A 288,358-nucleotide genomic window follows, 5' to 3' on the forward strand; every position below is an offset into this window, starting at 1 on the left:
ATTTGGTAAGAAAAAGATAGTGGTGTAAAGTGGGGGTAAGGGAAGAGAGAGAGAGAGAATAAACTAGTTCTGCTGTTCATAGAAACCAAGTATGAGTTCCTGTTGTACTTTTGAATTTAATAACACTGTATTATGAGAACTCATTCGTATGTAGGGATGTTCATAAGTTTGGTGTTCATAATGCAGAACCAGCCTGCGGAGTTCTAGATCCCAATGGCTCTTTCGAAAAACAATCTATTTTTTCTATAATAAACACAAGAGATCCTGCAGATGTTGTAAATCCAGAGTAACACTCACAAAATGCTGGAGTGCCTCAGCCAGTCATACAGAGGAGTAAACGATTGGCGTACTGGGCCAAAACCCTGCATCAGAGCATCACACACTAGATCTCCATTAAATTATTTGCCAATTATTTTGAATTCAGGACCTCTACTACTGACAACCTTGCCAAAGAGAATATCAATTTCTCTCAATATCTTGAAAACTCTCGGCTATTCAGCTTTACTTACTCAGATCTCAGCTATACTTACTCCCATCCGCCAGCATTAAACAATGTCACCACGATATTTTAAATAAATATTATGTTGTGATTGAAAAGGTACTCACACTAGCTGGGATGTGTTGCTCTTCCAAAGTTTGAACTATGGGTCCATCCTGCAGACATGCTTCCTTGTTTCCTCTCTTCACAGCAGAATGCTCCAAACATTGCCAGCCTCTTATAACTAAAATCTCCCACCACCAGTAACACAATAAGCTACAACCAGAATTGCCTTAAGTTCTCTCACTGAGGCCTCACAAATCTATAATAATCAGTACCTCTATATTTTATTCCTCCGTTCACAAACTTAAGGAACGTGTACTTTTTGCCCACCATATTGACTTGTATTGCCACCCTTATAGAGTTGTATAAGATTATGGGAGGGACAGAAAAGGGAATGCACACAGTAGGTGTCCCAGGGTTAGGGAGAGAAGAAATCGATGTTTAAGGTGAGAGGGGAGAGATTTAACAAGAATATGTGGGTAAGTTGTGACTGCGAACAAAGTCACCAGAGAGACACTGATGCTAGTGACATAGAAGTCTTTATTGATTACAATAAGCAGACATTCTCACAGAGACACACTGGTAGAGGCTCACAAACCCAAAAGTACAACACATTTTATACCCTTAAGATTAAAGTTAACAGTAGGTGATTCAATACAATTTCAGTAGTTACAATGACATTGCTTACTTCAATACTTCGGATTAACAAATGGCTTATTTGAGGTACAGACATATGGTGGAAGCATGTTGTAATTGACAAGGCAACTCTGAAGGTTCAAATACCTTTGTTGGGAAAAATTATTAGCAAAGATATTCTAAAACCTTCTGATGACAGAGGGACAGACAAAACCCATAGTTGCCTGAATTGACACAGGCCAATTAACACAGCCCCATTGTCTTAACTTTTGTCTGATGCATATGCAAATATCTCATGGTCACCAGTTTGTAAAACATCTCTCTTACAGACAGTATTGTTTGTTTGCAAAGATGTGCTTTTAAATTCAATTACTGCTTGCAATTTACAATTTGCATCCAGAACTGAGGACTAGTTCTTGCTTGAATTATTATTTACCATATGCACGTAACTTCAGAATACTCCCTAACAAGGGGCAACTAGGAAGTGGTCAGTATATGGTCTTAGCTGCCTGAGGAGGTGATAAGCAGGTGCTCATGTTGACAACATTTAAAAGGTATTTGGACAGGCATGTGGATTGAAAGGTTTAGAGGGATATGGGTTACACATAGGCAAATAGGCCAAGCCTAGATGGAAATATTGGCCAGCATGGACTAGTTGGGCCGAAGAGCCTGTTGCTGTGCTGTACGACCCATTCCTGTTAAGGTATGAGTCATCTTGTTGACATGATATGAGAAGCAAATAGATTATCCATTACTCAGTTGGATGCCGTTTTACTGGATGTAATCTTTTTCTATATCTTACGTGTTTATAACTGATAAAAGGACTCAAAGAAAATGAAGGTGGGATAAAGTTTCTGCTAGGTGTTCAAGGCATTGAAGGAATCAACTTTAATTACTGTTGATATCAGGATAATGCTGGAAGGTTGACAACCCTGTATTATCTGCTGTGTTTAAAACGAAAATATAAAATCAATAACTTAAAGGTCGCTGAAGCTCGTCCATTTACATTTCTGTATGGATTTTCCCTCTATCTCTTAGCCTTTCAATGGAATTGCCAAAGAAACAGCTTAACACCTGAGCCTTCATTTACTAAAATATAAAGCTAAACAAAATCATTGAGTTTTATTTTGTATGTATGATTAGTAACATACAAGAATAAATCATGCATAATCATAACAGTATTTTAATGCTGAAATTATGGTGTGAAATGGGGAAACCCCATGGAAATCCTTCATCAAGATTACTTCAAATCTCAGTGTTTTGATTTTATGACAATGAAATTGTGTCTGAGTTTGATTCCAGTTGTCTTGCTTTTCTAGTTTTCAGAATTTGATATGCAAAGATAACCAATAAAACAACAGCGATTATTGAAACAACAAGCAAAGCATACAGAGCACTTGCTGCATCTACACTAGAGATTTCCAATCCCAGGAAATAAACTTGCCCTTCTTCGGTATTTGTTGTCAGGGTTGGTGTGGTTTTCACTGTTGGAGGTTCTATGGTGGTGGCTAACAAAAAAAAAACAAGCAATTTATACACATGTTTAGAGAAGAGCTATTCCCATGCTTTTTCCCCATTTATTAATACTAAAATGTGCTGAATTTTGCTTTGCATTTATTGAATTATGACTGGAAGCAACAAGTAATAAGTACGGAATCCAAAAAAAATGTAGTCGGAATTTTAAAGAGAGTTTAAAAAAATTATTTTGTTCAGACACCAAGGAAACAATATAAAGTGGTGCTCAGATATTTAAGTGAGTTCCACTTGTCACACATTCCTCTAGACAGCTAGTAAAGTCTACTTGGAAATATTACATCCAGTTTCAGAAGTGCACCGGTGTTTGTTGTGTAGTTCCAATTACAAAGACATTGGCCAGCAGCACAAACTGAAAAGCTGTGCTGCGGAGAAACTGCAAAGTGATGAGTTTTTGATGTATTATCACAAGTATATTTAAAGTGAAGGTTTATAGATTTGATTAGTAAAGGCATGATGGGCCAAATGCCCTAATTAGGTTCCTGTGTCGATGGTCTTATGGAAGGGCTATTTAGGTCCATGGATGGTAGTAAAGGAAGAGATGTCAGAACAAGTGTTGCATATCTAAAGGCTGCAGGGGACATTGCCAACAGATGGAAAAGTGTGGGTGGGGACGACAGATGAGCAAAGAGAGTCGTCTCTGCAGTAAGAAGAAGGTGGTGCAGAAGCAGTGGCTGGCAGAAATGATGAACCCTACCACTTGGGTTAGGATCCTCGGCTGTGATTTTATTGAATGGCAATGTATATGTGAAGATTGACATAGCTAATTACTGCTTCTGTTCTTTCGGGCACATCTGCCAGAATATGAAGGAGCAGGAAGGATTGCAGCAGAGCAAAGAGAGGACTCACTGCCACGTTCTCAATAAACAGTGGGTGATAAATACATCCCATCAGTGGCACCCTCCACCACAGCACAAATAAAAATGAAAGATTACCCTTTATTTAATCTCTACCAGTTTAGATTGTCAGATCTTGCAACCTTTTCAAGAACTGTTGTCTCAATACCAACTTCTTCAGTAAATCAATCCTTACTTTATGAAGTCCAAGTGTAAGGTTTGTCAGCCGTACAAAGCCAGTTAATAAAACAACCTTCGCAGTTAACCAACGTCGGCAGATATTAGAAAATGATCACAAACATTACAAATGTATTTCCTTCAAATGTTATTATGCAGAAAGATATTGACCTACCTTCTGACTGCAGGCACTTGTGTGGCCCTAAAGCAGGATCAGGAAAGCCATTGCAGCGAATAATTGTAGAATAAAACTTGGCTGAAGCTTTGGGAATACGAGGCAAAGAAGGGTCTGTGTGATTTACATAGAATAATCCAAATCTGTCAGCGTATCCTATAGCCCATTCAAAGTTGTCCATCAGCGACCATGCTGTGTAGCCACGGATATCAACTCCATCGAGTTTGATAGCTATGGGGTCACAATAAAAGATAGTTTGAATTTTATTACACCCCTGTAAGTATCATTCAACAAGATCTAACTGAAAAGTAATAACAAATAATAAGAATCTGTAATTGGGCACACATAGGACAGAGAGAGGATGTGAGTGCAAGAGACCAGCGTTGGCCTGGGTCTTTTGTAGAGTTAGTGTCATCAGCTCCTGCATGTAAATTCCAAATATTGAACCTCTTGGTCTGCTGCCTGTAATTCAGAGAGAAATCCAAGGAATGGATTTAGAGTGAACAATGGGTGTAAGAGGTAGCTTAAAATATATTTTAAATCATCCTATTATATACTAGTATTTTAATATGTTGCTAACAAGTCACAATATTCCAATGAATAAACATCTGTCATTTCCACTGTGGCCACTAGACTCAAGAACGTTTTCCACCCCGCTGTTATCAGACTCCTGAAAGGATCTTTCATGTGTTAAACGATGAACTCTTGATCTCCCAGTCTACCCTGTTGTGGACTTTGCACTTTAGTTGTCTATCTACACTGCACGATCTTTCTAAATGCAAGACAATATTCTGTGTTTGTTTTCTTTTTACTACTTTGGTGTAATGATGTATGGAATGATCCGTCTGGGTGTCACACACAGCTTCTCACTGTATCTCAGTACACCTGAAAATAAAGATCAAATAATAATAAACCAACTTGGAATTAATTCTACTAGCTGCAATCAAACAGTTCAGTGAAGATTGTTAACACAAATATGAGTGTATTAATTTCTTAAAATGGGATAAAATCAAAACAAACAATGATGGTTAGTTAACTCAGAAAATACTGTTAACTGCAATGCATGTGCTGAAAAAAAAATCTTTGAAACTTGCAGATATGAAAGCAAAGGCAATAATTCACACTGAGTGTGAAGCAGAAATAACAAATACATTCAATCTGCCAGGAATGTGCTAATGAAGTATGGTATTTAAAACGTAGGGCCAGAACATTGAGTCAGAGAGAGAGAAAAGAAAGGAAATGTTGAAACATGCAAGGAACCATTGTGCAGTTGTTTTGACAGTGTTTGCGTGCTTAGAGATACGGGCAAGAGGCTTGGACTATTTTGAAGAGTGAGGGCATGGTGGAGCATGTGAATATTAGATATTAGTGTTGGATTGAAATTGTTGATAAGCCATTGACTGGGAAAATAGCACAATAGTGCACAAGGGGATTGTTGTAGTAATTTAAAAGTAGGATTTTATGCCTTCACTTATCTTGACTTTGCATGTGGGTTGGCTAAACAGTTTTCCATCTTCACCCTTGGAGCTTCACTTCTGGTTTTCACCTTGTTTGCAACCTTCTCCCCGTCGCACATTTATTTTTACCTGGAGAGCTTCCTGATTCCCTGTGCCTCTTCCCCCCACCAAAGTTCAAAGCAAGTTTATTATCAATGGTGGGGAGGGTTTTATCTATGATGGACTGGGCTGTATCCACTACTTTTTGTATGATCTTCCATTCAAAGGCATTGGTGTTTCCATACCAGACTGTGATGCAGCCAGTCAATAGGCTTTCCACCACACATCTATAAAGTTTGTCGAAGTTTCTGTTGACATGCCGAATCTTCGCAAATCCCTAAGGAAGTAGAGGTGCTGCTGTACATTCTTTGTAATTGTACCTATGTGCTGGGCCCAGGACAGGTCCTCTGAAATAATAACAACAAGGAATTTAAAATTGCTGACCCTCTCCACCTCTGAGCCTCCGATGAGGACTGGCTCATGGACCTCCAGTTTACTCTTCCTGAAGTCAATAGTAAGCTTCTTGGCCTTGCTGACATTGAGTAAGAGGTTGTTGTTATAGCACCACAAAGCTAGATTTTCAGTCTCCCTCTTATGTGCTGAATCATCCCCTCTTTTAGACCATAAGACATAGGAACAGAGTCAGGCCATTCAGCCCATCGAGTCTGCTCCGGCTGATCCCATATCCCAGTCAACCCTATGCACCTTCCCTCTCCCCCTTGATGCCCCGACCAATCAGGACTTAATCAACCTCTGTTTTGTTTATATCCATGACTTGGCCTCCACCGCAGTCTGTGGCAGAGCATTCCACAGATTCACCACTCTTTGGCTAAAAAAGTTCTAAAAGGTCACCCCTCAAATTTGAGGCTGTGCCCTCTAGTTCTGGATACCCCCACCAACGAAAACATCCTCTCCACATTTACCCTATCTAGTCCTTTCAACATTCGGTAGGTTTCAATGAGATCCCCACTCATTCTTCTAAATTGCAGTGAGTACAGGCCCAAAGCTGCCAAACGCTCCTCATATGTTAACCCCTTCATTCCCATAATCCTCCTTGTGAACTTCCTCTGGACTCTCTCCAATATCCTTTCTGAGATAAGGGGCCCCAAACTGTTGACAATACTCCAAGTGCAGCCTGACTAGTGTCTTATAAAGCTTCAGCATTATCTCCTTGCTTTTATATTCTATTCCCCTCAAAATAAATGCCAGCATTGCACTTACCACAAACTCAACCTGTATAGTAACCTTCTGGGAGTCTTGCACGAGGACTCCTAAGTCCCTTTGCATATCTGATGTTTAATTTTTCTCCCCATTTAGATAATAGTCTGCACTATTGTTCCTTTTACCAAAATGCATTATCATACATTTCCCAACACTGTATTCCATTTGCCACATTTTTGCCCATTCTTCCAATTTATCTAAGTCCTGCTGCCATCTCATTGCTTCCTCAGAACTACCTACCCCTCCACCTATCCTCATATCATTCACAAACTGCCACAAAACCATCAATTCCACTAAATAAATCAATGTGAAAAGTAGCAATCCCAATACTGACCACTTAGGAACACCACTAGTCACTGATAGCCAACCAGAAAAGTTCCCCTTTATTCCCACTCACTGCCATCTGCCTGTCATCCAATCCACTATCCATGCCAGTATCTTTACTGTAACACCATAGGATTTCATCTTGTGTGTGGCACCTTATCAAATGCCTTCTGAAAATCCAAGTACATGGCATCCACTATCTCTCCTTTGTCCACCCTGCTTATTACGTCCTCAAAGACGTTACTCCCAGAAACTTCAGTCACCTCTGCTCTGCCGTCATCCCCACCAGTATCTCGCTCCAATCCACCTGGGCAAGCTCCTCTCTCATGCCTCTGGAATTCTCTTTATTCCATTGCAATACTGATATGTGACTTGTGCTTCTCCCTGTAAAATTACAGTATGTCTTCAATTATATTATGACACTGTCTCCTAAGGGTTCCTTTACATTAAGCTCCCTAATAAGATCTGGGTTATTACACAACACCCAATCTAAGATAGCTTTTCCCCGAGTAGGTTCGAGCACAAGCTGCTCTGAAAAGCCATCTCATAGTCATTCAACAAATTCCCCCTCTTGTGAAATGGAGTACCTGTTGTCGAAGTGGATGGCCACTATCTGACAGTTACCCATTTATCTGTCTCCTGTGGCCCCAGGGTGACTGCCTCCCTGTAGCTCCTGTCTATCACTGCTTCACTTTCCCTAACCAGCTGATGGTCATCGAGTTGCAGCTGCAGTTCCCAAACACGGTCTCTAAGGAGCTGCATCTCTGATTCAGCCTATGGCAGCGGTGTCGTCAGCAAACCTGTGCATGGAATTGGAGCTGTGCTTAGGCACACAGTCATAAATGTAAGGCGAGTTAACAGGGGGCTAAGCAGACAGCCTTGTGGTGCATCTGTGCTGATGGAGATTGTGGAAGAGTTGTTGTTGCCAATCCAAACTGACTGGGGTCTGCAAGCGAGGAAATTGAGGCCAAGATCTTGAAGCTTATTGATTAGATTTGAGGGGATGATGGTACCTGTACTAAATTCCAAGCTGTAGTCAATAAAGAGCATCTTGATGTTTGCATCTTTGCTGTCCAGATATTCCAAAGTTGAGGTGGTATCTACTGTGGACCTGTTGTGCCAATAGGCAAATTGGAGTGGATTTAAGTCCCTTCTCAGGCAGGGGTTGATATGTTTCATCACCAGCTTCTCAAAATACTTCATCACTGTGGATGTAAGTGCTACTGGATGATAGACATTGACGCAGTTACCTCATTCTTCTTAGGCTCCGGTACAAGTGAAGCCTGCTTGAAGCAGCTGGGTACCTCACACTGCCAAAGCGAGAGGTTAAAGATCTCAGTGAACATTCCACCCAGCTGACCAGCACAGGTCTTTTGCATTCAGCCAGTTACCCTGCTTGGGCAGGTTGCTTTTTGAGGATTTACCCTCTTGGAGGATGCTCGCATGGCCGACCTCAGAGGATCATTGGGCCACGTCCAGAAGCATGATTGAAAATCTGAAGTTGCTCACATCAGTAATCAGTAATGGGCAATGAACACCTTTTATTTAATTTGCGTAGCATGTATTCAGCTACCTGTTCACGAAACTGTATCTCTGTACTGTCGTCGTCCACCGTCTGCAGAAGTGATCACAATGTGGTGCAAGCATTCCATTTGTCTGTGTTCTCTACTGGAACAAATGGTTAATTATGCACTGCTGTCACAGAATCTGCTTTTGCACTTCTCTCTGTCTCCTCTTGTCCACAAAGGGGAACTAGTATGGAGTACACAGGTACACAAAGTGTGTGAACAGACCGTACAATAAACACCAACATCCAGCATCAGATAGTTCAGAAACTCTGTGTTTGGCATCTGGCCGGCTCTTAGTGGGGCTCCAGAATGCAAATGAGGCATACAGCCAGGGTCAGCATTCATCAGTCTCACTGTAAATGGATTATATCACTGCATGGCATGTGAAAATAGTGAACTATTATATTTAGTCAGAGAATGATCCATTGTCCAGAATATTTGCTAGTCAAATATGATGTAGTTTACATATGATATGAACATAGGTAGGTCAAGAAGAGTTGAGGAAGCAGGGAATCCCCAGAAGGGCTTAGAAAGAATTGGGCAAAGAAGTTGCAGATGTAGGAAATGTATGGTCATATACATTGGTCGAAGACTATTGGTGTAGACTATTTTCTAAATGTGGAACAAATTCAAAATTAAAGGTGCAGAGGGACTGGTGAGTCCTTGTGTAGGATTCCGTACAAGTTAACTTTCAGGTTGAGTCAGAGGTAAGGAAGGTAAGATGCGATGTTAGCATGCATTTCAAGAGGACTAGTATATAAAAGCAAGGAGGAGATGCCGAGGCTTGATAAGGATTTGGGCAGTCCACACGTGGAGTGTTGTGAGCAGTTTTGGGCCCCTTACCTCAGGAAGGATGTGCTGGCATTGGAGAGGGACAACAGAGGGTCATGAGAATGATTCTGGAAATGAAAGTTTTAATGTATGAAAAGCATTGGATGGCTCTGAACTGGAGTTTAGAGAATGAGACGGGGAGGGGGTGAAGTATCTCATTGAATATTGAAAGATAGAGTGGAGGTGGAGAGGAAGGCTTCCAAAAGTGGGAGATTCTGGGACAAGGTGGCACAGCCTCAGAATAAAAAGATGTCCCTTTAGAACAGAGATGAGGATGAATTTCCTAGCAAGAGGGCAGCAGATCTGGGGAATTCATTGCCACAAGTGGCTGTGAAGGCAAAATAATTGGATAACGGTGGCTGATCGGCTCTTGATTAGTAAGGGTGTCAAAGATCACAGGGAGAAGGCAGGAGAATGGGGTTGAAAGGGATAATAAATCAGCCACGATGGAATGGAGCAAATGTCTCAATTCTACTCCTATGTTTTTTGGTCTTCGGGTCTTAGATGTGTTCAAAATTATCAAAATTTTACTGTGTATAGATGTGAGTTAGATTTAAATCCAGATCTTCATTTTGTATTATCCTCTAGCAATAAAGGTTCTTAAATGAGGCATGGCTGACTTGAATTGATATGCAGGATATTTCCTTTAATATATGAAAACGTTTGTCCCATTTTGCCTGAGAATTCTTTTGGCTGGTTTAAAAGTGCAATGGCTGTTGATAAACAGGGAAGCCCAGTGGATCAGCAGGCGCTGATTTTGAAGTGTTTATTTTGCTAATCAGCAGTGATTTACAATAAAGAGTGGATTAGAGTTTGGGTTAGTGGACACTACGGGGTGTGGCAAAGGGAAAGGGCTTTGTTATCATCCAGACTTCACTTACAATTGAGCTGTTGTTGTCAACCAAGTCTATTTGTCACTATTATGAAACTGCAACAAGTCCGCAAAATTAGCAGAAAAATTAAAAATAGGAGCCATCTACCTTTTAAAACTTCATTAATGTAACCCCGATAATAATTGATCCTCCAGGTATCATTGAGACCTTGATATCCATGCTCTGAAATACCATTTTCTGTTAGGTAAATTGGAGGATTGTTGAACTCTTTTTTGATCCAGTTAAGAATTTTCCGATAGCCCCATGGGGTTACTTTCAGCCAAAAAGACCCAGAGCTAAGCCAAGTGCGGTCTACAGTTGTCCCAGTTCCCCTAAAAATAGAGAAGGAATTATTTCATAAAATAGAAATTTTTAGCAGAAATTGTTAGAAGAGAAATCTAACTTTGAATATATTTTCTAATTTATCTGTCACTACATATTACAGTCAAACCTAATTTAAAATTTACTGTCTTTACTCTTTTGGGATAAATGAACTGGGTCCTCTGAGGCTCCAGGCTCATTTATATGGAAATGTCCTGATGTAATTGTCATGAATTATGCTAACTCAAGGTATTGTACTAACAGCAAAGATCAATATAATGAAGACTGCCAAGAAAGGTCAAAGCCCTCTCAGTAAGAAAAGTACTGGAAGAACTCAGTCAGTCATGCAGCATCTGTGGAAAAAGGAAATAGTTTAGGTTGCAGTGTAATGCAGGGTCTCGGATATGAAATGTTCACTGATTTCCCTTTTGACAGCAAATAAAATCTGTCATTTTATTTATTTTACCAGATGGAAGCCCTGCATGAGAGCAGCTGATAACATTGCCCTCAACCGCAAAAAATCTCCAAAGTAGTTGCAGTAATTTCAATCTGCAACATTGACACAGATTCCAGAAAGTTCAAATTGACGTTTATAAATGCTGTCTTCTTTCCTGAAGGAAATTATTAAAATACGTTTTTCTACTTTGCAAAGGAAACATAGACTTTTACTTCCAATATTTCTCCAGGATATCAGCTGTAGTTTCAGCAAAACGTCTCTAGAAAACCTAATATAAATTACTCCAATATTTCATGCATCTATATAGATAATTTAAAAGGTCTTTATAAATACGAGATTCCCAACGGGTCATCAAGAAACTCAGGAGTGCTTATTGAAGTATTCAACAAGGGGAACGTTTTGTGGAGTTCAGGAAGAGATGTTAGAAAATCTAGATGACTGGAAGTCTATTGTTGATGGAATTAGGGAGCCAAGAGAACAGCTTGATTGAAACCTGGACAGGAAGTAAGGCTGGAAGACATTACAGAAATAAGATGGGGTAAAGGAGGATCAGAAGTTTAAATTTTGTGGTTTGCAAATGGAGCCAATGTAAATCAATGAGGATTAAAAGGCGATATGAAAGCCAGCAACCAGATTCAATTCCATCGCTGTCTGTAAGTAGCTTATACCCTGTGACCATGTGATCCGGGTGCTCCGGTTTCCTCCCACATTCCAAAGGCTAGTAGGTTATTTGTTTAGAGATACAGCACAGAACAGGCCCTTCTGGCTCTTCGAACAGCACTGTCCAGCAACCCACCCATTTAACCTTAGTCTAATCATGGGATGATTTACAACGATCAATGAACCTGCTAACCAGTATGACTTTGGACTGTGGGAGGACACCAGAGCACCCAGAGGAAACCTACGTGGTCATGGGGAGAACATACGAACTCCTCAGAGCAGATGCTGGAAATGAAGTTTGTTAGTCAACGGGTGTAACCTGGGTGGTGTGGTTCATTGAGCCGAGGGATCTGTTATCATACTGTATCTCCAAATAAAAGAAAATACAAAAAAGGCAAAAAAGTTTTAGTTGAATGAAGCCAATCAATAGGGAATGGGTGGAGTTTGTGCTGGTTATGACCATGGTGTCTTGGATTCAGGGATGGAGGAGTTTATTATTGATTCTCCACTGACAAGACAGAGAAAACAAGACCAAATAATTGACATGACTGATTGTGGGTGGAGGCAAGTATTAGTGATGCATGATGGATAATAAAAGCCATATTTTGCATTGACAGCATGTAGATAAAAGGAGGGGGAGGGCAAAGGTTGCTGAGGGAGACCAAGGGGTAGAGTTAGGGCAGGTAAAAGCAGCCAGTGATGTAGATTCACCAAATGGATATGTAGCAGGAAAAGCACGTGAGGACTGTTCATCAGGACTTGGACGTGGTATTGTAAAGTAACTACAGTCTAGCAAATATTTAACTCAAATAACATTATGTACTATTTTTATTATTTAAAATCTTACCTGTCAGCATCATACAGTGGGATAAGGTTTCCAAGATTGGCATTGAAAGCCAATACGGTGGTGTAGTGATTAAATCCCATATAATCGTAGGTTCCTTTAATTCTTCTTTTTTCAGATTCTGAAAACTCTGGGAGCCTGAGAATGTTATTTGATAGACAGTCAAGTACCTCAAACAACATTTTTCTTGCCAAGTTCTACCACTCATGCCTGCTATCCTCAGATTTCTTTGTGACAGATGTTTAAAATGATTTTGGTTTGTTTAAGTAAGCAAAAATGACTCACATCCTGTTAATGGTTCCAAGTGGATCAGGGTTATTAGCACAGACATACGTCATGAAATTTGTTGTTTTGAGGCAGCAATACAGTGTCAGACTTAAAATTTACTATAAGTTACATTTTAAAAAAGTGCAAATGAGGAAAAGTGAGGTTGTGTTCATGCGTTCATGGACCTGAAAAAGGCAGTAACTTCCAAGTAGACAAGGCAAGCTAAACCCGTTCTGTAGTCATGTGATACTATCCTGACATCAAAAGCAACTTTGGAACTCCACTCTTTTCCTGGTTCTTCAAATGCTCTTCCTTACTAAACCTTTTTTCAAGCAATTGTACAGAATAATGGATTTTGGACTTGTATTCTATTTTTTAAATCGTTGGCAATGTTGTTAATATATTGCTGTTGTAGTATCAATGATAAACTAGTGGAGATCTTTTCCAGAGGACACCCAGCAGGTGGCATTGCATGGTGATGAGAGAAAAGAGCCAATTCCTACAAAATGAGGCAAAAACCGAGGAATAAAGTTAGCCAAATGGACTGATGCAGGTGTTTATGCCTCAGGCATAACTGTTCAGATTAAGTTAATTTATCTGGATGTGTGTTGAGGACAGAAATCCAACAGGTCCAGGCCTAATTATTTTTTTAATTTCTCCATCTACCAAACTCATTCTCCAAGTGCTTGAACAGTGCATTGTCTGAAAATCATTCTTACTTGGTGTAGTAGCACCACCTTCTAATCTGTTTCCAAAATTCATTTCCTTTAGATGTCATTTTGGGATCTCTCTCTGTCTCTTTCTCTTGCTCTCTCTAGATATATATATATATATATATATATATATATATATTTATCTCTATCTATCTACCTATATATATATAGACACACACACATATGTGTGTGTGTGTACGTGCGTGTGTATCTTGTATAATGCAGTTAGAATTATTGGTCATGGATGTATTTCCAGGCAATAAGCACCTTTGTTTAAGTGACTTTATTTTTTTTCAGTCCTCACATTGAATCATTTTATTGATTCAATGTGTAATTACAGCCACGGCAATACATGCTCAAAGCAACTTTAATCCTTACTACAGGCTTTGGGTTGTTTTCCAAAGCCCACATTAATACAACACTGCAGATCACAGGAAAAATGAGTGCCAATACCTAGCAGTATATCACACTTTATATTATTTCAATCATTAAAATGGCTTACTTCTTACCGGGACTTGGGCAATCCTTGAGCCAAGCTCTTCTCCCTCACACGAGTTTTCATTATCTCATTGTAGTCACCATCTTTAAAGATTGGATATGCAAACCAACCACCATAAAACTAAAGGAGAAAAATATTAGATTACACTTTGACAGTGGCCAGATTATTTCTGGGGGCTAATTTAGCCTTTTGAAAATTAATTATGGAATCACAATTGCTCTGTTCCCATTCTTTCTAAAGCAGATTGCAAACATTTCCATGTGTTGAAGATCTGTTGTTATGATTATTCCTGTCACTGTAATTAATGCATGCCTTTTCTTCCACTTCTTGTCATTAGTGTCTGAAGTTGCTGGCATTTGGGGGGACATTTCAGAATACACAGAGTAGAACATATTCCAACAAGAAAGGAAAATTCAAAGGAGTTAACATCTGTGGTTAACATAAAAACAACAATACTTTAAGAAAAAGAATGTATAAATATGCACAGGCGCATAGCAGATCCCAAGATGGAAAATAAAACAAAACAGTAAGAGAGCACAAGCTTACAAAACTAAGAGATTAATATGGAAGAAACATTTAGAGTATCAGGTGCAGCTAGCCAAATCTGAATAAAAGGTAGTAAGAGTTTCTATAGCTATTTTTAAAAATAAAAGAGTTAACAAAATGAACATTGGCCCAATAGAACATGAGAAAGCAATAGGCCACTGGTTTCTTCAGTCCTGCTCTAACACACTGTCATTTTCCTGCTACCTCAGGCAGAGAATTCCACTCATTTGTCACCCTCGCATGTGATGAAATTTCTCCATATTTCAGTCCTAAACTTATTCTGAGAGTATGAGCTCTCAGAGGAAGCATCCTCCCTGAACTCAGCATGTAGAAATCTTGCTTCAATGAGATTCTTTTCATTTGTCTAAGTAAAATATGGATCTGGTCTCGTTCATCTTTCATTGTGTAGTAAAGCAGCCATTCTTTAAACTAGCCCAATGAACTTTGGTGCATTCCCTCTGACAAGTATACTCACTACTAAGTTGAGACCAGATGTTTATGCCCTACTGCCAGGTACGAGTTCACCTAGACCTTGTATCATTGAATCAGGGAATTAGTAATGAAATGAAGGAGACTACTGATAAATTAAACAAGTGCTTTCAGCTGCCTTCTCAAGAGAATGTAGAGAGGGAGGAGCTCTGTAGAGCTATGTTTACTAGTTAAGCAAATTGATGAAGCTACAACTGATGAATTCCTGGATTTTGATGAGGTTCATCCTAGAGTCTTAAAAAATGTGGCTAGTGAGAAAGCTAGTCCCAGTCCTGAAGCAACACGAGTGAATCTGCAGATGCTGGAAATAAATAAAAACACAGAATGCTAGCAGAACTCAGCAGGCCAGACAGCATCTATGGGAGGAGGTAGTGACGACGTTTCGGCCCGTCTGGGAATACCTCCTCCCATAGATGCTGTCTGGCCTGCTGAGTTCTGCCAGCATTTTGTGTTTTTATCCCAGTCCTGAAGATGGGTCTCAGCTCAAAACGTCAACTGTTTATTCATTTCCATAGATGCTGCCTGACCTGCTGAGCTCCTCCAGCATTTTGTGTGCATTACTCCAGATTTCCAGCAACTACAGAATCTCCTGTGTTAGTGAGAAAGCTGACGTGTTGGGTTTAACTTTTCAAACTTCCTTAGATTTGGGCAAAAGTACTATTAGACTGGAAAAATTTTTAAATGGCAAAATTAAACTCAGTAATCAAAAAGTGATGGAGATGGAAAGCAGGAAGGAAGCACTTTTCTAACTACATATCAAGAAGAAATTGTTAGAAGCTATTAAAAGATGTTATAGAGCCTCATTTAGGAAAATCAGTTGGGCATAGTTAATATGGTTTTGTGAAAGGAAAATCAAATGTAATTAATATTCTTTGAAGAAAGATGCATTGTAGACAAAGTGGATGCATTTGATAAGATACCACATTAAGGATTATTGCAGAAAATAAAATTTCACAGTGTAGGAGGCAGTATGGATAAAAGAAATAGAAGACATAATAGAAGACATTCTACAGATTGGTTGGTGAGGATTGGGATTGGGCGAAGGTGGCACCAGTGAACAATGCGACCAAGGGCAACATCCTCCAGACAGTTCACAAAACTACCTCCTTCACTTCTTTTTCTTTCAGATGTGTTTCTGCTGCTGTTGGAGACTGTGATCGACATGTGATCGGTATGTTTTCGGGTCGATTGAGCAATCTGGCACTTGGTTGTCGCTGAGAGGGTTCCATGAGGTTTCGAGTGAGGTGTGCAACCTGGAGAGGCCATGATTGATGCCATTTCTCACTGATCTTGGCGATTAAAGCATTGAGAACGATTGAAATCATTGAGGCAAGAGCGGAAGGTGTGCGAGTGTACAGTGCTGTCTACCAGCCTCTCGCTCATTGCTACAGGAGGAAGTGTCTGGGTGTGAGTGGTCTCTCTCTTCCTCTCATTCACTGCTCCCAGAGGAAGGTCCCTTCATTCGAATGCTCTCTCTCTCTCTCTCTCTCTCTGTCCCCCTCACTCGATACTGCTGGAGTCCTGGGTCTTGGGTAAGGTTTAATCAACATGGTTCGTGTATTGGACTCTACAGTTCACATTATGGTGTGTTTGTGGTCGCTCCTTTTTTGTTGCTATTTTGTGCGATTTTGCTCAGGCTCTGTGGCCTGAAGTTAATGAATGACACAGAGCCAGATTGAACTGAACTGAGTGGAAGTGAATAAGCCAGGACTGGTTCAATGATTTGTGGTCTGGTGTTTGTATTCTGTGCTTTTCGCTTTTTTTGTTGTTGTTAGCGGAATTTGTTCTTTTTTTGTGCATTCGCGGTTTGATGTTTTTCTTTGAATGGGTTCCATACTGTTACTTTGTTCTGAGGCTGTCTGTGGGAAAATGAATCTCAGGGCTATATACTGCATACAGACTTTGATGATAAATGTTACTTGAAATTTTGAACTTTTTAACAATTTATGTAAATGACAGATGAAAAGCACAGAAGTTATGGTTGTAAAATATGCTGAGAGCGACCACAAAGTTAACTGGGAAATTAGGTTGTGAAGAGGAGGTAAGGACATATTTCAAAAGGATGAACAGAGGTCAGGCAAATGAAGTTATAATGTTGGAAAACATGGAATTGATTTTGTCAAGAAACATTAAAGAGCATATCATCCAAAAGCTGAGAATTAGCACGTAATAAGGAAGCTAACAATGTCATTGTTTGCTGTGGGAAATTAAAGTATCCTTGTAACCTCTCAGGGCAGATTCCAGTCATTCATGAAGGCAGCTTACATCTGCCTTTAGAAATTCTGGTCCTGCCAGCATCACCCATATTGTATAATTGAAATGGGGGGCGGGGAAGTTGTGACACATCTCCTTCCTTCAATTTCCATTACTGTTGGAGATTTGTTAAATCAACATTTATATGTTTTTCATTTTCTTTTTATCTAATTTTTTCTTACGATCCCATACTTTGGTTTCCGTACCTAAGTTTACCTTAAATTTGCTCTGCGCCAACCCAACCTCCCTGGTTTAGACACTGCTGCTCTTTGATCCTTCTTATGACTGGTCAAGCAGATACACCATTGCTGACACGGGCTCCAAACCCCTTGGTCAAGGATCTGTTACTTTCTGCATAGCTGAATTTTGGATGCAGAGGCTCATAAATGCCTGAGGATGATAACAAGCATTTGACCCAAACATATGGTCCATCACTCAACAGTGATTAGGAACAGAAGGAGTTTATTTCCTCCTCTGTTAATTAAGTCCAACGTATTTATCTGCAGTAAGTAAGAGGCAAACAAATAGTATTCTTGCTTTCTCACCATCAGATGTCTATTTGCTGCATCCACATCTTCTTGTTTGTACGGATTTCTTGGTTCAACCCAGTCAGAGTTTATTGTTATGGAAATGAGACCATGCTGCTGCGATCTGTAAGTGTCATTGTACAAATGCCAAACTTCAGCATGAGCTTTGATTAGATTGTGAGCAACAACATACGGAGCCGTGCCCAGTCTTGTGCCAATACCTACAAGCATAAGAAAGAATGATTTATTAAACCAAAGTCACTTAATACTTTTAGGAATAATTAGGAAAGAGATTAATGTCTGTTAATAACTGCATGTTGTACTGACTAGAAATTTATTTCTATTGACTTAAGAGGATTGAATTACAGAAGCAGAATATATTTTATTCCCATTCCAAAATACTGTATGTTCATTATGTGATGATGAATTTGTGATTGAAACTGCGTGTGATGGGGTTTGAGAACATTAACAGAATTTTTATATCTAAAATGACTATTGTAATTAAGGCAGTTGGTGATGTTACAGAAAATTAAAAACACAGCATTTGCTTACTGAAGTTTTAAAAGCAATCAAATCGGTGAGAGCTCAAGTGTTGCTTTTACACCCCTCCTAATTTTATTTGTACTGAGGTCAATAAGAAATGAAATTTAGTATGTAGGTGTGAAAATACTATGGGTTTCATGCATGATGAGTGAAGTTCAAGCTGCCTTATTAGATTTAGAGATATAGTGTGGTTACAGGCCCTTACAGCCAAATGAGCCCATACCTTCCAATTACACCCATGTGACCAATTAACCTGCTAACCCATGTGTATTTGGAATGTGGGAGGAAACCCAAGTGGTCATGGAGAGAAACCCCTTAAAAAACAGGGACAGAATCAAACCTGAGTCACTGGTACTGTAATAGTTTTGCCCCTAACTTCTATAACTTTTTATTTAGAATCATGCTGCTGGTAAGGCTAGCATTTTTATTGCCAGTCCCAATTACCATTACCATTGACAATGTGGTAGGGAGCTACTTCCTTCAGGTCTTTCCATTTCTCTGTTGGAGCACTGGTATTTGAGCATGGCACAATTGAAGGCCATTCTAGAAGCTCTCACATTGAGCCTGGAGTTAGACTGGGTTAATAAAGCAGATGGCTGTTTCCAACCCTGATGTACCTTAGTATACATAAGTTCAAAGTAAATTTATTATCCAAGTACATTTGTGTCATCATATACAACCCTGAGATTCATTTTCTTGCAGGCATACTCAATAAATCCATAATAACCATAGTAGAATCAATGAAAGACCGCATTAACTTGGGTGTTCAACCAGTGTGCAAAATACAACAAACTGCAAATAACAAAAAGAAAGAAAAAAAAGAAATAATAAAATAATCATCATCATAAATAAATAAATAAGCAATAAATATCAAGAACATGAGATGAGAATTCCTTGAAAGTGAGACCACAGGATGTGGGAACATTTCAATGATGGGGTAAATGAAGTTGAGTGAAGTTATCTCCTTTGGCACAGGAGCCTGGTGGCTGACTGGCAATAACTGTTCCTGAACCTGGTGGTGAGAGTTCTGAGGCTCCTGTACCTTCTTCCTGATGGCAGCAGTGAGAAGAGAGCATGTCCAGTGTGGTGGAGATCGTTGACGACGGATGCTGCTTTCTAGTGACAATGTTACATGTAGCTGGGCTCAATGGTGGAGAGGGCTTTAGCCGTGATGGACTGGGCGTATCCATTACTTTTTGTATGATTTTCTGTTCAAGGGCATTGTTGTTTCCATACCATGCTGAGATGCAGCCATTCAATATACTCTCCATCACGCATCTATAGAAGTTTGTTGAAGTATTAGATGCCATGCCAAATCTTTGCAGTCTCCTAAAGAAGTAAAGGTGCTAACCCTCTCCACCTCTGATCCTCTGATGAGAACTTGTGGGTGGAAGTCTGGTTTCTTCCTCCTGAATTCAATAATCAGCTCCTTTGTTTTGCTGACAATGAATAAGAATGCCTGGCACCACTCAGCCAGAATTTCAGTCTCCTTCCTGTACGCTGATTCGACACCATCTTTGATTCAGCCTACGCCATTTTCAAACTTGAATCTGGTATTGAAGCTGTGCTCAGCCACACAGTCATGGGTGTAAAGTGAGTAGAGCAGGGGGTGAAGCACTCAGCCGCGTGGTTCTCCTGTGCTAATGGAGATCGTGGAGGAGATGGTGTCGCCAATCTGAACTGTTTGGGGAGTGAGGAAATTGAGGGTCCAATTGTATTGAGGCCAAGGTCTTGATGATTATTGATTAGCTTTGAGGGGATGATGGTATTGACTGCCGCACTGTAGTCGATAAGGAGCACCCTGATGTTCAGATGTTCCAGGGTTTAGTGAAGAGCCAATGAGACCTGCTTTGCTGGTAGCCAAATTGGAGTGGATCTAATTCACTTCTCATGCAGAAGTTGATATGTTTCATCACCAACCTCTCAAAACACTTTATCATAGTGGATGTAAGTACTACTGGATGACTGTCATTGGGGCAGGTTAACCAGTTCTTCTTAGTCACCTGTTTGAAGCAGGTGGGTACCTCAGACTGCTGAAGCGAGAGGTTAAAGATCTCAGTGAACACTCCAGAAAGCTGATCAGCACAGGTCTTTAGTACCTGGCCAGGTGCCCCGTCTAGGCTGGATGTTTCTCATGGGTTCTCCCTCCTGAAGGGTGCTTGCATATCGGCCTTGGAGACTGATATCACAGGATTGTTGGGGGGCTGTGGCAGTTCATGGTGGTTCCTCCACATTTTGACGGTCAAAGTGAGCATAGAAGGCATTGAACTCATCTGGAAGCGAAGCCCTAGTGTTGCCTACGTTGCTTGATTTTGTTTTATAAGAGGTGACGGTATTCAAGCACTGCCACAACTGTTCAGCATCCTTCATTGATTCCAGTTTAGTCCAGAATTGCCACTTCACTTGTGACATACATTCCGGAGATGGTACCTGGATCTCTTGTAACTTTCTTAGTCACCAGACTTAAATGCCTTGGATCTGGCCCTCAGCAGTTTGCAAATCTCACGGTTGTGGGAGACTGAATGATTTAATGGCAACCCATGATGTACTTATTCAGATCCCCAGCTGAGTCCTTCAACACGACCCAGCCCACCATCTTGAAGCAATCCCATAGCTGCTTTGTTGCCTCCCATGATCGCCTCTTTGTTGGCCTAATCTCTACAGTTGGGTTTCTTCCAAATCCAGTTGCTTCTGAAGTTATTAGTAATAAGATATGTTGAACTTAAAAAGGTCCATGGATTGTTAGTCCTGGTCTATGGATTGCTAAATACCTGCTAAATTCTCTAAAGTCTAACTTTATGTATAAAATTGCATTGGGAGATTTGATTTTCCAGTGGTGTCAGGTACGATGCAATCAAAATGAATGAACTATTAAGTATTCATTAGCTACACTGTCTGTTCTGGAGAAATTAAGTAAACTACTTAGTTGTTTGGAAATTTGAGTTGACATGAGAATTTGACTCTTTGAGATGTGTATTTTCCTTTTACTCAGCTCCATCTATCAGTGTTTTTGTTATTACTGCTTCAGGTGGGCACCTCGATAGAGCTAATTACACTAACGTCATCCACATGAATCACAACCACGATCTCCATAAACTCAGAGATAACAAATCTCCCAGCTCATTACTCTGTATCTGGAAATCCTGTGTAGAAATGTGTCCCAAGTCCTTTAAAAAAAACTCATCAGCACCTTGGTGGAAAGTTGTTTTGAAACAAACTGTAGAACTAATTGAATTTAACCTGCTATAGCTTCAATTAAAATATACACGTGCCAATGTTGCTTAATATGCAGATGAGAAATGGAGAAGTCTGCAGAGTTTCTGCAACAACCCTGATCAATCGAAGCATTAGATTCCACAACAATATTCTACTCTTCTATAAACGTGAGGGTGGCAGAACAGGGAAACACTTCAGTTTTTTCCAACAGCTTTAGAACGATTAGTGAATCGTACACTGAATAACTGAGCAATGAGTCAGGGAGTTAGGGAAGAGGCTGAGGAGCAGGATCTCCAAGGTAGCAATCTCTGGATTACTCCTAGTACCACATGCTAGTCAGGGCAGGAATAGGATGATGGTACAGATGGATGAGTGGCTGAGGAAGTGGTGCAGGAGGCAGGGTTTCAGATTCCTGGATCATTGGGAACTCTTCTGGGGAAAATATGACCTGTACAGAAAGGACAAGTTAGAGCTGAATATTGTAGTGGGGGGCAATATCCTTGCAGGCAGGTCTTTACTAGATACGTTGGGGAGGGTTTAAACCAGTGGTTCCCAAACTTTTCTATGCCCCACACCCCTAGGAAATGTTTGATCAATGTTCGCACCCCCTACAAAAGTAATATCACATTTGAAGATGAAGAAGTCTAATTTCTAATTTTTGAACCACAAATTGAACCACATACAATACTGCGGGTGAACAAATTGAACTTAAAAAAATAAGCTTTTAACTCAGTGCATAAAATGCAAATATAAATTGAGCAATTAGATTCTAATTTATTCAGAAAAAATTGTAAACAGTAAAATCAATCCCAATTGTGAACATAAAATTCAATGACTTCTTTGCTCCTGCTTCTGATTCATGATTTGGTCAAAATGTGGAACTTTCTTGCTGACTGTGATCCGCAGGTCTGCCTGTGGATTCAAGTGATTCCTAGATTTTGTCTTGATTGACAAAAGAGAACTGAACCCAGATTCACACAAGTATGTTGTTGCAAATGGAATGAGGACACGGAGTGCTTTTCCACCAAGTCTTGGGAACATATCCAGTGCTGCACACCAAAACTCCTCCAAAGTCTTGCTTTCAAATTGCATTTCAAGAGCTCGATTTGTCTGCAAATCAATAAGATCTTCCTTCAGCTCTTCATCATCTGACATTTTCTCCAAATTGTAGGAATATGGATTCATGATCCATTCTTCTGAAATCTTCAGGTCTCCAGCAGCAAAATATCCATCAAACGATTCTGACAGCATTTCCAAATGAGCCACAATTTCTTCACGCACAGTAGGAGTTATGGATCTAGCATCATCAACCATCTCTCCTAGTGAAGGAAAATTTGAGAGACTGCCTCTTTCCATCTTTCGACGCCAAAGACGTAACTTTTCTTTGAAGGCATTCAACTTTTCACAAACCTTCAATATGTTTATCCCTTTTCCTTGAAGAGAAACACTCAGGTCATTCATACAAGTGAAAATATCAGCTAAGCCAGTATTTGGGTGAATTCCTGTGATTCCATTGCCCCATCTAGATCACATTCACGCTCCTCCAGAAAAACTTTGATTTCTTCCCACATCTCAAAGAAGCGGGTTAAAGCTTGTCCTCGTGACAACCAAAGGACTTCTGTGTGGAAAAGCAAAGCTGAATGCTCACTTCCCAGATCCTCACAAAATGATTTGAAGATGTGATGGTTCAAAGCACGCCCCCGATCCAGTTGATGACCTTCACACAAGTATCAAGGATTTTCTTCAAATTTGGAGGCAATGTTTTTAATGCCAAAGCATGCCGATGAAGAAAAAAATGGGTAACTTGCAAGTCTGGAATCTCCTTTTTCATCAACGCAGAAAAGCCAGATTTATTTCCAAACATTGCAGGTGCCCCGTCAGTGCAAACAGAACCAATGACTTTGATATCTAAATCATGTTTGGCAAAGAAGTCTTTCACCAGTTGTATCACATCCTTTGCAGTTGTGTTTGTTTTTAGATCTTAACAAAACAGGAAATCTTCCTTCACAGCACCATCATTGACATACCTCACTAATGTGATGAGTTGGAGTGTGCTTGGGACAAACGTTACTACCACTTCTCAAGGCACGCTGGCAGCTGGCTGAGTGATGACTTGTGACTCGTCACTCAAGGACACAAGCCACTCTTTGTCGCACCCCTTGAAATTCCATCTTGCACCCCCTGGGGTGCAGGCACCCCAGGTTGGGAACCCCTGGTTTAAACAAATTTGGGAAGGGGGTGGGAATTGGAGTGATAGGGCTGAAGATGGGGCAATTGGTATACGAGGCGATGCAGTGTGTGGTGAGACTGTGAGGAAGGACAGGCAGATGATGGGGCAAAGCTGCAGTCAGTGGGATGAGTTGAAGTGTAAGATGAGGGCAAGATTGAAACAGGTGACGTAGACAGCTCTGCAGATGTTATATCGGAATGCACGCATTGTACGGAATAAGGTCAATGATCTTGTAGAGCAGTTAGAGATAGACAGGTGACGTGTGGGCATTACTGAGCTGAAAGAAGATCATAGTTAGGAGCTTTACATCCAAGGGTACACCTTGTATCAATAGGACAGGCAGGTAGGCAGAGAAGGTGGAGTGGGTCTGTTAGTAAAAATTGAAGTAAAATTCTTAGAAAGTGGTGACATAGGATCAAAAGATGTAAAATCCTTGTGGATAGAGTTAAGAAACTGTTAAGGTAAAAGCACCTTGAAGGGAGTTACATTCAGGCACCCAAACAGTAAGATATGAGATATATATTTCAATGGGAAAGACAAGACATGCAATAAGAGCACTGCCTTAATAGTCATGGTGAATTTCAATATGTAAGTAGATTGGGAAAATCAGATTGGTGCTGGATCCCAAGAGAGGGAATTTGTAGAATACCTATGAGATGACCTTTTAGAGAACTTGTGGTTAAGCCCACCAGGGAATCAGTTATTCTGAATTGGGTGTTGTGTAATGAACTAGATTTGTTTAGGGAGCTTAAAGTAAAGGAACCCTTAGGAAACAGTGATCATAATATGGTATAATTCACCTTACAGTCTGAGAAGGAGAAGATGAAATTGGATGTATCATTACTACAGAGGAGTAAAGGGAATTCCAGAGGCATGAGAAAGAGGATCTGGCCAAAGTTGATTGGAAGGGGACAATAGCAGGGATGATGGCAAAACAGCAATGAGTTTCTGGCGGTAATTTGGAAGGCAAGATAAGGATACATAGAGTTGGGGGTGATTCATTAGCATAGATAGAGGATTGGTTAGCCAGTAGAAAGCAGAGAGTGGGGATACATGGGTGTTTCTCTGGTCATCAATCAACGGTGAGCAGTGTGCCCCAGGAGTCAGTGCTGGGCCTGCAACTGTTCACAATATACATTAACAATCTGGAATAGGGGACTGAGTGTAGAGTATCTAAGTTTGCTGATGACACTAAATTGAGTGGAAAAGCAAATTGTGCAGAGGATACAGAGAGTCTGCAGAAGGATATAGATAGGTTAAGTGAATGGATAAGGGTCTAGCAGATGGAGTTGGTAACATTGGTAAATACAATGTCATCCACTTTGGAAGGAAAGATGGAAGATCAGATTATTATTTAAATGGTAAAAGATTGCAGCATGCTGCTGTGCAGAGGGACTTGGGAGTGTTTGTGCATGAACGGCAAAAGGTTGGCTTGCAGGTGGAGCAGGCCATCATTGCTAGATTTCTGAATCATTGGGAACTCTTCTGGGGAAGATATGACCTGTACAAAAAGGACAGGTTAGAGCTGAATTTGAGGGGGACCTTCACCGGATTGAATTTAAGAGCAGGGAGGTTATGCTGCAACTTTACAGGGTAGTGGTGAGGCCGCAATTGCAGTACTGCATGCAGTTCTGGTCTCCTTACTTGAAGGATATACTGGCTTTGGAGAGGCAGTGCAGCGGAGGTTCACCAGGTTGATTCCAGAGATGAGGGGTTTAGACTATGGGGAGAGATTGAGTTGCCTGGGTTTGTACTCACCGGAATTCAGAAGAATGAGAGGAGATCTTATAGAAATATATAAAATTATGAAAAGTGTGGATAAGTTAAAGGCAGGAAAGTTGTTTCCACTGGTAGGTGAGACTAGAATGAGGGGACATAGCCTCAAGATTCAGGGGAGTAAATTTAGGATGGAGATGAGGAGGAACTACTTTTCCCAGAGAGCGGTGAATCTGTGGAATTCTCTGCCCAATGAAGCAGTGGAGGCTACCTCAGTAAATATATTTAAGACAAGGTTGGACAGATTTTTTGCGTAGAAGCTGAATGAAGGGTTATGGGGAAAAGGCAGATAGGTGGAGAGGAGTCCATGGAAAGATCAGCCATGATCATATTGTATGGTGGAGCACCCTCAACGGGCCAGATGGCTCCTGTTTCTTATGTTCTTATGTAAGGTGCAAGATAGACACATCCCAAAGGTGAAAAAGTGTTCTAAAGGGAGGATGAGGCAACTGTGGACAACAAGGCAAGTCAAAGAGAGCATAAAAGCAAAAGAAAGGGCATGTATTGGAAAATTAGTGGGAGGTTAGTGATCGGGAAGCTGTCTGGTATAGGGGTTGTGGGGTTGGAGGTTTGGCTACTGCTCAGGACTGAAAGGAACTACAGTAAGTTGTAAAATTTGTCAGCTCCATCTTTGTAGTACCAAAGACATTTTCAAGGAACGGTGCCTCAGAAAAGTGGCATCCATTATTAAGGACCCCAATCACCTGGGACATGCCCTCTTCTCACTGTTACCATCAGGAAACCTGAAGGCACATACTCAGCGAATGAGGAAGAGCAACTATTTAATATACATATATATACTTACTGTAATTGATTCACTTATTGATTTATTCTTTCTATATTATCATCGTACTGCAGCAGCTAGGTTAACAACTTTCACAGCACATGTTGGTGATAATAAACCTGATTCTGATTCTTTTAAAAACCAACAGAAGGCAACTAAAAAAACGTAAGTAGAGAAAAGATTAAATCTAAAGGTAAGCTGGTCATTAATATCACAGAGGATACCAAAACTTTTCAGAAATAAAATGAGTAAAGGGAGATGAGAACAGATATTGGACTGCTGGAAAATGACACTGGAGAGGTAATAGTAGACGGCAGCTGTCAATCCCAGGGGATCATGGATTTGTGCCTCTGGTGGACTGTGTCCTCTCCAGGGCACAAGCCTGGGTGGGAAGATTTGAAGAACCGGCTGTTGCCCATGCAGCGGGTTCCCCCTCTCCACGTCACTGATGTAGTCCAAGGGAAGGGCAAGCGTCGATACAACTTGGCACCAGTGTTGTCGCAGAGGTTGCCAGAGTGAAGTTGTAAACAACATCAAACTGCCTTAGGGACCCCAGCCCTGGATTTCTTTCTCGGGGTTTACTCCTGAAGTCTTTCCCATGGGTGCGTATGGCCGCAAGGCAGCAGAGATTTAAAATCAGAGATTTCCTTCTCTTAGGTGGGCTGCCAGCTAAGGCTGATGAGCCCCACCTGCCCAAGGAGAGAGGTAGTAATGGGGTCAAAAAACTGATGGATAAACTGAATAAGTATTTTACATCTGTCGTCACTGTGGAAGACACTACTAGCATGCCAGAAATTTGAGACTGTCAAGGAGCAGAATGAGTGTAATTGCTGTTACCAAGGAGAAGGTCTGAAGGTAGATAAGTTACCTCAGTCAGATGGACTACACCCCAGGGTTCTGAAAGAGGTGGCTGAAGAGATTGTGGAGGCATTAGTAATGATTTTCTAGAGTAACTAGATTGTGGAATGGTTCCAGAGAACTGTAAGAATTCCAAATGTCACTCCACTCTTTAAGAAGGGAGGAAGGCAGAAGAAATTAAACTATAGGCCAGTTAGCCTGACTTCAGTGGTTGGGAAGATGTTGGAGTCGATTATTAAGGATGAGGTGTCAGGCGACTGAAGGCACATGTTAAAATAGGCCTTAGTCAACATGGTTTCCTCAGGGGAAAATCTTGCCTGACAGATCCATTGGAATTCTCTGACGAAATGACAGAAAGGATAGACAAAAGGAAGTCAATGGAGGTCTCTTATTTGAATTTTCAGAAGACCTTTGACAATATGCCATGCAAGAGGGCTTAACAGCAATTGGTAGAAGGTATAAAGGTGTTGACTATTTTCTAAATGGCAATAAAATTCAAAAATCACAGGTGCAAAGGAACTTGAGAATCCTCCTGCAGGATTCCCTAAAGGTTAGTTTGCAGGTTGAGTAAGGCATTGATCAGGCCACACTTGGAGTATTGTGAGCAGGTTTGGGCCCCTTTTCTAAAAAAACGTGCTAGGTTTGGAGAGAGTTGAGAAGACATTTACAAGAATAATTCTGGGAATAAAAGGATTAACTAATGAGGAGCATTTGATGGCTCTGGGCCTGTACTCACTGGAATTTGGAAGAATTAGGATGGTGGTGGGGGGAAGGAATCTCATTGAAACCTATTGAATATTGAAAGGCCTAGATAGATTGGATGTGGAGAGGACATTTCCTATAGTGGGGGAGCCTAGGACCAGAGGGCATATCCTCAGAATAGAGGGACGTTGATTTAGAACAGAGATGAGAAGTATTTTTTTAGCTAGAGGTTTGGGAATCTGTGGAATTTATTGCACAGATGGCTGTGGAGACCCAGACATTATATTTAAAGCGGAGGTTGAGAGTTAGTTATGGCATCAAGGTTCATGGGGAGAAGGCAGGAGAATGGGGTTGAGAGGGATAATAAATCAGCCATGATGGAATGGAAGAGCAGATTTGATGGGCTGGGTGGCCTAATTTTGTTTCTATATTTTATAGTCTAATGGTCTTATGGAATAATTATACTTCAAAATTAACAATCATAAAGGTAGTAGATAGTATCTATTAGAGATAAATACTTTAAATAACCCCACAATGGTGCTTGCAATCTTGCTACTTGAACTGTCTAACACAGTCTAAATGTTGTTGTGTTTGGATATATAAAACCCATATCCTACATGGTTTAGAAGTGAATTATTCAAGGGGATTACTAGGTTCCCACACAATATGCCCAATGACATTATTGGCTACTGGCATCAATTGGAGACAAAAGTATTCAAAAACAGAAATACAGTTTGAGAAAGTTATTACTTAAGTTTTTTTTGAGAAAGTGTGGTGTTTAGGCAGTAATGTGCATGTGTGTTTGTATACACATTACCTGGCGCTGCAGTACCATAGCCATATCCCATAAGTGCTGTATTGTATGGCTCGTTTAATGTTATCCAAAACTTCACTTTATCGCCTAATCTTTGAAAACAGAAATCAGCATATTCGACAAATCGATCAATTGTGCTGCTATTTTCCCAACCACCAACATCTTGCAGTGCTTGGGGCAAATCCCAGTGATAAAGTGTAACCTGTGGATAAAAAAGGCAAATATCAGATTGATTACCATTGTCTTTAACATTTTAACAGTCTTAAGCTAAATTTTATGTTGTCATTTTACTGCTAAAAATGTTCTCCATATTTTGTCATTATGAGTCAGGAGCAAACCATTATCACATACTGACAAACCCAGCAAATAAAATAACTTCTTTTGAGTAAGTTATTGAAATCAGATGATATTAATAGTCATTAGTATTGTTAGATTTTACTGAAACCAGGTTCTGTATATTAAAGGTCATCATTCATATCATAAAATAAATTTTTAAATTTGATTTTCTTTGTTTTATGCTTGTGTACCATGTTGTCAGTATGACTGAGTCACTCGACAGAGAATAATCACTTCGTATTTCACTTAAATGTCCATCTGTTGCAGAGACAAGAAAAATGCACAGTTGCATCATTTACCAAGCAGCAATCAGTGGTTACATTCAACAGGACAGCACAGGAACAGGCCATTCAGCCCACAATACTGTGCCGAGCTAGCTAAAAATCCAAATCCTGCCTACCTACACAATGTCCGTATCCCTCCATCTTCCTCACCTTCATGTGCTTATCTAAACCTCTTTTAAAAGCCTCAAGTGTATTTGCCTCTACCACCACACCGGGCATCCACCATTCTCTGAGTAAAAAACTTACCCCTCACATCCCCTTTGAACCTACCAGCTCTCACCTTCAATGCATGTCCTCTGATATTAGACACTTTAACCCCGGGAAACAGCTATACCCTGTCTACTCTCTACTCTACCAATAGATCACAAGATATACAAGAGCAGAATTAGGCCATTTGGCCCATCAAGTCTGCTTCACCATTTCATCATGGCCAATCCAATTTTCCTCTCAGCCCCAAACTCCTGTCTTCCCCCCACAAATCCCTTCATGCCCTGACCGATCAAGAATCTATCAACCTCTGTCTTAAATATACATAAAGATTTGGCCTCCACAGGTGCCTGTGGCAAAGAATTCCACAGATTTACCATTCTCTGGCTAAAGGAATTCCTCCTCATTTCCATCCTAAAAGGACGCCCCCCTATTCTGAGGATGTATCTCTGGTCTTAGAACCCCTACCCCTCTAAACATCCACTGTATTGAGGCTTTTCATTTTAATAGGTTTCAATGAGGTCACCCCTCATTCTTCTGAATTCCAGAGAATGCAGACCCAAAGCGTTCCCACGTCCCACCAGAGGAGCATTACGCTATCCTGCCTGTCATCTTTAGCTGAGCAGAGAAAGAAAAAGGTTGCGTTTTTCTTTCCTTTGCTTTCTCCGAGTGAAGCCTCTCTTCACTGAAGCCTCGAAGATCTAAAGCCACTCTGACTCTGTCCACTCAGATGATGGCCATTGTGCATGCCCCTGCCTTCCTTTAATTTGCTCAGGCTAATCAGTCCCATACGGTGAATGGCCACTGGCCAAAGCTCTATTTCGCTGCAGCGAACTGCTCCGGCTTTTTATCCTTGGGCAGTGGACCTGATTGAAGTCCCCTCCTCTCCAAACTTCCGGTATCCGGATTGGCCACTGGTCAAAGCTCTATACCTCTCCATCATCCTATAAACCTCTATCAGATCTCCCTTCTGCCTCTGCCATTCCAAAGAAAACAACCCACGTTTATGCAGCTTCTCACAATAGAGCATGCTCTCTCAACAAAGCAGCATGCTGGTAAACCTCTTCTGCATCATCTCCAAAGCCTCAATGAGAGGATCAGGACTGTATGTTGCATTCAGTTTTATTTCTGTGGAACCAAAATGTGTTTTTCTTAGAATTAAGTAAATGTTGCTCACTTTTCTTAATATGACCCAAATCATTGACTGTATATTCCTTTTGCTGCCTGATCTATTGAGTTCCTCCAGCATTTTGTATGTGGTTTGTTACGAACCCCGTAACTGGGTCACTTACCAGCAAAGATAGAGAGGTCCGTTGAAGTCTGATGGTACTATTTTTAACAGTATTTATTAGTAAAAGTACACAAAAATAATATCAATGCAAACATACAGATACTATACATCGTCAATACTAGATCTAAAAGTGCGGGTATAGTAATAATCAATAAGAAATAGCTCTATCGTTGCTTAGGGGATAATGTATTGTCCGATGGAAATATAAAAGTCACTCAGTTCATTCAGGCTGCAGCTTTTTGGTTGGAGAGAGAGAGATTTTTAGAAACTTGCCAGCTTTCCTTTATCCGATCTTGATCCGTATTCATCCTTTAGCGAGGCCGTTCCATGGAAGACCTGTCATCCAGGCAAGGATGGACACACACAAGCCCCCATCGGTCTCATACATTTCTCCTGGTGCGTCTGAAGGGGTTGTTCCCCAGACCCTCTTTTATCCTTACTCACGGGGTCTCAGATGTCAGTCAGGTTGGGATGATGCAATCCCTCAACCAGCCCACTCTGGTCATTCCCTGAGGGCGTCAATGAATAGTACAGTACTCAATACACAATTCAGTCTCCAAGAGACAATGGCCGTTATCAATGGTTCCGCCTTTCTAGGGCCAGGACACATTCCAACACCTGTGTATTCTGGACGTCTCTCTCTCATTTCCTGGGTCCCAGACCCGAATTAATAGCGATCTTGCGATTCTCGAAAAGGAAGGGGCTACTTTGTACCCTTCGGCCCCTCAGAGTTGTGGCACATTCGTAACAGGTTTTAAAGCAAAAATTGTCTTTTCTGTTCCCAACAGAAACCCTTCTCTAGATTCTTCATGTGTGAGTCTAGATGGTAACCATTGGCAGACAGTTCTTGCTGGAATCCATACAGATGTAGTACATACCAGCTCTGTGGTGAAAAAAGCACAGCAGTGCCTCTTTCACCTCAGATGGTTGAAGAAGTTTGGTATAGGCCCCCAAATCCTAAGAACTTTCTACAGGGGCACAATTGAGAGCATCCTGACTGTCTGCATCATTGCCTGGTATGGGGACTGTGCTTCCCTGAACCACAGGACTCTGCACAGAGTGGTGCAGACAGCTCAGTGCACCTGTAGATGTGAACTTCCCACTATTCAGGACATTTACAAAGACAGGTGTGTAAAAAGAGTCTGAAGGATCATTGGGGATCCGAGTCACCCCAACCACAAACTGTTCCAGTTGCTAAAATCTGGGAAATGGTACCACAGCAATATAGCCAGGACCAACAGGCTCCGGGACAGCTTCTTCCACCAGGCCATCAGACTGATCAATTCACACGGATACAATTGTATTTCTATGTTATATTGACTGTCCTGTTGTACATACTATTTATCAAGGGTCAACAACCTTTTTTTTGCACCGCGGACCGGTTTAATATTGACAGTATTCTTATGGACCGTCTGACGGGCGGGTTAATCTCAACCAGAATATAGGTGATAAGTCAACCATAAGTCACTTATAAATGGCTAATACACTCAATTTAGTTTCTAAAAGGGTTTATCTAACTAATTTAATATTAAACATACAGCACATATTTTCCTTGCATGAACATAGTGATAAGTCAATTATAACTCACTTATAAGTTAATAGCATAACATTTTAAGTAACGTTTGGATATTAAACACACAGTGCATATTTTTCTCGTATGAACATATAAAATCATTGCAACACACCAGTGAGAGGACAAGGTAAGAACCGGAGGACACCATGCCAGGGCCACAGCGGTCACAGTCCGGAGACAGCGACCAACCGAGCGAGGGGTGCGACAGGACGCGTGCCCGCCATCCTTGTAGGATCTATCGGCAGACAAAAGTTTGGCTCAAGGGATGACTTTCAGTAGATTGCAGCCAGTTAGCTGCTCTGCTACTTATGAAACCCTGAGCCCGAATTAGGTCGTCTGTGAATATTTTAGCACCGGGTTCCCCATGAACATTCGGTGTGCTAAACAGGTTTAGAGGCGGCGCTGATCTGTCCGCGCTCCAGGCCAGTAGTGACGGCACTTCTCACCAACCGGTTACCCCAGGCCAACCAGTGATCCCTGGCACGAGGGTGTCACTGCGTTTAGGCGACCGATGACCTCGCGTGGGTTCAAGTTCAACAGTGGGCATGACAGGCAATGAGGAAAGGTGCAGCTGACTCATATCGTTTCCTTGTGGCCTGATGGTTGGGGACCACTGCTATTTATTATAAATTGCACATTGCACATTTAGACAGAGACATAATGTAAATATTTTTACTCCTCATGTATGTGAAGGATGTAAGTAATAAAGTCAATTCATTCAATTCAATTACTTAAGCTGGGGTACTGAGGTCACCACTTCCTCAGCCAGGTTTTGCTCACTCAAACAAGAGCTTGAACCTGATGCTTTCTTGGTTTGAATAGCAGATCAGCTTAAAATGGTGAGCCCTGGCAAAACTTTCTTTCAGTCCCTTTTTTGGCTGAGCAAAGATCTCAGTATTTTTAGATTCCAGTAAGGGAGACAGCAAGATAAAAATATGAAACCGTATCAAAAACGTAGATGCTTTGTGTTTGATATCCACAAGTAATGTTTAGCTCCATTTTTACAAGCCAGCCACGAGGGTTTTGTTAATTAGTGGTGCTTACCTGAGGCTTAATGTTAGCTTTGAGGAGGGCATCAATAAACTTTATATAGTAGTTTAATCCAGCCTCATTAACAAAACGTGTGGTACCATCTGGGAGAATACGAGCCCATGATAGGGAGAAACGGTAATGGTCAACTTTCAGCTCTTTAAGAATGGCCAAGTCTTCTTCAATCTTGTGATAGCTGTCACATGCAATATCCCCTGTATCACTGTTGCCAATTTTATGGGGAGTATGAGAAAACGTGTCCCATATGCTTAATCCTTTGCCATCAGCTCTCCAACCTCCTTCAATCTGTAGATAACAGTAAAAATACATTTAACAGTTTTATCCACACTATATCTCCTCTTTTTATCCTTCACAAATAAAAATGAAAACTGTATTTACTCAATCTATAATTTTACAAGTCCCTTTTCGATTCTTTACAAATCACCATTGAAAAGTGCATTTTTAAAATAATATCAAATAAACTACACCAAAGGTGAGCTGACACGATTTCTCATACTTGTGCTGTAAGTCAGAGAATGATACAACACAGAAACCTTTCAGACAAGTGAATCTATACCATACACTGTGGACCTATGTAAGTCCAGGGAAAGAATCTATATGAGATGTGAAGGAAATTGTTTCACACTTCCAACTCAGATTCATCTAGGTTACTTCCCCTCCCAAACATCCATGGTACATTTATTGGCAGATGCAACCTGTTGGGTCATGGCAACAGTTTCACGTACAGTAAAACTGCTGTAGTTAGCAGATATGGGACAGCAAGCACTGACGTCCGGAACTTGCTGGCTGCACTGACATTGGACTCCATATAGCATTCATTCAGCAACAAATCATGAATTGTTGAATTTCATATTACTCAAGGAGCTGAATTTTCCCACTGAAGTTTTGGCAGATTAAATCTTAAACCAAAATATCAAACCCATTTATCTGAATGGAGAGAAAGGCTGCGAGGATATGTTAAAGATATAGGTGATCCCTGCGTTACGAGAAGTCGGGGGAGAGGTTGTGCTCCTAGAAAAGTGTCCATTTCATGATTTTCCATAACACTGTTCATCTGTCAAGAAATACAAGTTTAAAAAACATTTTTCACATAACTTTTCACATAAATTTTGTAAGAGTGAAATTTTATTCCAGGTTTCAGATTTTTAGTAGTGCATTATGAATTTCTTAATGGCAAATTACCATTACCTAAACTGCTGTAATGGGGAAGGCAAGTGATGAATATGATTAATGTCCCCAGATTAAGCTTTTCAGGTGTGTGTTCTAATTAATGAAAGTGGCCTTGCTAGTGTGAGCTTGGATTATAATGAGATGCAAAATAAAGAAGCTTTTCCCACTATTTCTCGTTAAATGTTCATTTATAAAATATCCTCCCAAGATTACTATCCTCCCAGCAACTAACTATAGGTGTACATGCATTGAAGTGTACAGACAGTAAAAGAAATTTTACTTGTTTTGAAGGATTGTTTCAAAATGAAATTTTTAAAAAAATCTAAATTGAATCTACACTTCTTGAGGGGTAATTGATAGAATGAAAAGGATTCAGAAACAAAGATACTAGGCGTAAAGGAACAATGGCCATAAGGTACCTGAACCACCCATATAAAGCAATAGCAAAATATCTGGCATGCAAATTATTATCGGACGCTTGATCAGTGGTTGTGAAAGTTACTCTTACACTTTATCACTAAAGTTTACACCCTTCCTCTCATGTCATTAAATGTGATACTTGTTGAAAGCATACCTTACACATATGGGTCAATGTAAAACCAGGGAAAAATCTAATTGAGGTGTGAAGGAAGTTATCTCAAGCTTCCAACTCAGATTCAACGAGGTTTCTTCAGTGCCAAATGAGTGACGTGATGCTGTAATTGTCTCCCCGTAAAAGAACAAAGGGGAGAAATTGGATTGCTCAAACTACAGAGGTGTTACCTTGCTCTCCACTGCTGGGAAGATCCTTGCCAGAATTCTCTTGGACGGAATCATCCTTACCATTGCCGAAGGCAAACTCACAGAGAGTCAGTGCAGATTCAGAGTGAACAGAGGCACATCTGGCAGAATGTTCATCTTGCGCCAGATACTGGAGCAGTGTCGTGAACAGAACAGTGTTCACTGACCTGACTGAGGCTTTAGACACAGCCAGCTGTGATGGTCTCTGGAAGATTCTGTCGAAGCTCCGCTCTTGCCCAGCATTCCTCACCATCGTGCAGCAGCTCCATAAAGGCCAAAGTGGTCAGTTTAAATACAGTGGTGACCTGTCTGTTCCATTCCCCATCAGTACTGGTGTGAAACAAGGCTGTGTTTTAGCACCAACACTCTTTGCCATCTTTTTCAGCATGATGCAACAGGAAGTGGGAGCATCTTCAACTGGTTCTGCACTGACGGAACCTCCGCCGCCTTCTCACCCAAACAAAAACTATGCAAGAGCCCATTCTCATGCTGCTACAGAGGACATGCTACAGGCTCCAGTTGCTCAATTCACCAAGGCTGCAAGGGCTTTTGGGTTAACGGTCAGTTTGAAGCCAACAATGATCTTCCATAAGTCCCCTCGTGACATTTACAACCCACCTCAGATCACCGTTGGCAACCACCCTCTCACCACGGTTGAGCAGTTCACCTACCTGGGCAGTGTCATCTCCAACAACACTATGGTAGTAAAGGACGTTGACAATCGACTTGCCAGAGCCAGCAGTGCCTTTGCCCGCCTCCAGAAATGAGTGTGGACAAACTACCTGCTGCATCTCTGCACAAAAATCCAGGTGTACAGGGCTGCCGTTGTCACAACACTGCCAGCCGGCTCCGAAGCCTGGGTCTTGTACCGCAAGCAAATCCGGTTGCTCAGGTACTTTCATCAGCACTGCCTCCACTCCATCACGGGTATCAGCTGGCAGGATCGTGTCTCCAACAGTGGGGTCCTGGAAAACGCTCAACTGCCAAGCATTGAAGCCACTTCACTGCTCAGGCAGCTCCACTGGCCAGGCCACGTGTCTCACTTGGACAACTCCAAGTTAATGAAAGCAGTACTCTATGGAGAACTCTCTCAGGGTACGAGAGATTGTGGTGCCCTGTGCAAGAGATACAAAGACCAACTTAAACAGCAGCTCACAGGCAAATACTGAGGTCAACGAGTGGCACAGCTGGCTTGTGACAGAGACTGCAGGAGAACCTGATCCATGGGGCAGCTAAGAAATCTGTGGAATTCAGAAGGGCACCTGCTGAAGAAAAGAGGAGGCACAGGAAGGACCCTACTACCCAAGCACCCACATCCCGGCAGTTCCTGTGTCCATATTGGCCTCAACAGTCACCAGCGATCTTGCCATCGCTCTTGAGGAATCTTCTTCCCCCTTGATCTTTGCAAGTGAAGAACCAGCCAGCAAAGTTTACATCAGATTAATGCATGGAAAGGATATCATAGGATCTAAAGGTAAAGAATGCTCTTAACATTTTCTGTACCTATAAAGGAAAGTATTCATTCATCTATAACTTGCCTATGAATTGACTTCTTTTAATTTCCTGATTACTCTCTGTCCTTTTCTTCAGCCATAATAATTGTTTATAATTCCCGTATAACTGTTTGTATCTTCCGATAAGACTTCGGTGTATTCAGTTGCAGCGGCCACTCCGGGTCCAATCAAAGGTGGATTTGTTTGTCTTGTAAGTCTTGTTTACAATTGTAAGTCACAGCCGGACACCAAGAACACCAGGTACTGCAGGTCCCATCAGCGAGTCGCTGGGTAAGACAGAGCTGGACTCATTGCGTACCGTTGCTGGGCTTACTGCGGACCATTGTGCAGTGTACAGTGCGAGTGAGTGGTTGTCTTGGATGTTCTTATTGTGATTACAAGACCCCGTTGGACTTGACTTAACTGATGCATAACAAGACATGTGGCATTTTAGTAGAAAGAAGGAGTCACAGGGTAACTTGTGCATTGTTTCTGTTGGTAGAATACTGTTTTTATTGTTTAGCTTCCTAATTGTGCCACGTTTCCAGAGAAATTGTGGCCATTTTGTGATGCATAAAAATCAAAGCTATAAACATTTAGAACTCCTCAGATTCAGAATCAGGTTTAACATCACTGGCACATGGTATGTGATATACAGGAGGCCACACCAAAGGTCTCTTCGTCATTGCTTCCATTTCACATGTGTCTGCTCTCATCTCATCCTCCCACCACCCCATCAGGGAAAAGGTTCCTCTTGTCCTCACCTACCATTCCACCAGCCTCTGCCTAGCACATAATTCTCGGAAACTTCCACCATCTCCAACGGGATCCCACCGCCAAGCACATCTTCCCCTCCCCCCCCCCCCCCCCCCACTTTATGCTCTCCACAGGGATCGCTCCCTTGTCCATTCGTCCCTCCCCACTGATCTCCCTCCTGGCACTTATCTCCTTGCAAATGGAACAAGTGCTACACTTGCCACTTCACCTCCTCCCTCACTACCATTCAAGGCCCCAAACAGAGGCAGCTCTTCACCTGTGAGCCTGTTGGGGTTATCTGCTGTATCCAGTGCTCCCAGTGTGGACCACTTTGCTGAGCACCTATGCTCCAGCTGCCAGAAAAAGCGGGACCTCCCAGTGGTTACCCATTTTACTTACATTCCCATTCTCATTCCGACATGTCAATCCACGGCCTCCTCTACTGATACGATGAGGCCATACTCAGGTTGGAGGAGCAACGCCTTATATTCTGTCTGGGTAGTCTCCAACCTGATGGCATGAACATCAATTTCTTGAACTTCCAGTAATGCCCCCGCCCCCCTTCACCATTCCCATTTCCCACTTTCAACTTATCTCCTCACCTGCCATCAGCTCCCTCTGGTGTTCCTTCCCTTCCCTTTCTTCCATGGTCTTCTACCCTCTCCTATCAGATTCCCCCTTCTCCAGCCCCCTTCTCTTTCACCAATCGACTTCCCAGCTCTTTACTTCACCCCTCCCCCTCCCTATCACCTACTACCTTGTAATTCTTCCTCCCCTCCCCCCACCTTCTTGCTCTAACTTCTTATCCTTTATCTCCAGTCCTGATGAAGGGTCTCGGCCTGAAACGTCAGCTGTTTACTCTTTTCTATAGATGCTGCCTGGCCTGCTAAATTCCTCTGGCATTTAGTGTGTGTTGTTGTGAAATTTGTTATTTTGTGGCAGCAGTACATTGCAATATGTAATAATATAATATAAATTAAATTAAGTAAGTAGTGCAAAGAGAGAGCAAAGAAAATGAAGAAAAGAAATATTGAGGTACATGGGTTCATTGTCCATTCAGAAGTCTGATGTTGGAGGTGAAGAAGCTGTTCCTGAAATGTTGAGCATATGTCTTCAGGCTCCTGTACTTCTTCCTTGATGGTAGCAATGAGAAGTGGGCATATCCTGGGTGATGGATGTCCTTAGTTTCACCAATGTTGATTGGGATGCACTAATGTTGATTGTCAGTGAGGAAGAGTTATTAATTCCAATCTTGTGAGGAAGTCAAGCATCCAGTTGCAGAGGGAGGTACAGAGGCCTGTGTTTTGGACCTAGTTGATTGGAATTGAGAATTTCATTATGTTGAACATTGAGCTGTTCAACAGCAGCCTGATGTAGGTATTGCTATTGTCCAGGAGATCCTGGACCAAGTGGAGAGCCAGTGAGATTGCATCAGCTCTAGACTTATTGTGGTAATAGGCAAATAGCAGCAGGTCCTGGTCTTTGCTTAGGCAAGAGTTGATTCTGGCCATGACCAATCCTTCAAAGCACTTCACAGTAGATGTGAGGGCAAATGGGTGATAGTCATTGAGGCATCTCACCCTGCTCTTCTTGGGTACTGATATGAATTTGAAGCAGGTGGGAATCTCCCTCTGCACTAGTCAGAGATTGCAGATGACCTTGATCAGTTGGTTGGCACAGCTTACCTTGCTCTTCCTGGGCACTGGAATGATTGTCGCCCTTTGAAGCAGTTGGAAACGTCTGACTGCAGAAGGAAGAGATTCAACATGTCCTTGAACATTTGGCTGGCACGTTTTCAATGCCCTACCAGGTGCACCATCAGGGCTTGACAACTTGCGAGGGTTTAGCCTTTACAAAGATGTTCTGACATTGGCCTCCAAGATAGTGATCACAGGTATACCAGATGCTGGAGGATTTGTACAAGTGTAGTTTTATTCTCCCATTCAAAATATGCACAAAAGACGGTCAACTCATCTGGGCGTGAAGCTCACAGTCTTTATGATGTTAGGTTTTGCCTGGACTTCTCGTATAGCTCTGGATTGGTGTTGAATGCCACAGATCTAGCCCTTAACAGACTACAAATTTCCTGGTTGATCCATAGTTTTAGGTTTGGGTACGTCCAGTATGTTCTCAAAGACACACCCTCATCCACAAAGGTCTTGGTGAAATTGGTGACAACTGTGGAGTCTTCATTCAGATTCGAAGTGAATCCCTGAATATTGAACAGTCCACTGTGTCAGAACAGTCCTATAAATGCTCATCTGCCTCCCTTTACTATACCTTCTTGGTCCTTACCACTGGTGTTGTGGTCTTTAGTCTCTGCCTGTATGCCGGGAGTAGAAGTACAGTGAGGAGATTGGACTTTGTAAGTGTGGGTGTGGGATGGCACGGTAAGCATTCTGATGGTGGTATAACAGTGGTCAAGTGTGTTGACTCCTCTGGTTCCACAGGTGATATGTTTGTAGTTGTTCAGAGACTTCTTCAAGCTGGCCGACTTGAAATCCCCTGCAGTGATAGGAAAGGCATCTGGATGTGCCATTAAGAGACGGTGCTCAGCTCCTCCAGTGCCTGCCTGACATTGGCCTGAGGTGGAATGTACACCGCTATCAGGATAACGGTGGAAAACTCCCTCCGCAGATAAAAAAGGACATTTGACCACTTGATGTTCCAGGTCAGGTGAGCAGGATTGCGAAAGAACTACAATGTCTGTGCACAATGATGAGTCAATGATAAAACGTTCTCCAACTCCTCTAGCATTAAAAGACTCAGTTGTCTTGTCTTTGCAAAGAATGGCAAAGCCACCTGGCTGCACTGCTGCATCTGAAATGCATTCATGAGCCATGTTTCTATGAAGCAAAGTACTCAACAGTCCCTGATATCCCTCTGATACTGCAATCTTGTTCTGAGATCTGTTATTTCCACAGGGGACCAATATATTTCATTAGGAGTTAGAGGGGACTTGAAAATTTCTAGAGATGTTCTGTGGGGATGTTCTAACTGGTTGCATTTCTGTCTGGTGTAAAGGCACCAGTGCACAGGATTGTAAAGAGTTGCAGATGGTTGTAAACTCAGCCAACATGAGTGCCAGCCTCCTCACCATCGAAATCATCTTCAAAGGTGGCATTCATTATTAAGGACTGCCACCACCCAGGATGTGCCTTCTTGTTACGTGGAGAAAACATTGATTATATGCCATAGAACTGTATACTCACCAAAAGCTATTCAATTAAAGACAAACCTGATAGGCAGCAGTAGCAGCACTCCATGCAAAGTTCTTTGGAAATTCACCATAGAGGAACTCATCATCTTTGTGTTGTGGGAAGCCATTGTCACGAATTATTTCTGCATAGTAGTGTGCTGACCGCTTAGGAGTTCTTTGCCTGTTAAGGTCTTTGAAGTTGACATGATGCAGTCCATATTGTATGCTATATCCACTGATCCATTCAAAGCTATCCATGAGAGACCTCACACCATAACCTTTAAGATTAACGTGGTCCAATTTGTAAGCTGCAAATATTTTTTAAAAAGCAAGTAATTAATTTCAGGTAATTCAAAATGTTCACTCTTACTGCATATTTAGCACAACATCAAGTAATTAAAATATTATTGTTACAGACATTTTAAAAAGAGTAAATTATAAATCTACTGATCTATATGTATGTTCTGTATCAAACTGTACATTCTACTGTTCATTAGAACATAAGAAATAGGAGCCATCTGGTCCATTGAGGTCACTCCGCCATTCAATAAGATCTTGGCTGATCTGACCATGGACTCACCTCCACCTACTTGCCTTTCCCCCATAACCCTTAATCCTCCAACTATGCAAAAATCCATTCAATCCTGTCTTAAATATATCTACTGAGGTATCCACCACTGCTTCATTGGGCAGAGAATTCCATAGATTTACCACTCATCTTCCATGAGGAGGAAGCAGTTCCTCCTCATCTCTGTCCTAAATTTACTCCCCCAAATCTTGAGGCTATGTCCCCTAGTTCTAGTCTCACCTACCAGTGAAAACCACTTTCTTGCCTCTTTCTTATCTATCCCTTTCATAATTTTATATGTCTCTATACGATCTCTCTCATTCTTCTGAATTCCAGCAAGTACAGTCCCAGACAACTCAATCTCTCCTCATAGTCTAACCCCTCATCTCTGGAATCAACCTGGTGAGCCTCCTCTGTACTGTCTCCAAAGCCAGTATATCCTTCCTCAAGTAAGGAGACCAGAACCCCACGCAGTACTCCAGATGTGGATTCACCAGTACCCTGTATAGTTGCAGCATGACCTCCCTGGTCTTAGATTCAATCCCTCCAGCAATGAAGGCCAACATTCCATTTGCCTTCTTGATAGCCTGCTGTACCTGCAAACCAACCTTTTGCGATTCATGCACAAGCACTCCCAAGTCCTTTTGCACAGCAGCATGCTGCAATCTCTTACTATGTAAATACTAATCTAATCTTCCATTTTCCCTTCCAAAATGAATGACCTCACATTTACCAACATCATACTCCATCTGCAAGACCATTACCCACTTAACCTATCCATATCTCTCTGCAGACTCTCTACATCCTCTGCACAATTTACTTTTCCACAAATTAGTGTCATGAGCAAACTTAGATACACTACACTTGGTCCCCTCTTCCAAATTGTTAATGTATATTGTGAACCCAGCACCGACCCCTGCGGCTCACCGCTCACCACTGATTGCCAACCAGAGAAACACCCTTGTAACCCAACCCTCTGCTTTCGATTAGTTAACCATGCTAATACATCACCCCCAGCTCTATGCATCCTTATCTTATGGATAAGTCTTTTATGTGGCACCTTATTGAAGCCTTCTGGAAATCCAAGTAAATAACGTCCATCTGTTCCCCTCTGTCCACTGTGCGCATTATATCCACAAAGAACTCCAGTAAGTTTGTCAAACAGGACCTGCCTTTGCTGAATCCGTGCTGCGTCTGCCTGATGGATCCATTTCTTTCCAGATGCCTCACTATTTCTTCTTTAGTGATAACTTCAAGCATTTTCCAACTGCAGATGTTAAACTAATTAGCCTATATTTACCTGCCTTTTGCCAACATCCTTTTTTGAACAGCGGCATGACATTCACATTCTTCCAATCTGCTGGGACCTACCCAGAGTCCGGAGAATTTTGGTAATTATCACCAAAGCCTCTACTATAACAGGGGACTTGTCTATCTTTAGGCCCACAAGTTTGCTCAGCACTACCTCTTTAGCGACAGCTATTGTATTGAGGTCCTCACCTCTCATCACATTTATATCATCTCTTTTTGGCATGCTAGACATGTCCTCCACTGTGAAGACTGACACAAAATAGTCATTCAAAGCCTCAGCCATTTCCTCATTACCCAGTGTCAATTCCCCCTTGTCAACTTCCAAGGGATGTACATTCACTTTGCCTGCCCTTTTCCACTTTACACAATTATAAAATCTTTTATTATCCATTTTTATATTTTGTGCTAGTTTATTTTCATTATCTATCTTCCCTTTCTTTATTGCTCACTTAGTGGTTCTTTGTTGCTTTTTAAAGTTTTCCCAGTCTTCCAGTTTCATGCTACTCTCAGCACGAGGTTTTAGTTTGATTTAGTTTTTTTTATTCCCTTGGTTATCCAAGGCTGGCTCTCCGCACCCTTACTGTTCGGATGTTTCTCTTTTTTTTTGCTTTCTGCAGTTTATGGTTCCATAATCTGTGTAATTCTCTCAGAATATATGAAGGGATTTTAATTAAATTTTAGAAGAACTTTGAGAGAATCAAATTATGTAGAACAGCAATTGCTTGCTATATGCTGTATATAGACACATGCACATGCACACGCACACACACACACACACATGCACACATATTGCATATAGTTAGACAGTTAAGAAATGGCACTAGAAGCAATCAGTATAAAAATTGGAACTTGCTCCACACATGCCAAATGTCATATAGCCAAAAGCATCCATTACTGCATTTAGCAGAGAAGCAGAAACTAAGTAACCTTTCAGTGCTTCATTGATGTATGTTTTGTAGTAGAATATTCTGTCCGTGTCATCCACGCCAGCAGAAGGTTTAGTGGCTACTCCATTTTCTGTTATGTAAATTGGTGGGTTATTATATTCTTCTTTAATCCAGTTCAGTAGTCTCCTTAGACCCCAAGCTACAGCCCTAGCATTCTTGGCAGCCGAAGTTGGCCAACTTGGGTCAAACTCTTCGGCTGTGTCCCTGTCATATTCATAAGAAAGAGTTTTAAATTTGTTGATCTCATGACTGATAATTTTTGTCGTGTGCATATTGAGACAAAAGACATCTGCGGAGCCACGGATATAAGACTTTTCCTTTTCCGTAAACTGAGGAAGCCTTGAGGATGATAAACGCTGTAGTTCACTCTTGTTTCCAACCTGCCATTTCATTGCTTCAGGATAATCACCATTTTTAAAAATGGGATGTGCAAACCATCCCAGTGTAAACTGCAGGTAGCGATCTGCTGCAGCCACTTCTCTGAGTTCACTCAGCACCTTCGGTTCCACCCAATCTGCATTAAGACTTATAGAAATTAAGCCATTCTGCCTGCTCCTGTACTTATCATCGTAGGTGTGAAACACTTTGGCATGAGATTTCAACACTATGTGCGCCACTCTGTATGGAGCATCACCAGGGTCTTTTAAGGATGGAGGAAAGGCTCCTGTGCCATATCCTTCCCAGCTAAATACAGAAGGTTCACTAAATGTTATCCAGAACTTAACTCTATCTCCGAAAGTACTGAAACAGTAATCAGCATATGCATTAAACAAGTCAATCAGTGTTTCATTCTCCCAGCCTCCAATATCTTGAAGTGCTTGAGGCAGATCCCAGTGGTAAAGGGTCACCACCGGTGTTATGTTGCTTGCAAGAAGACCGTCAATTAGTTTATTGTAATAGTTAACACCCAAAGGATTCAAGGGCTCAAGTTGCCCATTGGGGAAAATTCGAGACCATGAGATAGAAAAGTGGTAGTTTTTAGCTCTCAATGCTCGAAGCATGTAAAGATCTTCATCAATTTTGTTGTAACTGTCGCATGAAATATCACCATTCTGGATGTTAGAGCTGTGGGTGAAATTGTCCCAGATACTAGGTCCTTTCCCATCGGCATTCCACCCTCCTTCGATTTGGTAAGCTGAAGTGGCTACACTCCATCCAAACCCTTCTGGGAATGTGCCATATAAAAAGTTGTCCCTTTCCATTTCATCCTGATTTGAAAACTTCTCCCACACAATCTTAGCCTTTGAAGGCACTTCTGATGCTACTAAATTTGTCAGTCTTTTAATATTGTTGGCAGTAAAGCTCTGAGCTATTTTTTTTGAAGAACTGTTAACAAAGCCATTATTCTCAATGATCTTTGTGTAAGAATATGCAGATTCCTTCGGAGTTCTAGGTCTGTTAGAATCTTCAAAATCAACATAATGAAGTCCAAATCTAAGACTGTATCCTTGTGGACCTTCAAAGTTGTCCATTAGTGACCATATTGTAAATGCTCTTACATCGATCCCATCCACACTGGAAGCTGGTTGGGGTGGGTGAGGGAAGAAATAAAAGTGATGTTAATCATGCTTATCAGTGATTTCATGGAACAAAGCAATTTGAGGCCATCTGTCAAGTGTTTAAAAGACAATAACTTTTGCTTGTCTTTAAATTTTAAATAATTTTTAGCAAAACTAATCTATCACAATTGTAGATTCCTAAAGAAGAAACTGATCAAAAATAAACAATTTTATTCTTGTATGATTAATGCTGTAATCTCACCAAACTCAATCTCCATAGCTCTTGGTTCATAAGAAATTTGTGAGTGGACGATCTGAAAACTTATCACCTTTCCGACAGTTTTTTCCAAGAAACATATTTTTCTTCATTTTCTCTTGAAATGTATTATAACAGCAAATGTAATTTCTTTTTTGTTGAAAACATGCATTTTTCCGAAATGGAAAAAATTTGGAGCAGTAGAATTATATTAAGGGAATAGATTAAATTTCCGGTGGAGTAAACCACAAACCAGAATCATAGTTCTCAGAGGCATTAATAATCTGGTAAACTAGATCGTATGCTCTCTGGTTCTTCACTGTAATTGATTCTTGTGGTATAACTTTCATGGCGATCTCTGCCTTTATAGCTTTCATGGAATCGATTTCCATAAATGCTGCAGGCTGCAAGTAACATCTGGACCTTAATTTAATTTGTTAAATTAATATTGGCAAAGGTCTTCTTAAAAATGTTGTTATCTTTGATGATCACTTGGCCCTTGGCTTAGAACATTGATGTTGTACCTCTGGGCTTAATGCTGAGCCCAGTGGCTGAGTGAGGGGTCAGATCTGCTGCCAACTGATTTCCTGTCACTTTTCTTCTACAGTTCAATGCACAGACCAGAATTTTACTCCAGCAATCTGACAGTTCTTAATTACACACCAAATAATGATCAGTATCCCCCATGAGGACCACAGCCTTGTCATAGGGTTTGGAGGGTTGCGTGTCTCAATGACCCAGAGAGCAATACTGGCTGGAATCAGGACTTTATGCTTTCACTCATAGGGTTACTCATGCCAAACAGATCAAAGGGTCATAGTGGTCCACCTGTCTTCCAGGTTTGGGGAGTTCAGTTCAGGGCTAACAACCCTGACTAGTAAAACAAAATTGTTACAGAAGCAGCAATGAAGAATCATTCTACATCTGAGTATGATGGTATTCCTGAGTCTCTACCCAGGACTCGCATGACTGACAGTAGTGAAAACCGAAGAAGCAACTGGCATAATGAAGGAAGCCCTGAACACCACCAGGAAGGGAGGACCTTCATTGCTGCCCAAAACACCAGTGGTGCAGCGGGCAGTAAGTTAGTAGTGATCAGTATACGCTGGCCTATTGAAACCTTGCTAATGGAAACTTAAAGTGTGAAGCTTCAATTGCCATTATTGGCAATCATATTCCTTCATGTGTACAATATAATGCTTTGAGTGTGGATGGTTGAGAAGTCTGATTGATTTTCAGTACAACGTACTATCGTTGTCTGTGAGCACCATCTGATTGGTTAGAAACCTGCAAGATGCAGAGACTGAACTATGTAGTTTCATGATGGTAGCCATTGCCATCTGCAGACAATTGAATGGGTGGCTTTGCATTTCTTTGTGGGGGCAAAATGAGATTTACCACACATTTATAATGAGACTAACACAGGTAAATTATTTGTATATTGCCCACATTACAGTATGAGGCCCCAAATCTTCTTTTAATTAGCATTTACATTTGTCAATAATATGTATTATTATATCAGCAATACTATTTGTAACTTGTTATAAAAACAGAGAATGCAGGAAATACTCAACAGTTCAGAGAACTGGAAGGAAAAACAGTGATGATGGTTTTTAACTCTGTATCAGAAAGATGACCCATGTGTTGGTATCAGAAATTATTATGACAAGAACTTCTGTAACAAGAAACTTACCCTTCAATGCCTCATTAATATAGGCAGCAGATGCCTCTGTCCTTAAGGTATCATTTATAGAGTCAGTGCCGTTAGTTGGCACTCCATGTCCTGTTATATAAATTGGAATGTTGGTACCTGTATATTCAAGTGCAATAAAATTTAGCAGTCTTCGCAGTCCCCATGGGACAATATATATCCATGGAGATGCAGTTGGGGGCCATGATGGGTGCACCTGAGGGGAAAAGTCCCCAATACGGTTGTAGTTTAAACCACATGTTTTATTTGTGGTAGAATTGATTAGCCGGGAGGTATAGTGACTAAGACCAAAGAAGTCCGAAGTTCCCTTTATGTATTTTTTCTCCTCTTCTGTAAATGAAGGTAGCTGGACAGGAGTAACTGAGCATTCCTGATTATATTTTTCTATCTGCTTTTTTAACACTGCCGGATAATCACCATTAACGAAGATAGGGTGTGCAAACCAGCCCAGCATAAACTGCAGGTAGCGATCAGCAGTAGAAACATCTGCATTTTCAGAGGAAGGTTCAGCCCAGTCTGAGTTTAATGCTATTCCTAATTGACCACGTTGCTGAGAGCGGTAGTTTTTGTCATATATGTGCCAAGCTTTGGCATGGGCCTTGATTATGGTATGGCCAACCTTGTAGACTGCAGTATTTACATCACTGATTCCTGGTGCATGCTGCCCTGTGCCGTACCCAGCGTAACTAATAACCCAGGGCTCATTAAATGTGATCCAGTATTTCACACGGTCGCCAAACGCAGCAAAGCAAAAATCTGCATAGTCAGCAAAAATCTGTATTATACTCTCATTCTGCCATCCACCTATATCTTGCAAAGACTGAGGAAGATCCCAGTGATATAGTGTCACAATTGGTTGAATGTTGGACTCCAGTAAAGTGTCAATCAGTTTATTGTAATAGTCTACTCCCTCTTGGTTCAGCTTAGCACGATAGCCAGTTGGAAAAATTCTCGGCCACGACAAAGAGAACTTGTAAGAGTTTGATTGTAAGCCTCTCATCAAATAAACATCATAATCAATCTTATGGAAGCTATCACAGGCAACATCTGCTGTCTGGTTTTGTTCGATTTTTCCCTGATGGGCAAACCTGTCCCATATACTTTCTCCTTTCCCCTGTTCCGCCCAGCCTCCTTCAATTTTAAATGAGGCAGTAGCTGTGCCCCAGAGAAAGCCACTGGGGAAAGTGCCATTTACAAAGGAGTCTCTCTCTTCTGATGATTGATTAGAAAACTTCTTCCATATGGTTTGATAAGACGTCAGAGCATTTGCTGTGGCAAGTTGGACTTTACTAGAATGCTCCATGATCTTAAGTTTATTTCCACCGTCCAATAGAGAAGAGGTACTGAAAGCATTAAATAAAAATGTTTAAATATTTAATTCCACATTGTTTAAGGATATTGAATATAAATTTATTTATCTGAACGTCAATAAAATACTTGTAAATAAAACTCCACCAGCAAACTAAGACTTATGCATTAAGTTGTGTGGTTGTTGCTCGAGAACAACTAGGCAGGGAAGATAATAGAGTAAAGTTAGAATTATAAGCATAGGAAATTAAGAAACTTTCAAGATCAGAATCAGAATCAGGTTTAATACCATTGGCATATGTCATGAAATTTGTTCACTTTACAGCAGCACTATAATAAAATACGTGACAAATAAATATAGAAAAATAAAATGAATCACAGTAATTATATAGTATAAAGGTCTATTAAATAATTAAGTTAAAATAAGTAGTGCAAAAAAACAGAAATAAAAAATGTAGTGAGTTAGTGTTCATGGGTTCAATGTTTGTTCAGAAGTCAGTTAGCAGAGGGGAAGAAACTGTTCCTGAATCGAAGTTTCTGCAACATACTTCAATCTTGTTCAGTTGCCCTGCACCCCCACCAGACCCCCCTCCCCCCATACCAATGGAGATGCAGCCTGTCAGAATGCTCTTCAAGGTACATTTGTAGAAGTTTTCGAATGTTTTTAATGACAAACCAAATCTGCTCAAACTCTGAATAAAATATAATGCTAACTTGCCCTCTTTATAGCTGCATCAATATGTTGTGTCCAGGTTAGGTCCTCAAAGATAGTGACACCCAGGAGCTTGAAATTGTTCACTCTCTCCACTTCTGATCCCTCTATGAGGATTGGTTTATGTTCCCTCCTCCTACTCTTTCTGAAGTCCACAATCAGCTCTTTGATCTTGCTGACGTTGAATGCAAGGTTGTTACTGCGACACCACTCAACTAACTGGTATATCTTGCTCCCGTATGCCCTTCCACCACCATCTGAAATCCTGCCAACAGTGGTTGCATCATCAAATTTATAGTCAACATTTGATCTGTGCCTAGCCACACAGTAATGGGTGAAGAGAGAGTGGAGCAGTGGGCTAAGCTCACTCCCTTGTGCTGCGTCAGTGTTGATTGTCAGTAAGATGGAGATATTATTTCTCGTACAAACAAATTACCGTAGATGTCGGATTATAAGCCGCTACTTTTTTCCCACATTTTGAACAGCTTTGAACACTGCGGCCTTTACTACGGTGCGGCTAATGCATGATTTTTTTTCATGCCGCCAAAAACATTTTGCCTCGTAACAGTAGACCAATAAAATTGATGAGTAGTTCACAGAGGTCCAATGAAATTTTACGATAAATCAAGCACACTTTCACAATTAAATTATTGTAAATCAGTCATTTGTACTCACCCTCATCAACATGGAAAACACTCGAAGAAAAGCATTGTGCTGCCTTTATGGCAATTATTTAGTTTATAATATTTTCGCTTAGTAATTCATTTGTTAGTTAAAGTTAGAAGTGTTTTAACTATATTTGTTTTCTGTACTACATCCCGGGATGCTATGACATCACACCCGGTTTCGCCGCGTCTTGTGGGAAAAATACCGGTTTGCGATAAACGGGAAGGCGGGGGGCAAGCGGCGGAGCGGTGGAGCCAAAACGCTGCTTTTAAGTTAAAGGCGATCAATAACTTTTCCTGGTAGGCTGCAGTATATATATTTTTTACCAGTCATTAGGAGATATTGGAATGTTGTTCAGTAAAAAAGTATACGCAACGTATATTTAAAAGTAGCCGCGTTACAGGCACGGTTCGAAAAAAAGCATTTGCAATATGTATTTGTTTATGTTACCATATGGATTTAATTAAAAGTTAAAAAATCCTCACGTGTAATATCTTTCTGTGTAAATATCTCATATTACAACGTGGGACACCTGCGGCCTAAAATCCGGTGCGGCTTGTACAAGTACAAAATTGATTTTATTTCTAAAATTAGAGCCAGCGGCTTTTAATCAGGTGCGCTCTGTAGTGCGAAATCTACGGTACTGCTTCTCGAAAACTACTGCCTAGTAACAAGAAGGAATTTTGATCCAATCACAAACTGAATGTCTTTATTTTTCATGTTTCTTGAAAAAATGTTGTCTACAGAGGATATACTATGAAGAAAGCTGTTAAGGAAGTGTAAAACCTAAGTCTTGGTCAGAGTTCTACTTAGGAGAGGTATTGCAAAATTACAGAAGTTGAAGAGGTGCTGGAGTCCATTGAAATAGGAATGTGAGAGGCATAGCTCCCTGAAAATGGTGAAAGGCTGTGAAAAAGGATTATTGCATCCCTTCACTCGTTGGTTATGACACTGAGGACAGAGGTTGGCAAGTCAAGCTATTGCTGTACAAAATATTGACACTACACGGGGTATAATGAACAACTGTCATTTGAATGTCAAAGAGGGTGAAGAAAAGATGTGTATGGATACTGCTGAAACTATATGGCTCTGTGAAATGGAGAGACACAATAGACTGGGAATGGGGCTGTTATATGGAGAGCCTCAATAGGCTGGGTTGTTACTTATATGGAGAGACTTAATAAGCTGGGGCTATTTTATGGAGAGACACAATAGACTGGGGCTGTGATATGGAGAGACTCAATTGACTGGGGCTGTTAAATGGAGACAGTCAATAGACTGGGGCAGTTAGTTCTATGGAGAGACACAATAGAATGGGGCTGCTATATGGTGAGACTCAACGGGCTGGGTCTGTTTGTTACATGGAGAGACTCAATAAACTAGGCCATTTTTCTTACATGGAGTGACTCAATAAACTGGCGCTGTTTGGAAAATGGAGAGTCTCAATAGGCTGTGGCAGTTTGTTATATGGAGAGTCTCAATAGGCTGTGGCAGTTTGTTATATGGAGAGTCTCAATAGGCTGTGGCAGTTTGTTATATGGAGAGACTCAATAGGCTGTGGCAGTTTGTTATATGGAGAGACTCAATAGGCTGTGGCAGTTTGTTATATGGAGAGACTCAATAGGCTGGGGCTGTTATATGGCGTGACTAAATACACTGGGGCTGTTTGTAAAATGGAAAGACTCAGACTGGGGCTGTTATATGCAAAGACAAAAAATACATGGATTTTAATTTTCCACATATTGATTGGGACTCCCACACTGTTAAAGGTCTAGATGGGTTAGAGTTTGTAAAATGTGTTCATGAAAGTTTTCTATATCAATATATAGAAGTACCAACTAGAGAGGATGCAATATTAGATCTCCTATTAGGGAACGAGTTAGGACAGGTGACAGAAGTGTGTATAGGGGAACACTTTGGTTCCAGTGATCATAATGTGATAAACTATGTATACCTGTCTGGACACGCCCCTCTGCTGACTGCTCCTGTGGCTCCTCCCACAGACCCCTGTATAAAGGCGATTGGAGGCACTGTTCCTCCCTCAGTCTCCAAGATGTTGTGGTCATGTTTGCAGCTAATAAAAGCCTATCTTTTGCCTCCCGTCTCCGAGAGTTATTGATGGTGCATCAATTTTATTAGCTGCAATTTTAAAACATGGAGAGCATTTTATGACAGGATAGATTGGACATTGATCCACAAGCTCCCGAAGCAGCCATTGCCTTTGAACTCTGGCTTGCATGCTTCCAATCGTACCTGGAAGAGATTCCCGTGACTGAACCTGCTACCATGTGATGCACCATCAATAACTCACTCTGAGACGTAAGAAGCGAGATATCGGCTTTTATTGACTGGAAGAATGAACAACACTACATCCTGGAGAATGAGGCCGGGCTCAGGCCTCAATCGCCTTTATACAGGGGTCTGTGGGAGGAGCCACAGGAGCAGTCCAGACAGGTATATGTAGTTCACCACATTCACCCCCCCTTTGTTTTAAAAAGAGTCCCCAGGTGGCAAAGTTTCTTACAAGTATATTTACAGGTTAAGTCTATCAGGTGGTCGAATCTTTCGCTGCGATCTACGTAGCTCTGACTGCGATTGCACAGGTGCCGGAGGTGGTGATTGCACAGGTGCCGGAGGTGGTGATTGAGGGTAGTGGCAAGCGCGAAATCGGAGGCGTCACTCTCTACTTGGAAGGGAATGGTCTCATCCACCGCATACATCGTTGCTTTGACAATGTCCCCTACATCGTTGCTTTGACAATGTCCCCTTTAATGCAGCTGAAGGCCACGCAGGCCTCAGCAGAGAGGGGAAAAGTGGTAGACTTGACCGGGGGCGGGCCTTGTCTGCGTAATGGGGGACCCATTGGGCGTAATAGGAAAAAAACCCCAGGCACCGTCTGAGGGCTTTGAGAGTGGTGGGAAGAGGGAGTTCTAACAGGGGGCGCATACGGTCGGGGTCAGGGCCAATGACCCCGTTTTCCACGAGATACCCAAGGATAGCGAGTCGGGTGGTTCTGAACACACACTTGTCCCTGTTATAAGTAAGGTTCAAAGCTTCGGCCACTTGGAAAAATCGTTGGAGGTTGGCGTCGTGATCCGACCAGTCGCAACCACAGATGGTGATGCTATCTAGATAGGGAAATGTGGCCTTCAGGTTGTACTGGTTCACCATCCGGTCACAAAGGTGTCTCGTACCAAGAGTTCCGCATGCTGTTTCGCCGTGAGCGTTTTGCAGTCACAAGTCTGCACGAGTGCCTGTAGAGCTCTGAGAAATTCGGCGGACGACTCCACAGGGCGCTGTCTGCGCGTGGCCAAGCGATGTCTGGCATAGACGGCGTTCACCGGCCGCAGGTACTGTCTTTTGAGGGCGTCAAGCGCCCCTTCGTAGGTCGAGAGGTCCCTGATGAATGAATAAACTTTTGGGGTGACCCTCGAGAGGAGAATTCTGTGCCTAACAGCGGGGTCAGTTGCACGAACCTCCTCCAAGTATGATTGGAAGCATGCAAGCCAGAGTTCAAAGGCAAGAGCTGCTTCAGGGTCTTGGGGGTCCAAATCCAATTTTTCCGGATGTGAAACGGTTTCCATGTTTTAACTTCCAGTCAATAAAATTGATGCACCATCAATAACTCACTCTGAGACGTAAGAAGCGAGATATCGGCTTTTATTGACTGGAAGAATGAACAACACTACATCCTGGAGAATGAGGCCGGGCTCAGGCCTCAATCGCCTTTATACAGGGGTCTGTGGGAGGAGCCACAGGAGCAGTCCAGACAGGTATATGTAGTTCACCACACCATGCACAAAGTTCTCCTCTCCAGGGTCAGGCCACGGGTATACTCCCTTATCAGAGACCTGCCGACCTACCAAGGGGCACTGGACGCCCTCAAAAGACAGTACCTGTGGCCGGTGAACACCGTCTACGCAAGACATCGCTTAGCAACATGGCCGCAGCGGGCCGGAGAGTCGAGCGCTGAGTTTGTCCGGGCCCTACAGACACTCGTGCGGGTCTGCGACTGCAGGGGACTGACGGCGGAACAGCATGTGGAGCTGCTAGTAAGAGACGCCTTCGTTACGGGGATCAGGTCAGTGTATGTGTGCCAGTGGCTGCTGGAAAACGCCAATCTTACCTTACGCTCGGCGATCGAGACGGCCGACACGCTGGAGGCTGCTCTGCGCAACGCTGACGCTGTCCAGCCGCGTGATCTCCCGCCGGCCCCATGGACGCTGCAGACCCCGCAACCCGCCGGCGAATCGACCTCAGCTGCTGCCAGTCACGAGTCCGTGAAGTCCCCGCAACCCACCAGTGAATCGACCACGGCTGCTGCCAGTCGCAAGCCCGTGCAGTGTTACTTCTGTGGACTCGAAAAGCACCCCCGAAAACACTGCCCAGCCCGAAAAGCTACCTGCTCCAGCTGCGGAAAGAAGGGCCATTTCGCCAAGGCCTGTAAGTCTAAACCACGAGTGGGGTCGAGCAGCGCTGCATGCGAGGCATGGGGGTCACCATCTTGGTCGCCACCATCTTGCCTGCCCGCCTCGTGTGAGGCATGGGGGTGGCCATCTTTGTCCGTGTCACCTCGCCCTGCCTCCGACCCACAGGTGCTTACCGGGCACCAAGACGGCGATTCAACTCTGGCCTCCGTAACCCTCGACCAAAGCGCCCCACACCAGCTCGCAAGGTCAATGATGGACATCCTGGTGGAGGGGCACAGGACTAGCTGCCTGTTTGACATGGGCAGCACTGAGAGTTTTATTGACCCGGACACAGTGCAACGCTGCGGACTCGTGACACGGCCGGTAAGCCAGAGGGTCGCCATGGCTTCTGGGTCGCATTCCACAGACATCCGGGTGGGTTGTGTAGCGACATTGGTGGTGCAGGGCACAGAATATCGGAACTTTGCGCTACTGGTCATGCCTCAACTGTGTGCCCATGCGCTATTGGGGCTCGACTTCCAGAGCCACTTGAAAAGTGTGACAACGAGCCCCTCCCACCAATTACTGTCAGAAATCCTCAGTTTTGTGGGACTTCATCATATACCCCGCTACTGACCACACACACACCGACCCGCACATCCCACCCAACACCATGCCAACGGCCGCGCTACTGACACCACTTGCAGCCTCTCCACCCTCAAGATCCCTCCCCCACCGCTGTTCACCAACCTGACCCCCGACTGTAAACCTGTGGCAACTAAAAGCAGGAGGTACAGTGCAGGGGACAGGGCCTTCATTAAGTCAGAGGTGCAGCGGCTGCTCAGGGAGGGGATCATTGAGCCAGGCACAGGTCCTTGGAGGGCCCAGGTGGTCATTGTTCGGACTGGGCAGAAAAATAGGATGGTCGTGGACTATAGCCAGACCATCAATAGGTTCACGCAGCTTGACGCGTACCCCCTACCCCGCATCGCGGATATAGTCAATCAGATAGCTCAGTACAGGGTGTACTCGACAATAGATCTGAAATCCGCTTATCACCAGATCCCCATCCGCCCGAAGGACCGCCCCTACACCGCCTTCAAGGCAGGCGGCAGGCTCTATCACTTCCTGTGCGTCCCCTTCGGTGTCACGAATGGTGTCTCTGTCTTCCAGAGGGAAATGGACCAGATGTGGACCAGTGCCAACTGAAGGCCACGTTCCCATATTTGGATAACATCACCATCTGCGGTCACGACTGGCAGGATCACGACACTAACCTCCAACGATTTTTCCAAGTGGCCAAAGCTCTTAACCTCACCTATAATAGGGACAAGTGTGTGTTCGGAACCACCCGACTTGTTACCCTTGGGTATGTCGTGGAGAATGGGGTCATTGGCCCTGACCCCGACCTATTGGAACACCCTCTCCCCACCACCCTCAGAGCCCTCAAATGGTACCTGGGCTTCTTTTCCTATTACGCCCAATGGATCCCTCACTACACAGACAAGGCCCACCCCCTGGTCAAGTCCACCACATTTCCCCTCTCAGCCGAGGCCCGCGCGGCCTTCAGCCGCATTAAAGGGGACATTGTCAAAGCAACGATGCATGTGGTGGACGAGACCATTCCCTTCCAAGTAGAGAGTGACGCCTCCGACTTCGCGCTGGCTGCTACCCTCAATCAGGCAGGAAGGCCAGTTGCATTCTTCTCTTGCACCCTTCAGGGCCCTGAAATTCGGCACTCCGCGGTGGAGAAAGAAGCCCAGGCCATAGTGGAAGCTATTAGGCACTGGAGGCACTATCTCACCGGCAAAAGGTTCACCTTGCTGACCGACCAGCGCTCGGTTGCGTTCATGTTCAGCAACCAACAGCGGGGCAAAATCAAAAATGATAAAATTTTGCGGTGGAGAATAGAACTCTCCACCTACAACTATGATATCCTGTACCAGCCTGGAAGGCTCAATGAGCCCCCTGATGCCCTATCCCGGGGAACATGTGCCAGCGTGCAGCTCGACCAGCTATATGCCCTCCATGCAGATCTTTGCCACCCGGGGGTCACCCAACTTTACCATTTCGTGAAAGCCCGGAACCTGCCTTACTCCCTTGAGAAAATCAGGACGATGACCAGGGACTGTCAAGTCTGTGCTGAGTGCAAACCGCACTTCTACCGTCCTGAAAAGGCACAACTTATCAATGCCACCAGCCCCTTTGAGCGACTGAGTGTCAACATTAAGGGCCCCCTTCCCTCCACCGACCGCAATGTCTACTTTCTCAACATTATCGACGAGTACTCGCGGTTCCCCTTTGCCATCCCCTGCCCCGACACCACTGCCACATCCGTCATAAAAGCCCTGTGCCAGCTCTTCACTCTGTTCGGATATCTCTGCTATATACACAGTGATAGAGGGTCCTCCTTTATGAGTGACGAGCTGTGCCAGTACCTGCTGGCTAGGGGTATTGCTACTAGTGGGACCACGAGCTATAATCCCTGGGGAAATGGACAGTTGGAGAGGGAGAAGGCCATACTCTTAGCCCTTAGGTCAAAGGGATTGCCGGTCTCTCGCTGGCAGGAGGTCCTCCCCGAGGCGCTCCACTCCATCCGCTCCCTGTTATGCACGTCCACCAATGCCACCCCTCATGAGCGACTCTTTTCTTTTCCCAGGAAGTCTGCCACTGGGACCACCCTACCGGCTTGGCTGACATCCCCAGGGCCAGTGCTGCTCCAGAAACATGCGTGGAGCAATAAATATTCCCCGCTGGTCGAGAAGGTTCACCTACTACATGCGAACCCCCAGTATGCCTACGTGGTCTTACCTGATGGACAGGAGGACACGGTCTCCGTCTGTGACCTGGCGCCCGCAGGAGCAGCAGACCCCTACCCCGAACACTTCACGGTGACTATGAACCCTGTACCCACGAGACCCCGCGCACACTCCCCTCTCAGCCGAGGCCCACGCGCACACCAAGCCCTACACAGACTCCTCACGACACTCCCATACTGGGTGCCACGCACACACATGAAGGATTACTGACGCCTAATGGGCTGGCACCTCAAGTCAGGCCGGAGCCAGCACAACAACCAATCACCACCGGTGCTACGTAGATCGCAGCGACAGACTCAACCACCTGATAGACTCAACCTATAAATATACTTGTGAGAAACTTCGCCCCGTGGGGACTCTCTTTTAAAACAAAGGTGGGGGTGAATGTGGTAAACTATGTATACCTGTCTGGACACGCCCCTCTGCTGACTGCTCCTGTGGCTCCTCCCACAGACCCCTGTATTGAGGTGATTGGAGGCACTGCTCCTCCCTCAGTCTCCAAGATGTTGTGGTCACTTTTGCAGCTAATAAAAGCCTATCTTTTGCCTCCCATCTCCAAGAGTTATTGATGGTGCATCACATAACACCATCAGTTTCAACTTGATCATGGATAAAGATAGATCTGGTCCTAGGGTTGAGGTGCTAAACTGCAAAGGGCCAAATCTGAAGAAATGAGAAAGGATATAAAAAGTGTGGATTGGGACAGGTTGTTCTCTGGCAAGGATGTGATTGGTTAGTGGGAGGCCTTCAAAAGAGAAATGTTGAGAGTGCAGAGTTTGTATGTTCCTGTCAGGATTAAAGGCAAAGTGAATAAGAATAAGGAACCTTGGTTCTCTAGGGATATTGGAACTCTGATAAAGAAGAAGAGAGAGATGTATGACATGTATAGGAAACAGGGAGCAAATAAGGTACCTGAGGAGTATAAAAAGTGCAAAAAAAATACTCAAGAAAGAAATCAGGAGGGCTAAAAGAAGACATGAGGTTGCTTTGGCAATCAAGGTGAAGGATAATCCAAAGAGCTTCTACAGGTATATTAAGAGCAAAAGGATAGTAAGGGATAAAATTGGTCCTTTTGAAGATCAGAGTGGTCAGCTATGTATGGAACCAAAAGAAATGGGGGAGATCTTAAATGGGTTTTTTGCGGTTGTACTTACTAAGGAAACTGGCATAGAGTCAGTGGAAATTAGACAAACAAGTAGTGAGGTTATGGAACCTATACAGATTGAAGAGGAGGAGGTGCTTGCTACCTTGAGGCAAATCAGGACCTGACAGGGTATTCCCTCGGACCTTGAAGGAGACTAGTGTTGAAATTTCAGGGGCCCTGGCAGATACTGTATATTTAAAATGTCGGTATCTACAGGTGAGGTGCCGGAGGATTGGAGGTATACATCTCTCTCTTCTTCTTTATCAGAGTTCCAATATCCCTAGAGAACCAAGGTTCCTTATTCTTATTTACTTTGCCTTTAATCCTAATGCTCCTTTAACTAATGCTCTGTTTTTTAAAAAAGGCTCTAAAAGTAATCCGGGAAATTATAGGCTGGTAAATTTGATGTCGGTAGTAGGTAAATTATTAAAAGGAGTACTAAGAGATAGAATCTACAAGTATTTGGATAGACAGGGACTTATTAGGGAGAGTCAACATGGTTTTGTGTGTGGTAGGTTGTGTTTAACAAATCTATTAGAGCTTTTCGAGGAGGTTACCAGGAAAGTGGATGAAGAGGAGGCACTGGATGTTGTCTACATGGACTTCAGTAAGGCCTTTGACAAGGTCCTGCATGGGAGGTTAGTTAGGAAGATTCAGTCACTAGGTATACGTGGTGAGGTAGTAAATTGGATTAGACATTGGCTCAGTGGGAGAAGTCAGAGAGTGGTAGTGGAGGATTGCTTCTCTGAGTGGAGGCCTGTGACTGGTGGTGTGCCACAGGGATCAGTGCTGGGTCCATTGTTATTTGTTATCTATATCAATGATCTGGATGATAATGTGGCAAATTGGATCAGCAAATTTGCTGATGATACAAAGTTTGGAGGTGTAGTGGACAATGAGGAAGGTTTTCAAAGCTTGCAGAGGGATTTGGACCAGCTGGAAAAATGGGTTGACAAATGGCAGATGGAGTTTAATACAGACAAGTGTGAGGTATTGCACTTTGGAAGCAAAAACCAAGGTAGAACATACAAGGTAAATGGTAGGGCACTGAGGAGTGCAGTAGAACAGAGAGATCTGGGAATACAGAAACAAACTTCCCTAAAAGTGGCATCACAGGTAGATAGGGTTGTAAAAAGAGCTTTTGGTACATTGGCCTTTATAAATCAAAGTATTGAGTATAAGAGTTGGAATGTTATGGTGAGGTTGTATAAGGCATTGGTGAGGCCAAATTTGGAGTATTGTGTGCAGTTTTGGTCACCTAATTACAGGAAAGATATTAATAAGGTTGAAAGAGTGCAGAGAAGGTTTACAAGGATATTGCTGGGACTTGAGAAACTGAGTTACAGAGAAAGGTTAAATAGATTAGAACTTTATCCCCTGGAGCATAGAAGAATGAGGGGAGATTTGATAGAGGTATATAAAATTATGATGGGTATAGATAGAATGAATGCAAGCAGGCTTTTTCCACTGAGGCTAAGGGGAAAAAAACAAGAGGACATGGGTTAAGGGTGAAGGGGTAAAAGTTTAAAGGGAACTTTGGGGAGGCTTCTTCACACAGAGAGTGGTGGGAGTGTGGAATGAGCTGCCAGATGAAGTGGTAAATGCAGGCTCACGTTTAACATTTAAAAAAACTTGGACAGGAACATGGATGAGAGGGGTTTGGAGGGATATGGTCCAGGTGCGTGTCAGTGGGACTAGACAGAAAAATGGTTCGGCACAGCCAAGAATGGCCAAAAGTCCTGTTTCTGTGCTGTAATGTTCTATGGTTCTATGGACTCAATAGACTGAGGCTGTTATATGGAGAGACTGAATAGACTGCATCAGGTTGTTATACAGAGAGTCTCAATAACTGTGGCAGTTTGTTAAATGGAGAGACTCAGAGTGGGACTGTTATATGGAGAGACTGTATATGCTTGTACTGTTAAATGGAGCAACTCAGTAGACTGGTGCCGTTATTTGGATTGACAATAGAGTAGGGTTGTTATATGGGGAGATACCATAGACTGGGGCTGTTAAATAGAGAGACACAAATGTCTGGGTCTGTTTCTTATATGGAGAGACTCAATAGTCTGGGTCTCAACTAGAGAAGGGGCAGTGTTGGATCTCCTGTTAGGGAATGAGATAGGTCAGGTGACGGACACATGTGCTGGGGAGAACTTTGGGTCCAGTGATCACAATGCCATTAGTTTCAATATAATTATGGAGAAGGATTGGACTGGACCCAGGGTTGAGATTTTTGATTGGAGAAAGGCTAACTTTGAGGAGATGTGAAAGGACTTAGAAGGAGTGGATTGGGACAATTTGTTTTATGGGAAGGATGTAATAGAGAAATGGAGGTAATTTAAAGGTGAAATTTTAAGGGTACAGAATCTTTATGTTCCTGTTAGGTTGAAAGGAAAGGTTAAAAGTTTGAGAGCGTCATGGTTTTCAAGGGATACTGGAAACTTGATTCAGAGAAAGAGGGAGATCTATAATAAATATAGGCAGCACAGAGTAAATGAGGTGCTCGAGGAATATAAAGAATGTAAAAAGAATCTTAAGAAAGAAATTAGAAAAGCTAAAAGAAGATACGAGGTTGCTTTGGCAAGTAAGGTGAAAATAAATCCGAAGGGTTTCTACAGTTATATTAATAGCAAATGGATAGTGAGGGATAAAATTAGTCCCTTAGAGAATCAGAGTGGACAGCTATGTGTGGAGCCGAAAGAGATGGGGGAGATTTTGAACAATTTCTTTTCTTCGGTATTCACTAAGGAGAAGGATATTGAATTGTGTAAGGTAAGGGAAACAAGTAAGGAAGTTATGGAAACTATGACAATTAAAGAGGAAGAAGTACTGGCACTTTTAAGGAATATAGAAGTGGATAAATCTCCGGATCCTGACAGGATATTCCCTAGGACCTTGAGGGAAGTTGGTGTAGAAATAGCGGGGGCTCTGACAGAAATATTTCAAATGTCATTAGAAACTGGGGTGGTGCCGGAGGATTGGCATATTGCTCATGTTGTTCCATTGTTTAAAAAGGGTTCTAAGAGTAAACCTAGCAATTATAGGCCTGTCAGTTTGATGTCAGTGGTGGGTAAATTAATGGAAAGTATTCTTAGAGATGGTATATATAATTATCTGGATAGACAGGGTCTGATTAGGAATAGTCAGCATGGATTTGTGCGTGGAAGGTCATGTTTGACAAATCTTATTGAATTTTTTGAAGAGGTTATGAGGAAAGTTGACGAGAGTAAAGCAGTGGATGTTGTCTATATGGACTTCAGTAAGGCCTTTGACAAGGTTCTGCGCGGAAGGTTAGTTAGGAAGGTTCAATCGTTAGGTATTAATATTGAAGTAGTAAAATGGATTCAACAGTGGCTAGATGGAAGATGCCAGAGAGTAGTGGTGGATAACTGTCAGGTTGGAGGCCGGTGACTAGTGGTGTGCCTCAGGGATCTGTATTGGGTCCAATGTTGTTTGTTATATACATTAATGATCTGGATGATGGGTGGTAAATTGGATTAGTAAGTATGCAGATGATACTAAGGTAGGTGGCGTTGTGGATAATGAAGTAGGTTTTCAAAGCTTGCAGAGAGATTTAGGCCAGTTAGAAGAGTGGGCTGAACGATGGCAGGTGGAGTTTAATGCTGATAAGTGTGAGGTGCTACATCTTGGTAGGAATAATCCAAATAGGACATACATGGTGAGTGGTAGTGCATTGAGGTATGCAGTAGAACAGAGTGATCTAGGAATAATGGTGCATAGTTCCCTGAAGGTGGAATCTCATGTGGATAGGGTGGTGAAGAAAGCTTTTGGTATGCTGGCCTTTATAAATCAGAGCATTGAGTATAGGAGTTGGGATGTAATGTTAATATTGTACAAGGCATTGGTAAGGCCGAATTTGGAGTATTGTGTACAGTTCTGGTCACCAAGTTATAGGAAAGATATCAACAAAATAGAGAGAGTACAGAAAAGATTTACTAGAATGTTACCTGGGTTTCAGCACCTAAGTTACAGGGAAAGGCTGAACAAGTTAGGTTTTTATTCTTTGGAGCATAGAAGATTGAGGCGGGACTTGATAGAGATATTTAAAATAATGAAGGGGATAGATCGAGTTGACGTGGATAGGCTTTTTCCATTGAGAGTAGGGGAGATTCAAACAAGAGGACATGATTTGAGATTTAGGGGGCAAAAGTTTAAGGGTAATATGAGGGGGAATTTCTTTACTCAGAGAGTGGTAGCTGTGTGGAATGAGCTTCCAGTAGAAGTGGTAGAGGCAGGTTCGGTATTGTCATTTAAAGTAAAATTGGATAGTTATATGGACAGGAAAGGAATGGAGGGTTATGGGCTGAATGCGGGTCAGTGGGACTAGGTGAGAGTAAGCGTTCGGCACGGACTAGAAGGGCCAAGATGGCCTGTTTCCGTGCTGTAATTGTTATATGGTTATATGTTTCTTATACGAAGAGACTCAATAGGCTGGGTCAGTTTCTTAATGGAGAGACACAATAGATAGAGGCTATTATGTGGAGAGAGACAGACTGGGACTATTTAATGCAGAGATTCAATAGACTGGGGCAATTTGTTCTATGGAGAGACTCAATAGACTGGGGCTGTTATATGGAGAGGCTTAAAAGGCTCAGTCTGTTTCTTATATGGAGAGTCTCTATATACTGAGACTGTTAAATGGAGAGCCCCAATGGACTGGGGCTGTTTATTATAACGAGAGACTCAACAGCCTCGGGCTGTTTGTTATAAGGAGAGACTCAGACTGGGACAGTTATATGGAGAGGCTCAAAAGACGGGCAGTTTGCTTTATGAAGAGACTCGATAGACTGGGGCTGTTATATGGGGAGGCTCAATAGGCTGGGTCTGTTTCTTATATGGAGAGACTCAATAGATTGGGGCTCTTACATCGAGAAACTTAATAGACAAGGGCTGTTATAGAAACATAGAAAACCTACAGCACAATATATGCCCTTCGGCCCACAAAGTTGTGCCGAACATGTCCCTAACTTAGAAATTACTAGTGTTACACATAGCCCTCTAGTTTTCTAAGCTCCATGTACCTATCCAAAAGTCTTTTAACCCTATAGTATTCATCTCAACCTTCATTGCTGGCAGCCCATTCCACGCACCCACCACTCTCTGAGTAAAAAACTTACCCCAGACATCTCCTCTGTACCTACTTCCCAGCACCTTAAACCTGTGACCTCTTGTGGCAGCCATTTCAGCCCTGGGAAAAAGCCTCTGACTATCCACACAATCAATGCCTCCCATCATATTATACACCTCTATCAGGTTACCTCTCATCCTCTGTTGCTCCAAGAGAAAACTCAACCTGTTTTCCTAAGGCATGCTCCCCAATCCAGGCAACGTCCTTGTAAATCTCTTCTGCACCCTTTCTATGGTTTCCACGTCCTTCCTATAGTGAGGCAACCAGAACTGAGCACAGTACTCCAAGTGGGGTCTGACCAGGGTCCTATATAGCTGCAACATTACCTCTCGGCTCCTAAATTCAATCCCATGATTGATGGAGGCCAATACACCATATGCCTTCTTATCCACAGAGTCAACCTGCGCAGCTGCTTTGAGTGTCCTATGAACTCGGACCCCAAGATCCCTCTGATCCTCCACACTGCCAAGAGTCTTACCATTAATACTATATTCTGCCATCATATTTGACCTACCAAAATGAACCACTTCATACCTGGGTTGAACTCCATCTGCTACTTCTCAGCCCAGTTTTGCATCCTATCAATGTCCCGCTGTAACCTCTGACAGCCTTCCACACTATCCACAACCACCCCCAACCTTTACGTCATCAGCAAACTTACTAACCCATCCCTCCACTTCTTCATCCAGGTCATTTATAAAAATCACAAAGAGTATGGGTCCCAGAACAGATCCCTGAGGCACACCACTGGTCATCAACATCCATGCAGAATATGACCCGTCTACAACCACTCTTTGCCTTCTGTGGGCAAGCCAGTTCTGGATCCACAAAGAAATGTCCCCTTGAATCCCATGCCTCCTTACTTTCTCAATAAGCCTTGCATGGGGTTCCTTATCAAATGCCTTGCTGAAATCCATATACACTACATCTACTGCTCTTCCTTCATCAATGTGTTTAGTCACATCCTCAAAAAATTCAGTCAGGCTCGTAAGGCATGATCTGCCCTTGACAGAGCCATGCTGACTGTTCCTAATCATATTATACCTCTCCAAATGTTCATAAATCCTGCCTTTCAGGATCTTCTCCATCATCTTACCAACCACTGAAGTAAGACTCACTGGTGTATAATTTCTTGGGCTATCTCTACTCCCCTTCTTGAATAACGGAAAAACATTCACAACCCTCCAATCCTCCGGAACCTCTCCCATCCCCATTGATGATGCAAAGATCATTGCCAGAGGCTCAGCAATCTCGTCCCTTGCCTCCCACAGTAGCCTGGTGTACATCTCATCCGGACCCGGCAACTTATCCATCTTGATGCTTTCCAAAAGCCCTCTTTCTTAATATCCTCTTAAAAACCCTCTTTCTTAATATCTACATGCTCAAGCTTTTCAGTCCACTGCAAGTCATCACTACAATCGCCAAGATCCTTTTCCATAGTGAATACTGAAGTAAAGTATTCATTAAGTACCTCTGCTATTTCCTCCAGTTCCATACACACTTTCCCACTGTCACACATGATAGGTCCTATTCTTTTACGTCTTATCCTCTTGCTCTTCACGTACTTGTAGAATGCCTTGGGGTTTTCCTTAATCCTGGCTGCCAAGGCCTTCTCATGGCCCCTTCTGGCTCTCCGAATTTCCTTCTTAAGCTCCTTCCTGTTAGCCTTATAATCTTCTAGATCTCTAACATTACCATGCTCTCTGAACCTTTCGCAAGCTTTTCTTTTCTTCTTGACTAGATTTACTACAGCCTTTGTACACCACAGTTTCTGTACCCTACCATAACTTCCCTGTCTCGTTGAAACGTAACTATGCAGATCTACACACAAATATCCCCTGAACATTTGCCACATTTCTACTTTACCTTTCCCTGAGAACATCTGTTTCCCAATTTAAGCTTCCAAGTTCCTGCCTCATAATTTCCCTTACTCCAATTAACACTTTTCTAACTTGTCTGTACCAATCTCTCTCCAATGCTATTGTAAAGCAGATAGAATTATGATCACTATCTCCAAAATGCTCTCCCACTGAGAGATCTGACACCTGACCTGGTTCATTTCCCAATACCAAATCAAGTACCATCTCTCCTCTTGTAGGCTTATCTGCATATTGTGTCAAGAAACCTTCCTGAACACACCTAACAAACTCCACCCCATCTAAACCCCTCACTCTAGGGAGATGCCAATTGATATTTGGAAAATTAAAATCTCCCACGACGACATCTCTGTTATTATTACACCTTTCCAGGATCTGTTTCCCTATCTGCTCCTTGATATCCCTGTTACTATTGGGCGGCATATAAAAAACACCCAGTAGAGTTATTGACCCTTTCCTGTGCCTAACCTCCACCCACAGAGACTCTATAGACAATCCCTCCATGACATCCACCTTTTCTACAGCTGTGACACTATCTCTGATCAACAGTGCCACACCCCCAGCTCTTTTGCCTTCCTCCCTGTGCTTTCTGAAACATCTCAAACCTGGCACTTGAAGTAACCATTCCTGTCCCTGAGCCATCTAAGTCTCTTAATGGCCACCACATCGCAGCTCCAAGTACTGATCCACGCTCATCCGCTTTGTTCACAATACTTGTTGCGTTAAAATAGACACATCTCAAACCGTCGGTCTGAGCGCGTCCCTTCTCTATCACCTGCCTATCCTCCCTCTCAAACTGTCTCCAAGCTTTCTCTATTTGTGAACCAATTGCCTCTTCCCCAGTCTCTTCAGTTTGGTTCCCACCTCCCAACAATTCTAGTTTAAACTCTCCCCAGTAGCCTTAGCAAACCTCCCCACCAGGATATTGGTCCCCTGGGATTCAAGTGCAACCCATCCTTTTTGTACAGGTCATGCCTGCCCCAAAAGAGGTCCCAATGATCCAGAAATCTGAATCCCTAACCCCTGCTCCAATCCCTCAGCCACGCATTTATCCTCCACCTCATTCTATTCCTATACTCACTGTTGCGTGGCACAGACAGTAATCCTGAGATTACTACCTTCGCGGTCCTGCTTCTCAACTTCCTTCCTAACTCCCTGTAGTCTTTTTTTAGGACCTCTTGCCTTTTCTTACCTATGTCATTGGTACCAATATGTACCATAACCACTGGCTGTTCTCCCTCCCACTGCAGGATATCGTGAACGTGATCAGAAACATCCCGGACCCTGGCACCTGGGAGGCAAACTACCATCTGAGTTTCTTTCCTGTGTCCACAGAATTGCCTGTCTGACCCCCTAACTATCACTGCTGCCTTCCTCTTCCTTTCCCTACCCTTCTGAGCCACAGGGCCAGACTCTGTGCCAGAGGCACAGCCACTGTTGCTTCCCCCAGGTAGGCTGCCCCCCCCAACAGTACTCAAACAGGAGTACTTATTGTCAAATGGTACAGCCACAGGGGTACTCTCTAGTACCTGACTCTTCCCCTTCCCCCTCCTGACTGTGACCCACTTGTCTGTCTCCTGTGGCCCCGGTGTGACCACCTGCCTATAATTCCTTTCTATCACCTCCTCGCTCTCCCTGACCAGACAAAGGTCATCGAGCTACATCTCCAGTTCCCTGACGCGATCCCTTAGGAGCTGCAGCTCAACACACCTGGTGCAGATATGGCCGTCCGGGAGTCTGGGAGACTCCAGGACTTCTCACATCTGACAACAAGCACAGAACACCTCCTCACACAAATACTTCCTTTCCGCAATTAACACGGGTAAACCTACCTCGCCTCGTTCTGTTACTGCCAAAGCCCTATCACTCTGCTACCCTCTCACTCTGCTGCCCGCTGGATATGGCGGTCTCCTTTTCAATCTTTTCCCACTCTACTGGCTGATGTCACGCACCTACACAGTCTTGCCTCTCTTTACCCCCAGTGGTAAAATGCCTTCACTCCAGAAATCCTTAGCCATTCCACTCTCAGCCTTCTTGCTTCATTACGTGGAGAGACAATAGAGTAGGGCTGTTATATGGGGAGATGCAATGGACTGGGGCTGTAATATGGAGAGACTCAATAGTGTGGGGCTGTTACATTGAGAGACTGAATAGGCTGGGGCTGTTATAGGGATGCACTCAATAGACTGGGACTGTCTTTTATATGGAGCTACAGTAGACTGGGGCTGTTTATTACATGGAGAGACTAAATAGCCTTGGGCTGAAGGCTAAATGGAGAAACTCAGAGTGTGACTCTTATATGGAGAGACTCAATAGACTGGGGCAGTTTGTTATATGGAGAGACTCAATAGACTGGGGCTGTTATATGGAGGGACTCCATATGTCGAGTCTGTTTCGTATATGGAGAGACTCAATAGACGAGGGTTGTTTGTTATATGGATAGACTGAGTGTTTCTTATCTGGGGAGTGTTAATAGACTGGGGCTGTTATATGGAGAGACTCAATGGACTGGGGCTGTTTGTTTTATGGAGAGACTCTTGATTGGGGCTGTTTATTATATTGAGAATCTCAATAGACTGGTGCTATTAAATGCAGAGAGTCAATAGACTGGGGCAGTTTGTTATATGGAGAGACTCAATAGACTGGGGCAGTTTGTTATATGGAGAGACTCAATAGACTGGGGCAATTTGTTATATGGAGAGACTCAATAGACTGGGGCAGTTTGTTATATGGAGAGACTCAATAGACTGGGGCAGTTTGTTATATGGAGAGACTCAATAGACTGGGGCAGTTTGTTATATGGAGAGACTCAATAGACTGGGGCAGTTTGTTATATGGAGAGACTCAATAGACTGGGGCAGTTTGTTATATGGAGAGACTCAATAGACGGGGCAGTTTGTTATATGGAGAGACTCAATGGACTGGGGCAGTTTGTTATATGGCGAGACTCAATAGACTGGGGCAGTTTGTTATATGGAGAGACTAAATAGACTGGGGCTGTTATATGGAGGGACTCCATATGTCGAGTCTGTTTCGTATATGGAGAGACTCAATAGACGAGGGTTGTTTGTTATATGGATAGACTGAGTGTTTCTTATCTGGGGAGTGTTAATAGACTGGGGCTGTTATATGGAGAGACTCAATGGACTGGGACTGTTTGTTTTATGGAGAGACTCTTGATTGGGGCTGTTTATTATATTGAGAATCTCAATAGACTGGTGCTATTAAATGCAGAGAGTCAATAGACTGGTGCTGTTAAAAGGAGAGACTCAATAGCCTGGGTTTGTTCATTATATGTAGTGACTCTTACTGGGACAATTATATGGAGTGACTCAATAGACTGGGGCTGTTTGCTATATGGAGAGACTCAATAGAATAGGGCTGTTAAATGTAGACACTCAGACTGGGACTGTTAAATGGAAAGACTCCACGGACTGGGGTTGTTAAATGGAGATCCACAATAGTCTGGGGCTGTTAGATGGAGAGACTCATTAGACTGAGGCTTTTATATCAAAAGTCTAGATAGACTGGGGCTGTTTGTTATATGGATAGACTCAAAAGACTGTGGCTGTTTTATGTAGAGACAATAGACTGGGGCTTTTAAATGGAGAGACTCAATAGACTGGATCTGTTTCTTATATGGAGCGACTCAATCAACTGGGGCTGTTTACTATTTAGAGAGACTCAATAGCCTCGGCTGTTTACTATTTGGAGAGACTCAATAGACTGGGGCTGTTTACTATTTGGAGAGACTCAATAGACTGGGGCTGTTTATTATCTGGAGAGCCTCAATAGCTTGTGTCTGTTATATGGAGAGAATCAGTAGAATGGGGCTTTTAATTAGAGATACTCAACAGACTGGGGCTGGTATATGGAGAGACTCAATAGACTGGGGCTGGTATATGGAGAGACTCAATAGACTGGGGCTGGTATATGGAGAGACTCAATAGACTGGGGCTGGTATATCAAAAGACTGGATAGACTGGGGCTGCTTTTTTATATGAAGAGACTAAATAGACCAGGGCTTTTATATGCATAGACAATAAACTAGGGCTGTTTATTATATGGAGATACTCAATAGACTGGGGCTGTTATATGGAGAGTCCAATAGACTGGGGCCGTTAAGTGATGAGACACAATAATCTGGGACTGTTTATGGAGAGACTCAATAGACTGGGGTTGTTATATGTAGAGACACAATAGACTAAGGCTGTTATATCAAAACACTCAATAGACTGGGACAGTTTGTTATATGGAAAGACTCATTAGACTGCTGCTGTTAAATGCAGAGACTCAATAGACTGCGGCTGTTATATGGAGAGACACAATGGACTGGGGCTGTTATATGGAGAGGCTCAATAGACTGGGGCTGTTTGTTACGTGGAGAGATTCAATAGACAAGGGCTGTTATATGGAGAGGCAAAACAGACTGGGGCTGTTTGTTATATGAAGAACCACAATAGACTGGGACTGTTAGAGGGAGAGACGCAATAGACTGGGGCTGTTTGTCATATGGAGAGACAAAATAGACTCAGGTTGTTATATGGAGAGTCTCAATAGTCTGGGGCTCTTATATGGAGAGACTCAATAGAATGGATGTTTATTATATGGAGAGCCTCAATAGACTGGGGATGTTTATTATTTGGAAGGACTCAATAGACTCAGGCTGTTTGTTAAATGGAGAGAATCAGACTGGGACTGTTATATGCAGAGACTCAATAAACTGGGGCTCTTGTATGGAGAGTCTTAATAAGCGGAGACTGTTTATTATATGCAGACACTCAATAGACTGGGGCTTTTATATGGATTGACCATAAACTAGGGTTGTTATATGAAGAGACTCAATAGACTGGGGAACTTTGTTCTATGGAGAGACTCAATAGACTAGGACAGTTACATGGAGAGACTATATGCTGGGACTGTTAAATGAAGGGTCTTAATGGACTGGGACTGTTTGTTATATGGAGAGAATCAATAGACTGGGGCTGCTATATGGAGAGACTAAATAGATTGGGGCTTTTACATGGAGAGATACAATAAACTGGAGCTGTTTGTTATATTGAGACACAATAGACCTGGGCTGTTTAATGGAGAGACTCAATAGACTGGTTCTCTTATATGGAGACTCAATAGATTGAGACTGTTATATGGAGAGACTCAATAGACTGGGGCTGTGTATTATATGGAGAGACTCAGTTGACTGAGGCTGTTTGTTATACGGATAAGCTCAATAGACTGGGGCTCTGATATCAAGAGACTCAATAGATTGGAGCTATTTATTATATGGAGAGACACAATAGACTTGGGCTGTTAAATGGAGAGGCTCAATAGTCTGGTTCTCTTATATGGAGAGACTCGATAGACTGGGGCTGGTATATCGAAAGACTCGATAGACTGGGGCTGGTACATTGAAAGACTCGATAGACTGGGGCTGGTACATCGAAAGACTCGATAGACTGGGGCTGGTACATCGAAAGACTTGATAGACTGGGGCTGGTACATTGAAAGACTCGATAGACTGGGGCTGGTACATCGAAAGACTTGATAGACTGGGGCTGGTACATCGAAAGACTCGATAGACTGGGGCTGGTACATCGAAAGACTTGATAGACTGGGGCTGGTACATTGAAAGACTCGATAGACTGGGGCTGGTACATCGAAAGACTCGATAGACTGGGGCTGGTACATTGAAAGACTCGATAGACTGGGGCTGGTATATTGAAAGACTCGATAGACTGGGGCTGGTACATCGAAAGACTCGATAGACTGGGGCTGGTACATCGAAAGACTCAATAGACTGGGGCTGCTTTTTTATATGGAGAGACTCAGTTGACTGGGGCTTTTATAGAACCATGGAACCATTGAACACTATAGCACAGAAAACAGGCCATTCAGCCCTTCTAGTCTGTGCCGATACTTTATTCCACTAGTCCCATTGACCTGCACCCAGTCCATAACCCTCCAGACCTCTCCCATCCATGTATCTATCCAAGTTATTCTTCAAACTTAAGAATGAGCCTGCATTTACCATGTCAGATGGCAGCTCGTTCCACACTCCCACCACTCTCTGAGTGATGAAGTTCCCTCAATGTTCCCTCAAGTTCCCTAAACCTTTCCCCTTTCACCCTAAAGCCATGTACTCTCGTATTTATCTCTCCTAATCTAAGTGGAAAGAGCCTACTTGCATTTACTCTGTCAATACCCCTCATAATTTTGTAAACCTCTATCAAATTCCCCTCTCATTCTTCTACTCGCCAAGGAATAAAGTCCTAACCTGTTCAATCTTAACTGTAACTGAACTCGTGAAGACCCGGCAACATCCTAGTAAATCTTCTCTGCACTCTTTCAATCTTACTGATATCCTTCCTATAGTTAGGCGACCAGAACTGCACACAATACTCCAAATTTGGCCTCACCAATGTCTTATACAACCTCACCATAACATCCCAATAGGTTCTGGCTGTTTGTTATATGTAGAAACTTAACAGACTGGGGCTGTTATAGGGAGAGACTCAATCGACTGAGGCTGTTTATTATATGGAAAGACTCAATAGACTGGGGCTCTTATATCAAAAGACTTGATACACTGGGGCTTTTTGATATATGGAGAGACTCAATAGTCTGAGGCTGTTTGTTATATGGAGAGACTCAATAGACTGGGACTGTTGTACGGAGAGACTGAAGAGGCTGGGGCTGTTTCTTATATGCAGAGACTCAATAGACTGGGGTTTTTATATGGATAGACAATAAACTAGGGCTGTTTAATGTAGAGACTCAATAGTCTGGGGCTCTTATATCAAAAGACGATACACTGGGGCTTTTTGATATATGGAGAGACTCAATAGTCTGGAACTGTTATGTAGAGAGACTCAATAGACTGGGGCTGTTCAATCGAAAAACTCAATAGACTGGGGCTGTTTGTTATATGGAGAGACTCGTCAGACTGGGACAATTAAATGGAGAGGCTCAATAGTCTGGGGCTATTGTACAGAGAGACTAAAGAAGCTGGGGCTGTTTCATATATGCAGAGACTCAATAGACTAGGACTGTTAGAGGGAGAGACTCAATAGACTGGGACTGTTAGAGGGAGAGACTCAATAGACTAGGACTGTTAGAGGGAGAGACTCAATAGACTAGGACTGTTAGAGGGAGAGACTCAATAGACTAGGACTGTTAGAGGGAGAGACTCAATAGACTGGGACTGTTAGAGGGAGAGACTCAATAGACTAGGACTGTTAGAGGGAGAGACTCAATAGACGAGGACTGTTAGAGGGAGAGACTCAATAGACTAGGACTGTTAGAGGGAGAGACTCAATAGACTGGGACTGTTAGAGGGAGAGACTCAATAGACTAGGACTGTTAGAGGGAGAGACTCAATAGACTGGGACTGTTAGAGGGAGAGACTCAATAGACTAGGACTGTTAGAGGGAGAGACTCAATAGACTAGGACTGTTAGAGGGAGAGACTCAATAGACTAGGACTGTTAGAGAGCGAGACTCAATAGACTAGGACTGTTAGAGGGAGAGACTCAATAGACTAGGACTGTTAGAGGGAGAGACTCAATAGACTGGGACTGTTAGAGGGAGAGACTCAATAGACTAGGACTGTTAGAGGGAGAGACTCAATAGACTAGGACTGTTAGAGGGAGAGACTCAATAGACTGGGACTGTTAGAGGGAGAGACTCAATAGACTGGGACTGTTAGAGGGAGAGACTCAATAGACTGGGACTGTTAGAGGGAGAGACTCAATAGACTGGGACTGTTAGAGGGAGAGACTCAATAGACTAGGACTGTTAGAGGGAGAGACTCAATAGACTGGGACTGTTAGAGGGAGAGACTCAATAGACTAGGACTGTTAGAGGGAGAGACTCAATAGACTAGGACTGTTTGTCATATGGAGAGACAAAATAGACTTGGGCTGTTACATGGAGAGTCTCAATAGTCTGGGGCTCTTGTATGGAGAGACTCAATAGACCGGGGCTGGTATATTGAAAGACTTGATAGACTAGGGCTGCTATTTTAAATGGAGAGACTCCACAGACTGGGGCTTTTATATGCAGACACTCAATAGACTGGGGCTGTTATATGGAGAGACTCAACAGACTAGGGGTGTTGTTTATATGGAAAGACTCAATATACAGGGCTGGTATATTGAAAGACTCGATGGACCGGAGCTGTATTTTTTATGTGGTGAAACTCAATAGACCGGGGCTCTTGTATGGAGAGACTCAGACTGGAACTGCTATAGGGAGAAGTTCAATGGACTGGGACTGTTACAGGGAGAGACACAATAGACTGGGGCGGTTTTATCGAGAGTCTCAATAACCTGGGGCTTTTTCTTATATGCAGAGACTCAATAGTTTGGGGCTCTTATATGAATAGACCATAGACTAGGGCTGTTATATGGAGAAACTCAATAGACTGGGGCTGTTATATTGAGAGTCGACAGACTGGGGCAGTTTCTTATATGGAGGGACTCAGTAGACTGGGGCTGTTACATGGAGAGACACAATAGGCTGTGGTTGTTTGTTATATGGAGAGATTCAGTAGACTGGGGCAGTTAAATGGAGAGACTCAACAGGCTGCCGCTGTTTTCCCTGGAACCGAAGGATACTGAGGGATTAACAGCCTTTCTAAATTTATGAGTGGCATAGATAGGATAGGGATTCATTGTATCTTTCCATTTTAGGGGATTTTACAATGAGATTAGCATAGTACACTGGCTTAAGGAGAGAATGAGAAGGTTTAAATGGCAAGTTTTTCACATAGTTGTTAGTAATTTATTTAGAGATACAGTAGTGTCACAAGCCCCTGCTACCCACTTACACCCAACAGACCAATTAACCTACTGACACTTACATCTTTGGAATAGGGAGGAAACTCCGCGGAGCACTCAGGGAAAACCCATGCGGTCATGGGGAGAATGTACAAACTTCTTACAGACAGTGCTGGCAAGTGAACTGGGTGACTGGCGTGACATTTACCACTGCACTTCCATGCTGACATGTATATGGAATTAATTTGTCATGGAACTGGTGGGGCAGGTAGAATTACGACAGCTAGAAGGCATTTGGATGGCTTCATGGAAAGGGAACCTTTAGTGCGATATTGGCCAAACATGAGCAGGTTGGACCAGCTCGGGCGGGCACCTCGGTCAGCAAGCTCTGTGGAATGGACACATTGAAACAGAAGGGACAGAATTGTAAAGGTGGACCGCTGAGTACAGGTCAGGATCAACCTGCTGAAGTGTGAGTGAGGCAGTGAATGATCGGGTAAGCAGAGTCGCGGTTTGGATTGGTTGTGTAGGGTGGCCAGTATGGAACCTTTACAGTCTGAAACCTGTATGGATACTGTGCAGGGTTTCAGCAGCAAGAAGCTAAAGCAGAGATGGATGTGATGGGTATGTTAAGTTCAATTTTTAGGACAACTGGCTTTCACTATGTTCTGTTTCTTTGATTGATTGACTGCATTCCTAGAGCAGGAATAGTTCTCTTTCACAAATCATATAATGAGAAATGCATCTTTAATGAAACCTTCATGCAGTTCAGATTTTTTTTTTCAAAATTTCACACAGTCACACCGTATTTATATAGAAAGGGCAGTTTAAGTATTTTACAATTTAAATACCTTTCTGTGTCTGAATTGTATGTTTGATAATACGGAGATAAACCATCCAGAAAGTGACTGGCATCACAGCCAACAATGGGAACCTTATTCACAGTCACAGCTGCCAAAGAGAAAAATCAATAGAGCAAAATTACTCAGAACTCTGAACAAAAACACACAATATAGTAATAAAAAGGCAAAATTGAAATACATTTATCAAGATTAAGTTTATTGGATTTTTACATTACATAGTGGGTCAAACTGCCTGGATGCAAGAGGTGGGGTGCAGGATTGTGGGTGGTGGTGGGCTTGTCAAATTTGCCAGAAAATGTAAAATGTCATTTAGCCACTGGGTAGTTTTAATTACCTCAAAATGTTTGAGTTAAGTGTTGAACAGGGTGAATTGGGATTGACAGAATGAGGGTGGTTTACGTCGGACATGGAGAAACCCTGAATGGCATTGGTGCACAGCATTCAAAGATTCTTCACATACCTTTAACAATTTCATTTAATGCCGTTCTGTAATGCATTGTGCTGCTTGAAGTACTGCATTGTGAAAAATCTATGTTATAGATAACAATCCGTAAAATGTTCTTGATGTTCTGCAAAATATAAACAAACCAACTTTATTTCTTTAACTTTAAAGAATTGAGTTTAATTTCAAATAATAAAATGTTTGCAAAGACTATGAAGCCAAAAGCAGGAATGAAAATATAATCAGTATCCATTAATTTTTGCCTCAGTTTATTTTGACTCCAGTTCATGGCATGTGATTTACAACCTACTCAGATTGTTTTATGCCATTATCCCACTTGTCTAGAGTTGGACTTTGAACTTAGACCACAAAGATTAATAAAAATGAAGAATGATTTTATCTGTCATTTTTTTGGGTGATTGAGGAAAGGTTTAATTAAGGCTGCAAGACTGAGAGGACAATAAAAAGACTGCTCGATAGCATAGCAGTTAGCACACAATATTTCAGTCCCAGTGACCTGGGTTCAATTCCGGTTTCTGTCTGTGAGAAATTTGTATGTTCCTCCATGATTGTGTAGGCTTCCTCTGGGTGATCTGGTTTCCTCCCACATTCCAAAGATGTATGGATTGGTAGGTTAATTGGTCACATGGGTGTAATTGGGCAGTGTGATCTCATTGGCTCAGAGGGCCTGATACAGTGCTATATCTCCAAATAAAAATAAAGAAAATAGATTAATAGTCTGTAAAATTCCACTTGTGTGCAGATAGTCTGTATGGAGTGGGGAGGGGTTGACAACAAAATATGAGAAATGGAGGAAATATATGTGAGCCCTCCTTAAGACCATGAGTCATAGGAGCAGAATGAGGCCATTTGGTCCATCGAGTCTGCTCTGCCAATTCATCATGGCTGATCCATTTCCCTCTCAATCCCAGTCTCCTGCTTTCTCCCGTATCCCTTCCTGCCCTGACTAATCAAGAACCTATCAATCTATCAACTTCTGCCTTAAATATACCCAATGACTTAGCCTCCAAGCACCCCAAAACCACATCCTTAACAATCGACTCCAACATCTTCCCAACAACTGAAGTCAGGCTAACTGGTTTATAATTTCCTTTCTTCTGCCTTCCTCCCATCTTGAACAGTGAAGGGATATTTGCAAATTCACAGTCCTCTGGAACCATTCCAGAATCGATTCATTCTTTAAAGATTATTATTAATGCCTCTACAATCTTTCAGCAACCTCTTTCAGAAACCTAGGATGCAGTCCAGCTGGTCTAGGTGACTTCAGACCTTTTACTTTTCCTAGCACCTTCTACCTAGTAATAGCATCTTCATTCACATCTGCCCCCGATACTCTCGACCTTCCTCCATACTGCTAGTGTCTTCCACAGTGAAGACTGATACAAAATATTTATTCAGTTTGTCCTCCATTACTGCCTCTCCAGTGTCATTTTCCAGCAGTCCAATATCTACTCCCACTTCTCTCTACTCCTTATATATCTGAAAAAGGTTTGGTATCCTCTTTAATTTTGCTGGCTAGCTTACAATAATATTTCATCTTTTCCATCCCCTTTTTTTTTTAGTAGCTTTCTGTTGGTGTTTAATAGTTATCCAATCCTCTAACTTCCCACTAATTCTTGCTCAATTGTAATTCTTGCTCTTTTGCTTTTATATTGGCTTTGATTTCCCTTGTCAGCCATGGCTGCCTCTTCCTCCCCTTAGAATACTCCATCTTTGGGTTGTATCTATACTGCACCTTCCGAATATTTCATCTCTGCTGCATCTGTTCTCAAGGTGAGGCCTTCTGCTCTGGGGCTTCTGCAACATCCTCCTTCTACCCAAAGTGTGGCCACAGGGGTCTGTGTTAGGACCACTTCTTTTTATGTTGTATGTCAATGACTTGGATGATGGATCTTGGCCAAGTTTGTGAACTATACAAAGGTTGGCAGAGGGACAGGCAGTGTTGGGGAAGTAGGGAGACCGGAGGAGGACTTAAACAGATTAGGAGAATAGACAAAAAGTGGCAAATGCAATACTGTGACGGGAAGTTTATGGTCTCACACTTTGGTAGAAGGAATAAAAGCATAGACTATTTTCTAAACGGAGAAAATTCAAAAATCCGAGGTACAAAGGGACTTGGAAGTCCTCGTGTAAGATTCACTAAGGGTTCATCTGCAGGTTGAATCAGTGGTGAGGAAGGCAGATGCATTGTTAGCGTTCATTTCGAGAGGACTAGAATATAAAAAGATGTAATGCTGAGGCTTTGAAAAGCCCTGGTGAGATCTCACTTGGAGTATTGTGAACAGTTTTGGGCCCCTTACTTAAGAACGGCTGTGCTGACATTGGAGGAAGTTCATGAGAATGATTCCAGGAATGAAAGGCTTCTCATATGAGGAGCAATTGATGGCTCTGGGCTTTTACTTGCTGGAATTTAGAAGAACGATGGGGGGATCTCAATAAACCAGTCGAATGTTGAAAGGCCTAGATAGAGTGGATGTGGAGAGAATATTTGCTATGGAACAAAGGGCACAGCCTCAGAATAGAGGGATGTCCATTTAGAACGAAGATGAGGAGGAATTTCTTTAGGCAGACGCTGGTGAATCTGTGGAATTTGTTGCTATACTGTAGGTGGCTGTGGAGGCCAGGCCTTTGGGTATATTTAAGACAGACGTTGATAGGTTTTAGCTTACTCAGGGCGCGATAGGTTACGGGAAGAAGGCAGGAGAATGGATTTGATAGGGAAATGGATGTCATAATGAAATGGTAGAGTAGACTCAATGGGCCAAATGGCCTAATTCTGTTCCTATGTCTTATGTTCATATGGTCTAAACTGAGAAAAGAAACGTCATCTTTACAGGAGGCAGAGTGGAGGGAGGTGTAATCGAAGTAGTTGTGGGAGTCGATGGATTTACAAGGTGTCAGACCCAGGGATAATATTCACCAAAGTTTGCTAGGCTATGGGAGGCACTGGGTGATGGTTGAAGATGATTTTTTTCATAATTGTTTATGTGATTTTAAGCCTGTATACCATGCTGGGGGGAAGGTAGTCTTTAAGCTACAGTTAAGTTGTTAGCATGAATGGAATCCAATCTGTGTGTCTGTGATACATTTTGAACTTAGTGAAGATGGCACTAAGCAGCAACTCCTTTGCTTGCAACTTCGGAGACAGTTCTATTTCCATCCTTAGTGTCTCCATTTCTCTGTTTCAGGGTTCTTTTGAAGACCCTGACCTGGAGTTACACGCTGACTTCCGTTCTTTGCTCTCGGGGTTTCACCACTGGCCGTTATCTGACATACCATGGGTGCGTCCTAAGAGTTCGGCTCGCCTTTGGAGGCTTGGGATCTTGGGGCTCTGGAGACGGGCGGAACGAAGGTCGGTGTCCCGACAAACTGGTGTGTCATGGGAGTCGGAAGCTCTTTGTCTGTGTGTCCAGAAACCTGAGATCTTTGGGCACAGAGCTCGGAAAAGGCGACGCAATGGACTTTTAACATCATAAACCAGTGAGTTGTTTGTTATGTCTCCCCTCTCACTGTGAAACAGAGACATCTCTTTCTCCCTTATGAGGAAGAAAGAGGGCCTGTGGTATGTCGAATACTGGGTGAACAATGTAGTCTTTGGGGTAACTGCAAGTCTGTGTCTTTGCTGTTGCTTTGCTCACACTTGAGTGCTCGGTGGTGGGTGCCGGTGCTTTTTTTTGCCGGTAGAGGAGGGGGTATTGTTGTTCGCTGCCACTTATGTGCGGGAGGGAGGGGAGCTGGGGGGTACTTTGGGGTTCTAACATTTAACTGTCAATCATTCTTTGGGCCACTCCTCTGTTTTCGTGGATGATTGGGAAGAAAAAGCATTTCAGGATGTATATTGTATACATTTCTCTGACATTAAATGTACCTTCAAAACCTTGAAAACTAATAAAGGTAAAGCATACACAGTGAATAGTAGGGCCCTGTTGAGGAACAGAGAGATCTTGATGTATGTCCAGATATCCCTGAAGACGGCAGCATAAACAGATGAGATGGAGAAGAAGGTCTTCATTAGTTGGGTACTGACTATAAGCAGGGAGAATATGGTATGACTTTGTGCAGTATTATTAGGCGACAGCTAGAATATGCTCTGCAAATTGGGTTACCAGACTATAGGAGAGATAGGATTGTACCCATAATGATGGAATGGTGGTCAATCGAACAGAAGATAAAAGGGAATTCAGCCAATACAAAGGATACGAGACTTTCAGGAATGAAGGAGTGTAAATATTTGGAATGAAGAGGTGGAACTGCCCCTGGTGCCATATGATTCCATGATCTAAACGTGACTCACATATTGGTCAATAATACACCAGCACAATAGTGGGCCCAGTGATGATGGGGTCCACAGCTGAGGTTCCCAAAGGAGGTGACTGAAGTTAATGTTTCAGTAGATGATGGATTAGTTATAACTGAAAGGAGTTACTAAATAGATGTCATGACTCAAAATGGACAAGTTGTTAATCCATATCGGACGCTAGAATGGAAAAAGAAACTCCGATCAATCTTTCAACCATCCAATCCTGCAAGACTGAAGGATTTCAAATATCAAAAGGAAGCTAAACTTGGTCTTATGCCCGTAATGGGAAAAACTGTCGTAGACCCTTATACCATATCGACTTGGTGATGCAGGATCAGTTTGTGATAATCAGCAAATTTCTTGCCAAAAAATGGTGTTCATTTTCAAGGTACTTATTTTAAGTTCAATATCAATATGAGAACATTCACAGCTCACTTCTGAAAAATAATAAGTTTACCTTTATTTTCACCAGATTTTCCAGGAAGGAATCTTTTTTTATTTTTGAAATTTCACTTCCTGAGGGGTCCATCTGAAAGAGCAAATTTGTTTGATCTGTTACAGATATTAAGTGATATAATCCACAGGTTGAAATTGGTCTTGAATCCGAGCTTGGCTTTCAAACACCTAACCTTCAAAGGTACTCATTTTAAATCTAAATCTCAATTGATATTAGAACTAGATTGTTTGCATAAACTTCAAAGTTCAAAGTAAATTTATTATGAAGTATATATGTTACTATATACAACCCCGAGATTCAGGTTCTCTTGGACATACTCAATAAATCCAATGACCAAAATATAATCAATGAAAGATTGTACCAACAGGGCGGACAACCAGTGTGCAAAAGATAACAAATTGCACAAATACAAAATAAAAGAAAAAAGGAAATAATAATAATTAAGACATAAGTGTGCTTGGCTAATCCTGTGCCTCAGGTTTCACCAGCTTGAGCTGAGGAAAATAAAAATACAACAACAATAATAATAATAATAATAAAAATAATAAAATAAGCAATAAATATCAAGAACATGAGTTGAGGAGTCCTTAAAACTGAGTCCATAGATTGTGGGAACAGTTCAGTGATGGAGCAAGTGAAGTTCTCCCCTCTGGTTCAAGAGCCTGATGGTTGAGGGGTAGTAACTGTTCCTGAACCTGGTGGTGTGAGTCCTGAGGCTGCTGTACCTTCTTCCTGATGGCAGCAGTGAGACGAGAGCATGGCCTGGATGGTGGGGGTCCCTGATGATGGATGCTGCTGTGCTATGACAATGCTGTGTGTACATTGAACATATAACATAGGACTGTACATCTCAGGAACAGGCCCTTCGATGCACAACATTGTGCCGAACCAGCTAAAGAGTAAATCAAAAAACCCCAAAAATTAATACCTCCTACCTACACAAAGTCCATATCCCTCCATCTTCCTCATATTCATAAGCCTATCTAAACATCTCTTAAAAGCCTCTAATGTATTTGCCTCTCTCACCAAATGAGGTAGCACTTTCCAAGCATCCATGACACTCTGAGTAAAAAAACTTACCCCTCACATCTCCCTTGAACCTACCCCCTCTCACCTTCACTGTTTGCCCTCTGGTATTAGATAGATAGATAGATAGATAGATAGATACTTTATTCATCCCCATGGGGAAATTCAACTTTTTTCCAATGTCCCATACACTTGTTGTAGCAAAAACTAATTACATACAATACTTAACTCAGTAAAGAATATGATATGCATCTAAATCACTATCTCAAAAAGCATTAATAATAGCTTTTAAAAAAAGTTCTTAAGTCCTGGCGGTAGAATTGTAAAGCCTAATGGCATTGGGGAGTATTGACCTCTTCATCCTGTCTGAGGAGCATTGCATCGATAGTAACCTGTCGCTGAAACTGCTTCTCTGTCTCTGGATGGTGCTATGTAGAGGATGTTCAGAGTTATCCATAATTGACCGTAGCCTACTCAGCGCCCTTCGCTCAGCTACCGATGTTAAACTCTCCAGTACTTTGCCCACGACAGAGCCCGCCTTCCTTACCAGCTTATTAAGACGTGAGGCGTCCCTCTTCTTAATGTTTCCTCCCCAACACGCCACCACAAAGAAGAGGGCGCTCTCCACAACTGACCTATAGAACATCTTCAGCATCTCACTACAGACATTTAATGACGCCAACCTTCTTAGGAAGTACAGTCGACTCTGTGCCTTCCTGCACAAGGCATCTGTGTTGGCAGTCCAGTCTAGCTTCTCGTCTAACTGTACTCCCAGATACTTGTAGGTCTTAACCTGCTCCACACATTCTCCATTAATGATTACTGGCTCCATATGAGGCCTAGATCTCCTAAAGTCCACCACCATCTCCTTGGTCTTGGTGATATTGAGACGCAGGTAGTTTGAGTTGCACCATATCACAAAGTCCTGTATCAGTTTCCTATACTCCTCCTCCTGTCCATTCCTGACACACCCCACTATGGCCGTGTCATCAGCGAACTTCTGCACATGGCAGGACTCCGAGTTATATTGGAAGTCTGATGTGTACAGGGTGAACTACCCTTGGAAAAAGATACTCCCTGTCTACTCCATCTATGCCTCTCATAATCTTATAGACCTCTGTCAGATCTCCCCTCAGCCTCCACTGCTCCAGGGAAAACAACCCGAGTTTATCCAGCCTCCCATGATTGCACATCCCCTCAAACCAGGCAGCATCCTGGTAAACCTCTCCAGAGCTTCAACATCCTCCCTGTAGTGGAGCGACCAGAACTGTATGCAATACTCCAGAGGTGGCTTAACACGAGTTTTATAAGATTGCAACACAACATTTTGACTCTTGAACCCAATGCCTAGACTAATAAAAGCAAACATTCAATAAACTTTCTTAACCACCTTATCAACCTGTGTAGCCACTTTCAAGGAGCTATGAACTTGGATCCCAAGATCTCTCTGCTCAGCAACACTGTTGAGGACCTTGCCCTTTAACAGTGCACTGTCCCCTGGTCTTTTCCCTATTAAGGTAAACACCTCATATTTATCTGGGTTAAACTCCACCTGCCACTATCTGCAACTGATCGATATCACACTGTATTCTTTGCCAACCGTCTACACTATTCACAACTCCACCAATCTTGGTATCATCTGCAAACTTACTAACACACTCATCTACATTTTAATCCCGGTCATTTATATGCATTACAAACGGCAGAGGTCCCAGCACAGATCCCTGTGGAACACCACTAGTTACAGTCTTCCAGCTTGAATAAGTCCCTTCAGCCACTACCCCCTGTATTCTATGCACAAACCAGTTCTGAATACAAGCTGTCAATTCACTGCAGGCCTCATACATCTTATCTTCTGCTTGAGCCTCCCATAAGCAACTTTGTCCAAACACCATACGAAAATCCACCTAGACAACAGCCACTGCCCTCCCCTCATCAATCTCTCTCATCACCAGTCTATAGTTCCCAGGATTTTCCCTTGTTCCCTTTGTAAATAGAGGTACAATATTAGCCCCTTGCCAGTCCACCTGGGATATCACCTGTGCCTAAAGAGGACACCAAGATACTGATCAAGGCCCCAGCAATCTTGTCTCTTACCTCTTTCATTAATCTGGGGTAACTGCCATCAGGTCCTGGGGACTTATCCACTTTAATACTCATTAGAAGGCCCAACACTTCCTCTTCCTTGACCTCTAAACACCCTAACATCTTTATACACTTAGCACTGATCTCCTGATTGTCCATGTCCTTTTCCTTGGTAGATACTGAAGCAAAGTACTCATTAAGTACCTCATTCACATCCTTCACATCCAAGCAAATATTCCCCTCTTTATCCTTGAGTGGTCCCACCCTCTCCCCAGTTATCCTCTTGATCTTAATGTATGTATAGAATGCCTTCTCATGCACCTTAATCCTACTTGTCAAATGAACTAGGCTCAATTTAATAAGTTTTGCAGCCAATCGTTCTCTAGTTGACATAAGTGTAGAGAACCCATTCCAATGAATGGAGAGTTTAGTAGGAGGAGGTGCATGCTGTAGAAACACAGTCAGCTAACTGGCTGGTAGTGGATTGACCTGTCCCACATATTAACCAACCATCAAAGAGGAGAACAACATTCTGAGAAAAAAAAACTTAAAGCAAATTTCTTTCAGTCAAAATTGTCCTATTCTGTTTAGGTACAGTTTACTATGTGCCTTCCTCAAATATACAATGCTTGGTTCTCAAGTCAAAAGCTTAGTTTGTCCATTTCTACTTGAAAGGGAAAATGTAGATGTGAAAATCTGAAATAAAAATTCCAGGAACACTAATCTGCAAAGAGAGAAATGGTGTTAACAATTTTGTGTTATCAGAACTATCTTCTTTCTATCTATGCTTTAAATAAATAGGCATCCGTTAGTCTCGTGAGACCATGGATTTGGGCCTTGGAAGGTTTCCAGGGCGCAGGCCTGGGCAGGGTTGTATGGGAGACCGGCAGTTGCCCAAGCTGCAAGCCTTCCCCTCTCCACGCCACTGATGTTGTCCAAGGGAAGGGCACTAGGACCCAAGCAGCTTGGCACCGGTGACGTCGCAGAGCAATGTGTGGTTAAGTGCCTTGCTCAAGGAAACAACATGCTGCCTCAGTTGAGGCTAAAACTAGTGACCTTCAGATCACGAGACTGATGCCTTATCCACTACCCCACACACCAACACAATCTATGCTTATTAAGTTACTTTCTCTGGAGCAAATTGAAGGCTGGGAGGGGAAAAGCTGATGGATTATAGGGGGAGTAGACAGGTGGTATCTCTCTCCCTAGGTCGAAATGTCTAATAACACAGGGCATGTATTTAAGGTGAAAGGAGCAAGTTCACAGGAGATGTGTGGGGCAGGTTTTTTTTATACAGAGAGTGGCGTGTGATTGCAATGCAGTGTCAGGATGGTGGCAGAGATAAATTGGAAGTGTTAAAGAGGCTCATGAATGTGCAGAGTGGAAGGAGATGGACGTTGTGTAGGCAGAGGAGATTAGTTAGCAATTTAATTGGCTCAGCATAAGATTATGGACAGAAGAGACTGTTCCTCGAACATGCTCTAGGTAATCCCATCCAGGCACATAAAGATATAAGTACATACATTCTTATCAATAAAACCAGGTGAGGTTTATCCTGGAGGTTGAGTGCCACTCTATGTTCATATATAATCAACACTTGAGATTTAGTGTCATTATAACATTTTACTTACCTTCTGATTTGGTTCACAATCATATGGTACGGTTAGAGCAATCAAGTCTGCCATTCCCTGAAAAAATATGGAACTATTTTATAAAAGGAAATTTATCAAATTTCAAAAAAACAACTTCTACTATTTTCTGCAGCTTCTCAAAAACATTTACTTGAGCCTTCTAAACGTATAATGTTCAGTGTCATATTAAATTCAGCAAAGACCAATGAGTTGAACACCCTGTATCATTAGTCATGATTCTGATCACTGACTTCCCTGTTCAACACCACCCTCTTTTGATGCAGGACCTTCTACTGGCCTGATTTTACTCTGGGTAATTTGTCTGAAATCACACAAATCAGATCAAAGGAATATGAAATTTTCATGTGAAAATGATATATGTGCTGTGCTGTAAGATCATGGTCAATCCAGCTTCGGCCCCAACACCATTTTCTGCTCTTTTCCCACATCCTTGTAGTTGAAATGTCTGTCAATCCCTCATGTGAGTATATTCTCTGCAGTTCTCTTGGACAGAGAATTCCAAAGATCTCATAAAGAAGGTTTTCGTCATCACCTCTCTCAGAAATCAGTGACCCCTTATTTGGATCTGTGTCCAGGAACATTCTAAATACTTTATTTAGGGGAAACGACACCTCAATGAACAAAATAAATAAATCTTAGCGACTATCAAGTCAGTTCCTTTCAGAATGGGGGAATTTGATCTCCATTCATTCTTCTGCGTCCACACTAACTGCCTAACCTTTCCCCCGTCAACCCCTGCATCCGAGGAATCGACTTGGTGACCTTTCTCTCTGCTGTCTCCAGTGTAAGCACATGCTTGGTGCACATTGGGTTTCTGCAATCTTTTGTGTATGTTTAACATAAACCTAACTGGAATTAGATTCTGCCCAGAAAGCTGAACGGATTAAATGAATTACAGTTGAAGTTTTGGCTGTTAGTGAGCGTCAGAGAACTTCTTAAGAATAATTTTAAACACGAGATTGTTTACAGACACTGGAAATCTAAAGCAACACACACAAAATGCTGGAGGAACTCAGGAGGTCAGGCAGCATCTTTAGGACAAGAAGGGTCTCGGCTCGAAACGCTGACTGTTTAGAGGCTGCCTGACCTGCTGAGTTCCTCCAGCATATTGTGTGCATTGCTTAAGGATATTACATTCTTTTTAAAATACTAAAACAAAATGGCAATTTTTAAAAGTTCTTGAATATTGTTTTATTTCTTAATTTACTCAGTAACTGACTTAGGTAACACAAACTTACTGCACAGAAACAAATCAGTGGACAGTTAAAGCTTCTCATTCTGTCAATGAGAAGACTAATTTTTCTGACCAGGCTCGCTTACCCAAAAACATCACCTGCCTACGCACATTCACATTTGCTTGGGCCAGGTAGCCTATCTTGCTGGCTCTCTGCACTAGTGGTGTGGTCCAGATCAGCACCTGGGCCCTGGGCAGCTGCACATGGACATAATGCTCTCTAAACTGCCAGAGTGGTGTTTGACAGCTGCAGTGCTAGATGTTGAGCAGTAAAACCTGCCTCTGATTTTAATTGTTTCTGATAGAGATACTTGGGATTTATTAAAATCAAAACCAGTAAGATATGATTAAACATTTAAGTTTAAAAGGTTGGTAGTTAAAATATAATTAATGTAAAAGACTTACTAGAAATTCAGAATCAGGCTTGTTATCACTGAAATGCATTGTTTTGTGACAGCAGAATAGGACAAGACATAAAGAGGATTAATTACTGAGCTACAATGAAAATAAATAAATAGTGTAAATGAAGAACAGTGTTGATGGACAAACAAGAGTAAATCTGCAGATACTGGAAATCCGAGTAACACCACAAAATGCTGGAGGAACTGAGCAGGCCAGGCAGCATCAATGGAAAAGAATACAGTCGACGTTTCGGGTCGAAACCCTTCGGCAGGACTATCTAACATAAGTTTATAATAGTGTTCATGAATTCATGGACTGTTGAGAAGTCTGATGGTAGATGAGAAGAAGCTGTACCTAAAGCAATGAACATGAGGTTCCTGTTCCTCCTCCCTGATGCTAGCAATGAGAAGAGGGCATGTCCTGGGTGATGAGGGGCCTTAATAATGGGTACTGCCTTTTTGAGGCATCGCCCTTGAAGATGATGCCAATGGTAGGACGGCTGGTGCCCATGATGGAGCTGGTTGAAGCCGAAAATGTTTTTCTGTTTCAGTTGCTATTCTTCTTCCTGTACTCCTCTTTGAAGTAATCTGGTCTCAGATCCTCATCAGGTCTAAGCTGGTACAGAAGTGAGTGGCTCTACTCCCCAACGCTGTGCTGAGAAGTCCCAGCAAGACCAGGTCCTGCTGCTGGACAATGAGCAGATCAGTGGCTGAATCTCCCAGTGTTTTATTTATGTGCTGTGGTATGTACCAGGAGGACCAGGGCTTAACTCAATTGGAGCAGTTGAATGCTAACAGCTCCAAGTGGAGCTGCTGTATAATTCAGCACAATCAGTGGTAGCCTTCTGTTCCTCTATCCATAATCTACTTACTCCCCTTAACTACATCAGCGTCATTCCCAGTGAGCGGGGTGTTTAACTTTCAACAGGTTCTTAAGTCAGTACTCATGTTATGGTGATCAGGATTACCAAGAACAGCCTAGGAATTGGTACTATTGGCGCTATGGGAATTGGCACTTTATGTTCCCTGTTGTACCTGCTTCCACTATCAACCCTGGCATCTATCACTCTCTGAGTTATAAAAGTATATTGTGCATCTCCTTTAAACTTACCCTCTCTCACATCTTGTATTTGGCATTTCCACCCAGAGAAAATGACTCACTTTCTTCCCTGTTTATCTGTCATAACTTTATAAACTTCAGCACAGTGCACCTGTAGATGTGAACTTCCCACTATTCAGGACATTAACAAAGACAGGTGTGTAAGAGGGGCCCAAAGGTTCATTGGGGACCCGAATCACCCCAACCACAAACTGTTCCAGCTGCTACCATCCGGGAAACAGTACCACAGCATAAAATCCAGGATCCACAGGCTCCGGGACAGCTTCTTCCACCAGGCCATCAGACTGATTAATTCATCCTGACACAACTGTATTTCTATGTAATATTGACTAACCTGATGTACATACTATTCATTACAAATTACTATAAATTGCACATTGCATGTTTAGACAGAGATGTAACGTAAAGATCTTTACTCCTCATCTGTGTGGAGGGTGTAAGTAATAAAGTCAATTCAAGTTCAATTTATGAGGTCTTCACTCAGCCTGCACCACGATCCTGTCCATCCTCTCCTTATATCTCATGCCCTCTAATCCAGGCTGCCTCCAGGTAAACCAAGGCCTCCAGATTCTTTCTGCAATCGGATGACCTGAACTGCATACAATATTCAAAGTGTGGGCTAACCAGAGTTTTATACAACTGTTGCATGTTTCCTGACTCTTGTGCTCAATGTCCCAATGGAAAAGGACAAGCATACCAAACACCTTCTTTACCCTTCCGTCTATTTCTTCTGCTACTTTCATGAAGCTATAGACTTGGAGCCCATGAATCAACTGTGAATCAAAGGTGTTAAGGTCTGTGCGATTAACTACACAGCTTCCTCCTACATTTAACTTTCTAATGTGCAAATATCAGATAACCACGAGTGAAGAAGCCCAAATTTTTCATGTGTTTTTAGAATGAGTTTACACAATGGCAATGATCTCTGTGCATATTCCACTAACAAAAGAGGCATTAACATATCACATCCCTTCATAAAATGGCATGCATTTAAGGTGGGGCAGCATTAACTCAATTGGGCCGTGGGTTTGAGAAATGTTGTTAGGACCATTTGACAGGACAGACCCTGAACTTAACCGCACTGAATGCTAGACCCTAATTTACAGGCTTTGTGTCTCTGCGTGATTAGAGAATGGGAATTGTATTAGCTAACACTTTATCACAGTAGTGAATGATAATAATGTGTGGGCCGGGCCTGGAAATAACACGATTTCCTCAGTCCAGATTTCTCATGATGTCAAATACAGGAGTGTCATTTCGCTTTTCAACAACTGTAGTTTGTTTCAAGCAAAGTTTGAGAGAATGGTGGGCTAGCAAGAGATGAGGTGATTATATGATCAATTATGAGGCATTGAGGATCAAATACTCATAATTCATTGGTTAAATTAAGCCTGTAATCTCTCCGATGTCCATTTGCTACCAAGCATTGCTCCACTGTCCACTTTATCTTTATCACCCCCTCAGAAACTCCCACTGCCCCCCCCCCCCCAACCCGGAGTCAATATTGTTAACTTTGGGATTGAGCCAGAGAGCATTTGATAAGTAACTGTACATGCCCGGCTCAGCCTAGGCATAACGATTGGAAAATGATCTGTCTCTTACTAATACTGAGGAGAGATGCTGAAAAAGAACATTACTTATTGTGGGAAAGAAATCCTTGGGACCGGTTATTACAGGTTCCTCCTCTGGGAAGCTCAGGCAAGAACACTGCAGACTTGCAGATAAATTAGGAGTCACAGCAAAAACTGAACTTCTGGAGGAACTCAGCAGGGCAGGCAATGTCTGTGGAGGCATCGGGACCGCGGCGTTTCAACTGGAAACGGCAAACTATCCTCTTGCCTTTGCAGATGCTGCTTGATTTGCTGAGATCCTCCAGCATGTTGTCCATTGCTGCAGATTCCAGCATCTGCAACCTCTTGTAACCCTGGATATCGGTCACATGTTGCTTTATCTATAGAAGGACAGGTATTCAGGTTGGGGGAGGGTGGCATTCTCACCAAAAATAAACTATTTGAGTTTAAATCCTAAATGAGTATTTTCCTCTTTTTACCTATGAGTACAATGTAGTTCCAGAGTGTCTCCTTTCAGAGAAGACAAGGTAGTGTCCTCCCTCTCCTGTGGACATCGTAGGCCTCTGGGTCTCAGATCAGAGAAGAGAATGACAGTTTCCCTGTGACTTGACCAATGATTATTCCTCAACCAACACACAAGACCAATTTATATTGGGAATTTATTTGACTGTCTTCTGGGGAATTAGCTGTGTTTAAAGTGACATTAGAACAGTGATGACATCTCAAAAGTTCTATTAAGGGAAGTCCTTTTTAATGCCGGGTTCTGATGGAAGTTTGATGCATACACACAGACTTTTTGAATTAAAGATAATTTGTTAACATCTTTCCTGCTGGTATATTTAGTACAATTTTATTTGTGAAAAATGACATAACATTTTGTTCATTGACGAAAGATGGATACAAGCTGATATTGCTTAATTCTTTTTGTCTTACACTTCCGTCATTTGAATTACATTGTGCAATAACTGATATACATTGTACATTCCTTCAACGGAGATCTTGTAATTATATAACTTACAATCTTCACAGTATAATTTAACTGGCATTTGTCAGGAGCAGAATCGCTGATAATTGAATAGTACTGTAACTTTTTTTTGACAGATAAACAATTAAGGTACCAAACTTAAAAATCCAAAAACTTACTGTTTTGATAACTTGCTGGAATATAACGCCTGTAGAAATCACATCATTAATATTCAAAACAAGAGACAATCTTCCTCCTGTTGGGTGGAAGGGAGGAAAGAATAATTTTATCATGACTTCCATTTCAACATGTAGCAATTTCTACCAAATCTGGATCAAGGATTTTTAAAGCAGAGCTTCTAATTTGTGATTAAAGACACAATGCTAGGAATTATACCATGAAGTTACCACCTGATTTATTTATGCTTTTACAATAAATTTACTAGAAAATAGAGTAAATATTTAATAGCTCAAATGCTTGTGTGGAAACAGAAGAAGCTTTAATATTTCAGGAAAATATACACAAGTAGCCACTTTATTGGGTGCCCAATAAAGGGGCCACTGAGTGTACTTTTATCACTGGTTTCAGGGGAAGGCTTCTCATTTTCTGCTACGAGATTTTGAGCATCTGTGGTTTTTTGTAATTTACGTTTGTTTTTAACCGATTTAACCTGTCCTGGTCCTATTGCCAGCTTCTTTCCAGATCTCCCTTCTGGTATAGGGTATTGATAATAGATAGAATGGATAGCCTTACAATTGAACCCACTATTTCAAATCCCCAGCAAACAAAATATGTCATTCTTATTTTTCACAAACTAAATTAAATTATTTAGTTTAAAATGTGAAATGGTTGAAGCATAGCAACTTAGCTCATTTTGATCATTTTAATCCTTTTGAGCCCAAGTGACAGATCTGTACTGAAATACTGGAATGTTTGCATCTAGGCACTGACGATGTCTGTTCATTCCATAGTTTTCTTGAACACTGGTAGAACATTAGTGATTGTAAACTGCATAATCTAACACCTAATTCTAAAACATTTTGCTGTAATTTTTAAAAGCCTGTTCTTTTCTATGTTGATTTGGTTGGAATGGATTTTGAAAATTTCAGTCGATAAATTGGGTGGAAGTTGGAAGCAAAGTCGATGAGCACAGCCTGGGTGCAGGAAGCAGGGGCAATAAAGCTGGGGAGTGACATCCAAATTGGAACATAGACTGTTCCGCATAGCCAACAAAACACCAGGCACAGCCAGGACCCAGGCGAGTGCCCATGGCTACACACTCAGTTTGAAGGAAGTGGGTGGAGCCAAAGGAGAACTTATTGAGAGTGAGGACTGGACCTGCCAGACGGAGGAGAGTGCTGGTGGAGGGGAACAGGTTGGGTCTGTTGTCTAGAAAGGAGCAGAAAGCTTTAAAGCCCTCCTGATGGAGAATGGAGACGTACAGGAACTGGACGTCTATGGTGTTTGTGTTAATTTGTATACTTAACTATGTAGTATGTGTACTTATGTCAACTTATTTTTTCTCAGCTTAATATTATTGTGTTCATATTATTTTATGTGCTGTATATGATATGTGTGTTGTGTTTTGCACCTTGGTCCCAGAGGAATGTTGGTTTGTTTGGCTGTACGGTTGAATGACAATAAACTTGACCTTAAACTTGAACTTGAGCAATTGGATTTTAGTAAGACTATATTTGGAGTATTTTATGAAGATTTGATCTCTATCAAAAAATACTTTCTGGACTTTCAATGAGTGATAAGTGATCCCAAAATATATAAAATTCAGGGAGTTCAATACGTTGATTATGTGAAGCTATTTATCCGATCTGTGGAATTGACAAACTGGGGAGCTTAGATCTGCCATAGTTCCATTTCGGCCCAAGATGTGGAAAAATCCCTCCACTCAGAGCATATTTTCAATCGTTTACTCCCAAAAACTACAAAAATGTCATGGTTAAGTACGTAGGTTCAAGGCTGAGATTTTTTAAAAAAGATTTATTTAGTGATATGAGGGACAGTGAAGAATGTTGCAAACTCCAGAATCAATTGCTAACTTATGAATGGCAAAGAACTGTAATTATAGGCATCATAATTAGACATTAATAAATCAGAGTTTGGTAGGAAAGTAAACTTAATTACTTTCTACTTGGGGCATTCACCTATTTCCTCATTGTAAGTGCAGTACGAGCACTTACCATTTCAATGAACCCTAGCAAAACCTACTAATCTCGAAATGACCATTCTCCTTAATAGTCTTTTCTCTATTAACCAATCTATTATCCATGATAAAATATTATTCACAATGAGTTCTTTTGCATGCTTTTCGAACATCCAGACACACATCCGCTAAATGTTTTTCTCCGCCTTTCTAGATAGAGTATCAAATTCTTGGATTTATCAATTTCCTTTCAAAAATGATACCAATTTGCCTTGTGATATACTCATTTAAGTGCCTTGCTTGTTTACAGATTCCAGCATTTTCCCAGCAACTTATGTTTGGCCTGTACTTCCATCATGTGTCAATAACTTCAGTTTACTTTTGATATCTTCCAATATCCTGAGATTATTTCAAAAAATAGAAAATTATGGAAGATATTTCTGTAGCCATCTCTTCTACAACCCATTAGTGTTTTAATACTTGCAGATGATTTAGTAATCACTTTTTATATTTTTTGCAAGTTTATTTTTATATTCTAGTTCTGTTATTTTGGGCCATATTTTATTTTTAAAACACTTTTACAGTATTGTCTTTATTTAGTTTGCACAGTTGTTCTCCATTGGTATATGTTTACTTTGAAAATTTAACTTATACAATGCTTATTAGACAATTATTTCTATTTCAGTAATTTATCAATGTCATTATGAATGCATAGAATATTGCAGATGAAGTGTGTTGAATTCAAACTTCCATTACCAATTTTACTTTTTCCATTTTTCCGCTAGTCCACAAACCCCATTGGTCCTTTCTATCAAACACTGCTGATTGTCACTCCTTGCTTTTATATTTTCACAACTTTCACTATTCAATTTAATTTTATAAACCTTCTTCTCTTCCATATATCCTCTTACCCCCTTTTTTCCCTCCAAGTAAATAGAAACCTCAAAATCATAACTGAACTTGGTCATCATAATTTGGTCATTAGTGCCATGAAATATGCAAACCTTAGGAATTGTTTTACACTAGTTGCACATTTTGTACCTTGTGAAACAAATAAAATACTAACAAACTGTTTAACTATACTAACTGTTGTTCTGTTGTTTAAAAAAGGCTATAAAAATAATCCGGGAAATTATAGGCCGGTAAGTTTGATGTCAGTAGTAGGTAAATTATTGGAAGGAGTACTAAGAGATAGGATCTATGAGTATTTAGATAGACAGGGTCTTATTAGGGAGAGTCAACACGGCTTTGTGCATGGTAGGTCATGTTTAACAAATCTATTAGAGTTTATTGAGGAGGTTACGAGGAAGGTGGATGAAGGGAAGGCTGTGGATGTTGTCTACATGGACTTCAATAAGGCCTTTGACGAGGTCCCGCATGGGAGTTTAGTTAGGAAGATTCAGTCACTAGGTATACATGGTGAGGTAGTAAATTGGATTAGACATTGGCTCAATGGGAGAAGCCAGAGAGTGGTAGTGGAGGATTGCTTCTCTGAGTGGAGGCCTGTGGCTAGTGGAGGGCCACAGGGATCAGTGCTGGGTCCATTGTTATTTGTCATCTATATCAATGATCTGGATGATAATATGGTAAACTGGATCAGCAAATTTGCTGATGATACAAAGTTTGGAGGTGTAGTGGACAGTGAGGAAGGTTTTCAAAGCTTGCAGAGGGATTTGGACCAGCTGGAAAAATGGGCTGACAAATGGCAGTTGGAGTTTAATACAGACGAGTGTGAGGTATTGCACTTTGGAAGGAAAAACCAAGGTAGAACATATAAGGTAAATGGTAGGGCACTGAGGAGTGCATTAGAACAGAGAGATCTGGGAATACAGAAACAAAATTCCCTAAAAGTGGTGTCACAGGTAGATAGGGTAGTAAAGAGAGCTTTTGGTACATTGGCCATTATAAATCGCAGTATTGAGTATAAGAGTTGGAATGTTATGGTGAGGTTGTATAAGACATTGGTGAGGCCGAATTTGGAGTATTGTGTGTAGTTTTGGTCTCCGAATTACCGGAAGGATATTTATAAGGTTGAAAGAGTGCAGAGAAGGTTTACAAGGCTGTTGCTGGGACTTGAGAAACTGAGTTACAGAGAAAGGTTGAATAGGTTAGGACTTTATTCCCTGGAGCATAGAAGAATGAGGGGAGATTTGATAGAGGTATATAAAATTATGATGGGTATAGATAGAGTGAATGCAAGCAGGCCTTTTCCACTGAGGCTAGGGGAGAAAAAGAAACAGAGGACATGGGTTAAGTGTGAAGGGGGAAAAGTTTAAAGGGAACATTAGAGGAGGCTTCTTCACACAGAGAGTAGTGGGAGTGTGGAATGAGCTGCCAGATGAAGTGGTAAATGTGGGCTCACTTTTAACATTTAAGAAAAACTTGGACAGGAACATGGATGAGAGGTGTATGGAGGGATATGGTCCAGGCGCAGGTCAGTGGGACTAGGCAGAAAAATGGTTCGGCACAGCCGAGAAGGGCCGAAGGGCCTGTTTCTGTGCTGTAATGTTCTATGGTTCTAAATCCAAAATGTTAAACTATCTATAAAAGTCTCTATATGTCATCTACAAACACCTCATGAGCAAAAATAATCCTGTCTATGTGCAATTGAATACCTGATACATGAGGTTGGGCAATGAAATAGGACAAGAGGTTGTGGAGGATTAGGCCATGCAGAGCTGTCCTACTACCTAATAAATTAAATGCCAAAACTCAAGGGAAATTAAATAAATTTGGAATTATTTAGATCGGTTAGTGTATCCTTCATCAACTGTAAAGCCATAAAAGGAATTATAGATTGTTGAAGTTTCAAAGCATACACTTAATTTGTTGACTTTAGACTTTGATTAAAAGATGGTTTTTATTATCTTATGTTTGCATAATAAAGGTTAAGAATTGAACAAATAGTATTTCACAAAGCAGATAAATGTGGATAAGGTTATCGCTTGGCTCAACTTTATCTCTTTCACCCATACTCTTTGCACTCTTGCAGCACGGATATTTTCCTTGATACTTAACTTCAATACAGAAAATTTATTTTGTATATTGATCATTCATTGTAGATTTGAGAACCAGCATTGAATTCTAACACCTTACTTATGCAATTTACAAAGACTTACCCATTGGCGCCACTTCATTGTGATAAATTTTGTATGCCTTTTTATGGGCAAGCATTATATTCTTGATTGCTGAAGATTCGGTGTTTAGTTTTTTGTGTTGGGATATTATCTTTGAAGAATCATCAAATGTTATCCAGGTTTTAACTTTTTCTCCAAATGTTACGAAAGCAAATCGTGCATAGTTTGCGAAGGATTCAATAAGTGCTTCATTCTCCCAGTTGCTATACTTCGCGGTCAGATGTTGAGGGATGTTACTGATGTTCAGAACCATTATAGGCTTGAGATTTTCAATTATTAATTCATTTAGGAAGTTTGAATAGCACTTCACTTGCTTATGATCCACTTTCTCAGCAACATCTTCGGACAGAATACCAGCCCAAGGAAGAATTACTTTGTAATGGGAAAGTCCTTTTTGATGTTGAGCTTTAAAGTGATCTTTCACGTATCTTGGCAGAGGGTCCAAGCAAATAGAATCTGTGCCTTCCACATTGATATCAATTATCTGGTGCTTGTCTTCATTTTTTGCCAAAGTATTCACCAGAGTATTTGTTAAAGGACCACCAATTACCATAAAATCCGGTGGTAATTTTATTTCTGCACTAGTCAAACTTGTGAAAATTAAGATGACAACAACCGTGGTCTGTAGCTCCATTTTATAGTTCTAGTGTAAAGAGCAGGTCCAGCTCTTTATATATTAGCTCTAATTACTTAATTGCTGTTAAGCACCACCCTCTTAAACGGCTCCGCTTGTGATAAAATTATGGTCAGAATTTAAACAACAAAAGCTAAATTTAGGAGTTATAATGAATTCCACTGGTACATTTCAGCTATCCAATGGTTCATAATTCTTTCTTAGAGCTTTTTAAGTGATTTAATAGCCATTTATTTAAATAAAGTAGTTTGATTGGATGCACAGATGAAATGCAATATGGTGTCTAAACCAATCAGTTTTCCAGTTTAGATTACTCCAATGATAAAAGGTATCAAATGTGACTATCTTCTCCTTTGTCCCTTTTGTACTTTGATATCAATTAAATTTACCAGTATAGGGGATAAAATATGGAACTTTTATAAATATGCGGTCCATATATTGTATTAAATCCATTTACATCAAACACCCTTGAGACATGGTAAATGTTTTTATGATGATATACAAAAGAATAATTCTAAATGTAACCATGGAAGTTCCAGATTTGGCTCTAAATTCCAATCATAAAAATTTAAGATCTTTAACACATACACAAATGAGTGTATATTGCTGTAGTTTTACAAACAAGCTGGGTAATGGAGAATAATATATAGTTAAGATCAATCTGAACAGGAGATTGCAGATAAAATTATGTTAGGCTTGGTAATTTAAAGTTGTGTCAGTATTCAGGACAGTCCCAATATTCTTGCCATCTTCCCTCTCCACTGAACCCATAAGAGTGTGTACCTGCCCAAGTACAAGGGTCATCATACTGCTGATGTTCAAACAACACCTTTGTTCACTGAGGTGTTTTGACTTAGATGAGCAGTGGCATTACAGATTTACCATGATAGAAACTTAGTGGAAACATTGTCTTTACAATATTGACAGATCAGGTAGGAAGCCAGTGAAAAACTAATAGACTACCTTAAGAGTAATGGTGACGGGTAGTGCAAATATGACTAAATGTCAGGATATTACCAAATGAAGTAAGTACATAATTCTGTGGAATGATAGGATTAACATCTTGTTTTTAAATGGTTTTCTTATGGCACACCATCTAAATGTGTAATGAGAATAAAGTTCAAAGGCTTAAGTCATGTAAACCTAGAGATCTGATGTAAAATTAACTTCTACACTTTGGTCAGTTTGTGCTGGAAACCACTAAAGAGTGATATATCACTATTTGAATGAAATGTCAGTTTACAGCAATTTACTTTTCTTAGTAACCAACAAAACTGAAAAGTATTAATGGTATGTAAAATATGGACTTAAGTTTCATCTAGCGAAACCGCCATCGTCAGAGCTTGAGAGGAGAGGATTCGTGGGCATTTTCAGTTTTTTAAATGGCCAACCAATTGGCAGTGGAGGAGCTGAAGACAGCCAGTCAGCTAGCGCACTATAAAGGAAGTTTTGTCTAGTGAAGTGGCGATCGTCGGAGTGGACTGAGTCAGAGTGGGGACGGCTTTGGCTCAACAGGCTTCGGTGTGAACAGGCAGAGGCGAGGGTAGGTTCCAGTAAATGGTTGTTGTTTTGTTTTTTTTCTCATTCGATTTCTTTTTTAACTAGTAAGTTTAGAGAGAATGCCAGGCAGTATGTTGGAATGCTCCTCTTGCAGGATGTGGGAAGTCAGGGAGACCTCTGGTGTCCTTGACAACGATACCTGCAAGAAGTGCATCCAGCTGCAGCTCCTAACAAACTGCGTTATGGAACTGGAGCAGGAGCTGGGTGACCTTTATTTCATTCGGGAGAATGAAGAGTTTATAGATATAGTTTCAGGAAGGTAGCTATGCCAAAGAAGCAGGGTACAGGTAATTGGGTTACCGTCAGGTGAAGGAAGGGGAAAGGACAGGCAGAGCAGGGCTCCCCTGTGTCCATTCCCCTCAACAACAAGCATACCAATTTGGGTACTGTTGGGGGGGGGAAGGCTTACCTGGGACAAGCTGCGGCAGCCGGATCGCTGGCACTGAGTCTGGTTCTGCAGTGCAGGAGGAAGGGTGGAAGAAGAGGAGAGCGGTAGTGATAGGGGACTCGATAGTTAGAGGTACAGACGGGAGGTTCTGTGGTCGTGACAGAGACTCCCGGATGGTTTGTTGCCTCCCAGGTGTCAGGGTCAGGGATGTCTCTGATCGCGTGCACAGCATTCTGAAGTGGGAGGGTGATCAGCCAGATGTCACGGTACACATCGGTACCAATGACGGAGGAAGAAAGAGTGAGGAAGTCCTGAAGAATAAGTATAGAGAGCTTGGTAGGTAGTTAAAAAGCAGGACCTCGAGGGTAGTAATCTCAGGACTGCTACCTGTGCCACGTGTCAGTGAGGGTAAGAGTAGGATGCTCTGGAGGATGAACACATGGCTGAGAAACTGGTGTAGGGGGCAGGGTTTCAGATTTCTAGATCATTGGGACCTCTTCTGGGGCAGGTGGGACCTGTACAAGAGAAACGGGTTATACCTCAACTACAGGGGGAGCAATATCCTTGCAGTGAGGTTTGCTAGTGCTATTGGGGAGAGTTTAAACTACAAAAAATTTGCAGGGGGATAGGAACCAGAGTGCCAGAGCAGATAGTGGAGCAGGGGTGAAAATAAATGATGTTAAAAGTTCATGAAAAGTCAGAAATAGAAGTGGTAAAAATCTTCTGAGGTATGTCTATTTCAATGTGAGGAGTATTGTGGGAAGGCTGACGAGCTGAGGGCGTGGATTGACACGTGGAATTATGACATTGTAACCATTACTGAAACTTGGCTACAGGAGGGACAGGACTGGCAGCTCAATGTTCCAGGGTTCTGATGTTTCAGACGTGATAGAGGCAGAGGGATGAAGGGTTGGGGGGTGGGGGTGGCATTGCTAGTCAGGGAAAATATTACAGCAGTGCTCAGGCAGGACAATTAGAGGGCTTCTCTACTGAGGCCATATGGGTGGAGCTGAGAAACAGGAAAGGTATGACTACATTAATGGGGTTGTATTATAGACCACCCAATAGTCAGCGAGAATTGGAGGAGCAAATCTGCAAAGAGATAGCAGACAACTACAGAGAACATAAAGTTGTGATTGTAGGGGATTTTAATTCTCCACACATTGATTGGGACTCCCATACTGTTAAAGGTCTAGATGGGTTAGAGTTTGTAAAATGTGCTCAGGAAAGTTTTATAAATCAATATATAGAGGTACCAACTAGAGAGGATGCAATATTAGATCTCCTATTAGGAAACGAGTTAGGACAAGTGACGGAAGTGTGTGCAGGGGAACACTTTGGGTCTAGTGTTTATAATGCCATTAGTTTCAACTTGGTTATTGATAAAGATAGATCTGGTCCTCAGGTTGAGGTTCTAAGCTGGAAAAAGGCCAAATTTGAAGAAATGAGAAAGGATCTAAAAAGCATAGACTGGGACAGGTTGTTCTCTGGCAAGGATATGATTGGTAAGTGGGAGGCCTTCAAAGGAGAAATTTTGAGAGTGCAGAGTTTGTATGCTCCTGTCAGGATTTAAAGGCAAAGTGAATAAGAATAAGGAACCAGGAGGAAATCTGCAGATGCTGGAAATTCAAGCAACACACACAAAATGCTGGTGGAACACAGCAGGCCAGGCAGCATCTATAGGGAGAAGTGCTGTCGACGATTCGGGCTGAGACCTGATGAAGCGTCTTGGCCCGAAACGCCGACAGTGCTTCTTCCTAAGAATAAGGAACCTTGGTTTTCGAGGGATATTGGAACTCTGATAAAGAAGATGTACGACAGGTATAGGCAACAAGGAGCAAATAAGGTGCTTGAGGAGTATAAAAAGTGCAAGGAAATACTTAAGAAAGAAATCAGGAGGACTAAAAGAAGACATGAGGTTGCTTTGGCAGTCAAGGTGAAGGATAATCCTAAGAACTTCTACAGGTATATTAAGAGCAAGAGGATAGTAAGGGATAAAATTGGTCCTCTTGAAGATCAGAGTGGTCAGCTATGTATGGAACCAAAAGAAATGGGGGAAATCTTAAATGGGTTTTTTGCCTCTGTATTTACTAAGGAAACTGGCATGGAGTCTGTGGAAATAAGGCAAACAAGTAGTAAGGTTATGGAACCTATACAGATTAAAGAGGAGGAGGTGCTTGCTGTTTTGAGGCAAATCAGAGTAGATAAATCCCCAGGACCTGACAGAGTATTCCCGCGAATCTTGAAGGAGACTAGTGTTGAAATTTCAGGGGCCCTTGTAGATACTGTATATTTAAAATGTCAGTATCTACGGGTGAGGTGCCGGAGGATTGGAGGATAGCTCATGTAGTTCCGTTGTTTAAAAAAGACTCTAAAAGTAATAAGGGAAATTATAGGCTGATAAATTTGACATCAGTAGTAGGTAAATTTTGGAAGGAATACTAAGAGATAGGATCTATAAGTATTTGGATAGACAGGGACTTACTCGGGAGAGTCAACATGGCTTTGTGCGTGGTAGGTCATGTTTAACAAATCTATTAGATTTTTTCGAGGAGGTTACCAGGAAAGTGGATGAAGGGAAGGCAGTGGATGTTGTCTACATGGACTTCAGTAAGGCCTTTGACAAGGTCCCGCATGGGAGGTTAGTTAGGAAGATTCAGTCGCTAGGTATACATGGAGAGGTAGTAAATTGGATTAGACATTGGCTCAATGGAAGAAGCCAGAGAGTGGTAGTGGAGGATTGCTTCTCTGAGTGGAGGCCTGTGACTAGTGGTGTGCCACAGGGATCAGTGCTGGGTCCATTGTTATTTGTTATCTATATCAATGATCTGGATGATAATGTGGTAAATTGGATCAGCAAATTTGCTGATGATACAAAGTTGGAAGTGTAGTGACAGTGAGGATGGTTTTCAAAGCTTGCAGAGGGATTTAGACCAGCTGGAAAAATGGGCTGACAAATGGCAGATGGAGTTTAATACAGACGAGTGTGAGGTATTGCACTTTGGAAGGACAAACCAAGGGAGAACAAACAAGATAAATGGTAGGACACTGAGGAGTGCAGTAGAACAGAGGGATCTGGGAATACAGATAAGTAATTCCCTAAAAGTGGTGTCACAGATAGATAGGGTCGTAAAGAGAGCTTTTGGTACATTGGCCTTTATAGATCAAAGTATTGAGTTAAGAGTTGTAAGTGTTATGGTAAGGTTGTATAAGACATTGATGAGGCCGAATTTGGAGTATTGTGTGCAGTTCTGGTCACCGAATTACAAGAAGAATATTAATAAGGTTGAAAGAGTGCGGAGAAGGTTTACAAGGATGTTGCCGGGACTTGGGAAACATCAGGGTCCAGAAGAGCAAATATAGGGAGTTAGGAAGGAAGCTAAAATGAATGATATATCAATCTCTAGATTACTACCTAAACCATGTGCCAGTGAGGGTAAAAATAGGACAAGGATAGTGCCCATGATGGAACTGGCTGAGTTTACAAGTTCCTGCAGTTTTTTCTGATCCTGTGCAGTGGATAAAATGGTGATAAAACCAGTTAGACTGTTCTCCACAGTACATCTGTAGAAACTTGCAATAGTCTTTGGTGACTATCAAGTCTCCTCAAACTCCTAATGAAATATTGCTGTTGTTGTGCCTTTTTGTAATTGCATCAATATATTGGACCCAGGAAAGATCTTCAGAGATGTTGATACCCCAGAATATGAAACTGCTCACCATTTGCACTGCTGATCCCTCAACTTCCCTTTCCTGAAGCCCACAATCAACTCCATGGCCTTAGTGACGTTGAGTGCAGGGTTGTTACACTCAACCAGCTGATCTATCTCGCTCCTGTACGCCTCCTCATCATCAAATGAAATTCTGCTAACATTAGTGGTCAACAGATTTATAGATGATGTTTGAACTGTGCTTGGCTGTACAATTGTGGGTGTGGAGAGAGTATTGCAGTGGGCTAAGCACACAACCTTGAGGTGCGCAAGTAGTGATGTGCCAGTGAGGAGATGTTATTTCCAAACCACACAGACTGGTCTCCAGCGGGAAGTCAAAGACCCAGTTGCAAAGGAATGTAGATGACCAGGTTGTGGAGCTTGTTGATTAGAACTGAGGGTTTGATGTTGTTGAATGCTGAGATGTAGTCAAAAAACAGCAGCCTGACATAGTTATCGCTAGTTTTGAGGATGTGACTAAGCACATTGATGAAGGTAGAGCCGTAGATGTAGTATATATGGATTTCAGCAAGGCATTTGCTAAGGTACCCCATGTAAGGCTTATTGAGAAAGTAAGGAGGCATGGGATTCAAGGGGACATTGCTTTGTGGATCCAGAATTGGCTTGCCCACAGAAGGCAAACTGTGGTTTTAGACAGGTCATATTCTGCATGGAAGTTGGTGACCAGTGGTGTGCCTCAGGGATCTGTTCTGGGACCCATACTCTTCGTGATTTTTATAAATGACCTGAATGAGGAAGTGGAGGGATGGGTTAGTAAATTTGCTGATGACACAAAGGTTGGGGGTGTTGTGGATAGTGTGGAGGGCTGTCAGAGGTTACAGCGGGACATTGATAGGATGCAAAACTGGGCTGAAAAGTGGCCAATGAAGTTCAACCCAGATAAATGTGAGGTGATTCATTTTGGTAGGTCAAATATGATGGCAGAATATAGCATTAACTCTTGGCAGTATGGAGGATCAAAGGGACCTTGGGGTCCCAGTCCATCGGACACTCAAAGCTGCTACACAGGTTGATTCTGTGGTTAAGAAGGCATACAGTGTATTGGCCTTCATCAATTGTGGGATTGAGTTTAAGAGCCGAGAGGTAATGTTGCAGTTATAAAAGAGCCCTGGTCAGACCCCACGGAGTACTGTGCTCAGTTCTGGTCGGCTCACTATAGGAAGGATGTGGGGTGCAGAGGAGATTTACAAGGTTGTTGCCTGGATTGGGGAGCATGCCTTATGAGAATAGGTTGAGTGAACTCGGCCTTTTCTCCTTGGAGCGACAGAGGATGAGAGGTGACCTGATAGAGCTGTACAAGATATTGAGAGGCATTGATCATGTCGATAATCAGAGGCTTTTCCCCAGGGCTAGAATGGCTAGCATAAGAGGGCATAGTGTTAAGGTGCTTGGAAGTAGGTACAGAGGAGATATCTGGGGTAAGTTTTTTATGCAGAGAGTGGTGTGCGTGGAATGGGCTGCCGGCAGCAGTGGTGGTGGTGGAAATGATAGGGTCTTTTAAGAGACTCCTGGATGGAAACATGGAGCTTAGAAAAATAGAGGGCTATGGGTAAAGCCTAAGTAGTTCTAAGGTAAGGACATGTTCAGCACAGTTTTGAGGGCCGATGGGCCTGTATTGTGCTGTATGTTTTCTATGTTTCTATCCAAGGCTGAGTGGAGAGCCAGTAAGATTGCATCCACTTAGACTCGTTGTGACAATAGGCAAATTGCATAGGATCCAGGTCTTTGCTTAGCCAAGAATTGATTCTAGCGAAAACCAATCTCTCAAAGCATTTCATCACAGTAGATATGAGTGTCACTGGGTGAGAGTCATTGAGGCAGCTCACCCTGCTCTTCTTGGGCACTGGTATGATTGTTGTCCTTTTGAAGCAGGTGGGAAACTCTCAATGTGGTAGTGAAAGATTGAAAATGTCCTTGAACACGGTTGGCACAGTGCACTACCAGGTACACTATCGGAGCTTGACACCTTGCAAGGTGTTGTAATGTTAGCCTCCGAGGCAGATCACATGGTCACCAGATGCTGTTGTGATTCACACTGGTGTAGTTTTATTTTCCCTTTCAAAGTATGCATATCTCCTTTTATACCAGTGGTTCCCAACCTTTTCTATGCCCCACACCCCTAGGAAATGTTTGATTAATGTTCGCACCCCTACAAAAGTATTATCACATTGGAAGATGAAGAAGTCTAATTTCTAATTATTGAACCACATACAATACTGCGGGTGAACAAATTGAACTAAAAAAAAATAAGCTTTTAACTCAGTGCATAAAATGCAAATATAAATTGAGCAATTAGATTCTAATTTATTCAGAAAAAATTGTAAACAGTAAAATCAATCCCAATTGTGAACATAAACTTCAATGACTTCTTTGCTCCTGCTTCTCATTCATGATTTGGTCAAAACGTGGAACTTTCTTGCTGACTGTGATCCGCAGGTCTGCCTGTGGATTCAGGTGATTCCTAGATTTTGTCTTGATTGACAGAAGAGAACTGAATCCAGATTCACACAAGTAGGTTGTTGCAAATGGAATGAGGACACGGAGTGCTTTTCCACCAAGTCTTGGGAACATATCCAGTGCTGCACACCAAAACTCCTCCAAAGTCTTGCTTTCAAATTGCATTTCAAGAGCTCGATTTGTCTGCAAATCAATAAGATCTTCCTTCAGCTCTTCATCATCTGACATTTTCTCCAAATTGTAGGAATATGGATTTATAATCCATTGTTCTGAAATCTTCAGGTCTCCAGCAGCAAAACATCCATCAAACGATTCTGACAGCATTTCCAAATGAGCCACAATTTCTTCACACATAGTAGGAGTTATGGATCTAGCATCATCAACCATCTTTTCTAGTGAAGGAAAATTTGAGAGACTGCCTCTTTCCATCCTTCGACGCCAAAGACGTAACTTTTTTTTGAAGGCATTCAACTTTTCACAAGCCTTCAATATGTTTATCCCTTTTCCTTGAAGAGAAACACTCAGGTCATTCATACGAGTGAAAATGTCAGCTAAGTAAGCCAGCATTTGGGCGAATTCCTGTGATTCCATTGCCCCAACCAGATCACATTCACGTTCCTCCAGAAAAACTTTGATTTCTTCCTGCAGTTCACAGAAGCGGGTTAAAGCTTGTCCTCGTGACAACCAACGGACTTCTGTGTGGAAAAGCAAAACTGAATGCTCACTTCCCAGATCCTCAAAATGATTTGAAGATGCAATGGTTCAAAGCACGCCCCCGATCCAGTTGATGATCTTTACACAAGTATCAAGGACTTTCTTCAAATTTGGAGGCAATGATTTTGATGCCAAAGCATGAGGATGAAGAAAACAATGGGTAACTCGCAAGTCTGGAATCTCCTTTTTCATCAATGCAGAAAAGCCAGTTTTATTTCCAAGCATTGCAGGTGCCCCATCAGTGCAAACAGAACCAATGACTTTGATATCTAAATCATGTTTGGCAAAGAAGTCTTTCACCAGCTGTATCACATCCTTTGCAGTTGTGTTTGTTTTCAGATCTTTACAGAACAGGAAATCTTCCTTTACAGCACCATCATTGACATACCTCACTAATGTGATGAGTTGACTACAACTGGAGACATCAGTTGACTCATCCAACTGAATAGAGATTTTAAGAGGACTAGCTCTGACATCTGAGATGACTTGGTCCAAAATATTTTCACTCAAATCACTGATTCGTTTGTGAATGACATTATTTGATAGGGGCACCCGTTCAAATTTTTTTCTTGCTTCTTTGCCCAGGATAATTGTTGCCATTTCCAGTGCACACAGCTTAATGAGATCTTCCGCAATTGTTTGGGGCTTCTTGGATTTGGCCACTTTATCTGCCACGAAGCAAGAAGTAGTGGTTTTTCAACAGAAACAAAACCTAACTTTGGAAGAGTTCCTTGTGAATCAAAACGAGCTCTTTTGATTTTCACTGGCTCAACATCATGTCCTTCAACATCAGCTCCACCATGCTTGTTCTTGAAGTGCTCTTGAAGCTTGGATGGCTTCAGATTTGAGTTGGAAAACACAACACTACAAAGAATGCACTGGGGTTTTTGCAAGCCATCACTTCCTGTTGTGCAAGTGAAACCAAAGTACACATAGACATCATTCCATTTCCTTCTTTTTGACATGATGAAGGGTTAATGAAGGGTTAAGGGTAAAGTGAAAATTATGAGCTAATATGAGAAAAACTATCTGACTAAGTCAGGGATGACTGCTTTACTCAACCAGACACGCCTATAGCAAAGTATCGCGAGAAATACGCTTTTGAATATTATATTACGATATTATCTGTGGTTATGCCAAGATAAATCGTCAGGCGGAAATGCTACGAGGACGTGACGCGACTGATTAGGCTACTCTCTATTGAATTTACACACCTATTTTCGATGATTACCGGAGATATGAACTATCATCACACAATTCAAAGTCCTCGCTGCTAACCATGATACCTCCTCAACTAACACAATTCAAAATTATCAACAATTCAAGAAAAAAACATTTTAAGAGAAAAAAAACCTTTGAAATTCAAAAACCTCTTTAATGCATTGAGCCAAATACGAATGCATCATTTCAACTGCTTTTTATCAAAATGCGGCTTTTTAAAATTTTATAATTGAATAATTTACCTACTGTCTACAGGTTTGGTTTTAACACAAAGTCGTTACTCAATGGTTGATTCAGGATGTATAAAGATTTTGGCATTATGAGATGATTTTTAACTCTGAGATGTAACCTTCTAGCTAACATTGATGAGAATCCTCAACACTGACTCAGGCAGCGGGAGACTGGAGTGAGTTTACGTCTCTCTCGACTCGGGCAGCGGGAGACTGGAGTGTGCTTGGGACAAACGTTACTACCACTTCTCAAGGCACACTGGCAGCTGGCTGAGTGATGACTCGTGACTCGTCACTGAAGGACACAAGCCACTCTTTGTCGCACCCCTTGAAATTCCATCTCGCACCCCCTGGGGGTGCGGGCACCCCAGGTTGGAAACCCCTATTTTATACGTTGAACTCATGTGGGAGTGAAGCCATCACATCCATTCAAGATGTTACATTTCTCTTTGTAGGAAATATTGGCCTGCAAACCAGAGCTGATGTGCATCTAATTCCACCTCCGATCTCAATCGGAATTGTTTCTCACCCTTAAAATAGTCTTCTGTAGGTCATACGTGGCCACAGATCTAGCCCTCAGCAGAATACAAATCACCTGGTTCATCCATGGCTTTTGATTTGGGCATGACCAGTGTGTTCTCAAAGGCTCATACTTACCCACACAGGTCTTGAAGTCAGTGACAATTGTGGCGTATTCATTCACTCAAAAGATGAATCCCTGAATATTCTCCAGTCTGACTCAAAGCAGTCCTGAAAGCATTCTTCCATTTCCCTTGGTCACACTTTCTTGGTCCTTAACACTGATGCTGTGATCTTTAGTTTCTGTGAGTTAAAGTACAGCAAGGTGATTGAACTTTTTGAAGTTGAATGTGGAATGGCACAATAAGCATTCTTGATGGTAAAGTCTTAATAACAGTGGCACCTCTGTTCCATAGGTGTTTCTGTGGCTCAGAGGGACAAGGAAGGAGGTAAAAGAGCTGTGGGTGGGGGGGATGGTAAATGACAATGTTAATCAGGGTTAGTATTAACAGCTGCAGAAAGGGAGGACTTTGTGGAGGAATTGTCCACTGAGTCACACTATGTCAGAAAAATGAAGGGAGCAATCATTCTATTGGGAATATTCTATAGGCTTCCCAGTAGCAACAAAGACATTGAAGAGTGGATATTTTGGAAAGGCACAAAAAGAACAGGGTCATTGTCATTCAACTTCCCTAATAGTGACTGGTATCTCCTTAGTGCAAAATGATGAGATGTTAGGTGTGTCCAGGGAGGATACAATATGTGCACAGGCCCACTACAGAAGCCCTACTGGATCTAATAACTAAGTAATTAACCTGGTTAGGTGCCAGATCTCAAAATGGGTGTACATTTCATCAGAGATGGTTACCACAGCTCTCTGGCCTTTAGCATAGCCATGGACAGAGATGGGTGCAGATGGTATCAGTAAATATGTAATTGTGGGATAGAGAGGTAATTACAATGGTGCTAGTCAAGGATGTGGGACCAGATGTTCTAAGAGAAATGCACAGCAGAAATGTAGAGGTTGTTCAAGGAGAGCATGGTAGAGTGATGGATATGGTGTACGAGTTTTGGTATTGTATGTGACAGGATTGGTTTCTTAAGGTTGCCATAGCCAGGGTGAGGGGGGAGGTAGTGGGGATAAGCTCCCAGTACCCATTAAATGTTATCAATGGCACGTCTCAAATGGCATCTGACAACCAAGTCCAGCTCCTGGCCTTCATGTATGGCATAGCTAAGCCTGGTGGGACAGTTTCAGTTGACAGGAGCAAAGGCATCTTGAAACCAATATCTTCAGGCAGATGGGGCTTGTCAGCCATGGTAGGCAGTCTTTTAGAAGGATCTCAAACCTCTGCTGACTTGTGGCTATATGGACTCTTAAGAAAGGCTTCGGGAGTAATCCCCAAAGAAAAATCAGAGCTGGGGTCCCCAAGGCAGTCCTATGTGCAGTTCAACGCTGGCAGGCAATTCTAGTGACAAATCTGGTGCCAAACTGTATTGGTCTCTGCCATTTCTTTGAGTTCATCAGCTGCGTGGAGAGTCAAAGCCTGCTGCATGGACAATGCCTTGCGCTCCATATCATACTGCACTGGGTTGCATTTCACAAACACCTAGGACACATTAACCACGGTCAACCCTGACCAACGGAGGAGGTCCTCAGTGGCAAGATTCCACATAGACTGCTTACCCAGAAGTCATTAAGGCAAAGGATCCTGGAAAGCTTGCCAATGTGGGCTCAGAATTGGCTAGCCCACATAAGACGAGGGAGGAAATTGATGCCAGGAGGTTGGTTCAACTACGCTTGGATTAGTGTTCAGTTCTGGTTGCCTCATTATAGGATGGACGTAGAAACTTTAGAGGTGGTGCAGAGGAGATTTACCAGGATGCTGCCTAGATTAGGGAACATGACTTATGAGGAATTATTGAGCGAGCTAGGGCTTAAATAACCCAACTACTCTTGCTACTTCATTTTTACCCATACAAGGATGTTAAAAGTTTTTAAAATTTTGATTGTTTTAATTAGCAAAATGACAAAGCAAACTGAGCAACTACAATTTGTCTTTTTTTTTTTATTTAAGCACTCAATTTCAGCACAGGGGTTGCTTTCTGCAATATTTACAACTTCCAGAATTCCACAGCTAGCTCTGAATTAATGTTTTGCTTTATTAATATCATGGTCACTCCAAAATCTATCAAGAGAAAAGTACGTACAATTTCACCTTGCTTTGGAATTAAAATACAACTCCTCTCAGTTACAGATACAGATTTTATTATCAATGCAAGCCATTCTAAAAATTTATATAAATTATTTGCATAAATCAGCAAACATTCCACAATATTGTGAATACAAATGTTTTGCAAATGGCTTTGAGCTTTTATTTTGAAGCTCACTGGTATGCTGTATTTTAAAAAAAAAAGCTCAAACATCTTAAAATGTAACAGGCACCATTTGTTTCAATTCTTGATTATACTGGACTGGAATTAACAGGTAAAAAAAAATGATTTGTAAAGGAGTATATTTTTAAAAAAATAAATCGGTTTTAGGACATTCTAGGTTGCTCCAATGTAACGCAAGGTACTTAATCTTCCAAAGTATAATTAGGATTAACCACAAGGTAGGGATCCTGTTCCAAGACTTCTTCACCTTCTCCTTTTCGACTTTTCAGACTAGTTTCTTTCAGTTCAATCAAGATATGATCCTTTAAAGAAATTCAAATACAAGGTTTATAAACACACTAGTTTTAGATTTAGATACTTCCTGTGTAATAATAATAAAAAGTCTAATGTTTAAATACAATATAGCCATACAGAGAGTAAAACTGCCTCTAGTTAAATGCTTCTTCAAAAACAAATAATTTTTCAGCCTTTACTTGTTAACTCTGGTCTTTTTTCCCCAAACCAGGAACAGAATTTTCAGCCATTGAGTATTTCTGCACATTCAATTCTGATTATGGAAGTGTAGGACACATGACCATATTTGTTTCTATTATCTGTCTATACAAAGGGAAGTCCCTTAAGTGTTGATAAGCAGAGGGATCTTGGGGTCCAAGTTTACAGCTCCCCTGAAAGTGGCCTCATCAGGTTGGTATGCTTTCCTTTGTTTAAAAAAAATCAGAAAATTATGTTGCATCTCTATAAAACTCTAGTTAGGACACACCTGCAGTACTGCATTCAGTTCTGGTTGCTCCATTATAGGGAGACATAGCCAAGAAGAGCCCTTGGAGAAGATGTATCAAAGGTTTACCAGGACACTGTTGAGGGCATGTACTGTAAGAATGGAAGATCTGATAGAAGCTTATAAGAATGAGAAGCACAGACAGAGTAGACAGCCAGTATCTGTTTCCCATGGTTGAAGTGTCTCATACCAGACGGCATGCAATTAGCAGGGGATGAGTTCAAAGAAAGTGTGCAGGCCATTTTTTTTAAAAATACAGAGTGGTGGATGCCTGGGTGATAGTGGAGGTAAACATGAGGGGTGTTCAAGAAGCTCTTAGACACATGTGCAGGAATTGGAAGGATCACGGACACTGTGTAGGCAGAAGTGATTAGTTGATTCATTTGATTAATAATTAAATTAGTTTGGCACAATGTTGTGGAAGAAAGGGTCTGTTCCCGTGGTGTACTGTCGACTGTAAGCCTTGTGTTGTGCTATGACTGTAGGTTTAATAACCAGCTCGTTTCAATGGTGATTGCTGGATGCAGATAGGATCTCAACCAGGATCCAGTAAAAGCACATTCAACATTTAGAGGCTGAGAAGTGGTTCATTTTGGTAGGTCAAATATGCTGGCAGAATATAGTATTAATGGTAAGACTCTTGGCAGTGTGGAGGATCAGAGGGATCTTGGGGTCCGAGTCCATAGGACACTCAAAGCAACTGCGTAGGTTGACTCTGTGGTTAAGGTGGCATACGGTGTATTGGCCTTCATTAATCGTGGAATTGAGTTTAGGAGCAGAGAGGTAATGTTGCAGCTATATAGGACCCTGGTGAGACCCCACTTGGAGTACTGTGCTCAGTTCTGGCCACCTCACTACAGGAAGGAATTGGAAGCCATAGAAAGGGTACAGAGGAGATTTACAAGGATGTTGCCTGGATTGGGGAGCATGCCTTATGAGAATAGGTTGAGTGAACTCTGCCTTTTCTCCTTGGAGCAACAGAGGATGAGAGGTGACCTGATAGAGGTGTATAAGATGATGAGCGGCATTGATTGTGTGGATAGTCAGAAGCTTTTTCCCAGGGCTGAAATGGGTGCCACATGAGGACACAGGTTTAAGGTGCTGGGGAGTAGGTACAGAGGAGATATCAGGGGTAAGTTTTTAAACTCAGAGTGGTGAGTGTGTGGAATGGGCTGCTGGCAACGGTGGTGGAGGTGGATACGATAGGGTCTTTTTAGAGACTTTTGGATAGGTACATAGAGCTTAGTAAAATAGAGGGCTATGGGTAAGCCTAGAAATTTCTAAGGTAGGGACATGTTCGGCACAGCTTTGTGGGCTGAAGGGCCTGTATTGTGCTGTATATTTTCTACGTTTCTATGAAACGCCAGTAACGGTACTTTCTAATGTTTTTCTGAAACGTACTCAACAAGACTTTAACATAGATCTAGATACTAATGAGCTTATCATATATTAGCTCTGTTAGATTTACTGCCTAAATCAGCTATTTAGGTTAAAGCCATACTCAAACAAGTTATAAACACGAGATTCTGCAGATGCTGGAAATAAACAGTCGACACTTTGGGCTGAGACCCTTCTTCAGGATTGAAGAGGAAAGGGGAAGATGCCACAATAAAAAGGTGGGGAGGGAGGTAAAGGAGGACTAGCTAGAGGACAATAGGTGAAGATAAAGGGAAGGAGGAAAGGCACCAGAGAGGGGAAAAAACTGGAATGAGAAAGATTCCAGATGGAATCCTGCCATCTGCAAGGGTTCATGCCACATGGTTGGAGGCTAACCAGGCAGAAGATGTCACTTCTTCACTCTGAGAGCAGCCTCATTGTGGCAAAGGAGGAGAGGCCATGGACTGACTTGTCGGAACAGGAATGGAGATGGGAATTAAAATTAAAATGGTTGGCCACTAGGAAATTTCATTCTTGGCAGATGGAGTGGAGGGGCTCGATAAAGTGGTCCCTATTTTTATGTCTGGTTTCACCAATGTACAGGAGGCCACCGGGAGAACACTGGATACAATAGATGACCCCAACAGATTTGCAGGGGAAGTACTGGCTCACCTGGAAGGACTGTTTGGGACCCTGAATGGTGGGAAGGCAGGAGGTAAATGGGCAAGTGTAGTATTTCGGTCACTTTCAGGGGAATGTGGAAGGAGGAACAAATGGATAAGGGAATCAGAGAGGGAGCGATCTGTGTGGAAAGTGGCGGTGGGGGAAGAGTACAGATGTGTTTGGTGGTAGGATCCTACTGAAGGTGGTGGAAAACGCAGGGAACGATGTGTTTAATGCTGAGGTTAGACGAGAACAAGAGGAACTCTATCCCTGTTAAGGTGGTGGAAAGATGAGGTAAGTTTGTGAAATGACTAACTCAAGAGTTAGATATTTCATGTAATATCCTGGTTAAGATTTCTACTACCTTGCTGAGAGTAGTTTATAGTAGCAGCTTTCTGTAAAAGTAGTGTGCCATGTGTGTTTTGGCTCTAGCTAAAGATAAGGACACATATTGTACAACTTAGGAAAGTGAGTCAGCCAATCAGGTTTGTGGGATGTGAGCGAAGGTCCTAGAGAGCTGTGGGGAAGGGTTTTCTGAAGGACAGTAGTCTGTTTCAGAGGCTTCTGTTGGGAGCTGCATGGAAGGGAAGATGCTGCAGAATGTCATTGGAAGGCAAATTCCCATTACACAAAGTGCTTGTGCAGATGAATGGCTCCAAGGTGCAAGGGTTAGTATTCCCGAGAGAGTTTGTACAAGATAGATTTCAATCAAAGTTCTGAATGTGGTGTGTGCTTTCATGCAGAGGGTGGGGCCAGTGTTTGAATAGAGACAAAGCTTATCCTGGAGTTTTGTGCATATTGGATTGGTTTATCTGTAATGGGCCATTTTAGTTTATTTTTTATTTTCTCTTTCCTATTGACTGTTTGATAAAGCTGAAATTCGTAAATATACTTGCTTTACAATTTCATGCAGTGTACTATCTGTTATTTCTTGCTGACTGACAATTGTGTATGAGCAGTATTTATGCAGCATTCACTCAGATCAAGGTTTTTTTTAAATCGGAAAACTACGACATTCCCGTTTTGTTGAACCCATAAATCATAGTGACCCTACTGTTCGTGAAAGGTGACCTTCTCACTGCTGAGTCACACAGCTGTTAGCAGAGCCGGCTAATGAGCCGAGTTTGCACACAAGCACAGTGCGAGGGTTACGTTTGATATATCAATATCTAAAAGAAAGTGATTCGGAATCATGTCTTCCAGTGACTAACAAAAACCACTCTCATCTTAAACATCCTTCAATAAATCTTCACTGAAAAGTCAACCATTTGTCTCATTTCCATTAGCTGCATCATACCGTATATTGGAGTTCTATTATGACCTCTTCACTGCCTCAAATGTCTAAGTGCAAATTCTATCGGCAAAATGAAAATCAAACTGATCAGACTGAAATGGACAAGAAAATACTTTTTAAACTTACATAGTGAATAAGCCTGTAAATGACTTTCTCAATTAACTTCTTTTTGTTAATTAGTTCTTCTTCTGATTCAATTTCTGATTCAACTTCCTTTAGGTACCAGTTAACAAGTTCACTCTTCTTCGGGGAAGCATCTTCATCCTCTGAAAATTGAAATAGAAAGTTCAGCTATGTAGTGCAGGCTTAGGTGAAGTCAGTAGCATATATAACAATCAAATGGATCATCATCTTCCTCACTACATTATCATTGTCTTACTTTATTATTAATAAATCCTTTTCCTAATCATTTTTGACTAAACGGTTTATAAAGCCCATTCAAGAAAGCCGCCCAGTGCTGGGAAGCTTAGAGATTGCCAGAGTACACAGACCACTCAGCTGAGAAAACAAGTGAAACTGCACTGTGTTTCCATCACGCCTTTTCTATTTTCACATGTAAATAGCGTAATGTTACTGAATTTGTTTGGTGTGAGCAGTGTATGAATTGGTGTGATTTGATTTCCAGGTTGCCTTTACCCAAATACAGTAGAGAATTGTGCAATCAGGCTTGAGTTTATGGTAAGGGAATTCTATGAAGTCATCATTCCTACTGAACTGATGTTTAGACTCCATATTTAGGGTTTTACCTACCTTAACCCTACTCTGCATAAACATCACGCTTGGATTCACTGACAGCATCATAACTGGTGCAATTATAAGAAGGCTGAAGGATGCTGAATGAGGGAATTTATTCACTGTGTGCTGGAATTAGGATAGGTTAAGTCCCTGGGTCCGGATGGGAAGTGAGGGAAGAGATTGCTGTGCCTTTGCATCCTCATGGGCCACAGCAATTAGACGGTGGCAAATGCTATTCCTTTTTCCAAGAGATAGTCTGGAAATTATAGACCAGCAAATCGTACTTCAGGTGAGGGCAATTATCTGGCGAAGTGTAGCCTGATTAGAAATGGTCACAATTGGCTTATCCTATAGGAGGAGGCAGGTGGTAGTTGTTGATGTAGTGTATTCTGCCTGGAGGTCACTGATGTTCCATGGGGATCTGTTCCAAGACTCCTGCTCTTTGTGATTTCTACAAGTGACCTGGATGAACAAGTGCAAGGGTGGGTTAGTAAGTACGTAGGTGACATGAAGTTTGGAGTTGTGGATAGTGTGGAGGGTTGTCATGGGTGAGAAGGGGACACTGACAGGGATGCAAATCTGGTTAAGTAGCAGATGGAGTTCAACCTGGAAAAGCGTGAAGACAGTTGAATTTGAAGGCAGAGCACGGGGTTAATGGAAGGATTCTGAGTGTGGAGGAACAGATGAATCCTGGGGACAATACCAATAGTTGCCAAGTTAACAACCCAGTCAACTTTGTGGCAAGAAGGGGCTTTATAGGAAGGACGGGCAAGCTTCAGTGATAGTGCAGAGGTTTGCCAGGAGGGTGTCTGTGTGTCTTAAAAGGATAGGGTGAGTGGCTTTTCTCTTTGGATCAGAGGATGAGAGTTGACTTGATAAAAGCTGTACAGAAGGCATACAGTAGATCGAGTGGATAGCCAGAGAGCTTTTCCCAGCATGGAAATGGTTAATACTAGGGGGAATAATTTTAAGGAGGAAAGAATCAGAGGCAAGTTTCTCCCCCTCCCCCACATACAGAGCTTCTGTGGAACACTTTGCCAAGGGTGGTGGTAGAGGTAGATGTATTAGGGGCATTTAATGTCTGAAGACTAATGACAATACATCGATGACTGAAAATGGAGGGCTCCAAGTTAAAAAGGCCTGCACAACATTGTGGGCTAAAGGGTCTGTACTGTGCTGTATACAGACTTGAGTTCTGAATTGAGCCAAGGCAACTTTTAAACAGTATTAGACAGGAGCTTTCAAAAGCTGATTGGTCTGGGTTGTTTGTGGGCAATAGGACCTCTGGTAAGTGGGATTTTAAAAAAAAGTAAGATGGCAGGACTTCAAAAACTACATGTTCCTGTTCAAAAAGGCAAAGCTGCCATGGGTTGCAAACCCTGAATGTCAAGTGATGTTGTAACTCTGACCAAGAAAGGCTGCCCGTGTCAGATACAAGGAGCTGGGATCAATTGAATCACCAAATATATGTGGAGGATGATGTATTATAAACAGGTAAAAATCAGGAGGGCAAGGAGGAGGACAAGGTTGCATTGGCAGATAAAATTAAGGAGATGCTAATTTTTTTTTAAAAAGGATACAAGGGAAGAAGTGTGACCAGGGCAAAAACTAGAGCACAAAGACCAAGATGGAAACCTGTGGAACTGTTGGGCAGGACTCTCAATGATTTATTTCTCCTGTTTTTACTGAGGACAAAGATGCCAGGGCTTCAGAACCATGCAAAGATAAAGGAAATGTTTTGGGACTTGTGCATATAACAATAGATCAGGTTTTGCATGTCATAGCGTATGAAGGTGGACAAATATTCAGGCCAGGCGGAGGCATTTCCAAGAATAACATGGAAAGCAAAAGAAACTGTGGAACTCCCACTGAGATATTTATAACATTGCTAACCTCTAGTGAGGTACCAGCAGACTGGAGGATAACAAATGCTGTGCCTTTAAAAAAAGCCTGAAAGGAAAGACCCAGAGATATACAAAATCATGAGGGGCCTAGATAGGGCAAGTGGTCTTTTTTTTCTAGAGTTGGCAAAATCAAACTAGAGGTAATTATTTTAAAAGGTTAGAGGTAAAGGGTTTAATACAGTCCCATAAAAAAGTATCCAGACCCCACAACTATTTCCACATTTTACCGTCTCATTTTCTAAATTTATAATATACTGAAGTAGGATCCGATCTAAAAAAAATTACTATGCATCATGTCAAAAGAAAAATTACAAAACCTGTCAATTTACTAAAAATTAACAACCAACCATGATGAGGCTGAAGTATTCATCCCTTTTGTAGTTGTTACACTAACTTTCCTCAAGTGCAGTATTATAAATTACCTTACCAATTAACCTGATTTGATGATGTAGAGAAATTGGAGGATCACCTGTTGTCAATGAATTCATAAGAATACCCCCTTTTCTGTAAGCTTCAACAGTCATGCAGATTTTCAACAGACCAAACCAAAGTGAAGACAGAAGAGCATTCGAGGCAAATCAGGGAAATGATAATAGAAAAGCACAATTCTGGGGAAGGGTACAAGACCCTTTGTTCAAAGGCACTGAACAAACCCTGGAGCTCGGTGTGGTCCATCGTGAAACAGTGGGGAAAAAAATGAAACTAGTCACACTGCCTAGGTCAACACACCACCACCAAACTTAGACACCAGAGAAAAATGGCACTTGTAAGAAAGTCTACTGAGACGTCAAGTCACTCTGAGGGAGCTGCAGTAGTCAGTGGCTACAACTGGAGATGAAGTTCATGGCTCCGCAATCTTAAGGATTTGCACAAAAAGGGTACTTATGGAAGAGTGGCAAGGAAGAAGTTCTGGGAAAATAAAAATTTACAAAGCACCATGTAGAATATAAAGATGTGGAAGATGGTCTTGTGATTGGATGAGACTGAAGAGGACCTTATCGACCTGAACAGTAAGCAGTATGCGTGGCTTAAATCTAATACTGTGCATCAGCCAACACCATTGCAACTGTAAAGTATGGTAGAGGTAGCATCATGCTATGGAGATACTTTTCAGCTGCAAGGACTAGAAAACCACTCAGGATTGATGGGAAGATGAATGCTGCTAAATACAGACGTGTCCTGGATAATAACTTGCTAGCCTCTGCCAGAAAGTTTAAACTAGGAAGGAAGATCATCTTTCAGCACAACAATGACACAAAGCACACTGCCAGAGGCTTCAAATGAAGAAAATTGATGTCCTTGAGTGGCCCAGTCAGATTTCTGAACTTTACCTGATCGAACACCTCTGGCAAGATTGCAAGACTATTGTCTACCGCCACACCCCAACTAACCCTTTGACCTTGGCCAAGTGTCAGTGGTCATTGACCTACTGCGGAATGAAGTTGGCAATGACTAGAACGCCTCCCTGATGGTATTGTGTGATGGATGAGAATGTGTTTGTACTTCTCAGCATTGAGGTTTCCATTAATTCTGACCAGAGCCAGCTCCATTTTCAGAAATGCAGACTCAAACCAACAGTGAACGTCCACCTTCCTTCACTGTTGACTGCAGACACTCATCCATGTAGAGCTCTTCTACAGGCAAGCTGACTCCTGCTCCAGCCAAATTTTCAAATTTTGATTTGTCAGTCCAGAGCACTTGCTGCCGTCATTCAGCACCCAGTTCTTACTTAGAGCATAGGACAGCTCTTGGCATTGTTTCCACTTCAGAAGGAGTGTCTTTTCGTCAGCAACTCTTCCATAAAGACCACTTCTGACAAGACTTCACCGGACTGTACAGGGAAGTATTCGGGTTCCAGTGGTTTTTGTGAGTAGAGCTGATAACAGTGCTGGACTTCTTTCAATTTAGAAGGGACATCAGTTTGACATACATCTTGTCTGCTGCACCGTTGCTGTGGCCAGCCACTGCATTTCTAGTCCTTAACCTTGCCCATTTCTTTGTGCTTCTTCAGAAGATATTAGCCAGCTCATCTTGAAACTCTTGTCTGCTGTAAAATTTCTGCTTGGAGACACATTGCTGATGCACAATGACTACCTTGTGTCTTGTTGCTATGCTCACTCTTGCCATGCTGTAAGAATTGATGATTTAAAGTCTAAACTGTCCCATCTGCTACACCCTCACCTTCTAACTTGGTAGTCCTTCCAGTCTGATTCCTTCTACATGTTTCAATTAATCAATTTAGTTCATTCAACTCATTATGTCATTGATCATTAGCATCTGGGCTATATAACTACAAAGTAATTAAGTTTTTAATATAAACAGTCCAACTTAATGTGTTACTTCCATTAAAGAAACAAACAATATTACTGCAACATTTTTTTGGAAAACAAATGTTTGGAAATCTAAAATTTGCTCTTTTCTACTGACACTAATACAGAAGATAAAAACTGAACAAAAATTTATAAAATATTAGTGTATCCATGGCTTTTGCACTGTACTGTAAGTACACTTTGCAATTTAGCAATGACAAGTGTCCATTACCACTAATCTTATGTGAAACATAACATGGCTTCAACCTCTCTGAGATACTGTCACCTTGTTGTGGTGGAGGCTTGTGATTCTGAGAACCTGAGACCTCACATTAAACATAACATGATTGTCAAACTATGATTTTAAGTATAAAATGCTGCTATTCACTTTATAATTTCAGATTAAATGGGTCTTGCTGAAAAGGCATTTGACTGGGTGAAATGGGACTTTCTTTTCTATACTCTCCAAAAATTTGATTTTGGTTCTACATTCAACACATGGATTGAAGTACTTTACTCGTCCCCACCGGTAGCAGTGCGTACTAATAACTGTATATCCTTTTTTGAACTGTAATGTGGCACAAGACAGGGATACCCTTTATCTCCACTCCTTTTGGCTGTGGCAATTGAACTACTCGCCATAGCCCTGAGAACATCACTTAGTATCAAAGGCATCCAGAGGGGAGCTTTGGAATTGCTATTGTATGTCTCAGATCCAACTCAAAGTCTCCCAAATCTATCAATATTGCTCACTAAATTTGGTCAACTATCTGCTTATAAAGTTAACTTTCAAAAGAGTGAACTAATGCCAATTGGGACCACATGTTTGAATATCTCTTTTTCTGTGACCCCCTTTAGAATCCGCTATAGGAAATTTAAACACTTGGGGGTTTGGATAACACATAATAACCTTTATTAAGCCAACTATCAACATCTCCTTTCCAATCTTAAACAGGAATTCTTTATCTCTTTCCCTTAGCAGGAGGATTAATACAACTAAAATGACTGTCCTGCCCAAATTCTTATACATGTTCTGAAGCCTCTCAATCTTTCTAACAAAGACTTTCTTCAATAACCTAAATAGTCAGATTTCGAGTTTTATTTGGAATAAAAAAACAGCCCAGAGTAAAGGAAAAAATACTAACTGAGGCCTCATAAGATGGTGGGTTTGGCACCTCCAAATTTTCTATATTACTACTGGTCAGCTAATATAAGAGCAATTTTTTTTATTGGATAAGAGATGATATTGCTGCTCCTAGCTGGGTGATTATGGAGAAGTCATCCTCACAGTTTACCTCTTCGTTGGTAATATATGCTCAAAACTACCACTGTCACAACCTGCATCTAGTTTCACACTGAATCCAGTTGCGCTGTACAGGTAATCCCCGAGTTACGAATGTCCGATTTATGGACAACTCGTACTTACGAACCGAGGGAGGAGAATGTCGTCTGCCATTTTAAGTCATTGCTGTTGACACTGTATTGAGTGTTTAACTTTGTATTTGGCTTAAATTTTTCTTAGTAAGATTCACCCTGACCCTGCCCCCCGTTCCGGTCAGCTGGTAGCACAGTGAGATTAGCGCCGGGCTGGAGAATGGAGGTTTCCGAGTTCAATTAGTGACAGACCACTCCCGTGCTGGGTTGATGTTGAGCTTGCAACTCGACCTCGTTAAAAAAAAAACACACTGCCACATCCAGTTTAAATTCCCACACAGAATGTTGTGGATGATCAAATACCCAAACCCAGCACAGCCCCCACTTGTCCCATTTAGCCTGTCTCAGTACGCTGGTCCTTAGGACCCAGCAGACCTTGGGAGTCAGCGGAGGTTGGGACCCACCGCCCACAGTGTTTCTGTTCCATTGACAGGAAGCGATCACGTTTGAAAATAAAATGGAAATAATAAAGCGTTTGGAAAGAGGTGAAACGCCATTGGTCATTAGAAAAGCATTAGGCTACGGTTGGTCAACGATCGGAACAATTTTAAAGGATAATGGATAAAGTGAGAATAATGGACCATGTGAAAGTCCTGCCCCGATGAAAGCTACAATTATTACTAAGCAACGCAGTGGTTTAATTATTGGAATACACATGTTTCTTAAGAGTTTTATATGCATAGAAAGATAAAATATATACTATATACTGACAAACATTTGACTAACTGACGCTAAATAATACCTCCTCCAACCCCTATGTGAAGCTTTTGAAGTTTGCAGACGACACTACCATCATCGGATTCATCCAGAACAGAGATGAGTCTGCATATCGACAGCAGGTGGACCAACTGGCGCTCTGGTGCAGTCGGAACAATCTGGAGCTGAACACACTTAAGACAAAGGAGATGATAGTGGATTTCAGGAGACATCCCCCTGCTATGTCTCCCCTCACAGTCCTCAGCAGCCCTGTGTCCACCATGGAGAACTTCAGGTTCCTGGGAACCACCATCTCTCAGGATCTGAAGTGGGAGCAGAACATCAGCTCCATCCTGAAGGCCCAGCAGCGGATGTATTTCCTGCGGCTCTTGAGGAAATACGGTCTGCCTCAGGAATTGCTGCTGCAGTTCTACACTGCAGTCATTGAGTCTGTCCTGTGCACCTCCATCATTGTGTGGTTTGGAGCCGCCACCAAGCAGGATAGAACCAGACTACAGCGCACAGTGAGGACTGCCGAGCGCATCATTGGAGCCTCCCTGCCCTCTATTGTGGACCTGTACTCTTCCAGGTTGAAGAAGAGGGCGGGGAACATCATAAAGGACTCCTCCCATCCTGCGCACGGACTATTTGATCTGCTTCCGTCTGGTAGGCGCTTCAGATCCCTCCAGACTAAGACTAATAGGCACTGGAGAAGTTTTTTCCCTACTGCGGTCACTTTGCTGAACAGTTAACTGCCGGTTAACTGTTGGCTAACTATTACTTGGATTGCACTACCTGTATGTATAATCTATATTTTCATTTATATTTATCATTATTATTGTTATGAGCAGAGAGACAACATCTGCTGGAAGTAAATTCCTTGTATGTGCACAGGTACTTGGCGATTAAAGTCTGATTCTGATGTACTTGTTCCGACTTACGTACAAATCCGACTTAAAGACGGACTCAGGAACGGAACTTGTACGTAACCTGGGGACTGCCTGTACTCCATTAAAATTTGGTTCCAATTTAGACGTCATTTTACACTTAATAACCTCTCTTTCACTGCACCAGTAGCAAAAAAATTACATGTTCACCCCACCAAAAATGGATGCAGCGTTTGATATTTGGTCTAAACATGTTATCACTTCATTGTATGATCTCTACATTGACAGCAATTTTGCCTCTTTTGAACAGCTAGTTAAGAAATTTGATATACCAGGACACACTTCTATAGATATTTAGAACTCAGAAGCTTTATGGCCTCTCATTTCCCTGCTGCCCCCTTCATCCCTCTTAGATTCAGTCCTTAAGTGCAAAATTGATGTGAAACAATCTATAAGCAAAATCTGAACTACTTAATGTAGTTAATCCTGAGAATTTGGATTTATTAAAACATAAATGGGAAGAGGATACTGAGGAACAAATTCCAGATGACATATGGCAAAAAAACTATTCATCGAATTTATTCATCCTCTGAGTCTTAGACATGTTGTTCAGTTTAAAATTGTGCACTGTTGTCATTGGTCTAAAGTTAGATTGGCTAAGGTTAATAAAGATCTTGACACAATGTGTGACAGATTTAAACAATTCCCGGCTGCACTACATATGTTTTGGTCATGTCCAAAATTAGTACATTTCTGAGGTTTGATTTTTGAAACTTTTTCAAAAACTTTTGGACAATTAATTACACCACCTTGGTCAATAGCACTATTTGGAGTGCCTTCTCAGTATGTTAACCTCAGCAAATTCCAAACCGATCTCGTCACTTTTTGTTCACTTCTTGCCAGAAGGCTCATCTTGTGCAAATGGAAAGACTCTTCCCCTCCAACATATGGACAATGGATCAAAGATATCACGTACTTTATTATAAAATTTGAGGAGATCTGCTATTCAGCCAGGGGGCAGTCTGCAAGATTGAACACCACTTGGCAACCTTTTTTAAAGTTTTGTCAAAAACATGGATGCAGAAAAAATTATTTGAATGTGTAAGGTGCTCTATCTTTAATGTACACTAGGCCTTTATTTTTGATTGGTCTGGCTGGCTCTATTTGTTCTTGTTTATTGAGGGGTGGCGGGGGGTTCTTTTTGTAACAGGTATAAAATGGTTGGTTGTATTATAACGTAAGTTCTGCTATTTTTCTTTGTTAATAAATATTTCAATATAAAATGGGTCTTAAGCTTTCTTTAAGTGATTTGTTCTAAAAAGAAAAGGTATATTCAAGAAGAAAATGACAGATCTTTCGTATTTAATGAACAGCAATTTAAGTTTGACATGGAGTTGATGCTCCTTGTTGGTATCAGAGCAAGTTCCTGTGATCTGAATTCAAGACGGTGATCAAATGACTCTTCTGAAGCAATGTTTTAGCTACATGATGCAATGCATGTCAGAATTATCTACATTCTTACCTTCTTCTAATTTACGGAGATGAATGACCAGAAGATTCGAGATCTTGCGATACTCTACAAAAGACAGTCTCATTGTGGATTTTGGCACATCCTCCTTGGTACTGTCTTCAGAATGGCCATCAATACCATTTATCCCATTTGGAATATTGGCATGTCCTGTCAAAATTATTTATTAGAATGGTTTTATGCCAACTTCAACCACACAATGGCAAAATAAAGTTAAAGTTTGCTAGAATACCACTGCTATTACCATATCGAAAAGTCTGAGCAACATTTTCAGATTGCAAGGAAAATACTTAAACATCTCATCTCCATGAGAGAACCCAGAGAAAACAGGCAGTGCTAGAAGTGAGATGAGCTGTTCTTTGGCGTTAACGTGTAAATGCACAAAAAACAGACCACAATTACAAAATATAAATACCAACTGTGTTGGCTAAATCATATGCACCTCCTGCTGGTAATCAGCAAAATTACAGCACTGGGAAAGCAAGTAACTGGCCACATTTCAATTAACCAAACTCATTTGAGAAATCAACTGAACATAACCAACACTATATCAGAATGTTCTCAGTAGGATTATTTATCAGAAGACAGCATCTTCAAAGCAGATGATATCTGAAGTTTTGGAGGATGCCAGTTTTATAGGAATCATAGTTCTGAGACTGTCTGGACTAGTGGGATAAATGTTTTATCTCTCCATACCTCAAATCCACAGGAATAGGCACCAGGTCTCTCAAACTGCCCACGCCAAACAAGATCATTGCTGGCTTCAACTCTCTGTGCCAGTTCTTTTTTTAAAAAAAGTCCTCTAACCTCTTGATTTTTCAAATATCTAACTCCATGTCAAATATTTCCAAGCATGCCCCAACCAACCTCTGGAGTGGAAAACTCCAACCGGTTACTACTATCACTGAAGATTTCCATACAATAACTGATTTGTTTAGCAGCTAGAAAACACTAATCCCAGGAGTTAACCCAGCAAATCTAGTTTGGACTGTCTTCAATGCTACTACTTATTTTTAAAGTTGAGGTCACCAGACTGTTCAAACTATTTCAGGAGTGGCCTTGCCAAAATCCTACTGTTTGTAAGTACTTGCAAACTCCAAATACTTCAAAATAAAAGGTTAAATTATAGTTTGCCTTAATTATGTGTTGGACCGGTTGGCTATTTTTTTTGCAATTTATGCAACAGCTAGATCCCTATCATTCACTCAATTGCCTTCTCTCTCCATTTACATCATCTGCCTTTTTATTCCACTCGATAACCCACAATTTTGAGGGGTTTTTTGAACAAACTATTTACATGCACATATTTAAGAACCAATCACTGTATAAATATGATCAGTAGATGTGCCAACATTTAAGGGCTTTTAATACAAATGAAAGCAGAGATTAAAAAGAAAATGTTGGCCTTCTGCATAATGTTGCACAGATTGAAAGAAAAAAATTGATTGGATAAAAACATTAAATCTATTGTATTCATCAGTTACTGAAGGAGACTGATATAGAGCCTTTTAAAATGTAAAACTGCAAAAAAAAAATTCACATTCAAGTTTCAGCCCTACTACAATTAAAATAGCATACCATTAATTCCTTCCTGGTTTTCCTGTTCCATCTCTTCCACTCCCTCATCATCATGGTCAAAATTTACATCTGGAGTTTCCACTCTAATAATTGATTTGTTTAGTAACCGGAAAGCTTCTTTGACATGCTTGGGTTGAACCTATAAAGCCACAAGTAAAAATATACACAGAAGAATCTGGTAAACTGATTGATTGTTCTGTCACATGGGCATCAAAACATAGTGAAATGTGTTTTTCTGCATCAGATCAAATTGGCAAAGCTTGTGCTGGGCAGCCCCACTTCTGGTCCTAACATAACATGCTTTCAACTAACCCTAACTGTATGTCTTTGGTATCTGTAGAGAGTGGAGGGAGAGAACCAGAGCCCCCATAGGAAAACCATGAGAACACACAAATAACTTATGGATAGTGGACAGAAGTGAACCCCAAAAAGGTGATCACTGGCATTGTAAGCACTACGCTATACTACCTTGCTATCTGACAATTTACTGTTGGTGAATATGCAATCTAGGAATTTCTCTGCAAATGTATTATTTAGATGCACATAGAATTACTGTCTGTACAAATATTGTGATTTATTTCCAGACCACTTGTGGCAAGTGGCTCCTTGCTATGCCCTCGGCTTAGAGAGCCTCCTTTATTTACACAACTGCACCTTGTCATTTTTAAATCAGTCACTGCCTCTAAATTTCAATAGAACAAGCTTTGAATATTGAATGGTGCATGAACAAATGCTTTAGGAGTTACTTTTCTTTTTACGCCATGGGCCACTATCACCAACCAAGGAGGGTCTGTGGATGCCAGGTTGGAAACCCCTTTAGCCCATGTCTACAACAATCACGATGCCAATCCAATGAAATCCTTTTGCCTGCAAATGTTCTATATTCCCCTACTCCCTGCCTGTCTTTGCAATCAGGATCTATTTTCCAGTGCCATGTCAAATGGGCTGTACATGATAACAACACACACAAAATGCTGGTGGAACCCAGCATTTATAGGAATAAGTACAGTCGAAATTTCGAGTCGAGACCCTTCGTTAGGACTAACGGGAAAAAAGAGATAGTATGAATTTGAAAGTGGGAGGGGGAGTGGGAGACTCGAAATGATAGGAGAAGACAGGAGGGGAGGGATTGATTGGCATAAGGGATACAAGGCTAGAGAAGCCACATTGAGATTGGAGGAACACCACCTTATATTCTGTCTGGGTAGCCTCTAACCTGATGGCATGAACATTGATTTCTCCAACTTTCATTAATGCCCCTCCTCCCCCTTTCTTTCTTCCAAGGCCTTCCGTCCTATGATACTCCCACTTCTCTAGCCTTGTATCCCTTTTGCCTAATCAACTTCCCAGCTCTTAGCTTCATACCTCCCCCTCCAGTCTTCTATCATTTCAGGTCTCCCCTTCCCACTTTCAAATCTCTCACTATCTCTTCTTTCAGTTAGTCCTGATGAAGGGTCTCAACCCCAAACGTTGACAGTGCTTCTCCCTATAGATGCTGCCTGGCCTGCTGCGTTCCACCAGCACCTTGTGTGTATTGTTTGAATTTCCAGCATCTGCAGATTTCCTCGTGTGTACATGATAACAGATAGATTATTAATCTTGCTCTGACAGCAGAATGATTGGACAATAGTAACCAAAATGATAAGACATGCTTTTCCGGCCTGACGCAAGAGCAGGCTTGGGAATTAGTGTGGCTAATGGGTCCTCTCAGACAATAAGCTGTTATATGAGAATCAGTATTACCTCATCACAGCAATGCATTCTAGCCATGGATTCAGAAAGTCGAATCATGCTCTCCAGCTGACGTACTGTGATTCTCCATGCTGATTTAGTTATTCCAGATCCATCCCTTTGACGGAGTCGTCTGTACTGTTCCACTATAAAGTCTTCCGATTCCTTTGAGATCTACAGTTATACAGGGCTTGATGAGACACACCTTGAGCCAGATACATTTGATCTCCTTACCCAAGAAAGTGTATACTTATGTAGAGGGAACACAACAAAGGCTCACTAGGATGGTTCCCAGCATGGCAGGATTGTCTTGAGGAAATCAGGCCCATATTCATTCATGTTTAGAAACAACAGAGGACACCCAAATTAGTAAAATTTCCAACAGGGTGCATGGCACTAGACCCAAATGTCACTTTCACGTTGCAGATAAATTTCTTCTCAGGATGAGGAAATCCTGTTTTCTTCAGATCCTGGATCACCTATAGAATTTTCTACCACCAATAACTGGAGGCCAAGTCACTAAACATATTTATGGACAGTTTTGGGGAGATAATGGAAACATGATATTGAGACAGATGATCAATCACATCACATTGATGCAGAACAGGTTCAAAGGATTGACTAGAATACTGTTTTTTTGTGTACAAAGTAATATTGTCCTCATTAAATAACTAACCTTAGGCTTGAACTGTCTCGCAAAAAGCAGGTACCTCCTGATATCATCCAAAGAGTAGATTCGATCAATGGATTCTTGTATTCGAGAATGAAGGTCCACTATGCGCCTGGCAATTGCATAATCTGTTACCTAGTTAGCAAATTATTCATTAGGTAAATTTCTTCATTTGCAATGTTTTAAGAAAAATTAGCATAAAACCAGTCAATATTTATTCCCACCTCATTACACTCATCAACTAGAATGAAGAACAAATCAAATCGAGACATGATTGGAGCTGTGAGGTTTACATTTTGTTTGAGAGATTTTGAACGATCGTATCGTCCACCAACTGGGTTTGCAGCAGCCAAAATAGACGTTCGGGCATTCAAGGTTGCCTACATCAAGAGAAGTTAAAAAAAAAACACAATTAAAAAACCTTCCTTATAAAAACACTACGTTTTTGGCTAAAGCTGTGTACTCATAAATTTTACCATTTTCATATTTAAAATGCAAACACAGAATACCTTTCAGCAAAGAGTGACTGAGGATATTCTGCACTGAAATTTTAATGTGTTTTTTTTAAAACAATGACGTTTTGAAATCTTGAATTGTCAAACCATCAAGTTTACTTTCCCCAGAAAATCCAGTATCACACTAGTAGTTTTCCCTGCGCTCAGTGTGGAGACAATAATTTCAAATATTGTTTTCAGAAAATTTAAATGCTAGATCCTTTATAGAAACATAGAAAATATACAGCTCAATACAGGCCCTTCGGCCCACAAAGCTGTGCCAAACATATCCCTAACTTAGAACTACCAAGGATTTACCCATAGCCCTCTGTTCTTCTAAGCCCCATGTAGCCATCCAGGAGTCTCTTAAAAGACCCTATCCGTTTCTACCTCCACCACCGCTGCCAGCAGCCCATTCCACGCACTCACCACTCCGCATAAAAAACTTACTCCTGACATCTCCTCTGTACCTACTTCTAAGCACCTTAAAACTATGCCCTCTCATGCTAGCCATTTCAGCCCTGGGGAAAAGCCTCTGACTATCCACACAATCAATGCCTCTCATTATCTTGTACATCCCTATCAGGTCACCTCTCATCCTCCATCGCTCCAAGGAGAAAAGGCCGAGATCACTCAACCTATTCTCATAAGGCATGCTCCCCAATCCAGGCAACATCCTTGTAAATCTCCTCTGCATCCTTTCTATGGCTTACGCTTGAGCAAAAGTTCTAAGGAAGATTAAATTATTAAGTTTTTCAATAAAGTACTTGGATGAGAAATGAATAGGAATAATCAACTTCTATCACGAACAGAAAAAATATCTATTTATAAAGAATTTTATATGCTTTCCCTATCACCTGTTGATATAGAGCCAACTATTGTTCATTCTTTAAGAAATTCTGCTTACAGTAAGGTGCAGAGTATGAATTAAACAACCTACTTTGACTCCAGCCTTTGTGATAGAAATGGTCTGCTGCTCCATGGCTTCATGGATAGCCACTTGATCTCTTGTATCCATTTTATCAAATTCATCAATGCAGCAAACACCCTAATAGAAAGAAACGGACAGGTGAGTTCAATGATTTTGCTCAGTGAAGACTACAATAATTTTCAGCAATTATGACCTATATGAGAGGGAAAAAAAAAAATCACATCTATGACCCAGAACAAGTTTAAGAGTACCAGGACATGCATCAAATCACAGGATTTGCCATTTTATGGAGGGACACTCAGTAGGTCATGCACCATCTACGGTAAACAAAATGAACAGTTACCACTTTGGGTTGAGGCTCTTCATTTGGACTATCTAGTCCAGATGAAGGACCTCAACCAGAAATCTTGACTGTCAAATTTTCTCCATAGATGGTGCCTAAGCTACTGAGTTCCATCAGATTGCGTTGTTCTATAAGGTCGGCCCTCCTTATCCACGGGGGATTGGTTCCAGGACACCCCCGGATACCAAAATTCGCAGATGCTCAAGTCCCTTATTTAACATGTATCAGTGCGGTGGTCTTTAGGACCCAGCGGAACCCCAGACTTTATTTAATATGTTTCCGTGCGGTGGACATTAGGACCTGGCAGCGCAGCTCTGAATCCGCAGTGTTTCTGTTCACGAAAATAATCACGATCGCGATTGAAAATAAGGTGGAAGTAATAACGCGATCGGAAAGAGATGAAATGCCATCGGTCATTGGAAAAGCGTTAGGCTACAGTCAGTTAATGATCGGAACAATTTTAATGGAGCATGTGAAAGGCCCTGCCCCGATGAAAGCTACAATTATTACTAAGCAACGCAGTGGTTAAATTATTAAAATACATATGTTTCTTAAGTGTTCTATATGCATAGAAATGTAAAATATGTACTATATACTAAGAAAACGTTTGACTAACTGATGCTAAATAATACTGGATCTACCTGTTCCGACTTCAGGACGGACTCAGGAATGGAACTCATTCATAACCCGGGGACTGCCTATACTTCTAAGTCATTTCTAGATTACTTATAATACCTAATACAATGTAAATAGTTGTTATACTGTATTGTTTAGGGAATAATGACAAGAAAAAATAGCCTGTACATGCTCAAGCAACGGGTGCTGGAGACAGAACTTCCGGGTTTTCCCGATCCGCGGTTGGTTGAATCCGCGCATATGGAATCCGCAGATAAGGAGGGCCAACTGTATTTCAGCATCTGCAGTCTCCTGGGTCTCCATTAATCATGTTATGCTGATTTTACAATTTCAATAACTGAGGACCTCTTGTGGCAAGTGCCCAGCATTGCATTATACTCCGGGCAAATAAATGCTTGAAGATACACATCAGGTGCAGGAACGACTAGGGTTACCTCCCCTTCCCTTCCTGTACAATTTCAAAATCCATCAAGATACCAAAATGTTTACTATAGGAAGTGGACTGCAGTAATAAAGGTGCCCTTACATTATCAGCAAGCATCAATGCTCCAGCTTCAATGACAAATTCGTGTGACTCTTCATCTCTAACAACCGCAGCCGTCAGACCTGCAGCAGTACTAGCCTTGCCACTTGTGTACACAGCCCGAGGACTGAATTCTTCCACGTGCCTGTTTTACCCAGAACAACATCTTGGTCATGCAATTATCTTTAATTCACATATAATAAAACAAAAATATAGTTATATGTCAATCTTACATAGCAAGATGCTATTTAGAAATATATTCATTCCAATTACCCCTGGTTACATTGGCAATATCTGTTTGGGAGCTTTTTGGCATTCAACCTTTCATGCTTTAAACATTTAACACTGACCATGGGTAAAATGGAACAACAGAATCACAGCTGCAAAAGTCTTACACTGCAGAGTGAAACTGCAAAAAAAGTGCAAACTGACTGTTGTACTCTCCATTCTTCTTCCCTATTTAATCAAAATACACAAAATTATAGAAGACTCCACATTACAGGTGCATAGCCTGAGTGAAACCTGCTGACAGGGCACAGATGAAAAGTTTTCAAACTGCATTTATTTAGCACAACTTACTTAAGGAATTGGCTCTTGGCTGTGCTTGGATCACCAACAATACAGACATTAATATCACCACGCAAAGAAGTACCCTCCATAGTCGTCTTTGGAACTCCACCAAAAAGCATAAGCAGAACTCCACGTTTTACTTCATCATTACCTAAAACAAAGAGGTTAAAAGATTACACTGAAAAATAAGACTGTCAAACATTTTAAAAGTCAAAGTTACAAATATCACAATACTTAAGTCTGCAGAATTTGTTTGATACTACATTTATTCAACTATTTTTGTAACAATTCCAAGACAATTTCTGAGACTCACTGACTGATGACCCAAGAAAAGCTCCATCCAAATCATGGTAATCTATTTTGCAAATAATTTTTGTGAAGTGTTCAAGATGCTGTTTCTTACCGTGAATCGTGGGGAAGAGGCTCGTACAGAGATTGTGATACAGGTTCTTATCCTGACTCATTTCAAACACCTTCTCCCATTCCTGAACAGTCATCTGATTTTTAATACTTTCTGCAGTCTGTTCTTCTTCCCTCATTTCTTTGCCACCAAACTGTTTTTTTTTCCAGAAAACAAAAGTAAGAGTTTTTAGTCAGAAAGAATATAGACAGCCTACATTATGGAGATAAATATTAGTAAAGCACTGGAACTAAGGTGACAAATAATCAAAGTTAATTTCTTATATTCACATGTAATTTTTTTAAATAACCAAAACTTGGGTATTTTGAAGAACTAATTTAATCTAATCTGATTTAATAAGGTCTAAAGTCACTACGTGGACAAAAAGTGGCATATAATTCTGGAAGCTATTTCTTACTTTTATTAACTATCACTCCCCTCTTCCCCAAACAAAACTATTAACTTTAGTGTATAGGGTTAGGAGCTCAGATCTGATCACGATCATAAATTAGATGTAGGAGAAAGAAATGAACATACTATCAAGTTTTGATTTCAAGAGAACTTTTAACCAGCTTACACCATTGAAATTCATACTTCCACACAGCCATAACTTTGGTCAGGTTACCACTAGATTTTGGAATTTAAATATGTTAAAAAGATACAAGGACAACACCTTGCCCACTACCCAAAGCAAACATAGAATTAATATTTAAAACTTTGGTTTAATATAATCAGGCACTGTAGCAACTGTACTCTTTAAAAAAAATAACTTGTACCATTAAAACCAGGGTACCATAACTTATTCAATTTAAGTAAGTATACGTACCCGTGGATTTGTTTGTGCCACATGACATGCCAGAAAAGCCAGTTTGTAGGACAGGTCACGAACACCTAAAGCACGAAGACCTCTAACTCCTTCTGTTTCGTACCCATCAGCTCCCTTGACCCGAGAGCCAGTTTCAGCACGGATACCTGATGAAACAAAACTATTAAGTAACTATGTAAAAGGATCAATATTCTTGCACAATTACTGTTTTAGACTGCTGTTGCAGTGAATATTTTTTATTCACAGATTGTAAACAACCATAGGGACTGATAGGTAAAAGATCAATGCATAGAACTACAAGTTTTGTAAAACTTACAAAACCGAGCTGCAACTTCATCATTACCATATATAACCATATCACAATCACAGCACGGAAACAGGCCATTCCGGCCCTCCTAGTCCATGCCGAACTCTTAATCTCACCTAGTCCCACTTACCCGCACTCAGCCCATAACCCTCCACTCCTTTCCTGTCCATATACCTATCCAATTTTACCTTAAATGACACAACTGAACTGGCCTCTACTACTTCTACAGGAAGCTCATTCCACACAGCTATCACTATCTGAGTAAAGAAATACCCCCTCGTGTTTCCCTTAAACTTTTGCCCCCTAACTCTCAAATCATGTCCTCTCGTTTGAATCTCCCCTACTCTCAATGGAAACAGCCTATTCACATCAACTCTAATTATCCCTCTCAAAACTTTAAAGACCTCGATCAAATCCCCCCCAACCTTCTACGCTCCAGTGAATAGAGACCTAACTTGTTCAACCTTTCTCTGTAACTTAAGTGCTGAAACCCAGGTAACATCCTAGTAAATCGTCTCTGCACTCTCTCTAATTTATTGATATCTTTCCTATAATTCAGTGACCAGAACTGTACACAATATTCCAAATTTGGCCTTACCAATGCCTTGTACAATTTTAACATTACATCCCAACTTCTGTACTCAATGCTCTGATTTAAAAAGGCCAGCATTCCAAAAGCCTTCTTCACCACCCTACCTACATGAGACTCCACCTTCAGGGAACTATGCACTGTTATTCCTAGATCTCTCTATTCCACTGCATTCCTCAATGCCCTACCATTTACCCTGTATGTTCTATTTGGATTATTCCTGCCAAAATGTAGAACCTCACACTTCTCAGCATTTAACTCCATCTGCCAACGTTCAACCCATTCTTCTAACCGGCATAAATCTCCCTGCAAGCTTTGAAAACGCACCTCATTATCCACAACACCTCCTACCTTAGTATCATCGGCATACTTACTAATCCAATTTACCACCCCATCATCCAGATCATTTATGTATATTACAAACAACATTGGGCCCAAAACAGATCCCTGAGGCACCCCGCTAGTCACCGGCCTCCATCCCGATTACCATGTTGTTAATCTTTGGTAAAAATCTTTTACCATCTTTGGTAAAAATTATAACCACAGTTAGAAGTTAGACAATCAAACCTACACTCTGTGCTACCAGGAAGAAATTTAACTACTGCAAATTCATTACCAAGGGTTAATTGTCAATAAATTTGTGCTAACTATCTTAAATGTTCAAGAAGATCAGTAACAAGCTAAAATGTTTTGGTAGTAATGTTTTTACTTTGTAAATTTACTAATAAAAAATAGAAGCTGCAAAGCTTCTAACTTCTGAATAAAGTGACTTGTGTTGTGGATAGAAACACTTCAAAAGATTTCTCCATTCATTACGGGGTTGGATCTTCTTGGATTTGCCACCACAGTGACTTGGGCTAGCTGTGCAGAGCTAGCTCTCTGCATCCTCTGGTTTGGGTGGCATACTGCAGAGATCCTGTCTCTGACAGACGGACTACTCAGTCTTTGACATTCTCGGAATCTTGTCTATCTGATTAGCCACACATGAAGTTCAGCCCCTAGGTTTTTTTCTACCTTCAGTGCAATTTCTGATCAAATTACACCAAACCTCATGCCACAAGATGAATTAGTAAGGAAGCCTTTTAGTTTTTAAATCCAGCTGATATCCAAACATTTAAAAATTAAAACTGACAATAGTTTTGAAATATATTTTCATAAAACAGAAATGAAATAAATGCTAAAGTAAACTTTCCTACTTCATCAGCTGAAAATTCCCAGTGAATGTAACAATGGATAAGGGACTTTCTCCAATCCAACAGGTCTAAATTGAGCTTTGATCAGGGGGACAATTCTCCTGAAATAATCCAGCAAGATGGGACTCTAACTCCACTTCAAAAGCACACACAACACCTGTCACTTGGAAAATCCTTGACTCCCGAGTCTATTTCAATCCAGGAATTACTTCCAATCAAATATTTTCTTTTAGTCTTCACTACACTTAATAATCAAGTTTAACTAAAATTTTGTTAATCTGCCAATCTCATCTGCAAAACAGTAGAGCATTTAGTCTCAACCAACTTCCAAGTTATTGAATACCTGGTGTAGCCAGCTGAGATACATCAGGAACCACAATAAGCATCCCTGTGAAGTCACATCTGTCACCAGCCTGCGCAGATTCCACAGCTTCTGCACGCAGGATAACTTCCACACTACGGGGAATGCTACCGCGGGGTAGCTCAGCCTGGGTTTCTTGGATACGAACCTACAAAGCAAAGCAACTTAATTTTTTTTAAACCATTTATATTACAGTACTACTGCACTTTGCAAATGTTTTAGGCACCATAGATTTTTTTAGTACAAATTTTGTTTTAGATGTTTAGTTTTTGTCTGCTGCATTAGTGTGTCAGTGGAAAAGAGCAAATTTTAGATGTTTGGCATTTTTGTTCCATAGGACTTCTATTACATTTTCAGTTTAAATTTTGGCCCCCTGTAGCCATAACAAACCAGACAGCAACAGCAAATTAGACAGTGCTGCCGAGAACTTCCTTAGAGTTGAATGTATGCAATAACTCGTGTACATTGTAACAGCAAGAGTGAGAAAAGCCAAGATAAGCAGAGGCAAGTCAACAAGTACAGAGAGACATGAGAGTATATATTCACATTCACTGAAAGCACTTGGGATTCAGGGCTAAATGAATTGAGCGCTGGAATACAATAGCAAGGAGACAATAAAACATGGGTTCAGCCACAACTGGATTGTTGCGTCATGTTCAGGACCATAAAATTCAAAAATGATCATTTTAGCATCACAGGATTCCTTTCAAAGAAATCTGATCATTTTACCAAATAACAAGCAGGAAATTTAAATTGAAACTTCATCTCACCTTCTGAAAGTCAACAAATCGTGACTTATTAGTATCCAACATAAATCTCCTCCTGTTGGCACACACTGGATTTCTGCAGATATTAGGTTGTGTATACTTGAACTGCTGCTCAACATCCTTAACCACCGTTTGACAATCGAGGCACATAAATGTCCCACTGACCAACTCCGGGTGAACAGGATGGGTCCGAACAACCTGTCCACTAATGCGTAGCAGAGTTCCAATCCTAGCTGATGTTAATTCTCGTATTCTGGATTACATAAATTGTTTGTTTTAGTATTTCATTGTCTTTCTGAATGATTTTCAGCATGATCATCTCTAAACTGCTATTTGTTATATTTCCATGAATTAGGAAGGATTAACTTTGACTACAGTAACAATTAAATAACCAGACAGCCTCTGAACTTTGGTGGTTCATAACTGGCAATTTTTTTTGACATTGCATATTAATCCCAATGACATACCAACACAGTTTTAATTCACTGTTTAAAATATTACACTACTGTAATAAATTTTCCATTGAAAAGGTGTGTATGGAAACCCAGCATATTCCTCTTCCTCCCCCACTTAAAAGTCAGTGGGAACATTGATTAAAGAACAGGTATATTACTAACAATGAAAGTAGCACATTAATATTCCTGGATTTTTTACTAGAAAGTGGACAATAGAAAATGTACCTGGTGATGTGAAAATACTCCAAATTCAAATCCTACCAGTCCTTAAAACACCTGCTAATTATATCTAGCCAATTAAGATTAAACAAAACTCATGAAAATTAAATAGGTAGCGCTGATATCACATTTTAAAAAAAGATTCAAATGCAAATTTAAAAGCTGCTTAATCTCACAGTCCACTCAATTCAACTTTCACTTAACATCAAAAAAACAGAACAATTTATCTTACTTATGTCTGGCTGGCAAATCCTGAATTGCTACATAAAACTCTTTGTTTTGTGGAATATTTCCATGGTCTCTAGCAAAATTCCGAACAGCACGGCATAGATGCGGGTAAACTCTGAAAAAGAAAAAAGATTTTTGACTACTGAGCAGAAATAAATCAGAACCTCTGCTACTGGTAAAATATTCAAGATGAGTACTTTGAATTGGAATTTGGCTTTGTGACTTTACCCATAGATTTCCCGAGAGGCGCATTAGCAGATAACCAACTGGGCTTTCCTACTTCAACCCAGGAAGCTAATTATCTTGATTTCTAAGAGTTTAAAGTCTCCAACAAAGTGCAACATGAGAACCAGTATTTAAGTTTATACAAATTTTAATATGGATTAATTTATCTTACCTATAAAATTCCTCCTGAATGGTTGTAGCTAGTTGCTGGTTATATTGCTCTAGATCCACAAAGCTTACAACAAGTGTATTTCTTTCAGGGCGGATTAACTCCTCAGCATCGTGCAAATATTTAACTTCTCCATCACTGTTTTGGAATCTGAAAGAAAGAACAGTTCATTATGAAATCAAACAGTGGGCATTTTTTGCCCCTAAGATGTGCTATGCAAGATCCTTAACTCTACACATTATCAATTCCATGTGTCGCACAATTTCATTAACAATACAAAAACTGTAATTACTCATAATAGTCTTGTGATTACAGGGGAATGAATACAACTTAAAATATTACCACCATTAGGTAAAGGTTCACCACGTGACGGAGCAGGATTTGGGCTGAAGCAAGTGACCTCGAACCGTTGTCCCATTGAACCACGACCCATTGTATCATAACATCAGGTCAAATAAGAGCAAGAAATGTTCCAAGGGTGCCACAATAAACACCCTTGACAGAATTAGAAAAAAAAAATCATAAATGCATTCCAGTTGAAGGAATTCGATATCCATCACACCGGGTGGTTCCAAACATCACAAAGGAGAATCCAAAAGGTCATAGTTAGACAGACCGACGATATTTTGTACTCAACTCGGTACCAGAGACATGAAACTATTTGATATCCTCACCAGTCTGCTTGTACTTCCACCCATCCTCAACTGTATTGGTAACAACGTGTGCAAAGTAGCGTTTTCAGATTTGCACTTGCAAATTTGAAAGCCAGTATACCTTCCCTAAACTACCTTCGAAGTCCCCATGTCCTTTCTGCTCTATCAGTCAATATGATCATGGTTGATCTAAGATGGCCTCAAATCCTGGAGTGCCAGTCAGTTCCCCAATCATCCCTAATTCCTTGATCTTTCAAATGTTTATCTGTCATCACATTTAATGTCCCCACTACCCTCTGGGCAGAGAACTCCAGGCATTTACAGCCCTCTGGGAAGTGTAACTATGTACCCTTGTTTATAACTCTCCCAGGAAGGAAAATATTCAAATATCTATCCTGACTAGACCCACTAGGATCTTACAATGTTTTTATTAAGGTCACCTCTCATTCTTCCAAATCCCAAGGAACACCGATAGGAAATTGTTGAGGCCTCAGCGCAGGTCCCTTTAGCAGTCCAAAGTTTACTGACTGATGACCTGACAATGATCATCAGCTAACCAAAATATTACCCCCCAATTTCCTACACTACCATTTTGCACAGTATCTTTTTACGTGACACCTTATTCAAAGATTTCTGAAATCCAAACACACTGTATTTACTGGCTACACTTTATACAGCTTGTTACATCCAGAAAATTGGACAAACGTAATTTTCACTTCACAAAAGCGCTACTAAATATCTACTTTCTAGATATCCTGCTATTGCTGTCTTTATCATGGAATTCAGCACTTCCCCAGTTACAAAAGCTATGCCATGAGGCCCGTAACACCTGATCAAGGATAGTTTGGTATGTGTAATATCCTCACTCCCTCTCAGCTGGGTCCACTACAACGTGCATCACTTAGCAACACAACATGCTGGAGGGAACTCGGCTGTATCTACAAAGGGAAACTGGCCTTTCAGTTCGGACCCTTCATCTGGGGTCAGACTCCAGCATTTGCAGTTTCTGCTCCCATCTTTCACCCGCATAGTCTCACTGACAAACCAGTTTCTCTCTCCGTTCTCCCGGCAAATTAAAATGTGGCTATATTCTAACTTTTTCTGAAACCTGACAAAAGGCTTCTCGCTTCACATAAGTTGCCGGCTGAGTATTTCAGCATTTCCTGTTTACTCTCCCTAGCCAATAGAGTTGTGGGAATTATCTTCAGTGGGAAGACCCACAGCAATACAAGAGAGCAGCAATAACGGTCAGCAAACTCCGGTTTATTCAGAGCTGTTCATACGCCACAAAACCAAAATATAACGGATACAAAATGTCACAAGTACGAGTAGAAGTTTTGATAACTTTATTTGTGCTCACACTGGTCGTCCGCCAGCATGAAGCACGAACCAGCGAGAGTCTCGGGACCAGGGGGAAAGGCACCGGCCTCACCAGTCCCGGGACACGGCCAACAACCCCGGCGTTAACCACCCAGCCCGGCCCCGGGGCCTCCGGCTGAGCGCACCACCCGCCCGCTTAAACACTCACTCCTCTAGGAAGTCCTGGAAGAGCTTCTGACATTTCTCCGCTAGCTCGTCCTTGACCTGCTGCCCGGCAGCGGCGACCACAGCCTCCCCTAGATCCATCGGCCAGCACCCTCACAAGCGAACGCACTCGCCGAAAATGCCGGGTTTCGCGCCACTGCACGTCACGTGTCCTCGTTCCCGCCAGCAGGCGCCCAATCCCCACGGCCGGCTCCCGTCATGTGACCGTCCGCAGCCCACGCGGGAGGCGGGGTTTGAACGATGCAGCCACTCAGGTCGCCGCTACTCCTGACAGCGAAGTAAGTGGCACCTGCGGCCCAGCCAAACAGATAAAAGCATGGTAAAGTGGGACACCAACTACTGTCATAAAATAATAAACAGGATACTGGGGGAACTCAGTGGGTCAGACAGCATCTGTCGACATTTGTCTCCAAAGCTGCGGCGTGTAACACTGAGTTCCTGCAGGAGATATTTTATATTGCTCCAGAGTCCAACATCTGCAGTCTTGTGTCCCAACTGCAGCAGTATCAGAATCAGGTTTAATATCACCTGCACAAGAAAAAAAATTATCATCACCACATTACAATCCTTAAATTCTTCTTCTGGGGGCATCCTTAGCAAATATATAAAACACTAAGTAACTGTAAACAAACTGCAGGTGCTTATAATAAATAGCAATTAACAATGAGCATGAAATAACAAGATAAATAAGAGTCCTTAAATGAGTGTAGCTAGCTCCTTTTGCTCAAAATCCTGATGGTTGAGGGGTAGTAACTATTCTTGAACCTGGTGGTGCAAGTCCTGATGACAGCAGTGAGAAAAGATCATCGCCTGGGTGGTGAGGATCTTTGATGTTGGATGCTGCTTTATAGGATTTTCTGCTCAAAAGCATTGGTGTTCCCATACCAGGCTGTAATGCAGCCAGTCAGCACACTTTCCACCACACATCTATAGAAGTTTTCCAAGGTTTTCAATAACATTCTGAATCTCCACAGATTCCTGAGGAAATAGTGGGACTGTCGTGCTTTCTTTGTAATTATTTTTAAATGTTGGGTCCAGAACAGGTCCTCTGAGATAGTGTCACACAGGAATTTAAAGCTACTGATCACCTTCACCTCTAATGATTACTGCCATCTGGACCCCGGTTTCCCTCTCCTGAAGTCTACAGTCACTGCCCTCGTCTTATTGACATTGAGTGAGCCAAGTTTGCAATCTCACTCCTGTAAACTCATTCATCACCCCCTTGTATGACACCACAGCGGTGTCATTGGCAAACAAGAATTTGTTGTTACGCAGCAGCAGTACATTGCAATACATAATAATAAACAGAATATTATATATAATAGTTTAAATAAGTAGTGCAAAAAGATAGAGAAAAAAGTAAAAAGTAGTGAGGTAGTGTTCATGGATTCAATATCTGATGGCAGAGGGGAAGAAGCTGTTCCTGAATCATTCAGTGTGTGCCTTCTGGCTCTTGTAGTGTCTACAGGCAAGCACTGACAACTAATGTAAAGTGGTGCCTATGGACAAGCAGCAACAGCAATCCGCAAAGCAAACAGCATTATGAAGGACCCCTCATACAAACTCTTCTCCCTCCTGCCATCTGGGAAAAGGCACAGAAGCATTCGGGCTCTCACGACCAGATTATGTAACAGTTTCTTCCCCCAAGTCATCAGACTCCTCAATACCCAGAGTCTGAACTGACACCAACTTACTGCCCTCTACTGTGCCTATTGTCTTGTTTATTATTTATTGTAATGCCTGCACTGTTTGGTGCACTTTATGCAGTCTTGGGTAGGTCTGTAGTCTAGTGTAGCTTTTGTGTTGTTTTACATAGTGTAGTTTTTATATTGTTTCATGTAGCACCACAGTCCTGAAAAACGTTGTCTTGTTTTTCACTGTGTACCGTACCAGCAGTTATGGTCGAAATGACAATAAAAAGTGACTTGACTTGATAAAGTAATAAACAAGATACTAAGGATACAGTGGGTCAGGCAATATCTGGCAACATTTCAGGTCAATCCATTTCCTTCCGTAGAGGCTGCATCACCCATTGAGCTCGTCCAACAGATTGTCCTTTTGCTCCAGGGTCCAGCATCGGCTGTCTTGTGTCTCCAGCAGCAGCAGTAGTAGCATTAACAGCCAAGTATCAACAACTGCTGTAAACTAGTGCCTATGGCCAAGGCCCAACTGCCATGATGGCTCCTATGGCTAAACATCAACTCTGTGGGAATGGTTGTGTTCTTAACAAATAAAAAGCAGAGTAGGCAGTCAACCAAGCATTGGTAAATGGGATAAACCAAATGAGCACTGCATGGTAACCATGCACTCAGTGTGCCATGGGGCTGGCTTCTATGCTGTTTCAATCTATCTGTGGGCTGATTCTGTCTCCATGGGTTCCCAAAAAACTCTTGCACAGAGGACCCTTCACAAGGAAGTTTCAGCCTGTTCATAGGTAAATTGTAAAACAACCTTGAAAATCAGAAACAAAAAACTGGAAATCAAAGATAACAATAGCTGGTGTTACGAAGGATGAACAGCTCTGATGGGCAGAAGGGTGCAGAGTTGCCCATGTCCCCCCCCCCCCCCCCCCCCCGGGAGAATCACAAACCGTTACTGTTGCTATGTTGCTAATGAGAGAGAGAGATGTAAGGGAAAAACATGCTGGAATTGGAACATCTGCTACAGATAAGAGAGAGATAAAGCAGGGGGAGAGGCTTGTTGATTCACCATATTATGACTTCTGAAAGACTTATGGCTTCTGAGAGGATTGTTTACCTTATACTATTCTGTTCATTAAAATTCCTCAGTGGACAGCCGGAGTGGGCTGGTTTGATGGACACAGCCATTCAAAATTGATGGACAACGGAGACCCTGTGAGTAGGGATAAAAGTGAGGTCTGGGGAGACACCCCTCAGACACACCAGGAGACACACTATTGAGCACTGATTGAGTGTTGGAACCCACGTGAAGGTGTGGGGCATCGCAGACCGAACAAAGGATCGGTCAGTTTAACTCACAGTGTTATAGCAGGGCCGGTGGGGACTTGTGTGTGTGTCCACTCATGCCAGAGTGACGAGTCCACCACAGAAGAACGGTCTAGCTGAAGGACAGAGGGGTCATACCTGAATGGCCACAACACATCGACGGATCAAGAACGTAAAGGAAGGTTTGCCTGTCTGTAGCTGTTACTGCTTGCTCGCTCTCTCTCTCTCTCTCTTCAACAATTGCAACACAACGACCAACATCTACCTCAGCACGTATGAACTGAACTGAACTTTATATTCACCCTTTTAAATTCATTATCCCCTAGACATCGATAGAGCTTGTTTATTATTGATTATTATTATACCCACACTTTTAGGTTTATTATTACTAATGTGTATTATCTGTATATTTGCATTATTGATATTGATTTGTATATTTTACTAATAAACACTGTTCAAAAATAGTACCACCAGACTCCAATGGATACTTCTTTCTCTGCTGGTTAGACACCCAGTTACGGGGTACGTAACACTGGAAACATTGGCCAAGTCATGTAACAATTGTGGGAAGAGGAAGAATGAACATCTCTGATTGAATTCCCTTAATTTGAAAATTACCTTGTGCTCTCAGTTTCTATGAAGATCTTAGAGACTGTAGATACTAAAATCTGGATGAACACATAACCTGCAAGAGGAAAGATGTTTCATTCCTCCCATTGATGCTGTTACTTTAGAGTTGTAGGAACGGCAGAGAGCAAGCGATGGGATAAAACAGGTTAGTCTAATCCCAAGATACATCCCTAAGGTCTCACGTCTAAAGGACAATCACTGATCCCTTGTCCCATCCATTCTCCTCCACTGTTAACTCTGCAACCTAAACCTACTGTCTTTTCTCAGTTCTGACAAGGGATCTCTGGCCTGAAATGTTAACTCTTCCTCTCGTTGCAGATGCTGACTAACCTGCTGCGTATTTCCAGCATTTTCCGGTTCTATAGTGGGCTTACACTGCTCATGCTCATTGCTAACAGCAAAACATTGGGTCCTTATATTTCAGAGATACCTAGTTCAAGTTGTTCAAGCTAAAGTTTCAAATCAATGGCCCATCACCAATTCTGATGAAAAATTATCGATCTGAAATACTAACACTCTTTATCTCTGCGGAAGATAGATTCAGCCTGGCCTGCTGTTTATTTCCAGCATTTTTGTTTTTAAACTATAATTAGGTCAAGGGATTGGTCAATAAAGACGTAGTCCTAGACATCTGAGGGGACCAAAGAACTCACAGAAAAGATACTTGGCAAACAGTAAAGAACTGAATGATGGAAAAAAAGTTAAAGATGGTCTCAAAATATAGAAAATGTGCATCATTACAGGAATGTGGATTCCTTATCAGAAAACCTGTCACAACATTTGAAAAGCAAAGAATGTCTAGAGATTAATATGGATGGAAAAACAAAACAAACTAGAAAAATAAATAGTAAAAGTTTCTAAATATATTTAAAAGATCGAACAAGGGATAGTTGAGTTTATTGAAAATGAGTCTAGAGAATTAATAATGAAAAGAAGGAAATAACAAATGAATTAAACATGTACATCAATTGGATATAATTCAAGTCCCAGAAATATCTGTAAATTGGGGTTTCGAAGGGGTGAGAGGAAGAACCCTTGGGAGAAAAATAATGAGAAAGTGGTTTGAGATTGAGCTTGCATCCTCATGGACTTCATTTCAGAGGATCTGTCCTGGGCCCAGCACTTATTAAAAAAAGCACAGCTGTGCCTCTAGTTCCTTTGGAGTGTTGCAAAGATTCGGCATGACATCAAAATCTTTCAAGGACTCTTCTCATGTTCTTGATGTTTATTGCTTATTTATTTATTATTTCTTTGTTTTTGTATTTGCACAGCTTGTTGTCTTGAGCACACTGATTGAACACCCAAGTTATTACATTGATTTTATTATGGTTATTATTCTATTGTAGATTAAATATGCCCACAGAAAGGAATCTCAGGGTTATATATTATGATATATATTTACTTCGATAATAAATTTACTTTGAACTTTGACTTCATCTTGGGGTCTTAAAAGTAGTAATTTGGACTATAGAACAATTTAATAGGATTGAAAATCAACAAACAAGATACATTATTCTTGTTTGAGTAAAACTTTGAACCCACTTATTCAAATGAGAGAAAGAAAACAGGAACATGCAGGCTAACACCCACCATAGTGAAATTATTAGAAGCTATCACTGCAGATCTTAGAACATTCTGAGATGGTCAGGCAAAGTCTACGTGATTCTGTGAAATGAAAATCAGCTTTAACCAGGCTTTTAAAGTTCTTTGCTAAGATTAATGGGAGTTGGTGATTTTCCCATATGTAGATTTCCAAGTGATAAGATAGCATATGAAAGGTTATTGTAGAAAATAAAGGATCATCATGGAAGCAATAAGATATTAGTGTGGATTGAAGACTGGTTGAAAGATAGTACAAATTCTGGCAAATGGAGTATAATGCAGGAAATTGTTCACTTTTGCACAAAAAATATTTTTTATGGTTGCACCCTTTATGAAATTGGCCACCTTAATCTTTCCATTAATTCTCTCACTTTAACTGCACCCCTCCTAACATGCAGTAGTCTGCTTGCAGAGGACCAAATCCAATCCAAATCTGCTGATGAAGGCAATGATTTTGTTTGGAGAACTGACCTCTTTCTTTTATTGACAAACACAAGAAAATCTGTAGATGCTGGAAATCAAAAGCAGCACACACAAAATGCTGGAGGAACTCGACAGGCTAGGCAGCATCTATGGAAAAGAGTATACTGTAGTGTGCTACACGCAGCACTAAAATAACGACACGGAGTCGGTAAACTGCAGTCAAAGATAAAGTTTATTCCAACTTCACAGTCTTGCTTTAAAGCCTCCCTCCCCCGCCGGATGCCTCGAGAGGCACGTACTGACACCGCCTCAGGCTTTCTCCCTTTGTTCCGGACCTAGCCTTTGTGCCTGCACGCTGGCTAATTGTCAGCCGGTTCGAGTGTGCTAGTAATTGGGTCGCCACAATACCGTTGATGTTATGTGCCGGGACCGTTTCTAAGGACTGAATGAAGCCAAATGCACATTTCTTGACACCTTCCCATACCTCCCTTTAGATTATCTGACAGTCACTGAACTGATTTCATCTGGAGATCATCCTTTTCTCCAGTTTCCAAATATCATTGATTCCCAAATGCCATGCAACTTCCTGCCCAAGATCAGTAAGTAGGATGATTCTGGTTAACTCATTGTTTCAACCTGTTCTTGTCCCTTAATGCTATTTTTTTCATGATTATTTCTTCCTTCTCTGTAGTTTCTGCTTACTTACACCCATTATACCTATGATGCCCTTCATAATTTCTACACTTCCCACTTTCCTGGTCCAATTGACTCATATTTACTGTGAGCATTCAGTTTCTCTACACACCTATCCAGCATCAGGGTGGCCTTCTCACCTGAACAGGATCAGAATCAGGTTTATTATCATCAGCAAGTGTCATGAAATTTGTTAACTTAGCAGCAGCAGTTCAATACATAATTTAGAAAGAAAAAGTAGTAAATCAATTACATTAAGTATATATATGTATATTGAATAGATTAAAGTGGTACAAAAACTGAAATAATATATTTTTTAAAAAGTGAAGTAGTGTTCATGGTTCAATGTCCATCTAGAAATTGTATAGCAGAGGGGAAGAAACTGTTTCTGAATCATTGAGTGTGTATTCAGGCTTCTGTACCCCCTTCCTGACGGTAACAATGAGCGATGGGGGTCCTTAATAATGGATGTCACCTTTCTGAGGCTTTTGAAGTTGTCTTGGGTACTACAGAGGCTAGTACTCAAGATGAAGCTGACTAATTTTATGACTTTCTGTCGCTTTTTTTAGTACCAGATGGCAATGCAGCCTGTCAGAATGCTCTCCACAGTACATTTACAGAAGTTTTCAAGTGTTCCATTCACAAACCAAATCCCTTCAAACTCCTAATGGAATATATTGCCTTCTTTATAGCTGCATCAATATGTTGGGACCAGGTTAGATCCTCAGAGATCTTGACACCCAGGAACCTGAAATTGCTCGCAATCTCCACTTCCGATCCTTCTATGAGGATTGATTCGTGTTCCCTCATCCAACCCTTCCTGATGTCCACAATCAGCTCTTTTATCTTACATTGAATGCAAGGTTGTTGCTGCGACGCCACTCAACTAGCTGATATATCTCGCTGCTGTACGCCCTCTCATCTCTATGAGATGATGTTAATGGTTACATCAGCAAATTTGTAGATGGTATTTGAGCTATACCTAGCTACACAGTCATAGGTATAGAGACAGTAGAACAGAAGGCTGAGTACACACCCTGAGGTGTGCCAAGTGTTGATCATCAGTGATGAGGAGCCATTATTACCAATCTGCACAGATTTGTGGTCTTCCTGTTAGGAATTTAAGGATACAATTGCAGAGGGAGGTACAGAGGCCCAGGTTCTGTAGCATATCGATCAGGACTGTGGGAACGATAATGTTAAACGCTGAGCTATAGTCAATGAACAGCATCCTGATGTGTTTGCGTTGTCCAGGTGACCAAAAGCCATGTGAAGAGCCATTGAGATTGCGTCTGCATAGACCTATTGTGATGAAAGGCAAATTGCAGTGGGTCCAGGTCCTTTTTGAGGCAGGATTTCATTCTAGCCATGACCAACATTTCAAAGCATTTTGTCCCTGTAAGTGTGAGTGCAACTGGATGATAGTCATTAGGGCAGCTCACACTACTCTTCTCCGGCACTGGTATAATTCTTGCCTTTTTGAAGTCGGTGGAAACTTCCAACCATAGCAGTGAGAGGTTGAAAATGTCCTTGAATACTCCTGCCAGTTGGGTGGCACTAATTTTCAGAGCCTTACCAGGTACTCCATTGGGTCTGCTGCCTTGCAAGGGTTCACCCTCTTGAAAGACAGCCTGCCATCAGTCGTCGAGATAGAGATCACAGGGTGATCAGGTGCAGCAGGGTCCTTTACAGCTGTAGTTATATTCTCCCTTTCAAAGTGGGGATAAAAGTTGAGCTGGTAGTGAAGCATTACTGCCATTCATGCTATTTGGTTTCACTTTGTAGTAAGTAATGTCTTGCAAACCTTGCCAGAGTTGACTACATCCAATATTGTCTCCTACTTCACTTGTAATTGTCTCTTCACCCTTGAAACAGTCATAACTGGTTTTTTTTGTACAGACCTGGGTCACCAGAGTTAGATGCCACAGATCTAGCCTTCAGAGGGCGATGAACCTCCCGGTTCATCCACAGCTTTTGATCCATCCAGTTCCATTCCACCCCCACCCTATTTTGCTTCACAGAAACTCATTCTCAAATGAACAACTTCTCCCTTAATTCTACTCTTCCATCCAATCAAAGGTGTGGCAACGAGAACCAAGCCTTGTCCAGCTCTGTGGGGTGTATGGAACCATTCTCATTTCAGCTCCAAGCTCCCTTCCTCACCTCTTTCCATGACTTCCTGGTTCACTCCTCCATCTCCACCAACACCCACTCCCTTTTTCTTAGGACTTTCCAATGTAACAGCATTAATGATGTTTATTGTGCTGCTTATTGCTTTCATACAGAATTTGAAATTCTCATAATCTTTGCTGCCACTTTCCATTCCACTCTCATAAATTTAATCTCAGACTCTTCCCTTCCCCTTACATACCTCCATCTCAGGATGTAGATTAAGAAACAACAGATATTTTGACTATATCTTGCTCTTGGCCTCACCTTACTCTCTTCTGATTTCTATATGCGATGGATCATCCAGCGTACCTTGCCCTACCACTATCTTCCCTTTAAGTATCACGTTGCAATTTCCTGGATCACCTTTCCTTCACCTCAACAAACCAAGAGCAGCCTTTGTCCTTTTATTCCCTCTCCTGCAGTCCCATCCTGAGACTGCAATACAAGTTTACAGTTGATCCTATATCAGTGGGCCAGATCTCTACCAACAGGTTGGAGTACGGAAAGGAGATAGAGAATTCAGTCGGGTGGTGTCATGACAACAATCGTTCCCTCGATGTCAGCAAACAAAAGTACTTCAAGATCTACATGCTCCTATCTACGTCATCTGCACCATAGGAAGTATCCTATTGGCTTGAAATGGCAACTGCTCTGGAGAGAGTTGTGGACACAGCTCAGCACATCCCCTTCATGGACCGTCTATACATCTTGCTGCCTCAGTAAAACAGCCAAAATAATCAATTATCCATTTGAGACATTCTTTCTTCTTCCCTCTCCTATTGGGTAGAAGATACAAAATCCTGAAAGCACACCTCACCAGGCTAAGGCCAGCTCCTTCCCCATTGCTATAAGACTTTTGAATAGTTTCCTAATACAATTAACCTTAATCTATCTCATTGAAATCTAGCACCTTACCATCTACCTGCACTGGACTTTCTCTGTAGCAGTTACAGTTTATTCTGCATTCTATCATTGTTTTATCTAGTACTACTTCAAAGCACTGTGAAATCAATTGATCTGTATGAACAGTATGCAAGCCTCTGTACCTTGGTATATATAACAATAAGAAATCAATTCCAATTCTAAATAAATGTTTAATAGTTTACATTAAACTTTGTCACAATTTCAGCTTGGCTAAACATGCACATTTGCAGGTTGCAGGGATGGAGAAGACCACTGGCCTTTATATTTACCATACTGGTAAAAGTCAGTAAAACTCATCATATTCAAGACAATGCCTAATAAAGTACAATAAAAATTGGGGGGGGGGGGGGAGGAGAGAGAGAAGTACCTGTGATAGTAGATTTAGAGCAGGGGCTCCCAATCTGATTTATGCCATGGAGCTTTGCCTTTATCTGAGGGGGTCTGTAGTCCCCAGGGGTTGGGAGTCCTTGGATCTGGGCCAAATGGGAATAGCTTGGCTGGCACCGTGGTTGGCATGGATGAGTTAGGCCAAAGGGCCTGTTTCCATGCTGGATGGCAAGGTAATTCTGGAAAAATTATTAGAACCAAAAGAGCTCACACAGCTGTGCATCTATTTGCAAACTTACTTAAACACATGGGAACAAAGGAAATGCTAAATTAGAAACCAAAATACGAAAGCTGCACCTAATAAAGGCTCACTATTTAAATATTTTGATTGATCATTTACATCTATGAGTTTATTTCTGTTGTAAGTCTGCAATGATATACTTCTCTGGGCCTGATATTAGAAATGATATAAAAGTTTTCTCGGTATCATAAACTACAAGGCCATGTGCCATATACACATTAGAGCAATATGACAGTTCTCACTATCAGACATTAAGTGGTATCCAGAATTGATTTCATTGCACCTGTTACTACTCACAAATTAGTATCACATAAAAATATTCAAATAAGTATGAACTACTTGAAATACAAGTAAAAAGTACAGATCATGGAACTCTGAAAGGTAGTAACTGGTAGAAATATTCAGCATCTGTGGAGAGATGGTGTTAACAGTTTAATCAGAACATTAACTGCTGTTCCCCGAGTGAACACAAACTTTAACTAAAGTGACACCAATTGCTTTTGCTATACAATTTAGTTTTGGTCAGCCGCGGAAGGCCAATAATGCATAACTATACAAATTCACATATGCAAATTTTTACTGTATGTATCCTATAATGGGTGGCAGGGTGGAGATATTTCTCTACCAAAGGAGGTGTAAGGTGCTCCTTCCCTCTGCTAGCCTGCAGGGCACCCTTGGGCAACACTTGCTTATCCCCTGATCAGGGTCACGTGAAGCCATGGGAGAAGGTGGTGGATGGTCATATGAGCAACTGATGCATGTCACAAGTCCTGATTATGCAACCACTGACGCCAGGCAGACAGTCTCTGAAGAGTATTGCTAATTGCTGAGGTCACCTGTCTTGTAAAGACACTGCCCAGAAGGCTGCAATGGCAAACCACTTTTGTAGAAAGGTTTGCAGAGGTTTGTCATGAGCCTACACCATATGACATGGCAAATGAGAATAATGGTCCTACAATATTTGTGATTCCCTGTATTCAAATAACTGCTATTGAACAAGAAGTTTTGAGGAGGGTGGGGGAAATCAGCTGTTCTTCTGCAGCCTCAGAAATTTGAGGCACAATTGACCATTTAACCCTGGCAAATGCAAGTTTGGGGGCTTTGATGTCCATCTCAAGGTGCTCTTTGTTCTCAGCACAAGTACTGGGAGAGCTGTGTTGACCTGTAAAACAAAATTAATTGGATTTAGCTAAGATGTAATATATAATAACCTTTCCTCTTATTTTAAAGTCCACACATTGTGCTCAAATGATGCTGTACTTTACTAGGTCTTCAGCTTTATATGTCCAAGTGCCTTTAAATGAATCAGCGGACCTCAATTCAGGACAGAAAACATTGGTGGAAATTGTCTACAGGCCTCCAAAGTCAAAGTTGAATAAGTACACATACGCGTACAGCACATGAATGCATAAGTGCAAAGAAAAACTTACTTGTAGCCACAACACTGGCACAAGAAAAAGCACAATTAAAAAGATGGCAATTGTGACATAGGATACACAAAAAATAAAGAAATCTATAGTAAATAACCAAGGTAGCATCGTAATGATGGTACAATAATTTACATAAAGACATTACATAATTTACATAAAATAACATTCATATTAATTTAAAGGATGAATTCCTGGAATGTATTAATTAATGGATTTCTAGATCAGCATTTCAGGAATTAATGTGGGATATGAATATTTTAGGTTAAGAAGGGATTGATTAACAATTGTGTAAAAAACACAATGAGAAAGAATGACCAAAACGTGACAGATTTTATATTAAGCTTGAAAGTGACATCAATCTGAAATGAGGATTTCAGTCGAAACATGAAATAATAGTAATTTTTACTTCTAGAGCACTTTTTCATACAAATGATGTAGTTCAAAGTACTTTACAATGGGATAAAGTGCAAACAGGAAAATAAAAGACAAAAGGATGTTAGTTAAAAGCAAGGAGAAATAAATGGGTTTTAAGCTGATGTTTAAAAGTGTCAACTGAGTCTGCTTTCCTTATTGTTTTAGGTATTGAATTCCCCAGTTGATGAGCGCAGTTCAAAAAGCTAACCTGCCGATTACCTTGTGAGGGAGATTGTTTAACTTTTAGAGACCAGCAGAAGACCTGAGAGCTGGTCTTCTAAACTGGGTAATTTGGATGTGGTCAAATGGAAAACGACATTAAAAGTTGTGACAGTGGACATACAATAGCTAGCATCTGAGACATAACTTCTTACAAAAGTATATTCCCTTGTGGCACAAACACAACAGGAAATTTGGTCAATCTAAGGAGTACAGCTGAAAACAAATATGGCTGTGAATCTAAGGAAAAACCATAATAAAGTTGCCTGAAAAAGCATTAAGCCTGAAGCCAGTGCTTTGGAATTGGGCAAAGGATGTTCAAGAAACTGATGAAGGTAAATAGAACATAAGTGAATTAGATTGGGGTAGCACAATGACACACCTAATAAAGCTGTTGCCTCAATGCTCCAACTACCCAGGTTCAATTCAATCCTCCAGTGTTGTGTGGGAGTTTGAATAATTTTGAGACCACACAAGTTTCCTCCACGCGCTCCAGTTTCCTCCTGCATCTCCAAAGAGCTACAAGTCATCAGGTTTATTGGCCACTATCAAGCTGTCCTTCTTGTCCAGGTTTGTGCTAGAAATTTGGAGAAATTGTGGAGAAAATTAAAGACATTAATGTAAATGGATGTTTGATAATTAGTGTAGATTCAGGGAGCCAAGAGTCTGTTTCTATGCTTCCAGCTTTTATTGAAACATTAAAATGAAAAGATTAGCAAATATGGCAGGTGAACCTTTCTAATGGGGTAGAAGGCCGGTTGGTGGTGTAGTGGCATCAGCACTGGATTTCGAGGTGGATGATTCGGAGTGTGCATCTGGCTGGGTCACAACCTGCGCAGCAGCATCTGTGTGAAAGAAAGACCCAGCAATCTACTTCTGTATTTTGCCATGAAAACCCTGTGGACTACACTATCCATAACGACATGAGGCACAAGCCTCCAATCTGAATTACAATCTTCCACCACCATCCTCTGTCTCCATCCACAAGCCAGCTTTGCAACCATTTGACAAGCTCATCCTGGATCCCATGTAATCTAAGCCTCCATACTTTTCTACTCTGTGGTATCCTAGCAAGAGCCTTATAAAGTCCACATCTACTGCACTGCCTCAAACATTTAAACTTTAAACATGAGGCACAATTTCCAAGACACAAAGCCATGCTGCACATCTCTAACCCAAATTTGCCTTTCCAAATGCTGGTTGACCTGTTTCTCAGAATCCTCTCCAAGTGCTTGTAAAGAAGTTGTAGATCTTCCAGCTCACAATCATTTATTATTATTTCATGGGCTCCAAAAGAACAGTAGATTCGGTCACCTCTGACCTAGGAGGTTACCAAATGTACACAAGTCAAGAAGAGAAAATGAAGGAAACCAAACAGAATCAGAAGTATGAATCATCATGGGAATCTTGTGGAAAAAGCTTAAATTCTACCAATAACTTTACACAGACCCAAAAGCAAGACAAAACTCACAGATGTAATGAGCACTGTAAGTATGTAATAACTGCAATAATTAAAATACTATAATCTGATTGCCACTCCAAACTTTTTGTCAGAATTCCACTAAACTGAAACAAATCTGATCACGTCACCATTTTCTATGTTTGACAGGGCTCCCCCTTTCCACCTCCTTCAATCCAGATGGATCAGAAGTTGATAGTTCTCCACTTGGACCCTTAAAGCAGAACTGTATATGGACTTCATGCATCAAAACCAGCTTAGCAGACTGAACAGAACCATGAGAACCCATAAAACAATGGATCTGTGTTTGAATACATCATACAAAGCAGCTTCAATACTTCTAAACAATCTGATAAAGGATGGGTAATTAGAATTCTCACTTGACATTCAGCCCACCTTTGTCCAAAAAGTACTTTACTAGCATTGCACAGTCATAAAGGATGTGACAAAAATAACAAGAACTTTTTTGATGTCAATCTATCAGTTATTCTTTAACAATTTAATATCAAGTGTACAACAGAAAATCATTTCACATTTTTAGTTAATAACAATCCAATTTATTGCAATTAAATCCAAAAAATAATAAAATTGAAAAATTATCACAATAGTAAGTTAATAATTTACTACTTTTACCCCATAATTTCCTTTGATTTACCACATGAAATTAAGGCTGTATTTGCAAACCATCTTATAAATTATCACATGCAAACTAAAGCAGAATGTTGTCCATACACATTTCTCATTGTAATTACTTTTTTGTTTATCCTTCTAAATCTTATAAATTGTCATTGCCTTAGAAATGGTAAAATGGAGCTGTGTTTTCTTAACAGAATTTCAATCTTCAGCCCTGTAATTTAAGCATTTTAATTCAAAACAAATAAAATGTGAACTTAGCCACAAGATGAAAAACAATTTTGGCATTTATTAGTATTTAGCATTTGTTATTTCTGAAAAGACAAACACCAGTTATAATACTACATCAACAGATCTTATCCTTTGAGCCTGATCAAGGAGTTAGTCTCTTTGGATCACGGGGGAACATCGATGTCTGACGTATATTATGCAATCCCAAGTATAGCATTGTGACACGTTCCAAACCTAAAGGTTGAGGAAAGGAAAAAATAATGAATACACAATTATATCAATTTGTATTTATTTATATATTGACACATGCAGTAAAAAGACATTACCTATACCGCCACCAGCATGTGGTGGTGCACCAAAGCGGAAGGAATCAATGTATGATTTTATCTTCTCTATATCTGTAATGCCAAAATAAAACCTCAGTTATATAACAATAAAAGGCACTGTGGCAATTAGCACTTTCATTTGGTAGAAATAATATGGTGGAGTCATTGAGTTCACTCCTGTATACAGTGGTGCTAGAAAGTTTGTCAACCCTTTAGAATTTTCTCTATTTCTGCACTAGTATGTCCTAAAATGTAATCAGATCTTTACCTAAGTCCTAAAACTAGATAAAGAGAACCCAGTGAAAAACATTATACTTGATCCTGCTGAAGGATTTTGGCCCGAAACATCAACAGTACTTTTTTCTCATAGATGCAGCCTGGCCTGCTTTAACATTCGTTGGTAGACTGACTTGTGTGTTTAGGGTCATTGCCTTACTGCATTACCCACTTTCCCTTGAGTTTCAGTTCACAGATGGGTCTTCCTGTAGAAATTGCTGGTACAGTTCAGAATTCATAGTTCCATCAAGTCGTCCTAGTCCTGAGGCAGCAAAGTAGGCCCAAACCATGACACTGCTACCACCGAGTTTCACAGCTGGGATGAGGTTCTTATGATGGAATGCAGTGTTTGCTTTTCACCAAACCAAACCAAACATTTAAGCCAAGACATTCTATTTTGGACTCATCCATCCACCGAACATTCTTCCAATACCATTCTGGCTTATTCACATGGTCTTTAGCAAACTTTAGACAGGCAGCCATGTATTTCTTGGAGAGCAGCGGCTTTCACCTTGCAACCCTGCCATGCACACCATTGTTGTTCAGTGTTTGCTGATGGTAGACTCGTGAACACTGACACGAGTCAATTCAAAAGCAGCCTGTGGCTCCTTCGATGTTGATTGAGCACTCCTGGGGAAAGTAACAACAATGTTGAATTTCCTCCATTTGTACACCATCTGCCTGACTGTGGATTATTGGAGACCAAACTCTTTAGAAATGGTTTTGTATCCTTTTCCAGCCTGGTGAGCATCAATAACATTTTTTCTGAGGTCCTCAGAAATCCTCTTTGATCAAGGCATGGCACACTTCTAAAAACCTGTGTGGTAAAGATCAGACTTTGATAGTGAAGACCCAGGTCTATGTTCTTTAAATAGGACAGGGCCTCCCACACTCACACCTGATTGTCATCCTATTGATTCAAACATCTGACTCTAATTTCCCCTTTAAATGAACTGATAATCCTAGAGGTTCACATACTTTCCCAAACAAATACATGTAATATTGAATCAATTTTCTCAATAAATAAATGAAGTATAGTGTCTTTGTGTTACTTATCTAATTGGGTTCTCTTTATCTAGTTGTAGGATTAATGTGAAGATATGATCATTTTTTATGTCATATTAATGCAGAAATAGAGAAAATTCTATAGGGTTCACAACTTTCTAGCACCACTGTAAATACTTCACAACCATTCATAGTCACAGAGGGAAATTTTTTGCCTTTAATATAGCAATTGTAATTTAACAATTTACTACCATACAACTGAAAATCATTTTAATTTATAAATTAGTAATTATCCAATTTATTGCAACTAATTGTAGCAGTTAATTGGTGGGCAAGTTATCAATTTTAGATTGTCCAGTAAGACAGGAAGCAACCCATTTCCCATCGCTGAATGGTGTCAACCTGTCTTCAGATCTTAATGGTTTCAGCAAGCATCCATCGAGGCAATTGAGTTTGCTGTTCCTCTTACCACTTCTAATACTTACAAGCCAGCTAGAAACAAATAAAACCAGTTGACCAATATGCCATAATCCTGGCATTGACTGAATCAGGTACACTCAATTGCCAGGCCTTTGTATCTGTTAACTTTGTTGAATTGGAAATTCAAACAAAAATAAAATTATGTAGATGACACAGTGGGGGAGTTACATTTCTCACAGCAGGCATTGCAATTTTAAGATACATACCTATACCAAGTTGGACAGCTCGATCGGTTAAGACCTGAGGGTCATGGATTCGCTGGGCGCCAGACAAAATCTCCTCTCCTCTCATAAACATGTCATACGAGTTGGAATATTTCTGGAATGTTGAACAATTTAAATAAAATACAGAAATGCAACAGATTTTGCAAGGATAAAGTTATATTAAAGTTAAAGTAAAATGGAAGTATTACTCACAGGGTTATGTGGATCTGGCATTGTATAGAAAGGTCTCACAGCTAGAGGATACTTGTCAAGGATATAAAAGTCTGTATCGTACTGTGAGAAAAAAGTGAATTAATTTTATTTGCAAAATAAGTCTTTTGAATAAAAAAAGTTAAAATAATATTTATATTTCAGAATCCAAATGCACAAAAGTCCCCAAAACATGCATCTTTAAAGAGCAAAAAATAAACTGACGGAAGAGTTCAGCAGGTTGAGCAGCATTTGTAGAGACAAAGGGACCCCATATCAGCACCGAGAGTGCGGAAGGAAGACAGCCAATGTATAGAATCGAGAGGGAAGGGTTGGACTAGGTGTTAATAGAACCAGATAAAGAGAAGGATGCTGGGCAGGTGTAACCAAGTTGGAGAAGAGATTAGAAATATGAACCAAGGGAGAAGAATATCCAGCTGGTGTAGGTAGATGGGTACGTGGGTGAAAGGCAGATAAAAATAGATGGCAGAGGCTGATAAGTGTAACAAAACAGAGAACATAGAACATTACAGCACAGTATAGGCCCTTCATCCCACAATTGTTGTGTTGACTTTATTACCTACTCTATCTAACCCTCCTACATTGCCCTTCATTTTTCTATCATTCATGGGTCTAAGAATTTCTTAAATGTCCATAATGTATCAGGTCCATCATTATTTAACAGGGCGTTCCATGCATCCACCACTTTCTGTGTGAAAAACTTACCTCAGACATGCCTCCTCTACTTTCCTCCAATCACCTTAAAATGATTCCCCTTCATATTAGCCATTCCTGCCCTGGGAAACAAGTCTCTCGTGATCCACTCGTTCTATGCCTCTTACCATCTGTATGCCTCTATCCCTCAAAATTGCCGTGCAAGTTGATAAGGGTTACTAAGAAGGGGTATATTATGTTGGCCTTAATTACTTGAGGGATTGAATTCAAGAGCTGCGAGGTAATTTTGCAGCCTTCTCTCTCTCTCTCGAGTGGCACGGTAGCACAACACATCCTGGGTTCAATTCAGTCCGTTGCTTGTAAGAAGTTTGTATGTTCTCCTTATGACCATACAAGTTTCCTACCACAATCCAAAGGTGTACTGATCGGTAGGTTAACTGGTCATTGTAAATTGTCCCGTGATTAGGTTACAGTTAAATCGGGGGTTGCTGGGCAGAGTGGTTCAAAGGGCTAGAATAAATAAATAAAGATAGATATAAACAAAACAAAAACCCTGGCTGAACCACATCTGGAATATTGTGTAGCACAGAAACATAGAAAACCTACTGAACAATACAGGCCCTTTGGCCCACAACGTTGTGCCGAACATGTACAGTCGGCCCTCCTTATCCGCGGGTTCAGCATGCGCAGATTCAACTAACCACGGATTGGGAAAACTCGGAAGTTCTCTCTCCAGCACTCAATGTTTGAGCATGTACAGACATTTTTTTTCTTGTCATTATTCCCTAAACGATACAGTATAACAACTATTTACATTTGTATTAAGTATAAGTAAATCGGAACAGGTACATCCGGTATTATTTAGTGCCAATTAGTCAAACGTTTGTCTTAGTATATAGTATATTTTCTATGCATATTAAAAAACTTAAGAAACGTATGTATTTCAATAATTAAACCACTCTGTTGCTTAGTAATAATTGTAGCTTTCATCAGGGCAGGGCCTTTCACATGCTCCATTATTCTCACTTTATCCTATAAAATTGTTCCGATTGTTGATCGTCTGTAGCCTAATGCTTTTCCAATGACTGATGGCATTTCACCTCTTTCCGATTGCTTTATTATTTCCACTTTATTTTCAATCGTGATCGTTTTCTGTCAATGGAACAGAAACACTGCGGGCAGCGGGACCCGAGCTCTGCCGGGTCCTAAAGTCCACCACACTGAGACCGGTTAAATGAGGGACTTGAGCATCCATGTTTTTTAGCATCCGTGGGGGGGGGGGGGTCCTGGAACCAATCCCCCGCAGATAAGGAGGGCCGACTGTACGTACTTTAGAAATTACCTCGTGTTACCCATAGCCCTCTATTTTTCTAAGCTCCATGTACCTATCCAAGAGTCTCTTAAAAGATCCTATCGCATCCGCCTCCACCACTGTTAGCAGCAGCCCATTCCATGCACTCACCACTCTCTGCGTAAAAAACTTACTCCTGATATCTCCTCTGTACCTGCTTCTAAGCACCTTAAAACTGTGCCCTCTTGTGTTAGCCATTTCAGCCCTGGGAAAAAGCCTCTGACTATCCACACGATCAATGCGTCTCATCATCTTGTATACCTAGCGTTCTGTTCATCTCACTATTGGAAGGATGTGGAAGCTTTAGAGAGGTTGCGGAGGAGATTTACCAGGATGTTGGTAGTAGCCTCCATAGTATCAAGGAGTGATGCCTCAAAAAGGTAGCATTCATCATTAACGACCCTCATTACCCAGGACACGCCCTCTTCTCATTGTTACCATCAGAAAGAGAGGTACAGAAGACTGAAGGTACACACTCAGCATTTCAGGAAATGCTTCTCTGCCTCTGCTATCTGATTTCTGAATAGACATTACACCCATGAAAACGACCTCACTACTTTTTAAAATTTCTAATTTTTATTCTACTTATTTATTTAAACTTATTTATTTATTCTACACCACCACAGTGGTGCTAGAAAGTCTGTGAATCCTCTAGAATTTTCTCTACTTTTGTATAAATATGACCCAAAATGTGATCAGATCTTCACACAAGTCCTAAAACTAGATAAGAGACCCCATTTAAATAATGAACACAAAAACATTATATAATTTATTACAATTGAACCTAGGTCGCTGGTACTATAAACATTATACAAAAAACAATTTATTTATTGAGAAAACAATCTAATATTACATGTATATGTTGGAAAAAGTATGTGAATCTTTGCTTTCTGTAACTGCTGTGACTCCCTTGAACAGCAATAACTTTAACCAAACATTTCCAGTAACTGTTGATCCGTCCTGCACATCAGCTTGGAGGAATTTTAGGCCATTCCTTCTTACAAAACTGTTTTCTCTGAGATGTAGGTGGGCTTCCTTGCATGAACTGCTTGCTTTAGGTCCTTCCACAACATTTCTATAGGATTAAGGTCAGGACTTTGACTCGGCCATTCTCCTTTTTAAACAATTCTGTTGTTGATTTACTTGTCTTTTGGATCACTGTCTTGTTATATTATCCAACTTCCATTAAGCTTCAGGTGACAGACTGCTACTCTGACATTCTCCTGAAAAATATCTTGATACAATTTTGAATTCATTGTTCCCTCTACAATTGCAAGCTGTCCACACCCCCGAGGAAACAAAGCAGCCCCACACCATGATGCTCCTTCCATGCTTCAAAGAGGGATGAGATTTGTGTTGGTGTGCAGTGCCCTTTTCCCTCCAATGTATATTTATGCCAAAAAAAGTTTGACTTTTGTCTCATCTGTCCACAGAACATTGTCCCTAAAGCTTTGTATAACATCCAGGTGGTCTTTTGCAAACTTGACACATGCAGCAATGTTTTTCTTTGGAGAGCAATGGTTTCTTCCCTGATGTCCTTCTGTGAACACCATTCTTGTTCAGTGTTTTTCTTACAGTGGACACATGAACAGAGACATTAGTAAGTTCCAGAGATTTCGCTGTTACCCTTGGGTTTTTTTTTCTCCACCTCCTTCAGCATTGCATGTTGTGCGCTTGGAGTGATCTTTGCAGGATGCCCACTCCTAGGGAGAGTAGCAACAGTACTGATTTTCTTCCATTTGTGGACAATTTCTCTTACCGTGGACTGATGAACACTCAGATATTTAAAAATGTTTTCGTAGGCTTTTCCAGCTTCATGCATCTCTACAATTCTTCTTCTAAGGTACTCTGAAAGTTTTTTTGATCAAGGCATGGTGCATATAAACAGATATTTCTTGAGAAGAGCAGGCTCTGTCAGTACTCTGACTTTGTGTGTCTTTTTTTATAGGGCAGGGCACCTCTACACCTCCAGTCTCATCTCATTGATTGGAACACTTGACTCCAAATGGCTCTTGTAGAAGGCTGAATGTAGAAACTCAGAGGTTTGCATACTTTTTCCAACAAACACATGTAATACTGAAACATTTTTTCCAATAAATAAATGAACAAGTATAATGTTTTTGAGTTATTTATTTAATTGGGTTCTCTTTATCTAGTTTTAGGACTTAGGTGAAGATTTGATCACATTTTAGATTATATTTATGCAAAAATAAGAGAAATTTCTACAGGGTTCACAAACTTTCTAGCACCACTGGGTGGGGGGGGGGGGGGAGGGAGAGGGAGAGAGGGAGAGAACGCGCGTGTGCACATCTATTATTATGTAGTGCCTAGTGTTGCTGCCACTAGGTCAACAAATTTCATGACATATGCTGATGATATTGAACCTGATTACGATTCTAATATCTAGTGATCATACTGCCATTAGTGTCAGGCTGCTTTCTGGCAAAGGTGTATCTGTTAGTGGGAGGCCTCCAAAAATGAAATTTTGAGAGTACAAAACTTGTATGTGCCTGTCAGAATAAAACTAAAGATAAAAGGTTTAGAGAACCTTCATTTTCAAGAGATATTAAAGCCCTGGTTAAGGAAAAAAAGGTGCATGGCAGGTATAGAACATAGAAAACCTACAGCACAATACAGGCCCTTCGACCCACAAAGCTGTGCCAAACATCTCCTTACCTTAGAAATTACCTAGGGTTACCCATAGCCCTCTATTTTTCTAAGCTCCATGTACATATCCAAGAGTCTCTTAAAAGATCCTATCGCATCCGCCTCCACCACCGTTGCCGGCAGCCCACGCCACGCACTCACCACTCTGCATAAAAGACTTACCCCTGACATTTCCACTGTACCTACTTCCAAGCACCTTAAAACTATGCCCCCTTTTTTGTCAAGGAAAAAAGGCCAAGTTCACTCAATCTATTCTCATAGGGCATGCTCCTCAATCGAGGCAACATCCTTGTAAATCTCCTCTGCACCCTTTCTATGATTTCCACATCCTTCCTGTAGTGAGGCGACCAGAACTGAGCACAGTACTCCAAGTGGAGTCTGACCAGGGTTCTATATAGCTGCAACATTACCTCTTGGCTTCTAAACTCAGAAGGCCAATGCACCGTATGCCTTCTTAGCCACAGAGTCAACCTGCGGAGCAATTTTGAGTGCCCTATGGACTTGGACACCAAGATCCCTCTGATCCTCCACACTGCCAAGAGTCTTACCATTTATATTATATTCTGCCATCATATCTGATCTACTGAAATGAACCACTTCACACTCAACTGGGTTGAACTCCATCTGCCACTTCTCAGCTCAGTTTTGCAACCTATCGATGCCCTGCTTTAACCTCTGACAGCCCTCTACACTATCCACAACACCTCCAACCTTTGTGTCATCAACAAATTTACTAACCCATCCCTCCACTGCCTCATCCAGGTCATTTATAAAAATCACAAAGAGTAGGGGTCCCAGAACAGATCCCTGAGGCACCCCACTGGGCCGCAACCTGGGTCAGAAGCATGCAGTATAAGGAGAGGTTAGTCAAATTTGGGTTTTCTTTGGAGAGGTGGATGCTGAGATGAGACATGATAAAAGTTTGTAATATTATGAGAGGCATAACTAGTATAAACAGTCGATGTTTCAGGCCGAGACCCATCATCAGGACAGATGACTGGGGCAAGCTTTTTTCTGCACAAAGAAATAGGTGCATACGTGAAATGTACTGGCCAGGGTGGGTAGTGACAGAGGCCTTCAAGAAGCAAATGAATGGGCAGTGAATGGATGGGTTTGGACATATGTGGACAGAGAGAATTGGTTTAGTTTGACATTTAATTAATCTGACACAACAGCATTTGTTAAATGGCCTGGTCTTTGATCCATCTTCATTCTGATCTCAACATGATAGGTTAAACGGGGTGAAGTGTTGTGACAACTCCGGGGCATTCATGTTAGTTACAATATCAGGCTGATAATCCATCTTCCCACCGATTACTTCTCTTTTTCCCACTGCCTTTATAAGGCTGACAATATCCAAAGGATCCTGGTAATACTGTATGCACCCTGAATTATATTACAGAAAGAACACAAAGGCACTGGGGAAAAAGAGCAAAAGAAAACAATCTGAAAATAGATAACAACTCTCAGGCAACACTAACTAGCTCATTTCAGCAGCAAAAATAGATCACGAGGTGACAGTCATCTTCAAGATTACAAAGGGACAGAAATCATGGCAACAAAACTTATGGGAAATCAGATACAAGCAAGATCACTAAAAATTAGTGTTACAAATGGTGTGAGATGATGACATTTATCACTGGCTGATGGTAAGAGTGGTATTACCAAAAGCAACATAAATATGAAAGAGACACAAACTGGCCATGCATTAAGATGCAAAAAAAGCTTGTGCAGAAAACAGTTAACTCAAATGAGTAGTAAACTCTAGTTATTTAACTTTATTCAGACTGATATAGCCATGTAGGAACAAATGAGTGCTTATGGAGTAAAAGAAATACAAGAGGACACTTAAGAAAGAATCAGGAGGACATGAGGTTGCCATAACATACAAGGTGAAAGTGGACTTCTAGGAGTTTCTACAGACATGTTAAGAACAAAAGGATTGCAAAGGACAAAATCAGTCCTCTGGAAGATCAGAATGGTAATCCACATGTGGTGCCAAAAGAGATGGAGAGATTATAAATGGATTATTTGCATTTGTTTTACTCGGGAGACAGACGCAGAATCTATACAAGTAAGGCAAAGCACCAGTGAGCTCATGGAGTTTACAGAGGAGGAGGTATTTGCTGTCTTGAGGCAAGTTAAATTCCCAAAGTCCTCACAAATCCCCTCAGACCCTGCAGGGGCCCTAGCAGAGATATTTAAATTAGACTTAGTGATAGGTGAGGTACCAGAGGATTGGATAATAGCTAACGTTGTTCCGTTGTTTTAAGAAAGGCTCTAAATATAAACAAAGAAATTATAGGCTGTCATCAGTTGTGGGAAAGTTATTGGAAGGTATTCTAAGGGACTGGATATATGAGTATTTGGATGGACAGGGACTGATCAGGGACAGTCAACATAGTTTTGTGAGTGGTATGTCATGTCCAACTAATCTTATAGACTTTTTCAAGAAAGTTACCAGCAAAGTTGATGAAGGCAAGGCGGTGGATGTTGTCTACTTGGACCTTAGCAAGGTCCTGCATAGGAGGTTGGTCAAGGAGGTGCAGTATTCAAGATGAGGTATTAAATTGGATTAGACAATGGCTTTGTGGAAGAAGCCAGAGAGTGATAGTAGATGGTTGCCTCTCTAACAGAAGGTCTGTGACTAATGGAGTGCCACAGGGATTGGTGCTGGGTCCGTTGTTGTTTGACATCTGTATCAATCATATGGATGATAATGTGAATAACTGGATCAGCAAATCTGCAGATGACACCGACTAGTGGAGAGTGAGGAAGACTCAGAGCTTGCAGCACGAATTTAAAACACATAAGTGTGAGGTGTTGCACTTTGATAGGGCCAACCAGGGTAGGTCTTACACAGTGAATGGTAGGCCATTGAGGAGTATGGTAGAACAGAGGGATCTGGGAATATAGATCCATAATTCATTGAAAGTGGAACACAGGCAGATGGGTTGTAAAGAAAGCTTTTGGCATATTGGCCTTCATAAATCAAAGTACTGAGTACAGGAAGTGGGACAGTATGTTGAAATTGTATAAGATGTTAGTGAGGCCTAATTTGGAATATTGTGTGCAGTTTTGGTCACCTACCTATAGGAAAGATGTAAATTCCCAGAGTCTAGTCTGAAACCAACCTACACACACACACACACACACACACACACTCTCAACTGAACACAACTCCACTCCCTTTGCAATTTTTGCTCATTTCTTTCTCAATTCCTGCTAAAACATTGTTTACATTTACAAACCCCATTTCCAGAAAAGTTGGGATATTTTCCAAAATGCAATAAAAACAAAAATCTGTGATATGTTAATTCACGTGAACCTTTATTTAACTGACAAAAGTACAAAGAAAAGATTTGCAATAGTTTTACTGACCAACTTAATTGTATTTTGTAAATATACACAAATTTAGAATTTGATAGCTGCAACACACTCAACAGAAGTTGGGACAGAGGCATGTTTACCATTGTGTTACATCACCTTTCCTTTTAATAACACTTTTTAATCATTTTGGAACTGAGGATACTAATTGTAGTAGATTTGCAATTGGAAATTTTGTCCATTCTTGCTTGATATAAGACTTCAGCTGCTCAACAGTCCGTGGTCTCCGTTGTCTGATTCTCCTTTTCATGATGTGCCATACATTTTCAATAGGAGATAGATCTGGACTGGCAGCAGGCCAGTCCAGCACACGCACTCTGTGTCTACAAAGCCACGCTGTTGTAGCCCGTGCAGAATGTGGTCTGGCATTGTCCTGCTGAAATAAGCATGGATGTCCCGGGAAGAGACGTCGCCTTGATGGCAACATGTGTCTCTCTAAAATCCTAATATACGCCTCAGAGTCAATGGTACCTTCACATACATGCAACTCACCCATGCCGTGGGCACTGATGCACCCCCATACCATCATAGATGCTGGCTTTTGCGCCTTTCGCTGATAACAATCAGTATGGTCGTTTTCATCTTTGGCACGGAGAACTCGACACCCGTTTTTTTCTGAAAACTAGCTGAAATGTGGACTCATCTGACCACAGCACACGGTTCCACAGTCTTTCAGTCCATCTGAGATGAGCTCGGGCCCAGAGAACTCGCCGGCGTTTCTGCATAGAGTTGATGTATGGCTTCCTCCTTGCGTAATACAGTTTCAAGTTGCATTTCTGGATGCAGCGACGGACTGTGTTAAGTGACAATGGTTTTCCGAAGTACTCCCGAGCCCAGGTGGCTATAATTGTCACAGTAGCATGACGGTTTCTTAGGCAGTGCCGCCTGAGGGCTCGAAGATCACGCGCATTCAACAGTGGTTTCCGACCTTGCCCTTTACGCACTGAGATGTCTCTGAATTCTCTGAATCTTTTCACAATATTATGTACTGTAGATGTTGAAAGACCTAAATTCTCTGCAATCTTGCGTTGGGAAATGTTCCTTTTGAACTGACTAACAATTCTCTCACGAATTTTGGCACAAAGGGGTGAGCCACGACCCATCCTTGATTGCAAAGACTGAGCCTTTGATGGACGCTACTTTTATACCCAGTCATGATACCTCACTTGCTACCAATTAGTCTGCTTAATGTGGAGTCTTCCAAACCGGTGTTACTTGAATATTCTGTGCACTTTTCAATCTTATTTTAACTCTGTCCCAACTTTTGTTGAGTGTGTTGCAGCCATCAAATTCTAAATTTGTGTACATTTACAAAATACAATTAAGTTGGTCAGTAAAACTATTGAAAATCTTTTCTTTGTACTTTTGTCAGTTAAATAACGGTTCATGTGAATTAACATATCACAGATTTTTGTTTTTATTGCATTTTGGAAAATATCCCAATTTTTCTAGAAATGGGGTTTGTACATCATTATTATATTGTAATCTGCCCTTTGCTGTGCCTATTGTCTTGTTTATTAATTATTGTACTGTCTTGTACTGTTTTGTGCACTTTATGTAGTCCCGTGTAGGTCTGTAGTCTAATGTAGTTTTGTGTTGTTTCATGTAGCACCATGGTCCTAGAGGAACGTTGCTTTGTTTTTACTATGTGTTGTACCAGCAGTTATGGTTGAAATGACAATAAAAGTGACTTGACTATGGATGAAAGAGTACAGAGAAAATTTACAAGATGTTGCTGGGACTGGAGGACCTGAATCAAAAGGAATGATTGAATAGGTTAGGGATTTATTCCTTGGGACGGCGAAGTTTGAGAGGAGATTTGATAGAGGTATATAATATTATGAGAGGTAATGATAGAGTAAATGCAAGCAGGCTTTTTCCACTGAGTTTGAGTGAGACTACAACTAGAGGTCATGGGTTAAGGGTGATAGGTGAAATGTTTAAGGGGAACATGAGGGAAACTTCTTCACTTCAAGGGTTGCGAGAGCATGGAAGCTGCCAGTGCAAATGGTGCATGTGAGTTAGATTTCAACATTTAAGAGAAGTTTGGATAGTTACATGGAGGGCTGTGGTCCGGGAGCAGGTCAATGGGACTAGGCAGTTTCAATGGTCCTGCATAGGTTAGATGGACTGAAGGGCCTGTTTCTATGCTGTACTTTGAAATTACTTTATGATTCTATGTCTCTACCCTTCCTCCCCACCCCACTTTGCTATACTTGCCTAGGTTCTTTTTTTCCTAATAGTTCCATACATCAGCTACTAGCCTCTGTCTTAACACTCCCCCTCTTGGTTCCATACTGCATCATCTTCCCCTCATTTGGTTCCACCTATCATCTACCCCCTCTGTCTCACCCTTCCCTCTCATTTCTATATACTGACTTTCTCAGGTCTGATGTTGTGTCTTGTTGATCATCCCTTTACTTCTACAGATGCTCTCTAACCTACTTAATTCTTCTAGCCATTATTTTTGCTCAAGATTACAACCCCTGTAGAAACCTGTATTTCTTTAAAGAGCTAACTTTTCAATTTTTTTCTATCAATTTTAGAACTAAGAATGCTAATTATTATCCATCCATTTTAAAAAAAATGTACTCTGCACAAAATTACAAACAGATCATTACTGAATTAGCCTTGGATGTAATGCTTAAAGAACAGGATCAGATTCCCATTTCCAATATTGAGACTTAATTATTTTATTTCATACTTTTACATCAAGAATCAGTAATTTATCTGTGATAATGTCAGCAGAGAAGCAAGATGGAATCACCACTGGTTGTAGTCATTATACTTGCGCTCAATGCTGTTTGCATTGTGCATCAGGTTATAACACAATTTTGTATTACATGATTCTTTTCATATAATTACTTTCAAACTGAAAATTTAGCAAAGCCATGTAAGGGACTAAGTTGACTACACTCGGAAAATTGGCATGTAGTGTATTTTCTAATAATTCTGTATTAGAAAAAAACCCACTTGAACCAATTTAAATTTAAGCAATTTACAAATGACTCCCAATGTAAAATGCCCTAAATATAATATGCAAGAAAAATAAGACAGATATTACATATTTATGTAGCATAATGTAGTCAAATATTTCATGCAGAATATTCACTGTTAATTTTCTTACAAAGAAAAACAAAACATTCAAATCTCTAATATTCTTTTCTCCACCTTACAAATAAAATTATTATTACTTTTTTATTACCTTTTCTTTCACCAGGCGACCCAACAGCTTTTCATTGGGAGTGCTGGAAGTATAAGTAATATGCTCATAATCTGAATTGGTAATTCATTAAAAATTAATAAAGAAAAATCAATACTTGCCATTTTATGCTTCATTCTACCTTCAAGAATGAAACTGGAAAATCTATCTTATTAACTAGTTATTTCAATAATTTCTTGTGAATACAATAGTTTATGCTAAAATAAACGATTTGATAAACATTATGTCGCCAGACTGAGCTGACAGGTAAGGATTATTCTACAAAGACTTAACAAAAGGTCCATATAATTGCTTTAATTCCTAAGACTACAAATTTTTCAGTCAAAGTATCATTAATGCTACCAATGCAGAGTAAGGCACATATGTTCAATTATGATTCAAATGAAAAACCAACTTAATTTTAATATTTACCTCAAATCCTCTTCATCACCCATCTCCACACCTGCTTCTCTTAGCATGGCCACACCTTCCAAATATTCCAGCCTCAAAGTTGGTTCCAGGAACTTAAAAGGTTCACAGGGGTATTGTCTGCAAACTGTTTGAATCTCAGTTTGAAACCTAGCCATTTAAAAAAAAACAGTAAATTAATGCTTTTTTATAATTTTGCATACTTTCAGACTACAGTGCAATTAACTTTAATGCACTTTTAGTTTTCCTTTATTCTTGATTTCAGTTCTAGCTACAAGAGAAAGCAAAATTGAAACTAAAAATACTTGTCAGTTTTTATACTTTTAACTAATGCTTGGTCAAAATCATAATGAAATTTATTATTACAATGAACTATACTAATTTAAACTTTGAAGGAATCACAATTAATTAGATACAGAATAAAATTTCTTTAGAAACAAATATTTGTCATGACTGACAGACGTCATGCAGAGATGTCATTCAACTGTTTTACAATGGGAAGTGATGTATCGAGGCTTCATGTAACTGAATTTCTGTACCAACTGCAATGAGGTAAACTTTCAAGGAATTACAAATAATTAGATGCAGAATAAAACTCATTTAGTAACAGCTATTTGTCATAATTGGCAGACATTATGCATAGACATTATTAAAGTTTTCTCATCAAGCATTTTACAATGGGAAGTGATGTATTGAGACTTCATGTAACTGAATTTCTGAATAACAAAAAAGGTGTCTGGATGATGGGTGACATTATTATTTTACAAACTTGTCAACACTTTGTAGGCATAATGTTTTAATTGTTATCCGACAATAGCTAATTTGCATTAAGGCACCTTCAGCTTTATAAAAACAGCATCATGCCATCAGGCTCTTCAGAGTTAAGGATCTCACTACTGTAAATTAATTGCTAATTTGACTGAAGAGAAAATCAAGTCTTTATAATGATATTGACAAATTATAATTGCTAATGACCACCAACCAACCTACTTTTTGCTTATTTTTTAATCTCGAGATCTTATTGGTCAAGGATGTCTTGATATTTGTAAAATATCCTTCAATAATGGCTTTCTATACTTCCTTAAATACAAAGTCCAGAATTTTATACTTTCAAAATGAAAATGAAAAACTAAAGTTGATTTCTCTAACTGCCCTACTTTCAGAAACTTGAGCACATAGACCCAAGATTCCCTGTTTCTGCACCTCCTTAAAACAATATATTTCAGATTGCTTTTCCTCATTATTCCAATCCAAATATTGTACATCACTTTGCACTTCATGTTAAATTTCTTCTAACAGATATCCCACCCATTTCACTAGCCTTCTGATGCCCCCCATGAAGTATGCTCTACTATTTTCCCTTCAGCTTTGCACTGCACGCTGCCAGGTTCGGGGGAGTTGTTGCCCTGCAGCTGTCAGGCTCCTGTACCTTGGCACTGAACTGACTGCGCAGCTGTGGACTCCCTTTCAGGGACTCTGCATCTCATGTTCTATGTATTACTTGTTTCCTTTTTTCACTATTGGCACTATTTGTCCTCTTTTGCACATCAGATGCTTGTCTGCCTTTACTGTATGTGTTTCTTTGTTTAAAGCATGCAAGCAAGATGAAGAATCTCAAGGTTGTATATGGTATGCATACTTTGATAACAATTTTGAACTTTGACACTTCTAACTTGTGTATCAGCTGCAAATTTAAAAACAGGCTCCTGTACATCAATGTCTAAGTTTAATACACATTAAGAAAAACAGTAGTGTTGATAACGAATATCTGGGAAACTCTGGTATCTGCCGATGTTAATTCCAAGAAACAACCTTTCACTACAATTCTTCTATCCCTTGCCTAATCATGCATCCATATTGCCACAATCTCGTATTCCACAGGCTTCAATTCTACTGAAAGTCAATACTATGGCACTTTATCGATTACTTTGAAAATCCACACATAACAGTGGACTCCAGTTAATTGGGACAGCAACTTATTTGGGACAACTCCTAAAGAACAAAAACTAATCCAGAAAATAACAGAGATGCTCTTCATTTATTTGGGATACTATGCTGCTTAATTGGGATAGGAGTCTGGTGCTGAACAGTTTCTAACTTGTGTCAGTCACTTGTACTTGAGTGATTATTAAAACACTACATCATGATTAGAGCAACCAGTTTTAAATAGAGCCAGTTGTGTGTGTGTGCGAGCATGCACACACAAAAACAGTGATTTTAGATGGTGACAAATAAGCAGTAAGACAATTTAGATCTGTTTTGCTCAATGTGGATACAAGCATTCAGGCATGGAGATGAAAGAAAAGGCCAGGAGTGAAAATAAAACAATTTCATCACTTCAAGTTAGGAACAATGATGAATTTGAAAGATCAACAATCACCTTAAATGTTGCAACTAAAATGCAGATTTGGAGGAAGGAATCACCGGAAGCAATGTGTGAAGGCAGCCCACTATCTGCACTGATTTTGTTAATTTGAAGTCAAAGGAGCATATCAGTGTACACTGGATGAATGCGTCCATCAATAAATACTAGGAACTGATACACATTTTATAGCACTGTAGTACTACTGATAGTGTTCTATTTTTTTCCATTTCATTTAAAAACTTAATTTATGACTCAGTTAAATGGTAATTTGCCTTTTTAAACTATTTCCATGAAACTTTAGTTAAGTTTAATTTGGCCACTGTGTACTGGTCCCAATGTGTTCCAGGTAGGCAGAATCCACTGGATTTTAATACCACTGCCTTCATCAGCCTCTCTGTTAAATGGACTGTTAGATAATGGTTGGGTTTATCTTTACATTCTATTTTGAGCAAAAAAATCTATCTAATGGATCAAAATATGAGGAGCTGTGTTCCACAAAACTGTACAAAGTTAACATTTCAGATTTATTCCTGTAGTTATATTTGGAAACTTAAATTTTATTTACTAAAGAATAAATTAGCATGTTATCCATTTGGGGATAAACTTATTATTTTGAAGCATAGTCATATTGTTATATTCAACATTTATACAAGAATCGGCATGTCATCTAAAACTTTGACAAACTTCTATAGATGTGTGGTGGAGTATATTGACTGATTGCATCACGGTCTGGTATGGAAACACCAATGCCCTTGAATGGAAAGTCCTACAAAAAATAGTGGATATGGCCCAGACCATCACGAGTAAAGCCCTCCCCACCACTGAGCACATCTTTCCTGAGCGTTGTCTCAGGGAAGCAGCATCCATCATCAAGGACCCCATCATCCAGGCCACACTCTCTTCTCGCTGCTGCCATCAGGAAGAAGGTACAGGAGCCTCAGGACTCTCACCACCAGGTTCAGGAACAGATATTACCCCTCAGTTATCAGGTTCTTGAACTAAAGGGGATAACCATTCAATTTCATTCATCCCCATCACTGAGCAGTTCTCATAACCCATGGACTCACTTTCAAGGACTCTTCATCTCACGTTCTCGATATTTAATGCTAATTTATTCATTATTATTTTTGTATATCCACAGTTTGCTGTCTTTTCACAATGGGTGTTTGTTCATCCTGTTGGGTGTGGTATTTCATTGATTCTATTGCATTTCTTGGATTTACTGTGAATGCCCACATGAAAATGAATCTCAGGTTTGTATACTGTGACATATGGGGCACCACAGTAGCGTGCAACACACACAAATGCTGGAGGAACTCAGCAGGACAGGAAGCATCTAGGAAAAGAGTACAGTCGATGTTTCGGTCCACAACCCTTCGGCAAGACCTCTCTTGTTTATGATTGGATTACCACAGTGGTTAGAGTGGTGCTATTACAGCTCAGGGCATCAGAGCTTGGAAATCAATTTAGCGTCATCTGTAAGCAGTCTCTGTATGTCCTCCATGTGAAATGAGAGGGTTTTACCCTGAGTGCTCCAGGTTCCTCCCACAGTCCGAAGGCGTACTAGGTTGGTTAGCTGGTCACTGTAAGTTGTCCAATGATTAGGTTAGGGTTAATAGGGATTGTTGGGGCAGCATAGCTTGAAGGGCTGGAAGGACCTACTCTGCTGTTTCACTAAATAATAAATATGCACTGTGATAATAAATTTACTTTGAACTTTGATCAAGTACAAATACCAAAATCTAATTAGAATCAATAGACATAATCTTTTGATATCATAATCCATCTCTATCTTTACCACACATCATCTAAAATTCCTGACTATAGCTCTATTATTTATGGCTGTTTCAACACTTCCCTGTAAAATCAAGCATTTCCAAAATCTGGCTGTTTGTATCTTAACATGCATTTATTAGTATTAGTCAATAACTTCTGTGCTCACTACTTGTATTGACTCCCCATGAGACGACACCATGATTTAAACTATCTCATCCTTGTTCTTAAATCCATTGCTTGCATTATCCTACTCTAACCCTTCAGGTTTTCTCTGATCACTGAACTTCTTGAGATTCCCTAAGTTTCACAAACACGTGATTGATGACTTTACCCTCAACAGTCCAAAACCCAAAAGTTTTAGAATTTCTCAAGTCTCTCACTCATGCTGTAATTAATTCCTTCTGTTCTAAACTGTCACTGCAGCACAAAGTTTAAAATTTAACACTCCTGTAAAGTTGAAGCAATGCAAATTACTTTCAGCTGAAGGACAGATGTTACTCAACACCACTGGAGAAATATCTTGTGGCTTCCAAATACTATCTCGTGTTCACTTGCAACCTTTTGCAATTACTTATTTTTGTGCATTAATTACTCATAAAATGTGGTCTGATCTTCATCCAAGTCACAATAATAGACAAACACTATCTACCTAAACTAATAACACACAAACAATTGTACTACTTCTAATCAATAATGAGTAAACCATTTAAACAATCACAGTCTAGCTTCAAGAAAGTATGTGAACCTCTGGGATAATGCCTTCTACAAAAGCTATTTAGAGTCAGGTGTTCCAATCAATGAGATGTAGAGGTGCTCTGTCCTAAAAAGGCAGGTTACTGACAGAGCCTGCTCTTCTCAAGAAAGATCTGTTTATGTGCACCATGGCTTGATCAAAACAACTTTCAGAGGACCTTAGCAGAATTGTAGAGATGCATGAAACTGGAAAAGGCTAGAAAAACATTCCTAAAGACTTGAGTGGTCATCGGTCCACAGTAAGAGAAACTGTCTACAAATGGATGAAATTCAGTACTGTTACTACTCTCCTTAGGAGTAGGTGTCCTGCAAAGATCATACCAAGAGCACAACGTGCAATGAAAATGAACCCAAGGGTAATAGCAAAATCTCTAGAATTCTTTAACATTTGCCAAGTCTCTGTTCATGTGTCCATTATAAGAAAAACACTGAACAAGAATGGTGTTCATGGAAGGACACCACAGGGGAAACCACTGCTCTCCAAAAACAAAAACACTGCTGTACGTCTCAAGTTCGCAAAAGACCACCTGGATGTTCCACAATGCTTCTGTGACAATGTACTGTGGACAGATGAGACAGAAGTGGAACTTTCTGGCAGAAATGCACATTGCTATGTTTGGAGGAAAAAGGGCACTGCACACCAACACCAAAACCTCATCTCAATTGTAAAGCATGGTGGAAGGACCATCATGGTTTGGGGCTGCTTTGCTGCCTCAGGGCCTGGACAACTTGTAATCTTTGAGGGAACAATGAATTCAAAATTGGATCAAGACATTTTACAGGAGAATGTCAGGGTAATAGTACATCACCTGAAACTTAATAGAAGTTGGATAATGCAACAAGACAATGATCCAAAAGACCAGAGTAAATCAACAAAAGAACAACTAAAAAAAAGAAAATTTGTGTTTTGGAATGGCCAAGTCAGAGTCCATACCATAACTCAATTGAGATGGTGTGGCATGACCTAAAGAGGGCTGTCCATGCAAGGTATCTCAGAAATATTGAAGAAGTTTTGTGTGGAGTAGTCTAAAATTCCTCCTTACCGTTATGCAAGTCTGATCAGCAGCTACAGGAAACATTTGGTGGAGGTTATTGCTGTTGAATGAGGTTGTACCAGTTAATAAGTACAAGGGTTCACATACTTTTTCAATGAATTACTAAACAATATGTTCATTTAAAGACATGAAAAGTAAAACTGTTTGCGTGTTATTAGTTTAGGTAGACTGCGTTAGTCTATTGTTGTGATTTAGAAGATCAGATCACATTTTATGAGTAATTAACGCAGAAAACCAGTTAATTGCAAAGGGTTCACAAAGCTTTTCTTACAACTGTACACGGACAAAATAGGTGTTAGTGCAGTTTGTGAAGCCTGTTTCTGTCCTGTATAACTTTATGACTGTTTATTTAACAACTCATCCAAAAGCAGCACAAATCCCCTGCATAGGCTTTAAGCTATCAGCAGACAAATTTACTACCATCTGGTAATTTAGTACATATTAAGGTACATTATAGATAAATGTATTGTGAATCTTATATTTGAACACAACCTTGCACACTCAAATTATACCTTCACCGTACAATAGTTGTAAATTGTAGAATACACCTTCTGGTGCTACTTGGACACGTCTTCAGTGACGAAACCGGGGTTGTACAGTGTTTCCGGTCTTTAATCATCAGACACCCTCGCCTGGTCGACCCAGCCGGGGGTGATCAGCCCCCGACTTGTGTCCAAATGGCGTACTAATCCACGGATCCCCCCTCCGGATCCACAGCCACCGCGAGGCCTTTTCAGCAGCCTCCAGAATGTTCTTGGTGGCTCTTCTGCACTGTAGTCCTTTTACTCCAAGGACTTTAAGAGTCCGCTGTAATGAATGGCCAGCAAAGCGCCAGCACTCAACTTCGACTGGCTCACAGCGAGCTCTCCGGCCATTGCACCCAGCTTCGACTGGCTCACAGCGAGCTCTCCAGCCATTGCACCCAGCTTCGACTGGCTCACAGCGAGCTCTCCAGCCACTGCACCCAGCTTCGACTGGCTCACAGCAAGCTCTCCAGCCATTGCACCCAGCTTCGACTGGCTCACAGCGAGCTCTCCGGCCACTGCACCCAGCTTCGATTGGCTCACAGCGAGCTCTCCAGCCATTGCTCCAGCATTCTGCAATAAGATCTGTGTACTTAGCCCTCTTACGCTCATTGGGCTCTTCAATCCGGTCTCCCCAGGTGACAGTAAGTTCTGATATAAAAACCATGTCCAGGCGGAGTGGAGTAGCTTTGATGATCTCTGGGAACTTGAGCTGCCAGTCTTGTGCAGTGGCAAGAAGCCCCCCCACTGAGGAGCTAGGCTGATGTTGAGCCTTCTCCCCGCTCCAATAAAGGTGATGGACTGTTTAGAAGCGTGTGGGAAAAACTGGCCAAAGAAAAAATATGAAACTGAATATAACCAGCAGTTACTTTACCTGTCCTTCAGGCCCTTGAAAATCTGTACCAGAGTATCAGCAATTTCAGTTACCACCTCATGGTAGTGATAGTTGAATGCCATCTCAATATCCAGCCCAACAAACTCAGTCAGGTGACGATGGGTATTGGAGTCTTCAGCTCGGAAGACTGTGGAAAAATCACGAAAACTTAAATAATCATTTTCTAAAATAAATAATTTACTTTTGTTTTGGTAAAGATATAATAAAAACAAGCTTTGTTTAAAAAATCTGATTATGCAGACAGTGAAAATACAGCACATCCGACTGTACTAGTGATGTTTTAAACCCAAATTAGATAATCAGCTCAGAGTACAAAAATACTTCAAGAATTTGTATCCAAATTGATGCATAAATACTTCATCAATGGATCATACAAGGTAGTACAGGAGCCCTTGCATTACAACTATTCAGATAAAGGAAATTCGCCCTCACAGAATTCACAAATATGGAAATAAATACACTCTCATGGAATCTAAATCAGATAAAGGAAATAAAAACAAAATGTACTTTTTTTCCAGCTTGAGTTTCTTGATGTATGCTGTCATGGCTTCATGTAATGGGAAATCACTGTACAGACTCTAGGAACACTACCAAGCCCCAGCCCCTGTAGTGCAGACATTGTCTGTAGCCAGCTTTCATGTGAAGCTGCACAATTATGAGTTACGCATATCTTGGCAGAATCAGTAATGGGATCCTCTACGCCAACACAATCCCTCCCTTAATGATAATGTTAAAGGATGGGGTACAAAATAATGGCTTACCTGGTCCAATACAAAACACTTTGTCAAAATCAGCACAAATGCACATTTGCTTGTAGAGCTGCGGTGACTGAGCCAGGTAGGCACTGGTTTTAAAATAGGACACAGTAAACACATTGGCCCCTCCTTCACTGGCAGCTGCAAGAAATCAATAATTCTAATCTATTATACTAAATAACCACTTGTATCTTAAAAATAACTATTAGATTTAAAAAAAAATTGTCTTCTATTTGAGTTTTTGACATTGGGGAATCTCCAAGTTCTCTTTGGGTTTTGTAACCCTTCATTGGCTACTTTTGACATAGTATCTTGGAAATTCATAAAGAGTCTAATTTCTTATACAATAGAAATTTAACAAAAATAACAATATATAACAGAATTCTAACTGAAAATATTATAGTAAATATTTAATAAATAATGTATCCATACATTGGAAACAAACTCAACAATGCCATGAGCTGTACTTCTCATACATCTTGCAAAATAAAACATATCTGTAGATTAGAAAAATAAAAGTAATAATCCTTTTCAGATGAAGCAACTAAGACTTCATCATAGTGCATCCAAGACCTTGACAGAGAATGATGTGTCTAGCTGATTAGATTTTAAGCCAAAGCTGAGCAGAACAAAGTTTTGAACAAAGAAAAAATAAAAACATTCTTTTTGAGATGGCGTGTTCTGTTGTGCTGATACTCAATAGGGGCTTGAACTGTCATGCAGATAAGGAAGCTGTTAAATTTATGAAACTTTGCTGAGTATGCAAAAGGACATCTCTGCATCACTTAGCTCAGCCAGCGTCCCTTTATAACTCAAGCTCTTCAGTCCTGCCAGCATCCGTGAATCTTTATTGCAACCTCACTAGTTTAATCACGCCTTTCCTGTAGTGTTGTGACCAGAGTTGCACACAATACTCCAAGTTTAGTCTCACCAGCTTTGTACAGCTGTAAAATGGTGTAATGATCTAAAAACCCAAACTAATGAAAGCACAAGTGCTGTACATTTTCTTAACCTCTTTGTCTACCTATGTCATTACTCTCAGAAAACTACATACTTGGTTCTACAATATCTTAGGGTTGTGTATGGTTTAACTTCCCAAAATGTATCATTTCACACTTTCCCAAATTAAATTCTACTTTCCATTCCTTTGCCCACATTCCTAGTTGATCCAGATCCTATTGTAACCTTAGACGACTCTTTGTTGTCTACTACACCAATTTTGGTGTCATCTACAAACATACGAATAATGCTTCCTTCTTTCTCCTTTCTCTTCCAAAACATTAATATACAGAACTGAGCACTACATCACACCACTGAAAATAGGCTTCCAATCTGAGTTACAGCTCTCCACTAACATCACCTCCTTTCACCAAAGCCAATTTTGCATCCCTTTGGCTAGCTCATCCTGAATCCCATGTGGGTCTAACTTTCCGGACCAGTCTCCATGTGGGACCTTGCCAAAGGACTTGTTAAGGTTCAGATGAAACAATATCTACTGGCTAACCCTCATCAATCTTCTTGGTCAACTCTTCAAAAAAAATCATTCAATTCAATGGACACAATTCCCCACACAAAAAGCTATATTTACAATCCCTAATTAGTCCATGCCTTCCCAAATACAGATAGCCGTGGATAAATTCTGTCTCAGGATTTCCTTCGGCAACATTCTCATCACTAACATTAGGCTCACTGGTCTGTAGTTCCTGCAACTCCTCTTAAGTACACGCACAATCTTCACCACCAGTGAACCAGAAGGATATGATTTCAAATGCCAATTCAGAAGAATTGAGCATAGGAATAGAGTTCAGCATAGCAAAAATGTGACATCGTCCAAAGTGCCATTTCTCTGTTGAGGTGTTAAACTGAAGCCTCATCTGTCCTCAGAAGCTGCACTCTAAGGGGATTGCCTACTAGTGCATCCAAATCTGGAGCCTTTAAAGAAGGTCTCAGCACATGGCATGCCATTCTGTGCTGCCCTGAGATTCTTCTTGAGATTAAGATAACATTCTTAAACGTTGTCTAGAAAACAAACAAGACGTTAATCAAAGCTAAAATTAATTTTAAAAAATCAGCTTTTAACCCAGAAATAGTTGATCTTTTCTTTAAATAGTATTTCCTGCGGTTGATGACGTTCAGTACAATGACAGATTTCAGAGAGCAGAATTCTCATTTGGTATCTTTTAATCAGTGTTGCATGTTAAATAACATCATAACCTGGCCACTTGCAATGCTCCACCAGGCATTCATTTCATGCACGTTAGCACAATTACAAAATAAGACAGCTGGCTTGACACATGCTAGAAGTTTACATGTGCACACATTGGTCATCATGTCACATAAATTCAGCCTATGCACTGCCCTAACAGCAGCAACTTTCCCACCATCTAAAAGGCACGGCAGGAGTGTTAATAAACCACAGATGCTAGAAAGCTGCAGTAACGTCCAAAAGTACTGGAAAAGCTCAGATCAGCACTTTGAAGAAAGAAAATGATTTAATGTTTCAGGTCAATGACCTTTCATTAGACAATAGATCTGTTTTGTTCTCCACAGGCGCTGCCTGACCTGCCAAGTACCTCCAGTGTTTTTGGTTTTTATAAGAAAAGTGGAATACTTTTCACTTGCCTAGATAAGTGCAGTTCCACTAACATTTAAGCAGCTCACTCATCTTAAGGCAAGGTACCCCATCTACAATCAGCATATTCTGGCTGCAGCCTCTCCCATTTACAATATACCAGGATGAGCTCTATTCTATCGAGATCTCCTAAACCTGTGACTTGCACCACAAAGGAACAGACCAACCTGCCTGCTTGCTCCTAATTACACACTGATCCAAATCGGTAATATACACTCAGTGACCATTTTATTTAGTACCCCCGTACGTAATGAAGTTGCACTGAATGTATGTTCTGTAGCCCATCTACTTCAAGGTTTGATGTGGCGTTCATTCTGAGATGCTCTTCTGAACACAACTATTGTAATGTGTGTTTTTTTTGAGTTACTGTCACCTTCCTGTCAGCTTCAACTAGGACAGACATTAGCAAGGCGTTTTTGCCCACAGAAATGTTGATCACCAGATGCTTTTTGTTTTTCAACACTATTCTCTGCAACCGCTAAGAGATTGTTGTGCGTACAAGTTGCAGACCAGCTGTTTCTGAGATACTCAAACCACCCCATCTGGCACCAACAATCATTCTACAGTCAGTCACTTAGATCACATTTCTTCTCCATTCTGATGTTTGGTCTGACCCAAACTGAAGCTCCTGACCAAGTCTGCATTCTTTTATGCATTGAGTTGCTATCAGATGATTGGCTGATTAAATATTTGAATTAATGAGGTGTACAGGTGTATCTAATAAAGTGCATTTGAACTTGCTCTCCATCAGGAATTGGGGCTTCAGAAAGCAGTCATTGAGAAGACAGGAACATGCGCAGCAACCAAAGAATGCAGGGCTAGCAACCAGGATAGCCATACTTACAGTAAATGAGTGCAGCATGATTATATAGTGGCTATGCTTTACAGCACCCACGATCAGGGTTCAATTCCTGTCGCTGTCTGCAAGGACTTTGTACATTCTTCTCATTACCTCATGGAATTGCTCCAGGTACTTCAGTCCCACATTGCAAATTTGTATGGGTTAGCAAGGGTTAGGAAGCTGTGGGCACGCTATGCTTGTGTCAGAAGCGGGCTGCTCCTGACTGGGTTGAAACAATGCACTTCACTGTACATGTATGATGTATATGTGATTAATGAAGTGAATCTTTAATTGGCAGATAACTACTTCAAACTACATCTATTTCAATGCACATAACTTAACAAGTAAGGCAGACAAACTGACAACCATGGATTGCTTCTTGGGACTGGGGCCATTAAGAAATGTGCTGAGAGAGAACAGGACTGGCAGCTCAGTGTTCTGTGTACCAATGCTTTAGGTGTGACAGAGGAACAGTTAAGAGTGTGTGTGGGGTGGAGGGGGTTGGAGGGTCTTTTTGATAAGAAAGGAAACAACAGGTCAAAGATGGGATATAGGGTGGTTAAGACGGCACAAGTCATGCTTGCTTTTATTAGTCAAAGCACTGAGGTTATAAAACACTAGTTAGACCACATCTAAAGTATTGCATTTTTTTAAATATAAACACAGAGAGGTGGGTGCCTGGGGTGGTGGTAGGGGCAGATTTATTAGGGACTTTAAGAGGCATTTAGATAGGCACGTGAATTAAGGGAAATGAAAGGACATGGACATTGTGTAGGCAAAAGGGATTAGTTTAGTTAGACATATGATTACTAATTTAATTGGTTTGGCACAACATTGGTAGCTTGAAGGGCCTGTTCCTGACCTGTGCTCAGGAACATATTCTATGTTTAAGTAATTGAAGTGACAGTTGGGGTGCAGCAACTACAATTCTATTAATTTTAAAATAGTTATGGAAAAAGAAAGAACAGGTCCACAGGTTCAAGTTCTGAACTAGAGCAGGACTAACTTTTAGGGCATTAGACAGGATCCTCCTGGGTGACTCAAAAGGAACAGCAGCAAGTGCGAGATTTTTAAAAGGGTCATATCAAGAGTCCAGAGGCAGCATGTTCCTGTTAGAGTGAAAGGTAGGCATATTACTTTCAGGGAACCTTGACTGATGAGAGATATTGAGGCTCTGGTAAGGAGAAAAAGGAAGAGTACATCACATTTAGGCAGCTGGGCATGAATGAAATCCCTCGATGAATATCAAAAATTTAAGACCAGGCTTAAGGGGAAAATCAGGAGGGCAAAAAGATAGTATGAAATGAATTTGGCAGGCAGGATTAAAGATATTCCCAATAGGTTCTATAGTCATAGTAACAGTAAAAGAGTGACGAGTGAGGCACTGACTCCTCTTGAAGATCATCAGGGCCGCCTATGTGTGGAACCAAAGGAGATAGCCAAGATTTTTAATATCTAATTCTCCTCAGTGTTTACTAAGGAGAGTATCAAGAATACTGAAATAATGAGTGTAATATGTAATAAGTTGTGAAGTCTTGGATCATACTGATATTACAAGGAAGTGGCTGACCAAGTTCCAGGGAAGAAATTGTGCAGGCCTTTGTAGAGACATTTGCTTCATCATTAGTCACTGATGAAGTTCCAGAAGACCAGAGGATGGCCAGTGTTGTTCCATTATCCAAGAGGGGTAGTAGGGATAGGCCAGGGAACCTCAGGCCTGTGAGCCTGACTTTAGTTGTAGGGAAATTGCTGAGGGACAAGATCTAAAATTACTTGGATAGTCAAGGCCTGATCAGGAATAAGCAGTGCGGTTTTGTGTGTGAGAGGTCATGTCCGATGAATCTTATGGAATTTTTTCGAAGAGGTAACCAAGTGAATAGATGAAGGGAAGGCACTGGATATTGTTTATACAGACTTCAGAAAGGCCTTTGATTAAGCCCTGCATGGTAGGTTGGGTTGGTAAGTTTAGGTTGCATGGGATTCAGTAGGAGTTAGCAAGATGGATTCAGAATTGGCTTAATGATAGGAAGTAGATTCTAAATTAAGTGGTCTTGTTGATGGTGAAGCAGCTTACAATGAAATACAAAGGAGACTTCCGGTAAGATGGCGATTGTTTAGTCGCTCCGAACTTTTGCTCCGTTATACTTCCTATCTTTGCACTATATGTCTCCCTTCTTAAACCTTAATTAGTTATTTTATTAGTTCTCTTTTACCTGCCTGCGAACACATCTATCTCATAATGGCTACCAAAAGTACTAAAATCGGGAAAAAGGAAACTTCCACGGCTCTGTCGGCTGAGATTCTCGTTATTTTGGAACAACATCGACAAGATACTTTAACAGATTTTAAAACTGAATTTAGAACTTCTTTCAACCAGCTGGATTCCAAATTGGATCAGATTAATGCCAGAGTGGATGAACATGCTGAACATTTATCTCGCATTGACTTAACTTCTGAAGATTTAAAACGCCGTGTTCAACATCTCAAAACTTTCTGCTCCAACCTAGCGGAGAAGAACAGCAAACTTTCTTCCAAAATGGTGGATCTTGAAAATCGGAGCAGACGTTGCAATCTACGAATTCTTGGTTTGCCAGAGGCCACCGAAAAGGGCTCTTCCGTTGAATTTTTTTCATCTTTTCTCTGTGAGATTTTCGGGAAAGAATTTCTTCCGATTCCACCTGAGCTTGAAAGGGCTCACAGGATTTATGTTCCTCGTGCAACTTTGGGGTCCCGTCCACGGCCAGTTATTTTATGCTTTCATCGATACCAGGTGAAAAACCGTTTGATTATGGAGGCACGCTGCAGAGGTACTTTTGCTTTTCAAAATACGGTCATTCGTTTTGTGGAGGATTATGCTCCCCAGGTTCTGAAGATGCGTGCTGTTTAAAGGTGTAATGAAAGTGCTTTTTGATCGCGGATTCAGACCCTCTCTCCGAAATCCAGCCGATCTTCGAATTACGCTTGCTACTGGAGAATATAAGTGGTTTAAATCAGTGAAGGAGGCTGAGGCATTTGTTGGAAGTCTTCCAGCCATCTCGTCTTCTTCGGAACCGGTCTGACCTTCTAAAATGGTTGATAAGTACTTCTCGAAGTAAAGTTATTTTTTCCGGACTCAGACTTTACTTGAATAATTCAGACATTAACTATTGAAACTCTAAGGGCTGTAGTTAATTTCTCCCTGGACTTGGTGCGTTTTTTCTAAATAGATGATTTAAGTTTAATGTTTCCCTGCGGACTTTTAGATTTTACTCGTGTAATCTATTTTACTTCTGTATAACTTTATCTATAGAGAACTACAATTGATTTTAACTTATTTGGGAGGTTTGGAGTTTTTATTGAAGGCCTCCCTGTTGGTTGATTTATAGTTTAAGTTTTTTTTCCCTGTAAACGGTTGATAAGTACTCTCTTTAAATTTATAATTTCCCCCTTCCCCCCACTTTTCTTTCTTTCAATCTTTTATAATTTTTCGCGGGTAGGTTAGTTTTAGTTTTCTTTTCTGATTTTTTTTGTATTAAGTTTTATGCTTTTTCTGTTGAAGTTGTTCCTATTTGTAACTCTGTTCTCTAGTGCATAAATTAGCTATTATTTGCTATAATATTTATACGGAACTTTTGTTAACGATACGGAACTGGAAGTCATTTTTGGGTTGCGAGGGTGGGGTGGATTCTCCAGTTCCAACACTACTTACTGTTGCTTTTGTTTTTCTTTGTTATTCAGCACGTCTCTGTTTTGATTCTACTGATTTATGTTTACATTTTTGCTCCCAGACTGTTACCGTACTGCTTGAGTTTTTATATGCCTGCTACCTTCTATGCACTAACAATTGATAATGGTTAATACACTAAAATTTGTGAGCTGGAATGTAAAGGGATTGAATCATCCTGTTAAAAGAAGGAAGGTCTTCTCTCATATTAAACAACTCAAAGCTGACATTGCTTTCCTTCAAGAAACTCATATTCGTAGTTTTGATAATTCTCGGCTTTTGTCAAAGTGGGCGGGTCAGCATTTTCATTCATCCTTTGCTGCAAAAGCTGGGGGGGGGGGGGCTTTCCATCCTTATTAATTCAAATATTCCTTTTGAACTCCATAATAAGATATCTAATATAAATGGCCGTTTTATTACTGTTTCTGGTAAATTATATAATACTAAAGTTGTACTAGCAAACCTGTATGCTCCCAATTTTGATGATTTTAATTTTTTGAACGTTTTTTCTCCTCACCACCAGATTTAAACTCATATTCTCTTATACTGGGTGGCGATTTTAATTGTTGGTTAGATCCTAATTTGGATCGATCATCCTCTGTTACTAGATCACCTACTAAATCTGCCTTAGCTATTCACTCTTTTCTTTCTAATTATGGTATCTCAGATATAAGGCATTTCCTTCATCCTACTGAGAGAGATTATTCTTTTTTTTCACATGTTCACCATACCTTTACTAGAATTGACTATTTTTTACTTGATAATCAACTTATTCCATTTGTCTATTCTTGTGATTATCAGAGTATACTGATTTCTGACCATGCCCCAATTACTTTGTCTTTAAATTTTCCTGGTCTCCCTCAGAGGAATAACACTGGCGTCTTGACTTGACTTTATTATCGGATGATGATTTTCTAAAATTTATTAAGTATCAGATAACCTTTTATTTTAACACCAATACGTCATCTGAAATGTCATCCCAGATTGTCTGGGATACCATGAAAGCATATTTGAGGGGTCAAATAATCTCCTATACAGCAAATCTTAATAGAAAGTCCTGTACAGATCGATTAGACCTCATTAATCAGATTAAAGAATTAGATCAACTGTATGCTCAAACTAAGAATCCTGAATTATACAAGAAGCGTGTAGGACTTCAATCTAAATTTAATCTTCTGTCTACTCAACCTGTTGAACGCCAACTTCTTGAAAGTAAGAGTCGCTCTTATATTCATGGTGACAAATCTGGTAAATTTCTAGTTAATCAGCTGAGGCGTTCTAAAGCGAAACAACATATTACAAAGATCCAAAAAGAAAATGGAGATTTTACATCGGATCACTTAGAAATCAATGACGTATTTAAAAATTTTACTCTCGACTTTATTCTTCTGAATCTCTGAATGAGAATATTTCTGTTGATCTTTTTTTAAATAATCTGAATATTCCTTCGCTTTCATCTGATTTTAAAGCCAAACTTAATGCACCTATATTATCAGAAGAAATATCTTTTGCAATTTCTGCATTGTCTTCAGGGAAATCTCCTGGACCTGATGGGTTCCCCGTAGAATTTTATAAATCATTCTCTTCACTTCTTTCTCCTCAGTTACTTTCAGTACTATCTGACTCGTTTAATTATGGTAAATTGCCACCCTCTTTTAATGAGGCATCTATTATTCTTTTATTAAAAAAGGGTAAAGACCCAACAGAGTGTTCCTCGTACAGGCTGATTTCTTTGCTTAATGTTGATGTTAAAATCTTGGCCAAAGTTTTGGCTTATAGATTAGAAACTGTTATTCCCTCTATTATTTCTGATGATCAAACTGGTTTTATTAAAAACCGTCTTCCTTTTTTTAATATTCGGCGTTTATTTAACATTTTATATTCACCTTCAACTGGGATTCCTGAATGTGTTATTTCCCTCGATGCGGAGAAAGCATTTGATCGTATAGAGTGGAACTACCTTTTTGCAGTTTTAGAAAAATTTGACTTCGGTCAAAGTTTTATCTCTTGGATCAAATTGCTGTACCTGTGTCCTACTGCCTCTGTTTTGACTAATTTTCAGAAATCTCAGTTATTTAACCTCAAACGTGGTACCCGTCAAGGATGCCCTTTAAGTCCCTTTCTCTTTGATTTGGCTATAGAACCTTTGGCGATAGCATTTCGAAGCTGTCCTGAACTGACCGGGATTTGGAGGGGGGGTGTTGAGCATAAAGTTTCTCTTTATGCTGATGACTTATTACTTTTTCTTTCAAATCCGTCTACATCCTTACCTCCAATGTTCTCACTTCTTGATCAGTTTAGCCAGTTTTCTGGCTATAAGCTTAATTTACATAAGAGTGAACTTTTCCCAATTAATAAAGAAGCACAAGAATTAGCATTTCGTGACCTCCCTTTTAAAGTAATTCATAATCAATTTACTTATCTTGGGACTACAGTTACAAGGAAGTTTAAAGATCTTTTTCGTGAAAATTTTGCCAATCTTTTATATACTACAAAACAGAGTCTGTCACAATGGTCACCTCTATCTATGTCTTTGGTAGGTCATATTAATGTTGTTAAAATGTATGTTCTCCCTAAATTTTTATATTTATTTCAATCAATCCCAATTTTTATTCCTAAAACTTCTTTTGATTCCTTAGACTCTATTATTTTGTCATATCTGTGGAAGAATAAGCGTTCCAAAGTTAATAAAGTTTATCTCCAAAAATCTAAAAAAAGAGGGTGGCATGGCCTTACCTAACTTTCGTTTATATTATTGGGCAGCCAATATACATTGTGCTACCTTTTGATCTTTTTTCCATAGCCAACCCAAGTGCCCTAATTGGGTGGCAATGGAGTTGAGTTCCACTAAAGATTTATCTATTTCTGCACTTCTTGGCTCTGTACTCCCTAGTAGTTTGTCTAGACTAATTCTTAATCCTCTTGTTAGGCACACTTTGCGAATATGGGCTCAGTTTAGGAAATTTTATGGTTTCTATGGTTTTTCCTCTTCTAGTCCTATCTTACATAATCACCTTTTTTTTAACCTACTATGTATGATTCAACATTCCATGATTGGTATAGGAAGGGCATTAGACATTTTGAAGATCTTTTTATTGATAATCGCTTCGCATCTTTTCAACAGCTCTCTGCTAAGTTCAATCTGCCTAATGCTCATTTTTTTAGATATCTCCAAATTAGACACTTTATTAATCCTTTAATTCCTAACTTCCCTGAAATGCCTGAGAAAAATGTTATGGATTTCTTTCTTTCTATTAATCCACTGGGTAAAGGCTTAATATCATTTATTTGTGATAAATTAGCATTCTTACAGCGTGCCCCTGTGGATAAAATTAGAATGGCTTGGGAGTATGATTTAAATATCTCTTTATCTGATGAGACTTGGGACTCGATTCTCAAATCGGTTAATTCAACCTCTCTTTGTGCTTGCCATTGCCTTTTACAGTTTAAGATTGTTCATAGAGCCCATATGTCTAAATCTAAATTATCTCGATTTTACCCTAATATTAGTCCTCTTTGTGATAAATGCAAAAGGGGCGAGGCCTCTCTTATTCATATGTACTGGTCCTGTCCTAGCTTAGAGAAATTTTGGAAAGATGTCTTCATAACTTTATCCTATATTCTGAATCACCACTTAGAACCTAACCCTTTAATTGCTCTGTTTGTTTTTTTGGGTGAGACAGATATACGTTTGAGTTCGACTAAGTGTTGAATATTATCTTTTGCTTCTCTCCTGGCTAGACGTTTAATCCTCCTTAGATGGAGAGATGTTGCCCTGCCCACGCATGCTCAATGGCTTAACGATATTATGTCCTGCTTAGACCTTGAAAAAATTCATTATTCAGTTCTTATTTCGGATATAAAGTTCCATAAGGTCTGGGGACCTTTTATTGAGTACTTTCATAACCTTCCTCTTAATTAAGGTTTTTTTTTCAGTCCCTTGCTTTCAGCTCTTTTTTTTTGGTAGTAGGCATTATTATCTTCTGCTTTCAAGTGTATTTACAGTTTTGGGGGTTTGAATGTCCTGATTTATATTCTCTATATTGTGTTATGGTTGGTCTGGAGTTTTTTTTGTTGCGGGGCTTGGGGAGGATACTAACTTTACATGACTTCAATTTGGGTGCTTTCTCAATTATCCTTTTTGTATTATATTATTATTGTATGTTTATTTTTGCACTGTATTAACTTTCTTCATTTTGGTTTGGGGTTTTTTCTTATCTGTAGTGATGTAGAAAATGCATAAAAAAACCAATTAAAAAAAAAGAAATACAAAGAGATCTACAGCAGATAGAAGAACTACAGTAGTTTAAAGCAGCAATTTCCCAAGGGCATTCAGAGTTTGCTAATAAATGCAAGGCCCAGATCCTGAAGAATGAATAAATAATTTGACCTTTGGACAGCAGAGGGCACTGTTGCATCAAAAATGACTGAAATTCAAAAAGCCGAGCCAGAGCAAGAAATAAATACGTTACTGGCAATGACCACATCAACAACTTCAATCTCATTTTGGGTTAGGGATAGGGTGTTTAAATTATCCATTCTGGAGGCAGAAATCTCATCAATAAGATATTTTTAAGTACCCCTGATGGCCACTATCCTATAAATTTAAATGTTTTTTTTAAGAAATACCTGTTTGGAAGATAAAAGAAAAATTGCACCACTGGCAAACATCACATCAGCAATTGTTCTGTAAGTCAACCAGACCAACTTATCAAGCTTTACATTTAATGTACAACTCCTTTTAATACCTCTCTTCTTAAAAGTTCATAAAAGTTAGTTTAATTCCATTTTAATTCCACTTGGCACATTTTCATTTAAAAATACCTTTCAATAGTATGTGGGAAATTACACATTTTGCTCAAAAAGCTTGTAAAAGTGTAGATATTATAAGTGCCGATTATTCTGCTGCCATCACACATACCTGGTAGGTGAAGGCATAAACTATATATGTTTTTAAATGGGAGGTGAATTCAGAAATCACATCTGCTTGGGAGCCCTGGAGAAGGATTCCCTAAATTTTGACTTGTAAGTTGTAGTAAGTAGTAAGGAAGGTAAATGCTTTCATTTCAAGAGGACTAGAATATAAAACCAAAGATGTAATGCTGAGGCTTTATAAGGCATTGGCCAGACCACATTTGGAGTATCGTGAGCAGTTTGGGTTCCCTTATCTCAAGAAGAATGTATTAGCATTGGGAGGGTCCAGGAGGTTCATGAGAATGAAAAGGTTCTTATGACAAGCATTTGATGTCTGTGGGCTTGTAATCACTTAAGTTTAGAAGAATGTGGGGGGTGGGGGGTACTCATTGAAACAAACTGAATATTGAAAGGCTTACATAGAATGATCGTGCAAAGTATATTTCTAATAGAGGGCAGGGCCAGAGAGCACAGCCTCAGAATACGATGTCCATTTAAAAGAGAGATGAGGAGGAATTTATTTAGCCAGAGGGTGTGAATCTGTGGAATTCAATGCTACAGACAGCTACGAAAGCTAAACCATTGGGTATTGTTAAAATGGAGGTTGATAGGTTCTTGAATAGTAAGGGTGTCAAAGGTTACAGGAGAAGGCAGAATGGCACTGAGAGGGAATGTAAATCAACCATGATCGAATGGCAGAGTAGATTCAAGGGGCCAAATAGCCTAATTCTGCTCTTATATCTTATTGTCTAAGAATGAAATCCCCCAGTGTAATGCTCAGGAATCTCAGAAAGGCTGATCTCTGACACTTGATTCTACTGGGGTTCCCTACTGAATTAGGTACAGGACTTCCACAGTGATCTACCCACACACAGGAAACTAACAAATGCATATCAACAAAAGTATTTGAAAGGCAAAATACCACAGAATTTCTGGTATTTAAAGAACAAAATGTGGGCCAAATATTTAAAAATTATTTCCATTCATGTCTTTAAAAAGTGGCATCTAGTTTTTAATTTGTACTCTGAACAACAGAGCACTGAATGACCTATAACCAGATCACAACTGAGAAATAAAGTTTTATATACCTGATATAATTTTTGGAGTTTGGACTTCTACAAACTCCTTTTTGATTAATGTTTCCCGGAACAGTTGGCATACACCAGACTGTAGACGAAAGATGGATTGACTCGTCATAGTCTGTAATAAAGTCAAAGAGGAGATTTTAAAACATCATGATCTACTATCTAATCACTGAAATTTATAACTGGATTTATTTTTCTCAGGTTTTAGTACAACTATGATCAAAAAGTCTTAATGAACCAATCTTAATAAAGCAGTCAGAATGGAATTCCTAACTGATTAATTTCATACAAATCTGAGATTGTGAAGATTGCCTCTGTTACAAGTGAAAACAATTAGGTGAAATAAAGCAGGTCACCAAGGCAAATTATAAAATGGTGACAGAAAATAGTCATCCCTAACTAGAACTATAGCAACTAATGCAAGTTAGCCTGAAAGATTTTCCACAAAATTGATGCATTTTTTTGTTGACAAGTTTTTGCACTCAAGCTGGCTACCATATCTAACCAAGGTGCTAGACACCACCACTTTGCTGCCAGTTTCCACTAGTTAGGCTTAAGACAGCCTTAGTCTGGAGGAGGCTCAGTCTCCACAAGTGGGGAAGATCTAATTCTGCTCAATGCATCTCCAAACATCACATTTGAACTGACTACAAAAACTGTTGAACTACTGAGGGTGAGAGGTATGACTGCAAAATACAATGCAGTCTTTGGTGCAAGGCACATAAACAATATGCATTTCTAATCATTGACGTAAGCAGTTACACAGAAGATAACGTACAGATGGTTTCCCTTCATGACCACACAAACCTCAGTTGTTGTCATTTAACTTATGAAAATTGTTTCACTTTTCAACAGTTGACCAGAAATCAAGAAAAATACATCCAGAAGATCTGTGGAAGATCAACACTGTGAATGTTTTAGTGTGGAGCCATTCCTTGAACCACAGCAATCTAATAATAATTACCCTAACGGAAGTAAAATATTAACATATTCCAGCCATGAAGTAACAATAACATTATGCACTCACAATATAGTCTCATTATGACTTTATAAATTATTCTTCTTTTGGACTTGAATTTCAGATAATGTGAACAGGTCTCAATGTTAAATGTGCAGAATTCGCATGCTTATATTTGAGATTTAACCATTTAACTAAGTGCTGGTATGGGCCATAATTACTGTTTGGCAAAGAAATAAAGTCTTAAAAACATTTTCAAAATAAAAGATTTTTTTTTTAAACTTCTCAGTTTTTTTTACATAGGAATCAGCATACCACTAAGTACATAATATAAGAACTGTGTTACTGTGAGAATTTTACTTTTCTGCTCAGCTCTATGTTATCATGGCTGCCAGATGTCTATGATACTTGAAGAAGAATAGAATCAGATATGTTTCGGACTGAAACAGTGCCCCGCAGTCCACCAAGGATGTGCTGATCGCCAACTGCTCATTCTTGTCTTGACCAAAAGAGAAATAGACAACAATAGGCTCGTGGGAAACAAATGGAAGAGCGGAAGGGAAAAGATTTACAAAAGGCGAATCCCTTACAAGTGGAGAAATTACATTGGGGAAGAAAAAAAGGAAGATAAATTAAACAAATAAACCTTTTGTACCCATTTTCACAGAAGATAACCTCTCAGAAATAGTGGTGGACTGCAAGTTGACAGTAAATCAGGCGGTCAAAGAAATTAGCATTAGTTAAAACTTATCAGTGATAACCTTCTTCTTGAGGGTTTTGAAAGTAGCTATGAAGACAGCTAGAAGTAGTTCTCCAAAATTTTATCAATTCTAGAACAGTTCCCACCAATTAGAAGGGAGATAATGTAACCCTACTATTTAAGAAAGAAAGCAGACAACTTTAGACAATAGCCTGGCATCAATGGTGGAAAACTTGCTAGAATCTATTAAGTGGTAACAAAACATTTAGAAATTATGGTACAATTGAGCAGAATCAACATGAAATGAGTGCTCATATTGAAAGCATCAACTTCTACTCATCTCAACCAAATTAAAATCGGAACCATGGAATTCAATGTAAGACCAATTCAACTTGCAGAATAAATAGAATAGCCTTATTTCAGTCCTTCAAAGCCCACTTCTTTTCTTAGCGCATTAATGACTGTTGGTGTTGCTTCCTGTTGAGGTATTCAACTATAAAGCTACCTCACTTCTGCTACGACTTTCACTGTTTTCACTTTTATATGCTCCGCCCCAAAGAAAAAGTCAGCAACTAGTTTTTATGAGTTCAGATTCCTAAAGCTACATTGACAACAACTTATCTCATTCTCTTCCTGCAAGGAATCCATTCCATTATCCCAATTTCACCAGCTCCGTTTTCATCAGATCAAAAGCTACACTTTTTATTCCACTGCACTAGCCTCCATAGTCAAAATCTCCTCCACTTTGCCCATCCCTTCTTCCATCTACATCCCAAGAGGACTATTCACTCTGCTATTCATTGCTTCACTCTTCCATTTTCATTGACATCTCTGAGCACATTCCCATACAGCTACAGGAGTAACCGCCACCCTTTCCAATTCTAGGAACACAAGCACTTCAAGGAGAAATAGCAATCCACCTGTACTCTCTTAAATTTAGTGTGGAAGGAAACCAGCGATCACAATGAGCTGCTCTGCACTGTAATATCCACACACAGGTTGTGTGATTGTTGCCCAAGGGTGAATCTAAGAGTTGCATCTCCATCACATTCACAGCATGCCTTTGACGTTTTACACTGTAAATAAAGGCTAACATAAGTTGACGAACGATATCTTCATTGTCATGTGAGATATGGTACAGATGCCAGGGCTGAACACTAAATTCAGTCATTTCAGTTAACTTTTCCAGTTCTGATGACATGTAATTGCTGCTCTTCCCACTGTTGGTGCCAGACCTGTTGAGTAATATCAGAATTCTTCAAATCATTCAGATTTCCAGACTTTTTAATCCGGGTTCCAGATTTTCCTCAGTTTAAAGATTAGCTTTATATGTCACATTCAGATCAAAACATCCAGTGAAGTGTGTTGTTTGCGTTAATGACTAACACAGTCTGCGGGTGTACTGGAGGCAGCCCACAAGTGTTGTTGTGTTTCTGCTGCCAACATGGCATGCCCACAACTTACCATACGTCTTTAGAATGTGGGAGGAAACCACAGCATGCAGAGGAAACCCACAAGGTTACGGGGAGAATGTGGAAACTCCTCAGCAGTGCTGTCTGACTTGGTGAATATTTCTAACATTTTTTGATTTCAGATTTCCAGCACGTGCATTTTTTTTTGTTTTTCAGTCCTTTCTCATCTCTTCTCACACTTTACACTGCTTTGCTACATCAGCAAACTTCTACACCTTACATTTAATTCACTCATTAAGTGACTGCTGCAGAGTTTCGGCATCTGTGGACCTAAAACATACCCTGTAAACCCTAGTGGTCATTGCTTCACAACCTATTTACCTCCAGTCTTCCATTAAGTCATACCAATACTGTCCATTCCAATTCTTGAAAAATCTTGTTAGTAGCATGTCATCAAAAGCCTTTTGGAAGTGAAAATACACACCACACCACTCTCTAAATACCATTTATGCATATGTGAATGCTTACAATCTCAACACCATCTTACTGTCACAAAGGCAGTCTCTGGAACATCTATTCTTGATATAGAGCAATTTCCTTCAGCTGAAGGCTGGGAAAAATGTAGCAAACAACTTTTGTTCTGGTAAATTCAGTCCTCCCACTACTGACAATTAATCTACTGACAATTGGATGCCACAGTAGTGTAGCAGTTATCGTGATACTATAACAGCTCAGGGCATTCCACAGTTCAGAGTTCAATTCTGGCACCATTCTGTAAGGAGTTTTGACATCCCTTCCATGAAATGTGTGGGTTTTCCCTGGGTGCTCCAGTTTCCTCCCACAGTCCAAAGACGTTCATTATCACTAAATAACTAAATAAAATCATTTGACCTAAAGAAGAGCCTCTGGAAGCACATAGCAATCATAGCCACTATTAAATCCACAGATCCTGCCACAGATGATACAGGAAGTGCTTTATGGCCAATTGGATGGCTTGTCTGAGCATTGATAATCAACATACAATAATTTTATTGGAGTTCCAAACTAATTTTCATCCAAATCTCAGTGAAGAATTGTTTATAACATTATTGGAGGATGGAGGCTCAGCTGAGAAGTTCTTTAAAGTGCTTCTTCCAGCTGGTACTGACTGTCTGTCTTGAATAAGCCCCCCTCTTGTGTTTCAGCCAGGTGGACCTGGATTGTTTGGGTTTCATATAGTATTGACAACAGTGAAGGATCTATACATCGAGACTAGTAGCAAGTTGCTAAATCTCCTTAACTCTTTCCAACCACCATCTGTTTTCCCTAGGTGAATGTTTTGGTGGACCTTGGCCTTACGGCAAGAAAACCTTATAGGCACCCGGAAGCCACTTGTAGGTACCAACCCAAAAATAACCTGCATTTGTGATGAATCAGTTCGTGGAGTTTTTGGCCATTGTAATCAGAGCAGCCCTGGTGTTTTTTTCTTATTTTGAGAGACGCCAAAAGTATCTCCAGTTAACTGTACTGCTCCTCTGGCCTACTTCACACTATGAGCATCTTGCAGATTTTGCTCCTTAGAAGTCGTCAGATAGTCGAGGCACTGTTTGAGAATCCTACCTCGATGCATCATGGCTTAGTGTGGTAGCTCCTCTACCCGTGGCCACAGCTCAACACATCAGAGAAACAAGCATACCCTCCATGGACTCCGTCTACACTCCTTGCTACCACTGTAAGGCAGACACTACAATCAAAAGCCCCACCCATCCTGAATATTCTTTCCTCTTCCCTCTTGCATCAGGTAGTAGATATAAAAGCCAGAAATCATTTACCACCAGGCTTAAGGATAGCTTCTACCCTGATTGGTTTCTTATAACAATAATCAGAATCAGGTTTAACGTCACTGGCATGTTGTGAAATTTGTTATTTTGCAGCAGCAGTACATTGCAACACATGATAAAAAAAACCCACTATAAATGACGATAGATAAGTAAATAGATATATTAAATAAGCAATGCAAAAAGAGAGGGAAAAATAGTGAGGTAGTGTTCATGGGTTCATCGTCCATTCCGAAATCTGATCACAGAAAGGAAGAAGCTGTTTCTGACACATTTGAGTGTGTGCCTTCAGGCTCCTGTACCTCTTCACTGATGGCACCAATGAGAAGAGGGCTTGTCCTGGATGATGGAGGTCCTTAATGGTGGTTGCTACCTGTTGGAGGCATCACTTTTTGAAGATGTCCTCAATGTTTGGGAGGCTAGTGCTCATGATGAGGCTGGCTGAGTTTACAACTACCTGCAGTTTTTTTCCAATCCTGTGCAGTGGCCCTTCCATAAATGGTGATAAAACCAGTTAGAATGTTCTCCACGGTACATCTGTAGAAATTTGCAAGAGTCTTTGATGACTATCAAGTCTCCTGAAACTCCTAATGCAATATTGCCACTGTTGTGCCTTTTTGTAATTGCTTCAATATGTTGGACCCAGGAAAGATCTTCAGTGATGTTGATACCCCAGAACTTGAAACTGCTCACCCTTTCCTTTCCCTTGATGAGGACTGATGTGTATTCTTTCAACATTTCCTTCCTGAAGTCCACCATCAATTTCTTGGTCCTACTGACGTTGAGTGCAAGGTTGCTGTTACAACACTATTCAACCACCTGGTCTATCTCGCTCCTGTATCATCTGAAATTCTGACAACAATACTTGTGTCATTGGCAAATTTATAGATGGCCTTTAAGCTGTGCCTAGCCACACAACTGTGCGTGTAAATAGAGCAGAGTAGTGGGCTCAACATGCATCCTTGAGGTGCACCAGTATTGATTGTCGGTGAAGAGGAGATGATATTTCCAATCTGCAATGACTGTGGTCTCCCGTGAGGAAGTTAAGGATTCAGTTGCAGAGTGAGGTACAGATATGCAGGCTTTGGAGCTTGCTGATTAGAACTGAGGGTATGATTGTGTTGAATGCTGAGTTGTAATCAATAAACAACAGCATAGGTATTGCTATTATCCAGGTGATCCAAGGCCTGGTGGAGAGACAGTGAGATTGCATCCATTGTAGACCTATTGTGACGATAGGCAAATTGCAGTGGGTCCAGGTCCTTGCTTTGGCAGGAGTTGATTCTGGCCGTTACCAACCTCTCAAAGTACGTCATCACAGCAGATGAGAGTGCCACTGGACGATAGTCATTGAGGCAGCTCACCCTGTTCATCTTGGGCACTGGTATGATTGTCACAATTTTGAAGCAGGTGGGAACTTTCAGCTGCAGCAGTAGAAGTTTAAAGATGTCCTTGAACACTCCCATCAGTAGGGTTTATAGAGCCTGATCGAGTCCGTACATCATCAGGGCTTGATGTCTTGCGAGGATTCACCTTCTTGAAAGACATTCAGACATTGGCCTCCGAAAGAGTTTGCAGGGTTGCCAGATGCTGCAGGGATATACACATATTCTCCCTTTCAAAGCGTGCATAAAAGGTGGGAGTAAAGCATCTTTATAGGTATCTGTTAGCCTCATGAGACCAGAGATTTGCACCTTGGAAGGTTTCCAGGCCGCAGGCTTGGGCAGTGTTGTTTGGGAGACCGGCAGTTGCCACCCACCGATGTTGTCCAAGGGAAGGGCACTAGGAGCTTGGCACTGGTGTTGTTAAGTGCCTTGCTCAAGGACACAAACATGCTGCCTCGGCTGAGGTTCGAACCAGTGACCTTCAGATTACTAGTCCGATGCCTTATCCACTAGGCCACTCTTACCCTTGCTGAAGTCCACAATCAGCTCTTTAGTCTTACTGATGTTGCTGCGACACCACTCAGCTAGCTGGTATATCTCATGCCTGTACGCCCTCTTCACTCCATCTAAGATTCTGCTAACAATGTGCATCTGATTCAGCTTTTAACTTCAATTGGAATTGCTTTTATCGCTATTAGCCTTCTGTAGGTCGTACCTGCACTTCTTATATAGTTCTGGATTACTGGTTTTGAATGCCACGTATCTAGTCCTCAGCAGATTATGAATCACCTGATGCATCCACACCTTTTGGTTTGGGTATGCCTGGTATGCACACATTCACCCACACAGGTTTTGAAGAAGTCAGTGACAATTGTGGTGTATTCATTCAGGCTCGAAGATGAGCCCCTCAATATTGTCCAGAAAACTGACTCAAAGCAGTCCTGTAAGTGTTTCTCCACCTCCCTTGACCATACCTTCTTGGTACTCACCACTGGTGCTGCAGTCTTCAATCTCTGCCTATATGCTGGGTGTAAAAGTACAGCCAGGTGATCGGACTTTCCAAACTGTGGGCACAGGATGGCACTGTAAGCATTCCTGATGGTGGTATAACCCACTGGTGGTCAAGTGTATTGACTTCTCTGGTATCAAGGTGATATGATAGTAGTAGCTGTTCAGACTTCTTCAAGCTGGCTTGGTTGAAATCCCCTGCAATGACAGGGAGGGCATACTGTATCCTAGCTGCTGATCACAGTACTCAGCTCCAGCTACTGACATTGGCCTCAGGTTTAATGTATATTGCTACCAGGATGATGGCAGAAAACTCCCCGGGCAGATAAATAAGATGGACTCTTGACCTTATAATCCATCTCGTTCCATAGCTGTTTAGCTTTATTCTGCATCTATTGTTGAATTAGCTCAATGTACTGTGAAGTGATATACAAAACAGCTTTTCACTGCACCTCGGAGTTTGCGACAATAATAAACCAATCCCAATCAATCAGGCAGATGACTGGGAAAATTCATACCTGTAAGCATTCCATGACAAGCAAGTTAACTTTACATTGATTTACTGGCTGCATCAGTTATATGGGGATTCTATAACAACAATTACTGGATTACTTCAACATATGACAAAAGAAATATGAAAAGAGTGAAAGAGGACTATTGTGAAAATCTGGACAAGAGTGAAATTTGTAAAATTGTTTATATGGTGGAAGGAGGCGCAAATGGGAGGAGCTTAACTCAATTACACAAGTCATGTTCCATGATAAGGACCAATGTGGTGAAGAAGAAACCTGGACAAATGATAGGCAACTGAAATTAAATGCAGCAATAAAGAACATGGATTATTACTGATGAAGCAAATGTTAAGAAGGCTGGTGAACAATGCACAATGTAGCTTACCCTTAGATCAATTATTCGATTATCAAGTCTTGTATCTTGGTTGACAGTGGCCCGTCCTTCCTTTATAGAAAAATTAGAACATATATCAAACAATCAACATTGAATACTAGTAGCTTGATCTTATGCCTTTAGAAATGGATAATTCTTTCTCCTTAGTCCCAATATTTAAAAACTACACAACAAAATCAGTAAATTAACATGCAAAATTTGGCCAACCCCTACTTGTTAAAGTTTGACGAAAGCTATTGAGGTTGACCTTCCTGTTGTTACCCATTGAAATGAATCGATTAGTATTAGAGTTATGATCAAAGACCTTAGTCATTAGTTCAGTGCATAAACAGGACAATAATAATGACCAAGGAATCATCTAATCTATTTCCTGCATTTAATATGGCAAGCAGGAAAAGCTATTATTGTTTCAACAACAATCTGCATCTTATCAGAGTTCTGTAATATACAATGCCTTTATCTTAAATATATCAACGTTTTAAGTTTTTTAAAAATTGACCACATACAGCTGCATTTTTAAGAGTTTAAATTAAGCTTCTCCAGCTCACTAGATAGACTGCCCCACAGGCCTTCATTTGTCTTGATTATTTATGGAGAGGAATATTTTTATTTTTCAATAAAAAATACTTGAAGACATCAATAAGCATTAATAATCAACATAATTTTATCTGGAGCTCCAAAACTAATTTTCATTTATATATCAGTGAAGAATTGTTTGTAACATTATTGGAGAATGGAGGTTCAATTGAGGAATTCTTTGAAGTACTCTTCCAGCAGGCAATGAATATCTATCTTTAATAAGCTTCCTTGCCAATTCTCTGTGAGAATTAGCTGTCATCATCACCTTCAATTTTCACATAAAGTCAAAATTAACACACCAAATAGAGCCGTTATAAAAGCAGTAAATCATAACTGTTCAAAAATGTATTCATCTTAAATTTACAGGTAAAATACAATTAAAAATAATGCCCAATTTAATTTGCTCCTCAAGGATCTAATATTAGAACAAATTCTAATTAATAGTGTCAATCTCCGTGAGAACAACTGAACTATCTTATTCCAGCATCTGCAGATTTCCTCGTGTTTGTTGTATCTTATCTGGGTGAAGACCTTAAATTATATTACTGCGTTAAGATATTTTTGGGTGTGAAAGGGTGAGGTCAGGGTTGCCATGGTGAAACCTTAATCTATCTGCCACCAGAAGGCTGTGTGCTTATACCCATGTTCTACTAGCTTTACACATACGACCGTATGGCTAAGTAGAGCTCCAATGCCATATTTAAGTTTGCTGATGACACCACTGTAGCAGGCTGAATTAAAGGTGGTGGTGAATCAGCATATAGGAAGGAGATTGAAAATATGGCTGAGTGGTGCCACAACACTAGCCTCTTACTCAGTGTCAGCAAGACCACGGAGTTGATAATTGACTTCAAGAGGAAGAAACTGGAGGTCCATGAGCCAACTGAAGATGGAAAAAGTCAACAACTTTAAATCCCTTGGTATTCTTTCAGAGGCACAATATGCAAGTGCGATTATAAAGAAAGCACAGCAATGCCTCTAGTTCCTTAAGAATTTGTGAAGATTTGGCATGATGCCTAACATTCTGACAAACTTCTATAGTGGAGAGTATATGGACTGGTTGCATCACAATCTGGTATGGAAATTTCAATGCCTTTGAATGGAAAATCCTACAAAAAGTAGTGGATATGGCCCAGTGCATCCCTCCCCACCAATAAGCACATGTGCACAGAGCACTCTTGCAGGAAAGCAGCATCCATCGTCGGGGACCCCCACCACCAAGGTCATGCCCACTTCTCACTGCTGCCATCAGGAAGAGGGTACAAGAACCTCAGGACTTGCACCACCAGGCTCAGGAACAGTTATTACTCTTCATCCATCAGGCTCTTGAATCAGTGGGGGAATAACTTCACACATCATCATTTGCCCACAACCAATGGACTCAGTTTTAAGGACTCTTCATCTCATGTCTTCAATATGTATTGCTTATTTATTATTATTTCATTTTTTCCCCTTTCTTTTTGTATTTGCAGTTTGTGGTCTTTTGACACTGATTGTCCACCCTGTTGGTGCAGTCTCTCATTGATTCTATTATAGATATTGGATTTATTGAATATGCCTGCAAGAAAATGAATCTCAGGGATGTATATGGTGACATATATGTACTTCAATAATAAATTCACCTTGAACTTTTTGAATATAGATTGATTGATTAATGCTGGTAGTTAGAGAGAAAACACACAAGAGCAAAAGTTGTGAAATGGAGGTTGAAGTTGTTACTGAAAACTGAACCAAAAATAGAATGTCTAATAGACTAGACAAGTTTGTGGAGAGAAATACAAGTAGTCAGCCTTCCAGGAGTCATGGCTGCTCTTACACTAAGATTTCTAGCATTTTCTTATCTTCTTCATTTTCAGATAAAAGATAGAATTGTGCTGGGAAGAGCACAGAAAAAAAAGACGGATGCTATCAGTACCCGAAAATTGCAGGTTTGAGGAAAAGTTAAGAATGTTTTCTTCGGAATAGATTTTCATGAAGTAGAGTAAACTGAGGAGAAGCAATTCAAATGTTTACAATTATAAGGGTGCTGCGCAGAATAAAAAGTATTTTCACTAGCAGGGTTCTGAGAAACAGAGGTAATGGTTTAAAGTAATTGATGGAATGATTGGAGAAAGCAGGAAACAATTTGGTTTTCCCATAAAACATTGGGGTCTGGAAATATTTGCCTGAAAGTATGATACAAACTCATTACATTTAAAGAGTACTTAAATGTCAAGCGGTATGGATGTGCTGAAAAGTAGGATCACATTGGTTATCTTTTTCTATTAACATTTGGAATAAATTTACCATTTCAGTGAGGTATCCTGGGATATGTAAATATGATAATGGCACAACACAATAAAGCATAATGCTGTAACTAATGCTTCAATAAAACAATGAAAAGGCCAAGAGGAAGATAAAACTGAAATTTCAGACTCTAGGAAGATATGACTGGATGAACTGATGAGATTCTTTGAACAATGAATTGAAATACTTTACATCAACTATGAATTCGGTAATGATTGACTGAAAACATCCATCTGCAACTTGTGTAAGTTTATACATCTTGACTAAATAGAGGGGATGCGAAGTATACATTCCATGATTTTTACACCAGTGATATGATCTGTCTGCATTAATTTTTGTAGGCATTCAGTTCTGTTCAAACAATTAAATCTAACAAACTACTGAAGGAACTAATAGAGTTTGACATTTTAATCTATATGCAATGTATTTGTTATGGTTTAAACAATACTGAAACAAAGTAAAGAATGCTAAAAATACAGCACTGAAATGATCTAACTCACCTCATCACCTGCCTCGGGTCTTATTGCATCATCCAGCTGCAAAGGTAGGCGTGGCTCAGCTGCACTTACAACAAAGATCTGAAAGCAAATGATGCCATAATTATTAGGATAGTAACAACATGACAGGGTGGACAAAACCATACATTGGGATAACTTTACAACTGAAAGATCTCAGGTGTAGCAAATTGAATTTGTACTTTAAGTAGACATGTGGTTCCAAATATATATTATAGAAAGCGGAACATTAACTAGCATAGATTTTTTAAAGCAATACAGAAAACACTGGGATGCTTGGTTCAATGTAGAATAATTAAAACAGCACATTAAAGTCTTATTTTAGGTCCAGTTTGGATCCCTACCTCAAAACATTTTACAATATATTGATGATTGTAATGCTGTTTTTGCCTATATTCATGCAGAAATCCAAAATTTCCTCATACATCCTTTGTGTCCTTTTCTTTCTGTATCTCTTTATTTCTGGGACATATTGCGCCAAATATCCATTACAAACTTACAGACTAACACAGGCATCCTGAGTATACTTTCTCCAAATCTACTTCCTGTAATGATTCTATTGCATTCTTCTAGTCCCCCGTCTCCTTCATCTCTACACCAAGGAGTAGACTTTCCACAGATGTGTTCTTTACTTGTGACTTCCCTTCTACTATAGTTAACAACACAAGGAGGACAGCTCAAATAGTTCCCATACCTTGACAAGCCAATATGCAGGTCAATGAACTTGCATGACAATTATTAATTATTTCTCTTATCATAGATGCTGCCCGCTTTTCACTGAATTGTTATTTGGATGTTTAAGGAAATAACAAAAAAATCATCAAAGAATGTATTTTTAAGGTCATGACCACATCAAGCTGCATTATTATTCAGCAGTTAACTCAGCGTATATAACACATGCTTCAGCTTTAGAAGCTACTTACTTTGACAATATGGAGCTCAACATCACGCTGGGAACAGCTCTCTATTTTCTGGTCCACCTTCCGAACATAACCTTCCACATCCACAATACTCTCTTTGTTAATGCTACACATAAAATAGTATGAAATAAGTAAGTATTTCCAAACTATAAGTTGTTTTATGAAAGACAGCTTTACAAAATATTTGAAATATTTCAGTGCCAGATTATGGCTAACCAAATGCAAAAAAATCAGACAATGGTATGCATACATTTCTTGTCATTCAAGCATATTAAAATGATCTAATCAATCTTTACTTCAGATACTTTTGCACTTTTTTTTCCAAATAAGCATTCCTTCCTGCATTGTTCATTTAACAATCACAACATTGTGGAATAACCTGTGGATCTGAGACAGCCAGTGGCAAAGTTGTGCATGCAGTATCGCAGGATGGATGAACAGAGAGAAAGTGACTGTGTACACAAAAGAATGCACATATAGGTTATACCAACAAAAGCATTAGGGTTAGTGACATCACTGCCATGGAATAATTAAGAGAAAAGAGAAAGCAAATTAAGTAACTTTCAACTATTAACTATTTGTGGATCCACATACTTGTGAAGCCAACTGTCAATTATTGGGAATATCATTAGCTCTTCCTGGGCCCTCTTAGGTATTGTCAGTGGAATGAAAAATTTTTCATCCAAACTGGGACAAAGCTCGAAAGCCACAAGAAAACAGAACTGGATGGATTACTTGCAAGTGACCCAAGCAGTGCAAAAGACAATGGTAAAACCTGATCTGTCAAAACTAAAAAAAACCCCTCCTTACTAACAACTGGGGGCTTGTGCCAAAACTGGGAAGCTGTCATCAGCAACAGCCCATATAGTCATACTCATAAATCCTACCTTACAGTAAATATACCAAACACCTTCAAATCCATCCGTGGCTAGGTCCTATTTCACCAGCAGGACGGACCCAACAGAGGCAACAACACAAGAGTCAGGAGGAAACTTCCCTGGAAGTTTTCAATAACAACACTGGATATCATAGTATCATGCTATGCTTCTATATTGTACCGTGGAGGGCATTCTGACAGGCTGCATCACTACCTGGTATGGGTGGGTCTACTGTACAGAACTGAACGAAGCTACAGAAAGTTGTAAAATTAGTCAGCTCCATCTTGGGTACCAGCTTCCGTAGTATTGACACATCTTCAAGGAATGGTGCCTCAGAAAGGCGATGTTCATTTTTAAGGACCCCCATCACACAGGGCATGTCCTCTTCTCATTGTTACCGTCAGGAAGGAGGTACAGAAGCCTGAGTGCACACACTCAATGATTCAGGAACAGCTTCTTCTCCTCTGTCATGCAATTTCTAAATGGCTATTGAACCCATTAACACTAACTCACTTATTAAAAAATATATATTACTTCTGTTTCAGCACCATTTTCAATCTATCTATTATGCATAAATAAATTTACTGTAATTTATTTACTTTCTTTCTATACTATCATGTATTGCATTGTTTCATGACACACGATTGTGATAATAAATCAGATTCAGATTCTGATTCTGCTTGGGCAAGGTATCCTTTTGCTGATTACCACCAATCATTCTTCGATAGCCGAGGAATTCATTTTATTCCATGTAGACCACCACTTGGTGACACTTCATGACCTGAAGTGCACGTGGATGTAATCACAAGGAAGGTGCACCAGTACCTTCACTTTCATAGAAGGTGGAGTCTCATTATGTCACCAAACACTCTTAATCTTCTACAGATGTACTGTTGAAAGTACTTTGACTGATTACACTATATCCTGGTACGACAATCTGAAACGTAGAGTAACACCAAAAGCTGCAGAGAGTAGTGGACTCAGCCCATTACTAGCACATTTCTCCCCACCACTGGAAGTATCTACATGAGGCGCTGCCTCAAAAAGGAAAGATCTATCATTGAAGATCCCCATTATCCAGGCCATGCCATCTTCTTGTAGCTACCATTGGGCAGGAAGTACAAAAGCTCAGGTCCCACACCACCAGATTCAAGAACAGCTATTTCCTTTCATTTGGATCTCCAAGCAACCTGTACAAGCCTCATTACCACCTCAACATAGCAACACTGTGACTTTGTTTGATTTGTCATAAATGTGTTCTTTCTTGTTGAAATAGTTTTCCTTATGATTGTTGTATATCTGAGGATGTGTCTCTGATATACTGCAAATAAGCTTTTTATTGCATCTGTACACACATGTACTTAAGGAAATAAACTCAACTTTGAAATAAGCACCAAGAGCAGCAAAAGCAAGGAAAATATTCTAGGAGAGCTAGCTGGGTGGGATGGGACAGGACAGGGCGAGTGGGGTGAGGAAGGGATCCCAATGCCCATTACCAAGAATAGTTAAGTGGCATCATTACTGACCATGTTGGCCTGGTGTTAAAAGACATTTGATGCTAATTGGAGGTGCGGCTGATGAAAAGGGTATCAACAAAATGGGAAAACTAACTTGATATTTTCTTCACTGAAGTTCAACGTAAATTTATTTTGAAAGCATGTGTATGTTACCATATACTACCCTGAGATTCAGAAAAAACAATAGTATTAACAAAAAAAACTACAAATAAACAAGGACTAAGAACAACTAATGTGCTTAAGACAAACACTTCTGTCTATGACAGCACCAGTGTGAGTGATCCCCATAGCCTTTGTGGAGACAAAATCCTGTTTTCACAGTGAAAATACACTTCATTGTACTGTATATTATCATACTACCTTCATGCTAAATAAATCTAGAAGTCTAGGGCTAGGGTTGCGTAAAGCATTGTAGGTCATCGGCAGCGGAATTTATTCAAGCAAACCCTGTAACACATGCCCAACTCTACTATCACCAACAAACCAGCAGAGGAACCCTGGTTCCATGAAGAGTGCAGGAGCAGCAACAGATACACCTCAGCATGAAGGATCAACCTGGTGAAGCTACAGTACAAGACAACACAAACAGCATACAATAGACATGCTGTTTGTCTGTGCAGGTCCATAACAAATCAGATGCTGCCACTTTCAACGGTGGTGGACAATTAAATGACTCAGTGCAGGAGCAGGCTCCACAAACATCTTCATTCAACTAACTATATCTCCATTCTCAACAATATGGAAGTGCAATACATAAATAGAAGGAGCCTCCACAGTGGGAGATTGGGGTGCAGGTCTATAGCTCTCTCTATGCGGTAAGTAAGGTGTAAAGAAAGTGCTTGGCGTACATGTCTTCATCGGTCAGAATATTGAGTGTAAATGTCAGGAAGTCACGTTGCAGTTGTATAAAACTTTGGTTAGGCTACATTTGGAATATCATGAGCAGTTCTGATTGCCACACTATAGGAAGGATATGGATGCTTTGAAGACAGTGCAGAAGAGGTTAACCAGGATGTTTCTTGGGATGGGGTGCATTAGCTACAAGGAAAAGTTGGACAAACATGAATTGCTTTCTCTTGAGGATTGGAGGCTGGGAAGCAATGTGATTGACAATATATGACATTATGAGAGGCAAACAGGGTAGAAAGTTTACCCCCCCCCAGAATGAGAGGGGGCAAGTTTAAAGGAGATTAACGTGGTAAGCTTTTGACATTGAGTGGAAGGTGCCTAAAGTGCACTGCCAGTAGAGGCAGTGGAACCAGATATAATAATACAGAAATGTTTAAGAGGCATTTAGACAAGCACATGATCAGACAGGGAAGTGAGAAGTATCGACCACATGCAGACAGATGAACAATTTAAATTGGGATCATAGTCAGGACAGACACAATGGCCTAAAGTGTTGTGTCTTTGCAGCCTTGTTCATTTGGTCTCTCATGCCTGTTAAAAAGATCATATTGAGCTGACAGTAACCCAACTCTGCATTCCCATCTAAACGACAGTAAACTTTCACTTCCTTTGCTTCACCTCATTTGTCTTAAATAGACAACACTTCTTTCCCTATATTCTCCCACACAAGGAAATAGTCTCTCTATATCAATCACCCTTATCAAGACCCTTGTTTCAATCAAGCTTGCTAACTCCAGCCAATACAAGCCTAGTCCATTTAACCTTTTCTCAATGGACAAGCTATTCATTCATATATTAGTCTAGTAAATCTTTTCCATCCTACTTCCAACATAATTACATCCTTCCAAAAAAAAAAGATCACCGTTATATGCAGTATTCTACATACAGGTTCACCAAAACCCTTGATATTTGATATACTTTATCCGTTGGCAATAAACATCAAAATTCATTAACTTTCCTAATTTCAGCACCATCATGTCCTTGCTTGTCAAAAGGAACTGAAACAGCCTATTGGTACCATCCAGCACTACGGTAGCACATCAGTTAGTGCAACGCCATCACAGGTCAGGGCGGAGTTCAATTCTGGTGAATCACAGAGGAGTTTGTATGCTCTCTCTGCTCCATGACCATGTGGGTTTCCTCTGGGTGCTCCGGTTTCTCACCACAGTCCAAAGACATACCAGTTAGTAGATGAATTGGTCACTGTCAATCGTCCCATGAATACACTAGGACTAAATTGGGGTTACTGACATGGCTCAAAGGGCCGGAAGGGTCTTCTCTGTGCAGTATCTCTAAATAAATGCAGGCCAGTGCCTTTAAGCATTTCAGGCAATGAGTTGTGGATTCCCAGCACCCTCTCAGTGAAAAAACTATTTCCACATCTCTCATCTAATCCTTCCATCAGTTACTCTATGCTCCTTGGTTTCTGAGCCCTCTGATAAAAGACATATGCCTGTCTGGGTCCTTCACATTTTATATACTACAGTTCAATTTCCCTTAATAAGCCTGTTCAAAATTAACAGGCCCAGATTCTTCTAGATTTCCTTGTAATTTGTAATATCCCATTCTGTTCACCCCATTCTCATTCACCCCTTCTCTGCATTCTTTCCAGTACAATCACATCTTTCCTATAATATGGTATTGTAATATTAACTTATTATCTGTGGTTACTTTACTGTAGACTTTTTTCCCTAGTGCTCAAGTTGTATTTTAACTCCGAATGTATACACTTTCACCAAAACCTCCCTGCCCTTATGTTCTATGGTTACAATACACCCTCAATATCCCAGATGGTTTCGAAAAGCTAACTAAAACAAGTTCTGATAAAGGGCTTCAGCCCAAAACATTGTCTGATTACTCTTTTCCATAGATGCTGCTTGACCCGCTGAGCTTCTCCAGCATTTTGTGCGTGTTACTGTCACTACCAAACTACATAATAGTGTTTATGCAATGAGGAGTCCTACTAGAAATAGCTACAATCATAACAAATTTTATATTGAAAGAAATTTTAAATATTAGGATTATAATTAAGAAAATATGAAATCAATACACATTTGCATGAGGAGGCAGTGCATATACAAGGATATAGACATATTTTGCTAACTAGCACCCTCCAGTTGAATCTGTGATCACACTCCCACACAAAAGTACTGTGAAGGGTAACAGAACATTTTGAACCGAGGCAGGTGCAAATGAACTTCCTGTCTCGCCTGTTAGACCAGGCGTATCAGTTTAACACAATCAAGCTGAGACAGCTGTGAAAAAAGTCTGCAGTAGAGTAATCACATAAGTTTACAAAGCCCATTAATGACCTGCAACCTGTAATCACCCTTACAAAAACATCCGCCAGGATATCTATTTTAAACACCAGAGCCGAACAATTGCACAATCAGATGTTGGTTCTTGAAGAAAAAATGGCTACAAATCTAAGAAAAATTGAAATAATTTAAAAATTAGGTCTTTAGAATTTGATTCAAAGTATATTTTAACACTACATTAATATAGACAAGCACATATATAAATGAATCCTAAACTGAACAAATTTCTTGAGTTATCTAAAACAGTGCTAAACTCCACTTTTTTTTCCTTTATCTTTAACCTTCAATTTCTTCAAATAAGTATACAAGTAGAATTCCAAAATTTCAATGCTCATACTCTGTTATATAGTTGTATAGTCACAATCACCAAATCACTGAACGCAGGGGAAAAAATATTGACTAGTTCTTGCTCATATTCGTTTAGATCAATGACTAATCTAAACTTTGTTTAGATCAATGACTAATCTAAACTTCGTTTAGAGCATTGAGTACAGAAGTTGGGATGTAATGTTAAAATTGTACAAGGCATTGTTAAGGCCAAATTTGGAATATTGTGTACAGTTCTGGTCACCGAATTATAGGAAAGATATCAATAAATTAGAGAGAGTGCAGAGACGATTTACTAGGATGTTACCTGGGTTTCAGCACAGAGAAAGGTTGAACAAGTTAGGTCTCTATTCATTGGAGCGTACAAGGTTGAGGGGGGATTTGATCGAGGTATTTAAAATTTTGAGAGGGATAGATAGAGTTGATGTGAATAGGTTGTTTCCATTGAGAGTAGGGGAGATTCAAACGAGAGGACATGATTTGAGAGTTAGGGGGCAAAAGTTTAAGGGAAACACGAGGGGGTATTTCTTTACTCAGAGAGTGATAGCTGTGTGGAATGAGCTTCCTGTAGAAGTAGTAGAGGCCAGTTCAGTTGTGTCATTTAAGGTAAAATTGGATAGGTATATGGACAGGAAAGGAGTGGAGGGTTATGGGCTGAGTGCGGGTAGGTGGGACTAGGTGAGATTAAGAGTTCGACACGGACTAGGAGGGCCGAGATGGCCTGTTTCCGTGCTGTGATTGTTATATGTTATACTAATCACCAGCCTTTGAGGGAAAACATTGGCAGACTAGCCAGCAACCTCAGTCATAAAGGATAGATTTGGAGGCCGTCAGACAGAGCAGCAGAGAGTAGTGAAAGCAGCTGAGGGAGGGAAAAACCAATGGTGAGAGGGACAGGGGAATGTGGGGAGATTTGATGTGATAAGATTGTAATTTTTCTAGCCACAGGGGTCAGAGGGTGGCAGTGTAAGTTTGCTTTTCAGACTGGAGGCCTGTGATCGGTCACACGGTGAAGTTTGTCTAAGGGTTGCCACAGGATTTAGACCAACTGGGAAAGTGGGCAAACGAATGGCAGATGGACTACAACACAAACAAGTGCAAAGCAATGCATTTTGGGAAGTAAAACTAGGGCAGTTTAAACACTGTAAGCCTTCTCCAATTCCAGCATATCCTTTCTTAGGTATGAGGCTCAAAACTGTTCACAATATTCCAAATGTGGTCTGACCACTGCCTTATAAAATGTTAGAATTACATCCTTGCCTTTATATTCTAGTGCTCCTGAAATGAATGCTAAAATTGCACTTGCCTTCCTTACTACTGACTCAACCTGCAAGTTAACATTTAGGGAATCCTACACGAGGACTCCGGAGTCCCTTTGTACCTCAATTTGTGAATTTGCTCCCCATTTAGAAATAGGGGAATCAACATTACAGGGTATTGGTAATGCCCTCTTATCCAGGTAGCATCTTGGTAAATCTCTTCTGCATCCTCTCCAAAGTCTCCACATCCTTTCTGTAATGTGGCGATCAGTACTGCACACAGTACATCAAGTGTGGCTTGACTGAGTTTCATATTACAGCAGCACGACTTCCTGACTCTTATACACTATGCCCCTAATGATGAAGACTAGCACACCAAATGCCTTCTATACCACTCTATTTACTTGTGTTTCCACTTTCAGATTGTTGTCAGAGAGCCATACAACATGAATACAGGCTCTTAGGTCCACCAGATTCATGCAAACCATCAAAATCCATATTCTGGTACTGTGCATGTAGCCATCTCCAGACTTTTTATATGTTGCAAAAATCACTGCCTCCACTTCAGGTACTGTTTCCCCAATTGAAACTACCAGGTTGGTGAAAAACTTCTTCCTCAAATTCCCTCTACTTCTCCCATCCCTTAAGTAGTGTTACTAAGCAATCCTTTCCCCTTTGTAGAGTTGCCTGTCAATCCAATCTACAGACTTCATAATTTTGTTTACATCAATCAGGAATTTCAGATGGCAGTGAGAAGACGTACAGGAATAGATCAGGAAGACGTATAGATCAGCTCGCTGAGTGGTGTCACAGCAACAACTTTGCACTCAATGTCAGTAAGACCAAAAAATTGACTGTGGACTTCAGAAAGGGTAAGATGGAGTCACACACATCAGTCCTCATTGAACGATCAGTAATGAAAGGGGTGAACAATTTCAAGCTTCTTGGTGTCAACATTTCTAAGGATCTGTCCTGGGCTCAGCATATTGATGCAGCTACAAAGGCGGCACGGCACAGCCATATTTCATTAGGAGTTTGAGGAGATTTAATATATCACCAAAGAAACTCACAGATTTCTACAGATGTACCAAGGACAACATTCTATCTGGCTGTATCACCATCTGGTATAGGGGTGGAGGGCACTGCACAGGATGAGGAAAAGCTGTAGAAAGTTGTGAACTCAGTCAGCTCCATCATCGGCTCTAGTCTCCCTAGCATCCAGGACATCTTTAAGGAGTGATGTCTGAAGAAGGTGCCATCCATCATTATGGACCCCCATCACCTAGAACATGCTACCATCCCATTGCTACCATCAGGGAGGAGGTACAGGAGCCTAAAGACACACACACAACAATTCAGGAACAGCTCCTTCTCCTCTGCCAACTGACTTCTGAATGCACATTGAACCAATGAACACTACTTTAATCCTTTTTTATTCTTTTTGCATTTATTTGAATTTTCTTTATAAGTAAATTACAGATTTTACTGTGTATTGCAATGTACTCCTGCCACATATCAACAAACTTCATAAGATATGACAGTGATATTAAACCTGATTCTGAGGACATTTTTTCAGAAAATACCAGATTAATTTTAGATGGTTTGAATTTTCAGAATGGACTAGGTTTCAATAATCTTTATAACTTATAACATTCCTTTACAGCTTGAACATCAAAACAATGGCATTTAAGAACTGTACACTAATTTATCAGAACCATGCCAACAAAGTAACCCTATAATGTACTTTCTCATATTTGTACTTCAAACAGGATATGATTCTGAACTCACTTAGCAGCAAATTTGACCATCTGTTTGCTCACATGGTCTCCCACAGCTACAAGTCCTTGGACGTTAAACTGCTGCTGACGTAGAACTAAAAAGCATTGCTTCCCTGTGGAGACAAAAATAGTGTGCATTGAGTGCTACATAACACAAGATCCCTTGACACACTTCTTTGTTTCTTAGTCACAGCTTTTTGTTATTCATAGTTTTCCTTTAAAGCTGGACAGAAACAGGTGCAGAAAAACATTTCTATCTATACACATCAAATCAAAAGGTTATCTATCAGAATCTCACAGACCAAATTAATTAGTCAAAATTTCCAGAAAGACTAACTCCAAATTGTTCACTTTGTGGCAAAATAATCTTTGATTCCTAGCTTGCTGAAAATGATTTTAACAAAAATCTACTGCCAAAAATCAATTAGCCACATAGGTAATATCCCTGTAAACTTCATGAACAAAGACAATCTACTAAAGGTGTTTAAATAGAGAAATGTGCATACTAAGTTAATGTTTATATTGAAGTCTAGGATCAATAGATTTTTGTGAATGAAGAGATTCAAATGAAACTGGGCAAGGATGGGGGTGATGAGCTGACTGTATGGCTGAACAGGCTCAAGGGGCAGTTGAGCCTACAACTATTTCTTACACCCTTCACTGTAACATCCTGGAACAAAAGTAACCAAGAATTACTAGATTTACGCTGTAATGTAAAACTACATAGATGGCAGAGAAAATCATATTGTAAAAACTGGACTGATTATCAGCAGGACGTCCATTAGTTAAATGACAGCATACATGATAAACAGGACTATTGGAAGGTTATTTGACCAATTCAACCTTACCCGTTAAAAATGAATCTGGACATGTTTGATTACCTATTAATCATTATACAGAATTAATTGCTGAAGATTTTTGCCCTTTTCTACAAGGTAATAAAATCAATGTGAGGGAGTTGTATAGGTAAGTTTAATGTATTTACTTCGGCTGGAAATGATCTTCAGTATCTGTATTGTCTACATAATAGAAACATAGAAAACTTACAGCACAATAGAGGCCCTTTGGCCCATAATACTGTGCCAAACATGTCCTTACTTTAGAACTTACCTATGGTCACCCATAGCCCTCGGTTTTTCTAAGCTCCATGTACCTATCCAAGGGTCTCATAAAAGATCCTATTGTATCCGCCTCCACCACCGTCGCCGGCAGCCCATTCTACGCACTCACCACTCTTTGCATAAAAAACTTACACTTGACGTCTTCTCTGTACCTAATTCCAAGCTCCTTAAAACTGTGCCCTCTCGTGCTAGCCATTCCAGCCCTGGGGAAAAGTCTCTGACTACCCACATGATCAATGCCTCTCATCACCTTGTACACCTCTATCAGGTCACCTCTCATCCTCCGTCGCTCCAAGGAGAAAACGCCAAGTTCACTCAATCTATTCTCATCAGGCATGCTCCCCAATCCAGGCAACATCCTTGGAAATCTCCTCTGCACCTTTTCTATAATTTCCACATCCTTCCTGTAGTGAGGTGACCAGAACTGAGCATAGTACTCCAAGTGGGGTCTGATCTGGGTCCTATATAGCTGTAACATTACCTCTCGGCTCTTGAACTCAATCCCACAGTTGATGAAGGCCAATACACCGTCTGACTTCTTAACCACACAGTCAACATGCGCAGCAGCTTTGAGTGTCCTATGGACTCGGATGCCAAGATCCCTCTGATCCTCCACACTGCCAAGAGTCTTACCATTAATACTATATTCTGCTATCATATTTGACCTACCAAAGTCTGCAACTCCTCAGCCCAGTTTTGCATCCTATCGATGTTCTGCTGTAACCTCTGACAGCCCTCCACAGTATCCACAACACTTCCAACCTTTGTGTCATCAGCAAATTCACTAACCCACCTCTCCACTTCCTCATCCAGGTCATTTACAAAAATCACGAAGAGAAGGGGTCCCAGGTCAGAGCCCTGAGGCACACCACTGGTCATCGACCTCCATGCAGAATATGACCCGTCTACAACCACTCTTTGCCTTCTGTGGGCGAACTTATTCTGGATCCACAAAGCAAGGTTCCTTTGAATCCCAGGCCTAATAAGCCTTGCACAGGGCACCTCATCAAATGCCTTACTGAAATCCATATACACTACAACTACTGCTCTAACTTCATCAATGTGTTTAGTCACATCCTCAAAAAATTCAATCAGGCTCGTAAGGCACGACCTGCCCTTGACAAAGCCATGCTGACTATTCCTAATCATATTATGCTTCTCCAAATGTTCATAAATCCTGCCTCTCAGGATCTTCTCCATCAACTTACCAACCACTGAAATTAAGACTCACTGGTCTATCATTTCCTGGGCTATCTCTACTCCCTTTCTGAATAAAGGAACAACATCTGCAACCCTCCAGTCCTCTGGAACCTCTCTAGTCTCCATTGATGATGCAAAGATCATTGCCAGGGGCTCAGCAATCTCTTCCCTCACCTCCCACAGTAGCCTAGGGTATATCTTGTCTGGTCCCAGTGACTTATCCAACTTGATGCTTTCTATAAGCTCCAGCACATCTCTTTCTTAATGTCTATATGCTCAAGCTTTTCAATCCACTGTAAGTCACCCCTACAATCACCAAGATCTTTTTCTGCAGTGAATACTGAAGCGAAGTATTCATTAAGTACCTCTGCTCTCTCCTCCAGTTCCATACATACTTTTCCACTGTCACACATGATTAGTCCTATTCTTTCACATTGTAAAAAGCCATGGGGTTTTCCTTAATCCTGCTTGCCAAGGCCTTCTCATGGCCCCTTCTGGCTCTTAATTTCATTCTTAAGCTCCTTCCTGCTAGCATTATAATTTTCTTGATCTCGATCATTACTTAGTTTTTTGAACTTATCATAACCTTTCTCTTCTTCTTGTCTAGATTTTCAACAGCCTTCATATACCATGGTTCCTGTACCCTACCATCCTTTCCGTCTCATTGGAACGTACCTATGCAGAACACCACGCAAATATGCCCTGAATATTTGCCACATTTCTGCCATACATTTTCCTGAGAACACTTGCTCCCAATTTATGCTTCCAAGTTCCTGCCTAATAGCTTCATATTTCCCCTTAACTCAAATTAAATGCTTTCCTAACTTGTCTGCTCCTATCCCTCTCCATTGCTATGGTAAAAGAGGTAGAACTGTGATCACTATCTCCAAAATGCTCTCCTACTGACAGACCTGACACCTGACCAGGTTCATTTCTCAATACCAGATCAAGTACAGCCTCTCCTTTTGTAGTCTTATCTACATATTGTGTCAGGGCTCCTTCCTGAACACACCTAACAAACTCCACCCCATCTAAACCCATTTCTCTACAGAGATGCCAATCAATATTGGCGAAATTAAAATCTCTCATCACGACAACCCTGTTATTATTGCACCGTTCGAGAATCTGTCTCCCTATCTGCTCCTCGATGTCTTTGTTACTATTGGGTGGTCTATAAAAAACACCCAGTAGAGTTATTGAGCCCTTCCTGTTCCTAACTTCCACCCACAGAGACTCACTAGACAATCCCTCCATGACTTCCTCCTTTTCTGCAGCCATGACACTATCTCTGATCAGCAGTGCTACACAGCCCACCTCTTTTGCCTCCCTCCCTGTCTTTTCTGAAACATCTAAAGCCTGGCACTCGAAGTAGCCATTCCTGTCCCTGAACCATTCCAGTATCTGTAATGGCCACAACATCATAGCTCCAAGAACTGATCTATGGTCTAAGCTCATCCACTTTATTCATGATACTCCTTGCATTAAAATACACATCTCAAACCATCAGTCTGAGTGCATCACTTCTCTATCACCTGCCTATCCTCCCTCTCGCAAAGCCTATAAGCCTTCTCCATTTGTGAGCCAACCGTCTCTTCCTCCGTCAATTCAGTTCGGTTCCCACCCCCCCAGCAATTCTAGTTTAAACTCTCCCCAATAGCCTTTGCAAACCTCCCTGCCAGGATATTGGTCCCCCTGGGATTCAAGTGCAACCCTTATTGTACAGGTCACACCTGCCCCAAAAGAGGACCTAATAATCCAGAAATCTGAACCCCTGCCCCCTGTTCCAATCCCTCAGCCATGCATTTATCCTCCACTTCACTCTATTCCTATATTCAGTGTCATGTGGCACAGACGTTAATCCTGAGATTACTACCCTTAAGGTCCTGTTTCGCAACTTCCTTCCTAACTCCCTGTAGTCTTGTTTTCAGTACCTCCTCTCATTTCCTACCTATGTCATTGGTACCAATAAGTACCATGTCCTCTGGCTGTTCACCTTCCCACTTCAGGATATCGTGGACGCTATCAGAAACATCCCGGACCCTGGCACCTGGCAGGCTAACTACCGTGTTTCTTTCCTGCGTCCACAGAATTGCCTGTCTGACCCCCGAACTACAGAGTCCCCTCTCACTGCTGCCATCCTCTTCCTTTACCTACCCTTCTGAGCCACAGGGCCAGACGCTGTGCCAGAGGTGCAGCCACTGTTGCTTCCCCCAGGTAGGTTCCACCCACCACCTCTTTGCACCAACAGTACCTAAACAGGAGTACTTATTGTTAAGGGGGATAGCCACAGGAGCACTCTCTATTATCTGACTCTTGCCCTTCCCTCTCCTGTTACCCACTTATCTGTCTCCCAAGGATCTGGGACTTGCCTATAACTCCTATCTATCACATCCAAACTTTCCCTGACCAGACAAAGGTCATCGAGCTGCATCTCCAGTTCCCTAACCCGGTCCCTAAGGAGCTGCAGCTCGACACACCTGGTGCAGATGTGGATGTCTGGGAGGCTGGGAGACTCCCGGACATCCCATATCTGACGCCTAGTACAGAACACTGGCCTTGCAGACATACTTCCTATTCCTATTCTTCACAAGAAACTTACCTGACTCGACCCGTTATCGCCGAAGCCCTGTTGCGCCAAAGCCCTCCTACTCTGACTCACTCTACTCTAACACCCACTCTATAATGTTGTCTACTTTTTAAATTCTTCCTGCCAGTCTAACTCATTGATGTCCATGTGCCTGCTCAGTCGTGCCTCCATCAAACCGCTGAAGAAATAATGCTGTCCTTTTAAATTCTTCCTGCCGGTCTAACTTGCTGACATCCACACGCCTGCTCTGTTGTGCCACGATAATGAATAACGAATGATTCAAGTCGTAGAACATAAAACAGTACAGCACAGGAACAGGCCTCTCAGCCAATAACATTGTGCTGATCTAATTAGATTAGTAATTAATCCCCTAACTAAACTAGTTCCTGCACAAGGTCTACATCCCTTCATTCTCTGCACATTCACAAGCATATCAGGTATAGATAGTTAGGATAAAATGAGGTTCGTGAGGAGTACAATCACTGGTGCCCCACAAGGCTGTGTACTCAGCCCCCTGCTGTACTCACTGTACACCCATGATTGTGTAGCCAAGTTTCCATCAAACTCAATATTTAAGTTTACTGATGACACCACAATTCTAGGCCGTATCTTGGGTAATGATGAGTCTGAGTACAGAGAGGAAATTAAGAATCTGGTGGCATGGTGCAAAGACAATAACCCATCCCTCAACGTTAGCAAGACAAAGGAATTGGTTGTTGACTTCAGAAGGAGTAGCGGACTGCACGACCCCATCTACATCAGTGGTGCGCCGGTGGAACAGGTCAAAAACTTTAAATTCCTCGGGGTGAATATCACAAATGACCTGACTTGGTCTAACCAAGCAGAGTCCACTGCCAAGAAGGCCCACCAGCGCCTTTACTTCCTGAGAAAGCTGAAGAAATTTGGCCTGGCCCCTAAAACCCTCACTAATTTTTATAGATGCACCGTAGAAAGTATTCTTCTAGAGTGCATCCCAACCTGGTATGGAAGTTGTCCTGTCCAAGACCGGAAGAAGCTGCAGAAGATCACGAACATAGCCCAGCACATCACACAAACCAATCTTCCATCCTTGGACTCACTTTAGACCACATGCTGTCGGAGCAGTGCTGCTGGGATAATCAAGGACACAACCCACCCAGCCAACACACTTTTTGTCCCTCTTCCCTCCAGGAGAAGGTTCAGGAGCTTGAAGATTCGTACGGCCGGATTTGGGAACAGCTACTTTCCAACTGTGATAAGACTGCTGAACGGATCCTGACCTGGATCTGGTCCGTACCTTCCAAATATCAGGACCTGACTTACACTACCTTACTTTCCCTTTTCTATTAATTATGATTTATAATTTAGATTTTTATTATATTTACTTTGATTTGTACTTCAGGGAGCGTGAAGCGCAGAATCAAACATCGCTGTGAATGATTGTACGCTCTAGTATCAATTGTTTGGTGACAATAAAGTAAAGTATACTAAATTCCTGAGAACACCTGAGCGAAAGCAGGAAGCTCCAAGAGGACATGAGGTTGCTCTGCAGGCAATGTGAAAGAGAATCTTAAACAAAAGGGTAGCAAGGGACCAACCTGATCCTCTTGAAGATCAGTGTGGTCATCAATGCATGAAGCCAGCTCTGCAAGGGCAACATGGCAGAATAAAACTGGCACAGTAGTGTAAAGGTCTGCACAGTGACACAGTAGTCAGTGCAGTGCTTTAGAGTGCCAGCAATCAGGGTTCAATTCCTGCTGCTGTCTGTAAGTCTCTGTGACTGCATGGGTTTCCTCCCACATTCTAAAGACGTGCAACTGAGGGTTAGTGAGTTGTGGGCATGCTGTGTTGGTGCGGGAGGCATGGCAACCCTTGTAGGCTGACTCCAGAACATCCCCGACTGTGTTGGTCGTTGGTGTAAATGGTGCATTTCACTGTATGTTTTGATGATTGATGTACACGTGATAAATAAAGCTAATCTAGTCTGAAAGAGATTGGGGGAGATCTTAAATTTTTTTTTGTATCTCATTGACTGGGGAGACAGATGTAAAGTCTATAGAAACGAGGAAAAAGAGCAGTGAAATCACAGACATATTACAGAAGAGGAGGTGCTTGCTGCCTTGAGGCAAAATAGGGTGGATAAATACCTAGAGCTTGAGCCGGTGCCCCCTCAGACCTCGGAGAAGACTAGTGCAGAAATTGAAGGGGCCCTGGCAGATATTTAAAACATCCTCAGCCACAGGTGAAGTTCTGGAGGACTGGAGGATAGCTAATATGTCCCGTTATTTTAGAAAGGCTCTAAGATTACGATGGGAAATTATAGGCCAGTGAGCCTGATTTCAGTAGTGGGCAAGTAATTGGAAGGGATATAATTTGAATAGACAGGGCCTGATTAGGGATAGTCACTATGGTTTTTGCGTAATAGGTTATGTCTACCTGAACTTACAGTTTTTTGAGAAGGTTACCAAGAAGATTGATGAACAGAAGTCAGTGGAATACTTTAGCAAGGCCTTTGACAAAATCCTGCAGAGGAGGCTGGTCCATAAGGTTAAGCTGCTTGGCATTGAGAATGAAATAATCAATTGCATTCAACACTGGTTCAGTGGAAGAAGCCAAAGTGTGGTAGTAAATAGTTGTCTCTCTGACCAGAAGAGGCTTGTGATTAGTGGAGTGCCACAGGGATTGGTGCTGGGTCCATTGTTGTTTATCATCTATATTAATGACTAAGATGACAATGTGGTAAACTGGATCATCAAAGTTGTGGGTAAAATCAGGATTAGGGGTGTAGTGGACACTGAGAAAACTTGCCAATGATCTGGACCAGCTGGGAAAATGGACTGAAAAATGCAAGTGCACTTCGAAAGGATAAATCAGGATAAGGATGTGAATAGGATAGCATTGAGACGTGCAGTAGAACAAAGAGCTCTGAGAATGCAGATCCATAATTCCTTGAAAATGGCATCACAGGTATATAGGGTCATAAACAGGGCTTTGGGTACATTGGCCTTCTTAGATTATTGAGTAGGAGTTAGGATGTTAAGTTGAAATTGTTTAAGAAGTTGATGAAGCCAGGTTTGGAGTATTGTGTGCAGTTCTGGTTACTTTCTTATGGGAAAGATATAAATAAGCTTGAAAGAATGCAGAGAAAAGTTACACGGATGTCGCTGGGACCTGAGGATCTGAGTTACAGGTAGCCTGAAAAATTAGGGCTTTATTCACAGCAATACAGAAGAATGGGGGGAGAAATTACAGTGGTGTAATTATGAGGGGTATAGACAGGGTGAATGCATGCAGGCTTTCTCCTCTCAGGTTAGGATTAAAATTAGAGGTCATAGGTTTAGGGTGAAATATGAAATATTTAAGGGGAATGTGAGGGGGATTGATTTCACTCAGAGGGTGTTGAGGGTATGGAACAAGTTTCTAGTGGAAGTACTAGATTCAGGTTCAATTGTAACATTTAGGAGTCATGATCATCATAGCTTGTCACACCGGACAGCCAGCCACTCTAGTGTTGTTTGGTTGATGTTGAGCAGGTCAGTGTCAGCTAAATCAGGAGAGAGTGGGCAGTTGCGCAGAACGTGTTCAATGTTCTGCACCCTTTCACCACACTCACAGGATTCGCTGGTCTTTAAACCCCACTTCACCATATTGTCTCCTGTCCTACAAACTCTCGCTCACTCCGTTAAGAGTGCACCACTTCTGTCTGTTAAGCAGTGCCCCGTCTGGCAACATTTCTGTGGGGTCTTGCACTGTATTGTTTGGTGGGGTTCTAGCTTCTATTTGTTGCCAGAGGACAACCCTGTATGTTTGGGGGTAATGTTCCGTGTGGTAGTTCCTCCACTGTAGCAAAGCTTTTCCTTGATTTTAGGCGGTTAGAAACTGGCACATAATGATGTAGTGGGTGCCATGGATCCAAGTTCTGCTTACCTTTTGCAATTTTTGTTGTAGTGTGTCTTCGGATCTCTGGGGGAGCAATGCCTGCAAGTCTGTAAATGGTGTTACTGGGTGTGGGGTGCAGTGTGCCCGTGATTATTCAGCAGGCTTTGTTAAGCAATGGGTCTATTTTCTTTGCATGGGCTGATCTGCCCCATACAGGTGCACAATATTCTGCAGGTACATAGCAGAGTGCTAGGGCAGTTGATCTAAGTGTGTGAGCATTAGCTCCCCATTTTGTGCCTGCTAATTTTTTCAAGACAGAATTGCGAGAGCCAACTTTCCCTCTGAGTTTTTGGATGTGGGTGGCAAATGAGAGTGTCCTATCCAGGGTCACGCCCAGGTAAATTGGAATCGAATGGTGTTCAAGCCCCTTCCCACACCAGAAGATCTTGGGTTTCCGATTCCTCGGGTGGAATGCACACACTTGAGTGTTTGATGGATTTGGGTTCAGAGACCATTTTTCATAATACTGCTTCGTTGCTTCGAGGACTGCTGTAAATCGTGCTTCAACTTTTTGGAAGGAGTTAGCTTGTGTTGCTATGCATCGGTCATCTGCATAAATAAACCTGCATGTGTTAGGAAAAGTTGGTTGGTCGTTTGTGTAAACATTAAATAGTAGGACTGATCACTGTGGTAGTCCGTTCACTTGTGGACACCACCTACTCTTAATTCCATTCATTTCGACATAATATCTGTGATTTTCTAGGAGGCTTCTTATTATAGACTGTGGTTTCATTCTTTAACATTTTAGATAATTTCAGTAGAAGGCTTCTGTAATTCACAGTGTCGTATCAGAATCAGACTTTAATCGCCAAGTACCTATGCACATACAAGGAATTTACTTCCGGCAGATGTTGTCTCTCTGCTCATAACAATAATAATGATAAATATAAATGAAAATATAGATTATACATACAGGTAGTGCAATCCAAGTAATAGTTAGCCGACAGTTAACCGGCAGTTAACTGTTCAGCAAAGTGACCGCAGTAGGGAAAAAACTTCTCCAGTGCCTATTAGTCTTAGTCTGGAGGGATCTGAAGCGCCTACCAGATGGAAGCAGATCAAACAGTCCGTGCACAGGATGGGAGGAGTCCTTTATGATGTTCCCCGCCCTCTTCTTCAACCTGGAAGAGTACAGGTCCACAATAGAGGGCAGGGAGGCTCCAATGATGCGCTCGGCAGTCCTCACTGTGCGCTGTAGTCTGGTTCTATCCTGCTTGGTGGCGGCTCCAAACCACACAATGATGGAGGTGCACAGGACAGACTCAATGACTGCAGTGTAGAACTGCAGCAGCAATTCCTGAGGCAGACCGTATTTCCTCAAGAGCCGCAGGAAATACATCCGCTGCTGGGCCTTCTTCAGGATGGAGCTGATGTTCTGCTCCCACTTCAGATCCTGAGAGATGGTGGTTCCCAGGAACCTGAAGTTCTCCACGGTGGACACAGGGCTGCTGAGGACTGTGAGGGGAGACATAGCGGGGGGATGTCTCCTGAAATCCACTATCATCTCCTTTGTCTTGAGCGTGTTCAGCTCCAGATTGTTCTGACTGCACCAGAGCGCCAGTTGGTCCACCTGCTGTCGATATGCAGACTCATCACTATTCTGGATGAGTCCGATGACGGTAGTGTCGTCTGCAAACTTCAAAAGCTTCACATAGGGGTTGCAGGAGGTGCAGTCATTGGTGTAGAGGGAGAACAGCAGTGGAGAGAGGACACACTGCTGGGGGGCGCCGGTGTTGGTGATTTGAATATCCGAGGTGACCTGTCCCATCCTTACCTGCTGACTTCTGTTGGTCAGGAAGCTGTAAATCCAATCGCAGAGGTCAGGTGGCACAGTAAGGTGAGACAATTTGGAGCAGAGGGTATGAGGGACGATGGTGTTAAACGCCAAACTGAAATCCACAAACAGCATCCGAGCATAGGTCCCAGGACGATCCAGATGTTGCAGGATATAGTGCAGTCCCAGGTTGACTGCATCGTCTACTGACCTGTAATTTGTCGCATTTCAAAGCCATCCTCAACATACTGGGTTAAGTTCAGGACTTGACTGCAGCAGTAGTTTGGATAGGTGCATGGATGACAGAGGGATAGAGGGCTGTGATCTAGGTGCAGGCTGATGGGTCTCGGCAGAAAACAAGGACAGCATGACCTAGATGGGCCAAAGGGCCTGTTTTATTGTGTTGTAGTGCTCTATAACTCTGTCCTATTGATCTCCACCACCAGCCTTGGCAGCACATTCCAGGCACCCATCACTCACGCATACAAACATTTGCAATGCACATCTCCTTTGAAATTCCCCGCTCTCACCTTAAATGCCCTCTAGTATTAAGCATTTTGATTCTGGGATAAAGATACCAGCTGTCTACCCTACCCATGTCTTTCATAATGTTATAAATTTCTAGCGAGTCTCCCCTCAGCTTCCGCTGCTCCAGAGAAAACAGTCTGTTTGTCCAATCTCTCCTAATTGTATACACCCTCAAATCCAGGTAGCATCCTGGTAAACCTCCACTGCATTCTCTCCAAGGCCTAAACATCTTTTCTATAATGCGGCAACCAGAATTGCATTCAATACTCCACATGCTGTTTAACCAGAGTTTTATTGCTATTGGGCTCCCATTCAGAATGAAAGCACTACTGTTAATCAGTCAAGTAGTTTGCAAATATTAATTGTGTATGTGCTTTCTATTTTATCTTCAAAAAGTTCAGGACTTGTTGTCTAATTTGCTTGTAGGGCTGAAGTAAGTTCTTCCAAAAGCCTTATTCTTATCATGGGAAACTTTTACCCCCAGAAAGCTGTTTCCTGTTGACCAAGTATAAAAGGGAAAGACAAGTCAATACTGTTGTGCATCATTCTTACCTTTTGCTCTGCTGGTGTGGACCCTGGAACGGAGCCAGACCATCTGGTTGGCTTTATCTTCTGTCAAACTTTTCACATGAACCAACACCCGGTCTTTACATAAAGAAGATATTACCGTTTTAGTATCACAAACACAAAAAAAAATCTGCAGATACTGGAAGTCCAAAGCAGCACACACAAAATGCTGGAGGAACTCAGCAGGCCAGGCAGCATCTGTAGAAGACAGTAAACAGTTGACATTTCAGCCGAGATCCTTCATCAGGACTTGAAGAAGGGTCTCGGCACGAAATGTTGACAGTATTCTTTTCCGTGGATGCTGCCTGGCTTGCTGAGTTCCTCCAGCATTGGTGTCTGTTGCAACACTGTGTTAGTGTTATCTCTGAAAATAGTGTGTCATCTCAAAGATCAAATCACTGTGATATATAGATGAGAAAGCAAAACATAGTCTGTTTAGGCTGCTTACACACAGTCCAGATCTTTTCTCAATATGAGGATTTGGGGGGGGGGGGGGGGGCGGAATCTGAGCACCCTCATAAAGGAAGTTGAACTTCCATCATTTAAACTTGCATGAAAAGATAGTACTCTTATTATTTTTTTCTTATACAAGTTGAGTACCCATTATCTGAAATTACAAAATCTGAAGTTTTTTGAGCACTGACATAGTGTCACAAGTGGAAAATTGCACAAGGTTCGCAGGCAATGCACAGGTCTCTGCACATCACAGACAGTTATGAGAAGTGACATCACATATGTAATGAAGTTAATGAAAAAATAGAAAACACTGCCTAAAGCAAAAAAATCTTAATCCTGTATTGAAAGAATTAATTTGGCAGTGTCAGTGAGCATATGCCACAGTGGCATGTGGATAATGAAACAAACAAAGATCTACCGAGACAAACTGAAATTTGACGCTAATTGTGAATATTCAGAAGGTTGGTTGCAGAAATTTAAGAAAAAGAATGGCATTAAATTCTTAAAGATTTTAAAACTTTTAAAGATAAAGAGTTTGCTGATCACAAAACAGCAGATAAATTCACTGATAAATTTGTGAAGATCATCAGTGACGAAAATCTAAAAGAACGAGTCTACAATGCTGATTGGTTTTATAGCCTACATAAACCTAAAAAAAAGTAAAGCCCAAATACAATGTACTGTAACCTTTTAATCAAAACACGGCACTGGAGGTGGAGACTAAAAACCTGCCATTGTTTGTTGTTGTTCAACAGCTGATCCAGATATTTTCCTGATGCTACTGTGCTACTTCTGTTATCCTGCACACATTATATTTTCATTATATTAATGGTAGGTAATAATTTTTACAGTTAAGTACAAATGTATGATGAACAAGTGTAAGATAAAGACTTCTTACCAGTCGCATATAAATTCAGTCAGAAATGATGGCGATCCCAAGCTATCTCATTATACAGAATATTACAAAATCCCAAAAAATCCGAAAACCAAAACACTTCTGACCCCAAGTATTTCAGATAAAGGGGTACTCAACCTGTATTACAAAACCCTTGGCTTTTGCATTGACTTATAGAAAAGCGAAGAGTAATATAATCACACTTTTGGGACTTTTTTCATGTGTCTCTCAGAAAACAAATAATGTATTTATTTAGTTTTTGTTTCTGACATTTTAGCTGGTGCAATAGCATCTATTAGCTTGCAGAAAGCACTTGAATTTAGAGTTTCTTTTTGAAACTATCGAACCAGACTTTTATTTAAAATTCTTTTAAAAAAAAGTATTCTTTAGTATTTTTCTTGTTGTTTCCATAATATGCAAGTCTTTTTTCATTATTAAACTCACCCAGTTTTTCTTGTGATTGGATCATTGGAAGAATTCCATATCTGTCCTTAGCAAAGTCCTAAAAAGGGAAACCATATTTAGTACACCGGAGGCTTATATATAAACGATAAATATTCTATAGATCAGGGGTTCCCAGCCTTTTGTAATGTCATGGACCAATACCATTAAACAAGGGTTCCCTAAATTCCAGGTTGGGTACCCCAGTATAGATGACAAATTGATTATAGCAATTTCATTTATAAAGCAAATGGCATTCTTCACTACAAATTTTAAGCAATTGTGTTGATACATTTGAGAAGGCCTTTATCATTCTTCACAGGAACTTCTATCACTATTGCAAGTTATTATGAAGTTTATAAGAAGCTATGACATACAGTAACTTTACATATACAGTGCCTTTAAAAATATTCAGCCCCAAACCTTTGTTCACTTAAATGAGTATTTAACTGAGAATTTTTATTTGTGAATAACATGCTCTGATATTCATAGTAGAGCCCTCCCCCAAAAAGAGACAATCGTAAAGCATGAGAAACTAAACATACAAAACCTGAAATGTCAGCAGTTCCAAAGTATTCATCCCCATTTGTTCAGTACTTAGTTGAACCACCTCTTGCAGCTATTATAGCTAGTAATCTCTTTCTCTATAAGTCTCTTAGCTTTGCACAACGTGATAGACACAATTTACCCATTCCTCCTTGCAAAATTAGTTGGGGAGCAGTGGTAGACAGCAATCTTGAGGTCTTGCCATAGATGTATGATAGAGTTAAGGTCAGGACTCTAGGCCACTCAAGGACATCCATTTTCTTCATTTGAAGTCACTCCATGGTTGCTCTGGCAGTGTGCTTTGGGCTGTTGCTATGCTGAAAGACGAATTTCCTCCCCAGTTTAAGCTTTCTGGCAGAGGCTGTAGCAGGTTTTTATCCAGGACCTCTCTGTATTTAACAGTATTCAGCTTCCCATCAATCCTGACCAGATTTCAAGTCCCTGAAAAGCATCCCCATGCAACCTCCACCATACTTTTGCAGTAGGCACGGTGTTACCTAGCTGGTGCACAATATTAGATTTACGCCACATGCATTGAGGCCAAAAGGTTGAATTTTAGTCTCATCCAACCACGAGACCGTCTACCACATCTTTACAGTAGCTTATCAGTCACTGATTCTTGAGACTTCGGCGAAAACTAAAAAAAGTGCTAATTCCGTTGAAAATGAGTAACATTTTCTTATTTAAAATAATTAAGGTTGATCATCTGAGGGTCTTTTGCACAAATGCAACATTTTTTATGTTTGTTTTTAATTTTATAAATTATATGGTTATATGATAGCCCAGTACCCACAAAATCAGTTTTCTTCAGACAAGAGATTATCATTTCAATTTGATAAGTGTGAAAAAATCATTTAAAATGTATATATATGCCTGATGAATGATGCAGAGTGAAATACCTCTATAAAACTAAAAGCCGTGAATTTTCAACAATATTTACTCTTATTTTGTGTTTGCTCAAAATGTGTCCCAAGTTTTTGTCAACACTGTCAAATATTAAAAAAACCAATAAAATCAGGCAACCACATGTTCAACTATATTCCTGAGGACCCCCATTCCACCCTCCACATCTGCTAAATGCAACAAGGTCAAACAAGCTCCTGTAAGTTGGCTACTTTTTCCAATAATTTTTACATAGTTATTGATGTTGCTACGGTCACAACCATGACGTGTCAACACTGTCTCTTTTGTATAGAAAGAATTATTTTAAATTATGACATTAATTTATGCATTTTAAGTAGAGGACAGAGGCAGCTAGCAACAGAGGGAAAACAAGGTTTCTCCTGTATACAACTCATGCATGTCATGTAAAAAAGTGTGTTTTGTCAACACCGTCAGGTTTTCTGTCTGACAGTGGTGACACATAGCTTGACGGTGTTGACAAAAACATCCAAATCATCCTCAGTGGAGGCTTGAATATAATTTATGATCACAATAAATAGTAATATGGCTTGTAATGTTTCATTAACCTATTTTATAAAATATGTAATTTCCGCTTTATTTCTTCCACACATAGGCCTACAATATTTCCTTACTATATGTATCCCCAATGACTAAAACCATAAATGAATTTAGTTGAACAATTTCATAATCATTTTATAAAATTTTCACCAAATTAAACATAATTAAATTCATAGTAATTTTGCACAATTTCATAGTAATTCCATTAAATTCTTTTATGTATTTTAGGAAGTTATGGTTAGGCAGCAGCTATCGGTGGAGGAGTGAAGAAGAAACAGGGAATAACAATATAAGCGGAGAGAGAAAATATATAGTGAGCCAGAGTTAAAGGAGGAATACCTGAGAAAGGAAAAGCAAAGATGGAAGAAGAGAGTACAGGAAGGGAAGATAAAAACTATCAGTGATTTGAATGAAAGGGAAGAGAGGAGTAAGAGAAAGGCATGGAAACGTAGACAGCAAGAGTCAAGAGAGTGTGAGAGAAAGGGCCCAGAAACTCCCCCAGATAGTCCACTGGATCAGACTATACAGGAGCCAGCTTGCAGTAGGCAGTCAACAGCAGGGGAAAGGGAGAGAAAGAAAACAACAGCAAGATACTTGAGAGAGATTAAAGCTTTGAAAAAAAACTTCAAGAGATAATAAAAGATAGGAACAAACTGAAAAATGAAAAAGCGTTGGCAACGAGAGCAAACTAGAAATAAAAAGCACAAGGATCACCAAGAAATAAAACAGAGCAGATGCTACAGGGAAGTAAAATCTTCCATGAGATGGCTGGGAGAAACCTTTGCAGTACTCAGCTCTATCATATTGCTGAAGGTGATATGCAGACATATGATGCACTACTTTCTCAACCACTAAAGTCTGTACCAGCAAAGAGGAAAATCCATCAGGTCATACCTTACGGAAACAGCATCCATCGCAGGCCATTGTCATGTTTCTGCAGTGAGCCACAGATGTGCCAGTGTTTCAGCCCAACATTTCAGTTGACTGAAAATACACATGCCAGGGTACAGGCTGAGGAGAATGATGGCCCGACCACAATGGGAAAGAACAAAGGGCCTTTGGCAATACTGATGGAGGAAATGGAGCAGGAAGCCCCAGTGGTCCTGACGGGACTATGACAGATATATCTGCTGGTGTCAATAATTGTGGAGTTGGCTTGCAGTCATTTGGTTAGCAAAGGCTGTCACTGTGGATGCTCATCAACAAGATGTTCAAGTGGAGATTCTCTACCCTCTTGGGCCCAACACGCACTTCCATCCAAAACCAGGTGGAAAGGATATGTGCTTCGTACCAGTTGAAGATATTCTGGTCAAACTGATGGAGCTATCATCACCGGGTCGTGCAAGCAGGACGAGGGAGATTTACCATCTGCCTGCTGAAGTCATGGACTTCATAGAGGAGGAGCATATTAATCGTCTACTTCCTGATAAAGCTGACTGAACATTTTTGAAGATTTTCAAGCCCAGAAATGGATGGAATTTTTTTTTAGTTCCTGGTGTGCTTTCTGACGTTTATGCTGAAACACTGCAGTTGTACTGTAGTTTTTATTTTGCTGTTTACCATTGCTGTTATTTACAGAAGGATAAAATGTACATTACAAATTGTTAAATAAAGTTGTTAAGCAAGGAAGCATTGACTTGAGTGGTGAAAAGGTTGGAATTGTTTGTTGTAATTAGGCCACTGCCACCACCATCAGGTCTCAGTCACTACCGCCAGATGGAGCTTTCTTTGCTTTAAATTAATATGCTTACAATCTGTTTCTCCAAAACAGTTGATTTATTAAATATGATATGTGTACCTATGGTGTAGACACACTGATTCAAAAGCTCTAAATCTATATAAGACTAAATAAGTAGGAATAATTAGCTTTTTATTGTGTCTGACTGCACTGACAAAAATTAAGTAATGACAGGTAAAACACATATTTTATGAAAAAGTTACAAAATCAGGAGGTTGCACTGAAATATTGCTTGCTTGCTGAGACCTTGTTCTATAAACATACAAGTTTAGATTTCTTAACATTTAAAATCTTTTCTTTTCAAAATTAAAACCTGTTTTATCCAAATTCTCAAGAATCAGTGCAGAAACACTTTGCAAAGTCTTTATGGGCAAGGATATGTTTTTTAGCCAGGGCTTCTTCCTTGCCACTCTTCTATACATATCCTTTTTGTGCACGGCCTTGGAGATTGTGGAGCCATGAATTTCATCTCTATGATTTCTTAGCTAAATCAGTGACTGTTGGCATCACAGTAGCCTCTCTTACAAGTGCCGTTCTTCTCCGGTGACTAAGTTTAGAGGGGTGGCTTGACCTAGGCAGTATGGCTGTGGTTTCATATTTTTTCCACTTTTTCACAATGGACTGCATTGGGCTCCGAGATATGTTCACTTCCTCTGAAATTGTCTTATACTCTTCCCCAGATTTGTGCTTCTTTATGATCCTTTCCCTGTCTTGCCTTGAATGCTCTTTTGTCTTCATTTACATTTGGTTGCTTGAAAATCTACCACCCTGTTGGGCCTTACAGAAAGATGGGGTATTTATTCAGGGGACCCTCCAATTTTCTACTTCAACAAATTGGGTGATATATATTATTGTACCTGAGGAAAGTTAGCAAAATAATTACAAAGGGGATGAATATTTTTTCAGCATCACAATTTTGGTTTTTAATTTTTACTAAATGGTTGACAGGTTTTAGAAGTTTTCTTTTGATTTGACATGATACACAATGTTTTGTAAATTAGCTCAAAAATACTACATCAATATATTTTAAATTTAGAAAATGAGACAGTAAAATGTGAAAATAGCAGTGGAGACTGAATACTTTTTCAATGCACTATAAATTTCGAACTTTACATACAATAGTCATAAAAATGAATATTTAAGGTCTTGTCTAATTGGTTTAAAATTATTGTCAGAATCTTACACTGAAATACACATAACTTTGTTACTGCAATATCATTGGCCTTAAAGACCAAGACTGAAATTCAACCTAACACTGATTAAAAATTGTTCAGAATCCATTAATAGCCAGACCCCTACAACACCTGCATTCTCAAAAACATTTAATCATCTTAAACCCTTTGCTTTGATCACCACCATATTAACTTGTGGTTTCCACATGGAACTCAAGTGACTACGCACTGGAAAATATTCAGGAATATTTTTCACCAACTTTCCCATTTCATGTTCATGAAGGGAAGGTAGAAAATTTGCCCTTTATTTTTCAGGAATGAAAATGTCTCTACCTCTTTTTTACCATTTGCAAGTCAAATGCAAAGGTGGCCAGGGACCTTTGTAGGCATGCATGCCCATGGCAGTATGACTCAATCTGTCAGGAACAAAAGGCCAATTCAACTATTTTGATTATTTAGGAAATCATTTCAACAAACAGTTCTAATTAGAGTTTCTTAATGTATTCAAGAAATTCTTCAAGTCATCTGGGGGACAAGTTCACAATCAGGAACTAAGCTAATAGAGCATGCAGACACCATCTTAAAATACATTCTTCATCCATGAAAACTGATGTATCATGTTCTACTACAAAGAAAGAGACCTCTAATTATGCATCCTCAAAAGTAGAAAACAGATGCTCGCCGGCATGTTTATTTAAAATAAATCATGGGTAATGAACTAGAAGAGGAGATGCAACACAAATATTTAAGGGAATAATGAATTGTGAAGCTTTTTGCATATCCTGAAGGCAGTCCAAGATAATCAAATTACCTCAAGAGCCAGGTTAAAATTCCATGAATTTACAAGATGAAACTGGATGCTCCCAAACAGACATACAAAGTAACAAAACTGCACTAAAATCTCATCATTCTGGGACACAGCCAATACAAGAATGAAAATAAAATCATGTAGGTGATGGATGACTTCCATGTGATATAATACAGAAGAAAACATGTTTTTTGAAGAGAACCAAACAGCTTAGGTTTTAAAAATCTTCACAGTTATTAAAATGGGAACTAGAGATCTCAGACTTATTAATGGACCAGATTAACTATGCTGCAGTGTTCTGAAAGAAGTAGCTGAAGAGGTTGTGAAGACATTTGCAATGATCTAAGAATCACTAAATTCTGGAAAGGTTCCAGAGGACTGGAAAATCATAAATATCATTCCACTCTTTACGAAGGCACGGGGCAAAAGGTAGGAAAGTATAGGCCAGTTATCAACTTGAATGATTGGCAACACGTTAGAGTCTATTATTAAGGATGAGGTTTTGGAGTACTTGGAGGCACACGATTAAAGAAGACAAAGTCAGCATTGTTTCCTTAAGGGGAAATCTTGCCTGACAAATCTGTCCGGAATTCTTTGAGGAAATATTAGGCAGGTTGGACAAAGGAGTCAGCGGATGTTGTTTCCTTGGATTTGACAAGATGCCGCACATGAGACTGCAAAACAAAATAGCAGCAGAAGGCCGAGTGGGAATAAAGGAGGCTTTTTCTGGTTGGCAGCCGGTGACTAGTGCTGTTCCAGAGGGGTCAGTGTTGGGTCCATTACTTTTCAGATTATAGGTTAATGGTCTGGGTGATAGAACTGATGGCTTTGTGGCCAGGTTTGTCAATGATACCATGGTAGGTGGAGGGGCAGATAGTGGTGAAGAAGCAGGGAGTCTGCAGGATTTATACAGATTAGGAGATCGAATACAGTGTAGGAAAGTGCATGGCCATGCACTTTGGCATAAGGTACAAAGGTGTAGACTAATTTTCAAATGGGGAGCAAATTCAGAAATCAGAGGTGCAAAGGCACTTGCGAGCCCTTGTGCAGGATTCCCTAGAGGTGAACTTGTACGAGTCAGTGGTAAGGAAGGCAAAAGCTTCCAAGAGGACTAGGATATAAAAGCAAAGATATAATGCAGAGCCATCATAAGGCACTAGTCATACTGCATTTGGAAAATTGTGAGCAGTTTTGGGCTTATCCAAGATAGGATGTGCTGGCATTGGAGAGGGTCCAGAGGATATTTACGAGAATAATCCTAGAAAGAAGGGTTGGTGTATGAGAAGCTCTGGGTCTATACTCACTGGAGTTTAGAAGAATGGGGGGGGGGGGGGGGATCTCAGTGAAACAAATTGAATAAAGCCTAAATACAGTGGATACGAAGAGGATGTTTCTAATAGTGAGAGCCTAGGACCAGAAGATACAGCCTGAGAATAGAACTTTAGAACAGTGATAAGGAGGAACTTCTTAGTCAAAGAGTGGTGAATCTGTGGAACCCATTGCCACAGATGGCTGTGGATGCCAAATCATTGTGTATACTTAAAGCAGAGATTGACAGGATCTTGATTAGTACGAGTGTCAAAGGTTAAGAGGAGAAGGCCAGAGAATAGGATTGAGATGGAAAATAAATCAATCATGATCGAATGGTGGAGCAGACTTGATGGGCTGAATAGCCTAATTCTGCTCCTGTCTTATTGTCTAATGGAATAGTATTTACACTAACTTCGGCAAAACTATTTAATGATAAAAATTAGCAACATTTCTGGACACACCACGAATTGTAGTATTGAATTTTTTAAATTTAAAATACACTTACTTAAAATCATAAATTTAGATATAACCTACCTCTTCATCTGCTTGATTTTCTGTTGCCTATAGGAAATAAAAATATTAACAATCTTAGTTACTGCAATCATTTTTTATAAAGTAACCAAATACAAATATTGATATTCATTTTAACATTAATTATGATAGCTAGACAATTATATAAACTATTACCTATTATTTTGTATTTAAAAATCTGAACAACTACATCTCCACAGCTAGATTTCAAGAAATTTTCCTTAAAGTACTTTTAAAGAAAATTTGTCAAATAGCCATCCTGATAACTTGATAGCTGACTGCCCAGCTAAATAATCTAAATCAGTACATAATGAGTTAGCTAATCTTAGACAAAGTGGCAATTTGGTACTACATTTAGATCTTAAAGGTTTTCTTTTTATGGATGAAAGATGTGGTTAAGAAAAAGCAAATATATATTGGGAATCCCTAGTTATCATCTGGTGACAAATGCTGGAAAATGTCCATTTTGTGGACTTTAGGAGAGGATTAGATTTGGTTGGGATGAAATACTTCCCATCGTGCCCTCTGGGTAGGGCCCCAGAAGCTTGCTGACAACCAGGAGTTGTAGACAGCATGAATCAGTAATATCTGGGAAAGAGTGGAAAAACCTGCTGGAGTAAGACAAAACACAGCGTACTTCTTGTGAATTAAAATACATATATCCTGCTCTGAACGCAGTAATCTTTAAACTTACAACTAAACGCCACAATGTATGTTGGAAGAGTGGATTTCACAAAAGAGGCTAAGGATCTGATATCTTTGATGTTGAGCACAAGATTAAAGGCAAGCTAACCTCCATAACTTGAGCAAGAAGTTCTGTCACTAATTATATTACAAATTGTAAAAGTCACATCTCCATCTGCAAATCTAAATAATCTAGTTATCCATTTTTCATAAATGGCGTGAGTAACTTCATGCATGTGAAAACATTTAAAAACCAACCAATTTGGCTTGCTTCTCTGCCTTTTTAGCAGCCTTTTCTGCTTCTTTCTGTAGCTTCTTTGCTGCTTTCTTTGACTGTGCCTGGTCCCCCGCGACGCTGTAGGATCAAATGGCAGCAATCATTGAAATGCTTTTGAAATGGCAATGCAAAATTATCATCTTGTTATTTCTACCCATTAACATTTTAGAAATGTCCTTCCGGATGGTAATAAGTTATTAGAATTCTGTCTGCTTTCTATTAGATGTGGAGATGATTTTGAATTTTACAATGCTGTATTCCACGCAACATTCCCTATTAACAAAAACAACTATAATAGGTCAAGGTTGACAAATAATCCAGTTGGCATTCAATTATTAAACAACTTCAGGAAATAAACACACATGAACTTTTATTGTGGGATACCAGCTGTAAAGAAAACAAAGAGAGTTCCTCCAGCATTTTGTGTGTGTTGCAGAAGTTCAAAACTTGTTTTGACCTTAGTCATCTTGTTACTTCCACTGAAATTAGAATGCCCAAGCATGGGATATTCAGACATAATGTAATCACACTGGACTGGAATCAGACTCAGCGTCTGATGAGCACTCAGCTACAGCTGACTTCCACAGTCAACAGCCTGGCTATCAAATGTTGTTCTGTAATCCCACAAATGCAACAGGACTAGAGCAGATGTTATTCAGAGATAAGTAACAAATTTGGTTTAAGTCCTGAAGTCCATAGTATATCCTTTGTTATTAACATTAAATAGCTTTTATTAAACACAATGCTAGCAGCAGGCAACCACCACCCAACTCATGCAGTCCTGTTCATTCCATTGTAACAAAAGAACTAGGGATTTTTGTTTTTTTTGTGAAAGTAACATTACTGCCAACTGAACAAAACAGAAACAATAGTTTGATTGATATACATTTATATTGAATATTTTGCCACACAAGGCTTCAAGTAATACTGATGATGATAAATTACGCACATCACCCCTAAAGTCTTTGTATCCTGAAGGAACAAAATTTAAATTCAAAGTAAATTTATTGTCAAAGTACATATATATTCCATATAGATTCATTTTCCCAAAGTCTAAATTAATTCCAAACTTCACATCATTATAATCTATTGAAATTATAATCAAATTCAGCCAGCCTTTTTATTTAAGCAATTAACATTCATAGAGATGATTGCATTAATTTTTGCAATTCAGGGGAATGGTAAATAGTAACATTAAAACACTACATTTAGCAGGGAATAAATTGCATTTTTCTCCTGGAATATCTTGCCTTTATTCAAGTTTATGAATCTATATTCATAGCCCAATTTTTACCCTTACAGCCAGCAAATCACCATTGATAAAGATTTTCTTTCCCATGCCATATCCAGAAAACTCACCTGTGTATGCCAGCTGATCCTCATCTATGCAATGCCTTTTGGCAAAGGCATACTAAATCATAAGGCATATTCTAGAATGGCTACCTTTTCAACCTATCTTGACCTGCCATTTACTCTATCATTGTGGTTGGCTTTCTGGTGCAGCAGGTAATACACTGCCTTAAAGCTATCGTGATTGAGGTTCACTGTTCCACTTCTGTTTGTTTGCAGTGAATTTGTATATTAGCCCTGTGATCACTTGGCTTTGCCTGGTTTTCTCCCACATCCCAAAAGATATGTTGCTTTATAAGTTATCAGGTGTATGGCTAGTGGGAGAATCAGGGTGGAATTGATAGGTTACAATGTGTGAGGGAACGGGATTGAAAAGGGTGTTCTGATAGCAAGCATAGACTCAAATGGGCCAAATGGCTTCTTTTTACAATGATAAAACACAAAATACAGAATTAGACTGCAGATTTGATTTTGGATCTTGAATTAGAAATCTGAATTAAGCCCTGTAACTACTCATGTATTTAAAGATTCAAAGGACATTTATAATCAAAGAATGTATAAATTATAATCTTGAGATTTGTCTGTTCATAGGCAGCCGTGAAGCAAGAAACCTGAAAGAACTGAATTTTTTAAAAAAACCAACACCCAATGCGCAGAGAAAGAGAAAAATACACTAATCATGCAAACAATAGAAGCAAGCAACAGTATTCTGAACCAAACTGAGTCTTCAGATCGAATCCCCGGAGTAGGTCCAAGCCTCAGTCTCACTTCGTCATACTAGCAGCACAAATCGCTACAAAGATCACAGAATGAGCACAGCAGCCGGGGTAGTCTCACAGCCTCAGTGAGGAGTGAACATCGCAGGAGAATAAGCAAAATTGGCCTCTCGCCTCCAGTCCTGACACCCTATCTTTCCAGTCCATTTGGGCCAGCGTTTAAATTGCCCACAGTTTAAATAGTCCAAATAGCGGATTGTACCTCGCATTAAGACCTGGGCCCCACCGCAGTGAAGCCATGCTATCCAGTCATTCACTCTGGATCCCGCTGCTCAGCCTGGAGCCATTTTCTCAATCTCTCCAATCAGCTTGGCACTTACGGCAGTCCAACCTTGCACCCAGGTTAGTTGGCTGGGCATTGAAACTCCCCTGCCTCAATTTCTCCTCTCTGAATCGCTCACTCCAACTCCATCTGTGTTGATTTTGCAACACACCAGCATGGCTCATCCTTCAAATTCACTTCACCTTCACTCATTGTTTGCAGTGATAGTTCACCACAATTTATTTCAGAAAAGGTGTTATTTAGTAATATTTTTACCAAAATTCTTGCCTTTCAAACTAAAGCTCGCCTTCAGTGGCGCCATCTCAAACGGTGGTTTATTCTGTGCCATTGCCACAAATTTCATTGTTCTCCCTGGCTGGAGGATGCCTGCAAGCTCAGCATCTTTACGTGATCACAGCTGAGCCTCGAACTACATCATCTTTAGCAAGTGCACAGAGGCACAGCAAGAACCGTCGCCTGACAGCTCAAGCAAACCAGGTTCAATCCTGACCTCTCGTGCTGTCGAAGGGGAGCTTGCACATTCTTCAATAGTGTGGCTTCCTCTCTGGTTTTCTCTTACATCACAATGATGTCTGGATTGGTAGAACTGACCTCCATAGTAGCTGATGGGAAAATCCTAACCCTTCCAACTGTGAATTATTTGTTTGGTTGTGACAGTGAACCTTCTTGAGCTGCCAGAGTAGTTGAAAGACTGGGAAATTAGCCTCACATGTCAAAATAATTTTCTTTTCGTGAAAGGTGGATGATGATAATATTAGAGGAAAAATAAACTGGAAGTAGAAAATAACTGCTAAAACACAGAATAGAGCACAGAAGACATATTTGCTGACATTGGTTACAAAGAGCACAAGTCATAGAATGCAATTCCCTGAGGAAGTCACATGCTAGTCTTGGTTGGAATATCATATCGCAAGAACATGGCATGTAATATACATCTAACATCTTACCTCGGACCTACAAAGAGATGAAGAAATTAAAATCTGGTTAAGCTAAAGCAGAGAACAGATGGACACATCAGCTTTCAATCACATTTAAATCAATTTGTGCATTGGGAAAAAAGAGTGAAATCTTTGGCTTGACTGACAAAAGTTATACATTTAGCTAATGAACCATAGAACATTACAGCACAGAAACAGGTCTTTTGGCCCTTCTTGGCTGTGCAGAACCATTTTTCTGCCTAGTCCCACTGACCTGCACCTGGGCCATATCCCTCCAAACCCCTCTCATCCATATACCTGCCCAAGTTTTTCTTAAATGTTAAAAGTGAACCCACATTTACCACTTCATCTGGCAGCTCATTCCACACTCCCACTACTCTCTGTGTGAAGAATCCCCCTTTAATGTTCCCTTTAAACTTTTCCCCCTTCACCCTTAACCCATGACCTCTGTTTTTTTCTCTCCCCTGGCCTCAGTGGAAAAAACAAACACGAGGAAATCTGCAGATGCTGGAAATTCAAACAATAACACACACAAAATGCTGGTGGAACACAGCAGGCCAGGCAGCATCTATAGGGAGAAGAGCTGTCGACGTTTCGGGCCGAGACCTGAATATTCGTCAGCGTGTCCTGATGAAGGGTCTCAGTGGAAAAAGCCTGCTTGCATTCACTCACTCTATCTATACCCATCACAATTTTATACACCTCAATCAAATCACCCCTCATTCTCCTATGCTCCAGGGAATAAAGTCCTAACCTATTCAACCTTTCTCTGTAACAGTTTCTCAAGTCCCTGCAACATTCTTGTAAACCTTCTCTGCACTCTTAAAACCTTATCAATATCTTTCCTGTAATTAGGTGACCAAAACTGCACACAATACTCCAAATTCAGTCTCACCAATGTCTTATACAACCTCACCATAACATTCCAACTCTTATACTCAATACTTTGATTTATAAAGGCCAATGTACCATCCAGAGACAGAGAAGCAGTTTCAGCGACAGATTACTATCGATGCAATGCTCCTCAGACAGGATGAAGAGGTCAATACTCCCCAATGCCATTAGGCTTTACAATTCTACCGCCAGGACTTAAGAACTTTTTAAAAGCTATTATTAATGCTTTTTGAGATAGTGATTTAGATGCATATCATATTTTTTTACTGAGTTAAGTATTGTATGTAATTAGTTTTGCTACAACAAGTGTATGGGACATTGGAAAAAAGTTGAATTTCCCCATGGGGATGAATAAAGTATCTATCTATCTATCTATCTAAAAGCTCTCTTTACAACCCTATCTACTTGTGACACCACTTTTAGGGAATTATGTATCTGTACTCCCAGATCCCTCTGTTCTACTGCACTCCTCAGTGTCCTACCATTTACCTTGTATGTTCTACCTTGGTTTGACCGTCCGAAGTGCAATACCTCACACTTGTCCGCATTAAACTTCATTTGCCAATGAAAGTCATCATGAAAGCCTAGGATGGTATGACTGTTAAAATGGGACATATTTGTGTGGAAACTTAGCCTGATTCAATCCAGTATTAGAACAAAGGAAGATGAGTTCACATGCATTGACACAATTCTGGTTCCAATCCATGCATACCCACAATTAACTGTTTTCTTTAAAATCCAGCTGTCCAAAACTATGAATGGATACACCTGCAGCTTTTCAGAATGGTGGGACAATGCGGAAAATTCAGCTTCAAACATTTCCTCTGATCAACAGGAAATCCTGACTATGATTTCCTTCACACAACACTTAAGTGTTAAAGCTTGCAAAATAATAAAATCCACCATTAGAACTAATGTGTCCAACTAAAATCACACAAAAAACATTAACCATTTAACTCCATTAGTTAACAGAGGATCAATTAGGGCAATTAACTTCCACACAATATCTGGAGGAAGAATAATGACAATTGTACCCACTCTGTAGGGTCAAATATCTTATACGTCTCGATAACTTGCATTATTCAGCTGAAGGCAATAAATGAGAAATGTAAGAACCATGGTTTTGACAAGGGAAGTGTCATAGTATTTGAATTACTTGCTATCATCATCTTATTTTAAAAATAGCACACTGAGAGGAAAAACATGTTTAATGTCCCTTATCAGAGTTCATTATGAATAGATATTGTATCCCTCTGATGATAATGAATCATATAGCAATTAAATTACTCAAATGAAAGTAAAATGCAGCTGGATACACCAAGTGGCACTCAGGAAGTGTCATTCACTGGCTTGTCCCTGCAATTTTCCATGTTGCCGTAGCATACAAACAACTCTGCTTTGCCGGATCTGCTTAGTAATGAAAAAAATGCTGTTTAACAGGAAAGTCTTCCAGCTACATTTTTAGATTTGCCACTGTTCTGTTTGCATAGGAAATCACCTGCAGGTAACAATCCCAAACAGTAATCACTGAAATAGCTCATCAAAGCCTGTCCTGACACAGACACCGTTCACAGACCAGCTCAGAATTAACATGATTACAAACAAGATCAATGTTTAACAGAGGACAAATCTGCCAGGAGACTCTTGTAGATACCGCTTACATGAGAAACCAGTTTTCAGTGTATTGTAATTTATCAATACAAATAGAAAAACAATCTTTAAGAGAGAGAAAATGACTAAAGCTGCATCCCTACCATATGACAATAAAACATCAAAGCTGCTAGCAAATTAGATTAAGAGAATGGCAAGCTAAAATGAGTCATTTTTATATTAGTAATAACACTTAAATAACAACAGTACTCATTATACTATTTGTTCCAGTCAAATATAAGGGTATGAAAATTTATTTCTTTTACTCAAAAAACCAAACCATCACCTCCAAAGATGAACATAAAAGATTCATTTATTTTTAACTGAACTAGCTTCTTCTGATGCCTCTGACTGATTCAAATGGCATTCCACATTGCACAACCATCCATTGGTGATGAGCAGACCTCAGGTAGCAGATCTCTGAGCCACAACCCTAGAATATCCTAATGACTTTTGAAAGGCTTTTGAACATTTCTGATTATCACTGATTATACATTTAAGTAAATTATTTACTTAAAAAGCACTAGAGATGTTTCACTGATTGGAGACCTGTAACTAGTGGTGTGCTGCAGGGCACATTATCTATATTAGTAATTTATATGACAATGAGGCAAACTGGATCAGTAAATTTGCATACAAAACCAAGATTAGGGGTGTAATGGACAGCGAGGAAGGCCATCAAAGCTTGCAAAGTGACTTGGACCAGCTGGGAAAGTGGACTGAGCAATAGCAGATGGAACTTAATGCAGACAACTGTGAGGTGTTGTACTTTGGAAGGACAAACCAAAGCAGGTCTTACACAGTAAACGGTGGGGCACTAAGATGTGTGGTGGAACAAAGGGACCTGGGAATACAGATCCATAATTCCTCTGAAGTGGCATGATCACAGGTTGTAAAGACAGCTTTTGGCATATGGCCTTCATATATCACAGGATTGAACAACAGGAGTTGGGACACTATGTTTAAGTTGTAGAAGATATCAGTGAGGCAAAGCTTGGAATATCGAGTGCAATTCTGATTACCTACTTCAGCTTGAAGGAGTGCAGAGAAAATTTACATGGATGTTGAGGACCAGAGTTACAGGGATAAATTGAATAGGTCAGGACTTTATTCCCTAGAACACAGGAGAATGAGGAGAGATCTTATGTAAGTATACAAAATTATAAGTGGTATAGCTAAAGTGAACACTTGCAGACTTTTCCCCTCAGGTTGGATGAGATGAGTACCAGAGATCATAGGTTTAATGTGCAAGGTGAAATATTCAAAGGGACTCTGAGGAGGAGACTACTTCACTCTGTGAGTGTGGAATGAGTTGCCAGTAGATGCAGTTCAAACGTAACATATTTAAAGCTAAGGAGCTAAATACAAAGTGCATCCAGCCCCTAACATCAGTGGTTCTTCCCTAGATCCAATGCAGAGTTCAGCAGCAAGGCAGCATTTGATATAACAGAACAAGCCCTTCAACCCACAATGATTCTAACTTAAACTGCACATGGTCTATATCCTTCCTTTTTGTCTGCCTGCGAGCCTCTGAAACATTGCTATCAACTTTCTTGCCACAGTTTCCCCTGGTAGTTCACTCCCAACATCTACCACTGTGTAAAATAAAATTGTCTTGGAATTCCATTTTGACTTAGAATCTTGGCGTGGTAAGGGAGGAAGACAGAGCGGCTCTTTGTGGCAGGTTTGATACCAAGAAGTCGGGTGCACATGGTATTGCAGGTGTAAAGTGAGGCTAGGAACTGCAAAACAGAGGGGAAGGTTGGTGACACAGACACATTCACACAAAATACCCCACAAGTTGGTAGATGGTAATAAACCACTAACGTTAAGGGTTGATCAGTGTCGGGGCATTGGATGTCTTGAGAACAATGAAGGGAGATGTGAAAGCTAGGCTGTGGAAAATGGGGAAGGGAAACGAATGGGTAGAGCCGAGCGGAAGAGAAATGGTGGTGGTGGTGGTGGGGGAGAGAGAGAAGAGAGTGAGTGTGTGTGTATGCGTGTAAGGGAAGCCCCGAGGCGAGAGGGTGGGCGGGAATGGGAAGCCCCTGTGGGGAGGGAGGGGTAGAGGGCAATGGAAAGCCCCGGCAAGAGGGTGGAGAGGATGATGCAATGTTCGTGAAAGCTGAGGTTCTGTCATTCTTCATTTTGAACTATAATTGTTTAATTATGGCCGTCTTTCTGTGCCTTACCCCACGGCTTCTCCTTTTGTCATCTTGATGATTTCTTTACAAAGAACCGACTCTCTTAATGAACGAACAAATCTCGCCTGCAGCCAGGAATTTGCCCCACTACGCAGTCCGCACGAACCGGAAGAGGATTGCTGTACGCCAGCCACCTCTCCGGGTGCAACAGACGTTCCCAAACATGGATCCGGGCAGGCACAACTGGCCGAGCTGGCAGAATATTGTAGGCAATGCGGACAAGTAGAAGCTTGGGTTTTAAAAAAAAATCTGTTAAGCAATGGAACCTGAAAGAGTGGAAAGGAGAAGATCATTATGAAAGTTAACAGAAAATAAAACAAGTTAAAAGTATGCTTTTACCATGCATGTATTTTTTAATCATCCAAATCAATTCCTGATTTATGTCCCTAAAGTAAGTGAGCAGAGTCTGGCAGTGAGGGACAATAAAACATTTTGGAAAATGCTTGTGTAGTCTACTGTTAGACCAGAGTAGCACTTAGGAGCATTTAAGTCTGGTGACCAACAAAGTTACAAGAGGTCCAGATACGATCTCCGGAAAGCAATCTTACAGGTGGAGTGGCAATCCCAGACTAAACTCGAATCAATGCAGGATGCTCGACAGCTGTGGCAGGACTTGAATGGACCTCTTATAAAGTAAGATCAAGCGACATAAGTGACAACAGGGCTTTGCTTCCAGACGAGCTCAATCTATCCTCTGCTCGCTCTGACCGCCAAAGCATGGAGGAACCATCACAAACTCCCAAAGCCTCGATGATCTTGTGAATTCAGTCTCAGAGGCCAACGTGCAAGTAGCCCTCAGGAGGGTGCACCCGCAAAAAGCATCCGGCCCAGTCAGGGTACCTGGCTAAGTACTAAAGACCTGTACTGATCAACTGTCCGAAGCATTCACTGAGATCTTTAACCTCTCGCTTCGGCAGTCTGAGGTACCCATCTGCTTCAGGCAGGCTTCACCTGTACCGGTGTCTAAGAAGAATGTGGTGACCTGCTGCAATGACTACCATCCAGTAGTACTTAGATCCACAGTGATGAAGTGTTTTGAGAGGCTGTTGATGAAACATATCAACTCCTGCCTGAGAAACGTCTTGGATCCACTCCAATTTGCCTACTGGTGCAGCTCAACTCTGGAACATCTGGGCAGCAGAAATGCATACTATCCGTCAGGATGCTCTTCATTTACTAAAGTTCAGCATTCAATACTATCGTCCATTTAAAAGTAATCAAAAGCTGCAATAACTTGGCCTCAATACCTCGTTGAGCAATTGGATCCTCTATTTCCCTACTTGCAGATCTCAGTCAGTTCGGACTGGCAACAACATCTCCACCATAACCTCCATCAGCACAGGTGCACCACAAGGCTGTCTGCTTAGCCCCCTGCTCTACTCGCTTTATAATTATGACCGTGAGGGTAAGCACAGCTCCAATGCCATATTTAAGTTTGATCATGACACCACACTGCCGTTGGCTGAATCAAAGGTGGTGATGAATCAGCATGTAGGAGGGAGATCGAAAATCTGGCTGAGCGGTGTCATAACAACCTCCTATTCAATGTCAACAAGACCAAGGAGCTGATCATTGACTTCAGGAGGAGGAAATCAGAGGTCCATGAGCCAGTGCTAATCAAAGGATCAGAGTTGGAGAGGATCAGCATCTTTAACTTCCTCAGTGTTATCATTTCAGTGAACCTGTCCTAGGCCTAGCACATAATTGCAATTATGAAGAAAGAACGGCAGCAGCTTCTACTTCCTTAAGAGTTTGTGGAGGTTCAACATGACATCTAAACTTTGACAAACTCCTGTAGACGTGTGGTGGGAAGCCTATTGACTGGCAGCATCACGGTCTGGTATGGAAACACCAGTGCAATTGAATGCAAAATCCTACAGAGGTAGTGGATATGGCCCAGTCCATCATGGATAAAACCCTCCCCACCATTGAGCACATCTACACAGAGCGTTGTCACAGGAAGGCAGCACCCATCATCAGGGACCCCCACCACCCAGGTCATGCTCTCTTCTCACTGCTGCCATCAGGAGAAAGGTACAGGAGCCTCAGGACTCACACCACCAGCTTCAGGAGCAGTTATTACCCCTCAAATATCAGACTCTTGAACCAGAAGGGAAAACCTCACTCAACTTCACTTGCTCCACTCACAACCTATGGGCTCACTTTCATGGACTCTTCATCACATATTCTTGATACATTGCTTATTTATTTGTTTGTTTGTTTATTTATTTACTTTTTCTGTCCTCCTTTTTGTATTTGAACACTGTTGTTTTTTTTGCACTCTGGTTGAACGCTCAGGATGGTGTGGTCTTTCACTGATTCCATTATGGTTATTATTCTATTATGGATTTATTGAGTATGCCTGCAAGAAAATGAATCTCAGGGTTGTATATGGTGGCATATATGTACTTTGATAATAAATTTACCTTGAATGAACGCTACATTGTTCTCACAGTGCACACTTGTACCTGCACCCTCAGAATGTGATGTCTTGGGATAGATGTTTGTGTTGACCCACATGCATTTTTCCACAGTGGGCTGCAATGCAAGTGGTATCAGCAAAATCCAAGCTGGGCATTGGATCAGCATGTTATTAGTGAGTAGGATCTATCACAGGCACTGTTGCTGATAACTTTTATACTTTGTTATCAGAATCAGAACCAGGTTTATTATCACTGACATTTGTCGTGACTATCGCCCGGTAGCACTCACATCTACAGTGATGAAATGCTTTGAGAGGTTGGTCATAACTAGACTGAACTCCTGCCTCATCAAGGACCTGGACCCATTGCAATTTGCCTATCGCCACAATAGGTCAACGGCAGACGCAAATCTCAATGGCTCTTCACATGGCCTTAGACCACCTGGACAACACAAATACCTACGTCAGGATGCTGTTCATCGATTATAGCTCAGTGTTTAGTACTATCATTCCCACAATCCTGATTGAGAAGTTACAGAACCTGGGCCTCTGTACCTTCCTCTGCAAATGGATTCTCAACTTCCTAACTGGAAGAAAACAATTTGTTCAGATTGTTGATAATATCTCTTCCTCGCTGATGATCAACACTGGTGCACCTCAGGGGTGCATGCTTAGCCCACAGTCTACTCTTTGTATACACGTGACTGTGTGGATAGGCATAGCTCAAATACCATCTATAAATCTGCTGATGATACAACCATTCTTGGTAGAATCTCAGAGAGAGACAGGAGTGAGATATGCCAACTAGTGGAGTGGTGTCACAGCAGCAACCTGGCACTCAACGTCAGTAAGACGAAAGAGCTGATTGTGGACTTCAAGAAAGGTAAGATGAAGGAACACGCACCAATCCTCATAGAGGGATCAGAAGTGGAGAGAGTGTGCAGCTTCAAGTCCCTGGGTGTCAAGATCTTTGAGGACCTAACCTGGTCCCAACATATCGATGCAGTTATAAAGAAGGCAAGACAGCGGCTATACTTCATTAGGAGCTTGAAGAGATTTGGCATGTCAACAAATACACTCAGAAACTTCTGTAGATGTGCAATGGAGAGCATTCTGATAGGCTGCATCACTGTCTGGTATGGGGGGGGGGGTATGTGCAGTGTTTGGTACTGCACAGGACCAAAAGAAGCTGCAGAGGGTTGTAAATTTAGTCAGCTCCATCTTGGGTACTAGCCTATAAAATACCTAGGACATCTTCAAGGAGCGGTGTCTCAGAAAGGCAGCGTCCATTATTAAGGATCTCCAGCACCCAGGGCATGCCCTTTTCTCACTGTTACCATCGGGTAGGAGGTACAGAAACCTGAAGGCACACACTCAGTGATTCAGGAACAGCTTCTTCCCCTCTGCCATCTGATTCCTAAATGGACATTGAACACCACCTCACTTTTAAAATATGTATTATTTCTGTCTTTTTGCATGAATTTGAATCTGTTCAATATAAATATACTGTAATTGATTTACTTATTTATTTATTAATTAATTTTCTTCTATATTACGTATTGCATTGAACTGCTGCTGCTAAGTTAACGAATTTCACAACACACGCCGGTGGTAATAAATCTGATTCTGACTCTAATTCTGAAATTTGTTACTTTGCGGCAGCAGTGTGGTGCAAGACAAAAAATTATAGTTACAAAATAAATTATCAAATAGTGCAAAGTAGAGTAGAATGATTGTGCAGCAATTAGCCAACTAGATTTATTATGTTCTGGTAACCAGGTAATACCTGGACAATTTTCTACATAGGCAGGTAGATGTCAGTGTAAGCATACTAGAACAGATTGAGTAGAGGAGGGGCATTGAAGACCTGTGTTCCATCGTTATGGAATATAAGTTCCATAAGTTCTATGGAATGCCACAGCTGGGATATTTTCCATTCCTGGGATATTACAGCAATGAGTGCTTTCCCTCACTTCTTAATGTCCTGTGGAGTGAACTGATTTGTCTGTAGTCTGACTTCTGGCATCTGTAATCTTGAGGTCATGATGTTTTATTCACTTGGCAGTTTTTGCTGAACTAAGTTGGAAATTCTTCTGCTGTGTCCTTTGCACTCGAATAAAGAATGGAAGTGTTCTTGGAACCTCCTTTTCCCAATACACAAAAATGTATTGGGAAAATGAGGCTGCGGAGCAGTTAACATAATCGCTTTCTAGTGCCAGCGATCACCGATCGGGGTTCAATTCCCCGTGCCGTCTATAAAGAGTCTGCACGTTCTCCCATGACCACATGGGTTTTGTCTGGGTGCCCTGCTTCTTTTCTCACATTTCAAAGACAAGCGGGTTAAGGTTAGTGAGATGTGGTCATGTTATGTCAGACTGCATGTGTAGTGAAACTTGCAGGCTGCATTGTTTATTTATCTACTGTGTAGATTGTATTTGCTTAGCTTGTCTTCTTTTGCACATTGGATGTTTATCAGTCTTTATTTGTGCACAGTTTTTCATTGGTTCTGTTGTATTTCCTTGTTCTACTGTGAAGCGTGCAAGAAAATGAATCTCAAAAGAAGTAAACATACTTTGATAATAGATTTACTTTGAACTTTGAAAGAGCTGAAAGTGACTGGCCATGACATCAAAGCAACGTTTGACCAAGTGTGGTATCGAGGAGCCCTGATAACATTAAAATTAGTAGGCATCAAAGTGAAAACATTCTACTGGTAGGAGACACGGGTTGTGCAGAGAAATAAGGTGGTGGTTTGTTTGTGGATTTGGGAAATGCTTTGTGAGTAGCCTGGCAAATAACGCAGTATGTTTTGTGGAGTTTTAACACTGTGAGTTGGTGTTGACCATCCCAGCACTGCAGGAGTTCCTCAGGGTGGTGTCCTAGGCTTAAATATCTTCGGCTGTTTCATTAGTGAACTTCCTTCCAACATGGAGTTAGAAATGGAAAAACTTGTGATTGCACAATATTCAATTCCATTTGAAAAACTTCAGCCCATACAGCAATCTGTGCTTCCGTTAAGAAAGACTTAGACAATATTTAGGCATGGGAAGTACTACAAGAGTCTTTAGGCTTCCGAACCAATTGCTTCTTATATTTCCACTATCTTATGGTGTTGCTGCATTCTCAGACACCCCTCTGTTATTGTCACTTAAGTGTTTTTCAGATTGCGCTACTTCTGACTGCAACACACACAGACTGCTGGAAGAGCCCTCCAGGTTAGGCAGCACCTGTGGAAGTGAATAAACAGTTGACATTTTGGGCTGAAACCCGTCATCAGGACTCTGATAAAGGGGCTTCGGCCTGAAATGTAGACTTTTTATTCATCTCCATAGACGCTGCCTGACCCACTGAGTTCCTCCAGCAGTCTGTGTGTGTTGCTCTGGATTTCCAGCATCTGCAGAATCTCTTGGGTTCAGACTGCACATGTACCCAGAGCGGCATAGTAGCCGAGTGGTTAGCACAATGCCTTTCAGAGCCAGCAGCTAGGCTCAGTTCCTGCTGCTGTCTGTACGTTATCCCTGTGACCATGTGGGTTTTCTCCGGGTGCACTGGTTTCCTTCCACATTCCAAAGTCATTTGAGTTAGGGTTAGGAAGTTACTGGCATGCCGTCTTGGTGCCAGGCTGCCCCCGGTACATCCTTGGACCGTGTTGGTCATTGACACAAACGAAGCGTTTCACTGTATGTCTTGATGTACATTTGAGAAATAAAACTCATCTCATTTTATAATTCTCTATTTACTTCAAGCTTCATGCAAACAAGGAAGTTCAAGACAATAAGGTTAACTTATCTAATCTAATCCAAAGTGGCAGACCATGATCTTTTCTGATAGAACAGGAGTCCAACCAGCAACTCTTAATATTCTGCAGAGTTATCATTGTCATCAACATCTTGGTGGACCCACCATTGTCCAGTTATGGATCCAAACCAATTACCAATTCAGTGGTGACAAGGACATTTCAGAGGTTGAGTATCCTGTTGCAGCTCCTCTCCTGTAATCCTAAAGTCTTTCCTCGAGGTACACCAAAAATATAAAAAGGTAAGGCCAAACAAGATTGAATGTTTATTGTCTGCTCTTCTTATGTTATTGAAAATGTACTGTATTACCCTATAAAATTACATTATCCACATTAAATTACATCTATCACTTGTTTCTCCATTTTGTAATCTGGCTTTGTCTTCTTAAACACTTTTATATCTATTTGCCAGTTCTACTTTTGTTTCAGCACCAGATTTTAAGGTTTCATCCCCAAACTGAACTCCAAAACATTTATAAATACTGGGAACAAAAGTGCATTCAACACTGGAACTTGTGTGCTATTTTCATTCCTTCTCTAGTTTAAGCTACATCTATTCATCACTTCACTTTCAACCTACTCATTGCCATTTCCTCATTATATGCTTGATTTAACAAACATTTTGTAAAAAGAAATATTTACCTTCTAAGTAACATACATATTCATTCTTCTTTTTCCCTTCCCTTCACCTATCCGACCAGTGACGACTTCACAATTATTATCTTAGTCAAACATGACAAACCGAAACTGGTTGTCCTTGATTAACCTATTCATTTTACTTTTTGTTTATGTTGTGACTTACCCATGCTAAGAATGGATGTGAATTTATGTTAGAATAGCTGACCCATATTTACCATGCACCCATCTTACACTGGAGCAGCAGTTCAGTTCTGCAATTCAGAATTGAATTGAATTGACTTTATTTCTTACATCCTTCTCATACATGAGGAGTAAAAATCTTTATGTTACGTCTTCACCTAAATGTGCAATGTGCAATCATAGTAATTTATAATCATTTATAATAAGTAGAACAGTCAATGTAATACAGAGTACAGTACACTCAAATCAGCGTGAGTTCATCAGTCTGATGGCCTGGTGGAAGAAGCTGGCCTGGAGCTTGTTGGTCCTGGCTTTTATGCTGTGGTAACGTTTCCCAGACGGTAGCAGATGGAATAGATTATGGTTGGGGTGATGATGCACTATCAATTACTCCCGAAGACTGGAAGTAGAGTAAATACTGAAAGGCTTTTTTAGCAGTAAAATGGATCCACGTCCATGCTGTATGTCAGTCCTGGACAGTGGAAGGAGCAGTGACACAATCAACTTTATACAGGGGTCTGTGGGAGGAGCCACAGGAGCAGTTAGCAGAGGGGCGTGTCCAGGCATTCCAGACAGATATACATGGTTTACCACAGGTGACTTGGGTCCCCAATGATCCTATGGGCCCTTTTTACACACCTGTCCTTGTAAATGTCCTGAAAGATGGGAAGTTCACAACTACAGATGCACTGGGCTGTCTGCACCACTGCATAAATAAGAATGACTCCGATTATCACAAAACTTCTGTGGTGTTTTCTCTGTCTTTTTTAATGGACAGAATAATTTTCTCAAGGGACAAATGATTCAAATCACCCTTAGCCCTGCTTACTTCATTAGAGACATTTTTTTCAGCAGTTGGCTCAAAGAATTATTCCATATCAGCCCATGAGACAGATGACTAAATGTTCAAAGGTTCATTTATTATCAAAGCATACAACTTGAAATTTTTCTTCTCCAGGTAGCCATGAAACCAAGAAAGAAAAGAAAGGAACATGATCATCAACCCCTCCCCCCAAAATCCCCGCTCCCTGCACAAAAAAACAAACATAAACAGAACAGTTACATCAACCCCCAAATCCCCCCTCCCCGCACAAAACAAATAAGAATGGAACAGGCACATCAATCTCCAAATCCCCTCCCTACACAAAAAGAATGAACAAATCGGACCTGGCACATCGACCGTCAAACCCCCCCCCCCCCCCCCCACTCCCTGCAGAGGGATCAAAAGACAGGCAGCTGAAGCTCAGCACCTGCACTTTCCTCACTGTTTCGATCTCCCTCGTTGCTTTAATTGGTGCACAATGGGAGCTTTAGTTGGTGAAATAAAGTGAAATGTCAGCTTGCACCCCATCCCGCAGCCTGCCCGCTATGAGGCCTCTGTCTCCCGGAGACCGCAGAGAGTTGAAGCAGCCAAACCATCTCCAAGCTTCTGCACTCGCCTCGATGTTTCAATCTCCCTCGTCACTTTAATCAGCAAAAAATGGAAGCTTTAATCAGCAAGACGGAGTCAACCATCGGCTCATGCTCCACTTGTACAGCCTGCCCACGCTCACCACCTCGGCCTCCCAGAATCCCCTCGGGGACTGCAGAGTGTGGGAACACCTAAGTGATCTCCAAACAGCAAATCACACTCTCCAACAGTTCCAGAATCACATTCAAGATGAAAAACAAATGTAAAATACATAAAAAAGAAGTGAAATATATGCTTTCATGATCTGTCCAGAGGCCGTTGACTGAAGGAGTATTGTACGCAGGCACCATCTTAACCGGAAGGTCAGTGTTTTTTTATCATTATATACAAAACTGTATCATCTAATCCCTTCTACCTTATACATTTATAACACCACTGTCTTCCACAATTACACTGTTTTACCCTTGCTGATCCCTCCTGCCCTCTATATTTGAATATGCTAATAAAATGTAACATTTCAGTTGTATTATTTGCTAACCATTTTAGTGTTACTTTTTTGTCTGTTTTTGAGTCTTCATTTTTTTAAACCACCTTGATTCTGTTTGGCATCAAAGACTTCTTTTTGGTTCATTTATGTTCCTTTCATCCACAAGATATTATCCTTTTTGTGTACTTCAATATTATTCCATCCATCCATCCATCCATCACAATTTTGATAATTTTCCAGTGCTCTTTTTTGCCTATTTAGTTTTATTTAGATCTCTTCTTGTTTCTGTGAACTTTGCTTGACCATCACCTGTCTCTTCATTCACTCTTGAATCATAGAACAGGAGAACGTCGAAAAGGTTACTTGACCCATTAACTACCAGACTGTCCTATCAAAGAATAATCCATTCCCAGATTTATATACGTATTCCTGCAAATTTACTCCTATTTTGACAGCGAGAATTGAATCTGTTTTCACCATGGCATCAGGCATTCCAAAGATAGACACTCAGAGGTAGACATAGAACAGTAAAGCCCCGGAACAGACTCTTTGGCCCACAATGTCTCTGCTTACCACAATGCTAGACTAATCAAATTCAATCTACCTACACACGGTCTGTATTCTTCCATTTTCTGACTGTTTATCAGCCGGTCTAAATGTCTCTTAAATGTTACTGTAAATGCATCCACCAGCATGTTCCAGGCACCTGCCACTCAATGGGTATAAAACTGGTCATGTAAACCTCCTGTAAATATTTCCATTCTCATGTTAAAGCTATGCCCTCTCACATTTGACATTTCCATCCTGGTGAATGTAAAAACTACTTGCCTTATCAATGCCTCGTATAATGCTGTGTAGAATAGTTCATTTCCTCATTTTTTCCTGTTATTATTTTGTCTATCACCTTAAAGCGCACCTCTTTGGTTATTGGTAAAGTAGCAAATGTAAATGTATTAATTTATTAACTCTATCTAAATTCTCCATCATTTTAAACAAGTCTACTCAATTCCATCTGAACCTTTTCTGCTCTGTAGAAGCAACCTTGCTTTTCCAGTGTCTTCACACAATGTCATTCCTTATCCCTGGAAGCACTCCTGTAAATCTCTGATGTACTTTCCAAACCTCTTAAATCTTTCTTATAAGATGTGATGCCCCGAATTGGACTTTATACCACAGTTGTAGCTGATCTTCTATTTTACATTGGGTTATCATAACTTTTAGCCTTTAGTTCTCTGTAGGGTGACCGGATGGAGATACATCTCTACCAAAGGAAGAGTAAGGCATTCCTTCCCTTTGCTAGCCTGCAAGTCACGCTTGGGCAAGGCGTAGCACCTGCTTAGCCCTCTCCTTCAATCATAGTCATGTGAAGCCATGGGAGCAGTGTGGTGAACTACATATACCTGTCTGGACATGCCCCCTGCTGACTGCTCCTGTGGCTCCTCCCACAGACCCCGGTATAAAGGCGATTGAGGCCTGAGCCCAGCCTCATTCTCCAGGATGTAGTATGGTGGTCAACTACTGCTTGTTCTTTCTTCCAGTCAATAAAAGCCGATATCTCGACTTCACGTCTCAGAGAGAGTTATTGATGGTGCATCAATTTTATTGACTGGATGTTTTAAAACATGGAAAGCGTTTTACATCCGGAAAGATTGGATTTGGACCCCCAAGACCCTGAAGCAGCTCTTGCCTTTGAACTCTGGCTTGCATGCTTCCAATCATACTTGGCGGAGGTTAGTGCAACTGAACCTGCTGTTAGGCACCGAATTCTCCTCTCGAGGGTCACCCCAAAAGTTTACTCACTTATCAGAGACCTGCCGACCTACCAAGGGGCACTGGATGCCCTCAAAGGACAGTACCTGTGGCCGGTGAACACCGTCTACGCAAGACATCGCTTAGCTACGCGACGGCAGAGGCCTGGAGAATTGAGCACCGAGTTTCTCCGAGCCCTACAGACACTCGTGCAATCTTGCGATTGCAAAACACTCACGGCGGAAGAGCATGCGGAGCTCCTCGTATGAGATGCCTTTGTTACAGGAATCAGGTCAGTGTACGTGCACCAGCGGCTGCTGGAAAATGCCGATCTCACCTTACGGTTGGTGATCGAGACGGCCATCACACTGGAGGCTGCTTTGCACAACACTGACGCTGTCCAGCCGCGCGATCCCCCGCCGGTTCCGTGGATACCTCAGACCCCGCCGCCACCGGTTCCAGCGAGCAAATTCGCCAATGCCGCTGCCAGTCACGATTCCACGAACTCCCTGAACCCGACCACAGCTGCTGCCAGTCGCAAGCCCGTGCAGTGTTACTTCTGTGGACTCGAAAAGCACCCCCGAAAACACTGCCCGGCCTGAGAAGCGACCTGCTCCAGCTGCGGGAAGAAGGGCCATTTCGCCAAGGTCTGTAAGTCTAAACCACGAGTGGGGTCGGGCAGCGCTACGTGTGAGGCATGGGGGCCACCATCTTGCCTGCCCGCCTCATGCGAGGCATGGGGGCCGCCATCTTGCATGCCCGGATGGGGGCGGCCATCTTTGTCGGCGCCAACATGCCCTGCCCCCTACCCACCGGTGCTTACCGGGCACCAAGACAGCGATTCAACCCTGGCCTCCGTGACCCTCGACCAAAGCGCTCCACATCAGCTCGCAAGGTCAATGATGGACATCCTGGTGGAGGGGCACAGGACTAGCTGCCTGTTTGACACAGGCAGCACTGAGAGTTTTATTGACCCGGACACAGTGCAACGCTGCAGACTCGTGACACGGCCGGTAAGCCAGAGGGTCACCTTGGCTTCTGGGTCGTATTCCACAGACATCCGGGGGGGTTGTGTAGCGACATTGGTGGTGCAGGGCACAGAATATCGGAACTTTGCGCTACTGGTCATGCCTCAACTGTGCGCGCCTCATTACGCAGACAAGGCCCGCCCCCTGGTCAAGTCTACCACTTTTCTCCTCTCTGCTGAGGCCTGCGCAGCCTTCAGATGCATTAAAGGGGACATTGCCAAAGCAACGATGCATACGGTGGACGAGACCATTCCCTTCCAAGTGGAGAGTGACGCCTCCGATTTCACGCTTGCTGCTACCCTCAATCAGGCAGGCAGGCCAGTAGCATTCTTTTCTCGTACCCTTCAAGGCTCTGAAATTCGGCACTCCTCGGTGGAGAAAGAAGCCCAGGCCATAGTGGAAGCTATTAGGCACTGGAGGCACTATCTCGCCAGCAAAAGGTTCACCTTGCTGACCGACCAGCGCTCAGTTGCATTCATGTTTAGCAACCAACAGCGGGGCAAAATCAAAAATGATAAAATTTTGTGGTGGAGAATAGAACTCTCCACCTACAACTATGATATCCTGTATCGGCCTGGAAGGCTCAATGAGCCCCCTGATGCCCTATCCCGGGGAGCATGTGCCAGCATGCAGCTCGTCCAGCTATATGCCCTCCATGCAGATCTTTGCCACCCGGGGGTCACCCGATTTTACCATTTCGTGAAAGCCCGGAACCTGCCGTACTCCCTTGAGGACATCAGGACGATGACCAGGGACTGCCAAGTCTGCGCTGAGTGCAAACCGCACTTCTACCGTCCTGAAAAGACACAACTTATCAAGGCCACCTGCCCCTTTGAGCGACTGAGTGTTGACTTTAAGGGCCCTCTTCCCTCCACCGATCGCAATGTCTACTTTCTCAATATTATCGACGAGTACTCGCGGTTCCCCTTTGCCATCCTCTGCCCCAACACCACTACCACGTCCGTCATAAAAGCCCTGCGCCAGCTCTTCACTCTGTTCGGATATCCCTGCTATATACACAGTGATAGAGGGTCCTCCTTTATGAGTGACGAGCTGCGCCAGTACCTGCTGGTTAGGGGCATTGCTACTAGTCGGACCACGAGTTATAATCCCCGGGGTAATGGACAGGTGGAGAGGGAGAATGCCACAGTGTGGAAGGCCACACTTTTAGCCCTTAAGTCAAAAGGGTTGCCGGTGTCTCGATGGCAGGAGGTCCTCCCTGAGGCACTCCACTCCATCCGCTCCCTGTTATGCACGTCCACCAATGCCACCCCTCACGAGTGCCTATTCTCTTTTCCCAGGAAGTCTGCCACTGGGACCACCCTACCAGCTTGGCCGATGTCCCCAGGGCCAGTGCTGCTCCCGAAACATGCGAGGAGCAATAAATACTCCCTGCTGGTCGAGAGGGTTCACCTTCTACATGTGAACCCCCAGTATGCTTACGTGGTCTTACCTGATGGGTGGGAGGACATGGTCTCCGTCCGCGACCTGGCGCCCGCAGGAGCAGCAGATCACTACCCCGAACACTCCACGGTAACTATGAACCCTGTACCCGAGGTGACATCGCGCACACCGAGCCCTACACAGACTCCTCACGACACTCCTATACCGGGCGTCTCATATGCGCATATACCAGGCGCCTCGCACACGCATGAGGGATCACTGACGCCTAGTGGGCTGACACCTCCAGTTAGGCCGGAACCAGCACAACACCGTCTCCGGTGCAATCACCACCGGCACCTGTGCAATCACAGCCGGTGCTACGCAGATCGCAGCGACAGATTCGACCACCTGATAGACTTAACCTGTAAATATACTTGTAAGAAACTTCGCCCCATGGGGACTCTCTTTTAAAACAAAGGGGGGGGGGGTGAATGTGGTGAACTACATATACCTGTCTGGACACGCCCACCCTGCTGACTGCTCCTGTGGCTCCTCCCACTGACCGTGGCTCCTCTCACAGACCCCGGTATAAAGGCGATTGAGGCCTGAGCCCGGCCTCAGTCTCCAGGATGTAGTATGGTGGTCAAGTACTGCTTGTTCTTTCTTCCAGTCAATAAAAGCCGATATCTCGACCACGTCTCAGAGAGTTATTGATGGTGCATCAAGCAGGTGGTGGATGGTCATATGAGCAGCCAATGAATATCACAAGTCCTGGTTTTGTGCCACTGACGCCAGGCAGACAATCTCTGAAGAGTACTGATAATGGCTGAGGTCACTCGTCTTGTAAAGACACTGCCCAGAAGGAGGCAGTGGCAAACCACTGCTGCAGAAGAATCTGTCAGGAACAGTCATGGTCAGGAGACCATGATCACCTGTGTCATATCTCACAGCATATAACAAACAAATGAATGTTCTATGTATTTGATTATGTAGCCTAAGATGCCATATGATTTTGTGATTGTTTATATATTCTGCAATATTCTCCTAATCTCTTATCCTTCTTATTGAAATGGATCACCTCACAATTTTCTGTGTTGAGCTACATCAGCAATCAGTCTGTTGATCTGATCATTCTATTGCTGTCTTTATCGCTGTTTGTTACTTTACAACCTTTATCTCACTTGCAACTCTTGAAATTGTGACCTTTAGATTCAAGTCTAAATCATTAACTGTAGTAACAGAATCCTATATCACTCTCCCCTATTCATCATATTTATCACCACTGCGTAATATTAGCACTGGCTCTTTTAGTCTGACTAATATGTCTAACACGATGTACTTTGAGAACTGTCTCTGTAAATCTAGAATTTGCACATCAACTGAATTACTTCCAACTACACTCTTTTGCCTGAATCAAAAATGAAGATAGTCAAACACCATTTCTTGATAACAAGACCATGGCGGCCTCATTATTAGTTTGTGTATGCCCAAGTGGCTGTTCAGTTCTCTTTGTCTAATCAACTCCTTATTCGTTACTCAGTTTATCATGCTTACCATTTTTAACTCTGTCATGATTGCAGTTTTTAGTATGTTTATTTTTGTCACGTTTTACGATCTAGTGAAATGCTTGTCTTGCATAATGTTTATACAGATCAAATCATTTACACAGCACATTGAGCTGGCATGAGGTAAAAGAACAACAGCGGTTTTTGAAAGGTGAGAAGTTTAAGGGGAACATGAGGGGAAACTTCTTCACTCAGAGGGTCACGAGACGGTGCCAGTGCAAGTGGTGCTTGTGAGCTGGATTTCAACGTTTAAAAGAAGTTTGGATAGGTACATGGATGGTAGCGGTATGGTCCTGTTGCAGGTCAATGGGACTAGGCACTCTAAATGGTTGGCATGGACCAGATGGGCTGAAGGGCCTGTTTTTGTGCTGTACTCTTCTATGACTCTAGTGGAGAATAAAGCTATTGAAAACGTGCAATGCAGGCAAGCAATAAAAAGCCAGATCATAACAAATTAGATTGTAAGATAGAGTCATTTAATGGTATAAGAGGTCCTCTCAAGAGTCTGATAAGAGAGCGATAGAAGCTATCCGTGAGCTAGTTGCTTGTGCTTTCAGGCTTTTGTATCTTCTGCCCAATGGAAGAGGGGAGAAGAGGGAACAACCGGGGTGGATGAGGTCTTTATAGAGTCCATAGCGGGAGGCTGGTTCCTAAGATGTGCTGAACTGTTTCCACAACTCTCTGCAGTTTCTTGTGGTCACGAACAGCACTTGCCCTATCGCCCAGACTGAATGCTTTTGATGGTACATCGATATAAATTGTTAAGAGTTGACAGAGACACGCCCAATTTCTTTAGCCTCCTGAAGAAGTAGAGGCACTAGTAAACTTTCTTAGCTGTGACATCAACGTGGTAGGACCAGGATATGCTTTTGGTGGTGGCCATGCTGAGCAACCTGAAGCTCTCAACCTCAGCACCATCCTCCTTTCTGAGGTTAATGACCCGTTATTTCATTGACATTGAGGGAAATATTTGCAATGCCTCACCAATTTAGCATCACCATGATGTCGAATGAAGATCGGAGGACTGATTTTAATCTGCAATTTCAATCCATAGGTCACACAGCAACTTGGGTGCATCCTATCTGGACAGGACAAGACAGGATTGCTTATTCACTTAAAGGACTTGTGGTAAACTATGTATACCTGTCTGGACATTTTCCCCTCTGCTGACTGCTCCTGTGGCTCCTCCCACAGACCCCTGTATAAAGGCGATTGGGGCACTGCTCCTCCCTCAGTTTTTGAGATGTCGTGCTCCCTTTTGCTGTTAATAAAAGCCTATCATTCACTTCCAGTCTCCGAGAGTTATTGATGGTGAGTTATTAACAGCAATTTTAAAACATGGAGAGCATTTTACGACCTGACAGATTGGATATCGACCCTCAATCCCAGGAAGCCGGCAATGCTTTCGAACTCTGGCTAGCATGCTTCGAATCGTACCTGGAGGAGATTCGAGTGACCGAGTCTGACACGATGCACAAAGTTCTCCTCTCCAGGGTCAGTCTGCGGGTCTACTCCCTGATCAGGGTCCTGCCAACCTACCAGGGGGCACTGGACGCCCTCAAAAGACAGTACCTGTGGCCGGTGAACACCGTCTACGCAAGACATCGCTTAGCGACACGGTGGCAGCGGGCCGGAGAGTCGAGTGCTGAGTTTGTCCGGGCCCTACAGACACTCGTGCGGGCCTGCAACTGCAGGGGACTGACGGTGGAACAGCATGCAGAGCTCCTGGTACGAGACGCCTTCATTATGGGGATCAGGTCAGTGAACGTGTACCAGCGGCTGCTGGAACATGCCGATCTTACCTTACAGTCGGCGACCGAGCTGGCCGACACGCTGGAGGCCGCTCTGCATGATGCTGATGCAGTCCAGGCGTGCAATCACCCACCAGCCCCGTGGACACTGCAGACCCCGCAACCCGCCGGCGAATCAACCTCGGCTGCTGCCACTCGCAAGTCCGTGAAGTGTTACTTTTCGGACTCGAGAAACACCCCCAAAAACACTGCCCGGCCCGAGAAGCTACCTGCTCCAGCTGCGGAAAGAAGGGCCACTTCGCCAAGGCCTGTAAGTCCAAACCACGAGTGTGGTCGAGCAGCGCCGCGTGCGAGGCATGGGGGTCGCTATCTTTGTCGGCGCCACCTCACCCCACCTCCGACCCACAGGTGCTTACCGGGCACCAAGACAGCGATTCAACTCTGGCCTCCGTGACCATCGACCAAAGCGCCCCACACCAGCTCACAAAGTCAATGATGGACATCCTGGTGGAGGGGCACAGGACCAGCTGCCTGTATGACACGGGCAGCACTGAGAGTTTTATTGACCCGGACACGGTGCAACGCTGCGGACTCGTGACATAGCCGGTAAGCCAGAGGGTCGCCATGGCTTCTGGGTCACATACAACAGACATCCGGGGGGATTGTGTAGTGACACTAGTGGTGCAGGGCACAGAATATCGGGACTTTGTCTTACTGGTCATGCCTCAACTGTGTGCCCCTGTGCTATTGGGGCTCGACTTCCAGAGCCACCTGAAAAGTGTGACAATGGAGTATGATGGGCCCCTCCCACCAATCACTGTCAGAAATCCTCAGTTCTGTGGGAATTCATCACATACCCCGCTACTGACCACACACACACACCGACCCGCACATCCCACCCAACACCATGCCAACGGCCACACTATGGACACCATTTGCAGCCTCTCCACCCTCAAGATCCCTCCACCACCGCTGTTCGCCAACCTGACCCCCGACTGTAAACCTATGGCAACTAAAAGCAGGAGGTACAGTGCGGGGGACAGGGCCTTCATTCAGTCGGAGGTACAGCGGCTGCTCAGGGAGGGGTCATTGAGCCAAGCACAAGTCCTTGGAGGGCCCAGGTGGTCGTTGTTCGGACCGGGCAGAAAAATAGGATGGTCGTGGACTATAGGCAGACCATCAATAGGTTCACGCAGCTTGACGCGTACCCCCTACCCCGCATCGCGGATATGGTCAATCAGATAGCTCAGTACAAGGTGTACTCGACCATAGACCTAAAATCTGCTTACTATCAGGTCCCCATCCGCCCGGAGGACCGCCCCTACACTGCCTTCGAGGCGGGCGGCAGGCTCTATCACTTCCTGCGCATCCCCTTCTGTGTCACGAATGGTGTCTCTGTCTTCCAGAGGGAAATTTGTCCGGATGGTGGACCAGTGCCAACTGAAGGCCACATTCCCATATCTGGATAACATCGCCATCTGCGGTCACGACTGGCAGGATCATGACACCAACCTCCAACGATTTTTCCAAGCGGCCAAAGCTCTTAACCTTACCTATAACAGGGACAAGTGTGTGTTCGGAACCACCTGACTTGCTATCCTTGGGAATGTCGTGGAGAACGGGGTCATTGGCCCTGACCCCGACCGTATGCGCCCCCTATTGGAACTCCCTCTTCCCAACACCCTCAGAGCCCTCAAACGGTGCCTGGGCTTCTTTTCCTATTACGCCCAATGGGTCCCTCGCTATGCAGACAAGGCCCGCCCCCTGGTCAAGTCCACCGCATTTCCACTCTCAGCCGAGGCCTGCGCGGCCTTCAGATGCATTAAAGGGGACATTGCCAAAGCAATGATGCATTTGGTGGATGAGACCATTCCCTTCCAAGTAGAGAGTGACGCCTCCAACTTCGCGCTGGCTGCTACCCTCAATCAGGCAGGAAGGCCGGTAGCATTCTTCTCTCATATCCTTCAGGGCCCTGAAATTCGGCACTTCGCAGTGGAGAAAGAAGCCCAGGCCATAGTGGAAGCTATTAGGCACTGGAGGCACTATCTTGCTGGCAAAAGGTTCACCTTGCTGACTGACCAGCGCTCATTTGCGTTCATGTTTAGCAACCAACAGTGGGGCAAAATCAAAAATGATCAAATTTTGAGGTGGAGAATCAAACTCTCCACCTACAACTATGATATCCTGTACCGGCCTGGAAGGCTCAATGAGCCCCCTGATGCCCTATCCCATGCCCTATAACTTGTGCCAGCGTGCAGCTCGACTGGCTATACGCCCTCCATGCAGATCTTTGCTACCCGGGGGTCACCCGGCTTTTCCACTTTGTGAAAGCTCGGAACCTGCTTTACTCCCTTGAGGACATCAGGACGATGACCAGGGACTGCCAAGTCTGCGCTGAGTGCAAACTGCACTTCTATTGTCCTGAAAAGGCACAACTTATCAAGGCCACCCGCCCCTTTGAGCGACTGAGTGTCAACTTTAAGGGCCCCCTTCCCTCCACCGACCGCAATGTCTACTTTCTCAACATTATCGACGAGTACTCGCGGTTCACCTTTGCCATCCCCTGCTCCGATACCACTGCCACATCCGTCATAAAAGCCCTGCGCCAGCTCTTCACTCTGTTCGGATATCCCTGCTATATCCACAGTGATAGAGGGTCCTCCTTTATGAGTGACGAGCTGCGCAGGTACCTGCTGGCTAGGGGCATTGCTACTAGTAGGACCACGAGCTATAATCCCCGGGGAAATGGACAGGTGGAGAGGGAGAATGCCACAGTGTGGAAGGCCACACTTTTAGCCCTTAAGTCAAAAGGGTTGCCAGTCTCTCGATGGCAGGAGGTCCTCCCCGAGGCACTCCACTCCATCCGCTCCCTGTTATGCACGTCCACCAATGCCACCCCTCATGAGCGACTCTTTTCTTTTCCCAGGAAGTCTGCCACTGGGACCACCCTACCGGCTTGGCTGACGTCCCCAGGGCCAGTGCTGCTCCGGAAACATGCGCAGAACAATAAATACTCCCCGCTGGTTGAGAGGGTTCACCTACTACATGCGAACCCCCAGTATGCCTACGTGGTCTTACCTGATGGGCGGGAGGACATGGTCTCTGTCCACGACCTGGCACCCGCAGGAGCTCCAGACCCCTACCCCGAACACTCCATGGTGACTATGAACCCTGTACCCACCGATGTATATACCCACGAGACCCGGCGCACACTCCCCTCTCAGCCGAGGCCCACGCGCACACCAAGCCCTACACAGGCTCCTCACGACACTCCCAAACCGGGCGCCACGCACACACATGAGGGATCACTGATGCCTAACGGGCTGGCACCTCAAGTCAGGCCAGAGCCAGCACAACCACCGTCACTGGTGCAATCACCACCGGTGCTACGTAGATCGCAGCGACAGACTCGACCACCTGATAGTCGTGACGTGTAAATATACTTGTAAGAAACTTTGCCTGTGGGACTCTCTTTTAAAACAAAGGGGGGGTGAATGTGGTGAACTACATATACCTGTCTGGACACGCCCCCCCTGCTGACTGCTCCTGTGGCTCCTCCCACAGACCCCTGAATAAAGGCAATTGGAGGCACTGCTCCTCCCTCAGTCTTCAAGATGCCATGCTCCCTTTTGCTGTTAATGGTTTTGCTTTTGCTGTTCTCCCTTTTGCCTATCGTTCACTTCCAGCCTCCGAGAGTTATTGATGGTGCATCAGGACTACCTCTCTAATACACAAAATGCAGGAGGAACTCAGCAGGCTCCTCCTGATGAAGGGTCTTGGCCTGAAACGTGGACTGTACTTTTTCCATACTTGCTGACTGGCCTGCTGAGTTCTTCTAGCATTTTGTTTGTGTTGCTCTGGATTTCCAGCATCTGCAGATTTTCTCTTGTTTGTGATTGGACTACCTCTCCAACAATTCTTTTATACGATTTTTAAAAATTGCACCTAACAACATTGTGGTCATTGTTTATAAATTGTTCTTCCGCCTCTACGTAGTAAATGACTATCCTGATTTAGTTTTCTAGTAGAAGATTAAGCAATACTTAGCGAAGTTGTTGTCCTTCTCCATGCCCTGTGGCACATCTGGTGGAACCTTGCCATTTCTTTACCATTTTGTCTGCTTTTTATGAGGCCGAGTTGCTAGCTCAGGGCTCAGCCCTGCGTGCATGGAAAGCGTGCAAGGAGCAGGCCGGAATCGAACCTGGGACCACTCGCCTTGAAGTCCAGTGCAGATGCCACCTCACCACTGGCCGGCAAATATAGGGAAGATTGAACCTCAATACTCTATCCTCTTCACATCAGATTCATCTGAGTTTCTGACAAATGTCTAAGCCTGGGGCAAAGTGTTTTTACATTGGTATCCGGAGCTGTGCTCTTGATCTCACTTTATCTCCATATCCATGGCATTAGGAGATGCAGGCTTGATCTTAGATTACTTTCTGCTGAATCTCTTATCCATGCCCTGTAACCACCCCTGAATAGTTATCTTATTTGCACTATATAGCTGTATATCATGCACACTCTGACTTAATCCTTTCAGTGGTTTTCCTGAACTCAGATATAAGTTGATACAAAATTAGATGAAACAGAAATTTATTGAAATGAAATATAATTAGTTACATGAGGTGGTGCGGCACAGCAGCAGCGGCCTTTCAGACCTGGTGTTACTTTAATTTAATTTTCTAATTTAAGTTTGATACAAAATTTTTGATTAGGGCACATGGATAACAAAGCGACTATCTACCGTACTACTACAATACAGAGATCGCCTTGGCTTGCTGAGGGGAATGGGCCTGCAATCCTCAGAGTCGCCTGATGCTGGTAGCTGAAGATGGAGATGCCGTAAGCGATGTGTGAGGAAGCAGAAGTGAGGTAGACGGGCAGGGGTCCGTGCCAGGCTAAAAGCAAACCCTAGCCGGCCGGCTCTCCCGTCCATTCTGCTCTCCAATGTCCACTCCCTGGACAATAAATTGGACTACATCCAACTCCAACGTAATACTCGGCAGGAGTACAGTGCATATGTTTTTATAGAGACATGGCTCACTGATGGAATTTCGGACGCTGCCGTTCAGCTGGAGGGGCTCGCCTTGTTTCGTGCGGACAGAGATGCAGCTCTTTCCGGTAAGGCTCACGGTGTTGTTGTGTGTATTTACATCAATACGGAATGGTGTAAGAACTCTGTGCTGGTTTCCAGACACTGCTCATCGTTAGTGGAGTTTGTGACTGTTACAGACAGACCATTTTATTTGCCACAGGAATTCACTTCTGTTCTTATATTCGGTGTCTACATTCCCCCCAGCGCTAATGCTAAGGAGACACTCTGTGAACTGTACGGGGCTATTAGCGAACTGCAGAACGCACACCCTGATGGTCTGTTTATTGTCGCCGGTGATTTTAACCACGCGAACCTTAAGTCAGTGCTCCCCAAATTCCATCAGTATGTGGACTTTGCAACGAGGGGGTAGAACATGTTGGACCTGGTTTACACAAACATACCCGACGCGTACCGGGCAGAGCCCCGCCCCCACCTCGGTTACTCAGACCACATCTCTGTTATGCTAATCCCAGCATACAGACCGCTCACCAGGTGCTCCAGACCAGTTCAGAAGCAGGTGAAAACATGGCCAGCGGGAGCCATCTCTGCTCTTCAAGGATGCTTTGAGCACACTGACTGGCACATGTTCAGGGAGGCTGCAATCGATGGTGACTCTACCAAACTAGAGGAGTACACAGCATCAGTGACCAGCTACATCAGCAAGTGCATTGATGATGTTACTCTGTCCAAGACCATCACTATACGTGCCAACCAGAAGCCATGGATGACAGCAGAGGCGCGTGCGCTGCTGAGGTCCCGCGACTCCGCCTTCAGAGCAGGCGACAAGGCAGCTTTAACAACAGCAAGGGCCAAACTGTTCCAGGCCATTAGAGGGGCAAAGCGTGCACACAGCCACTTCCAGGACAGCGGCGACACGAGACGCATGTGGAAGGGCATCCAGGACATCACCAATTACAGGACAACATCACCTGACTGTGCAGGTGATGCCTCCCTCCCAGATGCGCTGAGTAACTTCTACGCCCGGTTTGAGGCAGAAAATGACCTGGCAGCGAGGAAGTCCACCCCTCCTACAAATGACCAGGTGCTGTGTCTCACCGTGGCCAATGTGAGAAGAACCATGTGCAGGGTCAACCCATGGAAGGCTGCTGGACCAGACAACATCCCTGGTAGAGTGCTCAGAGGATGTGCAGACCAGCGAGCAGATGTTCTCACTGACATCTTCAACATCTCCCTGAGCAGCACCACCATTCCAACGTGCTTCAAGGCCACCACCATCACCCCCGTGCCGAAGAAGTCTTCAGTGTCCTGCCTAAATGACTACCGTCCCGTTGCACTTACATCCATCATCATGAAGTGTTTCGAGAGGCTCGACATGAGGCATATCAAGACCCTGCTGCCCCCCTCACTGGACCCTCTGCAGTTTGCGTACTATCCCAACCGCTCAACAGACGACACCATTGCCATCGCCCTCCACCTGGCCCTAACCCACCTGGACAAAAAAGACAAATACATTCGAATAACACACATAAAATGCTGGTGGAACACAGCAGGCCAGGCAGCATCTATAGGGAGAAGCACTGTCGACGTTTCGGGCCGAAACCCTTCATCGTTCCTGACGAAGGGTCTCGGCCCGAAACGTCGACAGTGCTTCTCCCTATAGATGCTGCCTGGCCTGCTGTGTTGCACCAGCATTTTGTGTGTGTTGTTTGAATTTCCAGCATCTGCAGATTTCCTCGTGTTTGCTCTTTAAATACATTCGAATGCTGTTCATAGACTTCAGTTCAGCATTCAACACAATCATCCCTCAGAAACTGATTGGAAAGCTGAGCCTACTGGGCCTGAACACCTCCCTCTGCAACTGGATCCTAGACTTCCTGACTGGGAGACCTCAGTCAGTCCAGATCGGGAGCAGCATCTCCAACACCATCACACTGAGCACGGGGGCTCCCCAGGGTTGCGTGCTCAGTCCACTGCTGTTCACTCTGCTGACCCACGACTGTGCTGCAACACACAGCTCAAACCACATCATCAAGTTCGCAGATGACACGACTGTGGTGGGTCTCATCAGCAAGAACAACGACTCAGCTTACAGAGAGGAGGTGATGCACCATCAATAACTCTTGGAGACGGGAGGCGAACGATAGGCTTTAATTAGCTGCAAAAGTAACCACAACATCTTGGAGACTGAGGGAGGAGCAGTGCCTCCAATCGCCTTTATACAGGGGTCTGTGGGAGGAGCCACAGGAGCAGTCAGCAGAGGGGCGTGTCCAGACAGGTATACACATAGTTTACCACATTCACCCTGATGCACCATCAATAACTCACGCTGAGACGTAGGAAACGAGATATAGGCTTTTATTGACTGGAAGAATAAACAACACTACATCCTGGGGAAAATGAGGGAGAGCAGCAGCCCACAGTCGCCTTTATACAGGGGTCTGTGGGAGGAGCCACAGGAGCAGTCAGCAGGGTCTGTGGGAGGAGCCACAGGAGCAGTCAGACAGGTATATCTAGTTCACCACACACCCCCCCTTTGTTTTAAAAGAGACTCCCCATGGGGCGAAGTTTCTTACAAGTGTATTTACAGGTTAAGTCTATCAGGTGGTTGAGTCTGTCGCTGCGATCTACGTAGCACCGGCTGTGATTGCACAGGTGCCGGTGGTGATTGCACCGGAGACGGTGGTTGTGCTGGTTCCGGCCTAACTGGAGGTGTCAGCCCACTAGGTGTCAGTGATCCCTCATGCGTGTGCCTGGCGCCCGGTATGGGAGTGAGGAGTCTGCGGAGGGCTTGGTGTGCGCGTGGGCCTCGGCTGAGAGGGGAGTGTGCGCGGTGTCTCGTGGGTATATACATCGGTGGGTACGGGGTTCATAGTCACCATGGAGTGTTCGGGGTAGGGGTCTGGTGCTCCTGTGGGTGCCAGGTCGCGGACGGAGACCATGTCCTCCCGCCCATCAGGTAAGACCACGTAGGCATACTGGGGGTTCGCATGAAGTAGGTGAACCCTCTCGACCATCGGGGAGTATTTATTGCTCCTCGCATGTTTCGGGAGCAGCACTGGCCCTGGGGACGTCAGCCAAGCCGGTAGGGTGGTCCCAGTGGCAGACTTCCTGGGAAAAGAAAAGAGGCGCTCATGAGGGGTGGCATTGGTGGACGTGCATAACAGGGAGCGGATGGAGTGGAGTGCCTCAGGGAGGACCTCCTGCCATCAAGAGACTGGCAATACCTTTGACTTAAGGGCTAAGAGTGCAGCCTTCCACACTGTGGCATTCTCCCTCTCCACCTGTCCATTTCCCCGGGGATTATAGCTCGTGGTCCTACTAGAAGCAATGCCCCTAGCCAGCAGGTACTGGCGCAGCTCGTCACTCATAAAGGAGGACCCTCTATCACTTTGGATATAGCAGGGATATCCGAACAGAGTGAAGAGCTGGCGCAGGGCTTTTATGACGGTCGTGGCAGTGGTGTCGGGGCAAGGGATGGCAAAGGGGAACCGCGAGTACTCGTCGATAATGTTGAGAAAGTAGACATTGCGGTCGGTGGAGGGAAGGGGGCCCTTAAAGTCAACAGTCGCTCAAAGGGGCAGGTGGCCTTGATAAGTTGTGCCTTTTCAGGACAGTAGAAGCGCGGTTTGCACTCAACACAGACTTGGCAGTCCCTGGTCATCGTCCTGATTTCCTCAAGGGAGTAAGGCAGGTTCCGGGCTTTCACGAAATGGTAGAGTCAGGTGACCCCCAGGTGGCAAAGATCTGCATGGAGGGTGTATAGCCAGTCAAGCTGTGCGCTGGCACACGCTCCCTGTGATAGGGCATCAGGGGGCTCATTGAGTCTGCCAGGCCGGTACAGGATATCATAGTTGTAGGTGGAGAGTTCTATTCTCCACTGCAAAATTTTATCATTTTTGATTTTGCCCCGCTGTTGGTTGCTGAACATGAACGCAACCGAGCGCTGGTCGGTCAGCAAGGTGAACCTTTTGCCGGCGAGATAGTGCCTCCAGTGCCTAATAGCTTCCACTATGGCCTGGGCTTCTTTCTCCACCGCGGAGTGCCGAATTTCAGGGCCCTGAAGGGTGCAAGAGAAAAATGCTACCGGCCTTCCTGCCTGATTGAGGGTAGCAGCCAGCGCGAAGTCGGAGGCGTCACTCTCTACTTGGAAGGGAATGGTCTCGTCCACCGCATGCATCGTTGCTTTGGCAATGTCCCCTTTAATGCATCTGAAGGCCGCGCGGGCTTCGGCTGAGAGGGGAAATGTGGTGGACTTGACCAGGGGGTGGCCCTTGTCTGTGTAATGAGGGACCCATTGGGCGTAATAGGAAAAGAAGCCCAGGAACCATCTGAGGGCTCTGAGGGTGGTGGGAAGAGGGAGTTCCAACAGGGGGTGCATACGGTCAGGGTCAGGGCCAATGACCCCGTTCTCCACGACATACCCAAGTTGGGTGGTTCCGAACACACACTGTTATAGGTGAGGTTAAGAGCTTTGGCCGCTTGGAAAAATCATTGGAGGCTGGTGTCGTGATCCTGCCAGTCGTGACCGCAGATGGTGATGCTATCCAAATATGGGAATGTGACCTTCAGTTGGCACTGGTCCACCATCCAGTCCATTTCCCTCTGGAAGACAGAGACACCATTTGTGACACCGAAGGGGACGCGCAGGAAGTGATAGAGCCTGCCGCCCGCCTCGAAGGCGGTGTAGGGGCGGTCCTCCGGGCGGATGGGGAGCTGGTGATAAGCGGATTTCAGATCTATTGTCGAGTACACCTTGTACTGAGCTATCTGGTTGACCATATCCGCGATGCGGGGTAGGGGGTACGCGTCAAGCTGCGTGAACCTATTGATGGTCTGGCTATAGTCCACGACCATCCTATTTTTCTGCCCGGTCCGAACAACAACCACCTGGGCCCTCCAAGGACTTGTGCTTGGCTCAATGATCCCCTCCCTGAGCAGCCACTGCACCTCCGACTGAATGAAGGCCCTGTCCCCCGCGCTGTACCTCCTGCTTTTAGTTGCCACAGGTTTACAGTTGGGGGTCAGGTTGGCGAACAGCGGTGGGGGAGGAATCTTGAGGGTGGAGAGGCTGCAAGTGGTGTCAGTAGCACAGCTATCGGCATGGTGCTGGGCGGGATGTGCGGGTCAGTGTGTGTGTGTGGTCAGTAGCGGGGTATATGACGAAGTCCCACAAAACTGAGGATACCTGACAGTGATTGGTGGGAGGGGCCCGTCATACTCCATTGTCACACTTTTCAAGTGGCTCTGGAAGTCCAGCCCCAATAGCACAGGGGCACACAGTCGAGGCATGACCAGTAACGCAAAGTTCCGATATTCTGTGCCCTGCACCACCAATGTCGCTACACAACCCCCCGGATGTTGTGGAATGCGACCCAGAAGCCATGTTGACCCTCTGGCTTACCGGCTGTGTCACGAGTCTGCAGCATTGCACTGTGTCTGGGTGAATAAAACTCTCAGTGCTGCCCGTGTCAAACAGGCAGCTAGTCCTGTGCCCCTCCACCAGGATGTCCATCATTGACCTTGCAAGCTGGTGTGGGGCGCTTTGGTCAAGGGTTACGGAGGCCAGAGTTGAATCGCCGTCTTGGTGCCCGGTAAGCACCCGTGGGTGGGAGGCGGGGCGAGGTGGCGCGGACCAAGATGACCACCCCCATGCCTCGCACGAGGCGGGCAGGCAAGATGGTGGCGAACAAGATAGCGACCCCCCATGCCTCGCACGCAGCGCTGCTCGACCCCGCTCGTGGTTTAGACTTATAGGCCTTGGCGAAGTGGCCCTTCTTTCCGCAGCTGGAGCAGATAGCTTCTCAGGCTGGGCAGTGTTTTCGGGGGTGCTTTTCGAGTCCGCAGAAGTAACACTGCACGGACTTGCGACTAGCAGGAACCGTGGTTGATTGCGGGGACTTCACGGACTCGCGACTGGCAGCAGCCGAGGTCGATTCGCCGGTGGGTTGCGGGGTCTGCAGCGTCCATGGGGCCGGCGAGAGATCACGCGGCTGGACAGTGTCAGTGTTGTGCAGAACAGCCTCCAGCATATCAGCCAGCTCGATCGCTGAATGTAAGGTAAGATTGGCGTTTTCCAGCCGCCACTGGCGCACGTACACTGACCTGATCCCTGTAACGAAGGCGTCTCTTACTAGGAGCTCCGCATGCTGTTCCGCCGTCAGTCCCCTGCAGTCGCAGGCCCGCATGAGTGTCTGTAGGGCCCGGACAAACTCAGCGCTCGACTCTCTGGCCTGCTGTCATGTCGCTAAGCGATGTCTTGCGTTGATGGTGTTCACCGGCCACAGGTACTGTCTTTTGAGGGCGTCCAGTGCCCCCTTGTAGGTTGGCAGGTCTCTGATAAGGGAGTAGACCCGCGGACTGTTCCTGGTGAGGAGAATTTTATGCATCGTTGCCGGCTCGTTCGCACGAATCTCCTCTAGGTACGATTGGAAGCATGCAAGCCAGAGTTCAAAAGCGATGCTAGCTTCCGGAGATTGAGGGCCAATATCAAATCTGTCCGGTCGTAAAATGCTCTCCATGTTTTAAAATTGCAGCTAGTAAAATTGATGCACCATCAATAACTCTCGGAGACGGGAGGCGAACGATAGGCTTTTATTAGCTGCAAAAGTGACCACAACATCTTGGAGACTGAGGGAGGAGCAGTGCCTCCAATCGCCTTTATACAGGGGTCTGTGGGAGGAGCCACAGGAGCAGTCAGCAGAGGGGTGTGTCCAGACAGGTATACATAGTTTACCACAGGAGGTGCAGCGGCTAATGGACTGGTGCAGAGCAAACAACCTGTCTCTTAATGTGAACAAAACAAAAGAGATGATTGTTGACTTCAGGAGGGCACAGAGCAGCCACTCCCCGCTGAACATCGATGGCTCCTCGGTAGAGATCGTAAAGAGCACCAAATTTCTTGGTATCACCATGCAGAGAATCTCACCTGGTCCCTCAACACCAGCTCCATAGTAAAGAAAGCCCAGCAGCGTCTCTACTTTCTACGAAGGCTGAGGAAAGTCCATCTCCCACCCCCCATCCTCATCACGTTCTACAGGGGTTGTATTGAGAGCATCCTGAGCAGCTGCATCACTGCCTGGTTCGGAAATTGCACCAGCTTGGATCACAAGACCCTGCAGCGGATAGTGAGGTCAGCTGAGAAGATCATCGGGGTCTCTCTTCCCGCCATTATGGACATTTACACTACACGCTGCATCCGCAAAGCAAACAGCATCATGAAAGATCCCCCGCACCCCTCATACAATCTCTTCTCCCTCCTGCCGTTTGGGAAAAGGCACTGAAGCATTCGGGCTCTCACGACCAGACTATGCAACAGTTTCTTCCCCCAGGCGATCAGACTCCTCAATACCCGAAGCCTGGACTGACACCTTACTGCCCTATTGTCTTGTTTTTATTTCTTGTAATGCCTGCACTGTTTTTGTGCACTTTATTCAGTCCTGGGTAGGTCTATAGTCTAGTTTTTTTCTGTGTTGTTTTTTACGTAGTTCAGTCTAGTTTTTGTACTGTGTCATGTAACACCATGGTCCTGAAAAACGTCTCATTTTTACTATATAATGTACCAGCAGTTATGGTCGAAATGACAATAAAAGGTGACTTGACTTGACTTGACTTAAAAAGCAAGGCAACATTTGAGGACAGAGAAACAGAGTTACTTATCAGGTCATCAATCCTTTATCAGAACCTATTAAAAATGGATATTGTTTTAGCAGTTTTCTCACAAACTATGTTATGTTTTTCATATTTCGTTATGTTTATAATATTTATTATATTAGATTCTTTGTCCCCTGCTGGAAACATTTGCTGATCTCACCTATGCAGACAAACTTCTTATGGTAGAACAATGTTATCTATATTCTGCTACCAAGACACCATCTGTGACTCTGCAGAATTATGTTGCAATACATATGTCAAAAGTCTATTTCAGCATCTTACTCATTATTTTCATTTCCTCACTTCGTATTTACTTAATACATAGTGCTGCTTGATGTTAAAAAATTATAAATAAATGCCACCAAAGTTGGTGTAAGCTCTGGAGATCTATGCTGTGCTGAAGCTTATTGTTCTGTCTGCCACTGAATTCTTCTGGTCGTCCATTGTGATTGGTTGTGCAGATAGCAAGAAAATTCAGACGTCTGGTTGCCCAATGCAGTTCCTGCTGCTATCTTTGATTAAACCATGTCAGAAGGCATAAACACATGAGATTCTGCAGATGCTGAAAATCTTGAGCAACACACTCTCAGAATGCTGGAGGAACTCAGCAAGTCAGGCAGTGTCTGCTGAGGAATAAATACTCAACGTTTTGGACTGAGACCCTTCATTAGATCTCCGGCACTTTGCACATTAGGGAGCTTGATGCTTCCTAATGAATTCCTACAACTGTTCTACTGGTGTTTTGTTCTCTTTTGTTGTTCTCTCTTAAGTTACTTACATTTGTTATTTTCCTTAATGTTTCCACTTATGTTACTTTATTTTCCCCTTGTCTACATTATTCCCTTTGTGTGTTTTTGCTGTTCACACAAGTTCTTGTCATTTTCTGTGGTTCTTCTGTTCTTGGAGACATTGTCTCCTTAACTTAGTCCAACAGCACTGTAAGGTACCATGGAATGATTTTACAATAACCTACATGCATTCTCTGCCCTCCTTCATTCAAAGCAAAAGCTGCAACATCTTATCTGATAACATGCTTGCGCAATTTTGATATTCTTGTTTGGTTCATTTGCTCAACCACAAGGAAAATGACCTCAAACCCCAAAGTGACCTTCTGGCCAGAAACATGCATCATTATCGCCAATGCGCTGTGTTACATTACTTTTCCAGTATCTTCTCTCTAACTGCCGAGCTGGTGTTAAAAGGAGATGGAATGAAAAACAATTCACACATATGTACTAAAGTCATCAGACATTGAAAATGTGGCTCTTCCTTGACACGACAAGAAAACAGATATTGGTAAAAGATAGCTCTGGCTGTAAAAAAACGAATTTTTCAATAAATCTTTAGCTGATACCATCTTCCAGCTTCCCCATCACCAAAACCCATGAATTAATATAATGAATGGCTTGTGCTCATAGACTTTACTTATAATTGGTTCTGCTTTTATCCTCTCACCCTAGAAATTACATCTAGGTGTTATTGTAGGTCAGAGTAATGTGAGTTAATTCTTTAAGGATTTTTTTTTACAGATTTAGGTAACAGGCTCCAAACTTTTACATGAAACCCTTATGAATAATCAGCATTTCAAATCTTGATCTTTCCTGATCGTAAAGTAAATTATAATAAATTTAAGATCTGAAAGTCTTTAAAATAACATATTATTTAGAACTTGTAAAACAAAAATATCTTGCCTAGTCAGTCAGCATCTGTGGAGTGTGAAAGGGAGATTTTTTTCAAGGCAATGACCTATTTTATGAAACCCCATGATATCTGCAATGAAAGGTCACAGACCTCACATTTTGTTTTTCTCTTGACAGATGCTGCCTAATCTATTGTATATTTTAAACACAAGCAAGCGAAAATCTGGAAACCCGAGCAACACACACAAAATGCTGGAGGAACTCAGCAGGCCAGGCAGCGTCTATGGAAAAGAGTACAGTTGACACTTCGGGCTGAAACACATTTTGTGTGTGTTGCTATTGTGTATTTTTGTCAGTTTCTATTTCTCTGTTTTGTAAAGTTAATTGCAACTCTCCACTTTCCTAAGAAGGCTGCCAACATTAAGAGCAAATTAATGATGCATCTAACAAGATACTAGAGGAACCCAATGTGTCAGGTATGTGTTGTGGAGGGCAATAGACCATGGAAGGAGTATATGAGTGATATTCAGATGGTATAGGTGCAGGAGAGGAAAGGATGGAGTTTCATCCTCATTTACCCTCCTCCACCCACTCCACCTGTTCATCACCCACACACTCCTTTCACTGGTTCCCCTCCACCACAGTTCCTTCCTTACTTGATTCCATGTTCCACCTTGTTCTCCCATCAGATGCATTATCTGCGACCCTCTGACATCTCCACCATTCACCTTCCAGTCTCAGTTGTTATTTCCACTCTTCACACATCCATCTGCCTGTCACCCCTCCTCATCTTAATTCCCACATTACTTGCTAGTTCTTGCTCCTCCCCTTCCCATGTTTTTATACTGATTATATCCCCTGTATCTTTCAGTCCAGAAGGGACTCAATCTGAAATGCAAACTGTGCATTTCCCTCCAAAGATGCTGCCTGACCCATTTGTTGCTCCAGATTTTAGCATCTGCAGTCTCTTGTATCCCATTATTAGGTGTTTATTAGACCAGGAATTTGCTCTTAATTCAGACAAATATTCATCCATTCACAAACTCCAGGCCAATACTTTATCTAACACTTTGAAAAGAGAAAGAATCTTTGCTCATTTATACAAATTTCTTGTATAAATACACAATGGAGAACACTTGAGACGTGAATATTTAATTCTCACAGATAACTAAATCAAAGTTTAAAGGAAATTTTATTATCAAAGTATGTATATGTCAGCAAGTACTACCCTGAGGTTTATTGTCTTGCAGGCGTTTACAGTGGAACAAAGAAGTACGACAAAATCAATGGAAAGCTCCATACAAAGACTGATAAACTGTGCAAATACAAAAATAAACAAGTATTAATCCTAACAAACAAATAAGTATATAAATATAATGGAGAATGTGAGTTGTAGAGTCCTCGAGAGTGAGTCCAAAGTGTGTGGTCAATGATCAGGTCGGTGTGCTAAGTGGAGAGGTCCATGCAGATTCAGGAGCCTGATGGTTGAAGTTGAAATTTTAAGGTTATAAGATGGCTTATTGGATAAATGGAGCATCTTTTACATGTCCAAAAGTGAAGAAATACAGTCCAACAGCTAGAGTAGTGTTGAGGAAACCATTAGCGAGAGCAAGGTTGCATTGACAGAATTCTTGCCTTGGCAAATCTATGCAACTGAAAATCTCTTCTTTCCAATAAATGTTGGTTCATCAAGATAAAGATACCCTTGAAATAAGTTCAATTTATTTATGGTAAACTCACTCCTATTACTTCAAACACAAACACACGTTAGCCATCTGGTGGTGTAGTGGCTTCAGCAATGGACTTCGAGGCGAGTGATCCCAAGTTCAGATCCTCCCAGCTCCTTGCACACTTTCCATACACGCTGGGTAGAGTGTAGAGCCAGCAACTTGGCCTCATAAAAAAACAGCCAAATGCTACTGAAACAGCAAAAATGCTACCCGATGTGCCACAAGGCGTGAAAAGGAACAACAGACCAACATCAGCCCAATGTTTAAAGCTAAACATATAGCTGTATTGGACATGCTTGAGATCGTTTACAAACGGAGGTGTATACCTGACTGGGAGATATAACTTGAAGAATATCGTTGCTTTGATTTCCTCCATCTAGAATGCTGGATAACTGGATGGGTTACAGGCTAAACAGATGGACAAAGTTTACATGGTATGAACTACCCGAGGGATTTAAAAGTTTTAATCTGAACTCTACCAGAAATCAGCAACTGGAAATCAGTTTTAATACAGCTGTATTTTAATGTAAGACATATAAAATATATAGAGGGATGAGAGGACTGATAAGTCAGCCATGGTGGAATGGCAGAGCATCACGATGGGCTGAATGGCCTAATTCTGCTCCCGTGTCTTATGGTCTTAAATTGATTTTATTTCAGGGACGGATTAAGAAATGGCAAAGTGATGAAGCAAAGCGTAGTACCACAAATAAAATGCAACGAAGTGGAAAGAATGCAGCAGAAGAGAGTGGAAACAAGGCTGACAAGCATGATGGCACAGCAAGGAAATGTCAAAAAGTCACAACTGTCAATGGAAATTTTGGTGAAATATAGAAGGGAAAGATAACAAGGCAAGAGGACTGAAGAACAAATGAAAATCAAGGGAAACTACCCTGAAATTAAAAAAAAACACCTGACACAGTGGCCTCAGAGGACAGGGCTGGACCCAAGAGCAGGAGGAATAGCAGGTTCTCAGTCACGAGAAGCACTGTCAATGACTTGAGCCCAGCAGCAGAGGGCTTCAGTTTCCCCATGAAAGAACAAAAACAAGCAGAAAACAGGACATAAAAATACCAACAGAGCCTTAGCGGAACGACTGAGTGATACCGCAAGACAATTCACTCTCTCCTACACAATGACTCCGCTGAGGCAGTAAATGAGAGTCCTCTTTAAATAATCATAGAACGCAGGAAACCTGTGCTGGCCACAATCAACTTGACCAGATTAAACTGAAAACACAAGGTCCAATGGCTCTAGTTAAGATAATGATTTGTAAATACAGGTGTTCAAGAACCCTTGAAGCTCATTGCTCTATGGCAAGCCGCAGGGCTCGTGATAAAAGCAGTTAGGTAGGCCTCAGTAAGTTAGGCAGAGTGTGTGGAAAGAGAAACAGAGTTAATATCTCAGGTCTAAGGAACTTCATTAGAATAAATGTTTCACCATGTGCATTGGAGAAGGAGAGAAGATGGTTATTTTTAACGTGTGGCTATTAATACTGCAACAAAGAAGAGTACTTTAAAAATACAGCTGGGGAAATCCCAGAAGTTAACATCTTAAAATGTACTCTTGATCAGAGGGAGAGTTTCTGGGTGTGTCCAAGATAAAGGCAAAGTGGTTGGATTGTCCAGCTCGCCCACCTCTCATTTACATAAAAGATACAAACCATTTTAGATTTGCAACTAACTCATTGCCACATGACAGATACACTCACCTTCATTGTTTGTTGGCAGCTTGTCTTAGATGGATTGGGGCAGTAGTTTTGGAGCAGATGATGCCACACAAATGTAGCTGAACCTCAAATTAGGAGACATGATCTGTGCTATATTCTTAAGAGCACAAAATTCAAACAGAATGCGGCAAAACAAGTTCTTTAATAGTTCAGGACAGTGTGGGAAGATGGTCTTGAGGTGGAAAATTAATCACGATCATGAAAAAAGGCAGAGAAGACTTCAAAACACAAATGGTCTAATCCTGTTCCTAATTCTTAAGTTTTTTTCAAACCCTTTAATTTTCAGACAGTGTGATGGAGTTTCTTATGAAAGAGGCCAAGTAGAAACTGGAGATCCAAGTCTGGAACAATATGGAGTTCCTCTTTTCAGATGACAGAAGAGAGATCCAAATAAAGAGTTGGTGGCCATTGCCAAAGTGACCAAACATGCAAGGAACATTCTTCCCTCGGAGTGGCTGTAATGAATTAAGAACTTTGATCTAAGCTGCCAAGACTGTAACTCTTCTGGTTAAGATGGTGTTACCAAACCTGTGTGACAGCTCACTGGTAGTTGAAAAGTTAACACATTTAACTAAAAGCATCACTAAAAATATCTTTTCTGTGGTAAATTGTGTAAAATTTTCACCACAAACAGCGAAGAGGTGAGTGACAGTGATGCACCATCAATAACTCACTCTGAGACGTAAGAAGCGAGGTATCGGCTTTTATTGACTGGAAGAATGAACAACACTACATCCTGGGGAATGAGGCTGGGCAACAGGCCTCAGTCGCCTTTATACAGGGGTCTGTGGGAGGAGCCACAGGAGCAGTTAGCAGGGGTCTGTGGGAGGAGCCACAGGAGCAGTCCAGACAGGTATATGTAGTTCACCACATTCACCCCCCCTTTGTTTTAAAAGAGTCCCCAGGTGGCGAAGTTTCTTACAAGTATATTTACAGGTTAAGTCTATCAGGTGGTCGAATCGTTCGCTGCGATCTACGTAGCTCCGGCTGCAATTGCACAGGTGCCGGAGGTGGTGATGGCACAGGTGCCAGAGGTGGTGATTGCACCGGAGACGGAAATTGGGCTGGTTCTGGCCCAACTGGAGGTGTCAGGGATCCCTCACGTGTGTGCAAGGCCCCCGGAATAGACGCGTACGAGATGCCCGGTACATGAGCGTTGTGAGGAGTCTGTGTGGGGCAAGGTGTGCGCGGTGTCACCTCGGGTACAGGGTTCATAGTTACCGTGGAGTGTACGGGGTAGTGGTCTGCTGCTCCGGCGGGCGCCAGGTCGCGGACAGAGACCATGTCCTCCCGCCCATCAGGCAAGACCACGTAGGCATACTGGGGGTTAGCATGCAGGAGGTGAACCCTCTCGACCAGCGGGGAGTATTTATTACTCCTCACATGTTTACGTAGCAGCACTGGCCCCGGGGACGTCAGCCAAACTGGTAGGGTGGTCCCAGTGACAGACTTCCTGGGAAAAGAGAATAGGCGTTCGTGAGGGGTGGCATTAGTGGACGTACACAACAGGGAGCGGATAGAGTGGAGTGCCTCAGGGAGGACCTCCTGCCATCAGGAGACCGGCAACCCTTTTGACTTAAGGGCTAAAAGTGTGGCCTTCCACACTGTGGCATTCTCCCTCTCCACCTGGCCATTCCCCCGGGGATTATAACTCGTGGTTCGACTAGTAGCAATGCCCCTAGCTAGCAGGAACCGGCGCAACTCGTCACTCATAAAGGAGGACCCTCTATCACTGTGGATATAGCAGGGATATCCGAACAGAGTGAAGAGCTGGCGCAGGGCTTTTATGACAGACGTGGTAGTAGTGTCGGGGCAGGGAACGGCAAAGGGGAATCGCGAGTACTCGTCAATAATACTGAGAAAATAGACATTGCGGTCAGTGGAGGGAAGGGGGCCCTTAAAGTCAACACTCAGTCGCTCAAAAGGGCGGGTGGCCTTGACAAGCTGCGTAGTGTCAGGACGGTAGAAGTGTGGTTTGTACTCAGCGCAGATCTGGCAGTCCCTGGTCATCGTCCTGATGTCCTCCAGGGAGTACGGCAGGTTCCGGGCTTTAACGAAATGGTAAAATTGGGTAACCCCCGGATGGCAAAGATGTGCATGAAGGGCATACAGCTGGTCGAGCTGTGCGCTAGCACACGTTCCCCGGGATAGGGCATCAGAGGGTTCATTGAGCCTTCCAGGCCGGTACAGGATATCATAATTGTAGGTGGAGAGTTCTATTCTCCACCGCAAAATTTTATCATTTTTGATTTTGCCCCGCTGTTGGTTGCTGAACATGAACGCAACCGAGCGCTGGTCGGTCAGCAAGGTGAACCTTTTGCCGGTGAGATAGTGCCTCCAGTGCCTAATAGCTTCCACTATGGCCTGGGCTTCTTTCTCCACCGCGGAGTGCCGAAGTTCAGAGCCTTGAAGGGTACGAGAAAAGAATGCTAAGAATGGATCGCTGTGGTCTCTAAGAGAAGTCGGGGCACAGGCAAAGGAGATTCAATGCCTATACAACTGGCCTGGGTGCAAAGCTGGATTGCTCTGGGCGCTGAGCTGATTTGAAGAGCTTGAATGTGGCTTCAGGCTGGGTTGGGAAATCTGGGCCCGGAGTGAGTTTCTTGGCAGTGTTGTCAAGCCTAGAGTCGTTCGCAGTTGCTGGGTCCTAGTGCGAGGTATGATCTGCTGCTTAGACTGTTTAAACATTGTTCCAGTTTGGAGGCGAGAGTGGATTTTGCTTGCTCTCCTCAATGATCACTCCTCTCTCCAGGGCGCTGGAGCCTTTCATTCTCTGTTGTTTGAACAACTTAAATGCTGGCCCAGATAGACTGGAAAGACAGGGTGTTGGGATCGGAGGGGAGAGTCAATTTTGCTCGCTCTCCACGATAGTCACTCCTCTCTCCATGGCACTGAGGCTATGAAGACTGCTGCGGCTGCTGTGCTCTGTGCCCGCTAACATGATGAACTGATAAGTGAGGCTTTGGGCCTACTCCGGGCTGTACTGGGGTTCAGATCTGAGGAATCAATTTTGGTTCGGAATGGTGTTGTTTGCTTCAATTGTTTACGTGATTTGTATTTTTTTTTTCTCTTGGCCATTGGGTGTAGGTGTTTTATTTTTATTTTTTTCTTTAATTGAGTGTGGTGAACTACATATATCTGTCTGGACTGCTCCTGTGGCTCCTCCCACAGACCCCTGCGGACTGCTCTTGTGGCTCCTCCCACAGACCCCTGTATAAAGGCGATTGAGGCCTGTGCCCGGCCTCATTCCCCAGGATGTAGTGTTGTTCATTCTTCCAGTCAATAAAAGCCGATATCTCGCTTCTTATGTCTCAGAATGAGTTATTGATGGTGCATCATTGAGTTCTTTCAGGCTTCTACTTTGTGGCTACCTGTGAGCAAACAAGGATGTATAATTTACACATTCTTTGATAATAAATGTACCTTTAAGATTAAGGCCTTTGTATTTAACTTATGGAATTTGGGTGTGGCATCTGCTTACATGTGGATCTCCACTTTGAAACCCTTAAATTCCTGTATTTCATCCACGTCTATCCATCACTTCCTGCACTGAATAGTGAGGAGCGTTTTCTTTGTTTTGTAGCCGAAGATTTTTTTGCAGTTCCATTTCTTCAGGAGTATTCCCATTCATGATCACAGGGGGAGTGATTCTAACTTCACTAGAACACAGATCTCTCCATAACAAGAAATCTGTTCCCTGAATATGACAAAAAATGATGGCTACAAGGGCACATCAGAAGCTTCCCCTTGTACATGTGACAAGTGTCCCAGTTTCCAACTGAATGCTCTTTGATTTCTTGCCAGGAGGACCAGGAGAAGATCTTTGTCCCTGCTGCTTTCAGTTGGCATAGGCATTTATTAAAGTTCTTCATCTGATTTACATTTCTCTTTGGCATCAAACACATAAAGTGTGTGAACAATATGGTTTCTTGCTTTCTATACATGACCTACATTTCCACAACTGTGAAGCCTTTCCTGATGAAATCTACAGGAATCCTGTCAGTGGTCTCCACCACAGTGGTAACATTCTTGCTGGTGTCGTGTGGTCATTGTTTGAGGAATGTGCTCCAGAGGAATCTGTATTTGCTGAAGTAATTGTCAAGGCCCACTTGGCATCACAGAGCTATATCAACCCTGGGCACGACCTCTAGTTGAATCAGAAAGTCATGCTGTTCGGCATACTCGCAGGGAAATTCCAAAGAAGTAAAGTATCACAGCTTGATTTAAAAGTAAAATCGTCCTGACTCAACTGTCATTTCTAATGAGCTTCCTTTCAGAGACAACAATGTTTTGATCTTGCAGGACATTACCCAAAGCAACTCATACAAAATGCAGGAGGGACTCAGCAGGCCAGGTAGTATCTATGGAAAAGCTGTCATTTCGGGCCGAGACCCTTCATCAGTATGTGGCTTTCGATCTCCAGTATCTGCAGGTTTTTTGGTGTTTGGACACCTTGTTCAATATATGTAATATTGCCAGAATGGCTCAGTCACTTTACAGTGTTGTCCAGTTAAAAGTATGAAGGATCACCAGACTTGTTTTTGGCTCCATCCACAAATTGCTTACTCTTCTGAATGATCTTATTCTTCTCCTTTGCCAGTGCCTTAGTTTGAATCAAATTACCGACAAATTAATTGGCCCTTCTTACTGACTTTCCACTGAGTATGTAGTTTAGGCTCATATATCTTGTGAAATACCTTGTAATCTAACAATGACTCTTGAATCATTCTTTGGCCTTCTTTGCCGCTGTGGAAGTAATTCCACAGTTTAAATTCTGCATCTTAACTACCAGCCAACATCCAAAACCTGCATCAGCATCCATAGTAATGACTTGATCCCATCCTTACACCACACTGCATTCACTCTACTATCAGAAATCAATAGGTTTCTAATTATTAAAGGAATTGACAAATAACAGTTTTGAACAGAAAAATGGCATTGAAGAAGAACATCAAACTTGATCTCTTTGAATGGTGGAACAAGCTTCCTTCATTATTGTTCAGTATTGTACAACGTAGGTGATCATGGTCTTTCCATGATCATGATTGTTCTTGGTAAATTTTTCTACAGAAGTGGTTTGCCATTGCCTTCTTCTCGTCAGTGTCTCTACAAGGCGAGTGACCCCGATCATTATTAATTCTCTTCAGAGTTGTCTGCCTGGTGTCGGTGGTCATATAACCAGGACTTGACCATCCACCACCTGTTCCCGTGGCTTCATATCACTTTGATCGGGGACACCTTGCCCAAGGGTGAACTGCAGGCTAGCAAAGGGAAGGAATACCTTACACCTCCTTTGGTAGAGATGTATCTCCTCCCTCCTCCCCGGGGACAGGCTAGCAGGGCTTAATAGTCTGCTCCAGTTATTCTTTAAGAGAAATGGATGCAGCGTAGACTCAGCAGCTCAAATATGGGCAGGCACAAATCGCTGAGGGCAGCTGACAACAGTAGAATGGTAATTCATCACTTCTGTAACTTCGTGGCTCAGCACTTCCTCCAGCTATGATTACCATTCAGCAGGGAACCAACCCCAGTTCAGTGTGGAGTGGAGAAGCATGCGAGCTGGCATATTTAAAGCCAAGATGCCAACCTGGTGAAAGCACAGCCCAGGCAGGGTCTTGGAGCTGAAATGTTCAAACTGTTTCTCTTTTTACAAGTGCTGCCTGAGCAGTGCCTGACTGGATGTTCCCAGTGTTTTCCATTTTTATTCCAGGATTTCATGCAAAAGCGGCATGTAATAGCAAAGTGAAAGAACAGGTCAAATCTCTGCAGTACTGCCAAATCCAATGTGAATTATGGTGGATAATGACTAACAGGTGGAGGGAGTTTCATGTGCAGTCATCCTTTCAAAGATGATGGAGCCCACAGATAGCTCAAAAGGTAAAGTTAGAGCATTTGCAGCTAAATGAGTATTTGATGCCTTTTATTCTCCTTTGGAGATCCCACCTCTACCAAGGCAAGTCTTCAGTTTCACTCCATGTAACATCACTGTTTTACAAAACCATCAATAAATAAACCACATAAATATTCTAACTGCAAGACCAAGTGGATGATTTATTCTGGAATCTCAAAAACCTTTTCATTGTCTACCACCATGTGATAGAGTACTCTTACTTGCCTAAGTGTGTACCTCTTCAGCAAACATTTAATAACCTTAAAATCCAATATGGCTTCTATTACTCCCATCATGTAGAATGTGCCATTTACAGATGCAAATGGATCAACGTATTAAGGTCTTTGGAATGGGAATTGGCAAACCACTTAGAAGAGAAATGCCAACTATAGTCCCAAGTCAGTCACCATCCTGTGTCAGAAATAAATTGTTGTCCCTATATTTTCCCTGAGATTAAAATCTTTGGTATGCACAACTAACAGGAGCTTGGGAATATAGTCAGATCACAGGCAGAAGTTATTCAAGCAGATAATTAATCGCTGTCTTTTCAAGAGCATATACAGATATTTAATAATTGCTGACTTTGTCAGTAATCTCAACATAAGAACATAAATAGGAGCAGGAGTAGACCATCTGGCTCATCGAGCCTGCTCTGCAATTCAATAAGATCATGGCTGATCTGGCCATGGACTCAACTCCACCTACCTAACTTTTCCCTATAACCCTTAATTCCCTTACTATGCTAAAACATCCCATGAATGAATACAATCAGTATGTACAATGAAGCCACAACTCAAAAGAATACCATTTACTTTTAAATGAATGCAATAAAATATGTTTCTGAATGGTTAAAATTGCATTTTTTCTGTAAATTGCAGATACTGATCATTATTATCCTTTCATTAGTAACAAGCAAATGGTAGGAAATTCTTGTTGTATCATAACTGAAGCAGTGTTGGCATTTTCAGAATAGTTGAAGAGTGTTGTGTTTTGGCTTTTCTAAATTGGACTTCCTTGGGGTTTGCGGCAGGAGCAATTACGTAGATGAACTCACACCAGATGAAATTCACTTCCCTTGTATGAAATTTCGTCATACCCATATGGTTAACTAGGTGGTAATGGGGTCAAGCTGTTGACCGTGTAGCAAGCTTCCCTTCTTCATGCACCTGATGAACCCAAAAGAACAGCAGACACACTTTCGTGCCAGTCAGTGTTGAACTCAATGTAGGGCTGCCTCGGGGACTCCAGCTCTGAATTTTTCACTCGGGGTTTATTCCCAAAGCCTTCTCCATGAGTGGGTCTAGCTGCAAAGCAGCAGAGGTTTGAGACCAGAGTTTTCCTTCTCCTAGATGAGCTGCCAACCACGGCTGACAAGCCCCATCTGCCAGAAGTGACTGGCTTTAAGCCGCCAGTGACCTGCCTTTGCCGCTTCTCCTGTCAGTAGAAATGGTTCTACAGGGCATGGTAACCAAGCCACACGTGAAAGCCAGGAGCTGGACTTGGGCATCAGACGCTATTTGAGGCACATGCCACTGGGGGCATTTAATATGTAGTGGGAGTTAGACCCCATTACCACCTCCAGCTATAACAACCTTAAGAAATTATACATGGTAGAGGCCCATGGATTAAAACGGTTGGGAACTCCTGCTTTAGATGCTTTTCAGAGTTTTATATGTCTCTTTGAGACCATCTTTTCTCTGAAACTCCAATTAGTAAATCTTTCCACATTGGGCAAAGCACTTCTAACCCTGACCATCTCTATTTCCATCTGTTGAGTCTATATTATCCATATTTCAAGGCAATTACATCCTTCCTTAGGTTGAAGACAAAACTGCATACAGTACTCCAGCTGTCACCTCATTAAAATCCTTTACAATTGCAGTCAAATGAAACAATTTTCCTTTTTTGTTATTCAGTAAACTTGCATGCTAACTTGAGGTGTTCATGCATCAGAACACTATGAATATAATTCTTATTACTTTCTCACTGTTTAAAAACGTATTCCACTTTACTACTGGTGAGTAACTTTATATTAGCTCCATCTGCCATTTTGCTTTACTTAGTCTGTCTAGAAACATGCCATTTGGAGAGTGCTTTTTTGTTTCTGTGGAGCGCAGCGCAGAAGTCAGGAAAATGCTTGTTTCAATCTGTCCTTGGACTCACTATTAAGTGGAGGGATATTCTGTAAATACCTACCTGAGCTAAGGGGCCCTTCACTCAACTTCTTGCAAACCATAGCTAGTGCAAATAACACAGCTCCATTCATTCGTCTGATCCATTGCTCCATCAATGTTTGATCATCAATAGACAGGATTATCTTCTTTGAGCAAAGGGAAGATTGAATTGAACCATAAGGTCCTTAAGGTAGCCCGTCTCTTTCTTTTCCACCACATGTCTGAGAGTCCAGTCACAGTTTGCTGTGTCACAAGGAAAAGCTGGGTCATGATACAGCAGCGTGTTAGGAGCCAGGCTGTTACAAATGCTTGGAACTACAGCACTAGTACAGCTGGCAACTGTAAAGATTATGCAGTGATGGCTAGTGATGGTTTTGTGTGATTACCACCAGCAGAAACTACAAGCATCATACAGTCTGGGTCAGTGATGGTTTTGTGTGATTACCACCAGCAGAAACTACAAGCATCATACAGTCTGGGTCAGTGATGGTTTTGTGTGATTACCACCAGCAGAAACTACAAGCATCATACAGTCTGGGTCAGTGATGGTTTTGTGTGATTACCACCAGCAGAAACTACAAGCATCATACAGTCTGGGTCAGTGAAGGTTTTGTGTGATTACCACCAGCAGAAACTACAAGCATCATACAGTCTGGGTCAGTGATGGCTTTGTGTGTTTACCACCAGCAGAAACTACAAGCATCATACAGTCTGGGTCAGTGATGGCTTTGTGCAAATACCACCAGCAGAAACTACAAGCATCATACAGTCTGGGTCAGTGATGGTTTTGTGCAAATACCACCAGCAGAAACTACAAGCATCATACAGTCTGGGTCAGTGATGGCTTTGTGTGATTTCCACCAGCAGAAACTACAAGCATCATACAGTCTGGGTCAGTGATGGTTTTGTGTGATTACCACCAGCAGAAACTACAAGCATCATACAGTCTGGGTCAGTGATGGTTTTGTGTGATTACCACCAGCAGAAACTACAAGCATCATACAGTCTGGGTCAGTGATGGCTTTGTGCGAGTACCACCAGCAGAAACTACAAGCATCATACAGTCTGGGTCAGTGATGGTTTTGTGTGATGACCACCAGCAGAAACTACAAGCATCATACAGTCTGGGTCAGTGATGGCTTTGTGTGATTACCACCAGCAGAAACTACAAGCATCATACAGTCTGGGTGAGTGATGGCTTTGTGTGATTACCACCAGCAGAAACTACAAGCATCATACAGTCTGGGTCAGTGATGGCTTTGTGTGATTACCACCAGCAGAAACTACAAGCATCATACAGTCTGGGTCAGTGATGGTTTTGTGTGATTACCACCAGCAGAAACTACAAGCATCATACAGTCTGGGTCAGTGATGGTTTTATGTGATTACCACCAGCAGGAACTACAAGCATCATACAGTCTGGGTCAGTGATGGCTTTGTGCGATTACCACCAGCAGAAACTACAAGCATCATACAGTCTGGGTCAGTGATGGTTTTGTGTGATTACCACCAGCAGAAACTACAAGCATCATACAGTCTGGGTCAGTGAAGGTTTTGTGCAAATACCACCAGCAGAAACTACAAGCATCATACAGTCTGGGTCAGTGATGGCTTTGTGCGAGTACCACCAGCAGAAACTACAAACATCATACAGTCTGGGTCAGTGATGGCTTTGTGCGAGTACCACCAGCAGAAACTACAAGCATCATACAGTCTGGGTCAGTGATGGTTTTGTGTGATTACCACCAGCAGAAACTACAAGCATCATACAGTCTGGGGCAGTGATGGTTTTGTGCAAATACTACCAGCAGAAACTACAAGCATCATACAGTCTGGGTCAGTGATGGTTTTGTGTGATTACCACCAGCAGAAACTACAAGCATCATACAGTCTGGGGCAGTGATGGCTTTGTGTGATTACCACCAGCAGAAACTACAAGCATCATACAGTCTGGGGCAGTGATGGCTTTGTGTGATTACCACCAGCAGAAACTACAAGCATCATACAGTCTGGGGCAGTGATGGCTTTGTGTGATTACCACCAGCAGAAACTACAAGCATCATACAGTCTGGGGCAGTGATGGCTTTGTGTGATTACCACCAGCAGAAACTACAAGCATCATACAGTCTGGGTCAGTGATGGCTTTGTGCGAGTACCACCAGCAGAAACTACAAGCATCATACAGTCTGGGTCAGTGATGGCTTTGTGTGATTACCACCAGCAGAAACTACAAGCATCATACAGTCTGGGTCAGTGAAGGTTTTGTGCAAATACCACCAGCAGAAACTACAAGCATCATACAGTCTGGGTCAGTGATGGCTTTGTGTGATTACCACCAGCAGAAACTACAAGCATCATACAGTCTGGGTCAGTGATGGCTTTGTGTGATTACCACCAGCAGAAACTACAAGCATCATACAGTCTGGGTCAGTGATGGCTTTGTGTGATTACCACCAGCAGAAACTACAAGCATTATACAGTCTGGGTCAGTGATGGTTTTGTGTGATTACCACCAGCAGAAACTACAAGCATCATACAGTCTGGGTCAGTGAAGGTTTTGTGCAAATACCACCAGCAGAAACTACAAGCATCATACAGTCTGGGTCAGTGATGGTTTTGTGTGATTACCACCAGCAGAAACTACAAGCATCATACAGTCTGGGTCAGTGAAGGTTTTGTGCAAATACCACCAGCAGAAACTACAAGCATCATACAGTCTGGGTCAGTGATGGTTTTGTGCAAATACCACCAGCAGAAACTACAAGCATCATACAGTCTGGGTGAGTGATGGCTTTGTGTGATTACCACCAGCAGAAACTACAAGCATCATACAGTCTGGGTCAGTGATGGTTTTGTGTGATTACCACCAGCAGAAACTACAAGCATCATACAGTCTGGGTCAGTGATGGCTTTGTGTGATTACCACCAGCAGAAACTACAAGCATCATACAGTCTGGGTCAGTGATGGCTTTGTGTGATTACCACCAGCAGAAACTACAAGCATCATACAGTCTGGGTCAGTGATGGTTTTGTGTGATTACCACCAGCAGAAACTACAAGCATCATACAGTCTGGGTCAGTGATGGCTTTGTGTGATTACCACCAGCAGAAACTACAAGCATCATACAGTCTGGGTCAGTGATGGCTTTGTGTGATTACCACCAGCAGAAACTACAAGCATCATACAGTCTGGGTCAGTGATGGTTTTGTGTGATTACCACCAGCAGAAACTACAAGCATCATACAGTCTGGGTCAGTGATGGCTTTGTGTGATTACCACCAGCAGAAACTACAAGCATCATACAGTCTGGGTCAGTGATGGTTTTGTGCAAATACCACCAGCAGAAACTACAAGCATCATACAGTCTGGGTCAGTGATGGCTTTGTGTGATTACCACCAGCAGAAACTACAAGCATCATACAGTCTGGGTCAGTGATGGTTTTGTGCAAATACCACCAGCAGAAACTACAAGCATCATACAGTCTGGGTCAGTGATGGTTTTGTGTGATTACCACCAGCAGAAACTACAAGCATCATACAGTCTGGCCCAATAACAGCCATCTGCAAGTACCATCAGCAGGAAACATAAGTGTGGTGAACTACATATACCTGTCTGGACACCCCTCCCCCCTCTGCTGACTGCTCCTGTGGCTCCTCCCACAGGCCCCTGTATAAAGGCGATTGGAGGCACTGCTCCTCCCTCAGTCTCCAGGATGTTGTGTGGTGGGCTCTTGCTGCTGACGGTGCTTTCTTCCAGCTAATAAAAGCCTATCTCGACTCACATCTCTGAGAGTTATTGATGGTGCATCAATTTTATTAGCTGGAATTTTAAAACATGGAAAGTATTTTACGTCCGGAAAAATTGGACATTGATCCTCAAGCCCCAGAAGCAGCTATTGCCTTTGAACTCTGGCTTGCAATCATACCTGGAAGAGATTCGCAAGACTGAGCCTGCTATCATGCACAAAATCTTCCTTTCCAGGGTCAGTCCATTGGTATACGCCCTTATCGGGGACCTGCCGACCTACCGAGGGGCACTGGACGCCCTCAAAAGACAGTACCTGCGACCGGTGAACACCGTCTACGCAAGACATCGCTTAGCGACACGGCGGCAGCGGGCTGGAGAGTCGAGTGCTGAGTTTGACCGAGCCCTACAGACACTCATGCGTGCCCGCGACTGCAAGGGACTGACGGCGGAACAGCATGCGGAGCTCCTGGTACGAGACGCCTTCGTTACGGGAATCAGGTCAGTGTACGTGCGCCAGCGGCTGCTGGAAAATGCCCATCTTATCTTACGCTCGGCGATCGAGCTGGCCGACACGCTGGAGGCTGCTCTGCACAACGCTGACGCTGTCCAGCCGCGTGATCCCCCGCTGGTCCCATGGACGCTGCAGACTCCGCCACCCACCGACGAATCGACCTCGGCTGCTGCCAGTCGCAAGTCCGCGCAGTGTTACTTCTGCGGTCTCGAAAAACACCCCTGAAAACGCAGCCCGGCCCGAGAAGCTACCTGCTCCAGCTGCGGAAAGAAGGGCCATTTCGCCAAGGTCTGTAAGTCTAAACCACGAGCGGGGTCGGGCAGTGCCGCATGCAAGGCGTTCTTGGTCGCCGCCATCTTGCCTGCCTGCCTCGTGCGAGGCATGGAGGCAGCCATCTTTGTCGGCACCACCTCACCCCGCCTCCAACCCACGAGTGCTTACCGGGCACCAAGACGGCGATTCAACTCTGGCCTCCGTAACCCTCGACCAAAGCGCCCCACACCAGCTTGCAAGGTCAATGATGGACATCCTGGTGGAGGGGCACAGGACTAGCTGCCTGTTTGACACAGGCAGCACTGAGAGTTTTATTCACCCGGACATGGTGCAACGCTGCGGACTCGTGACACGGCCGGTAAGCCAGAGAGTCACCATGGCTTCTGGATCGCATTCCACAGACATCCGGGGGGGTTGTGTAGTGACATTGGTGTTGCAGGGCACAGAATATCGGGACTTTGCGCTACTGGTCATGCCTCAACTGTGTGCCCCTGTGCTATTGGGGCTGGACTTCCAGAGCCATCGAAAAAGTGTGACTATGGCTTATGACGGGCCCCTTCCACCACTCACTGTCAGGAATCCTCAGTTTGGTGGGACTTCGTCATATACCCCGCTACTGACCACACGCACACACCGACCCACACGTCCCGCCCAGCACCATGCCGACAGCTGCGCTACTGACATCACTTGCAGCCTCTCCACCCTCAAGATCCCTCCCCCACCGCTGTTCACCAACCTGACCCCCGACTGTAAACCTGTGGCAACTAAAAGCAGGAGGTACAGCCTGGGGGACAGGGCCTTCATTCAGTCGGAGGTGCAGTGGCTGCTCAGGGAGGGGATCATTGAGCCGAGCACAAATCCTTGGAGGGCCCAGGTGGTTGTTGTTCGGACCGGGCAGAAAAATAGGATGGTCGTGGACTATAGCCAGACCATCAATAGGTTCACGCAGCTTGACGCGTACCCCCTACACCTCATCACAGATATGGTCAACCAGATAGCTCAGTACAAGGTGTACTCGACAATAGATCTGAAATCCGCTTATCACCAGCTCCCCATCCGCCTGGAGGACCGCCCCTACACTGCCTTCGAGGCGGGCGGCAGGCTCTATCACTTCCTGCGCGTCCCCTTCTGTGTCACGAATGGTGTCTCTGTCTTCCAGAGGGAAATGGACCAGATGGTGGACCAGTGCCAACTGAAGGCCACATTCCCATATCTGGATAACATCACCATCTGCGGTCACGACTGGCCGGATCACAACAGCAACCTCCAATGATTTTTCCAAGTGACCAAAGCCCTGAACCTTACTTATAACAGGGACAGGTGTGTGTTCGGAACCACCCGACTCGCTCTCCTTTGGTATGTTGTGGAGAACGGGATCATTGGCCCTGATCCCTACCGTATGCGCCCGCTGTTAGAACTCCCTCTTCCCACCACCTTCAGAGCCCTCAGACAGTGCCTGGGCTTCTTTTCCTATTACGCCCAATGGGTCCCTCATTATGCAGACCATGCCCACCCCTGGTCAAGTCTACCACATTTCCCCTCTCTGTCGAGGCCCGCATGGCCCTCAGCCGCATTAAAGGGGACATTGCCAAAGCAACGATGCATGCGGTGGACGAGACCATTCCCTTCCAAGTAGAGAGTGACGCCTCTGACTTCACGCTGGCTGCTACCCTCAATCAGGCAGGCAGGCCAGTAGCATTCTTTTCTCGTACCCTTCAAGGCTCTGA

The 288,358-nt window shown here is 41.8% G+C and overlaps 3 protein-coding genes across 3 annotated transcripts; all 3 read right to left on the bottom strand.

The window, feature by feature from the left end:
- Window positions 1-1,122: 1,122 nt before the first annotated feature.
- On the bottom strand, window positions 1,123-96,056 carry LOC140714444 (lactase/phlorizin hydrolase-like). The gene is made up of 17 exons (XM_073025745.1): window positions 95,417-96,056; window positions 90,319-90,395; window positions 84,829-84,885; window positions 80,087-80,158; window positions 75,327-75,435; window positions 74,855-74,954; window positions 47,123-48,483; window positions 43,655-45,196; window positions 40,888-41,156; window positions 33,445-33,735; window positions 28,713-28,911; window positions 17,805-18,007; window positions 13,982-14,091; window positions 12,496-12,630; window positions 10,319-10,542; window positions 3,899-4,129; window positions 1,123-2,685 (listed from the first exon to the last, which is right to left on the bottom strand). Exons 1-17 carry the CDS (start codon window positions 95,985-95,987, stop codon window positions 2,444-2,446), a joined length of 5,793 nt encoding a protein of 1,930 aa, XP_072881846.1. The 5' UTR covers window positions 95,988-96,056; the 3' UTR covers window positions 1,123-2,443.
- Window positions 96,057-108,943: 12,887 nt separating this feature from the next.
- Window positions 108,944-138,440, bottom strand: LOC140714434 (DNA replication licensing factor MCM6-like). The gene is made up of 17 exons (XM_073025734.1): window positions 138,287-138,440; window positions 136,109-136,255; window positions 135,716-135,826; window positions 134,813-135,062; window positions 134,025-134,190; window positions 131,593-131,738; window positions 130,770-130,920; window positions 130,376-130,517; window positions 129,800-129,941; window positions 128,304-128,411; window positions 127,094-127,249; window positions 126,876-127,004; window positions 126,212-126,373; window positions 124,469-124,607; window positions 122,885-123,040; window positions 113,524-113,663; window positions 108,944-109,587 (listed from the first exon to the last, which is right to left on the bottom strand). The coding sequence occupies exons 1-17, from the start codon at window positions 138,382-138,384 to the stop codon at window positions 109,468-109,470; spliced, it is 2,463 nt and encodes an 820-aa protein (XP_072881835.1). The 5' UTR covers window positions 138,385-138,440; the 3' UTR covers window positions 108,944-109,467.
- Window positions 138,441-152,397: 13,957 nt separating this feature from the next.
- dars1 (aspartyl-tRNA synthetase 1) lies at window positions 152,398-239,958 on the bottom strand. Its single transcript, XM_073025752.1, has 18 exons — window positions 239,807-239,958; window positions 231,705-231,801; window positions 230,766-230,792; window positions 223,199-223,256; window positions 221,389-221,481; window positions 209,719-209,821; window positions 200,726-200,828; window positions 199,788-199,865; window positions 196,414-196,473; window positions 188,240-188,351; window positions 175,068-175,202; window positions 174,286-174,433; window positions 166,942-167,088; window positions 166,513-166,555; window positions 155,231-155,311; window positions 155,021-155,132; window positions 153,054-153,125; window positions 152,398-152,961 (listed from the first exon to the last, which is right to left on the bottom strand). Exons 1-18 carry the CDS (start codon window positions 239,827-239,829, stop codon window positions 152,870-152,872), a joined length of 1,584 nt encoding a protein of 527 aa, XP_072881853.1. The 5' UTR covers window positions 239,830-239,958; the 3' UTR covers window positions 152,398-152,869.
- Window positions 239,959-288,358: the final 48,400 nt, after the last annotated feature.

Source organism: Hemitrygon akajei, chromosome 2 (genome assembly GCF_048418815.1).
Source record: "Hemitrygon akajei chromosome 2, sHemAka1.3, whole genome shotgun sequence".
NCBI lineage: Eukaryota > Metazoa > Chordata > Chondrichthyes > Myliobatiformes > Dasyatidae > Hemitrygon > Hemitrygon akajei.

Coding starts and splice junctions, on each gene's coding strand:
- LOC140714444 (XM_073025745.1), bottom strand. CDS start 95,987: ATGGTAATTGGTGGTCCTTTAACAAATACTCTGGTGAATACTTTGGCA. Junction 48,484..74,854: donor TACAATTCAGACACAGAAAG/GTATTTAAATTG, acceptor TAATGCTTTCAG/TACCTCTTCTCTATTGGACG. Junction 14,092..17,804: donor CAGCAAATAGACATCTGATG/GTGAGAAAGCAA, acceptor TTTCTCCTTTAG/TTTTATGGTGGTTGGTTTGC.
- LOC140714434 (XM_073025734.1), bottom strand. CDS start 138,384: ATGGATCTAGGGGAGGCTGTGGTCGCCGCTGCCGGGCAGCAGGTCAAG. Junction 124,608..126,211: donor GAATGCATTGCTGTGATGAG/GTAATACTGATT, acceptor GTGGCTTTATAG/GTTCAACCCAAGCATGTCAA. Junction 123,041..124,468: donor AAACCAGGAAGGAATTAATG/GTATGCTATTTT, acceptor TAATTTTGACAG/GACATGCCAATATTCCAAAT.
- dars1 (XM_073025752.1), bottom strand. CDS start 239,829: ATGACAAAAGGAGAAGCCGTGGG. Junction 223,257..230,765: donor AAAATCAAGCAGATGAAGAG/GTAGGTTATATC, acceptor TTCCCTTTTTAG/GACTTTGCTAAGGACAGATA. Junction 167,089..174,285: donor TTCAAGGGCCTGAAGGACAG/GTAAAGTAACTG, acceptor TTAAATGGCTAG/GTTTCAAACTGAGATTCAAA.